The sequence below is a fragment of the Oreochromis aureus genome, linkage group 9 (genome assembly GCF_013358895.1).
Source record: "Oreochromis aureus strain Israel breed Guangdong linkage group 9, ZZ_aureus, whole genome shotgun sequence".
Taxonomy (NCBI): Eukaryota; Metazoa; Chordata; class Actinopteri; order Cichliformes; family Cichlidae; genus Oreochromis; species Oreochromis aureus.
In genome coordinates this window covers 14,524,902-14,798,836 of record NC_052950.1, presented here as the reverse complement: position 1 = coordinate 14,798,836, position 273,935 = coordinate 14,524,902, and the positions used below count along the sequence as shown (strand labels likewise).

The 273,935-nt window shown below is 39.3% G+C and overlaps 9 protein-coding genes across 20 annotated transcripts; 4 read left to right on the top strand and 5 right to left on the bottom strand.

Annotated features, from left to right (window-relative positions):
- The first annotated feature begins 42,575 nt into the window (after window positions 1–42,575).
- Window positions 42,576–117,542, top strand: tpk1 (thiamin pyrophosphokinase 1). 2 transcript variants are annotated; one of them, XM_031750036.2, is made up of 9 exons: window positions 42,576–42,664; window positions 44,028–44,188; window positions 50,298–50,372; window positions 61,309–61,378; window positions 72,666–72,738; window positions 75,909–76,004; window positions 83,130–83,276; window positions 88,521–88,629; window positions 116,934–117,542. In XM_031750036.2, exons 2-9 carry the CDS (start codon window positions 44,146–44,148, stop codon window positions 117,077–117,079), a joined length of 759 nt encoding a protein of 252 aa, XP_031605896.1. In that variant the 5' UTR covers window positions 42,576–42,664; window positions 44,028–44,145; the 3' UTR covers window positions 117,080–117,542. The 2 variants fall into 2 exon arrangements, with proteins under 2 accessions (XP_031605896.1, XP_039473365.1); XM_039617431.1 differs by lacking the exon at window positions 42,576–42,664 and adding an exon at window positions 43,077–43,249.
- A 151-nt stretch (window positions 117,543–117,693) lies between these two features.
- Window positions 117,694–119,512, bottom strand: sec61g (SEC61 translocon subunit gamma). Its single transcript, XM_031750038.2, has 4 exons — window positions 119,375–119,512; window positions 118,889–118,992; window positions 118,594–118,696; window positions 117,694–117,866 (listed from the first exon to the last, which is right to left on the bottom strand). The coding sequence occupies exons 2-4, from the start codon at window positions 118,980–118,982 to the stop codon at window positions 117,857–117,859; spliced, it is 207 nt and encodes a 68-aa protein (XP_031605898.1). The 5' UTR covers window positions 118,983–118,992; window positions 119,375–119,512; the 3' UTR covers window positions 117,694–117,856.
- A 964-nt stretch (window positions 119,513–120,476) lies between these two features.
- zgc:112332 (uncharacterized protein LOC553712 homolog) lies at window positions 120,477–126,407 on the bottom strand. Its single transcript, XM_031750031.2, has 7 exons — window positions 126,156–126,407; window positions 125,626–125,741; window positions 123,586–123,741; window positions 123,193–123,297; window positions 121,914–122,123; window positions 121,108–121,300; window positions 120,477–120,919 (listed from the first exon to the last, which is right to left on the bottom strand). Exons 1-7 carry the CDS (start codon window positions 126,164–126,166, stop codon window positions 120,817–120,819), a joined length of 894 nt encoding a protein of 297 aa, XP_031605891.1. The 5' UTR covers window positions 126,167–126,407; the 3' UTR covers window positions 120,477–120,816.
- Window positions 126,408–126,617: 210 nt separating this feature from the next.
- Window positions 126,618–132,090, bottom strand: si:dkey-73n8.3 (uncharacterized protein LOC100150965 homolog). The gene is made up of 8 exons (XM_031749998.2): window positions 132,054–132,090; window positions 129,506–129,605; window positions 129,286–129,401; window positions 128,756–128,911; window positions 128,549–128,653; window positions 128,171–128,380; window positions 127,599–127,791; window positions 126,618–126,790 (listed from the first exon to the last, which is right to left on the bottom strand). The coding sequence occupies exons 2-8, from the start codon at window positions 129,517–129,519 to the stop codon at window positions 126,688–126,690; spliced, it is 897 nt and encodes a 298-aa protein (XP_031605858.1). The 5' UTR covers window positions 129,520–129,605; window positions 132,054–132,090; the 3' UTR covers window positions 126,618–126,687.
- A 284-nt stretch (window positions 132,091–132,374) lies between these two features.
- Window positions 132,375–144,978, bottom strand: tnfrsf11a (tumor necrosis factor receptor superfamily, member 11a, NFKB activator). Of its 2 annotated transcripts, none has more exons than XM_039617631.1 (10): window positions 144,972–144,978; window positions 140,786–140,861; window positions 140,238–140,363; window positions 139,410–139,556; window positions 139,232–139,313; window positions 138,747–138,814; window positions 138,472–138,594; window positions 138,255–138,304; window positions 137,114–138,038; window positions 132,375–134,400 (listed from the first exon to the last, which is right to left on the bottom strand). In XM_039617631.1, exons 4-10 carry the CDS (start codon window positions 139,543–139,545, stop codon window positions 134,117–134,119), a joined length of 1,668 nt encoding a protein of 555 aa, XP_039473565.1. In that variant the 5' UTR covers window positions 139,546–139,556; window positions 140,238–140,363; window positions 140,786–140,861; window positions 144,972–144,978; the 3' UTR covers window positions 132,375–134,116. The 2 variants fall into 2 exon arrangements, with proteins under 2 accessions (XP_039473565.1, XP_031605892.2); XM_031750032.2 differs by lacking the exon at window positions 144,972–144,978 and adding an exon at window positions 144,615–144,925.
- A 5,337-nt stretch (window positions 144,979–150,315) lies between these two features.
- Window positions 150,316–188,646, bottom strand: relch (RAB11 binding and LisH domain, coiled-coil and HEAT repeat containing). Of its 7 annotated transcripts, none has more exons than XM_031749994.2 (31): window positions 188,162–188,646; window positions 183,543–183,632; window positions 180,811–180,882; window positions 180,618–180,673; window positions 180,380–180,493; window positions 179,959–180,153; window positions 179,645–179,739; window positions 179,008–179,137; window positions 178,664–178,833; window positions 176,838–176,913; window positions 176,642–176,737; window positions 175,824–175,847; window positions 168,588–168,700; window positions 168,408–168,498; window positions 167,602–167,673; window positions 166,597–166,737; window positions 166,275–166,439; window positions 166,038–166,185; window positions 165,665–165,821; window positions 165,163–165,286; window positions 164,765–164,813; window positions 164,177–164,256; window positions 163,550–163,656; window positions 163,271–163,370; window positions 161,757–161,839; window positions 159,102–159,165; window positions 158,859–158,997; window positions 158,180–158,296; window positions 156,485–156,573; window positions 152,774–152,844; window positions 150,316–151,669 (listed from the first exon to the last, which is right to left on the bottom strand). In XM_031749994.2, the coding sequence occupies exons 1-31, from the start codon at window positions 188,613–188,615 to the stop codon at window positions 151,549–151,551; spliced, it is 3,603 nt and encodes a 1,200-aa protein (XP_031605854.2). In that variant the 5' UTR covers window positions 188,616–188,646; the 3' UTR covers window positions 150,316–151,548. The 7 variants fall into 7 exon arrangements, 6 of the variants coding, with proteins under 6 accessions (XP_031605854.2, XP_039472970.1, XP_039472972.1 ...); XM_039617036.1 differs by lacking the exon at window positions 161,757–161,839 and adding an exon at window positions 161,006–161,088; XM_039617038.1 differs by having other exon boundaries at window positions 178,664–178,821.
- Window positions 188,647–188,667: 21 nt separating this feature from the next.
- pign (phosphatidylinositol glycan anchor biosynthesis, class N) lies at window positions 188,668–200,521 on the top strand. 3 transcript variants are annotated; one of them, XM_039617041.1, is made up of 29 exons: window positions 188,668–188,771; window positions 189,691–190,007; window positions 190,158–190,279; window positions 190,420–190,518; window positions 190,626–190,732; window positions 191,012–191,136; window positions 191,298–191,428; window positions 191,528–191,647; window positions 191,750–191,790; window positions 191,895–191,954; window positions 192,046–192,138; window positions 192,256–192,311; window positions 194,123–194,201; window positions 194,513–194,695; window positions 194,800–194,939; window positions 195,311–195,410; window positions 195,540–195,632; window positions 196,010–196,101; window positions 196,529–196,634; window positions 196,731–196,839; window positions 197,020–197,122; window positions 197,220–197,322; window positions 198,012–198,098; window positions 198,326–198,381; window positions 198,617–198,692; window positions 199,045–199,118; window positions 199,411–199,453; window positions 199,563–199,615; window positions 199,719–200,521. In XM_039617041.1, the coding sequence occupies exons 2-29, from the start codon at window positions 189,781–189,783 to the stop codon at window positions 199,840–199,842; spliced, it is 2,802 nt and encodes a 933-aa protein (XP_039472975.1). In that variant the 5' UTR covers window positions 188,668–188,771; window positions 189,691–189,780; the 3' UTR covers window positions 199,843–200,521. The 3 variants fall into 3 exon arrangements, 2 of the variants coding, with proteins under 2 accessions (XP_039472975.1, XP_031605920.1); XM_031750060.2 differs by lacking the exon at window positions 188,668–188,771 and adding an exon at window positions 188,798–189,383; XR_005614220.1 differs by lacking the exons at window positions 188,668–188,771; window positions 199,045–199,118; window positions 199,411–199,453; window positions 199,563–199,615; window positions 199,719–200,521 and adding an exon at window positions 188,797–189,383 and having other exon boundaries at window positions 197,220–197,315; window positions 198,617–198,691.
- Window positions 200,522–202,679: 2,158 nt separating this feature from the next.
- LOC116328312 (probable G-protein coupled receptor 141) lies at window positions 202,680–204,796 on the top strand. The gene is made up of 2 exons (XM_031750058.2): window positions 202,680–202,965; window positions 203,421–204,796. Exon 2 carries the CDS (start codon window positions 203,422–203,424, stop codon window positions 204,334–204,336), a length of 915 nt encoding a protein of 304 aa, XP_031605918.1. The 5' UTR covers window positions 202,680–202,965; window position 203,421; the 3' UTR covers window positions 204,337–204,796.
- Window positions 204,797–205,290: 494 nt separating this feature from the next.
- Window positions 205,291–220,408, top strand: hnf4g (hepatocyte nuclear factor 4, gamma). Of its 2 annotated transcripts, none has more exons than XM_031750057.2 (11): window positions 205,291–205,590; window positions 210,593–210,758; window positions 211,003–211,097; window positions 212,474–212,580; window positions 212,703–212,852; window positions 214,269–214,356; window positions 214,736–214,888; window positions 215,331–215,380; window positions 215,625–215,811; window positions 217,807–217,926; window positions 218,219–220,408. In XM_031750057.2, exons 1-11 carry the CDS (start codon window positions 205,560–205,562, stop codon window positions 218,338–218,340), a joined length of 1,269 nt encoding a protein of 422 aa, XP_031605917.1. In that variant the 5' UTR covers window positions 205,291–205,559; the 3' UTR covers window positions 218,341–220,408. The 2 variants fall into 2 exon arrangements, with proteins under 2 accessions (XP_031605917.1, XP_039473448.1); XM_039617514.1 differs by lacking the exon at window positions 205,291–205,590 and adding an exon at window positions 205,620–208,929.
- The last annotated feature ends 53,527 nt before the right edge of the window (window positions 220,409–273,935 follow it).

Genomic DNA, 273,935 nt, shown 5'->3' with positions numbered 1-273,935 from the left:
TGTATCATATCTCATTATTACACATGACTTGAAGGTGATAACAAATTTAGAAATATATTTACTTAGAAAGCATGGTGACATGGTCAATACTTATTTTACTATATACATGCACGTAAATCCATTTTTCCCTTCTCATCCTTTCTGATTGTTTCAGTAATTTTGCATTTTGCTGAAGTTAGTGTTACTGCTGGTAGCATGAGGCAATACCTGGATCCTACAAAAGTTCCACAGGTAGTCCAACCCTTCCATGATGGCACATCAATACATGACATTGTCAGAAAGTTTGTTGCTTTTGTAGCACAGTCTCAAGAGCATTGAGGAGATTCTAGGAGACGGGTTACTCAAGGAGAGCTGAACAGAGCTGTAGAAGGTCCTTAACCCATTAGCAGGACCGGTATCTTCTCCTTTGTGCCAAGAGGAACAGGATGAGCACTGCGAGAGCCCTACAAAATTCAGCAAGCCACTGGTGTGAATAAAACAGACTTCATGAGGGTGGCCTGAGGGCTCAACGTTCTCTAATGGGCCCCATGCTCACTGCCTGGAAATGTGGAGCCCGACTGGCATTTGCCATAGAATACCAGAATTGGCAGGTTCACTACTGGCAGCTTCTGCTTTTCACAGATGAGAGCAGGCTCAATCTGAACACATGTGACCAGAGAAGCCATGGATAATGTTATGCTGCCTGTAACACTGTTCAGCATGACCTGTTTGTTGGTGGGTCAGTGATGGTCTGGTAAGTAATACCCATGGCTGGGTGCACAGATCTCTAAAGGGTATAGGTTTCAGCCTGACCTGAATCCAGTAGCGCACATCTGGAAGATGTTTCAGGCCATTCGATGCTACCAAGTTGGACCTCAGACTGTCGGGGAGCTTAGTGATTCCAATCTGTCGTCTCATACAAACACATGGGGGCCATGCAAACTACTAAATACCATTTTGAGCTGCTGCAATGACATTTTGGCAAAATAGACTATGCTGCTGCATAATTTTTTTGACTTTGATTTTTTTGTCTTTGAATTCAGGCCTCTGCGAGCTGATAATCTTTATTTCTATCAAATGACATCCTTTCATTCCCATCACTCAGTCCATATCTTTATAGATATCCAGCAGATTTTTTTTCATTGAGATTTGATGTGTTTTCAAAGTGTCCCTGTGTACCCTTTTTTAATGTAGACTCATTTAATTTAACAGTGTTGTTTTGGTTTATTTGGTGGCTATTTTTGTTCACTTATTAGATGGCTAGATGTCATCATTTATTCAATTTTCAGTGAGCTATCACAAAGCCAGAAGAACATTACATTCATGGGCAGATGGAAGAAGGGAAATTTCATTAGCCTAAAAAAGTCACAAAGGAAAAGCATGAAAAAGAGGAACTGCCTTTTCTCCTTGGTTTGTTCTTGAAACTTCCTCCTCTACCAGCATCCTATCTCCAAATTAACTTTTCCTGAGGCATTGTACATATGGTGTAATGGAGTGCTTCTGGTGGATTTGTATAGCTTATCTGTGCAGGATATACTCTGTTACAAAATGATTTGAGTCACAATGTCCCCACAGTGATGAAACACAGAAAGTCAGTTCCTTTTCACTGTTGATTGTGTGCGTGCTTTCTTTGTTATTATTAATTGTGTTTGACAGCTTATATTTTACTAATTCACTCTCTAAGTGGAGACATCTGTTTTTCATTTAAACCTCACCGCCATAGGGAACCCCTCTCAAGATACATGCACATCTGCTTACATATACAAACACATACACTCATAAACTCACAAACATAAGCACATGAACAAGGAACCCATATGTTTTCTGACTTTCCATTCTGTGACGTTTTCTGTCCCAAGCATGAGCTTACCTGCTTATTTCAGATTTCAGAATAGTTTTTCTAGTGCAGAAAATGTATTGCTCAAAATAATTAACCCTTTGTACCCCACAAGGGTTGGCCCTAGCCCTTGTGGGGTAACTGTCAATATTGACAGTTATCAAGAAATCAGGAATTAAAAAAGGACGTGGGTGTGTAAGTGATTAGTCCTCTGTCAGAATATGTTAAAATCTTGACTCACAAAAAAAAAATATCGTTAAGCAAAAAGCACAATGCTTAAACTAATGAAAATGTACCTTTTTCAGCCATGATAGTATCTCACTCCAGCAGTACAACCTTGTTATTCATTTCATCAGAATCAGCTACTCAAAAAAAAAATGTTGCTTTATTTCTACGTTTGTTATGTAATTGCATTTTAATAGTGTCTGAGCAGTATAATGTCGTAGTCTGCAAAATGATCAGCTTTGTTGTTTAACATGTCAGTGATGCATTAGAGGGCTAGTTAGCTTGGCTTAAACCAGGTAGCATGAAACGATGCACAAAAAACATAAAGACAAACATAAAAAGCATTTTTGAAAAAACATGGTAACGCAAAATGATATTGGGGATTTGTATAGTTTTTATCAGTATACTCTTAAATTCCCTAATTCTGCAATGTACCTTTGCCACTAATAGTAGGATGGGGAGTTTTTCCAAATGTTGACGAGGTTGCATTACAATCCTATCATGAAGGCCAACAATAAAACAGTTTCTGCTCTAAGTTGCTGATGCTGGTGTTCTGGCCTGTTCCTAGATAATTAGGAGCTAATCATCAGCTCAACCGGGTCAGTACACGGGCAAATTAAAATTAGGAATACCTCCATGGCTACAGCATGTTATCTGCGATAATGGAGGTGTGAATGCTGAGAATACAAAAAGCCCCACCTAACTTAACCACTGAGGGACACACACGCACCTCCTCACCGGAATACAAAATATCCCATATTCTTTATATAAAGAAAGGAAGTTGGTTTTCTCTGCCCCCTGAGAGTAGCCAAGAAAATGGGAACAATGCCACCAGATACATCCAGGTAATATTTGTGTGTGCTGACAAGAAAGATATCAACTTTGACACCTGGATTTTGTTGGTATCTTCATTATGCTCTATATTATAAAAGACCCACTGTGTGGTACTTCTGGTGTCCTGGTATTTTGCATACTGGTCCATTTGTATGGTTTATTAACAAAGTGGAATGCAGTTTGTTTCATTGGTGCTTTTCCTGCTGTGACAAGGCAGAATATCTGAAAAGGATCTATTTCAGATGCATTTCAGAGAGTCACAGAATGAGTTTTGAAAACAGTCATTGTAAGGGCATAGCGTTTGCTTGCCAAAGTAAGTTTCAAGCATGTGGATGTCGCTGAATTCAGTTGAAGATTGCAGCTGCACAGATGGCCAGAGGTTTAACTAAAACACCTTTAGATGACCTGGATAAACAACTTCTCAGAAATGCATTCACTGTGTGGTTTCATCGGTAATTAACTAAACATTCACAAGTGTATTTTTAATTTCTTTTGTTGATAAGGCCAGTGTCACAGAGGTAGTATGTGTGCTTTTAAAATACAGCAACATCACAGTTAAATTACAGGCTTGGTGAATAGTTAACTTATCTCATGTAAGGAAAACAAAACCCCTTTTTTTTTCTTTGGAAGTTATGCTTTCAAAGCACATCTTACTTAAGGTTAAATAGCAAAGCAGAGTAAAACCCAAGGGCAAGTGAAAAGAACATGGATATTTGACGTATCTATCAGTTAATGGTACAGCAGGGGGAAGAAAAGTCCATTATTTGATCCAGACAAACACAAAATATTTTGTCTTCGTTATTTGATTTTTAATAACGTTCGATCAAACTGTTACTGAGTTCAGCATTTTTGTGTGGTTACAAATGTCCTGTGAGATACAATTTTCCATATATGAGTGTGCAAAAACAGGGACCATATTAGCTCAGTGTCAGAGTTTTGGGCTGAACACTTTTTGCTGTTAAATCAAGCAGCTGAGTAAGCAGTTCCAGTTTTCTCAAGCCTCGATTCAGGGTTTCCCTGTCTCTCTCTTTTCCCTCCACATAATCTCCATGCAGCATCTCTTTTATCATCCCCACACACCTCTGTTTCTTGTGCACCTCATCCTACACTCTGAACTCTTCTCTCTAATATTTAAATTCACTCTCTTGTTCCAGCTCTACAGCCCTCCTCGTTTTCTTTATTACTTCCTCTCTTCTGCTGGTACAGACAGCAAATGAATACCGTCTCACTGAATTTAAGTTTTCAGCACTCTCAGAGAAGAAGGGGAAACATTTTGATTTAATGATAACAGAAGCTTGCTGTACATGAGCCCGACCGAGCCTTCATTATTACAATTGATAAAAACACATGGGAAGTAGAGACAATACCATTGAGCTAAAGGTATACAAAATACAAATCTGATTATGAAGTTTTTACTTGTTACCCGAATATGATGGTTATGTAGGTAAAAAATCTGTGTTCTGCAAAATGGGATTAAAAGTAATACTAATATTAAATTTTCTTTGATGATCTGAAACATTTAAGTGTGACCAATGGGCACAAAATAAAAAATTAGGAAGGTGGCAAATATTTTTTCTAAACTTTTTTCATTTTGGTCAAAAATATTTCTAAATATAACTTTAAATATGCATAAACCCATTTAATAGATTGTAATGATATCTGATACGGCTCTTCAAGGTTTCTGCAAGTTTATTAATTGTCCAGCACCTCACCAGAACTACGAGTTTACAGATTTTGGTTAACAAAGTTTAACCGAAAGTTGCAACCATTTGTTAACGAATATGTGTTATAAGCTTTTAAACAAATAAAAACCGCCTGGAGGCTGAAGAATTATAAGAAAGGGAAAACAATGAAACAAAAATTACCCATAGTCACAGCTGCAGGATCTAACAACTTTTATGCTGAAATAAAGAGTAGAACAATAATCCTAATGATTTTGTTGTTATCGTACCTTTATCATCCTTTATGCATTTATGCATTATAGTGTTGAGGAGTTATATACTGAGAGAAAGTCTTACCTGTTTTGAATGATACTGAATGACCCTGGATGTCCCTTTGAACTTGTTCTGTTACATTATGTGTCTAATTATGCTTTGTATAATATTTTATGATTGTGTATTATCAAATGACTCCTATCACCCTCAATTGCATTTTTCTGGCAAATGCTGGCATGTCAACAAGCATATCACAAATATTATATCTGCCATAACATTAACATGTTATCATCAGTCTTGTGAGCATGTCGTTAGGAAGATTTTAGAACTGAGTCCACATCACTGCTATACCAAAGCACAGCCTTATAAACTGACTAGAATGGGTTGTTTTAGCTTGCATTGCAGTAGTGTATACCTTATGTTGTGTTTATTTTTGTAGGGAAAAGTGCTAAAAGTACCAGCTGTATGAAACAGTTGTGTTTTCAATAGATTTTTGGTTAAAATATGAAATATTTACAAACAACAATACCCACTGGCCTACAATTTTGTTGCATCTTTTATCCCTTAACTTGAAGGTCACATCGTCATTATCCACAAAGAAATAAAATTATGCAAACTGGAAAACTGACCCCGCGTGTTTATTAAAGGCATCTTTTTAAAAAAAAAATTAGATTAAACAGAATAATGGATGAAAGTGACTGTCTTCACTGTGTTAAACCTGTTTATGAAAAAAAACTAGTAGCAGATTTGACACTAACATGAATAGATAGTTACAAGGAGACATGCAAATACACAATCCCAACTACCCACATTTAACAGCTTAAAGCAATGTTAGATAAGACAGATCTTTAGTGGAACAAGCGCACACAGTCGCACTGCACACTCACACACACTTTAATGATTCTTGACTTCTGCAAAGGGTGGAAGTTGTGCATACAGAGAAATATTTTCTCCCATTATAGATCAACTAAAATTAGTTTAGAGGAAATTACTGTTGCTTATCAAAGGTACTCATATGCCTGCTGATTTGCAATAAAGCACAATAAGACCGAGAGTGAGGATTTGGGTGGGAAAATATGGTAATAATTAGATTTGTTTGCAATAACTTCAGAAATGCCAATACAAATGTGGTTTAAAAGTGAAAAGAATATTTCATTTCATGCCAAGTTAACTATCACAGGAAAAAATAAAACGAGGTTCTTTATGTTAATCAGAATCAGAATTGACTGACCATGTCAAGCTTTTGCAATAAAGTACTTTATAATAAGCGCTCCAAATTACATATGCTTTATTACTAACTATGTAGTTGACAGTCCCTCATAAACTGGGAAAACTTAAAGCATTTCGAAATTACATTATAAGAATAAAATAGGGTCTTATTTTGTTTGGGACTATCTTTGGTCTTTGAAGTTGGTTATCTTCTTAGCAGAGTTTGCAGCTGTCGCAGCTAGCTGCAAACTGTACTTAAAATTACTCCATATAGTAAAAATGTCAAAGTTCTGTCTCTGTGTCTGTTGCCTGGGATGTGATATCGGAAATATTAGAGGAGAGAAGTTTTAATCCATGCGCAAATGATTAGAGAGTTTTGTTACAGAAGGATTATAATGTCTGTTCCTTCTGCACAAGTACCTTTGATCCTGTCACACACACGCACACAGTCACAAATAACACACAAAGATTTTTGACCAGCAGTCTACTTGTGTTGACACCCAGACAGAATCCTGCAGCTCAGTGCACACCCAGAAAGGTGTCACATCCATGTATACACGTGCCTCTGTGCGATGGCATTATATGTGATACGATCAAAGATACTTGTGCAGGAGGAATAAAAATGATAATCCGTTTGTAACAAAACGCTGTAATCATTTATGCATGGATTGATACTTTGCCACAGCAGAAACAGAATACTCTAGGTACAGACCGAGAGGAAGGTAGCAGATGCAAAAGCAAGAGATAAAGGCTGGAAAATCTTGATGGTAAGAAAATATTCATGTTTGTAAATATACATAACTGTGCATAAATCTTGAACCACTCATCATTTCGAGGAAAATTAGAAATGAGTGCAGTAATTTACAGAAACATGCAAACATTCACAGAATTACAGCGTAGTGTTAATTATTTTTACATATGTAGGGCAAAAGTTGTGTTTGCACAACTATAATGAAGGTGAAAGTCAATATTTGGTATGACCAACTATATTCTTCAACAAGTCTGAACTCTGTTAGTCAAAATTTCTTTAAGCAGTGTTCAGGAATGATTATCCAGATTTCTTGAAGGGCGTTCAAAGCTTTTCTTTGGATGTTGGCCGCCTTTTTTTCATTCTCTGTCGACATAAAAGGCTTCAATAAAGTCAAGATCCGAGCTCTGGGGAAGCCAGTCCATGACTCATAGTGTTCCACTGTGTGTTTTTCTATCCAGGTGTACTTTTACTGAACGGTTAAAGTGTAAAGACACTATTTGCAATTTTTTTTTTACCAAGTTGTCTGTTAGGTATAGACACAAAACTGGTTCATCCTTTGAGTTAGGTGCTTTTACATGTTTGAATAATTTATAGGTCAATGTTAAGTGGTTTAATATGTAAAAAAGCCCTAAAACAGAACATCAGAGATGTTGAAAATGGTCAGGTACAAGGACTGGATTCAGAGTGAGTGAAAACGCAGCCCATGTACAAATACAAGCTTTGAAAGATCTTCCGAAATTCAGAAGAACTAGTGACTGTCATTGAAAAATGACGAGACATTTTGGCTGCTTTGCTATCAAAATATGAAAAATTGAGGAGTGAATCAATGCTATTGCACACTACTGTGTAAGATTTAAATATATGTGTGTGTACCTCCTACTTTGTGTGACTATATCTGAGCTGTGGAATTAAATAATTAAATAATTTTTGATTGCTTAGAATTTTAGCAGTATTATGTCTTATACTTTTATGCAAAATAGTAAGAAAAAAATACAGATATCCATAATGTAGTAAAGTTTTGTTATGTTATATTGGTTTTCACAACATTCTATTACTCATACAAGAATTTATAAATATTCTCCATTTAGAGTGAAACTAGTTGTTCCAAAGCTCAGCAACTTTTCATTGGTACAGTTGTTACCTGAAACTAACATACACAATGTGTCAGCCAAGCGATCACCAAAAATTTGACAAATGATCGAGTTCAGTTCAGAGGCAGCATTTGACCTGATAGGCCTTCAAATCATTTGTTAAAATAAATTCAAAGGGTTTTCCGTTTGGCTACGGTAGCTCCTTAAATCTCCTAGCAACTGGAGATTTTTTCCCCCTTTTTTTCCTTTTTTCTTTTCTTTTCTTGCTTGGCATCTTTTTGATAATTGCCTCCATGGTGAACGACTTCAGTTTGAAGACTGTCAAGTGATCAGCAAAGAGCAGGAAAGGATAATTATGGGTCAATTTATTCTCCAAATGAGCTCCACCATGGATTTCAGTTTTTATTGGCAACCTAATAAAAGATATTTTACTGTTTTTTTTCCCCCTACTGGAAGTCTGAATAGGCTCCATTGATGTCTTTGCTGAGGCAAGTGTTCCACTATTACGATGTGATTGTGTTCATCAGCAGCCTTTTCAATATTAATTGGCTGCTGGACAATGAAAAGCCCAGAAATATATGAATGACTACATGACTGACATTAAAAGAATGCTTTATTCCCTTAAGAACAGTTTTTACTATGATTTTAGATCAAATGTCATTATGGGACTAAACTATGTATTACACACTTAATTAAACCTATATTGATTGCAACAAAGAAAAAAAGCCACTATACCACAAGAAAAATAAACCAATAAAAGCTCTCTACCATCAAAAAGGGACTTTCATTTGTTATTGCAATAGTACAGGATACATGTAGCGTACATTTCAAATGTGCTAATTCAGACAAAACTTTCCAATTATCAGTATTAACATCTGTTTGTGTAATTACTCTAGTCAAAAGGCTAATTTCACTAACTTGTAACAGACTGGTTTGTGTATATTTGTGTGTGATCAGTAAATGTTTAAGGCAACAGCTTGTTCAGAGCTGGCATACCTCTGTTTTCGCTGAAATGGAAAAACATTATTCCGCAGTCAATATCTAATTTTCCTGTTTTGCCAGGTAGAACAAATAAGAGAAAATACTCTTTTAGGCTTCCTCACAATCTACCTCTTCCTTCCTCTGTTTTTTTCTGTCTCGCTCTTTTTCTCTTACTTTCTTGTCTTCCACTGTTTTCTCATGGCTAAAAACCAGCAGACAGTCCCCTCTTCCCGAGCATATTAAATGCAGCTTAGAGCTAGCAATAAATCCCTCTGGTTTCTAATTGATAAGTTGTCCTGCACTCACTAATCTTGTACTACACTTAGCAGACTCTGCTTAGGGCCACGATACGGTCGTACCAAACTTGCTCTTAAGCAGGTCACACTGGCCGGGGGTTTATATAAAAAAGACAGACAAGTCAGACATTTGTACACGCACATTCACGAAAAAAAGGAGAAAAAAAATCTAAAATCAATTTTAAACTGTGTTTACTCCTTAGGCTACTGGCATTAACTTTACTAAAACAAAACTGGAAAAATGGAAGAAAAAAAAAGGTATCGTAGCAACATTTTCCCAACCTGTCTCTTAAAGTGCATTTGATGCCATACTTGTGCCTGTGCACAGTGTTGCACACACGTATGTTCACACTGGTGTGCATGTATACGTGTGTGATGTGTCCAGACAGAGCATCCACTTATGAATTATAGAGAGCCAAAGAAAATGCGTATTGAGGTGGAATGGATCAGTGAGGCAAGACATTAGTATTTTTGCCCTACTTTCCCTCCAGCTTGTTAAAAGCAATTGTCTGAACAATCTGTCACCCTGCCTGTAACACCTCTCCGAGTGAAGCTCGGGATGCACACACACCGTGACACATTTTACTGAACAAATGATAAAGTGGAACTGATCCTTAAAGTTTTGCAAGGATAGGAGACGAACATCTTAAAGTGACGACCAAAGGAAGACGGAAAAACAACACCGTGCGTCTGCCTAAGTGTTGGTGAGAGTCTGTAAATTTGCGTGCATGTGTTTCAGCTGTTCACATTTTGCATTTGTGTGGTGTCTTTTGCTGCCATATTCCAAACACCGTAAAGGAAAAATCAAACAAGAACTGATATTCTTCTTTTTTTTCTGCCAGACAGAAAAGGAATTTCTATCAGACTGCAAGCTCCCACTTTCTCTGTCTTTCCTTTAGCTTTTAAAGAAAAATCCCACAGACAACATATCCACAGCAGAAATAAAGCCTCTTACAGAGTCCCCTTTAGCCGTCAACTGCACTGACAGGATCAGATTTAACACCCCACTTGATTTTCTCAGCCCTCCAAGAAAGGTACGAAATGACTGTCTAGCATTTCTCTGCCACCCCTTTGTCTTGCTTGAGATCAAAAGTGAACTAGACAGATACTGTGTAGTTAAAAGACACCTAAAGGGCTCAGTGCTGGTAGCTACTGCTGTTCTTGAGACCCGTGTGAAGAGAGAGCAGGGAGTCGGGCTTTATGTGGCTCAATGATATTTCTTAACTAGAGATGTGATAAGTAGAAGGCGGGTATCCTCAATGGAGCAGGTCATTCACGGTCAATAGAAGTCTGTTCCTTCACTCCCTTTTATCTGATTAATTTAATGTAACAAAATGTGAACTATTTACCGTACATGCTCCACAGGGGGACACTAAATGATTTTCCTGGTTCGACACAAACCACATTTAAATATTAGACAAGACTGATGTATCCGTGTCAGAATCAGAAGCCGTCACACCAAATGCTAGATTTCAAATTCTTTATTTTAACAAAGCAGCAAGAGTAAAGGTTAGGTAGCTCAGAAGGTAAGGCGTTTACCATATAGGAACCAAACAGCAGGACATTGGAGAGCTGTCAGGGAGGAGACAACAGGTTAGTGCAACACTGATGGAGTTTTTGCCCAGAATAGCTTGCATCCTTCCTCGTATTTCCTTTAAGGATGGGCGGTGGGGAAGGCAGGTTCCAGCAAACGGAAAGGTTGGCGAGTGGTCAGGTGAGGTTGAGGAGCAGCCAGCTTAGGGTCACAGATAAGCCCTTGCATTTATAGGTGAACAACTAAGAGTATTTCTTTGTACATAGGGGATTTTAAGCTTAGATTGTGATAGGACAGTAGAGAAAAGACATGAAAGATGGGAGTAAGACCAGGCAAAGACATGCAGCAAATGGCCTTGAGGCAGATTTGAACTCTTTGCATTAGCCTTACAGCATATGAGTCACCTCCTCTACTGAGTGAACTAGACTGGCACCCCAGTCAGAGTCTTTTTTAATTTGCAGGTTTGTTTGGGCTCCGGTCAGGGCACACACCTGAGAGAGCATGATGAGATAACAGAATGCACAAGAGTGACAACAACCTGGCAAGAGTGGAGGTCTCTCCCGGTCTTTTACTTTAGAGTTTGATGAGTTAATGGCAGCAGATGTGCAGGCTGGCTCCAGGTCAGGGGTGGCAAGGATGAAGGCACCGAGGCCTGCCCAGCTCCACCTGAGATGAGAGAACACATTCGAGAGAGAGAGAGAGATAAAAGGGGAGCAGAAAAGAGTTACTATTCCAGGACCATGACAAAATGATTAATCTGGAAACTTGGGTAATAATAAGAACAATAATAACAACAAGATGAAGTTCTTGCCAACAGCATCTATCAATTATTGATGAATTCATTTTAGCACTCTTCACACATTTTCTCAGCTTGTTTCTTTACCTTACACAAGATGAAAAGCGCAACATGTGGAATAATGTCGACAGCAGAGAAAATTATATTCTGGAATAGACGCAGTATCAGACACTGCTGCCATAACTTACACTAAAACTGAGAAAAAATGGCAGTTATGCTCTTTTCTACACAAGCTGTCTGTCATACCATGCCAGATTGCTCAGCTAAGTTTGAGATGCCAGAAATGGAGGACAACCCTTCACCCCCACACCCCAGCAGCAAGCAAGGTCAAGCTAATGAGTGCTCTTATATGCCTGAGGTGATTGGTGGAGGGGGGGTGAGGATGGCATTTGCTGATTATTGAGCTTCTCTGATGAAAACAGCCTCTGGAAAGAAGAGCTGAGTGAATCACGGAATGGTGTGATAAAAAATGAAGATGGAAAAAGCAGGGAAAGACTGTCAATGATATTAAAGGCCTCTTCTGGTCCACTGATGAAAGACTAATCATGATAAATGCTTCTTGAGTATCTTTCATTTTGTAACGGTTGGCACGGGTATACACACACACACACTCACACAAGCTCATATAGACATACAATTCGCAAACCAATCCTTCTACTTTTTTTTTTTTTTTTGAATAAAACCAAGTTAGGCCTATAGCATATGGGAAAAGTGTACATGAGAGAGATGGAAAGTGGAAACAAGTTTTGAAAGATGGCACCGCTGGGTGTTTTATTCTCCTATAAATCATTCATAATTCTACAAATCACTAATGGGACCATGTAATGAAATACATGCATCAAAACAGGGGTTACAGCAAACACAGTGACACAAATCTCATGTTATATTTTGCGAGATGTTGTTTACGCTGCTGTTTTTCTCCAATAATGCAATATCATCGGGGAGCAGATTTGAATATGAAAGTGAATGCAAATGTTTTTTTGGCAAGTGTTGACATTTGCAGATTTAACCACGGTTGAGTTTATTTTATTTATTTTAAGTGCAACGGGCAGACACGTGTCACGTAGATTGGGAGCCTGCGTGTCTTTATGCGCTTGCATCACGCAGTGCATCACAGTTCTGCGTCGTATCACAGCACGAAAAAAATACACTATGGCATTTAAGGTTTGAGTCATGGATTCGGTTTACCGATGCAAAAATAAAGTCATTGTCTGGTTCTCTTTAATGCACAAACACTCACATAGAGGCTTCTGCATATGCAGGCACTCAGGGACATTAACACACATACACACAGTGGCGTGCGTTAACGTCACACACATCCTCTCATGCACCAGCACCTTCTTATTTTGCACATTCAGCTCAGTGAGTGAGTTGAATTCTCTAACCATCTCTCCTTGTCTCTGCTGTAGTTAATGACTTCTACCTAATGTCTCCATAAGCTCTATTGAGAGGAATGAATGCCAGGTAAGACTGCAGGCCACATCACAATTTTGCCTCTCAGCTAAACCACAGGACCTGCCTCCAGTAATTATCCCAGCGCAGGGAAGAAATTCAGCATCAGTAAGTATGTGTTTGTGTGGGGGGCAATAGCTAGAAGGCTGATATGTATGAGATTGTTCAAATTCATCTTTCCACTGTGTGTGTGTGTGTGCACAGTATTTGTGTATGTGATTGAGCTATTCTGGATTCAGAGCCAATATGAAGGCAAGAACAACAATTGCCAGGAGGTAAGAATTAAAATCCGACACGTTGCTGAAAGGAGTGATTTTCCTCCCTTATTGGCTCTCAGGAGGTAGAATATGTTAATATCTGCTATCAAATGATTGATTTTAGTATCTGAACCTGCTTTTCAGCTATTTATTGATTTTTTTTTTCTTGTTTAACATTAAGTACATAAATATATAGGTTCAGTGGAAAGGCATAATTTATCGATTGGTTTGTGATGATTATGATAAACTATTCTAAACAATGAAAAACAAAGACATGAAAAACAAAGGAAAATATTTGGGCTCTGCCCTGTTGAAGCTCTCCAACTGATTGTTTGGTCAAGTAAATCACTGATTTCCCACATTTAGCTCAGATTCTCCTTGTTTACTCTTCAGTTTTACTTTTCTTCTTAAAGAAACAACACAACACCACCATTTGTTTAATTTGTTAAATTGGCTCTTTAAAGTGTCTTATAATGAATCACATTAAAGAGCCAATTTAACCACACCACCTACTGGTTCGTGCTTTATTGTCTTTTGCTTTGTTGTTGAATGTTGCATAAGATGACTGATATGACTCTGTTGTCTCTACGCTAAATATGGAGCTACAGGCAGCAAACTTTTTATGCAGAAGGTGCAATCTGAAAGAGATGCAAGGTGGTGTCAGGGGAAGAGTGTAGCTAGGCAGCATTGTATGGTAGTCTCTAGGCTGAAGTTGTTAATCAAGAATAAGAAGCGAATGAAGGCAGAGACAAGGATTAAATAGTGAAAGCTGAAGAAGGACCGGAGCTGAGACAGGCTCTGGGTGGAAAAGGAGAGTTACCAGATGACTGGGAAAGTGCAGCTGTAGTGCTGAACTTACTGAGAAGGTGTTTGGTGTGCCTTCTGGACAGAGGAAAGAGAACAAGGAGACATTGTGGTGGAATGAAGAAGGATAGAAAAGTACTTAAAGGAAGAGACTGGCAAAGAAAGTGTGAGATACTCAGGGAAATGAAGAAAGCAGACAGGAGTAATGGGAGGCTGGGTGCAAGGCAAAGGAAAAGGCTTTCGGTGGGTTGTATGTGAAGCTGGACAGGTTCGCATACAGCTTTAGTGACTTCAGAGGGATAAAGTTAATAAGCTGTACCATGAAGCTATAGGAAAGAGTTGTTGAAGCTAGATTAAGAAGAGACGTGACCATCACTGAGCAGCACTATGGCTTCATGCTGAGAAAGCGATCCTGTGTATGCTCAACGGAGAAGTCTAGAGAAGGTCAAAAAGAGTCACACTGTGTCTTTGTGGATCTACAGGAAGCATATGATAGGGTGCCAAGAGGGAAACTGTGGTACTGCATGAGGAAGTTAGGGGTGGCAGAGATGTATGTGAGGTTGGTGTAGGACATCTGGGAGTGACAGAGGGTTCAAGGTGGGGGTCGGGATTACAGCAATCTCCTCTCAGTCCCTTTTTCCCTGCATTGATATTGGATAGATTGACAGATGAGGTCAAACAGGAGTCTCCTTGGACTATGATGTATGCAAATGATACTGGGATCTGTAACAACAGTAGGGATTAGGTGGGGGTATGCTCTGGAGAGAGGAGGAACTAAAGTCACTAGAAGCAAGACAGAATACATGTGAATGAGAGGGAGACGGTTATAACACTGAAGCTGCAGGGAGTGGAGACAGTGAAGGCAAATGAGTTTAAATGCCTGGGGTCAAGCATCCAAGCAAAGGACAGTGCACAAGAGAGGTGAAGAAGTGAATGCAAGAAAGGTGGTGTGGTTGAAGATGAGTTTCAGGGGTGATTTGTGACAGAAGGATAGCAGCGAGAGTGAAAGAGAAGGTTTACAAGATGGCAACAAGACCTGCTATGATGTATGGTTTGGAGACAGTGGCACTGACAAAAAGGCAGGAAGTCAAGCTATAGGTGGCTGAGAGGCTGAGATGGTTTGGACAATTGATGTTGGATATGGAACTGTCATGCATGAGGAAAAGAGGAAAACCACACAGAAGACTCATCAGAGACGAAAGAAGAAGAAGAAAAAGCCAGCCAACTTAAGGTATTTCAAAGCTCAAAGACTACTGTGCAGCACCCCTGAGTTCACAATTAATCAACCATTGATTTGCATTAATATTTCACTGTATTTTTTTTAAATTAAATTAATTGCCCAGTATTCTCGCAGTAGTCTCATGTTTTTTTCCCTTTTCTGTCACAGACACAGAAGATTCAATCAAATAAAATACAAAAGGTTATATTTTAACATGCCAGAGCGAAATACCCTGTTTCACATAACATTACTGATTCAGATGTGCAACTTAAATTCAATATTTAAGATTAAATAAACTCCGAATGCAACAGCGCAGCTTGCTGTCAGCCTAGTAAATGAATAATTAAAGGACTATCTAGTACTTTAGTAAAGGGAATGTAAAGTTCAGTATCTGTTCAGTTTTACTGAAGTATAAATAGACAAAGAAAACAGCCTGCTTTGATGATGGACTTTTGCCCTTTTCTCCTGTTTTACAGCATTTTGGACCAAAAGTTCAAATTTTTGGACTGAATGACGGCCCGGTAAGGACTGAGGACTAAATATGCCTTTTAATGATCTAAAGTTGGGCATTTAAACATGTCTGTGGTTACTGGTTCGGTTTTTGAGCCAGCTTCCACACTTCCCCATTTGGCTTCATTATCACCAAACATGATAATGCCTTCATTCATGCATTCATGCCTTCACCATTGCCTTCATTTTTTTTATTTTATTTTACTATTTTTTTTGTGGAGGGGGTGGAGGGGTTGATGGCAGCATCTCCCTCACCATTTAACCAGCAGCAAGCTTATTAATTTCCCTCAGAATGACAGGTTTAGCAAAACTAAAAGCAAGCTGTTGCCATTTCCAAGCTGCAGCTATGGCTTCATTCCCTCTTAATGGGCCACCAGTATTGTAGAGCTGTGTTCACCTAACAGGTGCTTATTCAAATTCTGTTTGCTGGTGACAAACACTTATTATCACTCGGGAAAAATTTGCATTTCACTGCGATATTGTTCTTGTCCTTTTCACCTACAAATACAACATGAGCTACATCTATTCACTGATATTAGTAAGCGGCTACTTCTCAAGGACTGGAACAAAAACAAGGACCTTTACAGCCTTAGCAACTATTAACTGGTACACCATGTTTTAGTCACAACAGAAGCCTATAAGCAATATCAGTGTTTAAATGCATCGGTAAATCAGCTTTGCAGTGTGCTAAGGAACGACTCTCACTAGAATCATTTGCTTGTTTCTGTTTAAATGGATGGTTGCAGAGAAGCTGTACTGGAGGCAGTGGACAGCTTTTAAACAGAATCTGTTGTGTATTTCTCTGTGTACACATGTTTAACTGCGTGTGACAGAGAGAAAGCAAGATCTGTATCAAATCACATTTAACCTCTGCATTCATTCATCCATCTACCCACCCACTGATCCAGAGAAACGGTAAGAGAGACCACAAAACTGAGCCAGTGTGGGTTATTCGCGTATGATTTACCACTCATATTAAAACGGGAATATATTATATTTCAAATTCAATTTGGGAATACGGCAGTGTCAGCATTTTGCCTGTCATCTTCAGCAATGGGAAGAGACTGGGATGGATGTGAATGCCTTCTCTTATATAACTCTGTCTGAACCTCCAGTGGCATGAGCAACCACACAAAGCCACACATTCATAGAAGCAAATACATCCTTTTGACTTGACACTGACAGGAAGGTTCTTAACTTAATCCCGGTTAACATTTGGGAAATAAACTGCCCTCGAGCCTATAGTGTGGAGTGAAACGACTGGATGAAGTGCAGGAGACAAATGGTAACCAACTGGCAGCCCAACATGTTAAATTTTAATTTTTCAACACCTGTCATGACCCTTCATTTACTCTTTAGTCTTGGTTTCATATGCAGAAATTTGCCTGGCAATATCAAGAACAGACATAGAGGAAATACATACAGTATATACAACAGGTACTCTGGATGAAATAAAGGTCAAGATACTCTATATTCTGAATCATCTATAATGTAGATCACTAAGTATTTCTCAAATAAGAGAAGCTGATGCATCATGAGACTACCTTTTGTGCACATGAATAAACTTCATCAGTTTGAGTTCTGCTTAGAAAATCAAAAAAGTTAGAATTTGGCCACATGAGGTCATTCTGTGTTAACCATTCCATCTCAAGCTTATTGCTGCCCTGTTAACTGACAGCAACTCAGCAAAACAAATACATCAAGGTCAGTGCTGGTGCAGAGTTAAGAATAAGAATAGGTAAAAGTAGTCTAACAAAGTAAATACGTCAAAAGGGGTCAAAACTGCTCATGAGGTAAAATAATGTTTTTTTCTAGGTCAGATTTAGCTGTAAATTTAAAACGAAAAGTGAGGGTGGACATAGTCTGTTAGGGAGGAGCAGCCTGAAGTTTTCATTATACAATAAATGATAAGGAATGATTCTGCTGTGTCGTAGCTGACAGGTGGATCATTTCACCACTGAGGACCCAGGAGGGAGAATAGTCCAAACAGAGCTCAGTGATAGCCTGAACGCCACAGGGAAGCAAATACTGAACACCTATTAACTACAGAGTGCAAAGCTGGAATATAAGGTTGAACCATCGCTTGGAGGTATAGGATACAGTTCCTGTCGGATCCTTTATATTGTTGTCAACAGTAAAGGTGACTGGGAGGAAGGTGGGACTGTGAATTGCATGACACAGAAAAAAGGTGCAGAGAAAGCTGAACCAGCAGGGATTCTAGTCAGAAAATGACTGTGGCTTGGACAAGGATCGGAGCTGAATCCCTGGTGAGAAAAGGCTGGATTTGGCAGATGTTGTAAATCTTCTGAATTGTGTCGTAGCAATGTGAGGTTTAAAAGGTCGCTGGTGGTCAAACTGGAAACAGAAACAGACTGGAGTCAGCCTAGAGTTATTACTGAGGTTGCTGAAGTCCTGCAAAGGCCAGGGTTTGACGCAAAAATGTACAGTCAAAGCTTACATGAAGAAATGAAACATATTAGCTGTTTTATCAAATGTGGTGGTAAAAATGTGGTCCAGTATATAAATCAGCTCCTTATGCTGATTTGATAAATGGATTTTGGACCTCTGGGGATTTCAATTAGTTACTGGAACCAATCACCTGTCACCTTTCAGTTGTGTAACATTGTGTATGATCGACGTATACTGGATCGCTTCCCGTCGCCATATGTTACTGAAACCATGTTATCAAAACCTGCAGGCACCAATTTGACTTATGGAGAAATGCTCACTGAATAAATACATGAAGTAACCAATTAATTAACTTGTGGAGAAGAAGAAGAAAGTCATAGAGATAAAATAGAGAACAGAAGAGAAAGGCACACATACACACACACCACAATCCATATATTTTCTGAACTGCTTATCCAACTTTTCCCAGCTGTCATTAGACAAAATGCAAGGTACAGACTGGACAGGATGCCAGTCTATCAAAGGACTAACACAGAGAGGAAAACAGCCACACACCTTCACATCCACAACTACAGCCCATTTATAATCACCAGTTAACCTAACAATCACATTTATGGACTTTGGAAGAAAAACCCACACAGGCTATGGGAGAACATGCAAATTCCACAGTAAAAAGCTACAGACACCCTTTATCTTGTGAGGCAACACTCCGGTACCGTACAGTCCATGATGTCACCACATTGCAATGAATACTGCTTTTAGCTTTTAAAAGAATATTCTTTCGTTTTCAGATGCACAGATATCATCGTGTATATTATTGTCTTGCAATGTATCCATCATATCAGAATCGATGCATTATGCTGTCATTGTTGTCTGGGCAACATGCTGTACTGTGATAACATAGTTACTGTGTGATTCCCATCTGTATTGTACAGTGAAAATGAACCTGGGAGAGGGAGAGCCGAATCAAAAGGACAGCAGATAAACTGTCATACACAGAAACTCTAACCTTAAAGTGTGTTAACAGCTCAAAGAAAGGCATTTACAATATGTAGACTGGCTGACTGGCTTACAAAGTAATAAGCACTATTGCGATATCAAAGAATGTTAGCAGGCAGAGGGTGTAAAAAGCCTACCTTTTTATAGAGACCACTGAGAATTCACTAAATGAATTTCAACTAGTGCAGTAGCTTTGAAGGTGATTGAGTCCTTGTCCTAAAAATGTGTGATTCTAAGTATGGGTAAAGGGCTCAGCAGGATTTGTTTGTAACTCCTTTTCATAAGCATATGCTTACTGTACAAACTTGATGATTCATCATTCTCTACCAGATTTCTGTCTGAACAGAAAACTTTGAAGTGGCTGAACTTTGTCAAACTGAAGAATATGTTATATTGCCCTTGTACTTTGCAGGATCCAAACATTAGTAGGGTGAGTTGATTTCCAAAATAAACCAAAAGACACTGAATCTGAAGTCATGGATTGTAAAGGACAAACATTTATTCCAGTCCCTATTCATTTACTAAAATACCTGTGCATACAGGGCTTCATACATAAACACTACCTAAGAAATTAACCCACTGATTATTAAGGAAACCTTGTCACACATAATGGCTGCTCTAGCAGTCGTTAGGGTTAGTCACTTTTTAAATAGTATCACCTACTCCTGACAAAATTGCATGTTCCCTGTTTCTTTCAAATGTGCTCGCAGCAAAAATCACAGCAAAAATCACAGCAAAAATCACAAAAATGGCTTAGATCCATTGGTAATTAATAATTATCTATTTCAAATCTTCTGTTAGTCAGACAAACATTTAAAAAAAAAATTTCTAAACAGCTCAATGAATACCTAATAGCGCAGTATTTGTGATAATTACCAATCTGGTTTCAGAGCACATCATAGCACATCATAGCTCTTACTTAAGTCATCAATAACCTGAAGATGAACAGTTGAGTTGCAGAGAGTTTCAGTCTTGGTTTCTGCTTGATCTCACTGCTGAATTTGAGACAGTTGATCATGACATTTTAATTCAAAGGCCTCATGACTCAGTTGGTTTGACAGGTTGGAGTCTTGATTGATCTGCGTCAGAGCCAAAAGATTGAAGGTTTCAGTTAGTTGTTTTAGATCTGCACAAATAAAAATTAAATCGGGAGCTCCTCAAGGACCAGTTCTTGGGCCATTACTCTTTAACCTACTTCTTGGTACTACTGTAAAGAATCATAATATATCATATCACTCTTGTGAAAATGATACACACTTGTACTCTTTTTTTCCTCTGATCTAACCTCTGTTCAGAAATTTTGATGTCTCAAAATGTTTTAGAACACAGTAACCACAGTTTTTGGCCCCAAAACATCAAATTTGCTCATATTTATCATCCCTTTATCTGAAATACATTGAGCTAGTCAGAAACCTTGGCATTATTTTTGAATTTTTGGGGGGATATTTTAATAAAGTCAACAGAACTGTTTTCTATCACTTAAAAAAGATTTCAAAATTTTGAAAATTTGTATCTCTGAGAAATTTTTCCACACTTTCATCTCAAGCAGAGATGGGGTTAAACTACAACAATGCTCTATGCTCTTTAAACAAATTATCAGTAGGATGACTTCAGCTTGTACAGAGTCTAGCAGCCTTACATGCACAAAGAAACATGAACATATTGCCATACTCAAGCTACTTCACTGGCTCCCAATTCAATACAGAATTACCTTTAAAATCCTTCTGTTAGTTCATAAAACTCTCAATGGTTTGCCCCCCACCCTGTACATCTCAGATTTGCTCTGTGTCTATAACCCAATTACAGCTCTCAAGTCTTCAGGTGCAGATCTTTTAACTATTCTGAGAATTAGATCTGAGTGTGCTGAGGGTGCTTCACCTACTGTGGTCCTGTTCTTTGGAAAAAGCTACCTGCTGACCTGTAGTCAATTATAATTGTGCCTACATTCAGAAACAAAATCAAAGCCATTTTTATTCTTACAGGCTTACACTTTATAAACCTGTGTGTGTGTGTGTGTGTGTGTGTGTGTGTGTGTGTGTGTGTGTGTGTGTGTGTGTGTGTGTGTGTGTGTGTGTGTGTGTGTGTGAACTTGTATTTTAATTCTTTGTAAAAAGGGTGTTTTGTTGCTTTTATTGAGGCCTTATTAAGGCCTAGTAGACCTACAGAGATTTTTATATTTTTATGTGTTTGATTAAGCACATTGAGTTTATGTTCAATTTGCTATGGAAATGAAACTGCCTTCACCTTTGCTATTATGATGATGTCATAGACAACACCTAACCCTTTATCTGATCTTATCTCTATCATTCAGTAAAGAGGAATTCTGTCCTTGTTGGGTGTTGTCACTTAAGTTTATTTTTTGGCACTAGCCAACAGATGCTTGAAAACATAAGCACTTTTCCAGTAATTGCCTTGAGTCCTTCGTCTCTATTTCACAGATCAGGTGCTCTTGAGCTTCCACTTGTTTTTTTTTTGTTGGTTTTTTGTTTGCTTTTTTCTTATTTTCTGTTGGTTTTGTCTGTTCATGTCAAGATTTTCCCCTTTTCCCCCCCACATAGTTTCACGTAGTTTCCCTTGAGAGACTTACTCTCTCAAGGGAAACTATATTCAGTGCCTACATCATTCCCCCCAACGTTCTCTTTAAACCATTGTTACTGCTGTGGGAACACTTTGGAGAGGTGTATCTTTTCTGGATTTATCTTCAAATGTTATTATTATCATTTCAGTTTCTACGCTTGGACTTTCTCCTGCTTGTTTTTCTTTCTTTCCTGAAAGATTTAGAATTTTCTCTTACAACATAATCAATGTGAGGTGAACATGTTTGCGTATGAACAGAAACGCAGGCATGACAGTACACCAGTAGCGAGCACATACCATTGATATAGAATTAGTATCCAGTCTCTATTCTTCTGGTGGCTGGTGATCACTTTTCATGAATATGACAGTATTTTTCTTTTTTGATAAAGCTTATACATAGGGCTAAATTAGGTAACCACAAACTCTTCCTTTGTTGTGCCACTATAGGACTACTTTACATTTAATCATTAGTTATGATTAATCTCTTCCACACTGTGTCTTTGTCCTTCCTTCATTCACTCACTCCAAACCGTTCGCGGCAGATGGCCGCCCCTCCCTGAGTCTGGTTCTGCTGGTGGTTTCTTCCTCTTAAATGGGAGTTTTTCTTTCCCACTGTTGCCAAGTGCTTGCTCATAAGGAGCCGTCTAATTGTTGGGGTTTTCTCTGTATTATACTAGGCTCTTTACCTTACATATAAGGCATCTTGAGGCGCGGGTTGTGATTTACTGCTACATAAACTTTCTTTTTTCAGCATTATTTATTCAAATGGTTATGTTGCTCTAAAGTGCTATAAAAGCTTCCTAGTTTGTGTTAATCCACCAAAAGCTTTGTCAGTGATGTTAGTAATGGTAGTTTAGTTTGGTTCCGTTTTTCAAGGCACAGTGGATTTTGTATTTATTTATTTATTTTTTGATATATTACTTTCTGGATACGTTTTCTTTCCCCTGACCTGCAGGAACAGCATCCTCCCTGTGTTATCATCCATCCTAGTGCTTAATTAGCCAGCAAATTAAGCACTAGGTTTTCCTCTCCTGCCCAGTCAAACACAGTCTTTGGCAGCATGGACCAAAACTATTACTTCTCCATGGGGGAGGTGTGAGGCAGGGACCAATTTTCATATTCATAGATCCCTGCTTATACAAATGAGGCAGAAGTATGGGTTAGCATCTAAGACATTTTACAGCTCTGTCCATGACCTTTTTGTTCTGGCAACTAGGGATTAATTTTAAATATCTAATGAAATTAATTTTAAACCTTCTCTTTCAAAGGCTGCCTAACTTTGCCTGTTTAAAATGACATAAAATCCATCATTCTAAAACTTTTGTAAAGTGAAACACATTTTACAAGTTTTACTTGAATGACAAAAACTCTAAATTCGCTGACAACAAGAGTGATCACCCCTATCTGAAGTTTACTAGAAAACATCTTCAATGCTCCACTTGCAACACCTCAACTGCTGATTTTAGATTTGACGTGTCCCAATTGCCATTCACTGAGGCGAGTCATAACTCTGCCTAAGAGCACTCATTGAGGGCTGAGGGATGGAAATGGGCTCATATATATGCAAAAGTTAAAGGTGTGAATAGCATTTAAATTACCAAACACATCAGATTTTTGCCCTTGTAAACACAACAATCACGGGTGATTGCTAATAGAGTGAGTTTGTGGTCAGTGCTGGGAGGAGGAAGAGGCGATTTGTGGCTAAGCAGGTGTTAATCTCAGCTCTGCTCATGTTATCTGGCCCTGATTACTCAATTACTGCGGACACGGGTGCAGAAGTAACCTTTTGATGTATGTGAGGATAATCTGTTCCAAATGAGTTTGTGGGAGAGAGCACATAGCATGTAGCATCAAGATATGGCACATGCCACCTTGCTAAGTTTACAGGGCACCTCATTTCTGCTGCACTGCCTGTGTTTCCCATCGTTTGATGGCAGAAGACTGCATCCTTAACTAAAGTTCAACTTCAAGCTCTGCTGGAAATTCGATTTTAAGCCTCACACACTTCTATGAATTTATTTTTCGTGATTAAATGCAATATTCCTAATTTTTGGTAATCAAAACTCTGCATGCACTGTATTAGACTATTTTATCTTCATAACAATTTTGATACATGTCCACCTCCATCATGCCAGCCCCACTTTCACTAATCCCTTTCTCAGTGAAAAGCCTCAAAGATAGCTGTGCTGTATGTAAACCTTCATTTCTTATCGCCTACTATTCCCCCTCTCGCTTAATACTTTTTAATACGCTGCCATTTCCTCGTGGAGGGCTACATGCTGTCTCAGCAGCGGACAGACAAAAGCATCAAGAAACATGGAAAGACATTCAGGGGCTTAGTGTCTGTGGAAGGATGACCCTATATTGTTCCAAATGCATAAGGGACTAAAACGAAAACCCTTGGATGAGGAGCCTTGACTTAGTGCGTAATGCATAAAATGAATTTCTAACCCACCTCTATCAGTTTGCCATTCAGTTTAATTCCTCCCTTTTCATTGCCTCCCTCACTTCCATATGTTGTCCCTCTTCATTTTGATTGCGCCGCTCAAAAAAAGATGAATGTCATAGCAAGATCACATGCATATGATCAAAGTAGTGATAAATTAAAAAAGGAAAAAAAACTTGATTGTAAGAAAAGAGTCTAAGAGTAGAAAGAACAAATTTATAAGTGTGCATGATAGAGAGTAGGTAATTGTGTGTTTAAGGTCTTTGTGTGTGACAGAAAGAGATGGTGTCCCAGGTTTTAAAGGCAGGTATGGATGCAGAACGCTGAGCGCAGTTAGCTTTTCTCTCGGTAATTGCTCCTCGCTGTAAATGCTAATTTGGTGTCATGACTGCTTGACTGAGTCCCAGATGGGATTTTAAAAGTACCCAGCCTCTGTCTAATTTCATTCTGTTTAACCCGCCCATCCACAGGCTCTTTGTGCATGCAATTTAATGTGTGCATGAGCTTCAGCTTAAACCATCCTTTCTGTTTGTGATTTAACGGTTTGTAAAACGCCCGTGGTCCCCCTCACTTTTCTCTGTTTAAATGAATCTATTGTTGTTCTTTAAAGCCAAAACTCCCCAGCGTGTATAATCTGGAATTGAAAAATAAAATCAGTGCATCTGAAATATAAGCAATGCAGGACACCATATTTTTTCTGTGAAGCCTAAAGGCTTAAAAGAGTCTTTGCGTGAATGTTGGAACTATAGGGAATCTGTTGGATATCTATTTTCCCCCAGTTCTTACAGTAAAAAAGAATGTGAAGATGTGAAGCACTGTATGATTGATGCCATGTTGCTGTACTGCTACTGAGTGCCTCAAAGCCAAGCAATTTAAATGAGTTATAAGCTTGAGCTGAAAAGAGAAATAGTTTTTCTTTGCTAATACAAGAGATTGAAAGAGGTTAAAGTAGAAACTGTTATTACTGGTTTAACCTGCAAATCAGGAGTTATCATTTTTTAGATTTGTTTTGGGTGGATTGTGTGTGTGTTTGTGTGCGTGATCAGACAACTTTGGAACTTTGAGTGTGTCAGAGAGATGTTTTCTTAGTTTTTTCTTTCATAAAGTCAGCCTAACGGCTTTACTTTTTGCTCTTTTTTCTCTCTCTCTCTCTGTCTTTATTCATTTATTTGCATTAAATGTGTAGGCTTGAGCATGTTTGTGGAATTTCCTACATGTTCTCCTAGCTTGAACCTACTTTTACTGGCTGGGTTTCCACCCTCAGGGTCCATACTGAGCACAGCCATGTTGTTTTGCAAATACACACCTTTGTGGTAATAAAGAACTCCGTATGGATTAGGTTTTAACAAACTGACAAGTGACTGGTTTGTAAACAGCCTCTTCCCGTATCTGTTGACGTCATAAAGAGGTTATTAACACACTCTTCCAACGTTATAAAAAAGGCTACATGGTAGCTTGCTTCTGTCCATGTGCCACCTTTCACTGCAGGGTTTAAACACTCTCCCTGGATGTTGAAAGTTGTGGTGCGAAACATATTTAAGGATGTAAAATATGCCCCTCTTCTAAACTGTTGTTGAAAAATTTGACAAAGTTTGCCTAAAACTGAATAACTGGAAAGCTGTGTGTTTATTTTGCAAATTGTAACAAGCTCCCTCCCACCAGAATATAACTGACACATGAAAAGAAAATGGAAACATGTTTTTATGCAAAACCAAAATCATCTAAATTACTACTGAAATGTATATGAGCACAAATTCACAAAATGACTCTGTTTCAACAACTATTTACAGTGTACTAAAATCAATTCTCAACATTAGGTTTCTACTGTCACATGATAAATATTGTATGAATTTCCTCCTTTTTTGGATATAATAAAAGATCTACACAGTAAATCTACTTAAACAAGTCTCAATGCAGACAATCTAAATAATGATTTTAAACCCTTTAGACCTCCTTTGAACCTGATTGTCTAAAGAACTGCAACATGTTTCAGTTTGAGCGTCTTTCTGTATTCAACTATAACAAGCCTGTGGTTAAGGAAATGCTTGTTAACAAACAAGAGGTCAGCTAACCACCTGATCACCTGAAAAACAGTCAGTCAGCGGGTAGTTATTTAAAACATCAAGTGCAATCATGGCCTCTGAAAAACCTGAACATGAAGATGAAGTTGTTTCAGATCATGCTGAATGTCAGATGGCAAAAGAAAAGAGTCCTCTGACAAAAAAGGAATCAACTGTCCTGATTCTTTCTTTTTCCATTTTCCAGAAAAATGCAGGAGGCTGTAACGCGTCATTAGCTCAAGGATGTACATGGATGACCAATGTAAGCAAGTGGACTATAGAGAAGATGGAAGACTTCCCAGAGAGAGAGAGATGGTGGATTGAAAGATTAGGTTTCGGTGCATCAGTGCAGGGGGGGTTGTTGTTTTCATGTCATATACATGCTTTCTTCCTGAAACTATAGAAAACATAGTGCCATAGATCTGAACATGAAGGTCAATCAAGGACACATTTTTGGACTGAAATTCCACTTTTGGAAATTGTCTTCTGATACCTATCTATCTATCTATCTTTCACCACCTTGTGTGCCACATTGCAGGTAGACATTGTAGACTTTTCTGCAGGAAATAATACTACCTTTGTTGAGACAAAAAATCCTTCTGACTTCTGTCTTTGCAGTGAAGGGTATGGGTTCATATATATGTCATTCAGTAGGATGGGCTATCTTATTAAGATTGGCATTAGAGGTTTTCTATGACAAGATTTGTTTCCAGGGAGAAGGAACTGTGCACTCTGAGGGAGACTTCTCAGATCCGCTACTACTATTATCCCTGGGATCATATGCACATAGTCTGCTGAATATCACCATATCAAGTCTTGTCATTTCAGTTTTTTCTCCCTGCTTACTTACTTTCCATCTTCACTTTCTTCCACATCTCTTTTACATCTGATAAATGGAAATCTGGCAACTGTTATCTCGTGAGTGCTCTCAGTGTGCCACAAATGTTTTCTGGGGCCAATTTTTAAAGGGAAAAAAGTCATGAAATGGTTTTGAAAAGAGCTTAAATAACTGTTGTCAGTGTTAAACATTTATATTTATATTAGAATACATTAACTTGTAGCAAGATATAGGTTTAGCGTATCCTAAATGGGGCAATGCTTTGTATTTTAAACTCTCTAAATCATCCATGCATATTGTACATTTTGCTCTATAATTGCATATTGAATTCTCCATATGTGGAGTCAGAGGAGAGCAACCATCCTGTGCTTTTATCTTTCATCTTCCAAGTATTCTAATGATCTCCCACTACTTTCGCTACTGGGCAACGATGATGATGCATATCAAGTTTAGAGCTTTGCAGAAATGCAAAAACCCCAAGTAAATTATAAGGCGCTGCAGAAATGATCATTTTGTGTGTGGGGAGTCAATATCTCAGCAGTAGGCAATGAGAAACTATACAGTTGCTGAGAGACTAGAATGATGTAGCTTCTCATGCAGAGATATTGTTCTTTTGAATTGAACCCATGGAATCTCACTATCGCTTTTTTCTGCATAATTCCCATCCCATAGCAATGATTTGTGTGCACACTAAAACAAACAGATTAACATTCACTTGCTCTCACTTACTTGTATTACCCTGTGCTGCTGCTGCCTTGCTCCTTAGCTGGAAAGAATCAATAAATGTGTTGGCTGGCAGGCAGACTTTCAGGCAGACTAGCTGAGGAATTCAGCATGATAAGGCCAAGATGTTCCACCCCAAAGGTCTTCAATAATATTTATTGACCACATGAGAGCAAGGCAGCAGCGACTTTGCACGATCAACCTGAAAAACCTCCTACATTGTCCATTTCCCTTTTCAAAAATAGATAAATGCATTTTCTTGTGAACTTTTTACAACCTCCTGTGCAAAGTTTGTGGCTCTTGGCATCCGGGTCAGGAGAAGAACAGATTTTTTTGAGTTCTCACAGTTGATCATCAAATGACTTCTTCTTTCTGACATTTCAGATGCACTCCTTCTTTCTGCCAGCTAGCCAGCCTTCAAACTAAACAATGATTTAACCAGCACAGGTTGTCCAAACCTGTGTATCCCATTGGCATGTTCAGTTATTCTTTTTACACCTGCTTAATTAATGCTGGCACAGGCATCTCAGTCTCAGTACCATCTAATCCAAAGCACTGGCAAAATCTTTCATATTTGTGGGGGAAAAGGAGCTTTTCTCTAAGAATAATCAAATAAAACAAAAACAAAAAAGAGGTGATGTTTTTAAGCACATTACAGCCACATATCAAGTTGAATAGTAGTTCTAAATTATATTCTTTATCATTAAACTGAACAGAGCTGTATAGCTAACAGTGGAGGTGACTGACAGATCAAACCATATCAACCTGAAAGCCTGCACAGGGATGCTAGAAGGAAGATTTTAATATTTAACAAGATATCATCTGATATCTTCCCTTGCAATACAACATCAACTAATAAACTGGTTAAAGTGACATTTGTTCCTCCTCAAACAAACATGGATATGTGTCCATGTGATTAAAACTTGTTTATCAAATTGTTAATCAGATGTTACCTTTACACAAAGTGAACTAAAAATTGAAAAACAAGAAGTACTGCACTAATTCTAAAAGCAGTTACCCTCAAAATTACAGCAGGTCAGGTAATCTCACTAGTTTGAAACTGCTCGGAATTCTTTCTGAATGCATATAAATGACTCTATTTTTGTTATGTCTGATACAGACTGCTGATGCAGCCCTCGCAAACTGACTATTAGCCTCCGGGCTAAAGAGTACCTTAGATAGCTCATAGCTTTGAGTGCCCGAGCTCATAGTTTTGCGTCTGATCCCTGCCAAGTCCTTCTCTTTGACATTGCATAACTACTTTGTCATGGTGCCTCTTTTCAGGAAGAGCTTTTCATTATCGCTCTCATAGTTTTTATGTTTAATTATTCTTGTAACTGTAACATGACTCAAGAGAAGAAAGAAGAAAAAAAGTGATCCATACCTGTTAAAATACTTTAAAACCTACCTTTTATTTACACCTCTCCATAGCTATTGATTTTTCTCCCAGTAGAGGCCATTGTAATTCTTTTGCTGCTGGCACATCGCCTCAGCAGTCAGTCGGTCAGCAATGCAGGCAAGCCTGTCAATCAAGACGATCTGCCAGCCAACAAAGCTTCCCACCTGCAAATCAGTCAATCACCAGCTACGCCATGAGTCTGAAAACCAAGCAGCCATCCGCTCAAACGCTTTCTCGCATCATTGTTTTTCTAATTAATATCATATAGCAGACATTCGACGGCATCTGTTCCACCACAGGAAAGAAAACCCTGTGTGATCTGGTGTGTGTATGTGCGTGTGTGAGAGTGCATGATGTTCTAAACACCTTCAGAGTGAAGTCATGAAATACGTACTGAAAGGATGCTGAAACAAGTAACTGTAAAGCAGCATGGCATTACATTTTACTAAAAATGCCAGTTTTTCAATGTGTTTTCACAACCTGAGAGCAAATAGGAAGATGAAAAGAAAAACACTTTTGACATATACCAATAGTAAGTCCAGAAAAAATTAAAATTAAATGTTGTATAAATCCTGAGTGTCCTTAGAATTCCACGGTGGACAACAAAGCAGCTGTTCGTAGCAGCTATATATTTCTCTCTAAGGACTGCAACATTATACTAACAAGGGCAAAAAGCAAAATGCAGGTGAAAAATCAATAGCTGAATACGGGGTTCAGTAACATTAACAAAAAATCCATAGGTATTACATTTCCTTTATGTACAGTAGAAAAAAGATGTCAGATTCTATGGGCTGAAAAATAGGTAAGATTTACGTGTCTTATTTGACTTGGACCAAGCTTTAGTTGGAAGCCTCTTGGGAAAATGCTTACTGACAGGGGGAATCATGGTCCTAAAATGATAGTCTTATCATGTTTGGTGCTTCAGTTTCTATTGATTCTCACAGAAAGTGCCCAGATATCACCACTGTGTTACAGTGTCAGAATTCATCCCAGTATTACTATGTTTTCAGCTCCAACAAGACAGCAATAACCACATGTAATCATGCTGTAAACATCTGAACAGCCAAGAATGTGTTTTAACCCATAAAAACCATCAGTGAAACAACTGTCACCGCTCCTTTACACATGGAAAAAAGTTCCTGTTAAAGTTTTAAAACTGACTCTCCCATAGATTTCCAAATGCTATTCGACAATTTCAGGTGTAACAGCCAGCAAAATTATATAGTGCCAACATCTGCAAAGGCTGATTAGTCTAAATAAGGGTTTTTTGTATGTTTTTTTAACTGTTTTACAAAACATCTGTCCAGTGACGTCCTTTCTAATGCAGGAATTGAAAGAGGGTAGTTCATATTATAAGATCAGAAAATAATATATGAGCCCTAAGGTCTTATTCCACAAGATGTACTGTCTTAAAGAGAGAACGTGAGAATATGTGTAAGTGTAATATGAGAAGTTGGAAAGCAGCCGAGTGAATGAGTGTGTATGTGTGAGTTTTTGCATTTGTGAGATAGAAAGCATACAAGAGAGAAGCGAAAGACCGAGAGCAGAGACTGTGTGTGGTATGTTGTTCTGAGGGATGAAAGGCTTGCCCCGAGAGACTGCAGAGCAGCATACCACACACACACACACACAGAATGCAGACACTCTCCAGGAAGATTGCTTGTAGGTTAAATCTAGCCCCAACAGCAGCTCTTGAGGGATAATATATTCCACTCTGTATCTGACAAAAGAAATCTTTTTTCTTCTCTCCTTCCATTCCTTCCTCCCTTTCTTCCATCTTTTCTTAATCTCTATTTTTCCCCTCTTATCTCCTACAAAAACATGAATTAAACTAAAAGAAAATTCCAATTTTAGCTCTGAACTTCAGTGTAAAGTTCAGGACAATCAAAACAACATCACTTCAAGTATCTTGGTTATGTCCTGAATCAAGGCTCTTGCGTCTTTTCTGCATCTTTTCTACCATCTGTTCTATGCTTGACTCTTTAAACTGTCCCGATGCTTGTCTGAAGAAAGCTGATTAGTCTGAATATTGCTAGTTTTCAAATTGACTCCCCCGAGCTTTTCAAACCAGATCTTTTTTTTAAAAACCTTGGATATCAACAAATTCAATAAAATTCCTTGCATGTTATTTCCTTCGTGCTTTACCCTGTAAATACCTGTTATTACCAGGTTAAGCGTGGACCTCGAACCGGAACAGCCAACTAAAAAGCAAATCTGAATTGCCTCCCCTACCGATGGTGACAAAGCACTGCTGAGGTGAACACACTGAATAAACCCAAGTAATCCTTTGCTCTCTGTAATGATGTCATCAAGAGTCCCGATTTAAGCCAGAGGGTCTTATTGAGTAGAGGAAGAAATAACCTTTATATCCTTTTCAAACAACGGCAGATTAAAAATTTCAGTATGTGGCTCTGTGCATCTTCCAGCTTGCACAAATGCTTTCTCTAAAGTGTATGCGCATCAACAAAAAGAGACTTATTTAATGAGTGCATGACGGTGAAATGAATACTTTTTTTTTTTTTGCTTTATTATAAACACCATAGACATTGCAGACATACTTTTTTTTCTGAAAAGACAAATGTTCATTGCCTGCATCTTAAACTCTTTAAACTTAGGCTCAAAATACTTTTCCTTTTTTTCTCTCTCTGACAGTACATTTAGTTTGCAGCAAAAGCCACATCCAACATACCACTAGTATAATATTTTACCAGCAAGAGGTGGAGTGTAGGTAAATTCGAATGGGATGCTGATTTAAGGCTCCATAAAGCTGAGATTCAAACCAACGTAATCACAGGCACCTCCTACACTTAAACTAGAAAGTCTTCAAATTATACTTTGCTGAGTTTGGAGCTGAAGCTGTGTGACCACATACCAATTGAAGATTTAAGCCATAGCTGGAGGACATATTTTATGATGAGAAGTTATTCCATTGCTGTTCTGTCACAAGTCCTTCCTTGCTGGGATGGCAAGAGGATTTGTCAGGTCCCCGCTCTTTTACCCTGACACTTTCTCCACATAAATTCGGGCAGCACTAACCAGAAGATTAGAGACCCGAGCTCAGGACCACAAGATTACCCGTTCGAATCCCTGAACAAGCTGTGAAAATCTGGACAGGGAAGAGGAGAAGCATTTCTTTATTCTACCTTGAAAAAGGTGTCATTTAAAGAGTCTCCTTGGGCAAGGTACTTGATCCTCATCTGTTCCACTCAGGTTCAAATAGTGAAAGTCTGTTCTGTGTGTATACTTAACACCCTCTTATATGACTGGGTGGAATGAGTGTGAGTATGCAGCAGGGCGAAGTATCACACACTGTGAAAACCTTCTATCAGGTAATAAAGCCTTGAAAAAGTAGGATTTTCAGAGTTTCAGCTAACAGACTCAGAGATCTGTCGATCCCGTGTTCTGAAATGTAATCCAGACCTGGAACTGTTGGAAAATCTTTTAATTAACTTTTACTAAAGGTTTCCTGGAGTGCAACTGTGACTGAGGATTTGGTTTTAGGGGAATCAAAATGGTTTCATTATGCCACAGAAAATCATCTTGCTTTGGAAACCCAGCTAATAAGAACAGTGTAACCCAGATCCAACCCAGAATAGATACCAATATGAGAGTGAAGAACGCAACATCTCAGTAAACTGAGACAAAAAGTTGATGGGCCAAGTCAGCTTTTTATTTTATGTGTCTCGCTTTCACATGAGGTCTACATTTCTTTAGTCCTCTTTTTCTTTTGTCTTTTCAGTAATTTTATTGTATTGTAATTTTATAGCAACTATGTTAGAAAATCTGAAAGGGAAGCAACATGTAACTGCCTTTTTTCTCTCTCTCTCAAATACTTATAAATTTCCCACAGAGCATTAATACAAACACATACAAATAACAAAAAAGCACCCTCTCCTGAGATTATAGTGCTTCACTCAGTGTGACAGGAAAGAAATAATGATCTTTTATGCTCCCTTCACCCATGAAAGAGGGCAGAAAAGTTAAGAAAAATAAGGAACTCATCCTCCCTGGAGGACAGAGGCAAGGTGTCAGGAGGGTTGTTGTCACAGTTTTGTTTGATTATTTGAATAGTTGATAATGAAGATGCCAAAGCGATACACTCCACGGTAATTATCCATCACTCAAAGTTCGACTAAGATGACAAATTTAGTTCAATAATCATAAGCAGACAGGGAACAGTGAGTAATTTCATGGCTTTGAAAGTAAAAACTTTTTTTTCCCTTTCCAGGCCGCCGGGGAAATAGAGCTGTCAAAGATGGGCCAAACCATGTGTTGTTGATGAAGTCAGTTGTTGCTAATAACCAAATAATGTTGATGGCTAAATTTAACCAGACAGTCAGTGACAAGAAAACATCAGTCAATGTGTAAAAATAATGGTCCAGCAATGAACCGGGCTTTCATCGCTGCCACCTCCTCCTCCTCCTAGGTTGGACTCTGTGACTCAAACTGGAAGCCCTACAGTTCGTGTCCATGAACACAGCTAGATTTAACTTCATGAATATTTAATAAACTGGGGGGAGGTTGTATTGCAGATGCATTTTGTGACTGTGTAAATGAAAAAAGGAAAACTAGAGATCAATCAGTTGGTTAAATGTCCTTAGAATTTCACAAACTTTGTTGACTCTGTTGGCATTCACTTCAAATGTTGTCATCTAACCTCCAGCTGAGTTTGTGCTGTCAGCAACAATCTCTAATGTCAGGGTATACCCTTTATGTGTGTGTTCACCATCCCACAAATGCAGCCTCCTACGGGGACACAAACTGTATAGTTTCCCATAGTCTTCCTCGATACCTTGCTGTGGTACACTCAGTGCTTTCCAGTGAAATCACTGAGGATTTCTAAAATGGATCTTTCTTACACATTTAGACATGACCTCCATCTGAAGTCTGGGCTTATAGTTTGCATTTTGTATTTCTTATTTGTTTTACATGACCGTACTAGAGCTCCCAAATATAATGCAGTAAAGAACTGCTTAGCATCCTCAAATAACTAGTAGATCATCAGAATTCACACAAATCTTTAAATAATTTTATACATTTGATCCTGCTTAGATGGATGGAAGTGTTTGTACATGAAAAACAAACAATGTGGTCTTCTTCTTTTCTTCCTGCATGGCAGCTCCATCTTTAGCATCCTTTTTCTAGTATATCCGCTAACGCTTTTCTGCACATGTCCAACCTGTTTCATCCCTGCCTCTCTGACTTTGTCTCCAAACCGCTCAACCTGTCCGTCTAATATACACATTTCAAATCCTGTCCCTCCTGGCACTCCCAAAGAAAACCTTAGATTCTTCAACTCTGCCACCTCCAGCTCTGCCTCCTGTCTATTTGTCAGTGCCACTGTCTTCAAATTATAAATTATAGCAGGTCTTGCTACTGTGCTGTATACCTTCCCTTTTACTCTTGCTGCTTCTGTCACAAATCAACCAACACTTGTCTCCATCCACTCATTTGTGCACTGACCATTGCTTTGGATAGGCGACCCCAGGTTTTTGAACTCATCCACCTTCATTACCTCTGCTCCTCGCATCTTCTTCTTTCCACCTGCCCCCCTCTAATTCACCCACATGAAATCTTTCTTGCCTCTACTGACTTTCATTCTTCTTTCCTCCCTGTTACCTCCAACTCTCAATACAGATCACAGGTTTGCAAATATTGTTACCTTCTGCCTGACTTCATCCTGCCTCAAAAACATTTCCTATGATTGCTTTGGTCACTACAGATCACAGTGTCATCTGCAAAATGAAGAATTGTTCAAAGAAAAGATTGCCTGCCTGACTTTTCATCCATTTGCTAGCAGAGTAGCTGGCAAAAGTCTGCAAACAAGTCAGCATCTTTCATACAGACTACAAGTAGTTGTAGCAATCGGCTAGCAACCAAGGCAATCACGAGGAGGTTTTCAGTCCAGAAATGTATATCTTTTTGTGACCAGTTTCACTTATTCTCAAGCAACCACTTGGCAAACAGTCAGAAAATGCACTTTTTTTTTTTTCCCTAGAGACCGGTGGTTGCCGACTGCTCTTGATGGCCTAATTTTCTACCTTGCACTTACTAAACCCATAAGGTAAGTGGGCATTAGCAGAAAAAAAAAAATACTGTAGACGTCCTTCAGTATTTTCATACCATGGTTAGCTGTGGTGAGAAATGTGCTAAAGGACAGGTGGTCTTTTCTCCTTAAAAGTTGCATTTGTCTGAGGTATTTTTGGATCTGTTTGAAGAGAAGGTTGAAAATTAAGAAGGACAATGCCAGAGCAAGAAGGGTTGTGCAAATAGTCCTTCAGAAGAATGGCAACAGAGAGACGAGGACAGTTCATTCATTAAACTGATTGATTCATTGTCAGAGTTTCAGTTGGTCTGTGTGTTTAGACAACACAGAACCCAAGAGACTGGGCAGGCAAGGGAGAGAAAGATCAATTGTGCTTTAGAGAAAGAATGAAGTAGGAAGGGGAAAAGAGAAAGCACCACGGAAATAAGATAAATAGAGTGTGTGAGGGAAAGTGATATGGGGCGGAAGCATCTATAGAGAAATACTGATGAGTTTTGGTGAAATATACAGCAAGAAGACAACGAAAGGAGTACACTTTGCATCAACTCAAAAATGCCTGTACAAATGTGAATCACATAGAGGGGAAAAACAGTTTAACCAGATTAATCAAGAAAAATGCAAAACACACACACACCAAAAATGCCACATATCCACAATGTTAGAAGAAGCACAAAAGCTGCACTGGCAGTGAAATGTAGAAATGTTGGACCTTGTCTCGGTATATATTATACATGAATTCATTTCACAACCTGCAAAAGTATTCTCCCTGTGACAGTATAATTTTAAGTGTAAAAAATATATCTTCACCCTTAGGCATGCTGAGACCATCTCTTTGAGCACAGCCCCAGACCTAAACACTCATCCTTATCGTGTGCATCACCCAAGGGGGCAACTTGGCCTAGCAACAGAAAATTCAATAGAAGACTTTGGTCTTTTTACATGGAGAACACAGTACATGTGCCTGATGACGCCTACAAAGTTTACCTCCAGCCTATCACACTAAGCACTGAGCAAGTACAAATACATGTAGCCTGTAGGCAGTCAAGCTACACAGTTAAACTGTGCAACACTTTTCAGCTATTTTCTGAAATTACAGCTGTGTGCAGGTTTTCTGACCTCCGAAGGAGAGCTGGTGCCCTCCTGCCACTGGTGGTCCATGCAAAGTGTTTAACTTATAACATATTGACAACCATTAACTTTACTTTGAGTTAGGGAAAATAATAAAGAAATGTCAATATTAGATATTTTGTATGTGTAGCAATTTTGACAGAGTATTTAAAAGGTGTTTTTTGCAAATACAGGTTGTGCTATGAACTTTTAATCAAGACCAATGTGCCTTCATGACCCTAACACATGCTGTGGAGAAACCCTGTCCTCGGCATCTGTCTAAAATAACCCACACACTCAGATTTTGCCTCCATTACCCTGTGCCAAACCCCAGTTTCAACTGGTATTTGCACTACAGGGAGCTCAGAAATCTCCTCCCCCGTGGCATCGCCAGGCACCATCTGCATCATTTCTCACAGCACCTGGCAAAGCCCTCAGCAGCTCCCCTGTGAACGCCTCCAGAAGTTTCTGGGAGGTCAGTCCTAACGTGGCCATCTCTGTTTGTTTTTTTTTCTAACCCTTAGGCGACAGATGATGTGCTCGGACTGTGATACCCACCTTTGCAGAAGTCTGTCTCAGTCTGTATAAGTGAAAATATTAATTTTTCAGATGATAGACTCCTACTGCCCTTTTCATCCTCTTTAAACCTCACAGTACATATTACACCACGAGCTAATATATACCTCAGTGGGTACCAGCCCCTCGGGACTGATGTGTAGAATCAGAGGCATGAGTTAATAATAACTCATGGCGGTCATTTTTGGCTTCACATGTGGAAAAAAAAATGTACACACTCAGAGGCCAGTCCCAGTACTCACCAAGAGCACACATGTTGGCTTGCTCAAAACATATGAGTTTATAGCTGCTGGAATGATGCCACCTCATGCTTGGTCTTTATCCGTGCTGCTTCTGAACAGGCAGGTGAGAGACACCAGCCCTTAGGCAATGATATTGTGACAAAAAAGGGGGAAAAAAAGTCCTCTTCCCCTGGATATATGATAGGAAGCCTCTGTGGATTAAGTACAGCAAGGTGATGCCAGAGGGAAGAAGCTGCCAAGTAGTCGATAATACCCACCCTGCCCATGTAAGAGCAGCCAGTCACCTGTAATATGCCCTCCTTGTTCTCAGTGACCCATTCCTCAGAGCTCGGGTATACCTCAAGTAATTTAAACTCAGTCTTTTTCCACGAGGGGATATTTATTAGCTTTAGGAGAGTAATTCATCCAAGAGAGATGCATTGAACTGTGTTGTTTTTTCACCTTTGTTGACCATGGCATCAGATTCCACAATAGGCACAAGTGGAAAAAAAAGTCCTGCATCACTCTCATATCTTGTTCATTTCTAACAAAAAATGGGTCATCATAATTGGCAGATAAAGATGAAATATGGCCTACTTAGCCCTAATTCAGATGCACATATCTCCTGCAACTTCATCAACAGTAGCCAGTGTGTGAGGAGTTGACCCCAAACTGAGCAAAGCTGTAATATCCCTTGAGTAACCTGAACTTTCTTGTTTGAGTTGTTATCCACCATAAAAAAGAAATCATTATAGGTGAAGTAAAATGTTGCATGAGTACAAAACCCCAGAGCAAGACAGAAAAGGAGCAGATAGGCACAATGAAGTGAAGTAAAGCTGAAAGCAAAGGAAGAGACAAAAGAGAGCCGGCAGAGGAAAAAAGGCAGCTGGGATATGAGGTTAAGACAGATAAAAAGGAATAAAAGAGAGACAAAGAGAAAGCATATTACTGAAGAGAAAAGAACAAGCGAAAGAGAAATGACAGGAAGAAGTAAAGGTAATGATAGGGAATATTAAAGGAAGAGAGAGTGCCTGCGAGGGGGAGAGAGTCTGGATTTGCATGTCAGTTAGTGTCTCTCCTTTTCAGTTTCATTATCTGCCAGAATAACAGGTGTTTTCTGCCGAGGGGCAAAGGGGCATTATTATGACCCATGTATCCACTGATAAGAGATATTAAATTGAACTAAAGACACACACAGTCTCTTCAGCATGATGTGACCTTGAGGAGAAAATGAAATCAGAAAGTCCACAGCAGTTCCTCACCATAATATCTGAAAGCAGGTAATAATTTGAGAAAAGAATGACAGAGCATGCTCGTTTCTGCTTCGGCAGCCATCACGGGCGTTTTGCAACCAAACGTTGCCTCCCTCGGTTTTGCAGGTGAGAAACTGTCAACAGCCCTCTTTGCCGGATAGTTGGAAGAAAACCAAAATCTAAAAAAAAAAAAAAGAAAAACCTACAAATGGGCTCTGCAAAGTGATGATTAAAATGCATGTGACACAAGATTTTGATATTCGCCTGCCTTGCAAAGTAGCAGAAAGAAAATCAGAGGGATTCTTAGAAAGGGTGTTTTTTTTCTGGGGTTACATGATGTGCCAGCTGTGAGAAGCTTCATGCAGTAAATGAATCAGTTATATCTTCATCTTCAGCTAAAGGACTCTGTGATGTCACATGTCAACATATAGAAAACTACAGATTACTTAATCCGCATCCTTCTCCTGTTTCCTACCCCTCCCCTAGAAATGGTGTAACATTTTGCAAAATTCATTCAGAAATCAATCATATAATTTAATTAAATAACAAAGATACGTTACAATTACTCATCCAGTTAAATAATAGAAGAAAAAGATGTCCTCACATTTGATAATAATGATATTCAGAGGAGTTCATTGTTGACTCAATCACTATAAAGATCCCAAGTCCTGCGGCTACAAAACAAGTTCAGACAATCAGCCCTCCACCAGCCTGCTTGGCACTTGGCACATGGTGTTTATGCTGATATGCTTTGTTTGATCTCCAAATGTGGCACTGTGCATTATATCCAAACATCTCCACTATATGGTCTCATTTGTCCAAAAGACATTGCTACACAAGTCTTGTGGTTTGTTCAGATGCAAATTTGCCATGTTCTTTTAGAGAGAAGAGGCTTCTTGGCAACAATCCCAAAAACGCCATAGTTGTTCAGTCTTTTCCTAATTGTACTGTCATGAACTTTAACATTTAACACGCTAACTGAGGCCTTTAGAGACTGAAATGTAGCTCTCCGGTTTTTTGCTGTTTCTCTGAGCATTGCACAGTCTGACCTTGGTGTGAATGTGCTGGGGCATCCACTCCCGAGAAGATTAGCAACTGTCTTGAATGTTTTCCATTTGCGAATAATCTTTCCTACTGTAGAATAATGAACTTCAAATAGTGTGGAAATGGTCTTATAACCCTCCCCAGACTGATGGAGAGTAACAATCGCTTCTCTAAGATTTTCCTCCTAAACTCAAATTCAAAAAAGCAATATAGTTAATCTGTCATTGTATTTGCCTAATTTTAAGATTTAGGAAGGACTGGGTTATTATTATTTTTTGAATGATGTTTTGATGTGTAAAACCTCAGAATTAAAAGATGATGTACTTTCATTTGAACATAAGTATAGGTGTCAATAGCAGGGACATCAGTCGGGGGCTGCATGTGAAATCTATCTTACTTCAGTCATTCTCTTAAGTATTAAAAAATTGGTTGCCATCATGCCAAGAGCTAAATAACCCTCTGGGACAAGCAAGAGATTTAAAAGATATTTTTTTCTGCAATAAAAAAAGACCTACAAGAGGTCTCAATTTTAAGCAACTGCCAATTTGCCAAAGAATGGTTGTTCCAGCAAATTAACTCAAAGAGCTTCCTGTCAGATGCAACATAATTCTCCAAGAAACCCAAATTTTCATTACAGGATCTTTAGGTCGATTGTGTAGCTGTAGGCATTAAACTGCTGGTGAATGCAGTTAGTTTGCTAATGAACAAAAGCAGGCTCTTTGGAATAATGTGCTCTGAACAGTGTGTTTAGCCATACTAACAATAGAAAAGTGTGTTGCAAGCCAAATATAGCTTGCACCAACTGTTAAGCATGGTGGTGGAAATTTTATGTTTCAGGGTTGCATTGCTGCCTCAGGGACTGGGCAGCTTGCTGTCATTGGCTCAATAATGAATTTTTCATTGTATCAAAAAGTGTGTGAAGATAATGTGAGGCCATCTGTCCAAGAGCTGATGCTGAGCTGGAAGGAGACCTTTTCAGCAGAATAATGATCCTACAAACACTGGCACATTTACCAAGGAATGCTTCAAAAAGAAGAAATTGAGGGTTACAGAATGGCCTGGTCAAAGTCTAGATTAAAAATCTGATTAAATATTGTACATGAAACAAGACGTACAAGGAAACCAAGAGATAAAATGATGAGGGTACTCAGAAGAATACACGTGTTCATTTTTCTGTTGTATAAATTATGGATGGAGCTAATTTTCTTTGTGCTGTTTAAGTACATCATCTTAATCTGTAGTCACTGAATAGAGTGTTTGCTCATTTAAAAAATGTTTCATGAATTTTCTTACAATGCAAGTGGAGCTTCTCAATATTTACAACATGTACAATACAAAGGAGGCCATTGCATTAAATGTTTCTTCCAAATTCAGAAAAAAACTGATTTATTTGCCGTCACTGGAAATCCTGAGATTGGCAGTCAACTTAGAAATAAACGTTAAAGAATGCAATCCCTGCCTTAGAGAGAGCAAAGAGTGCAGGGTTGGTGGCATGCTGCACTGCATTCTTCACAACCTGAGTTTCTAATGACTGACAGAAAAGTTGTCAGTGTAGCTTCAGCTGTTAAATATTCAACGTCCATCAATCACCTGTTTCATTATAGCCGCGCACTTCAACTGCTCATGAGAAAGTGGCTACATTGTCATCTTTATCTAGTTCACCACTGACCCACTTTTTGTTACTACTCACAAAGAGTCAACCTTAAAAAATATATCAGGGAATTCTAAGCACTAAAAGTCTTTCAGAGGGGGAGTGTAGGGATTCAAAAAAAAAGTCTAAACAGGAAAAAAATGCTAAACGAGAAAGAAAGGGAAATAGTAGTAAATACTGGAAAGACTGATGTCCAAGAACGGGGAGGGCTGGTTGGATGGATGCACTGCAAGAGAAATCTGATCAAACATTCAGTGGGTGTAGGCTTGTAAAAGAAATCCCTTCCAATGAAGAATGCACTGAGCCAGGAATTTATTCATAGATGCATTTATAATGCATGCCCACAGAATGAATGACTTCCCGTAGCACATGTGTGCACGTGCATGTGGCTTACGCATACATGTCTGCGCAACACTGTGAGTGTGTACATTGCATGTGCGGCGTGTCAGGGAGACAGAACAACTGCTGATTGATGAGACAACGTTTGTTTTAACGAGCCTCTGGAGTGGCTTCACCTTGAGAAAGATTTGGTTGCTCACTTTACAGTGCTTCTACTGCTGTCTGGAGATATCTGAGGCATACACCATCAGTCTATTGCTCGCATTCGTGTGTGTATGTGTGTTTACCTTTCTGTGTTTTGCTTGTGCATTTTTTTTTTTTTTTTTTTTTTGTACAGCAAGTGTGAGATTTGGTGCCCCTGTCTACGAGAACAGCAGAGGGAAAGCTAAGTGATAGGGTGTGGGTGTAACTGCGTGCTATAAATTAATGTTGAAGCATTATTTCAATTACCCTGACCTACTTCACCACTAAACCAATAAATCTACATGTCTAAAAAACCTTAACAGCCAAAAAAACAACCGAAAAAACAGAAATGTTGTATCATATCTTGCTATACATCTCATAAAGACATGAGTTCTGATGTAAATGTTTCAAATTTTCAAAATCATTAATGTCCACTTTTGGATGGCAGCATGATAAAGAAACTGGGATACGGGTTCATCCACCACCTTGCTGTACTTTCTTAAAGCAGGACCACACCTGGTAAATCAATGAAGCATGTAAATGTCAGACTATTAATGCTTCATTAAACTAAAGCACGGGTCGTTGACATTAGTGCAGATTTGCTTCAGGGGTCCCCGACATTTTAACATTTTAAAATTTTACATATAACACCACATGTAAACACAATATGACAGCACAGCAAGCTTTTGAATGTGATTTGTTTTGCCATCTTTAATGAAAAACACAGCTGTTTTGTTGAGTAGTTATTAAATTTGACATCTTTTCGCAGTCCTTATAGCATGGATAGTGCAGGCAAACTTAAAGGAGAGAGAATAGCAGTTATTTCCTCTTATATAGTAAAAAAAAAAAAGAAAAGAAATAAATCAAACTGTCAGGTTGAATTATTTCTGATTTTTCAGGTTTCCTTAAGAGTGCCTGGGACTACCTTGGAGAATTCCCATTTGAGAGCACAAAGAAACGCCATTTCCACACTTGGCCTCCAGGGGTCACCATAACAAACTCGAGCCGCTGTTCATTCCCCTGTCTGCGCGCTTTCTCTCTCGTTGACTGTTTACTCCATCAATGGCGGAAGCGGCTTAAGTCTGTGAGTGTATAAAGGATTTCTTTCAAAGCAAAGCACTGACAGCTTCACATTGTGAAGTCGGAGTGTTTATGTGTAGCTTTTGTTGAAGTCGGACTGTTGTGTCTGTGACGGGAGGACTTCTCTTCGTCACGTGTTGCACGTGAAGTGGGAGAAATGCTTGTGAAAATGAATGAACGATATCTCGGTCCAGCACTTAAGAGAAGGGCTGTGTTAATATGTGACAAGAGCTAATTTTCTTTCTTTTTGTCGGTTACTATTAAAGAGCAAACGAGACGATGCAATGTACTTTCATTCAGTCCAGAGTGTCTGTGGAGTATTAAAGAGAGAGAGAAATGAGGGAGAAAGACAGGAAAACTGCCCATTTTTAGAGAAAAAATCCATTTTAACTCGTGAAAAAAAAAAAAAAACCTGCCTGCACTATATCCTTGAGAGTCCACCGTGAGGGGAGGGTGTGATCGTTATTGAGGGCTAGCTGTTAAACATTCAGCTGAGTTCAAAGTACTATAATTATCATTAAACTCTGCTGCACTTTTTTCGTAGTTTGCTCTGCTTTGGTTGCTAAAGCTGAAAGGTGAACAGTTTCAGGTGAAGTATATATTTGTTTTAGTGCTGTCATCAGCTGGTTCGTGAGGTTTTAGGAGTATTTAGCCTTTTTGGTCTTTTATATGCCCTGGTTATCTACAGGGTCGTTACGTTCCTTTTTTCATATAAAATACAGTTTAGAGTCACTGCTTTTAATTTTCTGTCAATCAATCTGTCATATATTATGACCTTTAAACATTCCAGCCTGCTCAAAAGATATTCAGTTTGCTGTCACATCAGATATGCAAGATCCACACATTTGAGAAAAAAGGTTGATTGTTAAGCTTTCTGTTAACAGATGAGTCAATCATTAACTGCCTGGGCTCCATTCTTAGTTCCTCTTTAGTACACAGATGGTGTTATATTTTTCACAGCTATTGTGTTTGATTAATTGATTAGTTTATCAGCAAATACATTTAAAAAATCATCACATCAGTTTTTCATTGTTGTTAAACCAGAAGATTATTGACATAAACGAGAAAACTGAGGCAAATTTGCTGAAAATTTTCACCATCTGTTTTCACATTTTTCACGAAGTCCACATGATCCATCAGTTAAAGAAGACAGATATATTAGTAAAGATAAATAATCATTACTTGCAGCCCTGTTGTGTCGGTATTGTGTCTTGAAACATGCGTGTATACCTTGGTCTTGTATAGCTTCCATGTGGATGTTTGTGTTTTTTAATCAGTTTGCTTGTTTTAGGGAGAATTAATAGTTCAGTACAAGCCTGGTCAGAGGTGGACATTTAAATGACTTTGTTTCTTTGTCGGCTTAAAAGCAAAGAATAAAAGTAGAAAACAGACGGACAAAAAGAAGAATAGCAACAACATCTGCCCTGTTCTCGTCAAGTCCAAGTGAGTCAACTGATTGAAGACGGGCTCCTGTGGATCCTAGCCATGGATGAAAAGATGACACCTTTGGACTGCCTGCTGCCCTCAGGTACTGCCTTTCAAACTCACATTCCCTCACCAGAAAAACACATGCACACAATCAATCAAATCTGAAGGTTCATGCACAGATGCATATGTCTTCTTTTTTTTTTTCTGTTGTTGTTGTTTTGTCATACACAAACTATACTCTTGTGTGGGGCACCCACCCAAACACAGACGATGTCAATGCGTCTGATCAAAATTCACGCTTACTCGCATCACTGTCACACTTGTCTTCCTCCCTCTGCTTCTCCCACTCAATCCGACACACGGTCTTTGGGGAATTCGAACTCAAAAACAAATCACTTGCACTTTCATGACAACAGTGTACATATGTATGAGACATGCCTTTTTTTCTCATTTGCTGAAAGGGGTGTTTGATGGTTTTGCTTTAAAGAGGTGGTTTAATTAATTTTCATCCTTTTTAAAATCTAATAATCTTTCTTGCTTCTGAATGAAATGCCTGACATCACATAAATTCTCCTTGTTCCAACAAAGCATTTTAGATCCATATTAAATGTCTCTAAGTTCAGTACATAGCACATTTATTATCTCATTTCCAAAGGCAAGCTGACACATTACAATAGAATTCATTACCCTAATGATAATCTGACATATTCTGTACCCAGTGATGCTCCTAAAAAAGAAACTCTCCAGATGGCTGGCTGCCCTACAGACCTGAGGAGGAAGCTGGTTATATCTGCCTTTAGCCACTGCTCTCAGGTCAAGGTTTATGTGAGCTCTCTGGTGGTATGAGCTTCGAGGAAGGAAAGCTGATGTGAGCCGAAGGGCAGGTTATTACCAGACCTGTAAAGGTCAACGGGATCGTACAACAGTTTGGCCTGTAGAACAGACAGCAGACACTTGTACTTTCCTCAGTCTCTTGTATTGCAGCTCGAGTTACATTTATTAGTTCCATGTAATTCCTGACAACTGTACTCATTTTATTAGCTAAAATCTAATGCAATCAGCTGCAACAGCTCTACTGTGAATTCCACTTTTAACACCATGCTTTGACCTAAGTAGGAACACAAACTGGAATAATCCACCTTACTGACCGCATGAAATGGAAAAGAAGCTTTGCAAAAGTTCAGTACTGTGCAAAAGTCTTGAGGCTACCCCTCATTTCTTCATGTTTTACATCAAAGGAGCCAGCCATTTTTTTGTTACCTACCTAAGGGATGAATCAGTGTTGTGTCTACACATAACACACAAATTTGTTTCCATTTGTTTAGTTCAGTCCATGAAAAATGCCAAAGATAACTCAGTTTGACAGACATAAAACAATATTTTTGCCTTAACAAGGTGAATTCCAAAAAGCTATTAAACATAAAATTGGCATATTACAGCATGGCGTGCAGTTTGCTCTCAAAAAGTTTGAGGAAACTAAACAACTGAAAGCCAAAAGTAAAAATTGTCATGGCTCTGTCATGGTTTGAGCTGCATTTCTATCAGTGGTGTTGAAGATCTTGTCAAAACTGATGGAAATATGAACGCAGAGAAGGACAGTCAGATAACATAACAGATTTTATGTAGAAGCTTAGCCAGAGCTGGGACCTCCAAACTATTGGAGCAGTGTGCGATCACCTTCACAGAGCAGAATAAAAGCCTTTTGAAACGTCCTTCAAGAAGCCTGGAGAAAGATTTCCGAAGACTACTTAAAGAAGAAAGCTTGCTTACTTACTTACTCACTTAAAGAAGAAAGAAAACTAGAGTTCAGGGTGTTTTGAATAATAAAAGTCATCATGCCAAATATCGACTTTCAAGTTTGTTTGAATTGTATTCGCCTTATATAGTGTGCTTCAATATGTGTTTGCTGCATTTGTTTCAGTGCACCACTGATTACTTTATATAGCAACATATAACGTAATGGAGTAGAAGAGTATATCTGGGGTCATTGGTGGTGAGTTAATACATTTTATGAAAATTTAAATTGTGGTGGAGTTTTGACCCAGGTTAGAAATATTATTCTTCCACAGAAAGATATGAAAGATATGATAAAATGTTATATCCACGGTATGCTGAGCACTGTCTGAGGTCTGGCTCTTCTCATCCTTTCTGGATTCCTTGGCATCTAACTATCACAGGTGCACACTGTGTGTAGTTTTACTGATAAGATATAGATGAATTTGAGGTCTGAGTCCTAGAAAAATCCTCCTTTTAATCAGTCTTAGTGCTCTGTGGCATTTGTTGCATTCTTGTAGTTATTTCTTGAAGTGTTGTCATTTTTTTAAAAACCACTCTGCTTCAACCTGCCACCGTTTGGATAGCTGTACTGCTGACCTCTTCTTGTGTATGCCTCACAGTTCATAGAGTGGAATGTGAAAAATGCACCACCAAACAAGAACGTGGGCTAAGAAAAACAAGCTGGGATGTCAAGAAGTGTTTTCAAAAAAACGCTACTGCATTTATTTTGTATAAGCGTGAAATTCTTAGCAATAAAGTAAGAAACAGAAGGCAATGAAGGTTTAACTGAAAATGGGAACTTAATTTAGAGTTTAACGAAGCTACAGTTTGTTATAAATAGGCCGATATTAATGAAATAAAGCAACAACAACAACAAAAAAAAAACTTGTTTGCTTGCCTCTGTTCATCAGTTACTGTGTTGGCTCTAGGCTGAGCATTTATTACTGCTAATGTTACAATTAAGCTGCATGCTTATAGTTTGTCTCTCTGTTGTATTGAGAGTGAGCTAAATATAGGGATTCAAATCAGATCATAAAATATAATCACAATGTCAAGCTTGTACTCAATTGAGCTAAAGTAATTAGTAAGTTAACTTTAATTGACTTGAGTGTGATTAAAAACAACAATTATGATATTTACAGAAGTTATTTTAAAAGTGCCTTATGATAAAGTGCTGTGCACTCACAAGCCAGTTCATTAGGTACACCTCACTAGTACCAGATTGGATTCAGAAATGCTTTAATATTTCAGATTTGTCATCCATGATGTCAGTCTCCCGTTCCACTACATCCCATAGGTGCTCAATTCGACTGAGATCTGATGATTGTGGAGGCCATTTGAGTAAAGTTGAGTTTTGTGACAGGATGTCTTATCCTGTTGGAAGCATCCATCAGAAGATCGGTATACTCTGGTTATTAAGGGATGGACATGGTCAGCAACAATACGAGTCTGTGGTGTTTAAACAATATTCGCTTGATACTAAGGAATGATCACGAGTCTCATCAGACAAGGCAGTGTTTTTCTGATCTTCTACTGTCCAAACTCCCTTCAGTCACCTTTCTTCTTCATTCTGATGTTCAGTTTGAACTTCAGGAGGTCATCTTGAATGACTGACTTGATTACCTGATTCGATATTCATGTTAAGAAGCTAATATAGTGGGCAATGAGTGCATATTCGCAGCTTTCTGCCTCTCAGCACGTACTTGCTGTTTGTCTCCATTAAACTGACCCAGTTTGTAGTTTTGCCATTGACATACAAAATGAATAATTTGAAGGCACTCTTTCAACTTGTGGTGGTCTCAAATGAATTATCTAGCATATTTTATCAAAATATTTATTACATTAAAGCACATTTGAGTCACATCTCATTTATTGTTGTCTAAAGCACTACAATCATCTTGTTCAACTGCAGAAGCATACTTTTGCTGCATGCTTGTGTGCACAGGGTATGTTTGTATATACTTGACATTCTCACACACGTGCATTATTTGTGCAACGCAGGAAGACAGAACTGCTGTTGATTTTCTATTTGTGTACAGCTTGAAAATCAGTAACGCACGGAGACCAACATCAGTCAAGAGACACTCACTCATGTCAGGAAGCTATCAGCAGTTTTGAAGCATTCATTGAAACAAATGTTTACTCAAGCATGTTAGATAAGCATTACAGGCTGCAATGTTGCATTTGCTCACTGTACAAATCCAAGATTTAGGCTAGAGATTTCTCTGGGTGTGCAAATAATCCGCAGAATGATGCAGAAGCAGCCAAATCACAAATACCCCCGGTGTTATAATTTTGTGGATAAATTTGTCACTTGCTATTAAAGGTGAAAGATGTGCCAGAGATTCCCAGCATCATACACTTTTTTTTTTTTTTTACCCATGTGCACAGTATAGCGATACACTTTTAGAATATATTTATATGGCTTCCTTAGTTTAATCTCTTGGAGGAAATGCTTATCTCGACTCTCTGAGGAGGATATAAGAACAGCCCCTGGATGTCTGCATTTTAAAATCCCCAGTGTGCACAGTTAGCCTTTTAAATTTCATCATTTTAATTATAAATACCTATTTCTGGAATATCTTTGTGCTAGCTTATGTGTTTTGGATACTCTGTACGTGTGTGCGCGCGTGCACGCGTGTTTGTAGTATTTATGCTGTCTGGCACTTTTAAGAGAATCCCAAGGTGACATTTCTTTGAAACAGAGTGCAAGAAAGGCCACGCGCCTCCTCTTGTGTGTGTCTGTTTGTGTGTGGGGGGCGGGGTGGGAAGGTGAGTGTTTGTGTGTCGAAGGGTTATCTGAAAAGTCACGGCTGGTTGAGTTTGCCTTTTGTTCTCTGTACACCTCCAGCCAATTAAGAGACAAGACTGACAAATCTTCTCCTCCTCTTTCTCCACCTCACCTACCCCCGCCCGTCCATCGTCCTCTCTTTTCCCCCTCCTTTGTGTCGCCTCTTTATCCTCTCTTCCTTTCCTCGACTTTTTACCATAGCCGGCTGGGGTTTGGCTTTTGGATTGGAAATGACCTTCTAGTGATGTGAACTTTTTAACAACATCAAGCCCACTGCTGCAGCAAAGTCACAAACCCAAAGGACATTTTATTTCTCCACACTTTCTCAGCCAAGCCTAAATGCACTTTTTACACCTGAGGGTACAAAATCCCCCCCAAAAAAGAGCTTTTTTTCCCAGGTGATGCACATTTTGCTGTGAGAAGTTGGTGATGAAACCTGAAGTATATTCTTTTCTTTCTTTCTATGCTGTTGCATTATTTCCTCCATACTGGGGAAACTGGGAGGGATACAGGCTTTACTGTATGTTTCTTGTTGCGCAGTTATGGAATTTACATAAATTTGCTTTAGGAGAGAGTTATCACAAGGTGGTGTTTCAAGTTGCAGATAGCATTTTGGCTTTGTTATAAAAGAAAGCTTTAAACATTGATGGGAAATCATTTATAAGAGCAGACATGAGAGCGAAAGATAAATGAGTATGAAAAGTGCGATGGTGAGGGGAAGAAAGGTTGTGCTTTAGTCTTTGGTCCATTAAAGCTTTTCTAGCAGCTCTGTTTTTACTTTGTCAATGAATGTTTCCCATTTCCTGCAGATAGATAAATGACAATTCTAAAGTATTAGTCAGGGGATCTGCATTAGCAGCAGAGCAAAGAAAAGCTAAAAGCAAGATTGATGGGAGCTTCAGGGAAGAAATGGGTTTATGAAATGCAGCACCATGAGAGAGACTTTGACAAAGAAACGTAGAGGTACACTGATAAGAAAGAGAGATGAGGATGACAGGATATGTTAGTTTTATGGAATGAAAAGGTTTAGCTTTGTTTTCATGTATGATATGTAACTAAGGTTAAAGATTTTAAATGGCAAAAAATGAAACGCGTGCAAGTGCGGGTACTGATTTTCTTTATTTTTCTTTAACAAACGGTAGGTATCCAGACACTGATTGTGACCCTGATCAAGGAGATTAAAGGCACTATAATCAAGGGAAATCACTGTCTGAGCTGGATGCACACTGTCCATAGTGGTGTTAGGTTTTGTTATCTTCTGCTGTTGCAAACAAACCCTTTGCAGCTTAATTGGATCGAGTGGGAACCAATTTTGATCTCTCAAGAAACCAAGACTTGCTTGAAATGAATTCATTTTTTAATCTTCTCTCTTATTTTCTTCTTTCCTTTGTGGAGCCTTATAATAACCTTGTTATTGCTGCTTTGTTTTTTATTCTTTTTTTAAAAAATATATTCCATGCCACAAACAGTAGTCTCCAGTCTGGATTTAAAAGGTATTATTTTGAACATGCAAGTAATGACATGTTCAAGCGTTGCCATTTTGCTATGTGTTACTGATTATGCTCCATCAGTCGCCTGTGTTTTCTATCTGATTGTTTATTATTTAGACATTTCCCCTTTTCCTTGTGTCTGTTCCTTTCAGGCAAACAGAGGATCTGTCTGATCATACTGAACCAGCCGCTGGATAAGGACCACCTACATATCCTCTGGAGTAAAGGTACATTTCTCACACATCACAAATATAGATCAGACAACAGACAAGCCCCTTTTACAGCACTTATATCACATTTGCATTGATTTGCACCGAACATGTATTCCCCAGTTGTTTTTTGTCATACTGTGCTCTCTAGTCTGTGTAGCCTTCACTCTGCCATGTCACTGAAAGTGCTCCGTCCCCACTCTCTGCCTACCTTTTCCTTTTCCTTTCTGCTTTCTGCATTGGTACCATTTTATTTATTTTTTGATTACTTCTTTAGCTGAATGAGTTGAACAGTTATTACAATCAAAACAAAATTTGTTTTTTAAAAAAGGGCATTTCCATTATGAATGAACTGGTGGACGGTAAATTATTCAAAAATAAATTAAACTATTGTTAATTCCAGTAATGGAATTTCTGGCAGTAATTATGTCTGATAGTAAGGAGCACGGATACAGGCAAGGGATATCACTTGTAACCCAGTTGTGAGTGTTGATTTGTGTCTGACTGCTTTCCTGCTGTTCTCTCCTCTCTTTGTCACTGTCTGTTTGCATGAGAGTGGGGCTGTGCTCTTCAGACACACAGAGGGTAACTTGAGAGCAGAAAAGCAATACAGACTTTAGCGTATAACTTACTTGAGCTGAAGACTATTATGCTCACTATCGCTAAGTACTACAATGGCTGTCATTTCTCAAATACCTGTGGTCAAACAAGAACCTGCCTAACCTTGTGAAGGTGTCTAACTTGGTCTGGTGGAGCCCTCAAATTTGGTGGCTGGCTTGATAATGCACCATCCCCAATTTTAACTGTATGCTTCAACCTTCTACGTAACCTGAAGCGCTCCTCCGATAAAATGTAACTACATATCAGGTCAATGGATACCTTGTCTCGAATGGGGTGGAAAATTGCAGTGTAGGGATGGCAGGAGTTTCTGGTTAATATTAGAGCTGGGCGATATAAGATTTTTTTCATATCACGATATGTTTTTTTCATCTCAGGCGATAACGACATATATATCACGATATAAGCCAAATAACTATATTTGTAAGATTTAAATGTGCCATTGCTCACAAGTAAAATGTGAAATAATCAGCAGCTTGTTTTGATTTAAATATTTATTTCCCATAATAAGTTCAACAGGGCAGATGTACTTAAGGAACATGAGACTTCAGTTTCAGATAAATAAAGGCAAATATTGCAAACTACACAAAAGGCAGCCGCTAAAGCGTTTAAGTTTCAAAACAGAACAAACAAAACAGACTACTAAATTGTCAATTTCACTTAGAAACAAAATTTTAATTCTAAAAATAAATCTTAGTTTGTTTTACAGAAGAACAGAGAAAATTGACTAACTTCTGTCAATATCAAATAAACTGAGAACTAAAAGGAAATTAACAATCTCTCCTTGTTGTATAGCTTAGCTTTTCAAACAGTTTTAACAGTTACTTTAGTCTGACAAAAGCCGAATGACGAATTAGCGCTTTCAGTCAGAGATTGAGCATGCACCGCTTTATTGTATTTCCAGACTTGCTTTCGGCACAATTTACAGTGCGCGCTACTCTGTTTTTTGTCAGACTTGAAATAGCTGAAATACCTTCACACTACGGGACTTCTGTGGCCCTTCCGTTCGACAATCTCTCCAGCATTGGAACCATCATCTGTTTTCTCTTCGGTAACCTTCGGTCACGCTTTCGGTTGATTTTTCTCTAGTCGGCAAACTCCTTTCCTCCATTACCTGGGCAGCCCAGCTGGCTGCTTCCCAAACAAATACACATGTGCGCCTTGGCACTTGTGCTGTACCTAACAAGTCACGTGACGTGACGCTGCGGCTGTGATTGGTTCGGCTCTGCGCTACTTAATTTTGAATGGCTGTTCTTTTTTTTCTTTTTTTTTTAAGAGGACAAGAGAGATGAGGCCTATTGCAATAGTTTAATTTTTCTATTGAGAAAAAGTTATTTCGCAAAACATATCGTTATCGTTCTATCGCCCAGCTCTAGTTAATATGCAAGTCAGGATGTAAATTTCCCTTACAAGTCTAAATCAAACTTTACAATGACCCAAAGCCACACAACAAAGGAGTGACAAAAGAAGTGCAATTAGATCATAGAGTGGCCTAGCCAGTCTCCAGACATCAGTCCTATAGAAAACCTGTGGAGATACCAAGAACTTCAAATTGCCAAGCAGCAGCCAAGAAACCTAAAAGATTTAGAGAAATTCTGCAAAGAGGAGTGGGCCTAAATCCATCCTGAGATTGAGACAGTGACCCACTGCAAGAAACATCTCATATCTGTTTGCCAACAAAGGTTTTTCCACCAAGTACTAAGTATTGTTTTTCTTGGGGATAAAATGCTTTTTTCAGTCACATGCAAATCAATTTATAACTTATATGTAATGTATTTTTTCCCCCTGGATTCTCAGTTGATATTCCATATGTCTCCATTAAAATTAAACTACAATAAAAATTAGAGATCGTGTCTTTGGAAGTGAGAAAACGTAGAAAGTCAGCAGAGGAATAAATAAGTATTTCTCAACTATATACTCATAACCACAGACCAGGATACCACTTGGAGACTCCAAGTAGGCTAGATACTCTGAAGTGTTGCTTGGTGCATATGTACACACACAGTCAGAACCTTACCCTGTAGGTTATACATGCTTATTAAAAGGCAAGTAAGCTCTGGTTATTTGTCTGTACAGTCCAGACTCCAAATGACAAAGAAATGGGTGAAAGGCAGGTACATCCTGGACTGGTCGCCAGTCTATCACTAGGCCTGCAATGTGAGTACATGAATCCTGTGGTGTTTTTCATCAATGACAAGATGTTAATATGAGTACAGAGCATTGTCAAATGTGAAATTCTAAAAAGCCATTCACTTAGGGAACTGCCATTGTATATCACCCTAAAGGTTTTCTCACTCCTGTGAAAATCTTGCTTACACATATAAAGTTTGCAAATAACTCAAACTTCTGTGAAAAGGGCAGAAAATTTAATGCAGAATGGGCTGTACAATCCTATTCAAACACAGAGTAGTTGCACAGTACAAGCTCACTGAATGGCTCCACTTTAGCACACTCAGAAAAGCAGTTATGGCCAAGGGCATTTTGATCGTTGTTGTTGAAGATGAGTAGAATTGTGCTCAGTCACTTTCACATCAACAACCTGCTGGTCACAAGTTTGCTGGCAGTTTATGGACCAAGGAAATCTCTTAGATTTCAGCCACTTTCTTGTGGTAACTAGGGGACATGCAAGGACTCCATGAATAGTCTGAGTCACTTTATCAGAGTATAAAACAAAAAGAAACTCAGAAAATATGTGTGAAAGACTAGTTGTTAAAAGATTAAAAATAGATTAAAAATAGATTTTTGAACAAACGTAGAGCTTCAGACTCCCTAAGGTGTTGCTTATTAGATGCATTGATGCATAGAGTTATGCTAGCTGACTGTGATGTATTAAATATATAAATCAGGCAGTGTCATGATAACCTACATCCTATAGCTTTGTTTATTTATTTTTCTTTTTAATCACTGATCAAAAACAGCATCGCTCTGAACTAGAATAACTTTAAAATCCTCATTTATTTGAGCTGGATCACTGGTTTTCCCTCAGTTTTGATGATCACCTGAAAAAAACAATAAAACCGTACGCTTGTTAATATATGAAATAATGTAATTAGCAAACTTACGCAGTCATGGAGGAAGGTTAGTAAACAAAATAACTTTGAAGGCAAACGTGTGATTAAAACCACTTCAGGTGGAATTTTAATGAACGCGGCTTTGATATTCTTATCAACTTAGCAAAAACCCAAGAGGCACCTTCGCTTTATCCATCGCACAGCAGCTGTATAGTAAGAAATATGTTGCTCGCTTGATTTTTGCCTTTGCATAAGAGAACCTGTGAAAAGTGTTTAATGACACAAGACAAACCAATCTTCCTGATGAGATTTCACACCAAAACCTGCCTGCTACCCAACATGATGAAGATTGCTTTTTCTTTTTTTTTTTTGGGGGGGGGGTCTTAAGGGAGAAGAAAACGTGATGAAGTAAATGCATAACAAAACAACATTAGAAACAATATTTGTATGTGTCTATAGTTATATATAATTATATAAAGAAAAAAAATATACAAATGAGTGTGTGTGTTAATATATATATCCCCCAAAATCTGTCTATCCCATTAAATTCTCATTAATCTGTTGAATGTCTTAAGTGAATTTTCTTCACACTTTTAAATCTGATTACATTTTGATGTCCAGAGTTTTTTAATTACTGGAAAATGTAACACAAATAGAGGGATTAAATAGTAAAGCAATGACCGCATCTTCACTGCACTCTGTTCTCCTGTAACCTAGGAGAACATGCTGACACTAATCTTTGGTGTCCATGTAATAGGTAGCTTCAGGGTCTTGACTATGTAAGTCATTAGACTGACTGACATGTGTTTAAACTGCAGCCTCACCTAGTGGGGCACACAGCTGCAAGGTGACAATTTTGTTAGTTATCACGTTCAATTCTCTGCAGTATGACGGGCGCAAGAATCATAAAAATCATCAAAGAGAGCAAGTGCACCATTTGGCAGCAGCTGAAAACATGATGCAGCTTGGTTGTGTCATGTGATGATTTGTGCATTTGGTTGTGCTAAGAAAGTGTTACTTAGAAAAAAACATTGATGAAAAAAGTGATTTCGGGTGCTTTCTGAAGTGCCACAACCAATGCTGTGGTTTTGATGTCAAATTGTGAGGCTCTCTTGAACACAAAAAGAGTCTTGATCAGTTTTGGTCTTGGCAGCAGTGCACACTGGGACTTCAAGAAGTTTTGACAAGATGATGATTGTGTCTGAGTGGCGCTTCTCAGATCTCTCATGGTTCGATGGTAAACACAGTTGTGGCAAGTTTATCATCCCATGCTTGATGTGCGATGCATTTTTAATTTTGTTTTTGGCTAAGCAGATGCCTGCATGTGCATGAGGGTGTCTGAGTGCGAGCCACTCTCCAAATGGCTGTTCACCTGGAGGCATCATAGCCAGGTCTCCACCCTTACATACACAAACATCCGGAGTCTCTCACAAACATGCACACACTTTCAGGTCCTCTGATCTGGTGCCCCTGGGCCCCCCCACCCCTCATTACCTGTGGGAGAGGTAGAGCAGCAGGGAGCACAGCAGCGATGGAGGCTACAAGAGCGCAAAGCTGATCAAAGGGGAAACTCATTTACTGGTGCCAAGTGTAATGTTGTGAAGTGAGATCAACCTGCTTATCTCACCAACCCAACCTTTCACTCATCATCAGTCACCCGCTCACTCATTCACTCAGTCACGCATTTACTTGCTTTGAGATCCCTCACTTGCTCATTGAACAGCAACACAAACAAGCAGTTTAGCAAATCAAGGTGATTCAGTGAAGGTGACCCTGTCTGCAAAACAAAACTGACCTGTGTTGGCTACAAGTGCATCAATCAATCATTTGATGACGTTGAGCAGCTTGCTAAAGTTGAAGGTTGCGAACATCACCCATCAGGAAGCTGAATATCAGCCTTGCCGGTGAGAAGCATTTATGAACACATCAGATGGAGCTAATAGGTATGTGGAGAATTCAAAGAGGGAAGCCATTAGCAAGGTTGGAGCTCCAAAAATTCCAACAAGACTTTCAAAGACGGATGGGCATAAAAAGATTTGAAAATTTACCACCTAGAGTAATAAAGGGAAGGCTAGAGTAGTGTAAGAAGTGTCAGAGTTGAGTTATAGAAAATGAGATGGTTGTGCAGGGAATCAATCATATTTGAGGAAAGGTGTGGGGTGCATAGTGGATCTGAGGACAGGGTGAAATATGGAGGGGGGAGGTGGTATGATAGATGAAGTGAGGGTGTCGAGGCATCATAATAAGGATAATAATCTTTTCACCACTCGTCGTGACCGTTTGCCCTCTCCTGTACAGAGCTAAAGCCCCAACCTGACAGGTATTAATCCTCCTAGCAAAAACCCATCAATACAGGCTTGCTGTATGTACAATATAAAATATATATATATGTATATATATATATGTGTGTATACACATTTATAGCACAGTCACACATGAGCATATGCGGGTGTTTCCACATCGTACCTAAAGCAGCATCACAGTTTGTCAAAAACCTGGTAAAATTACAGGTTTAGTAACGTGTGTGTGGAAGTGCAGAGTGAATGACAAGTCAGGATGGCTTGGAAGCCTGCAGGGAGGGATTAGAGTCAGTAGTTTATTTACAAGGTCATCTCCTCTTCATTTCTTCTGCTGTCCCCACTCAGCTCACATCATATTGCCATCAGCAATGATGAGAGATCTACAGTGGCACCCAGACGTTTGGGTCCCTAGCATTTTTCTTACTGAGAGTCTGAGCGAGTCAAAGGTGGCCTAATTTCCAAAAGGAATTCTTTAATATTTTAATTGTTTTTATTTTTTTTCTCCAGATTTATTTTATTTCTGTCTTTCACAGTTTGAAATAATGAAAAAAGCTAAGAACTCCCCCCCCAAACGTTTTTCCACAGCACATTGTGAGTATACAATAACTTACATTTGGTAAGCTTGTAAGCACTTTTTGTAGAGATAAGAGTCTTTCGATTCCTTTTTAAAGGATTTTCTATTATTATTCACTACAAAAGGCTTCTAGTTGTGTGCCATGCTTGGTCCCCGCATGCACTCCTTTTTGGATGTCTATCCACAGACTTTCAGTCATGTCTTACCTAAAGAGTCGCCCATCTTTAGATGGTCCATTGCAAGGGTTTAGAGGATGATTTTCCTGTTATAGAAGCCATCCCCTTCATTCTTTTTTCAGCACTTTTAGACAATATGAAGTTTGATAACAAAATTTGCTGATTTTGATTGAATCCATTCTTCACTCTGCCAATGAACTCTTTCCTGTCCCACTGACTGGACTAAACACAAGCTCAAAGAATGATTAATTTACCAATGTGCTTCCACCAAACTTCTTCAGCCTTTTCTTAAAATCCAAATGTGTTTTTGCTTCAAAAATACAGAAAAAACAAAACTGTTATAACTTTATCAGTCCACAGACCCTGTTTCCAAGATACATTAGGATTATTACACCACCACTACAGAGGCTTCAAAATCTTCTTCAAGGCCTCTTGTGGAGAAATAATCGATTTGCCATTCTGCTCATCCTGTGAGCAATTTTCTTGGAAAGTTCTCTAACAGATCTTAGCATGACCTCCATATATTTGTTAATTTCTAATTCTTAACTGGATTATTAAATGAGCAAGTGGCTACCCAAAAACCATTTTTCGTCTTTTCTCTATGGGCATCAATTATTTTCAGAATGCTAGGCAGCTGCTTAGAGGAACCCGTGACTGCTGATTGATAGGACAAGGTCTAAGCACTATGTATAACTTTGAAATTTGCATTCTGTGTCCTTTTAGCTTTTGAACAAGCCATAGCCTTAACAGAGTAATTAAGGTCTGAGACCTTGGTAAAAGTTATGAAAGCTTGAACTCTGTCCGAACTTTAGCATAGCGCTCTTTCGCTCTTTCCTTTGAAATTATACAAATTAAAAATAATAATGTAGAAAGTAATATTTAATATTTAACATTATGCCTTTTGGACATCAGTTTAACAGTGACATAAATTCTGGGTGCCCAAAACTTTCATGCCGCTGTGTTTGTATGTATGTGAATGAGCTTGTTAAGCTCAAATGCCCTGATGTGAAGGAGAAGATGAGTTAATTGTTGTATTTGTGGTCATCTTCAAACAACAGTTTATTATTTTCAGTGCAAGAATGACAGTAATTGGATTTTACTGCCTGTGGATAGAGTGCAGATGGAGAGATAATCTTTCTCAAGTTCGGTTTACCCACTTGAGCCATTTGCTGTGATGAAGACTAATGGGACATTGAGAAATCTGTTGTATGCACATTTCTGACTCTAAAGGATTTGTGTCAAGAATAGCAATGTTAAAACAGAAGAACTCACTTTCTAAGTGTTTGACATGCAGAAATGAAGCAAAGGCCTTCAGAGTGGCAGTTTAGGGGGGAAAAAAATACAGGTTACAATAGAAAATTAGCCGGTGAGTCACAGGCATTTGGTCCAAGCTAGTCCCAAGGGCTGAAGCTAATTCAGTTTACTTCAGCATGGCCACACCGTATCATGTATAAAAAATGGGGATAATCAGGGACGTGTCAGCTGACTGTCTGACCAAATAAATGCTCCTCAAGCAAGTTTCTGACCACTGGAAATGTTTTGGAGGAATATATTTCAGGCCTCTACATCAGTTGACATTTAACATGCAAACATTCTCACTATAATACACTATAATACACCTGTCTGTGTGTCTGCAAACACCTCTTGCAAGATGATCATTCACCAAGAAATCATTGTATTTGCAGCAAAATGTTATAGGACACTTTCTTAACCCATTTACTCAAAATAGACTGTAATTATAACAAATTAATTGGTCGCCTATTGAGCAGAATCAGAGTCATGCTAACACTTGTTAACAACAGGTAGCTTCTAGCTTGCTTAACAAATACAGCTTTTGGTTTTGTGCTGTAGCACCACTGCTCAATTATTGTTATTTTATGAGATTGCTTTTTTTAACTCATCTCTGTAAACTGTCCTTATTTTAAGTCAGGCAGGAGGTTGTACTGTAAAAACTATCTTTTATAAAATTTTCTATTTGCATTTGAAAGTCATGTAACATTAAAATGGACTTTTAGACAGTACTGAGAGTACTGCACATCTAAACCAGTATTGTCTAGGAGAAGTCTCCCGCTCTCAAGTGTTACTGAGTGACGGACTGGCAGCTCTTTTTCTTACTACTCAGAGAGAATGTGTCGAGATTACCGGATCACTACAAGTAAAATAAATATAGCCACGCTATTGCATGTAATAATCATTGCTACAAATGACAATACATCATTTTGAAACATTTTTCTGATGTTGGTAAGGCTTTTAGATTTACTGTAACCATATGTGTTTGTACGCTTAAACTGAATGCAATACAGACAGAGCTGCAAAAACAACAACTGACTGACAGACAGAAGTTTCTGTTCTCAAATTTGTGTGAAGTCTGAAAATTATTCAGTGTCTATGTGTGTGTGCAGATACTTATACACAGATAATGACTGATAGCTTTACAGTCTGTCACCGGTCTTAAAGGAAAGTTTCTGTTTTTCAAGAAGTTGTCATTTGAAAAGTTTCTCAGCCTTTGCTCTCTGTCAGAGATAATGAGTCATTTACATTCCAATCATTTCTTGACGCGAAACATCGGCAGCAGGTGGTGGAGGTTATGAATAAAAGCAGTACCTTCAGTATAAGTGTCTTATTTACATCAGTGCAAATGCATCTGCGTTGTCGCTTTTTAAGAGCTAAGGGTGAGGAGAGTTAGACTCAGAATGTGAGAATAATCATTCTTCTCCTTTTATCTCGCTAATTGCGTCCAATTTAGCGTACGCGCGAATGTGATTTACAGTATGTAGGTGTGATGTACATTGTTAAGTCCTTCACGTATTTTTAGGGGCCACGGTGCTGCTGATGTGTTAAAAGTTGTGCCGTATGTAAAAGTAATGGAAGTCGGTTTTAGCACCTATTTCAAGTTGACACTGTTGTATATCTGTTGTATTTCTTGTCACAGTTCACTCAGTATGTGCATGTATAATGTGTGAAAATCAGTGTGTCTTTCCCCAGGAGTGTGAGGTTTTTTCCTTTCTTTTTACACCACAGCCAAACATCTTTTCAGCACTATTTAGTTAATAATGAAACACCTAGGAATGCAAAGTAATATTCAAACGCTAAATACCACTTTATTTAGACTAATGTCTTCTTTTCTAAGTTCACATTAAATCTGAAGTAAACTTTTGGGGGTTTCGTGTTCCAAAGACAACACAGAGTTACATCAAGCATATGAAAAGTACGGGGTTGGGGGAATGGACACAGTTCTTGAAAAGAAAGCTTTGGAGACATAAAAATGCACGAGTGTTGCCCGTCTCTGTGGTGCAGGCTTTAGTTAGTTTTAAACAAGGTGAAAGTAAAACTTTGGCTGATCCTTTGAAGTTTTCCCTTGTGTGAACACAGCAGCCCTAAACAGAAAAGGGCTCTTAAAAAATAGGTTGCGTGTTAAATTTGAATAGAATAGAAGCAGAGAGAGAGAGAGAGCATACATTTGCAAATGGTTTGCATCTAATTTAGTGCAACTTGAATAATATTTTAAGAATGGCAAATAATCCCATCATTTGAGTGTTACTTAAAGCTAAAAAGATAAGTGCTCTTTCGCTGCCTTTCCCTTTTAAAGGGTCAAATAGCTTTAACCATAATGCTTTGCTGGCACTGTGAAACGCGCCGCTCGTAATGTTTTCATTGGGAGAAAGTGGTTTCTTTCTAAATAATTTGGACCTTATTCAAACTTTGTACGTTTCTGCAATGATTGAAGTAAATCCATTTATCAAAAAACCTTGGGAATGCTGATGTTGGCATTCAAAGTACTTTGTTAAAAATAACACATTGTTAATGTTATATAAGTCCCTTTTTGTATAAATTTGTTTTTTGGGAAAAAAAACACTTGACACATTTTGAAAGGAAACTTTTCGGTGATAAAAAGAGCGAGTGTGAATTAGATTTATTAGACCTGACAGTGGAAAGATGTCGCGTGTGAGCTGGTTCCTAATGATAGCATATCTAAATATACAAGCTCCTTAATTATTTTAATTTTCGCACTCATAATGGCATATTTCTTAATTATGGTAATGAGGTGTATGGAAAAAAAATAAAGTTATGCATATATATGGTAATATAAAAATTGACTCAAGAAATCCTGAAGTGACTGTATCCAGGTTACTGATCCATAAGAGACTTGATCGACACTACATGTGTGTTTGTAAAGGTTTGAAGAGAAACTTGTTGCACCTTTAGAGGAAATTATAGAAATATGCACCATTTATTTCAAACAAACTAGATAAATATGCATCTTTCTTTCTATAGCTCTCTTGAGGGCATGTGCTGATGGAGCTGCTAATCACCTTCATAACATCACAGCTGGGGATCGCGACAGGTGAGGCGACCTCGTGTCACATTTGCATTAGTTAATATGTGCTTTCTCTGAAGTGCCTTTGTTTTTGTGCTTGCTTGTATGATTTGGAGAATTTTAATTACACAAAGGAATTGCACGCTGTTTAGATGTTTTTTTCCAAGTGCTGTGTTTTGGGTTCAGCAGCTGTGTGTCTGGTTTCTGTGACTTCTGTGCATGACTCTATGCCTGTTCTCCAGCTCAGATGTATCCTGTATGTGTGCCACATGTGTGTTTCTGACAGAGTATTTTAGGAGTGCATTCTGCTGCGACATTTGTGTGCGCGTGTGCGTGTGAGGCTAATGGAGGACTGCTGTCAGGTCAGAGATGGATCTGGGGATCACTGGGTCCCTGAAGTGTTCAGGCTTTCACATTAACACCCAGCATGTGACCACGAGCCTGTGTTTTGTCAGGGTGTGAATGGGATGTTGTGTGTGTTTGTCTGTCGACGTGCATGTTCTTTCACTTCTTTCATGTAACAACCTTTCAAGTTGTAGACATCTCTTTAATGTCTTTTAGGCCCATTAACTTCCTCACACAAAAACTTATATTAGTCCTTGAAAAGAGAAAATACATTAATAATTTTTTTTAAATTTTCAAGCTAAAATATTATTGCCTGAAAGTATGTAGTTACGCCAGGCATATTATTTATTTATCTTTATTCACTTCTGTTCGGTCAAATATGTCAGTTTGGTAAAAGCAAGCTAGTTAGAGTTATAGCATGAGGTCATGGTCTTCTGCTGCTGTAGCCCATCTCCTTCATTGTTAGCTGTGTTGTGCATTCATAGATGCTCTTCTGCATATCTTGTGAGAAGTGGTCCCTACTTTAAGTTGATATCAAGGTAACATATTTATATTATATATTTTTAGCTGAACAGGTGTACCTAATAAAGTGGCTGTGTGTAGTGTTGTAAATTCTAGCAATTTATTCAAAAATAACAGCTTACCTGGATTATCTGTAACTCTGCAAAACAGACTAAGAACAAGAAAAATATGAGTGAAATAAAAAAGAGTAAAAGTATAATTGGATTGATTAAAAATGTTAATTTATGTCCAGTGCACTGCTGCATGATCAGGACAAATGTAAGCAGAAAACCAATAAAATGTTATTTTCCAGCCACAGTAATAGCTAAAAAATTATAGTTACAAATGACTGCTGCAAATATGAAACAACAAAACTGCCATTTCAGTTCAGTGTTATAACAAAGTGTTTTGAGCAAGACAATTTCATCTGATCAATACTATAAACATGGTGAGGTAAAAAACTGCATGCTGCAGGTTGACTGCAGTGCAATTTACCATATATTATGACAATGCTCAAACAGCAACTATCATTTCTAATAAGCTAGTAAGACAGTGTCTTTTGTGTGTGTTTTGCTCTGCTTTAGAAATAAAGCAAGCTATATATAGATATATAGATATAGATACATAGATCTGTGTTGTATGTCTGTCAAATACGCCATTTGAATCTTGATGGCAGAAGCATTGCACTTAGTTCTGTGTAGTTGTGTGACACAGCAGATTCATCATCTGACCCCTCAGCTCGAGCTCTGTCAGCAGCCTGTACAGTGGAGCTGTCAGCTATGCCCGCCTTTTAGCCTGAGTGCTCCCAACACTAACAGCATCTGTCCTCAAAAGTTATGCATTACACTGCTGGGAGAGTGCGGGAAAGGAGGGAAGACAGGGAGGGGATGCTTATGGGTGTGGAAGTGTTTATCAATCACCAGCAAGTTAAGATGTATTTAACCCAACATTACCATAACTAATGGACTACAGAGAGGGATAGAAAAGGAGGAAGGGCTAGAGAAATGCAGGTAATCAATCAAAGCCAAATTTTATGAGAGCATAACGGTGCTGGAACACAGACAAGAGCAGCAACTTTCCCATGTATCAAATATAATTCAGCAGTGTGAGGTATGAGGGAGATAAATAGGAAGAAAAAAGCAGAAGAAATGTATTGAAAACAGAGAGAAGTTGAAGATAAAGATGTAGTACATACAGTACGCATGCTGTTCTATAGTAATGTGGGAGTGCACGTTGGAGCTTTCAGTGTTTCCCTGAATTATGTGTAAACACATTATAGATTTTCTTTTCTTTTTTTAATAATCATTTACATACAGAGCAAATTGTACTCAAAAATAACAAAGCTGTTAGTTCAGTGTTATAAACTCTCACTTGGAGATCAGCAGACTCATAAAATGATTAATCCCTTCAAATTCCTGCAAGTAATCCTGAAAAATTGCACTGCTTCACTACGGGGGCACATTCATACTCGTGCCCCCATAGTGAAGAACGATAGGACTAGGACTGCACAGTCGAATTTGAATCTTGATCATAATTTTGTTTTCTTACAATTAAATGAACATTATTAAGTAATATTAAAAAATGCCTGCTGAGCCAATTAAAATGCAAAGCAAAAGCAACCCTAAAACTATGCCTGATGATGTGCCTGCATGTGCCAATCAAAACTGTGCCCTGTACCTATGCCGCTTGATGTCTCCTGGATGAGTAACACTACATTATAAGACAGAAATCCATCCATTCATCAATCCATCCTCTTCCACTTATCCATTTCACGGTCGGGCATACAACAATCATCGATTCAAATGTCTGTAACAGCAGAAGGTGAAGAGCTTTTTTCTCAAAGCGAATACTTCCGATTTAGTGATCAACCAAAGATATGTCATCCCCTCACACAATGATTTACTCTAACTGGCAATACCGCCACTGTACAGTATGCAAAACATCACATGGAAGGAAAAACGGATCTCACAGATGTTGAATACTTTTCTCTGGATTTTTTCTTCACATCCATTATGCAGGTACACTTTCTATTTTGCTTCTAAGAGCGGGACTTAATAAACGGGAATGTAGAACAAGGTTAATGAGAAAGCCGAGCGGTTTTTATTTTTCTTTATTTTTTAGAGATGCACTGAATTTAGGTGAATTTGGAGGACCAATTTTATTTTGCTGTAGTAAGAATGTAGAACAACATCAATGTGAAAGCAGCGTTTAAATGAGAGTCCATTAAGAACATTTTTGTCACTAAAATCAAGGTAAGATTGTGAGAAATAGTAGTGATCTCAATATTGATTAAAATAATTGTGAGCATCCTTTTGGCCATAATCAGTGTCTGGTGCTGGGATGTTGGGGTAAATCTTTGAGTTGCAGAATGGGGTTTATGGATTTTCTTGTCCTTCAGTTTGACCATATTTTCTGCTTTGTTTGCCAGTGAAGACGAAATTTGTGTCAGATTTATGGGAGAAAAGGGTCTTAAATTTGACTTCTGTGGAATTGCATTGTTTGTATGTTTTTTAAAAAGAAATTCAAAATTGAAAGTTTCCAGCAATGGGATTTTATTAATGCTTTCCTTGAAATGTGGACGATGTCAAACCATAAAAAGTGAAGTGAGACTTTGTGGGGTTTTTTGCACATATGTGGCTGTGACTATGATTTCCATCAAAAAATAATGAGAATAATGTTTCTGGTCAACCTTCACATTCTTCTGTACTGCCACAAGAGCAGAGTGGGTGGACGGCCTCCTACAGTTAAAAGAAAGGCGCCACGTAATCTTCTGTCAAAACAGGCTTAATGGTAGACATTAGGGATGTAGAGAGGAGGGGGTGCTTCAGGCAAAGGCTCTCTGCCTCTCATGATGAGTCAAACGACAATGATTCTACTCGGTGAGAGAAGGCAAATGGTGCATATTTTTGATTTCTCCATGAAGCATGCATCTATATATATATTTTTTCCATCTTATTTTAAAGTGTTCACTCTGAGCTTATGTAAGACATAGAAACATTCTGATATCATGCATTATTGATTTTCTATTAGCCGGTTTCCAGCTGAAGTTTATATATTCCTCTAACTCTGTTTTTAAACCTAAATACATTTCTTTCTGACGTGCATGCCCTGAATCATTCTATTTAACCAAGTGCTAATTTCTTAGAAATGTGGGTCAGCTGTTTGTTCTCTTCTGGTATTGCATCTCCAATTCCCCTTTTACATATTTAAGTGCAGCGTGCTTAGGTCCTCTAAATATTCCTGACGGTGTTGTTTATGCATACATGCTTTTTAGTCTGTCCATGTTACGTTTTTAGGTTGTCCTCTGTCTTGCTCCACCTTAGGTTGGGATTATACTCTCCAAGTCTCTTAGTCTGTTGGGGTGCACTCCTGAGAATGTAGTTTAAAAATAATCTTGTTTATTGTAACAACAAGTTGTGGATTACTGATATGCGCTCAGCCCAGCTCTGCTTAAATCAAAAGAACCTTTTGTATTAGTACCTAGTTGGATCAACTCGCCATGGATCACCACGACTTAACACGACTTACTATCTAATGTACATTGTTGTCGTCCCGTGACGTAATTAGTATGTAAAACAAACACTATAGCAAAGGTAGATGTCAAGGTAACACAATACCTGGTGCTAGGTCTCTGGTTGAAAAATGGCAATTCTGAATTTCATAAACGAGACGCTCTCATGACTCATCGAGTAACCCTACTGACCAGCCAATTGGTGGTGTGCAGTCTGACGTCACATTTTAGTACCTGCTTGGATCACTTGGAACACTGGGCAAGTAGGTACTGAAAAAGTACCTGGTACCAGGTTCTATTACCTAAGAGAAAACCCTGAAACTATGGCTAGTGATATATATACATACTATATATAAGGAATATATATTCATATATAAGGAAACACTGCACTTATTTATAAGGCAGTGCTGTGTAGACAGCTGTAATGAGTTACAATCCCAATTCCCAAAAAGCCAGGACAGTGTGTATAATGTGAATAAAAACAAAATGCAATGATTTGCGAACCTCATAAACCTGTATTTTAGTCACAGTACAGTGGAAAAAAAATCAATATTAAGCAAAGGCGGGAAAAACAGGAAAAAAGGTCATTTTCTACTATGAAGCCATGCAATTGTAATAGACGCAGGTGTCAGGCAAGAATTTGCCTCAAATAACATGTCATCTGTTATATGTTGCTATATGTATCTTTCAGCATTGATGGTGCCAATTCCATAGGCAGTAATGCACCCAGATACCATCAGAGATGCACGCTTTTTAAACTGAGGACTGATATTGTAAAAAACCTGATGGTCCCTCTCCTCTTTAATCTGGTGAACGCAGTTTTCCAAAAGAAAAATTCAAATTTTTATTAATCTGATCACAGAACAGTTTCTGCTTTGCCTCAGTCCATTTCTCCGAGAGAAGATAGAACTTTAGGCTACACTTGTAGATGTCATGGCAAACAGTGATTCACAGACAATGACTTCTGAGCCCATGCAGTTATTTCCAAGACCTAACTATGCCTGTTTTTTATATTATTATCCTATTGAATCTTGGCCTTGTCCACTGCACAGAGATTTCTCCAGATTCTTTTAATTCTGTACTGTAGATGAGATATTCACTTCACAATTTTACAGTGACCCGCAATTTGTATTTTTTCCTGCGATTTTTCTCTGCCTCTCTAAGATGCTCTTTTTATCCCCAGTAATGTTACTCACCTGTTGCCAATTAATCTAATTAGATGCTAAATGTGTCCCTCCAGCTGTTTCTTTTTAGTACCACTTACTTTTCCAGCCTTCCAGAGATGTGTTGCACCCATCAAATTCAAAATGAGATAATATTTTTCCCTCCAGTTCGGAATTGGGATTGTGCAATTAAAATATCGATCACAATAATTGCAATATTTGAGGCCTTAGTTGGTTCATCCTGCATTATGACATTGTACTATAATATTGTTAAGGATATTGTTAATTGTCTTTGGGCACTAACACTAACTATTAAACATCTGACTTCATATAAATAAACTTTTACAAGAAGAGCATTCATGGGTTTTTTGCCTTTCCATCAGCTCTGACACGTCTGGGTTTTCTTGCATAATAATAAATAATAAATAAATAAATTGCCTCTTTCAAATAAATTGATTTTGTTTATGTCTGCATCAAATCTAACACTGTGAGACAAGATGATGTCAAGAGCTGGATGAACAGCTTGAGGAGTATGGCTAAATGTGGATGGAGGTAATTGAACACAAGCAGTTTATAACATTTGCAGCTAGTGGTGTATGTGATGTTAATAAAATATGAGGACATATGCTTGTGTTATTGTGACTCTGTTTGACTAGTCTGTATGTAAAGGTGAATTTTATAGCGTAGTTATATCACCATATCAAGGTCTATTCATTTTGGTTTGTTGAAGATAATGCTGTCCGCCTCAGCAAATGAAGTTGTCAAAAGCAGAAGTACTTTTTTATAAGCCTGAGTGGTGGATAGATATCTTTGACAGCCTCTCTTTTTATTTCTCTCATTTTCATATATTCTACATTCCACTGATGCCTCGCGATTTTTATTCTTTATGTGTGCCTGACAGGAAAGCACCTGCATGTGTGATGTAGACAGGACCACATGTTGGTTGAATTCTAATACAGATGTGATCAGAAAGGATTTAAAAGACAAATATGTTGATATTATATAGTCCCTTTACTTTAATGTAGGTCATATTCACACATTTGGAAACTGTTTAATTGAGTTTCAGGTATTCTGTGACCAAATCAGGGTCAAATGCCAGCAATTTATTTAGCATGACTACGTATAACTCTTAATGCAAAACTGGCTCTGTCTTCACCTGCGATTCTCCTACACTCCTGATGAAGTTTGTCTATTACAGACTGATTGAAAATTCTCCCCAGTCTTTATTGCTCTGTGTTGGAAATTGACATGCTGAGTCGAGTTGATGAGCACAGGGAACTGGGCTTTGCCTTTTAATATGAGAGCTTTGCACTTCAGTTTCTACATAATGCGGTGTGCTACATTTTGTTAAGTTTATTGTATTAGAATTGTAGCAATTAAGGATAATTAAAATTACAACTGTCCTTTTTTTATAGTACAGCTAGTAGCCCTAAGAGTAATACAGAGAGTTAATAAACCTAGAAGATGTGGTTTGGGTGTGACAGGTATGTGGTTATTAGAAGCCTGCAGATATTTAACTCGTTAACTTTGGGATCAGACACAATTGAATCACATAAAGAAATCTAATTTTATAGATGTACACATGTATGCTTTCAGCATCATGCCACATCGAGACAGGAGGGTTTCCGGTGTTTCGATATAGACGTATGCGTAGATGTGTTAGACGCACATGTACACCAACATGCAAGTAAGATCACACTCATGTGCTTTGAGGTTTTGATAATTAGAATTTTTGCTGCAGTGGGATAATAAGAACTCTATTAACACTGATTGATTTTTTTAAGGCCTGTGCTTGCATAACTACCCATTATGAAACCAGGTAGTTATCGACCACATAAAGATGAATTATGCAACTGATCTTTACTAACTAATAATTTAAATCTTCACATTAACCCATCTTTGTTTATGCACTTAGGTATATACACAAGAAACTAGTTTATGATGATTTAAACTTTGTGACATGGTGCATTATCCTGCCGGAAGGAGCCATCAAAAGATGTGGTTATAAAGGGATGGACATAGTCAGCGACAGTACTATTGTAGGTAGTATAATGTATTTATAGGTAGGTTGTGGTATTTAAAAGATGCTCAGCTATGTTCAGTTGATACTAAGGGGCCCAAGTGTGCCAAGAAAATTTTCCACCACACCATTATACCACCACCAGCACCCTGAGCCTTTGGTACAAGGCAGGACGGATCCATGCTTTATGTTGTTCACATCAAATTCTGAAGCTGCATTCCAAATGTTGCAACAGAAACAGAGTCTCATCAGATCAGGCAACGTTTTTATGGTCTTCTATTTTCCAGTTTTGAGCTCATGCAAACTGTAAGGTGCCACTCCTGCTAGCTTTTAGCTGACAGGCGTGGCACCTGGTGTGGTCTTCTGCTGCTATTGCCCATCTGCTTCAAGGTTTAACTTGTGTTCAGAGATGCTCTTCTGTATACCTTGCCTTCCTAGGTTGTTGCTTTTCTATCGCCATGAAGCAGTGTATCTTAACAAATATTCCATCATATCATAGTAAAAATAGCCTTTCAGCAGTCCGGTTAAGGTAATTAAAACAATGCAAAAACACTTGTCATATTTAAAAGCAGCGAATAGCACCATGCCTATATTGTCCACTATCTATCCCTCCCATCTTCTAAGCAAAGAGTCATTTTTGAGGTTCCATTTTGACGCTTGACCAAAAAATGTCATGTGATTTGTTGTCAAATGTTTTTTTGTCATGTGTCCACATTGTGTGTGTGTGTGTGTGTGTGTGTGTGTGTGTGTGTGTGTGTGTGTGTGTGAGAGTAGTGTTCACATGAGCTCTTGTGAGTCAGAGTGCTATGCATGTCATACCGCTTTGGTTTTGGTTGTTTATGTATACGGCATGTAATGATGTCATCCAAAGCAATTCCTCCACCTCTTCATCATCTCTTCTACTCTGATTGGGAGATGCGATGGATGAGAGGAGTAATCAGAGCGACATCTCCTCAAGTGATGAAAAGGACCTGAAAAAGGGAGAAAAGTGTTTATCATGTTGTGATTCATGAGAGGGTGAAAGCTACAAGAAAATAAAAGAACATATACAACATTTGGTTGTAATTAAGTGGTCATATGGAAGCAGTGAGCCCCAGTTTAAAGAAAACAAAGACAGAAACAGAAAGGTGGAAAATATAAGACATCTATCCAAAAAGAAAGTGTTTCTTCAGTCCTTAGATGTTGATTCTAAGGACAGTGTTTAGATGGAAGAGAGTCGCTTTAATTATGTGGAAAAGTTAGAACTGCAGTGCCAAAGTGTGAGATGATTTGAAGAGAGCCTAAAAGAGAAGAGCATTATGTGAGAACTTGTTCATGATAAAAAAAACAGGCAGACAGGATGCAGAGAGAGAAGGACACACAAGCTGCCTGACAGACAAAGAGATACACACATACGTAGACACACACACACAAACACAGGCAAAGGTCACTCAGCCATTCCTGCCACTCGGTGCTCAGACAAACTGGTGGTAAAATGCTCTATTTCCCATCCAAATTAAAGTGTCAGTTAATATTAATGTGGAAGTGAAGACTGTCAGGCGCACAACATGCAGACACGCAAACACGCAAACAGCATTTACCCTCATGCGCACAGACACAAATACAGAATTTAGAATCTTGGCTGGTCAATTACTCTCCACCGATGGTGTCATGCACACAGGTCACAGAGGACTGTGCGTGTGGTTGTGTGTGCGTGTGTGTGTGCATGCGTTTGTGTAAAGCTCTGATCAGACCCAGTGTCACAGCTCATTCCATCTGTCACATGAAGGTTATTTCTGAATGAAGATGCAATTGTGGCGTTCTGTATAATAAGAAGGAGGCGAAATAGCCTTTGGTTGTGTGTACCTGCATATTTGCTGCTATTTATGCATATTTTGTGTGTTTATCTCAAGATGAAAAATTTGTTCCTTGATCATATTTTTTCGTCTTATTCAGTTGGAAATGTGCTTGTTTGTCTTTAAACCGGTGTGTGTGTGTGTGTGTGTGTGTGTGTGTGTGTGTGTGTGTGTGTGTGTGTGTGTGTGTGTGTGTGTGTGTGTGTGTGCACGCGTGCACGCGCACATGTATGTGGCAGCAGATTGCATACATTTCCTGTGTTTGTCTTCCTGTATCTTGTTGCTGTAAATGGGAATGCTGAGGAGGGAGGGAATAATCCTTATGTATCTCTTTCTTCAACCAACTGGAACATCGCTCTCGCCTCTTGCTAGAGGAGCACACACACACAAACAAACGCACAAACACGCTACCCAACCAACCATGAAATCGTAATGTCAGACCTGTTAATGCCTCTAGATAGCAGCCACTGCATCCCTGCGTGGTTTTGCCCGGTACACATAAACACACACATACACACAAATGAATAAACAGAGAGCTATCTGTTACTCTCCGGCAGGAATCTTCTGTTCAGTAGTGTCTGGTTGTTAATTCCTGCACTCTGGGGATTGCAGGTTGCCTCAGAAAACCGTTCGGATGAATGAAATACATATAAAAGTTTATTTTGAGCATGCTCGTATTTCCCCAAAACTCCTGACCAGTTTTATTAGCACTTGTAATCATTTTAATTGCATGCATCAACACGCTATTTCTGCATTCTGTAAGTTTACAGTTATTGTGCCTGTTTTCTGGGAGGCAGTTCTTGGTTATGTAAGTCTTGTAAAATAAAAAGTAAGTCTCATACCTTTGTGCATTTTTGACATTTATCCAAATGTATAAGCAGGTGTATATATATTCCAAATAGAAAGTGTTCTTTAACCAAACCATAAACTTTCAAGCCCCTAAATTGGCAAAAGTAGCTCAGGTTTATTTTCATTCATTTTACATTTATTTCATGCATAATAATGCAGAATAATAAGCTGTCAGCATTAATACAAGTTGGAAGTCGAGATGATTATTCTTCAAGCTTAATTGAAATAAGGATTTTTTTCTCTTTTAATCATTTAAATTGAAATGAATCAAATTTTAAAACAAAGCTTAACTTATGGTTCTAATTCTTCTCATTTCCAATTTAGTACTTTTTTTCGTTGATACTTTCCTTTAAAGATAGAAACTCAACTAGTCTTAAATTATTCCCAAGGGAAGTTTAGTTGAAAGCAACTGTGCTCTGTCAGATTCTTATCATTAGTCCACATACATTTCTAAAATATAACTGATGTCACTTCAGAGCAGCTTTTCCTCGTGCAACATAGTCTTTACTTGATCCTATGCATCAAAACATCCAATCACACTGTGACCTGTTGTTATTAAAACCGATGCACAGTTCTAGTGGAGAATCTTCTCATTCCGTGTGCTGGAATATTTCAAGATCTGAACACCATGTACACCATGCTCTGTTTGCTTGCGCGCGTGAGAAGGACACCAACTCAGTGATCTATTTATTAGATGTGACTAATGAGTGGTTTGCATCCAATCTGTTGTTGATATGTTTGCATTTATGCACCTAACTATCAGAGTATCAACATGAACTTTTGCTTCTGTATTCTGCCACGTTTGTTTGGGTGTACTTTCCCATCAATCTATGTATATCTTCTGTCAGCCGTGTGTGTGTGACAGGGCCAGGCTCAGTGCCACAGAGATTCACCCTGTCAGTTTCCATGTCTCTTCGTCTTTCCCGGCGGCGTCACTCTTCTCCCTCGCTGCACAGATCAAAGAGCTGACACATGCCCCAGTGTCCTTTCTCTTTTCCATCTCTAACTCTCACTTCTTGGCTCTGTCTTTCTTGCAATCTTAACCCGCTGTCGTTTTCACTCACCCCCATCTTTCTGTCCTTATATCCAGCTTTCTCCCCGACTATATCAGTGGGGATTTTGATTCCATTACAGCAGAGGTCAAAGCTTTCTATGCAGACAAGGTAAGTGGAACAAAACTTGCACACACTCTTATATCTACAGGTGTTCATACAGAAGCAGTATGATTGTAGGGAGAGTCCCTAACACATGCTGTAGCATCTGGAGATACAAACAAAAAACAGTAGTTAGTAGCTTAGAAATTATAGTGGATTAATCCAAGAAACAAAAGGTAGCATAGTTTAACATCTGGAGCAGCTGGTTTGTCTAAAAAGCCTAGAGTAAGGTAATCTGTATATGGTAAATGATAAATGGAGTCTTATTTATAAAGGCATTTTTCTTCTTACTGACCACTCAAATCAACACACCACATATTAATTGATTCAGAGAATCTTGAGATCACGCAGGAGACGAGGTCACTGAATGGCTGCGCTTTTGGGCCTGGCATTAGTCGTGACAGATATGATTCTGTAGTGAAAATATCCGATTGGGTTCAGGAACAGCTTCAAAGCCAATTTTCACTGAACACAGTTCGTGCCTGCATCAGATAAACTGAGGCAAAGTGGGAAACCATCCTGTCACCTGGCAAGTCAAAATTTAGAATTCTGCTTGTGCCCTCTGGGCTAAAGAGAGGATCAACCTCCTGGCTTGCTCAGTGCACAGCCAAAAGTCTGCCCTCTGTGATGATATAGGTGTGCACGACACAGGTGACCTATAATTGAAGGAAAATGTAATCATTCCTTCATTCCTATGAACACTTGCCTTTTAGCATTTATAAATGCAAATTTATCTTTGGGTTGATTCTCACACACTCCCATTTACTAAATGTTTTAGGAGTCATACATCACATCCCACACAAATGTTTTCAAAATTAAACAGTAGGTGTTCCCCACCTCTTGCCCAGTCTCAGTAGCGACAGTCTCCAGTCCCTTCACGACCCTGAATTTGATAACACTTGGGTCACACAAGCTTGGAGAATGTTCCCAGCAATGTCCTGTCTCATGGGAAAAATCTATAGTCCCTGACTGCTTGGTAAGTGACTCCTGGAGGTTGTCGGCTGTTGCTAGGTGAAATCAGTCACGAATAGGGTGCTTGTATTTGTTTGGGTCACTAGCACAATGCCACGGTCATGGTAGTCTGCATGGAAAATGCCAACTTGTCTGCAAATACTTGATTACTAACTATTGAGCAATAGTGAAACTCGAAAAAATGCAACACAAACTTGAAATGGAGCCCGTTTGCCTTCAGAGTAAATATTAGATCTTTTGGACATGTTTGTTTTTCTTACAGCTGAAACCATCTCCACTACCAGTTTGCAGTCTTCACAGTTTCACAGCCAGCGAATAGTTGCCAAATGTTTGCAGACACATCGGCATCTTTCCAACAGGCTACAACTGTGCAGCTGTGGCAATCTGCTACAGACCTAAACAATCACAAGGAGGTCTTTAGTGCAGCACCGTACACCTTTGTTATTAATTCCACTCACCATCCAGTCAGGGAATATACATTTTTCCCTAGCAACCGGTGGTTACCAGGGAATATACATTTTTCCCTAGCAACCGGTGGTTACCACAGGGTCACTGACCGGCCTTTAAGCTTGGATGTGTGGGGCTTATCAAGTGATTTCACTGCAACTACCAGCAACCACTCACAGCCATTCAGGGGAACACTCAAGTAACCGGTGATTGCAAGGCAGCCAATCAGTCCTAACTGAGGCCTTAATAGTTAAGAGGATGGATGCTTGGATGGAGAAGCATCTTTTTCACTTTTTCCAATTAATCATTGCTAAAAATCAACACTATATTTTGAAAAGTCTTCATTAATCAGTGATAATGAAAATAGCTATGTTATAATACTAATGATAAAAAAAATTCCATACAAAACTACTAGAAACTGGATAAATTCACAAAAATAAAATTTGAAAAGGGTTAGCTACACAAAAAGATTAAACTTTGGATGATGATATTGGAAATGGACAAAGCAATCTGCATTTTTTGTAGGTCTCTAAGTTTGCAGATTTAACATAACACGGCCCAGGTACAAGAAAATGCTTCTCCAGAATCCCCCTTTGACATTCTTCGTTGTAGCCTTTACTCCCTGTGTACCTCACTGTGCAAGAAATTTGTACATGTAGGCATATTTAGATTCAACTATTCAAGGTCATAAAAATAAAATGCAAATGATTTCATGAAGGGGACTTTCCATTGTTTATAGCAAGCAAAATGTCAACCCACAAGCGCTGTTCAATAAATAATTAATACAGGGCAAGTCAGACATGCATACACACACACCCACACCTTAGAGAAAACAAAATACAGTGCCTGTGCGATCTATGTGCTGTGTCACTTTGATCAGATGCTACTGATGCACACTGTTTACAGTTTGAAATGCAGATTCGGTATCATCACACGTGCACACAACACACACATGATTAGGCACCCATCACAGATTATTTGATGTCTTCAGCTGTGTCGCTCTCCTTTTTCCCTTCTCACGATTTCCCCGGCTCTCTCTGTAGCTATCTGTAATATTAGACCCTTTTCACAAAAATCACACAGGTTGTCTGAAAAAAAGAGAGAAATGCCTTTTTTTGGGGGGGGCTGAGAGAAAAACAGTCTGTTATGGTAATGCCTTTGAAGCAGAAATATGGGAAAATGCGAGCCGTTCCTTCAGAGATTTCTTGCAAACGGTGAATAATTCTGCATAAATGGAAGGGAGAAAACAGAAAAGCATCAGCAAGGGAGGGAGGGAGGGAGAGAAGTGGGGTGGAGGGTTGGTGGAAGAGGAGGGGAGGAGAGGGAGGATGGATGGGATCAAACAGAGCACAGCGAACAAGTTTGTGATATGACTGCGTGTGTGTGCGCGTGTGTGTGTGTGTGTGTGTGTCAGTGAAGTAGCAAAGTCGCTGTGTTTTGGAGGAAAGTGACACTGTGGAGAGAGAGAAAAAGACAGAAGGAAAGTAAGCCGGAGCATGGTTGTTGTAGTTTAGGGCCACTGACTGGAACCTCTACATTATTCAGCAACACAAGCCAAAGACAGCCAGACAACAGTAAAACACTGATTTATACCCCTCTCCATCTCCCTATCGCTTTCAGTTTTTCTCTTATCCCCCTATCCCTTATCTAAGGTATTTGTTACACTATCTATGTTTATGTACATCTGTTGGATTGTGTTTTGTTGCCTGCTTGTTTTTTTATGATTTTTTTTTTATATATTGATATTTGTGTGTGTGTAGGGGTGCAAGCTGATAGAAACAGCTGACCAGGATCTTACAGACTACACCAAATGTCTTGCAATCATGGTGGAGGAGATTCAGAGGCGACAGCTACAGGTAAATGCCACACAACTCATATATGGTTCTGAATTACTTCTCATATTTATGGTTTATATTTTAAAGGAATTCTTTGACATTTTGGGAAACACTTTCTTCTGAATTTATCTAAAATGACTGTTAAACTCTAGTCCTATAAGACAGCATAAAGTCCTGGATGCAGGTGGAAAAAGCTTATCCAAAATACCCCTAATGCCAAGGTCAAAGTCCGTATTAGACAGATGTATTAGGCAGTATTACTGACATAAAATCCTAATCTGTTGTTTGCAATGATCAGATTAACAAACTATAGTATTATTTTGTGATTATTTGGTGATAATTGGGCTTGATAGATACCCTGTGCTGAACAGATGTAACCAACACATATGCTTTAGTCCATATTGCTTTATTAAAGTCACATTTCATCTACATATCAGTTTCAGAAACAATGTTTTTTTTTTATTTCACTTTATCACAGTTTTTATGACAGTAACTGGCTGCAGATGTAGCACCGGGTAAAAGAAATAAGCAAAGCTCACGTCTCCCTCAGTTTTGTGCCCTTAAGTAAGGCATTCAGTCTTCAGGTACTTAAGATGAGGTGCTCAGAGGTCAGTAGTGTTTTACTGTCGGTTTTCTTGTGGCAAATCCCTGTAGTGAATGCGTGTGGGTGTATGGATATGAAACAATCTCTTTGCCTGAAAAGACCATCCATGCTCACTCAACGTCCCCTGAAGAAATAGCTGCTGAAAAATATCATTGGAATAGCATTACACCTACACAGAAAATGCAAAGTGAGATTTGGCTGTTTTAAAATATGAAATACTTCACTTTTGTTGTGATCTTTTTCAAAGTGTAAAAAGATTTCCCAACAAGCTGATATGCACTACTGTGAAATGAGCTAAACAGGCTGCTCAGCGCCTCATGCCCAGCCCGCTGCTGCAGAGCCAGACACGCAGACAATAACACGATCCAGAGATTCATTCAGTTTCCAGCCTGACTCCCAAAATGCCAACAGAATGTCCATAATGTTGGTAATTTAGTAAACAGTACAGTTTTTAATTTAAAAATGCTAATAGTGATGATTGTTAAGACGAGCACTGTCCTAGAACATTATCTTTTGACTCTGCCTTCCTCTCGCTCTTTCTCTGTTTCTTTTTGTCCTTTTACTAGAATTTATAACAGCATAATAAGTGTTGCTCCAATCACACACTAGCGTCCCAATCACTTCACATCACTAAGCTACAGAAACCCATTCATCTCATATGTATACATGTTGCCACATTTTTACTCTGTTGCTCACTGCCAGGCTTTAAGAGGAGCTATACTTTTGTCCTTCCTTTCCGTGGGCCCTTTTTTTTTCTCCCCCAGCTAATATGTAATCTGCCTTTGAACCGGCACACACTGTTTGTCCGTCTGTTTGCCTGCAAGAGATAGGAGCCTGGCAATCAGTTTTTGGCTCTCTGTAAGAGTTGCTGGTGATGACTTTTTCTGTTTGTTTCCCAAGGCTTTTCCATCTTTCTTTACCGACTATAACTCTTATTTGACCTTTTGTTCTTTTCAGCACTTAGAATAGGCATGGGTTATATAAAATAGTTTTTTATGATAGTTTTATACGTATTCTTTTGTTTTCAGATTCACTGATTTTCATTTAAATGAATTAGATATGTAGATGAAGTAATAACATATGCAGATTACTGGGCATTGTGATGTTTGGGCTTTGAAGAGTCGCCCTATCAGCCCCCGTATGTTTTTCCTCCATACAGCTTAGCACTCAATTGATCTCATATTGTGTTGGTTGAAATCCTCCCCAAAAAAATGTTACCATGGGATTATGCTGGGTAGATTAGTGTTTGTTTATTTACATACATATATATATATATATTTATATATGTGTAGTTATGTTTGTGTGTTAGTGCTTTGAAAAGTGTGTATCTCTGTAAATGTGTTTGTGGGCAGCTAGTTCTTCTGTGTGTGAATTCAATTGCTGTTTACATGTGTTTTCCTCTCTAAGAAGTGCACATGTGTATGTGTGTCCCAAAGTCTGATAGGTCTGCTGGTCTGTTTATCCTCTCACAGCTCTGTTTAGTTAGCTCATTTCTTCTCAATCGCCCATTTTTACTTTCTTTAGTCTTTCTTTGGTTGTTATCCTTAATAAATGGAAGTGGGGTTTTTTTTGTTTGTTTCTTTTTTTTTGCTTACTCCTCGTCTCCTAGCCAACCAGTAAAGAGAAGTGACCAAATGTATAAAATCAGCTTGTGAAGTTTTCTTCATTGAGCCATGAGAGTTTCCTTGCTCCGCTTACTGGTTTGTTTTTAGTAAACAAACATGAAATATGAACAAATAAAAATTCATACAGTTATGTAGTGTTTGAAATGCATAGCTGCCACAACAGAAGTGATGATGGAAAGCGAAGATCGAGCAAGTCGGTGTGTCACTGGACGTTGAAACACAATACAGTGTTTTGTTTTGTTTTTTTCATCCTCTTCTCATTGTTCTGGATTCTTTTTTCAGCATTTGTTACTTTTTTAAGATTTCGTGTCCTGTATTTTTGTCACTGTGTCAAGAATTTAGAAATAACCCTGATTCTGTCAGAGCACTCTTGTGCATAAAAATTATAAAGGCATGTGTTCTTACTAAGCTATAACACGGGTATGCAGGACATCACAGATGAATTTAGTTTATGTTTGAATGGATCGGTGAGAAGAAGGGTCTTCACTGTTGCGGGTAAGAGATCACACTTAAATAAGAAAATGCATCAGTGTTCTGTGGATTCATTATTGAATAATAATTTGCAGTAAAAGTGACAGATGGTAATGACAGATTGTCTCACATGAAGCAAATCTCCAAATCCCCTTACTTTGTCCTGCAGACTTCGACTGTTGTTCAAAAACACACGCGCTCTTTGGCCACCTTGTCAGATACACCTAATCACCTGCTTGTTAACACATATATCTAAGCACCTAGTCACATTGCAGAAACTCTATGTATTTAGGTAAAGACAGTCTGCTGAAGTTGAAACCGAGCATCAGAATGGGGAGGAAACAGGCTGGTCTGAGTATTTCATAGAAACTGCTGATCTACTGGGATTTTACAGAGAATAGTGTGAAAGAGAGAAAATATCCAGTGAGCAGCAGTTCTCTGAGTGAAAATGCCTTATTGATGCCAGAGGTCAGAGGAGAATATCCAGACTGCTAGAAGTTGATATTAAGGCAACAGTAACTCAAATAACCACTTTCTAAAAGATATGCAGAAGCACATCTATGAATGCAAAATACATCTAACTTTGAAGGAAATAAGCTACAACAGCAGGTACCATTCTAAAACTCAGAATTAAGGCAGTTCTACAGGCAAAAGGGGGTCTAACCCGGTACTAGCAAGGTATACCTTGGTCATTGAGTGTAGATGATCCACTCGGACACACAGGTTGACACGGGCGTAGTGCTATAAAACATTAAATGTGTAGGCTGTTGGTATGTAGATAAAAACAGCCCTGGAAGAAATTTAATTTTGACTCTGGTTTGAGTAACGGTTGCTAAAAGCTAACTTGCTCAGCAGTTTCATTCTTGCAATATGTTAACACAAAGCAAAATCACATAGAGTAACAATATCTGTATCATGTTAAGACCAGAGGTAATGCTTGAAAAGATGTCCCTGTGTTTTTCCATGCCCCCCTCTCGTCTCTGTCTCTCTCTCAGAGTGGAGTTTGTTCACCAAGTGTTGTTTACAGTTAGGTGATGTCTCTGCATGTGGGGGCGTCTGCCAGATGTTGAAATAACCTCAATCTCAGCACTTTGTTTTGTTTTAACTGCAACTCCTGAGAGAGAAAGTCAGTTATGACATATTTGGTTTGGCAATTTGTGCTCCTGTTATGAACTAAAGCGCAAGTTATGGCTTAGTTCCTTTAAGTGATGAAGAACATTGAATACACTGAAGTAATAGTGCACTGTTGTCAAGTAAACAAGGTAATAAAAAGGTCTTTTTGGCTGACAAAGGCACACTGCAGTCGTTTTCTGCAGTGTAATTACAAATGGGCAAAGCATGCACGCACATATAAAAAATAAGCCTATAATCGTATCTACAGTATTTACACAAATGCACATTTTTAGTAGCTGTGCTTCTGTATGCTACCACAGTAAATGTGACAAAAAAAAACAAAGATGTCATTGAAGTTCTGACTCTCTGCTTTAATTTTATACATACTACCCCAATTTTAAAGACTTACAAGTCAATGACAGCCTGAAGTCTAGAACCCATGGATATCAATAAATGCTGTGTTTCCTCTCTTGAATGTTCTGCTTGGCCTTTACTGCAGCTACACTCATTTGTTGCTTGTTTGTGGGCCTTTGTTGCATTCAGTTGTGTATTTTATAATTGAAAAGCATGCTGCATTGGGTGGAGCATTTGTCTGACTGACTTGGCCATTGAAGATATATCTAGTTTCTTTTCTTTGAGCAACTCTTGGGTTGCTTTTGCAGTATACTTTGGATCATTATCCATCTGATCAGAGATTTCTATCAAATGTCTGCTAGTTCTATCAATAGTTATACCATCAGTAAAAATAAGTCACCTGGTTTAATTGTTATCATTTGCTTTAGTTGTCTACCTTGGTTTTTCAAACCTCTTGGTGCTGCTGAGATGACCATTGCATTTCTTTTTCGTAAGGATGTAACAGATTGTTGATTTGGCCATTGTTGTGGCCAAATCATGTGTTTGCTATCTCTCTGATGGGTTTATTTTAGTTTTTCAAGCTAATGTTTGAAAAACTATGTTGCATGTTTAATTTAAAATCCATTTTGGTGGTGTGCAAAAATATATAAGAATATATACAAAATTGTTTCAAGTTGTTCTCAACTTAAGTAACCACTTCACTCTCTCAGCTCTCCTGCACTCCCTGCCCAGCTTTACTGCTTGACACAGATGCACACTCATACAAGGCCTTCAGAAAAAATGGTTATATATGTATGGACCCTGGGAAATTAAGCATTCCACTTTGAGGAATATCATCTAAAAGTAGCATAGATTTCAAATGTCCCAATTTGTGCAGCATTAGTCGCCTTAGCAACTTCAGCCCAGGAGCAAACTTTCTGATGCAAAAAGGAGTCTCCAAGAACATGAAAAATGTATCACAGGATCTGCAGGTACATTAATTCCTGCAAAGTTGGTCTCAAATGTGCGTGTTTCTGCAACTGGGAAGAGACTGTAAAAAAATTAACCTGCATGGGAGGTGTGCTGAGGAAAAAAAGCATTTATAAAAATAATATTAGAAAAAATAAAATAAGTAGGAAATTAAAACAAAGCCAAAGAGCAGGCCCTTTGAAATAATAACCTCTGGATAGATGAATCCAAGCTATAATGGCAGTTGATACATTGGGCACAAACCAAAGGCAGCCTTTTAGGATAATTTCATGGCAGTTGGGACACATGGTGGTGGAAATGTTGTAGTTTGGGCTTGTTTCAGCGCCTCAGGGACTGGTCTTTGATTCATCTATGAATTCTGCTTCATATCCAAAACTACTTGAAGATAATAGGCCATCTGTCTCCATGCTGAAGTTGAACAAGAAGTGGATAGGATAATGATTCTAAGCACACTTTCATATCCGCTAAGGAATAGTTTGAAAAGGAAAAAAAGAAAGAAAGGTTATGGAACAGCCTAGTTAAAGCCCGAATTTGAATTTAAAATAAATATTGCAGGGACTATAAGGGACAGGGCATTTAAGGCAACCATTAATCATCTTGAAGCTGAACATATTTTGTATGGAAAAGTGGCCAAATATTTCAACATGACTTTGTCTGACACTGGTGGACAGTTACACAACTGTATATATCTCATATATTATTTTTCTTTTTGTTAAATAAATGTGCTTAATGTACCTTGTTAAGGCTAGAGGTGCCAAATGTTTGCTTGTTCGAAGGTGTTAAAAAGTTTTCTTTTCACTTCACTGTAAATTCTAAAGTCAGAAATTGTTAAACAGAGAAATAACCTTTTTATTATAAGGTTATTGGATGTCACAAATGTTCTGCAGTCCAAGCTATCCGCTGGTTGGTGAAAAATGAAAATAGTAATACCTCGTATTACCTAGTATTTCTATGCTGTATGTGGTTGAAGTGCAAATATTGAAGAGTGTATGATTGATGGTTCATTGGAACATTTTTGATGTTGGTGTGACGGTCAGTCAGGATGTGACAGCACCTTTGCCCCTTAGACTCTGTCTGATGTTAAGCCTGGCAGCACTGGTGCTTGACTGCTTGGAGACTTTGTATGAGGATATAGCTGCTCAGAGCCGTATACATTGTTCTATAGCAAAGTCCTACCACAAAGTTAAGTTAAGAACCTTTTTTTTTAATTACTTTGACGTTCCAAGAAATAGTAATTTATTTGCTTTTAACAAGTTCCTGATAATAATTTTGTTTACCTTTGGTTTAATTCTTCACATTTATACACAGACAGTGCAGCTCAGTTGGTTTTTTTAATCTTTCTCCATCTTATTTCTTTTTCTGACTTCCTTGGTGTTTGTTTCTCTGCCAAGGTGAAAGCCTTGTTGTTCTCTGTATTGTTTGTGTGTCTGTCTATCAGTAGAATTACATAAAGCCAAGATAGGGCACTGGCCTTGTTAAAGTGTTTTGCTCTCCAAATGCCCTTCTTTTGTTTCTTTGACTTAACGTATACTGCTAGACAAATTTAATGGCATTTGTTGGGAAAGTAGAATATGTGTAGAACCAGAGGGAAGACGAGCCCTTCCAGTTTCCTTTCTTGTTCCCATAGTTCATTCTTGAAAATAGCTGGGTATTACTCATTTTACTGAGAAGTTCTTTAAAATTTGTTGGTTAGCAGACAAATTACAGTCATTCTAACTAACATGATAATTTGTACAAGTCATCCATTTACAAACCCCTACATTTCATAATATTTTCATAGATTCATATATTTTCCCCAAATCACATAGTATCAGTCAGGAAGTGTGATTTATTTGGATCAAAATGCATGCACTGTGGTTGGTTTTAATCATATTTTGCTTTCTACAGCTACATCTGTCGTTTTGCTGATGGCATGTTAATTGAAGCAAAGCAAACACTAACATCATGCCACAGCGTCAGACTGCTTTATCAAACACTAACATTTTTCTTAACCTCTTGTCGCTCTTCCAGGTGGATACGATAGTGACACTGGGTGGTCTGGCGGGCAGATTTGACCAGGCAATGGCATCTGTGGAAACCCTTTACCACGCTCTGTCAATGACACACCTCCCACTGTTGATCATACAGGGAACAAGCTTGGCATATCTACTCAGACCTGTGAGTATATTACAAACCCACAAAACCCCACAATTCATTTAGGTATTGTAGGTAAATAAAGTTAACTGTCTTGCTTGCTCGCCTTTAACATCCACATGCTAATGTCAAATGTAAAATTTTCCCTCCACTTTTTCTGTTTTTTTTCTTTTGTTTTTCTTTTTCTTGCATTTTTGAGCTACAAAGCACATTTTCCTTTCATTTTTCATAAAGCTGAAGGGTGGAGTCTATCTTTTCTTAAGCTGCATTATAAAAACTGCACACACATGGAGACCTCCAGTATTTTACCCACACTATGCTAGCAGGGGAGCACAATGTCTCCCAGTTCTTCTAATCACCCCTCGCCCAGCCCTTCATTTTCTGTTCTTTCTCAAAAATGTTCTTTTCCTTGGTCTGCTTCCACCTTGATTGGAGTGTTGAACACTTTGTTTCTTTGTTAAGTAATCACTTCAAGAGGACACACATACGTGCACGCACACACACACACACACTTCTGTGCTCTTATGGTGCCCCAATTTGCTGTTGTGAATGAGAGTGAGCGAATCTCTTTTGATGCTCCTAAATTGTTTTCCCTCAATGCTAACCACTTTCTCATGCTCTTCTCACTTGATTGAGTTTACAAGTAGGCTGAATGACCGCCATTTGGGACACGTGTAAAACCCCCCACTCTCTCCGTAGTCCCCAGTGTTGTTTATTTGAGAGGTCCTCGGGACAAACAACTAACAGTCGCACTTCCTGATGACACCTTGTAACACCTTAAGTAAACCTCTCTCTCATACACACTCTCCCTACTTCTTGTCATTATTCCAAAGGCGTGTTGTCATTTGCTGCTTCATACCTCGACACCTCCAATTAATCTTACTTCAGTGAAGGTAAATTAAGCTCGTTTGTCAACGCAGCTCCAATTCGCCAGCGACTGATGAACGCAGACGCCTGTACATGAAGGTGAACGCAACCTTCGAAAAGCCCAGTGCTATTTGTTCAAGTTACATCTGTAATTGAAGTGTTTACAACTTTTGCCAAATATCCTCACCACACATATTTCGTGCAATTGCAGGTTCGTTAAGTGCTTCGTTTCAGCGTTTGGCACAATCAGCACATACGGAGTTCACGTTTTGTATGCAAGCTGCACACCAAAAACAAATGATGACCAGAACTAAATTACAATTTTTTCTGTTTCACAAATTTGGGGATTATGTCACCAGAACATACCATTCAAGCTGCTCATAACTGCAGTATCCCATTAAACGTGCACACTGTATGAAATATATGAGGCATGCCTCTTCATCTTGATTAAATCAGTGTATATCTGTGACTCAGGGATGAACTGATTTAATCAGGGTTGTGTCTGTTTGTTTTACTTTTTGTCTCCCAAATGAAGTGTCAAAGTTTTATTATGCTGTCTTTGGGAAATGTGCACAAGTCATGTGGTTTCTATAGCAGGCTCAGGGTGTCGCATAATTATGGTGTCTTTTATTAAGTTATGGATAGGGACACTGTGAGGGCTGCTTACAAGCTTTTGATTCTGTGTCCCTAAACACTAAGAGGATGTTTTAATCAGTCTAGGTCCCAATGTAGAGCTAAATTTACTCAGTTTCGATCTTTAAAAAAAAAGAGGAAAGTTACATTGACTGCGTCTGCTTTATTGAATCTCAGTTGGAGGACCAACCAGAGCCACATTTACTCAAATTAGTATCCCAGCCTATGAAGATGCTTGAGAAATCTGGCTCTCTGTGTTGTGGGACACGTAATGCACAACACTGTGTCAGCCAAATTCATGCTATAAATCATTCTAGCACACACACTCGAGGTCAGAACTACAGGCCTGTTTACCTGATGCCCTTTCAAGGAGTGAAACTTGTCAGTGCAGTAGCTGATTTAAATGATAAAGTGTGATACCTGAGGTAACTTGTCTACCTTCTGTGCCAGAGCAAGTTCTGTGCTGATATTAATAATTTAGTTTAATAAATATGAGACAGAAAATGGCTTCAAATGTTCATTGAAGTAATGCAGGGAGGGAAAGAAAGGTCCTTAAATAAATCTAATAGTGTTCTTATTACTAATTTCCCCTCATGAGCATTTTCCTTCTGCTTCAACAGTTTTGTAATTTCCTGACCTTATACATCTGTAGAGTAGCTAACAAGTGGGAGGTGGGAGACTGCAAAGAAAACAGGCATCTAATATCTGTCAATCAGCTGTTAAATCTCAGAGCTAATGTGCAGACACAAGTGAGTAATACTTAAAATAGTAAATGATTTTAATTGATGACTTTACCCAGTCATTAGATGTACTCACCAGCCACTTTCTTAAGTCTACCTGCTCAACTCCTCGTTTAACGCATATATCTAATTAGCAAATGACATGGCAGAAACTCCATGCATATAAGGATGTAGACATGGTCATGACAACCTGCTGAAATTCAAGCCAAGCATTAGAATGGAAAAGAAAGGTGATTTAAGTGTTTCAGAGACTGTTGATCTACTGGGATTTTCCCACACAACCACTACAAAGAACGGTCCAAAAAAAGAGAAGAAAAAAATATCCACCGAGCGGCAGTTCTCTGGATGAATGTCTTGTTGATGCCAGAGGTCAGAGCAGAATAGCCACGCTGCTTTAAGCTGATAGGAAGGCAGCAGTATCTTAAATAACCACTTGTTTCAACCAAAGTACTGAATTACAGAAGAGGATTTCTGAACATACAGCATGTTGAACATTGAAGCAGATGGTCTACAGCAGCAGAAGAACATACCGGGTGCCACTGCTGTTAGGTAAGAATAGAAAACTGAGGCGTAGACTCACCGAATTTGAACAATAGATGATGTGAAACACATTGACTACAATGAAGATTTTTGGTTTCTTCTGTGATGTGGCATAAAGAACCATGGATCTACCCTACCTTCTATTGAAGGTTCGCACTGGTGACCACAAGATAGCCATGATCTGATGGCTGCTTCCAGCAGGATAACAGACCACATTGTCAAATCATCTCAAACTGGTTTCTTGAACATGACGATGACACTCAAATGGCTTCTTTTGGATGTGGCGGAATCAGAGATTCATATGGATGTGCAGCTCACAAATCTGCAGCTGCTGTGTGACGCTGTCATGTCAATATAGACCAAAATCTCTGACTAGTGTTTCCAGCATGTTGTTGAATATATATCCTTGAAGAATTAAGGCTGTTCTGAAGGTGAAAGGGGATCCAACCTGGTACCAGAAAGTAAAGTCTAAAATAAAGGCCATGTTGTTATACCAAACAATATTTTTTTTTTTTTATTTGAAGCAGAGATGTTGGTCAGAATTAGTAAAAACAAATTACTAAGTATTTTGGTCAAAAAATCTACCTTGTAGTTTGTACAGAATTTCACAGTTTCTCTATACTGTGTGGAAAGCTTCTCTTTCTTTTCATTAAATTCAAGCAGCATCAGAAAATATGCACCATCTGATTTTAAAAAGTGCCATGCAAAATTACAGTACCATTATACACGGCCGACCACTGTGTTTATCTTTATTGAATTATGTGAAAATTACACCGGGCTGCTAAAAAGTAAGCTCAATCAATACAATTCAGACTGAGTAAACAATACAAGCGTTATACTTACATGGTTTTTACATGCTTTTGTTGAGTGTTAATTATATATATTTAATACATTGGAATAAGACTGTGGTATTACCCAGGCAGGACATATAGAACAATATAAGAATGCCCTTGTATTTAATAGCATGTTTAGCCTATCCGTGAGGCGTAAATAGGCTAAACATGCCATTACAATAGTAGCTAAGTCACAAGTAACTGAACTTTAAAAATTAAGCTTGCCCCCCAACAGAGTTTGACTCCATGTTGTCTGTTTGTATCTTCACAAACAGAAAGGGCTACATTCTTATTCTACGTCAAGCCTCTCCTCCACGTGTGTGTGCGTGTTCATGTGCAAGTGCACATGCGTTTGCCTTGCTTTGATTTTCCTCTGTTCCTTATTTACTGTGTCACTTTGACACGTTTACACAAGGATACTGTGTTTAAGTATAGAAAACATCCTCGGGGTTGTTTCCTAAACACCAAAAGCTCCAAAGCTCAGAATTTCCCCATCATTCCTTCCCTCTGGCTCTGCAGCTCCAGGAAGCCAAGCAAAGAAAACTTTAAACACGTCAAAAGAAGGATTTCAAACTCTTAATTGAATATCGTGCTGTCTTTGCCTGCGTGATACTTCTGTCTTTTAGATGACTGGTGCAAGCTGTAGCTGTCAGCACTTTTTGTGTTGGCATTAAACATACCAACTCAAGTGTTACGAGTGGATGGTGAATTAAACGTACACGGCAACGGTAGCCCCAAAACGTATAGTGTTGATGGCACATAATTGCTCACTCTGAGGCTTGTTATACTTTCCTGCAGCCACAGAATTGTTTATCAAATATGTATCTGTGTGCTAGAATGAAACTAGGGTATTTCTTTTTATATTTGGTGTACACCGTGGATGTGAGAAACTTTGTCTTGACCTTTTGTGTCCCAGCACCAGGCTTTAATATAACCAGTGCACTGAGACCAAAGTCATTATTTAGCCTGAAAAGTTGGAAACTAGCTTGCACCTACACTGACTCCCTTGCTTTTTTTGTCTCCCAGCCCAAGTTTTTCAAAGGGATACTGTGACATTTCAGAATTTTGTTTATGTTCGTTGGCTTTGTAAAGCGCTGCATGAAATGTCACTGTAGCTCAGAAATATTTCTTTATCCATCTTTTAGACACAATTAGGAAATAGAACATTTACATTAGATTCTCTGCTTTCAAAGGCATTAAGACACATTACAGCAGAAAGAACCTTTTTTTTCTTGCTTCAAGTGAGGTATCTGTAACTCTGTAATTATTTTTGACTTTAAAGTTGCTTGTGAGTACAGTTATAGGTGTGATTAACAAAAATGTTGTGCCCCCATGCAATGCAAAGTAAAGAAGATTATAATTCAAAATGGCTAAGTCTCTTTTTTTTTACTCTAGAGTAAGAACCGACAATTGGTTACAGCTTTGACAAGAGCAATAATTTATTTTAATGAGCCTTGGTGAAGAAGTTTCTCTGTTGGGGCTCAAAAACTTTAAGAAGTCTTTCTCCAAATTTAATTTCCGCTTTCATGTTTGTTTGTCTCAGTGATTTTTCACACACACACACACACACACACACATGCACGCACACACACACACACACACACAGAGTCACATAGACGCTAATTCATGTTCACACTAATGCTGTGTGCCATCAGGGCAGCCACAGACTGGAGGTGAATACAGGTCTGGAGGGGGACTGGTGCAGCCTGATTCCAGTAGGTGGACCCTGCCAGACAATCACCACTGGGCTCAAATGGAACCTGAGTGAGTCCCTTGTTGTCTATTTTTTTTATTATTTTGATGATTATTATTATAATTGCTGGCATTTGAATAGCAATCAGTCTTCCACTTTCATTGCTGCCAAACTTTTAGGGCTCTCTACATCTACAGTATTTTTGTATAATGTGTTTTATTATGTCTGCAGTAAATGAGAATACAATCTTTATTCATTTATTGCTTGCATAGAATTTAAATTTAATTTGAAGTATGAAATGTTAAGTGCAGTTGTGTTTATGTAGAGCGAATTCACTACAAAACCATCCCCATGACTTCCATATAAGGCACTTTTCATCATACATAATAAGAAGTACAGATGCTTAATTTGCTTCAGTCAAATCAAGCTGCAGTTTTAACTGATTTAAGTGTTACACATATGTTCTAATATGTGACAAAGAGCCTTTTATATTCTTAAATATTTTGTTGAAATCCAATCAGACACTCATCTGAGGACCCATGTGGTCTTACCCCACTCCAACTCTTTTGGCCAGCTGTGTACTTAATGAGTTGGCACCGAACAAACAGCCACCCGTAGGAGGGAAACCTGAACCTTCTGTCAGCGGGGTTGCGTAATATGTCTGCAACTCGGTTGATGTCCACTCTCATTGTTTCCGTGTCCATGTGTATGTTTCTGCGAGTCTATACACTCGAGTGAGCAGGCGTATGTGTCTCCACTTGTTTTAATATGTCCCTGTGTTTGAATATGCGAGCGTGAATGCGGACCGTGTGTAAACTTGTTGTTTGTTTGCACGTGTGTGCGTGTGTGTGCGTGTGGTTTTTTTTAATCAGCTACTGTGTGTTGTATATTTACTCAGCACACCTGTGAGATGGCCTTCTGAATGGTAATGAGAGGGACTTTAAACATGAGAGTATGCAGATTAGCCAGTGATAACAAGATGCATAATTAACAACATGCATATTTAGAAGGATAGAAGTAATGATTTCCCTGTGGGGTCGGAAGGAAGGACCTGAATATGAAACAAAAAATTATGATTTTTTTTCCCCTTGCTCACATGTTTTCCTTTTGCATGTATGAGTTTTCATATAGCAACAGTCAGCGTTGGGGAAGCTACTTTGAAATCATAGCTTTGGAACCTTCCAATTACTTCACTCGAAGACGCTGAACTTCAGCAAAGCTACTCTAGGGAGATGTCTGCTTTGGTTATCTAAAGCTACATGGAAAAAGTAGTTCAAACTGTTTTGTAAAGAAATAAACACTCTTTGCAGTAGAGACTGTATTTACTCTTGGTTAGTAAAAATGTTGGTGCTAGTCAGTGGACGTGATTAAGTGTGCATATCTTTTTCAGGTTTAATCGGGGATCTCGATCCTTGATGACACTGGTGATGTATGCTTGTTCTTTTCTGGTTGGCTGTGGCTCAGAAGGTAGCAAGGGCTATCTACCGATTGGTAGTTTGGTAATTTGGTCCCTTGCAGTTCCAGTCTTCACACTCAAGTATCTTGGGGCAAGAAACTGAACCCCAAGTTGCTCCCGATGTGTGTGATCGTTAGATAGAAAGCACTTTGGCACAGAAAAAAGTGCTTGTATGAATATGTGTTAATGGGTGAATGAAGCTCGTAGTGTAGAGGACAATGAACTACTTGAATAACTGCTGTTTGCAAATGTGAATGCAGCTTAGCTATCACATGTGGTTAAATGCTGCTTCTTAACCCTGGCAACAGTGAGTCTTATATTACCCTTTTTCTTTTGGTTTGTATGTTTGTATTTTCTGTATGAATTTGTGCACAATTTTCATTGCAACTTGCTTGGGGAAGTCCAAGCCACCACAGTGCCAGTCTCTGGTGACACTATGACTCTTTAGAAGTCCATTGAAATGATACTCCACACTTTGGTTCAAAGCATTTCTATGATGAAAAATATATGATCATTCTATAAAGACAGAGTTTTAGGGTGTCAGCCACTGCAGCTTTGCTGGCCCAAAAGAGACTCTTTTTTTCTTGGATCCAGGGGTTATTTTTGCTGTTTCTTTAAAGAATAAAATTGTTATTAATGTTATGTTGTAGAGGGAAACATTTGAATAACCATCCAATTATTCGGCAAACATATTTCTGGTTATTGTACTCCATGGCAAGGATTGAGCCGAAATACCCTTGGCCCAAATTAATACGATCGCATGTTAGTTTATCAATAATTGGTATTGTTCTGATGCCAGATAAGACACAGTGCGTGTGTAACCTCATATAATTGGGGGGCAGATATCTTGAAACACCAAGAAAATACATGACTAGATACCAGACAGGGTTAGGAAAGAAGCTGTACTTCTGTTGTTTTCCTCAGCTGACCCTTTAAGATACAAAGGTCAGCTGACACCAGACTGTCAACACTGGAACTTAGGAGCACATGGGTCAGTGCCCCATGGTACAAGCAGGAGGGAGATACTGATGGCAGGACAGTCAGCTCCTGAAGGTCATGCAGAAGCATTTCTGCAGGCAGTTTGCAGATAATCAGTGATCAACTTATAGCTTATCAGCTCACCCACACTTATTCAGGCATTTAAAGGAAAGTAAAAAGTAGTGGTTAGTAAATGTTGATGAGGTGCTTGTCTGCAAACTCCAAACTATCATAGAAAGTAAGTACCATTGAGAAAACATACGCTATATGGACAAAAAGTCTCATTGCCGCAAGCATTTAAAATCTTGCACCTAGCCATGCAGTCTGCCTTTTACAAACATTTGTAAAAGAATCGGTCTTACTGTAATAGGATCCATGTTCCAGCAAGTCAGTTTGTGGATTTTTTTCCCTCCAGATATTCCACGATCATCTACTATTGCAAAGTGGAAACATTACATACCGATGTCACTGTTGAGACACACACTCCATAAAAACGTCCTTTGACATTAACATCAGCACAAAAGTGCACACAGGGAGCTTCGTGGCATGGGTAGTGTAGGTGGCCCATTTTCATTTTATGTAATTTGCTGTATTAATTCCACATTTGTGCAATGAGTTGATTTTCTGCATATTTAAAATAGAATATTTTTACGCTGATCATATAAGGCATAATTTTACTATAGCTGTTTGAGAACTTAAAACTAGTATTACCACTTTGCAGTTGTTGCCCCTATGACCAAATTCTCATTATTTCTTTCTTGGGTTTAAGAGGACTTTTTTGGGGGGGGAGAAATTTGATAAAATTCCCATTTTTCCAGCCGTTACTGAGATATCATGTTCACAAGATTGGAATGGAGGGAACCTGAAAATATAATAATTTCAGCCATGACTGTGGTCAGCACAGAAGAGTAAAAATGCTCAGTTTGAGCTTACTGTATAAATTTTATACATGTCCATTCATTCAGCTTTTCATAGTGTAGCTTTTGAAGTGTGGAATAGCAGAAGATTAACTGTGTCCTCTGAGGCAGTTAATGTCTTTTGCCACTGTTGTAATATAAACTTTTAGTCCCATCAACTAGAATTTCAATAGAAAGAGTCTGAATGCACAAGCTTTCCATAAAGTTTCTCTGAGCCTGTTGCACAAGGAGGGGAAAAAAGAGAAAGGTGGAACAACTATCTGCAATATCACTAAGACAGAGGAAAAAGCCTTCAGATTTCTGTGGCTCAAGAGAGTCTGTCTAATGAGAGGACTGCACTGCGATAATGATACTAAAGGAGGGTTTTGGCTACTAAATAATGAAGTGACTGCAGTGTACTAAATCTAACAATATAGGGCCAAGTGTACAATTTTATAATGAATTTAATTAATTTGTGTATGTTGTGTACTTTGGCATGAATATGTAAAATATGAAGAGAATGGAAACAAGAGAGATAGACTGGTATGTCTAACAATAGTCTACTTAACATTCTTAGCTGTTTTAATGCATATTGGCTCTCGTTTACCTATTCGCTACTTTCTTCCCCTTCACCTTCCAGCTTGCTCTCATTCTCCTCTTTTCAGCCCCTCTCACACTCCTACTATCTATTTCCCCTCATTACTAGATACTCTGACAGCTGAGCTCCTCATCACCTTCTGTATGTTACATTAATTTTCAATCATCAACTCTAAAATCCCCCCGGGGAAACTGTCAGTAAATACCATCAGTGTGTGTGCGCAAATATGCTGTCGTATTGCTGGCTGTGTCTGTGCATCACGACGTATGAGCTTGTATTCGTGCTTATGTGTATACATTAAGATGGGTTGTGGGATTTAGATGATGGCTAGAGGCAATATTCTGTAATGATATCGTTTCTCCTGAATGATTTTTAAAATTCATGTTCATATGTCACATGCACCGACACAGTTATACAACGCACCCGCAGAGTCTGATGTGATAGACAGGATTCCTGTTCGTGTTCATCTAGCCGGGCAAAAACGTGGAACGAAAACATCTTTGTATTATGACATGTATTTTTAGTTAAATGTGATTTTTATCACCTCATAAAGGGGAAGCTATTATTGATATACACATATACATAAATACTTCGGTCAACAAATTTTTGAAACACTATTGTCTCTGTACACTGTCGAGATATAATTGAAGTCCAGGGGTTTGGCCTGAATTTAAGGGGTTTGATAGAGGTATTGCATTGTAATTGTTTAGGAATTACAGCAATTTTATTAAAAGTCTCCCATTTGTATTGATTCAAAGGTTTTTAGACAAACTGACATATCAGGGGTTTTTTCATACTGTGATGAAAATCCAACATCTCAGGCCTTTACTGCAGCTGCCTTCACCTGCTGCTTGTTTGCTGGTCTCTGTGTCCACAGTTTTGACCTTTAGTAACCTAAAAGAAGCTTTGCCTGGGTTAAAATCAGATGATTGACCGGTCTTGACTTAATCTGTCCAGAGATTTTTTTTTTTTCCAGAACTGTACAGGATCTTTTACATAACTTCTAACAAAGTCTAAGCTGGCTTTCTTGTGATTATGGACAATGCTGACAATTATATGTCTGCCTGCTTAGGAATTTTCTGTAATTGGCTAGTTTTGAAAAGCGATTTTCTTAATCAAGGAAGGAATTCTGTACTTAACTGCTTTGATTGCGGTCTGTGGTCTTTCAGGCCTTTTGGTGTTGCTTGGGTGGTCAGTGCCTTTAACTATGTTTCAGATTGTTAATTTTCTCTCTGATAGGTTTATTTTGCTTTTTCAATCTAATGATGACCTCCTTCACTTGCATTAGAATCTCTTCAGACCTCATATAGAAAGTTTCAGTGAATAAATTCAAGTTCAACCATTTTTTGGACCTTTTTTTCCATAAAATGACTTCTTAGTAAATTGTAAAACTTTTTTGAATCACTGAAAATAGGGGATAATGCATAAAAGTGATTGCAACAGTTAATGTAATACTTTAACAAATTCACATTTTTAATGTTTGGTTTAAAATATGCTGCAGTGGTTTACAAGGCAAAATTATGAAAACTGTGTAATTGTCCAGATACCTATATATCCAACTTTATGGTGCTTAGTGAGTTTCTTTATGGAAGGTGTTTACAGTGCAGAGAAAAATTACATGGGTAAAGGTATTGCAGTAATAAAGGTTATGTATATTACACTGACTATTTCCACAGATCAAAAATAATTATTTTTTTTAGAAATATATATAAACATAAACATATTTGATCAGAAATAGCCCTGTTGTGGTTTGTGTCTTTCTTCCGCTCTTGCTTGTCTGCTCATCTTCTGTAGAAATGCCGTTCTCATCACTACATTTGTCCAACTCTGGCTGTTTGCTTTATTTGTTCAGTGTTTAGAAAAATACTCCTTGCATATGTTTTACATTACAAGCCTCTCAGGAGATGAAATTGTATTGTATATTTGAAGATGATAAGTAAATAAGGATTTACTGTAATTCTGTCTGGTGGGTTTGCATACAGCCAAGGGATGGGTGAAAAAAACAACAAAATTATACTGCAAAACTCTTAGTAAGGTGTTGTGCCACCATGTGCTGCTAAAACAGCTTACTGGCACTGGCACCAGCACCAACACTCATGGAGATCGAGCACAAAAAAAAAATCTTATAAATCTTCTGATGGTGTTGAAATGCATCCAACCTGAATCTAATGGCAGTAGTTGAGCATGCTCAAAACTCTCCTGCTGTTAAATTTATAGCTTTTAAAATCAGCCTGTACCTGTAAAAATGATTATGACACATTGTGTCTAATAATCAAGTTAAGGCTCCATTAACATAGATTATGCCTGTGCTTATTTTCATTCATAAAAGTGCAGCTATCAGAATGATCTGCTGAGGGGAAATGTGAAGAGGCTGTGGTAGGAAGAGAGACAAAGAGGGTTATGGTAGAGTAAGAGTGGCTGAGTCAGAAGAAATGCGAAGAGATGAAAGAGAAATTTTGGGAAAGAAGCAAAGGCAGGGTGGAAAAAAGGCGATGAGGAGATGACATATGAGAGGAAGAGAAGGAGACCTGTCATACATCTCATTCATTTGATGTTTTAGGACGCTGATGCAGCAGAAAATGTCAGATTATGGAAACTGTTGGGAAGCTTAACAGGAGCTTGGAACTGTGCAGCCACTCCTACGTACAGATGCACACACACACACACACACACACACACACACACAATTTCAACCCCACTTCCAAAACTGTTGGGACGGTGTGTGAAATGTAATTTAAAAACAGAATGCAATGATTTGCAAATCTCATAAACAGATTCTGGCACCACAATTGCACGGTGGTTAGCACGGTTGCTGCACAACAAGAAGGTCCTGAGTTCAATTCCACCATTAGGCCGGGGTCTTTCTGTGTGGAGTTTGCATGTTCTCCCCGTGTTTGTGTGGGTTCCCTCCAGGTACTCCGGCTTCCTCCCACAGTCCAAAGACATGTAGTTAGTGGGGATAGGTTAATTGATTAATCTAAATTGCCCATAGGTGTGAATCTGTGCGTGAATGTGAGTGCGAATGGTTGTCTGTGTCTCTATGTGTTAGCCCTGCGACAGACTGGTGACCTGTCCAGGGTGTACCCCACCTCTCGCCCTATGACAGCTGGGATAGGCTCCATTGCCCCCCGTGACCCTGGAAAGGATAAGCGGAAGCGAATGGATGGATGGATAAACATATATTTTATTCACAGTAGAACATCGAAAACATAGCAGATGTATGAACTGAGAAAATGCAGCATATTTAACAAAAATATTAGCTCATTTTGAATTTGATGGTAGCAGTGCATTATAGTGTTATGACAGCATCATGTTTGTCACCGTGTAGTAGCCCCTCTTCTTTTAATAGCAGTCCAAACTCATCTTCTCTTGTAACTGAGGAGATGAATTTTGGGAGAGGAATGTTGTGCCATGTTGTACAACTCTTTTCTAGGATTCTAGCTTCTCAACAGTCCCAGGTCTTCTTACAAGGTTTTTAGTCTCATGATGCATCGAGGTTTACAGTTGTGAATAGGTCTGAACTGCAGGCAGGCCACTTCAGCACCCGGGCTCTTCCACTGTAAAGCCACGTGTTTGTAATGCTGCAGTATGTGGTTGAACATTGTCCCGCTGAAATATGCAAGGACTTTCCTGAAAAGATGGATGAGAGCATGTGTTGCTCTAAAGCTTGTACATGTCTTTCAGCATTGATGGCGCCTTTTCAGCCACTTCTACAGGCACTAATGCAACCCCCATACCATCAGAGATGCAGGCTTTTGAACTGAGTGCTGATAACATGATGGATGTTCCCTCTCCTCTAAAGTTCAGACGATTCCACGCCTGCTTTTACCAAAAAGAATTTAAAACTTTGATTCATCTGACCACAGAACATTTTTCCGCTTTCCCTCAGTGCATTTGAAATGAGCTTTGGCCACGAGAAGACAGCTGTGTTTCTGCATCATGTTCACATATGGCTTCTTTTTTGCATAAAAGAGCTTCAACCTGCATTTATGAATGTTACAATGAACTGTGTTGAGAGACGTCCTGAAGATTATAGACATCCAACACTGATTTTCAGCCTTGTTCTTTGCGCACAGAGATTTCTCCAGAATCTCCTGAGTGTTGTGATGATATTATGTACTGCAGAGGATGTGATATTTAAAGTCCTTGCAATTCTGTATTGAGGAACGTTACTCTGGAATTGTCCCACAATTTGTAGATGCAGTTTTTTTGCAGATTGCTGAACCTGTGCCCATCTTTACTTCTGATAAGCTTTTTATATCCAGTGGTGTTACTGACCTGTTGCCAGCTAAGCTAACTAATTACAAAATATTCCTCCAGCTTTTTATTACCACTACCTTTTCCAGCCGTTTCTTCCCCCTGCCCCAATTTCGAGATGTGTTACTGCCAAAAAATTATGGAAAAGTAAAATGTCTCAGTTTTAACATTTGATACATTTTTGATGTTCTCCTGTGAATAAAATCTGGGTTTATGAGATTTGTATTTATTTACATTCCCCAGCGTCCCAATGTTTTAAAATTTGTGTTTGTTGTTAATTTGCAAAGTAAAAGTGCTCTTGCCCTTTTTTCTTATTTTTGGGTCCGATCCATTTTGTGCGTCTTCTTTTATTGTTTCAGTTATTTGATATCAGATTACAAAAGATATTGCAGATTTTGCATTAGAGTATGCTTGCACAGCAGAATTGTGTTCTTTTCTTCAGGACATTTCATCGTAGCAGATGCTTGGCAATATGGTGAATAACCAGCCTGTGTATTTATTCCTCCCAGTTATTTATTTTAAATCACCAACTGTTATTTACCAGTTTTCTTGTTGGACTTTTGACAAGCTTCTGAGTAAACTGTATCACCAAATTTGTACGTCTCTACACAGTCACAGCCCCTGCCTAACTTACCTTTGTACTTTTGTGTTGTCCTGGATGACATTTTTGTCATACACACGGCAACCTTTCCAAATTAAGCAACCCATTTGTCACATGAAGTGATTCCTTTTGTGCAGAATGTGCAGCAGCAGTCTTTATTGCAATCTGCCCCCGGGCTTACGATTCTTCAGGCAATCCAGACAATAAGACAAAGGATACATAGAGGATATAAAGATGCAAGGAAATAATCAAAGCAGATGCCTGATCATTTGAGAATATAATTAGAACTCTTCATCCAAGATAATTGTAATTGTTGGCATGTCCTAGTATTGACTTTTCCAGCTATGTTATGAACAGCATTAACAACAATATTAGCCCCGATGCCTCTTAGATTGTGTTCAGTAGTGCAGTCATAATTATCAAAAGAAAATCCTAAATCTCTTTCACAAACACATTTTATGAGATACAATAATTTCAGTTCATAATTTAAGTCTTTTTTTTCCACATAGTGCCGTGTGGGAATGTCCCAAGTGTCCACCTTCTTGGAAATAAGACATTTGAAACAACTGATACAAATGAAATGATTGCTTTCCTTTTCTGCCTACACTTACTATGGCAGCCATTTCCTCATCTGCCTGTACACGCTTAAGGGCTAAAGCTTTGCTGCTTTGTAGCCTTCTGCAGATAGAATGCAATAATTTTAACCTGGAGGTGGGAAGTGAGACATTCTCCTCTCTTCTACTGATGACTACTTTTCTGCTGAGAAAATATGCAAATCATAGTTCAGACAGGACAGCAGTTTGAATATGCTAATTCTACTTCTTCATCTACTTCACTGTAGTGTTTTTTCTATTATTGGACACCAATAGGAAGTTAAAGGTTTTCTTTGAATGTGCTCTACCCCCCTTGCTCATTTTAACTCTTCTGATCTGCTGCTGTTCTGCAAGCTTGTACGTCGTGTCTAATTTTGTTTGTCCAAATTGTCCTACTTCTAAATGTCAAGCAGTACATCTGTTCCTTCATGGACCAAATAATTTAGCAACCATCTGTGGAAGCTGTCCTGATGCTTGTTTTTAATGTCATATGTTTTTCCCACCTGCACAAAATGTAGTCTTAAGATTTATTACTGTAGATGAGGTGGATTGGGGCCCTTGACGTACACATTGCTCAGTTCCGTTGAGACTTAAAAATGAACCTCAGTATAAGTTATGCTTGTTTCAAAGACACAGTGCAGCATTTTGCTTGATCATATATGCATACAGAATCATTTAGCTCTAATGAGAGGTTGAAATGTGTGAAACCTGAAACATAAAGCTTTTTAAATATTTTGCTCCACTTTGTATAAAAATGTCTGAATTCAGTGTGATGTCAGCCACTGGTTTGCTTCTTGGGACTTGGGATTTTTATTTTAGCATTTTTGGCCCTCACCATCGTGATTTTTGGCACCAGCAGTCACTATATTTGAACGAGAGGGTTGACTGTCAAGATATCAGCTAAAACTAACATTCCTGGTGAACACAAACACACACATACACATGATTTTGCTGTGAACAGGCAACATGTGGTCAAATGAGCTCTCCATGCAGGTGAAACAAGCCATCCTTAAGGTGTGAAAACAGAAAAAAAACCTATGCGAGAAATTGCTGCGACATTAGGAGTGGCAAAGTCTACAGTTTGGTACATCCTGAGAAAGAAAGAAAGCACTGGTGAAGTCAGCAACACAAAAAGACCTGGACATCCACTGAAGACAACAGTGGTGGATGATTGCAGAATAATTTCCATGGTGAAGAGAAACCTCTTTACAGCAGCCAACCAAGTGAACAACACTCTCCAGGAGGTAGGCGTATCAAAGTCTACCATAAAGAGAAGACTGCATGAAAATAAATACAGAGGGTTCACTGCAAGGTGCAAGCCACTCATAGACCTCAAGAATAGAAAGGCTAGACTGGACTTTGCTAAAAAAGCCAGCAAGAAGGTATTGTGTTAAAAAATGCTTTCATTCCTCACATCTTAATGCAGTCTTTTTGTTCAACCCATTGACCTAAAGCTAAAACTTTGCACTTGTTTCATTTAAAATTGATTGTGGTAACGTACCGAACCAAAATTAGAAAAAAGTTGTCTCTGTCCAAATATTTATTGAGCTAAATGTATCTGTTCGACCAAAGATTTGGTACATGGTGACTGGACAGCACTTCACAGTACACATGATCCAAAGCACAGTATGAACACAACCCAGGAGTTTCCACTGGTCAAGCTGTGGAATATGGCCAAGTATCAATCTAATTAAGTAAGCATTTCACTTCCTGAACAGAAAACTGAAGGCAGACCTATGAGCATCCATCTACTGAAGACAGCAGCAGCAGCTGCAACTAAAAAATGTCAGAAGGGTGATACCCACGGGTCTCAGATTTTAGGCAGCTATTGCCTATATGACAAATGATTCTCAACAGTCTTAAAAATGAAATGATTATGATTTCTTAAATGGAACAAATGCCATGTGAGCCCCTGAAAATAAGTGACTATGAGTAATAGTTGCAGTTTTTAAAGTTTTCTTATGATGATTTGTTTTCAGTTAATAATGCATTACTAAGTCTTGCAATATGTTGCACTTTGTTACAAGCTTAAATATTTCTCACATAAGGAACAGCATACATAGAGTGGAGACCATTTTTTCTTATATCCTTTGCAAACCTCAAGCTGGGTTGCTGATACCAGCAATTATGCAAAATAAGGGTGAGTGCTTTGCACTCTTTATTGGTCATGCCCAGACACATAAATACAGACCAACTTCTTGCTGGCCAACCTCTGATTGTTGATGATGTTGCCTGCAGTAATACTTTAAGCTCCCACCAATTTATTTGCATTAAGTAGCCCCACACTCTACATTTCTTGCTTATTTTCTTTGCTGCAGTGCATTCCTTTGCCCTTGCTCTACCCTACTGAAAATGAGTGGCATTGGACCGCCCATAGCAAATAACCGCTGTAACATTAATTTGACATAGAGGGGTGTCATTGAGGCTCCACAGCTAAGAAAGCGGGATAGCAGTTACCAACTGGAAACCACCGCCATCCTCTGCTCAAGCACAGCAACCTGGAGATCACACTGTGCTTGTGTGTGTGTGTGTGTGTGTGTGTGTGTGTGTGTGTGCAAATGTTGAAACATATTAATTCCCACAGTTATTTGGTGTATGCTTTGCACTCTGTGGATTTATTTACACTGATTATAATCTTTAGCAGTGTTTGGCATTAAACCTTGCAGAGCTGGAAGCATATTCAGCTTGCCAAGCCTCGTACACATACTGATATTGCATACTGAAGTCATTGAGTACTATTGTTGGGATGTTAATAGCCTGCTTTGTTTTCTACATTTCTCAGCCCTGTTTAGTTACCATTGGAAACAAGTATGTCAAATACACAAAAATCAAGGTAGTACAAATACCTTTGTTGCTTCCTTTGTTCTCATTGCGGCCTGCGCATCATGTGGACACCTGGTCAACAGCCTGTGCAGGTGCTCTAAATATGCAGAAAATATCATTTGTTTTCAAATAATGACACATTATCCTCCTGTCAAAATATGCAAATATACACTGATGAGCCTCAACATTAATGCCACTGACAAGTATCACTGATTGATCGTTCCATTACAACAAAATGTTCTTCTGGGAAACTTTCGATCATGGCATGTCATGTGGCTGGTACTCTGACAAATAGCACTCACCTACGTCACCCCACTGTAAACACAACAGAGCACTGATGGTAGCTGCCTCCCTCAGCAGGACAGTTTGCTTTGGAATGGCTCAGTGACACAAAACCCAAGGCGTTGATCCAACATCCATTTTCCCCAGATCCCATATGATGTGAGCGTATGTGGGATGCACTATAGTGGCTCAAACACACAACCCACAAAACACAAAGCCAACCCCTCTGGTGCCAGACACCACTGTTGTTCCAGAAGTGTTCTACTGGCCTGACACTAAAGCTAAATCTTGCAAAACAAAATGTTTAAATGCAAACTGAACTTGTGTGTAATTAACCCACCAACACCTGGTGTGTGTTCATGCACAGTGTTAGCTTTTAAAACCGTCCTATGTGAAGATATAAATATATTTGTGTTTTTAAAGTTGCAAGTTGACATTACCCTGCTATATGAAGGAAACTGAGCTGGCATGCTGTGACTGCACTTTAGTGAAAAACCTTATGGAGAAATAATGGGTTTTATATAAGGGTTGTTTGCCTTAATAATGCAGTGACTGAAAAGCATGGATATAAGGACGCTATTTGCACAATAACTATTTATTGATGAGATGTACTAAAATTCTTAAATATTTTAAAACCCAGAAGATCTGAGAAGGTTACCTATTGGCTTAATTTTTCATTTTCTACTTTACCTTTGCTTCTCGGATATTGCTTTTGTTCAGTGCATTTACATTAATCATAAGATATGAAGGCTACTTTGACCTTTCCTTGGCAGCCATTAAAATGATTACATTTTCATGCATTCATTTACTAAAATACTCAAGCCGAAACAGACTTATGAACTGTGAACAAAATTTAGGATAAAAACTGCAGATGTGAGAAGACGACCAAATCTCTTTAAATAACACACACGGTTTTAATGTGTGACACATTAAATCTGTTGCCTTTAGCTTAAGATTGCGTCTTTGAGAAGAGCTGTCTTCCACAGCTTTTTGGGCCTGTGTATATTTAAAGTAAAAATGAGATTTTTGAAGTCACTACAGTCATATGATCTTTGACATATAAGTAAATAAAGCTCCTCTCGCCTGGGGATTGCCACCAGGGGACACAAGTTTGTATTTTTGTGACGTTAAGGTATGATGTTTTATATCAAAATAATACAGTCAGGCAACTATCTACTGATATGGCAATATCAAGCTTAATTCTGACTTTCATCTGCATCTCCATGTTACCCATGTTATCAGCTGGCAAACAGGGTGTACCCTGTCTTTTGCCCTAGCTCATCTGGAATAGTCTCCAGCGTCCCTGCGGCATTAACTTAAAAAGGTGGCTAAGGGGGAGATGGTTTGGTGTCAGGTGTTTTGCTACTCTTATATGTAGACAGTAATCAATATGAACCATAAATGATCTAATAGAACTAACAGATTTCTATCATTTAAGACTTTCTAATAGAAATGGCATATATATACAATTTTAAAGCAAAAGTTTAAGGTTTGGTTTGGAGCGGTGTAGTGTTTAGAACTGGAAATAAACAAGCACTTTGTCTAAATATGTGCACACAGTTTTTGAAATACAATGTAGAAGTTTGTCAGAAATGCTGCTGTGGTTTTGACAAAGTTCTACACAGTCATGCCTCTGGGTTTACGCTTTGTTTTGAAGCATTTCCCATTGTGCTTCTCACTGGTTGCCATCTATTATGCTTCTTTAGAGGCAAATAGAGAGGGCAAGGGTTACTGACCCTAGATGAAACTCCACCAAAGGTGCCTTTTTAACCTCCTTTAAATCACAAAAACTTCCTTCCAGCATTAGTAAATCCTCCATAGATGACTATAGTTACGAAGGTCAGTGAGACAATGGGTCTGAATCTATGACTGACTTACTGTTATACTGTATGTATGCGTGTGTCTGAATATGCATGTTATGTACTGGTGTGCAGAAAACCTCCTTAGTCATTTCTTTGTGACTCAGCCCTCTCCCATCTGACAGCTTAATATTAAAAAGCTTTCATGCCGCAGCAACACGGTCTGAGTTATGGCTTTTGGCACGGTGTGATTGTGTGTGTTAAAACCTGCTTGGTCATGATGTTTTTGGCTTAGCGTGGATCATAATGAACAGCAAATTTGAATAGCTGTCATCCACAAACCAACTCTTCCCTGCGTAGCGTGTGGGTGGGTGGGTGGATATGAATGTGTCTTTTCTATGCTTGTGTTTCGTATTAGCAGGCGTGCATGTGCTTGTGAGCACACCTTATTGTGCTACTGGTTGTGTTTCCCTGCACACTGGACTTCTTTTTATCTTTGGGTATGTAAATATATATATATGAGTGTGTGTGTGTCTGTGTTATGCATGCAAGCGAGAGCGAGAGAAACTTTCATGGACAATAAACAATAGCTGTCAGCCCAATGATGACAGAGTGGCTGAGGTGGCTTTTTACTGTAAGGTTTCCATTCAAGTTGATATGCAAATAAGCTCCTCGTACTCCACCATACTACTTCTTTAGAACTCCTCATCAGCTCATGCACGCACACACAGCATACCAGAGCTGGGTATTAAATCAATATAAAATCTCTATCGTGGCAGAAAATTTACTAGAATTGAATTTGATTCTTATAATATTGAGATGTATAATACTTCATAAGATTTATCTCATACATTATGCTGGTTCTTCAAGGTCTTTAAAGTTCTAAATGTCACATCTGTGGGCACACAAAACCACTATCACTGTAGTTATGTGTATTAAAGGGAAGAAGATACTGTATTCTTAAAATGGCATGGTGGGGCAGTAGTTAGTACTTTTGCATTTCTGTGCATAAGCAATTCTAAAACAACTTTACCTGTTTTGGTTTAAATGAAAGCACCAAAAGAGGTGAAATTTCACATATTTTAGACCAAAAAAAGAGGTACCCCTCTTGTTTTCCTTTTTTGTTAGTGTACCTGTCTCTACCAATATCATAGGATAGCACGTTCAGCCCATTCAGGTTCCACGGATAGAGTAGTTCAGCACCCACATGTTGGCACATCCATAAATATGAAGGTTCAATTGGTCCCTGCACAGACTCTTTTGGTCTTTTATCTTTACTAATGCAAAGATCATGAGATAAGGACCATTGATAATCTCATCTTCTGCACAGGTACTGGATTTTAAATGACAGTCATAGCTGAATAGTTTTATCTGTATTCATTTTATTTAAAGGAGCTTTTTGTCAAATTAGATTTGTGTTCGATGTCACAGTATTTATTCACAGTCATAGTAAAAACAAAATACACCTGCTATTAATTTAAAGGCTTCACCTATCGGGACATAAGATGTCTTTACATATATTTATATTTAGAAGATGTCTTTCTTTTTCTTCATGAGCTGACGTCTTTACTTCATGACTTTAGTGTTAACACACATGGATGTGAACTACCAAAATTTCTGCTTTTAGTCAAATGCATTTGATTAGCGGTTCCTGGCTGCTGCCTGTCCTCTTAATTCCAGTGAAAGGAGTGAGGATGTACTTTTTTTTCCACATCCTGGTTCTCCATTTTAGCCTAATTTGTAGTAAACAAATAATGAAACAGTGTAATATGTGTTGTTCATCTGAGGTTCTGTTTACCTTATTTTAATACCTGCTAAGCACCTGATATACCATGACTATGTGTATTGTATACCATAGTATTACACGCCGTATATACTGTAAATAGGACTTCGCGTGACGTATTTACAGAATATAGTTATCATTTGCTATGATTAAATGTACTGTGACTTGTTAGCTCAGCTGGCCAAAGGACTGATGAGTTTGTGCCATGGTGAGGGATGCATTGTCTATGCTTCCATCCACTGTTCACAGGAATAGCTGCTCCTCCTAGATTATCAGTCTGATTTTAGTGAAACTTGCACTCAGTGATCACCTAATGAGACCCAACTTGTGCTCAATGTCCAAGTCACACTTGTTGTGAATGTCACTGACAATATAGTTTATTTTTTAACCTCTTATGAATAGGGAAAAAAGTTTTATTGAGATTTAAAAGTGGATTCTGGTCAGCTGAATGTAGTGTTTTCAGTGGGAGAAATGTTTCGTTACTCATCCGAAGAAGTCACTTGGATGAGCGACAAAACGTTTCTCCCACTGAAAACGCTACATCCAGATGAACAGAATCCACTTTTGGGGATTTCCTTACCTGAATGATTGAGCAGGCATCAAGATGTTATTGAGATTTACATCCAATATACATGTCATTAAAAATCCATGAAGGACTTAAAATGTGTAAATATGTTGAGTTATTAAAATTGCTTTGAATTAAATAAATAAGATCAGGTCCTTAATAGTCAAGTAAATTTTCTTCCAGAAACAGGGAGCATCATATTAAACATTCTTTTCCCAGTTCAGTATGAGCTCTGGGAGTAGAAGTAAACCCTGGGAAGGAAAACAATAACTCCTCATACCTTTTTGAAGCACATTGATCTGTGGTTATGATGGAAGCAGACCAAACATGGTTGGATTAGAAATCTTAATCGCACATAGCAATGGTGCTATTTAAAATTTGCACTGATCAGTAATTTGTCTCCCATAAAATAGAAAAGTAAATTTGCCCCTCAACAAAATCTCCATGGATCTCTTTCTCTCTTCCTCCCACTAGTTTCTGAGCCCTTATTTGAAGGAAGTATTACACAGATAAAGCTTTACAATAACACATTTCATTTAAAAGGTCACCAGAATAGGTAAAAAACCTTCGAATGACTGGCCAGTTCATGTTTCTTAAATCACTGTTCCAGCGCTACACAGGGACAAAACCAACATTTCAAAGCACCGGCACCTGTATGCGCACACTTAAACTCATAACACGAGACACATGAACACACGTTCAAGACAGACAGATGGTGAGTTTGATAAAAAACAAACACATGAACACAGATGGATTTCAGTGGCAAAGTCTCTCGGAGAGCTCGAGCAATTGAGAAAACTTAATTAAAAGTAAACTTTGGGCAAGATTAGAAAGCTTGCCCTCACTGTTAATGAGAGCATGCTGTTTATGAAATGTAAGCCTTCAAAAACACATTGGAATGCAAATGAGACAGTTTTAATAAGGATTTCACTACATGCCCCATATTTTTTGTTGTTACACTGTGAACATGAAGAATCACTGCGAGAGCAGAGATGTGCAGTATTTTGACCATTTAGACATGCAGAATGAGTTGCATGTAGACTAATTAATATCTGCTGCCATGGATTTGGTTCCCTGTGAGTATAATTAATCATACCTTCAGCACTTTATGGGGACTTTTCAACGAATGACTTTTGATTTACATGAGACATTGGTGATGAGGACAGGCTTACACAGCCTTCCTGCTGCACGGTTTGCCTGAAGAGAGGAAAACAGACTTCACTAATACTCCATTGATAAAAGCAGCGGGGATTTTTGTTGTGTCGAGGTTTTAAGTGAGGATTTGAAATGTGGTGTCTGGCTCAGACTCGTCAAAAACATTCAGCAACGTTATTAAAAGAAAAAAGAGCAGGAAGACATTTGGTTCCCTGATAAAATGTGTGAAACAGCAGGAGGGGGATATTTTGATATGAATTCAGAAACAATAAATCTACGGATAGTATGTTGACAGGACTGTCTTTAAAGTTTTGCTTGACTGGCTAAGATGAAGTCATGCAGCTTAAGCCTTTGGCATTTTGTGCAGCCGGAGATATCAGTATTCAGGAAGCATTCTAAATACTGGGAAGGATTGTTTTCAAAGAAGGGCAAAGCAATGTACTTTATCTTGTAGCCGAACAGATAGATATGTCTGACAAACTTGGTTCAGCAAGGTCTAACCCAGTGTCCCTGCCAGAGGCAAACATCTTTACTGTAACATTGTTCCTTTTCCTTTTGTTTCTCAAGATGCAAACATGCACCCTGACCTTCTTCTATTCTTTTATCTTTTTTTTCCCCTCCCGTCGCTGTCTGTGTTTTTCTGCTTGTACTCGCCATGTGCTTTTGTCTCGCTCTTTCAGGGATTCAGTCTAAAGAAATTCATCTGGTCTCCCTTTATCTTTCCGTGTTTCTTTTTTATTCGTATGCATTTTCTACACATGTTCTCTTTCCTCTCTTACATTGCTACACCTTCCCGCATAATGGCGTCTCCTCTCTTTGCCCTTCCACTTCCCCATCCCACTTCTAACTTATTCCCTTCCCTCGCATTTCTTCCCCCTCTCATCCACTCCGGCTCACCCAGCACTAGACAGAGGAATTGAAAAGTGTATGTATTCTGTAGCAGCAGCACAGTGTGGCAGCAGGAGGGAAAACTGCTGTTTTATGGTTTTATTTATGGATCTGTAGATTTCTGACGCTCTGCACATCACACACGGGGGCAGAAATGAAGAGCAGCCCGATCTGAACTGCTGCTAGTACCCCCAGCGGAGCTGCAGACTAGCAAAGGAGGCAGGGGAGTAAAGAGGCTCACTTTTCACATATTTTAGACCAAATATCTATTAGCTACACCCCACTGTGTAGACAAACACACAGGTACGCTCATACGCAATATGGAAATGCTTATGCTCAACTATTCATGGCAGCATATTAATTTACACAAACGCATCGGCCCTATTAATTCATCTGCTCAACTTCTCCATCAGGCAAAACACATGACTTATCCCCCACAATCACATTCTAATAACAAAATATATAATTTGCTCTGCTTTCCGTGGGTTTTTTTCTGTCGACTGATTGCTTATACATTCCCAGCGGAGATGAGTTTTCTTATCTGAAGGTCAACTGAAGCCATAACAGTGTTTGTCACCTCACACTCTTAAAACCCAGCAGCATTTAATAGAAGCGGCTATCATTGCACAGCAGATGGTGCTAAGAGTGCTAGTGCACATATTTGCTCATGTCACGGCCAATAAATAACCTTAAATGTAAGGAGAATTTTCAGGTGGATAGAGCGAACGGCAGCGCTGCAGTGAAATCAAGGGTTGATGTAATGTGCGGTACCTAAACCCAATGCAGTCACGTTTTTCATGTCAGTGATTTTTGAAATCCTGTCTTATTGATGGCGTGAGCTTGTTACCACCGGCAAAACTGAGACGACTTGCACTTTTTTCGTTTTCTGATTATTTTTTTTTTCTGCTCTTTCATGCAGAGTGATCATTGCTCACACTCCAAAGGATTTGAATCAACTGTACAAACAAAACTCTGAGAAGCTCTTGTGTAGTTTTGCATCTGAATGGTTCTCTTCCAGTAAACCTGAAAAGTTGTTCCCTCCGAGAAAATAAAATAGAGAAAATACAAATCCGGATTTTCATGTATTCTGTTTGAGTAAGATACAGCTTTCTTCTTCTTTTTGCCTCAACCATCTCCAGACTTTAGTTACTGTGCAAAAATATTTAACTTTATTTAACTTTATATTTATTGCTTCCAAGGAGCCTCTTGGAATTTTTACCCCTCAGCCATAAAAGCCTGATGGGGTGTTGTCATCACCCTGCCGGACAGGCTGGCAGGATGGACACCCAAATTTGAACTTGATAACTCGAGGATGAGGCAATTTTGAAATTCATGCCATAGGTGTATCTACTGAAAATCTCAAACGAGTTTGAGTCTCAGTGACCTCGAAATCAAGGTCAAGGTCAGATGTCAAGTTTTCTGAAAATCTTGGTAATGTAATAACTGAAGAAGGAAGTCACCTAGGACTTTCAGTTTCTTACCATCTACTAAAAATCTCAGATGAGTTCAAATCCCAGAGACCTTGACCTCAAGACGCATCAATCCAAATGTAAATCCAATCCATCCGTCAATTGTGTACCTCCATTAGGAGGTCAGGAGAGGAGGTACAAGTTGATCTACAGCTATTTCTAAAACATGGTTGGGGCTCTGTCATGGTTTTTCAGCTCTATTTCATTCAGTGGTGGGGTCACGAACCCAAAAAAGTACACTCAGATTATTTTTTTTAATCAACCATGCAGGCCCATCTGAAGAGTGTCTGATTGGCAACAGCTTCATTTTTCAGCATGGCAATGATCCTCACACTAGCAATAAAATAAAAATATACCTGGATAGAAAAAAATTCAGGGGAACATTGTCAGTCATGGATTTGCCTCCATAGAGCCTGAACCTCAACATCTTGACAGAAATCAGAACAAAAGGCAGCTAACATCAAGAGAAGAGCTTTGAATGTCCTTTAAGAAGCCTGGAGAAATATTCTTGATGACTAATTGTGTTGAAGAATAAAGGTGGTCATAGCAGATATTTTCCAGAAAGCTTATATTTATGTATCTATCTCTTTGGTTTCACCTTAAACAAGTAAAGCATCTTCACAGTCAAATGCAATGACATATTGTATGATGCTGTTCTCAGTGTGGTGAGTGAGCTGCAGCATTGTGTGAAACGCGGTCATACATTGACCTCATTTTAGTAATTTGGACAGCTCAGTATCGGGTAAACATAATTTATACAGAATGACTTTCTCTCGCGCCGTGAAGCATGAGGAAATTTGATAGCACACTGTTCTGAGGGAGTGGAGGATCTACCCCCCCGAGAGAATGACTTTAATTTGCCTCTCGCTGACGTTTCATGTTAAAAAGGGGACACCCGTGCATCGCTAAACGCATTTATACGTAATGGGCGGGAAAAAACAACCCGTTTCTGTTTGTGTCTAGCTCAGCGTTACTCTGCACATGTGTGCTGCGTTCCATTTTTTCTGCCAGTGACAAATCCTGCTCTTTATCATGAGTGATTAACAAAATGATCATGAATAAACACAATCATTAATGATAAGACTCACCCTGACACTGATCAGCATCTCCGTTGTTCAAAATGATGATGAAGTGTTTTCTTTCCTGCTCACAATGACTGAAAATTAAAAATGATTTCTAGCAAGTGCTGCACCTGCAGTTAAAAGAGTCACATTTGAGTATAATCTTTTAGTTTTTACATAAATTGCAGCTTTAGATAGAGGACGGTAACCTTGACCACTACGCTGTCTGTGGTTAGTGTGCATCAAACGTAATTCGTTTCCATATTTTAGCGTTTATAAGCCTGTTCTATAGAAAAGACTACAGAGAAGCAAAAATACACCAGCAACGGTCTCTCCTCTCGCTCCCTCTATCGCTCTCAAAAATGGCCCCCAAACACAAAAATGGCCCCAGAAACGTCTGGGAGTCTCTCCTCTCCTCTCACCCAGCCTCTCTCTAAGGCAATTTGTTGTGTAAATACGGTCTACTTACAGCTGACGGGTCCTTTCAGCTGTGGCGCTGGAAATGCAATTACAGGCAGCAAACATCTCCATTGTTATCACTGGAGGATGCGACGCTCATTTCGGTCCCCTCTGCAAAGGGGGCCGTTATTGATCGGTATCAGCTTTGAGGAGGGGATTACTAATGAAGCCATCTGAAAGCCTTTTGTGCTCAGTAAAGTTTGCACGCGCATAAGAGTATCTGTAAGTGTGTGTGTGTGTGTGTGTGTGTGTAGGAGAGACAAACATAGATAATGTGTGTCAGTAGATGTAGGTGCCACTCTGACATCCTGTTGGTAATGACTCCTAATTCTGCCTCATGTGGTGCTCTGGTGCCTCTGGTGGTACTTTTCTTAATTACATCTTCCACCATTATTTACCCCAGAAAAACGCTTCACAGTGACTGTAGTCTAATGGCAGTGCGCTGAGGTAGAAATATTGTGATAATTGCATATTTGTAAAGCTTTGGAAGCCTGTTTTTGAGCAGTGCCTCATGCCATTTTTATTTATCAAAATGTTGGCATATTTCATAGATGTAGTGCACTTTTTTTTTTTTGAAGCCTTACTCCAAAATTTTAAAAGAAGAGCCCCTATAATCTTGCCTTTTTTTTACATTATGGAATAAACAGATTCAAATTTCAAATATTTTATAAAAAAAATCCCAAGAAAACTGTTCCCTCTTTGGGAGTAACCCCTGTATTCATTTACTGTCACATCGCTGTTAATGCCTTTGTGCTCAGTGAAGTTCACACGAGCATAAGTGTGTGTGGGTGTAGGTCTGTAAATGGATGTGTGTAGGAGAGACAAACACAGATAATGTGTGTCAGTAGATGCAGGTGCCACTCTGACATCCTGTTGGTAATGACTCCTAATTCTTCTGCTTGTGGTGCTCTGCTGCCTCTAGTGGTACTTTTAAGAACAGCTTCCACTTTTATTTACAACAGAAAAAGGCTTCACAGTGACTGTAGTTTAATGGCAGTGTGCAGAGGTAGATGTTTTATGATCACTGCATTTGAATGATGATTGATAATTATGGTAATTGGCCTTGGAACCCTGTTGGGTTCAGGCTATTTTTAGCAATGCCTCAAGCCATTACGATTTATCAAAGTTCAAATCAAATCACTTTAATTGTCACATCACATTACTGGTACACTGGCATGAATCTTGTTTCATTGATTTAGTGCACACTTTTTGTAACCCTGCTCCAAAATGTACTCAAAGGCCTTGAACATTTAGATGTAAACATTCCATATTCTTGTACATAATGTAATAAAACACATTCAAATTCATTTTGTTTATAAAAGCATGCACAGAATAATCATAGCTTTATTTAAATAGGAACTAGTTGTGCAGATAGTTAGAGAACTCTGAACTGTAAAGTTAGAGAACTGTTCCTCCTGTGGCAGTAACCCCCCTCGTGTGCATTTATGGTCGCACTGCTGTTAATAAGAATGTGAGAAAAGTATTTTTAAAGCCTTTTGATTTCACATTTTTAAGAGGGTCCAGAACTCATAATCCGACAGTATCTGCCTTGACTTCACCCTCTTTTCCCAGTGCGTCTCATGACTCTTCTGCTAAGAACATGGTGGAAACACATTATCCTACAGAGAGAAACCTTAAAGCCGGCACTTAAACGCAGTCAGACGTTGTTCTCGTACACCCAGGGCATAGCGAGCCTGACTCTGTGCTCTCTCAATTATTAAGTAACGCAACTTCACATACAACTCATTTCCCCACCACCCTTATTCTGAGTCAAGCTGCTCTAATACCATGCTTGTTTGGCAGTCTTTGAAGCAGAATAGGATTTTTCTTTGTCCCTGTTTGATGTGCGTGCAGGCGCCTGTGGACAAATGATTTGCTTCATTCTCTGCTGGCTTTGTTCTTTTGTGTTCATTTTTTTTTTTACCCTTGTGTGATGTGATTGCACCAAAACCATTTTTGCATATTTATAAAATTCTTAATATCTAATGCTATTCACATTTTGCATCTTCACGTGTGCCAAGGCAATGCAAGGTGGTGCTTTGAGGTTACTACTGTGCAATAGTAGTATGACTAATGTGTGTGTACATATGTGTGTGTATATATATATATATATATATATATATATATATATATATATATATATATATATATATATATATATATATATATATATATATATATATATATATATATATATATATATATAATATAAAAGCTACTTCACATTTAAAAGATTCCAAGTATGTGTGTCTAAGTGTAGACAATTAAAGATGTATCAAAATGCAAAAAGCCTCAAAAAAAGAAAAAGAAAAACCCAGATTATGTAAGATATTTTTGCACTAATGATGCATAGTAGTTGTCCTGGCACCCAATTTACCGAGGCTGGAGGAAAAGTGTCCCTTAAAATATTCAGAGACTTGCAGCCTAATGATTAATTTAGACTTTTGCTAAAGTTATGCTTTTGAAATATGATTCGGTTTATTAAAACTAACTATATTCTGTTTATGTAAGAAACACAACACGCACATATTTTTTTTAAAAGTTAATGGCGTACGATGTTTTTGTTCTTTGCTTTGCATGACTGCACACTTGATTTCATACATTATTAACTATATTCTGTTAAGATTTTACATATAAAGATGTAGTACTCGGCTCTACCCACCTGTGTACAAAACAGCTTTTTGCTGTTGCGAGCTCTGGGGGGAAGCATGTGTTCTTTGAACACTTTATTAGGAGCACCATGCTACATACTGAGCAGAACCTCCCTTTGCTGTGCAGCTTCTACAAAATGTTAACATGATTGCATCAGTTAATGTCTGCAGATTTATTTATTTTTATTTTTATTTTTTTTTTGTAGCTGCACTTTAATCGTGCAAATCATCCACTCTTCCGCGTTCCAGATGTTTGATGTTGGATCCAGATGTTAGTCTCTGTGGCCATTTGCTTTAGGATACGGAGCATTATCATCCTGAAAGTAGCCATTAGACAATAATTGTAAATTGTTGGTGTAAAGGGATAGACTGCACTTAGCCAGCTGCAGTGGTGTGGAATTTAATCCTTGATTGACTGGTGTTGCCATGAAAATATTCCCACACCATTACAGCTCCACTGCCAGCCTGGACTGTTGACACAGGGCACTTTGGTGCTGATGTGAATTTCTGACCCTACCATCTGCGTCGCTCTGCAGGCTGTGTTTTTCTGTTCTTCGGTTTCTTGTGAGCTTGTGCCAGCTGCTGCTCCATATTTCTATTTATGTGCGCTCCCGCTGTTGCAGCTCACCCGCTTCGAGGTTGGATGTTTGTGAACTCTGAGATCCTTTTTGTGCTCACAATAGTCATAAAGATTTGTTATCCGAGTTACCTCAGCCCTTCTGTCAGCTCCAACCAGTCTGACCATTCTCCTTTGACCTCTCATCAACAAGACATTTTCTTCAGCAAAACTATTGCTCACTGGATGTTACTTTTTTTGTCATGTTTTCATACTTTTCACACAATTCTGAGCAAAGTCTGACTGCTGTACTTGGAAATCCAAGGAGAGGAACAGTACTCCAGTACATCTGGCACCAACAATATCATTATCATTGAAGTCAGCGATGTTCAGTTTTTCCCTCTTTCTGATGTTTCATGTGAACATTAACTGAGATTCCCTATGCACATCACTGCTGCCACACGATTGGTTAACTGGATAATTGATAGATTGATGACTGATTGAATGCACAGGTGCCTGCAGCCCCCAGTAATTGTAATATTGGCCTCCTTTAAACACGAATGTGGTAGAAAATCTTAAATAACATATTTTGGCTACTTAAACTTATCGATGTGGTTTGCAAGGTTTTATTTACCCTTTTGATAGTGACAGTGCAGTTTAGCTCTTTCACTTAAGTAAATCATGTTTGCATGTTTTCTTGTCAGCGAGACTTTGGAGGTTGGCGCTTTTTTGAAGTCATCGGTTAAGGCAGTTTTGCTTCCACAAAATTCTAAAATTGATATTTTAATAGAGCAGAAATAATAAAAAGAAAGACCTCCTGCTTGAAGTGTGATTTATAGTACTAATGAGAACTCATCCTCCAACTTATTCTTAAACACTGATGATAGCACACTGACACCAAGCAGGCAAACCAGAGAATTAAACAAAGATGGATTTCAAAAAAACAAATGGAATTTTTTTTTTTAAATCTGAAAGTGTTCAGACATGAACACTTTCAGAGCTTTCCAAAAGAAAAAAAAAACCTTCCTTGATTCAGATCTGAAAACCACATTAACTGTTTTTCCTTCATTAACACAACTGAAGTAGATTTTTGCAAATTTACTAAACTAAAGGTTCAGACATTTCTTAAGTACTTAATTTGCTGCAGATGTTAAGGACACAGTACCAGATAAAAATGAGGAAATAGCAAAAAGCCCCAGGTGTAAATCTCCTACGGTGAGCGTAGCCTTTTCATATTAGACACGACTGAATAGCTCCATCCTCTCAGTGTTTGTCAGCTCAGCTTGTTCAGAGCTAATGCAGCGTAAATAAATGTAACGCTTAATGGGAAAAGTGACGTGCAAATTCACATTTTTTGTAATTTGGGGCTATTGAAGCATGATCAGTGATTTGTTATTTTGCCTAGATTAATATTCACAGTACTGTGCAAAAGTCTTGAGCCACCCCTCACATTTTGCTTCCAGTGAGACAGACTTAGTTGTTATTTATTCATTTATTTTAAAAGTGTTCTGGATGAGTAGTTATCCAGGCTTTCTCTGGGTATTTCAAATGTTTTTTTGTTCTTTTTTGACATGGGCTGCTTTTTCTCTCATTTTCAGTCCAGTCCTTTTACCTGACCATTTTCGAAGGAGTGCTTTTTTTCTGTTCTCATTCAAGCCTAAAAAAGCACCTAACTCTAGTTAATAACCAGTGTTATGTTTACATGTAACAGACAAGTGAGCAAAGAACCAATTTAAAAATTTATCTTTAGACATTTTATTACTAGCCTGCTTAAACACACAATTTGTTTGGATTTCTGTAGCTGAATCTGTGAAAAAAATACCAAAGCTGACCCAGTTTGATGGGCATAAAATAATATTTTTTGCACTAGCAAGGTGATTCACAAAGAGCCCTTAGCAGAAAACCTTGTATATATCTCAGCATGGTGTGCAGTACATTCTTTAAAAAAAGGTAAGAATCTAGACAAGTGGAGGACAAAAGAAGAATTGGCAAGACTAAAAAACTATCTACAGCAGATGAACAGTGTCTGACAGCCATGTCCTTAAGAGACAGGAAATTATCCATCAAAGATCTGACATAGGACCTGAAAGACCCATCAGGACCTTCTACTGTTTGTTGAAAACATGATCAGACATGGTCTCAGTGGAAGGGTGGAGAGAAGGCTGAAGTATGCCAAATTACACAAAAATTGGACTGAAAAACATGGCAATGGGTCCAAATTTGATGAGTTTTTGGTTCAAATGATTGTCAGCATGTGGAGGAGGTCACGAGAGAGGTGAACAGTGAGTGTCTATGGCCATCTGTAAAACACAGAGGCAGCTTTGTCATGGTTTGGTGCTGTATTTCATACAGTGGTGTTGGAGATCTTGTTAAAACTGATGGAGTTAACACACCATTCAGTACCATTTGAAAGTATCTGCTTCATTTTTCAGCATAATAATGTTGAGAAACTAACAATCCCAAACACACCTGGAGAGAAAAAACACAGTGGGCCACTATCAGTGGCTAAATGGCCTCCCCAGAGCCAGCACTGTGAAGCACTGTGTGATCAAATCAACATCCAAGGAAGAGCTTCCAGTGCCATTCAAGAAGCCTGGAGAACTATTCCTGAAGACTACTTAAAGAAAGCAAGAAAAAGGTGGTCCTAGCAGATGGTGACTTTCAAGCTTGTCATAATTAAACACTACTTTTCCCTTATGTATTGTATTTCCATCTATGTTTGTCATGTTTCAATAAATTACTGTATGTATTATTTTAAAGAAAAAATAAAGATATAAAAAAGCAGTATTAGGTTCTTAACAATGTGATTAGATTTAGATTTCAGTCTTCATACCCTGCTTCGTTCTCAAGATCAGGTCTAAAGCTTAGTGGGAGTCAGTGAAAGGAGGCTAAAATGAATTTAGTTCTCTACAGCAAAGGCTAAATAAGTTTCCAATAAAGGACCAGCAGATGGCAAAATTTGTCTTACAGTGGGTTGCATAGATACTACGGAGTTTCCTAGTTTGACCACTTGAGGTCACTGTTGGACAGCTGTCCAACAGATTTAGATGCTTTTGTCAAATCATTTGTAGTTGTTGGGAAAGTACTGAAGGCTTGTTGTGTATAAAATCACAAAACAAAAGATAATGTGGTATGTGACTTGTATACCCTAGTGGTTACCTTCCCTGCTACTGGCAATTAAAATGAGGACATGACTGTAATGACGGTGATTACTTCAGTAATCACAAAGTAGGAATATTCAAGAGCCTTTGTGAATCTTTGTGGATTTGGCTGTAAAACCACGTGTGGCCTCACACTGCTTTGCACAATCCAAAGTCATGTGGACCACCCTGCCTCACAATTGTTATCCAAGACCATGTTGATCCAGACCATTTCTCAAAGAAAGAAAAAAAAAGACTCTGGCATGCAGCAATATAATGAACAGCCAAAGAGCATTAAGTGTGGTGTCACTTTGTCTGCCATTAGTATTGTGTGTAATTGTTATATTTCTGTCTCCTCTGTCCAGATAATGAGGTCCTGCAGTTTGGCAAGCTGGTAAGCACCTCCAACACTTATGAGCCCACTGACCCCGGAAAGCCCAGGAAGGCCGTAACCGTGACCACAGACCAGCCTCTTCTTTGGAGCATGGGCATCCGTAAAAACGGGGAATGACAAAAAAAAGAGATTCTTCTTAATGGGAGTGAAAAGTTAGGAATTGTGACCTAGTTTCTCCAGATCAGCTACGGAAAAAAAAACAAAAAAAAAAACCTCAGGTTTTACACTTACATTTGAACAGGCTTTTTGATTTTTGCTCGCTCAGGTATAAATGAAAAATCTAATGCTGAAAAGCTCATTTCTCGGCTGTAACCATGGTGACCACTGTTTTTTGAATAACATAACATACTCAAACCACAATAGTCATGAATGCCAAATTATTACTACTCAAGTCTTTCATGATGGTAATGTGAAGTAGCACTATACAGTTAAACTCTATTCCTACGTTGAGCTTCTACACTGTAGTGTTAAATTCAAAATGAACAATTCTGTTTTAATATGTGCACATTATTGCCTACATGTATCCAGATATCCACTTTGCATAGCAGCATCCTGCGTGTGCCTTTGAGGTCAAGACGACAGGCCTGCCTTCTGTGGCTGTTAGCAATATCTATTGATTAAATCGAATTGGGAACGCATAATTAAAAAGTGCCTTTTGATGGCAAATTTACAGAAGGTAAAAACCAAGCTACTGTAAAAAGGTGCTGTGTTGATAGAGTGGACGGGACATATCAGATTTCCAATTATTTTTATTTACACAGTGACATATAAACGTTGAGCACAGAATGTAAAAATGCCATCCCGACAGTCCCCCCTCCCCCCCCAATCACATCAGCTGTTAACACTGCAGCGCCATCTCCTGTCCCCACGTGATGAAGTCTGATTGATCAGGACCTAACCACCACTAGAAGGAAAAACAGAGAAGGGGATGTTAAGTATGAGAACACAAATGTACCTTTTTTTCCACATATTCTGACTTTTTACAACAGAAGCCTAAGCAGTATTTTTATGCTGCTTCTACTGCGCACAAAGAATTGCCAACGGTACCGGTGTGACTTTTTAAATCCTGTGTTTTGTGTAATAAAAATGACTAATCACTAGAAGAGTTTGTGTCATTTTATCATCCATTTAATGAAATTTATATACAAGAGAAACTTGATCAGAGAGTTAAATGTGTCTGTGGAAATCTAGTATTAGTAGCAGCTATAACATGACTGTGACAAGTAATGGTAGAGCCATAGTGATTCACAAGATTCAAGGGTGATGGCAGAAATTCAGGATCAAAGTGCAGTATGTTTTCATTATAAAATTAAGACATTACAGGAGTTTTAAAATAAAAATATATACATATGTAACTGAGTGAAATTGAGGATGAACTTCGGTAACAACAAGTAAAGGCAGATGATAATGAGAAGTCGGTTTGGATCAGTAAGTAACCCTCTTTGTCTGAAGAGTCATCACTGAGTTCTATTTTAAATGACCGGCCCTACTCAGATTGAGAGGAATACAGAGCAAAACCCTAACCCTCACATTATCAGTGAGCCAGATTAGAGCACGGTTTAAACAAAGTTATCTAAAAATTGTTCAAAGACAGTCTGCGTGATGGTGTTTGTCATAAATTGTTTACTTACACGATGATGTTGTTGATGGGGATGTGAATGAGCTTGACAAAGAAACCAATGAATCCCATGATCGCAAACCCAATCGCTGTGGCCATTGCAATCTTCTGAAATTCTGGGTGAGGGCAAAAATAATAATTGTTAAAAATACAGGAAATAATACAATGCCACTATTAAAGAAAAAGATCATAATAATTGAGCTCTTTGGATTCGGAATTTGTTAGTCAGTTGGTTCAAATTTATATATTTGTTTTCGTTTCCAGCAAACAAAGGCTAGCCGATATAAATGAAAAGAAACAACACCCACCTTTCCTGTCGGGTTTTGTGCACCTCTTAACGAGCCTGATGGAGTCTTTCACGAACTGCCGGCCGGGCTCAACAAACTGCGTAACCTGATCCATGGTGCTTAGTCTGAAGATAGAAACAACACAAGTCAATATTAAAGCTGGGACTGGTCTCAGTGCTGACGTTGACTTAAGCTGACCGAGCTTTAACAACTTTGTCATTATAAGTATACTGTATATATTCTCATTTTCTAATAAATAAACAAAAATACGATTAAAAAAAAAGTATGCGAGGCTGATTTTAAATCAGTTATGTTACGTTAATTTAATTAAAACTCGACCTTAGCTAACGTTATGCTAAGACATGCTAACTATTATGGCGACGTAGCGTTATGTTGGCAATAAACCTCGACATGTAAAATAAAATCAAAAGGTCCCAACCCAACTAGCTGGCTACATTTATCTGATGAAAAAGACATATGTGTATTTAAAAGCGGCCGTTAGCTTACCTATTTCCTACGTGATGCTTAGTAAGAAAGTCAGAGAAGTGAAAGCCACGTAGCTACGACACAGATCACCCCCTTGTAGAGAAAGAGCTGACGTAGACTTTAGAAGCGCATGCGTATTGTATTCTATGCGCTGTTATCATTCTCTGCATCGCCCCCTGCAGGCGGGGAGGTGTTCTTAACGATTACACTTTCTGGAGTTGCCAGGCAGAAGGAAAAGAGGAAGACCTCAAAGAAGATTCATGGATATAATGGAGCTGGCTATAAAGAGGATTGGTGTGATACTGTAAGATCATGTATCCCATCGAAATTGTGCTTTATTGACATATTTGGGTAAGCAAACAGCCATCATCCCAGAAACGCATTAATAGCAGGCTAAAAAATGAAAAACAATCAAGAAAATAAAAAAGTCTTTAGTCGAGGACTAGAATTAGGTATAGGAAAAAGAGTTTACCCCCTTTCATAAAGATGAAACACTCTAGCAGACAGCAAACTGACAATGGTTTAGTCATTTTCACAATTAAAATATATAAGAAAACTAAATAGTTACATAGGAACGTAGGGCCCCTAAACTTATCACATATTTAAATCCATAAAATTACAATCAGGGGTTCTAGATCTTTTTTTTCAGAGACTGTATATCTAAATCAGAATGCACACATTGTTCAGACAGATTACTGGTCATGGGCTACTTATCTTATTCCACATTCCTTAGGCACTAAATCCTCCCTCATGTGATGTAGATTAAGATGGGGTTTCTAAACAGCATTCTGGCATTTGCTTTATAATGACTTTTCTTTCTTTTCTTCATTATATTTACTGTGCTCATCTCAGTGTCATAGTGTCATAAATAAGTCAACGTCAAAGCACGCATGTCACATCGTGTCTATAGGTTACAAACGAGCAAAATTTTGCAATGTATTTGTTACTCTTACATGCTGACACTTGAAACTATATGTGTCCATGCTGTAAATAGTGCCACATTCTTCTTTCTACTGTTAGGAGGAAAGGTAGAGCATTTATAATGATCTGAGTTTTACTGATCAGAACCAGATCCACAGCTTCTCGCTGTGCAAGACTGGAATGAACAAGGTATGCCCTCATCAGTTATGTAAGTAAGAGTAGAAAAAACATATTTTCTTTCTTCAAAACTGTTCAGTTCTACAAAAAAGTACTGAAAACACTTTGTCAGTAAATTTTAACAAACATTTTTACACAGAGATAAGCATCATGCAGTTTTTATTAACACTTTTTTCCACCAAAACATACAATGTACAGCTTTTTTTTTTTAGATCATTTACAAAATAAAATGGTCTTTGGAGCAATCCTGTTACTTCTTTTTGAAACAGTAACATTAATACATGTATAAAAGTGCTTAGCAGCGCTGTTTAAAGCATGATGTTTTCACACACAGTGTCTTCACTGCAGAGGTGTTTTAATCCTATTCACTGCCAGGTGATGCCGAGCATGTTACAGCTGACCTCCCACAGTTTCTGCGCCAAGTCATCATCAGAGGCGGTTCTTGAGCACCTTGCAGGGGCGCAGTCACTGCACACACAAAGGAACAGAAAATGAGAATTACACACTATGCACTGCATTCATGTAACTTATAAAAAATGGGGAAAAACATCACATCCAGTGTAACTTTTTCTTTATCACCAGGTAGAAACATTGGGCACGGTAACACCGGCACTCTAAATGCTCTTGCTGTTAACTGAAATACTGGGTCTGTGTACCTGAAGTACCCTCCACTCAGGCTCTCCAGACCTGGCTCTACAGCACAGTAAATGGTAGTCTGCGCTCCCTCCACTGTGGTCTTGGTGAAAATCTTGAAGATCTTCACCGCCACTTGGATACATTGGTGCTGGTGCCTCCACAGGTCAGACTGAACCACCCCTGGGTGCAGAGAGAACACACTCACCCCAGTACCTGCAACACAAACGCAAGCACATACAAATGCTGCACAATAACATGTGCTAACAATTGTCACCTGCTATTTATATGTGCATGTTGGGATTTTAAGTGAGGTTTGTAACATTTTTTTTTTTCAACCAGTCCCTACAGTGAATATAGTGTTTTTAATAAAAACATAACAGACATGTTAGCCTTTGATAAAACACCTTCAGTTTATTTCTGAGTTAATGGACTGAGCTCTACTCCTGGAGGATTAAAGAGAGCATTCAAGTGGAAGTGGGACTCATATGTAGCTGTTGGCAGATGGGTAGGTACGACAGGTACTGACGTAAGTATTTCTGCAAGTTATTCAGGGTGACGTTAATAGAAATTTTAAGCTTGTTGCTGCCCCACTGCTGTTATGTAAAAATTTAAAAAAAATTCTACTTCCTTGACTCAACAGCACAACTTCATCCCATTAGTCAGTTTCCATGACTCTGAGTCTCTCAGCAAAACCCACCTACACGATGTCTGCACATGCTCCACTGTTACACATTTCTGTGCCCATATCATGGCTGTAAGATACCCATGTGTTATAGCCTTCATTCCTCATGATGCACATTTGGATATTCATTTTCTAAAAGCTCACCTTGAAACCTTTTTGCGAGTGAGCGTGCAAAGAGGACGTTAGCCAGTTTGCTCTGTCCGTAGGCCTTCATGGCATCGTAACTCTTCTCACTGTTGATATCATCCAGTTGAAGCCCAGTCCAGGTATGGGCCACCGATGCCACCACGACAATACGGGCCGGAGCAGAACGCTTGATGAGGTCCAAGAGTAAGTAAGTCAGCAGGACGTGACCTGATGAAAACAATCAAAACACCTTTTCTGGTTAATTTATTAACAAAGCAAACCCAGCAGTTAATGTGTAGTGTACGTATAATAACCTTTTTAACAAATATAATTAATTTCACTATTTTGCAAAACAGACACATAAGGAAACTTTACCAATCATATCAGTGACTAGCTGTGCTTCTTGTATACCTGTTGCTGGAATTTGTGTGGTTGTTTCTCATATGCAACATAGAGTAGTTCTTCCTGTTGCGGTGTTTATAAAAAAGCCAGCCACCTGACTGAGAACAATCTAAAATCTGACTCCATTTAGACGACCAAACTTGGCCACCCTCATGTTTTCAGTTTACATGGCACTCTACAACCGCAGGAGTCGCAATCTCAAGCAAATCTCATGTTTTTTTCCTACTCCTTCTTCCTTGCTGTGAGCTTTCTGCTTTGTTAGAAGTCAGAAAGTTTACACTATCACAGGATATTATTCCTGCTGATGTGGTAAACAGTGTGTCACCCAATACAATGCATGCCAAGAAGTTTTTTTTTTTCTTTTTTTGTTTGAAAGACGTTGAGGGACTCTTCTTGATCTTAATAAGAACATTTTTCTTTACTATTTTTTCATTAATTCCCATTTTGCGTAACAATATCACTGTTTAAAAAAGAATGTGAACACATAAGGAATGTGTCAAAGTGCACACGTTTATTTCTGGCTATTTGTACATGTCTGTGTGTTTGCATATGTGTGTGGGAGACCATGCTGCAGCACAGAGTGTTCCCGCTCTGTCAGCCTGAGACAAAAATATCATGGAGGAAAACATCACCTAGAAAGAATCCATGGTCCAATAAAGGGGGAAAACACCGGCAGCAGCAACTCTAGTTCATTGTCCTAGCTTGGTAAGACAGTCACATTGGCACATGTGTTATTAATGCCAGATTTAAAATGACCTTTTTCACTATGAAAATACGCCTGTCACAAACTTAGCATAAATTCGGTAAAAAAAACATAAAACATGAGCCTTAATTTCAAAACAAAAAAGAGGCGTAAAAATGCAGACAGAAAAATACAAAACTGAGAGTAACTCACCCAAGTGATTGACACCTAGCTGCATTTCGAACCCATCAACTGTCTTGGAGTAGGGACACATCATAATGCCTGCGTTGTTTATCAGGATATTCACTTGTTTTTCCTCTGGAGAAAAAACAAAACAACCACACAAACTGATAAAGATTGGGTATAAAATTTCATATGTAGCAAACACACTTCATATCTGATAAAACCACTGCTTTTAAATTCAAATGCTTTTACAGTATGCCTCTAATTATCTGCAGCAGTGGCGGTGGAGGGGCTGAACAAACAGGGATTTATACATCAGCCCTGCAATTACTGAGCCCTGTTTGCTGGAGGAGTCCATTACTCCTTAAGAGGCATACAATTATGCCCTTGAAAGGAAAAGTGGATTTAAAAAAGAGCATATACCTTTGTTAACAACTTCAGCAAAGGCCCTGATAGACTTGGTGTCAGACAGATCAAGTTTCCTGATGACCACGTTCTCATTTCCTGTGTCTTCCAAAATGTCCGTCCGTGCCTCCTCCGCCCTCTCAAGGTCTCTGCATGCCATGATGATGCGTGCACCTAAAAAGTAAGATCCACAGAGCACGAGCTACTGACAAATAGTATAATATAATACACTCCCTCACTGCACATTGCTTTCCTCCCAGAGTTTCAGTTTAGGTGAGCACAGGAACCTTAAATCACCCCAAGTTTCATTAGGAAAGACTTGACCCCCATCATATTCTTGAAAGTGTGAAATTTCACTCTGAGCTCACATCCTGTTTTTGGCAGCAAATGATTTTTATACACCCCATGACAGCCATTTTCACAGCAGTTGTATTGTACTACCCTAATACTTGAACAGCAGAGTTCAAAAGAGGCAAAGTTCCCAAACTTAAAACTGCAAAATAAAAATTAAAAAAAAAAGCTTTGCTCATTTGGTGGGATACAAAAGCTCCCAGCATTAAATGAAGAACCTTAATCTTTCAGGGTTCTTCAGATTGTCCTCTAATGTTTTCTAAGCTCTCACTCAGCATCTCATTTAGCCAACTGCTCCACTCGAACAAACACAAGACCCTCTCAATTGTGTCGTTCTCATTCGCTTCTGACACAAATTACCATGCATTCTTCTTAATGAGCACAGAAGGGGGGGGGTTTGAGGACACATGCACCCACCCTCTCTTTCACCCATATGCAGGCACAAATATGCACACACACATACACACACTCTCTCCTGCAAACTCAGTCATTTTCACACACTCACACATATGCAAAATAGCTGCTGCACCCAGTAATTACAGAAGATGGGAGCCATTAACTAGTTGTAATATAGCGTCTCCATCCCATTGCTGGTGTCTTTGTTTCCATCCTGAGGACCAAATTATTCCCGCATCAACAGGGAAGCCGAGTTCACACAATTAAATAAAATAGTAAACAAACAGTGGGAGTCAAGACCAAGAGGCGTGTACTGAGTCACGTCCAAGATCTTTCAGCAGATGATTATTCGCACTCAGTATGATATGTAATTGTGACAGTCTTTCCTCATTTCACTTCATAAACATTCAATTTCACATGGACAGCTTCCTTTGACAACTCATTATGTGGACCAAAAGGTAAATAAATAAGTAAATGATAATAATAATAATAATAATAATAATAATAAAATAAACTTAGATCAAGATCATAACAAATGACTGACAATGTTGAGATGCAGTGCCTGAAGGAATCGCTTCTCGTTATCAATCTTTGCAAATCCAATCATGTTGTCACCACATTGTTGCATAATCCAATTTACTGAAAGATGATGCTGTGCCTCCTCCTACTTTGTTTTAAGGCAGGGAATCCAGTTTTATTATTATTACTATGGATTATTTTATGCTGGTGCCAGTGTACATTTTAAAAATAAATCTTACATGTTGGTTGCTCTTAAACTGAGGAAAGTGTATGTGGCATACTGTGTCTGTCATGATGCAGATGGCTGGACAAACTGAGTCTTGTATGCAGAACCAGCTTTCATATTACTCACTCTGTGTGCATATATGTGTGTGTGTGTGCATGTGTGTGCACGACTGCTAGATGCACTGCCTTTGTTTCATGTCTGGCCCTGCAGGGGACCCTCACAATGCTCCCTCTGTCCCTGCGACGCCTCATCTGTCTTCAATTTCTGTCAGTCGTCTGGAATCGTTGAAACATTAACCAAGATGCTCATTTCAGTAAATATATTTAAAAAACCCATAAATTCTTATCTATATTTTTATTCAGATTCACGACAGACTGAGGTATGCTAAGCAAGCTGAACCAAGCCCAATTACCCAAGTATTCTTAGTGCTTAAATCATGAGGACTGAGTGGGATATGTACTGTAAATCACAGCCTGCCAGTTAGTGTAAATTAAAGAGGCAGGCACACGTCTGAAAAGCTGATAGACTGAGGCAGATGGAGAAACACCCGCAGCTGGGCACAGTACCTCTTCTTGCCAGGTCCTTGGCAGTTTCTTTGCCTATACCAGTGTTGGCTCCAGTGATGACCACTGTTTTCCCATCTAACCTCTCCTCAGAAGACCAGTGGTTACAGCACACACCCCTGAACAACAGGCAAGTAAAAGCATGAATTATATATTTTTCCTCAAAGTTTTAAAGATCTGATCTCTATTTGGACACAAAAGAGTCTATAAATCAGCGCATGCTCTCAAACTAACTATCCAACATCAGAGTTACTTTACACACACTGCATCTGTAACAGAGTATATTACACCAGTTGGTTTCCAGAATAATTGCACAAGTCGTTTAAACAGATTCATACTCAAAGCTCTTTTTTCCGTTTTCAAAATTAGCATAAAAAAACTAATAAAACCACGGGATGCGACGCAAATCACTGTGCAAAATCTGGTGACACAGTGGATAATCTTCAAATATCTCACACTGCTGGTATTATTAGAGCCAGCTACCTAACCTTTAACGTTTTCTGCAGGCTCTATTTTATTTATTTTTCTCCTACCTGCAGTACATTCTTCCTCAAAGAGCAACAGATTTCCACCTTAGGACCTCTGCGACAATACAGCGCCTTTCTCCGCCACAACACTTTATCAGCGGGTTCCGTGCTTTTCATCTGTCAGCCACCTCTCCTCGTTTTCTTTTGCGTATCGCTGCCGGGGCCAACCAGGGGCGGGCTGACGCATAATTGATTCACAAGTTACAGGCTGGGGGAGCAGCCTGCTCTCCTGCTGCCTCCTGCTGTCGGAGAGACTCGAGTTATGGGGTTAGCTGAGGCGAGAGTGTGATAATTCACCACTGCGGTGTGTGATACCACCGAGAGCGTGGAAAACCCAAAGTTAAAAAAAAAACGCCTCGCTTCATTATGTAGCAGCATGCCAGTGCTAAAAATCCTAATGATGTAAGAGTCTAGTAAAAATGGGAAGTCTGTTTTTTCACCCACAAACTGACACACAAGGACACACAGTGCTATATCGGGGATGTTTCTTTATTGGAAGCGGTTACATTTGTCTTAGCCTTCAGATCAAAGGTGAAGTTTATCTCCAGCGGATGCCCAACAGGTGGCAGCTCACAGCCCACAGCTTCAGGGCTGTGCCGTCATCCTGGCCGGCATTGGAGCTCTCTGCTCTGGAGCAGTTACTGTAGAGAAAGGGGTGAATGGACAATACATAAGTACATTGTTTAAGTGAGCTATACATTTCCATCGCTGTAAGCAAAACATATGTTAATTAAAATGTAATCAGCTGATAGTTAGAAGATACTAGATAAAATAGAGACACGATGAGATAACTGTGATGTAATATTTGGTGCATTAATACGTGTAAATTAATCGAACTCCACACTTTCTTCATAGATCATTACATTTCATTACTCATTGCTTCGGGCTGCTTCACCATCAATAGACTCGGTTTTAAATGTATCAAATGTCAGTTATATGTGTGGAGATACAGTATGCAGGAGGCTCGTGCTGAGAGATTTGGAGACTGAAAACAAATAACGCTGTACTTTCTAAGAAAGGCGTCAGAAATGGAGAAATGTGTTCACTTTTCAATAAGAGCAGGCTGGCATCAGTAAGCTGTGATGTCAGAAGTTATTATGGTGTTTATGCATTTATAACATATTTATTATCTAATATATTAGTTATACAGAATGACTCATAGATCTTTAGTAATTACCCATATATGCCTGGATTAAGAGTTATTAGGATGATATCGATGAATGGCTCCTTTTGTCTTTCATGATTCTTTAATCACTCCTGTTTTATGGTGATTAAGAAAGTTTTTGTCCGTAACTGCAAATAGTTTCCTCAGTGGTCAAGTTTATGTCTTTGAAAGAAAATAATCCAGTTTATACTCCATCGTTTATAAATTATAGAGCTTAATAAAAGCTGAGACTGCTTAGTTGCGTCACAGTTGAATGAGTCCCTTCTTTTGTGTTTCACACTGACCTGTAGTATCCTCCAGTGACCAGCTGATTCTCAGGAGTGACGGTGCAGTAGATGGTGGTGTAGGCTCCCTCTGCTGGGGTCTTGATCAGAAACCCGAAGTTCTTGACTATATCCAGAAGAGGGCGCCTTATATACCTTAAAATGTCAGTGTTCACCAAGCCCGGGTCAACTGAGTAGGCCGTGACACCTAGAACTGGAGGGATTGGTGTAAAATATTATTTGTCCAACCTGAAATGAAGCAGATCTTTGATAACAGCTTGTAGTTATATATGAGTGGACACATCAGGGAAGTAAAACACCCAGAATATATAGTTTCATTTGATTTAGAAAAAAAAAGTTACAGAAAGACTTGACTCATATCTGGGAAGAAATGATTTGCTGGGCAACAATTAAGTCTTTAACACAACTTATTTCCCCGTGCTCTGATGTCGCCCAGAGCGGTTGTGGTTGAGGCATGGGACTCTCACACTGTTAAGATAAGATCCATTTTCTCCTTGCATAAGGAAGGCGAGGCAGACAGGCAAAGGACGACACATAATGACTGGATAATATTTCATTCTCTGCGCCCCTACCCTCTGTCCTTTTGGCCAGCTCTCTGGTGAACAGGACATTAGCCAGCTTGCTCTGTGCATAGGCCCTGAAGTGATGGTAATCCTTCTCCCCTTTCAGATCATCAAAATGGATCTTGCCAAAGAAGTGAGCTGCTGATGACAAGTTGATGACACGAGATGGGGCCGAGTGCTTCAGCAAGTCCAGCAGCAGAAAAGTCAAGAAGAAATGACCTAAATGGGCGGTAGGAGAGAAAACGGCGAGGAGTTTTAAGCCACCACTGATCACATATTTAGCAGTAACAACAGGGGCTGACTGACAACTCATCTGCTCTTTTGCTAAACTCTGTTTCAATCTAACATGTTTGTCATTAACTAAACCTTGTGTGTTTTTCCTCCTACCCAAGTGATTGACTCCAAACTGCATCTCATATCCATCCACTGTCCTGGCATAAGGACACACAGCCACGCCTGCATTGTTGATCAGATAGTGAAGAGCTTTCTCAGCTGTGAAAACAGGATAATTGTCACCACCATCACAGTATTTAGAAGGAAAAAAAATGCACGCACTACTCTGAAGTCCGTGTGTGTGTTGTGTGTGCCACCCACTGTTGTAGATATTCTCGGCAAACTGGCATATTGATTTGGTGTCAGCCAGATCCAGTTGCCTGGTGACTACCTTCGCTCCCTTCACCTCCCTCACGATGTCGCAAGCGGCTTGCTCTCCCTTCGCCATGTCTCTGCACGCCAAGATCACCCGGGCACCTAAGGGAGATTAGTTCCTCTTGTTTGCGTGTACATGCACGTTTGACATTTGAACAAGATAGCACGATTTCAACGCATATGTCTGGGCCAGTTTGGTAGTCTTTGAGTCGTGGCAGTATGCTCTGAACTTAATCCCTCTGCCTGCCTTTGATTAACCAGTACTGATACATGAGTTCATTAGAATTATGCATTTTCATCAAATTCAACAGTTTATGTTTGAGTCACCTGATTGTATTTGTTATATTTGCAGGAAGCTTCAAGTTCACAAGTACACTGAGTCACGCAGACGAGAAAGAATATGACAACAATTGTAAAGAAATTTGTTAGTCATCATTGCATTTGCTGTCTTTACGTGTGCAGCGCTGTTTGCTTGCCTCTGCTAGCCAGGTCTTTAACTGTCTCCTTTCCTATTCCATTGTTGCCCCCCGTCACTATAGCTGTCTTCCCATCTAGACGTGTATCTGAAGACCACGTGGGGATGAAGAGAGACCTGTGGAGTGAGGTACATAAAGCCTTTATCTCAAATGGATGGATGAAAAGCCACCTTAAGACTTTTTTCGCCCCCCTTTCTGGTGACGATGTACAAAAACTTACCTGATTGCTTGCATTTCCAAAGTAAAATAAAACTGCGATATCCCTCCCCCAAAATGTTTTCGCTGATGTTGAAAAGTCCCAGAGATGTGGAGGCACAGGACTGAGAGAGAAAGCAAACATGACCGCCTTTTAAATGGTAAGCTGTTGTCAGAAAGAAATACCCCTCTGTTGGAACTCATCACTGGTGCTAATCAATTAAGGTGGAATTTCAAAATGTATCCAAGAAAAGCATCATATGATTGGTGTATTCAGTATTTTAAAGAATCAAAGAAACAGAGAAGTATTTGTTTAAGAGGTTTTAGCTCAATAATGCGTATCAAACTAAGTATTTGAACTGACTCAGCAAACTAGATTTAAGACACTGAATCTTTATTTACTGTAAAAGGAAAGTAAACCCTTTTCAATTCTAAGGCTTTATAAATCAGGGATCAATAAAAATACCTGGTCCTTAGCATGTCTTAATATAAGGCTATTTAACAAGAACTAGCACTATCCCCTCACAGCAACAACATCCGGGGTTCGAATCCAGGCAGGACTCTGTGGAGTTTGCATTCACCGTCCAAAAACTTAAATGGGGTTAGTTTAATTGGTATTTCTAAACTGGCCGTAGGTGGGATTGTGAGTTTTCGCCTCTCTCTGTGTTATCCCTGTGACAGACACAGAAAACAGACTCATCATAAGCCCAGCAGGATGCCGAGGTCCTGTGGGTGCAAAACAAGCCCAAATAATCGCTCCTCCACCACCATGCTTAACACTTGGTATGAGGCATTTGTGCTGATATGCTGTGTTTGGTTTTCAAGAAATGTGGCATTGTGCATTAAGGCCAAACACTCCACTTTGGTTTCATCTGGCCAAAGGACATTGTTTCAGAAGTTTTGTGGTTTGTTCAGATGCAGCTGTGCCAACCTAAGCCGTTCTGCTATGTTCCTTTTAGAGAAAAGAGCGTTTGTCCTGCAACCCTTCCAAAAAAGCCATACTTTCCTTTTGAACAACAATGGCCTGATCTGAGTGCATTTGCCGGGATGGCCACTCTCAGCAAGACTGGCAAATGTCCAGAATGTTTTGCAGTTGTGAATAATCTAGCTCACTGTGCTCAGTGATGGACTTATAACCGTTTCCAGACTGATGGAGAGCTTCTTTAAGATCATTCCTAATATTAAACTATAAATTTCCTCCTTGGCATTGTGCTCACACCTGAAGGTTCCACACCAGCAAACAGCCAAAACCCCTGCTTTTAGAGTTGCTCGCACTTACTGTGTGATGCTGATGTATTCATTACAAGCACTTGATCAGCATCACCTGGCTGCTACTTACACTCTCAATTCCTAGGGAAGCATTAAAAGGATGTGTTTAGCGTTTCACACACTATTTCTGCATTTTGCCTTAGTTTGTGTTGACATAGCGTATGATCATATTTGTAGTTCTTTGAGGTTGTATTTATCTAATTTTAAGCTTTGCTAAGGATTGACACTTACTTCCTTTTTTCACATGACTGTATGTAGCTGTATTTAGCTTTTCTCTGAAAGATTTCTTCATTTTCTGCATTAGAATGGTTATTATTACGACTGTCTACTGTGTCGTAGATGTAACAAAATCACAAGAGCAATTTTTTCAATTAAATTTATAAGACACTCGTTAAAAAGATTCTTAGATGTATAAAAATGTAAAAGTCCCACACAGTTTTACATTCATTATGTATTTATCAACTACCATCTGCTGCTTCCATTCAAAGCAGTTCATCATATTTATATCCTCTCAAAGGCAAAATCATTATCTTTGAAGAAACTAGAAACTCCATCTGCTGTCAGTGCGGAGTAATGAATCTCAGCTGTAATGATCTTTTGCGAGTCTGCAGCTGGAATCCAAAACTTGCTTCCACAGGTGAGATGACTGTAATTTCAGCACATCAGCACTGTGGATTTTCTGGTGCTTTCCGCAGGTCTGCGCTGTCACCTGGTTACACCGACTGTCAGGTTATTAAACCAACAGCTGATTGGGCTTTTTCACAGGCCTCGAAAGTGCTGGAGTATAAAAGACAAACCATTTCTCAACAGCCCATTTCCTCTTTTCCAGTGATCTCTATTCCGCTTTTAAAATTGTAATCAAAAAAATAAGGTGGTACACAATAATATGTCTGTATGTCTGTTTAGAAATGCCTATATAAATGCGACAACAGACGCATCTCGTTTCATGTGTTGCTGAAACTGCAAACATGAACATTTATCCATGATTTGTTGTCTTGTTTATCATCTTAACCTGCACTTACCACTAGGAGGCACACTATAGCAACACAAGGTGGTTGCTACCCTACATATAAGTCAAATGAAAGGCTGTTCTCTCACACATGAAAAGAAAAGAAAAAGCTGAAATCATTTAAATGTGCAGTCGGGCTCTGTGTTGGCCAGCCAGCCAGTTCTCATGTAAACCATGTGAAAGCTAGTCATAACTTCCTGTTTTCACAAACAACCATAAAATAAGCTGAGACAAGACGCACTCTTACACACATGCACACACACATACACACATATATAAACATACTCCTGCTGACCCAAACCAGGCCCAAATGAGTGCTGCCAGTTCCTCTCATGTGGTCTCTCTGTGACGCTAGCTGGTCTGACTGCTAGATTAGTTTCTCCTCACAGCTGCTTGCCATCCCCGGGCCTGATGAAAGGCTGCCTGTCTGTCAACACAGGGACAAAGGCACAGAGGCCTTGCCACATGTGTAATTAGCATTGCTTCACAAAGATTATAGATCATCTCGTGGAGATAAATGAAGCCTTGGTTGTGTTTTGTCAATCCCCCCCCTAAAATAGGAAAGTTGACCAAGAGTAACCACAGAATGCAGGATGGCAGCCATCCGTGAAAAAAATTAGATGCAAAACATATTTAATTTCAATCAAAATAGTCTTTCAGTAATTCATTGCAATAGATTTGATTCATATGTACATAATTTTTCTGTTTTTTGCAAAGCTGCATACATATGGCGGGGCTATAAATTAACAGTTCATTAAAACTCCTGTGTGCGCTTCGCCCGCTGTTAATGGCACCACTCGACTTCACAAAATCCACACAATAAACCAATTGACAGCATATTCATTCGTCTTTGAGAAACAGATGAAATATATACAAGCACTGATCACATGTGAAACTTCTGAAATACACACAAACAATCTGCCTCGTAAAATCTTTTTTTTTTTTTTTTTTTTAAACAAAACCATTATTATTAACAAACATCTGACTTTTCTTCATTAAGGCCTGGGCATTAAAATCGAATAAAAGAAATCATTAATAGAATAGCTTATCAAATGCATAGCATTTTGTTTCAAAGACAAAAACTGCACTTGTGTTGCAGTAGGGAGAAAATAAAGTCTACAAACAAGCTAAACAAGCATCGTACCAAAACTGGACGTGTCTCTTAAAAAATAAACAGATCCTGCAGGCAAGAAAGAAGAATTCACTCATTGATATGTTTAAAATTCTGTCCAGCCAGATCTTATTGTGGCTTGTATATTCAAAGTTCTACGATACAATTAATAAAACGTATGTTCCACACGGTGGATATTCCGTTACGCAAGTATCAAAATCATCCAGACTTATAAAAGTTAAAAACTAAGAGTGTACAGATGTTACCTAAAGCAAGTAATCAACAGAAATGTGTGGGACATTAAATACTTTGTAACTTCTTTGTATCGAGACCAAGCTGTAAGTTCCATGCAACAATAAAAATATTATGCACCTGCAGTATGAACTTCCACATCCATTTCACAACAAAATTCCCCATCACTGTCTGGAATGGAGGGAGTTTCCATTTGAAAAGGCCTGCAGCTTTTCTTTTTTTTCCTGGGAATAGATTCCCGTGGCAAGATTCAGTGACTAATGTCTGAAATAGGCCAGGTTATAGATGGTTCATTAGTAAGACAACTGTGGAGACACAGAGTCAGATTCCCAAAAGACTGATCTCTCAGTTACCTGACGTATCACTTTAAAATGACTTTACACCATCCTTTCCTTGTTTTTACATGGAAAGCAGACATGACAGGACACATTTTGTTTTTAATTATTACTACAACTTATTTGATGTACACCTCTTAGCCATAACACTAAATCCACCATTCTGCCAAAAAAAAAACCCAACTCTGCTGTGCATGCACATGAGCCCACTGAGGGTGTCCTGTGGTGTCTGGCCAGTGGGTCCTTTGAGTCCTGTGGGTTGTGGAATGAAGCCTCTCCAGATCAGGCTTGTTCTTGCTAACTCAGCAGATGTTTGATTGGTCTGCCATTTGTTATGCCAAGTTGTCAAGCAGTTTTTCTGTTGTGACAGGACACTCTGTCCCGTTGGAGAGAATTCTGTCGTCAGGGGACACCGTTGCCATGGAGGGATGTGACTGATCTTTAACAATGTTTAGGTGGGTGGTATGAGTCAATGGAAGAGGACCCAAGATTTCCCAGCAGAACATTGCATTGTAACAAGATAATCAACATGATTCATTTCAGCTGACAGCAGTTTGATGTTGTGGCTGATTGGTGTAATCAAAAGATAACATAAGCGCCCGGACTATGGCGACGATCTCTGGAGTGACATAAAACATAAAGCAAAGCCACTGGCCGCTTTCACTTTCCCAGTGATTGCTCCTCCATCGCTTCCTGGACTGGCAGTGTCTCATCTTGCAAAGTGCAGTGGGAAATGTAGTCTCCTTGTGATCTCAAGCTGCTCTGAAAAAATGGAGCAGTCTCAGTGGCTTCTTCCTGGACAGGGTTGCCGAAGCCATCATCCCGCTCCACCTCGTCTCTGCCGTGAGACGTCTGGCTGACGCAGACAACAATGACGTCACCGCTAAAGTTCATCACTTGACCGCTGGAGATGAAGGTGGTGTTGTGGTTCCCAGACACCTGACCTAAATAGAAAAGTAACACAGAGGAGGCGTAAATGGTTAGGAGGCTATTTATAGATGATGTCTGAGAAAATCTTTAGTTTCACGTGAAATTCATAAACACTGGTATAGAAGATGCCGATGCAGTAACAGCCTATTGTGAAATTCAACGAGATGTATCGCTATAATTGTAGGGTTGTGTAGGACTTTCGTTTTTCCTGTACAAACAGGCTTCCAGAGCCCTATTTCATGACACAAGTGAAGAAGGGACCAACTGTTGGCTAACCTCATGTGACAAATGGACAGTGGGTGTAATGACTTTGCAGGATGACCACAAAAAGGCAACGGCTACAGAGACCGCCATATCATATCCTTCTCGACATAGCTCCGTCAGTCTCCAGCACTTCTAACTAAGTGAAACTCAAGACCACTAAGGAGAAGCAATTTGTCACACGTTTGGGGGTTTTAAGGATTCAACTGAACAATTTTTAAAAATGTGACACTCCATCCACGAACATCTCAGTGTCTAATCTCCATCCTACAGTTGCCTTCCTTCCAAACACAAACTTGCATCAATACCCTTTGTGCCAGTGCCTGTATATTGTTCACCTACAGAGTTAAACCAGCCAGGTGAATTAGGAAATAAACAGTTTTGTTTTGTAAATCGCATTACACCGCATCAAACCTCTGGTTCCTATTTTCTCCAGCCTCCTGTCTGACTTTCCAGGCCAAACCTCCATGACTCACAGCTTATGTTCCATCTGTTCACACATATGCGCACACACACACACACACACACACACACACACACAGACACACACTACAGTAAATGTAAGAAAATGCACTAACAGGCATTTTCACACCTACACATACACGTCTGCGCTCAAAAGCACATGCAGCCAAAGGCAAACGCTACCACAGACTCTCAAAACGTGTGTGTCTCTTTTTCCGTATCCAATCGCATTTCCCGGAATACCAGTCTGAGAGGGCAAGCTTGAAAATATGCCATTTCACCACAGCTCTGAAAACAATGCTCTGAGGAATCTGCTTGGGTCTTCTGTTTATCCTCTCTCAGTACCACGTTGATCTTTTTGGACACCCAAAAACTGCTCTGACAGGGGTAAAACTGAACACTAGTAAAACCCCTTACTTGTGCACATTTTCTATCAGAATCTGCCTATTTTTTCACGGATAGGTGCCAGCTTAAGTCTTTGATTGTCAGACTAAATGTGGGTCATTAGCCCTATTCAGTTGACGCTCAACAAAGGCAGGCCCAAAATTGCCCTGAGCCGGTCAGTAGCTAATAAATAAAACTAATGTGCACTGGGATGGCTACTGTGCGTGAGACAAGGGAAACCTCTGAACCTTGCCTAACCTTTAAATAGTATAGGCGGGAAGTCCTTGTAACAATTTTCATTACTGCATGATGGGAAACTGTGTTCACTTCAAGCCAGCAAATGTGTAATTAAAGTAACCAGTCATCAGTGAGAGTCCAAAAAAAAGGCTTCACAAGTTGGTGTGTGTGTGTTTTTGTTGGGTTTGAGAGGTTATAAAAGCATTACTCAAGCTGAGCACATCTTGGTTCAATTAAAGCTGCGGTCACTTTGCGCAACCCTATGGAACTCTGGGTAAACAGGAGTTTTGTACTGTAGATGGCATACTCGACACTGGTGCACACATACACAAAGAGCAGTGTTTGTTAAGAGTGCGGTTCTGGTGGTTCACTAGCACATCAAACACACACACACACACACATATCTTTTTCCTGCTCCCTGTGTGGCCCTGCCAAAATCCAGGGTCAGATTATCAATACTGGCTTTAATAAAAGCTATTTCTTGGAAACAATCACACAAATGGCATATTTTTACGCTGAGACCAATCCTCTGTCTATTCTGTGTTCGGCTAATAACGTTTGAGCTCGAGCTGACCACCGTCTCTATCAGACTGCTAAGATATTACTGCTTTTATAACTAACCATAACCGCTAGGAGCTCGAGGCACAGAGAATAAATGTTTCCCATAGATTTTTCTCTTTGGCAGGACCGTAAGGTCTGTGTGAGAACAATGCATGCTCAACCCCGTGACTGTAAAACTTTCCATTAAAACCAATCTAAATTTCATTCTGTTATTCTTGGTGGCTAGTCCCACCTATGCTGTGGAAAGAGAACACTGCTATGTGGTGTATCCAATCATGTACGGGTATGACCCTGTGGCAACACAATGGCGACTGCCTACACAAACAGCGAACACAGAAATCCACCTGGCAAACACAACTGTGGTCCTGCAACCTTTGTAATGAGCCATTATCCCCATAGCGCACAACCACTGTGCTTTTAGTTTTTAATGACGCTGCTGAGCGGTCACAGCAAAAAAATAGCCAGGAAATAGCCAGCTCCAAAGCAGCTTTTCATTACCCCAAGAGGAGTAAAAATAGACTTGTGACTGTGCGACTCAACTGAGTAATTTTTGCTTAGGAAAAAAAAAGTAATATAATATAATATAATATAATATAATATAATATAATATAAGCTTATAGACAAAAGTGTACATTAATTTTAAAAGCCATAATTCTGTCCTGTGAACACTTGATGATTACTATTAAGTTACTATTATTACTTAATATTTCACCTCCCCCGCTTCATAGTTTGGAGCTAGTACCTTATCAGTTCTTTTTTTTCCTTATCATTAACATTTTTTTTTTGGCTTCTTATATGATCAGTTCTTGAAATTTCATGTACCTGAGGTAAGATTTGGATCAGCCAGCTGACTCTGAAGGCTCTCCGGCGAGCACTCCAGTTCTGACTCCTGTGAAGAGAGCTTGTTGTCTCTGCTGTCCCCACAGGGAACTCCCTGGTCTTGCTCTGGGCCTGTGGCTTCAAGAGGCTTGTCCATGTAGAGCTCTCCAACAGACGAGGATGGCAACAAGGGGGTGACCGAGGTCATCGCAGAGGTCGTACTGTGTTCTGTTGATGTGGAGTCTGTGCTCATCAGTCTGTACAACCCCTCCCATTTAGTTGGCGATCTATCTTTCAGGTGGAATTTGAACTCCGGCGACATCTGGGACAATGGCAGGTAGAGTTCAGGAAGCGGACTGGTTGAATGGACGGCGGTGGAGGTGTGAAGGAGAGGAGGAGAAAGAGAAACAAGCGGTGCGACACCTGACTGACTTGGGGATATTTTCTTGAGATTTCCATCTTTAACCTCTTTCCCACTTCCACCTCCATCCCGCTCTCCATCTAGCCCTCCACATGAGCACGATCCCGGTGTTCCAGGGCTGACAGCCTGGCTACAGTCCTCATTCTCCCCTACTTCCAGGGGCTCGTGGACAGGAATGACACACATGCAAGAACCTGTCAAAAGCCGGGACACGCTCACGACCTCTTCTTCTTCCGACACCTCTTCTGGTTCTCCAGATCCTTTGCTCTGATCCTCCATTGGCGTTTTACTCTCAGTCCCTCCTTTCTCTGTCATCTCTTTTATGAAGGGCAGAGAGACCTTTACATCAGGAACAGAGATGGGCAAGGTGCACGAGGAGTGGTCAGCGGGGCTGGAGGGTGCTTGGTCGATAAGTTTGGTCACCTCACATGGCGTGCATTTTGGGACACCAGAACCTCCTCCTATTCCTCCTCCTGCTCCGCTGTGGTAAAGAGGAGCCAATGTCTCCTAGAGTGAAGAAAACGATGAAAGAAGAGTTGTAAATTATTGCAAGTATGCACGTAAGATGATGTTAGATATGTACAGGCTCTTTGGTTCAATGGAAAAAAAATTGTCACAAACAATAGAAAAAGTAGATGAAACAGCTCGCAATAAGTTTAGTTTCTATATGTATTCGGTTTTGTTTGGTTTTTTTTTTTTATTCTAACAGAAATTCCACCTTACCTGTTGTATCCGGGTCCTCTTCAGATTCTGGACACAGGATCGCAGATTTACTAGGAAATGAAACAACAAGATGTAAGTACTGAAAAAAAGCGCAGGAGAAAAAAAATGACACAGTATTTATAAAAGTAAAAGTTCACGTTTTTGTGCCAACGTCTACATCTATGTTAAAGCAGTCATACAGGCAGAAGAGAAAGGTTCATAGAGAATCTCGACCTACCGGAGAGCAATTTCATTTTGTCCTTGTAGCAGAAGAGAAGCAAAATGAGGAGACACAGAATGATAATGATTGACAGGACTGAAACTATCACCCAGGAGGACGTAGGAATGACCATTTCATCACCTGTAAGAAAGACAATTATTGATCTTGCTTTTAGTCTACAGTTTTTTCCCTCTCCACATTTAGTGTCACATTTAAGCCTCTAAGTAACAGAAACGATTTTGTCATATGGAAAAAATATGACATTGTATATGTCCGTGTCTTTCCAAACTCACGTGGTCCACACTCTGCATCGGCTTCAGCACTGCCTTGCTTGATCTCCTTGCTGCCCTCAGCCTTGCAACTGGGAAAGAGGAAGAAGAAGAAGAAGAAGAAGAATATTTATACAATGGGAATGTAGTTAGTTTTTTTGTTTTTTGTTTTTTTTTTAGTTTTCCCTTCTACTCCACATTTTCCTACCAACGTGCTCGACTCGCAGTTCTGCAAAGATAATATCAGAAAGGCAGATGGATAGAGAGGAAAACAAAATTCTTTCTCTCTCCACCGTCATCATCATCATCGCCGATGATCTGTCAGGTCTGGCTGGCAGTGGAAGCTGATGTCTGCTCCAGCCAGGGTTCCAGAGGAAGTGGTGAATATATTACTCATAACCACTGCTGGCTGCCGGTAGGGACGGCTGCCCAACTGCATTTTCCCTTCACAATATGTCAAAAGATTCCAGGCTAAAAACATGTGTGTGCACGTGCGTGTAAGCGCTTACTTTGTCCACGGTTTGCACGGTTCGTCATCGTCCTTATCAGAGAAGAATCCTTTTGGACACGGCTCACACACCTTCCTCTGATCTATAATTAACAACACAAATCGTAATCTCGGATTTACAAGTTGTTTGTAGGGACTTGTTATAAATGGGGGACGTTCTGTGTTGTGGACTTTCTCACCATGCTTTGTCTCAAGTCCAAGTCCCGGTCGGCAGGTGGGTATCTTCTCACAGAACTCACAGTTGATGGGGTAACACTGGAAGCCACTAACACAGCGACATGGCTCCTCTTCTATCAGGTTTCCATTATTTGTCATAAAACCCGACTCTGTAGATTTAAAAGAAAAAGACAAAGGTACAAATGAGGCCACATTAAAGTTGAATGATAAAAGTTTTAGCCCTTTTTGGAGGAAGGCCTTCATTATTTCAGCAGGACAATACCAAACGACATGGGGAAAAAAAAAATCTGACCTACTGAAAATATCTGACCCATTATTAAATGAGGCAAACAAAGACCTTAATTGTTGAACAGCTTAAAACTTTATTGAGAATGAATTTAGCAAAAACGTTCAGATTTTTTTTCGCCAATATGCTCCCCGAGTCCCCAAAGTCATATGGGGAGTTTTAAAAAGACGAGGCGATCCAACACAGCAGTAAATGGCAAATGGTCTGCACTCTGTTAACGTTTACACAGCTTCATGATTTTTTGGAAAAGGGGTTGCAAAAGAGAAACTAAAACATTAAAAACATCAGTATAATATTAAATACTGTTGACTGGAGAGTATTCTTTTATGGTGTAGCTGTGACTGTAGGGTATGTTTGGAAAAGTTGTTTGATCTTTGTTCTTCAAGTAACCACAGGTTGCCAAATTAATAAGCAAAACATTTTATAATTAATTAATTTTTTAGAATTGAAATTTTTAGAAATCAAATGAATGGTATTTGTTACAAGTAAGTAGTGAAAAATGTATTTAAATGTATGGAATTGATAAATAAATGAAGGTACTCACTCGGATCACAAAACTTCTGCTTAAGACAGCGATAGGCATTATTCAAGCTGGGTTGATATTCCCCGTGATTGCATCTAAGACATACAGTCTGATCGGTATCAGTGCAGTCTTTAAACACATATTGGCCTAGTGGCAAAAAGAAAAGACAATGGGTGTTAGGCAGAGGATTTAAGAACCCAGCATATATAATCACAATGACACAGAAAAGCCTAATTAAATAGAAGAAAACAAAAGAGAAACTGATAAAACTGGAGCTCCCTTCTTCTTTTTAAGCAGTTGATATATTTAGCAGTTTGTGTGCGTGCGTGTGCGTGTGTATCCACGCATTTGTGGAAACACATGGACATGTCTGTGCCCATTTAAGCCAAAAAGATCTGCTTTTAAACATCCTTCCTCTTTTACTTTAGAATATTTGTGAATGGAAAGCTATTTTTACTTTATGCTGACTCCACAGAGGAAACCAGATATGCATCCACTATCTGTGTGTGTGTGTGTGTGTGTGTGTGTGTGTGTGTGTGTGTGTGTGTGTGTGTGTGTGTGTGTGTTACCTGGTTGACACTTGTTGCAGCATTTGGAGTCTTTTAAGTATTGTGTTTCTTTACATTGAGGTTTGGAATCTGCGTTCTGTAATGAATGAAGACAAAAGATAAGTTTGTAACAGTTAGTAAGAGGTATAATGTTTGAGTCAGGACCAGGATGGTAAAAACATTTTCAAGACATGCCCAGAAATTCTTTCCATGCTCTCAGAACACCTGAGCGCAGCTCTGAAGCCTCCAGACCAGAAAAAACAAAGTCCACATACACAACAGGGAAGCAACAGGAATGATATAATATCCATTCTGGCTGACATTGAATAATTAATCACTTGCAAATATTCTCCTGGCCGTCAGTTCTGTGCTGTAAAATAAGAAAATAAAGATTATTTTATAAAGACTAGATTTCTAAAGGCCTTCTGTTCTAACAAACCACTATGCAAAGTTTCCTGCTGTCACGCAGCTAAACACAGCTCTCAATCCAGAAAGCATGGAAACAAACTATGAAACATCTTTGCATCTCTTTATAAACAATAAACGCTCTATTGAAAAGGTTACTTACTGTACTGACCTCCCAGCCACTCTAAATTAAGGGCTGGAGAAGTCCTGGCCACACTGCTGAATTAGACAATTTGGCTGTTATAACAGAAATGATGCCAAAACCACAGTGTCTATATATGAATGTAGAAAAATACAACCTATAGGCCTGCCTTGACTCTGACCTTGAATTGACCACCATCATTTTGTCATTCAGTCTAAGCTTCATCTTCCTTACTACTAAATACTGTAATTTGTACTGTAATTGAATTGCTGGTGTTGCAGAGGTTCAGAAAAGCTTCGCCAAAGTTTTCCTTTGGGAAGCATATTCACAATTTCTTTTTGTTCATTTGATTTTTAATGGAAAAATCCCTGAGCTTACCCCAGCAGTTCAAATATACAATACTGGACTCAACACTGTTTTCACACCCTTCTCATCCTCCCCTGTCTTCTTTCTCACACCTCTGTTTAGACTGTGTCAGTCTTTCCAACTTCAGACCACGACAGCGCAACATGAACACTCTCAAGCTTTTAATTACCTCCACTCAGACTCACACATCAGCCAATCTTTGTTTTATAATCTAACCAGAGGGATAATCATACACAGTGCTCATAGCTCAAACCGCAGCACTAATGGACACCATATGCTGCAGGAGACAGAAGTGACAGAAGTAGGAAAGATTCCCATGCTATTAAAAGGCTTGAGTCTTTGTATAGATAGATAGATAGATATGGCTTTTAATATGCACAGCTGGACCAGAGCGCACAGGAAACCAAAGGAATGCCGGGAATTGTGTTTTTGTTACCGCCACATCCAAACATTGGGTCTCAGTTATGCGAAACAATGTGTTTTGATTCACTAAATATATAATGGATGCAAAAGAAAAACAAGTGACCCACCCTATATGATTATAGGTTAACATAATGGTAAACATAGCACATCCGACCTCAGAGCTAACTTGATGCGCTGCACGTACTCAGATATGAAGTTATGGAATTGTTTGAAAAAGAAGATGAAGGGAAGTGGAAAGCATATGGATGGACAGAGTGGGCAGGACTTGGTGAAGCTTAAGAACAAAGAGGTATTAAGAGTTCCACCCCTTCAGCGACATGTCGCAACTGCCCCCTAGCTGGTTTCCGAGCTGTTTTGTTTATCTTTTACAAAAACATTCACCGCCGTGTGTGACCCTATCAAATGCAGAGCGCATTCCATAAGCTTTCAGCGGACTAGAGAATTTGCATAACGGCCACGGCAGCAACAGGCTCAAAGCCAAGAGAAGCACACTGCAGCTCATAGGCCTCTTGGGTTTTTACTGATTCACGATAAGATGCTGTAAAAGCATATTGCACAACAACTGGATCTTTGTATAATGTTTGCACCTGTGATTAGTTTTTTTCTTAACAGCCATAAAAGCAAATCCCCTAAATGCCACCTGCATAAATCAAGACCTGATATCTCATATCTTTGATTATAACTCTTAAAAACAGAAAAAAGAAGGGACTAAGTTGTCTTAAAAATGCATTTACAAGTAACAGAAGGAAAAAACACAAAGAACAGCTGTTAAATTGGTGGAAATTGGTGACAGCCAATGATGTATGAATAGAAAAAAATGCAAATAATAGAAACACAACCCAAAAATCAAGGACAAGCAGGTGCTGCAAAAAGTTAAAAGAATATGTGCTAATTGCTTTAATGAAACCTGATCCAGAGCTCATAGGCAGTGCACTGCTTTTGAAACCAGAGGTAGTCATAAATCTGATCTGGTACTTGATGGATGGATGGAACTTGAAGAGGTAAATAATTATTGGTCAAATAATAAATGAAAAAAGTCAGGGAAGAGGCAGCAAGATGTTGCTAATAGATAACTGGAGAACACGAGTGCATACAAGCACGGATGAATGCATGACTGGCTAGAAAATCTGGCAAATAAAAAGTTCAGGAGCCTTGTTTGTGGGCAGGCGAGCAATAAACCCAACAAAGCACAGTTCTTCATGATATATTGACTTTTAAGCTCTGAACATCTTGAAGCAATTGTGCATTGCTCAATGTCACAAAGACAGTTTGAAATGAACTCGGAATGTATTGGATGAAGTGGTTGCAAACCAAGAAAAAGAAGGGGAATTCTTTGGGAATAGTATGAGTCAGTAATGGCAAGACCATGGTGAGAACAAACCAAAGCCAAGGGTTTGCAATGTCACCTTAAAACGTAGTTGAAAAATATTCCATCCCTCCTATCCAGGCAACTGTCTGTATCATGTGTTTGCTTTCTATTGCCACTGCTGCTGATAAAACTTTGACTTATTTCATAGACTTTTTGGGGAAAAGAAAAAAACTATATATTTCTTTTGCGCAGTTGCCTCCCTGGATCACTGCATTGACAAGTAAAATGCCCCACAAGCATTTTCTCTTGCAACACACCTCAGAAAAGAAGAGCGTGCGTTCCAGTCAAAGTCATGCCGATGCTGGCTTACGGTAATGCAGGCACACAGGCAATGATAGATCATTGGTGCCCAACAGTCCCACCACTCCAACCACATCTCATAAACTTCTCCACCTGGACAGCGTTAGCTGGTTGTACTAAACAACGGCGTGGACAACAACATGCCATCGACTATATTCACTCTCCCCTTCAAATTACTGTGGCAGTGCATCAGCTGAGACATTAGGTCATTTTTAAACTCTGTACATCTAATTAATAGGGGATTTTTAGTGTGTGCTTCTGAGGTATGTTACGAATAAGGCTACGATAAAACTGAAACCAGGAAACTACAAAAAATGTATGTAAAAGTTGGTCGCGATATGCAAAATAGAGATCCTGCTGCACCACATTTTTAAACCTCGCCTCTGGCGGATCTAATGAGGTTCCTGATGAGCAACTTGGACGTGGAAAGAATACTTGGTGGAGGGAGAAGAACGTCCAGTTGCCAGCGGCTTTTCTGTGGTCAGAGCAGGGGAGAAGCTGTTTCTAGTCAGTGTCTGTGCGTAAAAAAGAAAAAAGAAAAAAAAACAATGTTCCCCACATTTCCTTCGTCCCTCATCTGACCAGTTCATGCAAATCCTGGTGTGTTGACACATACTCGGGTTTACTGTTACATATCTTTTGCCTAAGATAACTAAACCACTGTTAATCTCAGTAGGTACTTTAGTATGAACTTTCTCATTTAAAGGGACCCCGATAACCAGAGAGAAGCAGTAAACAAGAGACCTACAGGCTTCAAAGGTGACCGTCAACTCATTTGATATCAACTTCTTAGCTAATTAATGGGGTAAATTTTTATCATTAATAGTGGGTAAAACGCGTTTTACCTGTGCGTAAAAGGTGACAAGGACACACGTAATCCAGCCGCGGAAAATCCAGCTTGTAGAAAAATTTAATCTCATCTCTACTGATTTACAAAGACGACTTCTGAGGCAAACTTTTCTTTATTAGCCAATAAACAAAGATCCGATCCCCGGACTCTTTAAATGTCCTCACTGCAAATCAATTCTTCTTGAGTGCGTAAATGTGGTTGAACCTCCAAACATCTCACTGGACATCGCGACTTCATTCCCGGTTAGACAGCTGCAGTTCCCCTGCCCGCTCCTCTCATCTTGCTTCTGCTTTTCACCCACGCGTAGTGAAGAGAGTTGCATGCAACAACTTGTAAAAAACGAGTGACTTACCGAGAGTGGACTCCTCCCACGTTCGTACGCAAAGAACGGTTCCACCCCTCCATCTCAGCCCTCCCGATCAAGCCGGAGAAATTATGTGTTTGACATTTAGTGCGCCCGACTGTGAACCACCCCTTATTTCTCAGGTGGATGGATTTATTGAAACATGTGCAAACCTAAATCTACATTCAGTGCAGGCAAAAACAGAGTTTGTACAATTCTAACGAGCTCGAAAGTCATCATTTGGTATGATCAGCTCTTCAACACAGCCTGAACTCTCATAGGCAAGCTTTCTTCTGACGTCTTTAGGCAATCTTCAGGATTAGTTCTCCAGGCTTCGTGAAGGACATTCAGAGTGTGTCTGTGATCACTGTCATGCAGAAAAATCAAGCTATTGCCAATTGGATGTCTTCCACATGGTATAGCATAGTGGATAAAAATCTGACAGTACTTCTCTGTGCTCACAAGTCCATCAGTTTTGACAAGATCCCCAACAGGCTATTTAGGCCTCCCTCACTCCTCTCTTCACCGGTTGCAATTAGTACAGAACGCTGCTGCACGCCTTTTATCGGGTGCCAGAATGCATGATCATATGATCCAGTTTTAGCCAACTTACACTGGCTTCCTGTGAAATTTCGCATTGATTTTAAAATTCTTTTACTCACTTATAAAATCTGAAATAACACTGCCCCTAGCTACTTAACAGATCTTCTTCATTTGTATAATCCTATAAAAGCACTAAGATCTTCTAACCAGATGCTCTTAATGCAACCTAAGTCCAGGTTGAAAACCAGAGGCCTTTGCTATTGCAGCTCCTAGACTGTGGAACAACCTCCCTATTGCCATTCACTCTTCTGAGACTGTTCAGTCTTTTAAATCTCGTTTAAAGACCCATCTTTTTACTCTGGCTTTGATGTAAGATAGTTTGATTATCATTTGGTTGGTTTCTATGTTTGTCTCGTATTTGTCTTATTTTATTTCCTAATTTGTGAAGCACTTTGATCAAAACTGTTGTTTTTAAATGTGCTATATAAATACATTTTGATTGATTGAACAGCACCGAATGAAAAACAGCCACAAACCATAACAGAGCCTCCACCGTGCTTTACAGATGGCTGAAGACACTTCATTTCAACCAGATGTTTAAAGTTTGGGTTCATCACTCCATAAGATCTGCTTTTGCTTTCCAGTCCAGTTCTTTTATATTTTGTCATACTTCAGCCTTTTTTCCCCTTTTTTCTCTTCATTAAAAAAAATGCTTATTGTCATTTACCCTTTCACTAAGACCATGTCTGATAAGGTTTTGGGCCAGATGTATCTCTCAGGTCCTGTATTTGGTTTTCGCAGGATATTTTTCCTAATTCTTAATAAAATGATTTTCAGATACTGTTCATCTGCTGCCCTGCTACTTTTTCTTATGATCTCCACTTCTTCAGTTTCATCATTTTGGTGAATCATGTTTGGGGAAAACACCTTATTGGTGCAAAAATACTGTTTTGTGGTTGTCAAGCTGCATCTTTCTGTCCAAAGAACACAAATAGTGTGTTTTTGTGACAGACTGCTAGTAACAAAGTGCCTAAAGTTGCATTTTAAAATTGGATCTTTGCTAAGTTTTCTGTTATATCTAGACACACATAGCCCTTGAGTTAGGTGCCTTTTTTATGCTCGAATGATTCATAGGTCAGTCTCAAGTAGAGATGGCACGATACCACTTTTTTATGTCCGATACCGATACCGATATCATAAATTTGGATATCTGCCGATACCGATATGAATCCGATATAGTGTGTTTTTAATAAATAAAACTGTTTTTTTAATATCTTGCTGCATTTTGTACGTTCGTTCATACTCAAGTTTAAATAAACAACAACACTAAAGCTATTCTGCTATTACACTGCGCCCAGAATATTTCATAGTTCAGCAACACTGATCAATCTAATAAACTTAAACCTACTCCATCCTCCCTATTCTGGTATTTTAAAGAGTACTTAGCAGAAATATTAAGCAACCTAACTAATAGGGTTGCAAACTCCCAGCAAAAAAAATATGGAACCACCCCCCACCCTCCACCTCATGATGCTTAATCGACATAATGAACTTTAATTTGATGCAGGGTGAAAAAAATTCACAGAAATAAATTATTTTTCAAGAATAATTAAATAGATTCAACATCTTTCTTCAACAGAATTGCAGAATTCACAGATGGTACTTTCCCAAAGGAAAAAGTACTATAGCTTACTAGGGTATATTAGACTTAACAGTTACTATATACAGTAATGGACTTCTATACATTTTACATCAGATTAAAACTTTGGGTGTAATATTCAGATAATTATTTATTAAAAGCTAGGCATTTTAAATGAGAATAAGAAAGAAAAGTATGTCTTTGTGCCCCCTTTTCCCTGTTAATGCCCTATCGGCCCCCCTGGCTACACTTTGCTAGATCCGCCCCTGCACAGTTACCAGCCGTCAGCTACGTAGAAAAGGATCCTGGTGTAGAAAGTAATATTAAATAAATTCTAACGACAGCTTATCAAGCTTAAACGTGCTGCTGTTGTTCAGCCGCTGGTTTCCTCTTTCTGGTGCAAAGTGGGCCAAAAACAAAGAAGAGAGACGGACTCCCGACAGAGAAGCCGATCAGCTGATCATTAAGCAGTTTCACATTGAAGTAGCAGCAGGAAGGTGAGGGAGAAGAGACAGTCGCTCCATATATCGGTTGTTAAGCTTAACGTGGGAATGCTTTACTAATATTCAGAGATGAACTTACACACTTGCTTTACTTCTCTCTGGGATAACTTCCTTGGAGATGAAATGCGGGATTGCTAGCGAGGCTACAAATACACACAGCCCCTCTATCACGTGATGCATACTGCTCTGACGTGCTACGGTTATGAGCCGAGTTACGCGTGTAGCAAGTTTTGTGAGGTGCTTTTTTGATATTTAATGGATCGGATTACATTTTTTATTTCTCGCCGATATCCGATCCAGTAATTTACGTCAGTATCGGACCGATACCGATACGTAATATCGGATCGGTCCATCTCTAGTCTCAAGTAGCTTAACAAAGTTCAGAAAAGAAAAACATTCCTCTGAAATGGTCAGATACAAAGACTCGACTGAAAATGTGTAAAAAAAATAAATTAATAATTTAAAAAGCAGAGAATTCTAAAGCCAGGAGAACTATTGCTCAATACCACTTTAAACAAAAGTCTGTCTCCTTGGAAGTAAAATCTAGAGTTGTCAGATGACACTTCCCACATCATTCGTCAGACAGGATGAGCTATGACCTCATGACAGAGATGAATTCATATATCATACACTGGAGCAGGAGTCAAAGCATGTGGTCACTTCTGTACACTTTGCTTCCTGCAGGAGCCATTCATCACTACACATGAGTAGGCTGCGCTCAACATAGTTCCTGGAGCGTGGGTCCTGGAACAACCATGATGGTGTCTTCTCTACAAAAACAAAAGTGTAGCAGTTGCTTCCAGGAAATACTGCAGCAGTTGTCTTTGCCCAGGAAAGAATGAGAAAAAGCTGGAGTTGTTATTTTCCTGGGAATTTGCATGGCAGATCAGCTCAAGCCTACATTGGCAGCTCTAGCAAGGAAATGTTTTGGAGAGAAAAGAACATGTTCTCACAACGACAGTTATGCAAATATTAAATCGAATGTTTATGCCTTGGATGAATAGGGCAAAGGCTGGAGAGAAGAGAAGTAAACAGAAAAAGAGAGAATACCCAGAGAAAGAAAAATGACTGAGAAAATTAAAAAAGAAACATAAATTACTCGTTTATCTCTGTGAATGTGCAGCACATTTTGTCTACAAACAAACAAAAAAAAAATGGAGAAAGAAACATGCTGAGAGAAGCTGTTTTGTGGTGGGGCCTGCGCAGCTGTTACAGGAGCAATTAAGATTGGGCTCTTAGCAATCAAAGGCCTAAACTTGACTTTGAAAGCATCAAACATCCACATTAGGTTGACCCCGACAACAAAACTACATTATTATCACAGAAGTCCTTGTTAGTCCCCCCACTTCAAAAACACTTGCAATGTGGCTTGTTTTGATGTATAAAAATGGAGCTCTGCTTGCAGGCAAACACCACGCTGGTTTACAAGCATTATACTTCTAATGACCCGGGTCAGAGCACAGACTGTTCTGCAAGCATGTGGGCTTCGTTGCTTAGCATCACTTATAACAAGTCAAAGTTCACCGAGCTGGCCCTTTTTTAGACGGCACAAAAAACAAAAATGCATCCTTAAACTCACATAAGTCACTGAAAGGTTTTGATTAATGTAACACACACTCGTTCCACAGAACAAAACAGCCAGTCTTGTTTTGAAACCAGATTTTGGAGGAATCTTCATGGGTTAGGCATGGTCTCACTTGAAAACGGTGAAAAGTGCAACAGGCAAAATAGGAACTCGGTTTTAAAAACTAAAGCCATCGTGTTCCAGCGGTTTTAGGACTGGCTCTACATCACTTCATCTGCCTTTGGAAACAGATGTGATCCGTGAGTCACCACTAACGTGAGTAAGAGCTCCTCTCGGACACAATTTCTACAAATACCAGGAGATTTTTCATGAACAGAAAATACTCGGCTTTGTGTAAGACTACACCTATCTGGATACACGAGTTTTTTGGACAACACTATTCACTCTGAATGCAAATCATAAATACCACAGCACGCACTTACCCACACACGCAGAACAACAGGCACGCCCACAAAGCCACGATGCCATGCCTTAACAGTGTGTAACAATTATTTGTCCACCTGGCGAGTTATCAGTGATGGTAGTTGAATATTAGCTTGAATATGCAAATGCTCTTTATCAGAGTGTTGGCCAACTCGCTTTATGTTCAACCACTAAATAAGATCTTGCAATCACAAATCAATGTACTGGACTCCACTATAGGCCAGTCAGGGCTGTCAAAAACCCATTTGAAAGTTAGAGTCCACACTTCTTTGAGTTCGTGTTCTTTTATAGATTAAGGCCAAAGTTGACCGTATCATTACAAAGTCATTTTTCCAAAACATAGCAAGGACTGAGAGATAGTGTAATCTAGATGGCAGATCTGGGCTTTTATTACTGTTTTTTGGGGGGTGTTAAGTTGTTGGGAATGTCCCATAAGATGGACTTTGGTTTGTTGTACTAAGGAGACAATAGGAGACTTGAAACGTTTGAAGTTGAAGCGCACGCGCAGGAGCGGTGTGCGTTTTTCCTGTTAAATGACTATGTTTTACAGCCTTCTAACACCTGCCGACACTTTGAGCCACAGTGAGAGCTCCTTTATCACAGCGGCGGACAAAAAAAAAAGTCCCGACACATGCAGGCATTCAATGAACCTTCCAGAAGTAAATTTAAGTACACAACTGATCTCCATCTTTTATTACACCAAGACACGAATTTCAAATATACATAATGAGTACCGTGTTCTTCAGTTCAATGTATGGTACATTTATTTACGGTTTCTCTCAGAGCATATCCAAATTGAACAAACGACAAAGAAAAAAAAAAAAGAAAAGAACCAAATTCCCACGTTAGAAAAAAACAAAGTACAATTATCAGAGACACTGCAACACTGAGAGACACGATGCAACAGACAGAGAAGGAATAATTATGATCAGTGTTCTCTTCAACTTCACATTGCCATAATGGATAAAAAAAGATCATTAACAATAGTGATAATCTCCTTGTGTAGGACTGAATTAAACAAAAGAAATATAGATAATAAACATAATAGTAAAGTGAAGTGCAAATTTCTTTGGAAGTTGGAATAAAGTGTGTTTTTCTTCATTAAGACATAAATAAGTTATAAAATAGAAGCTATCAAAACAAAAACCAGAGACTGGAGAAATAAAGGCAAGACACTTTTCTTTTTAATAGTTTCAAGTAGGCGATACTTCAGAGCCGTACAGAGACACTGTACAAGGCATTCTAAATAATCCGCACAGCCTTTTGGTGGTTCAGACCTTCAGTATAATTAATGCGACTGCTTTTGAACCTTTTGATCCAAAATGGCGCCCATTAACATCGTAAATGAAACCCCCGCGGGCTGTGCTCAGGGTTCTGCTTCCCAAAGACGAGCGAGGCTCTTCTGAAACAAGAAGTACTGCACTAAAACTTAAAACAAACTCCGTGATACCTTTCAAGTCCAGAAATGTCCAGGTAACGAGTTCCTCGTTATCGCTGTGGGTTAGTCTCGATACTGTAGAGTTTCTTCTCATCTCTCCTCTCTTTCTGTTGTGACATGACAATTCTAACACTGACTAATGAAAGCAAATCCTAGTCCTTGATGATGCATCTGTCGTGATTAATAGTTGAGGAGAGGAAAATACGAGCAGAGGAAAACCTCAGAAGCTTTCACTGCGAAAACCATCCCTGTTTAACAAGTAGTCCCGCTGCACAGATTTTAAAATCAATACAACTTCAAGCAAAATTTCTCGAAATCAACTCAACTATACACTTGACTTCCGTCTGCTCGAAGCTGAACATATGCTTTTTTTTTACTCCCAGTAAAACGAAATGCTCCCAATGAGCGCAGCGTTTGGTCAGTTAATCGAGATGATGAATCGGTCAGTGTTGGGATTACTTCTTTCTCTGGAAGACGTTGGCCAGCATGGCGCCAGAGGTAGTCAGCTGACCCATCTTACTTAGAAACTTGGTCTTGGCATCCTCACCCACCAAACTGGATGCAATTGACATGGAGCTATGCAAAAAAAAAGACAAAGTTAGGACGTGGACATGAGGCATCAGTGAACTTTAGCCATTTTCGATATGAATGTGTTAAAATCAAAATCAAATCAAAACTATGCCAAAAATCCCTCTGCAATCTGTCTGAACTCACATCACCCTCTACTCCACTTCTTTAGAAAGGAAATACTGTTTGCCAATTCAGCCCCTCCTGATTTTTTACAGTCTAACGGCTCCTCAAGTTCCTCTTTTGAGTTTGTTCGGACTCAAAATGATACAGAGAAGAAGTTGGTGCCAAAGAGCTGCATTGCTCAATACCAGGACAAACATAACACCAACTCAAAGCACTTTATGACCTGCGAAGCATTTGAGTCCACGCTTTTGTGTACCACCTGTAGTTCATGAGCATTTAATATCACATCAAACTTTATAGACTTGAGTTAGAAACTCTAATATGTAATCTCAGTGGTATGGAATTAGATCCATGTTAGGCGATCCTACTTCAACAATTATTTTGGTAAAGAATTCACTGAGTGCAGAATCACATGGTTTTTATAGTAAAATTAAATTAAATGGGGCTTAAAAATGTACAAAACTTTCCAAACCTCTTTTCTCAGAGGTCAGATCTCCTTAAAAAGTAACAATCCGTGTTACCAGTTATGGGGAGAGAAGTTGAAGCCAGACTTGGCAGAACAAGGTAACAAAAAGGCACAAGGTAAGAAAAATCTCTCAGTGTGAGCGCAGAGACTTTAACGGTTGTAACCTCGGGGGAACACACTTTTACACAATCTGCTCGCAGAGACCTATACACACTTCCTGCATCTACATGCTCACAAACATACACTTTTTTTCGCCCCTCTTTTTAATGAGCTCCAAATATACATGATCAAAAACCTTTCTTTCGTGTGGCTTTGACACTTACAAATACTCCTAACGGGGGGTACAGAAAACCCCAAAACTCCCACTATATGGGCTCTGTCTTTCACGCTCGCCACGTGGTAAGGATCCTTCACTACTTCATTCTGTCTTCGTTTGTCGGAGTCTTATGCAATAAAAGCCCATATTTTGACATTCCTTCCCAAGAAAGTAATGGCGTGAATGAGGGTGCGTTGAGCCTTACCCTTGTGGATCTGACATCGCTCTGTTTTCCACCTTGATTTCACACTCTTTGATCATTGAGCTGAGAATCACCTGCGAATGAAAGAAACAGATTCAGCTAAAACGTTAAAAAAAAAAAGAACCCCAAACGTTTCTCCATGTTTCGGTTTTGTTCAGGTGATTTTTACCTTTACATTAATTCACATTACTGTGTTTTACCCAACCAGTTTATTTCAGCATGCTGGTTTTTATTGCGTCTTTGCCTCTACATTTCTCTATGTGTGTCTTGAGTGTTAACTTTCATGTCTTTAGCTTAATCAAAGCCAGGCTAACAACAGAAACGACTGCCTCCATTCAACAGATTGATAGAAAACAGAGGGACTTGCAAAATGGAAACATGATAATTATTTAATAGTGAAGTAAATTAAAACAGAAGCAAATAAAAAGAGAAATTATTTTGTCAATTTTTTAAAAATAGTTCCTGTTATTTTCATGTATTTATTTGGGCAGGGTTAGTCCCCTAAAGGCCTCTAGAGTTCATATGTTTCACAGCGTGAAACCTTTTTTATCTGTTAGAGTCTGGTATGCACAGCTTCCAGTCAAGAGTCGATGTCTTATGAATGAAAGAGTCAGCTGATCATTAGTCACCTTGGCTAAATGTTCACATGAAACGGATCGCGTGAGATTCCAAGACACAAATATATACGAGAGGTATGTGTATGAGTGTGTCTGAGAAAGACTGTCTTTTTTTTGTCTTATTTGCGTGAGATCGCAGATCAGTAACAAAAAAAAAATAAAAAAAAATAAAAAAATGGTAGACGATGTGGCTCATCAATAAAAAAAAAGCTTTCAGCTGCTCACTTATTCCCAAGCAGTGAGCACATCGGATAGGTCCACATGTTTGAATTAGGAACACCAAAGGAATATAAAAGCATGCAAACGCAATGCTCTACATGTGTATGCATGCATGAATATGATGTGTAGAGTTTAGAGCCCAACCAATATAGAATTTTAAAGACCGATACCCATATTTGTTTATGTAAATCTTTCACATGGGCCAATATGTTTTTCCTTTCAGGCTTCAGATCTCCTTAACATTTATTACATGTAGTTATTTACGAGTCCTAACTGAGACAGCATCACAATGCATCTTAAAAGTAATCTTGTTTGATCATCACAAAAAAGAAAGATTAATGGTTTACCAAGCTATGCCGAGCTTGAAGTCAGAGTTTCTGTATCACGAAAGCAGCTCTCCATTTAACTGGCTAAATCACCATGGTAACTATTGCTGAACACATAACCTGGTCAGGAGGAGTTGATGTTGACCATGTTTTCAATGATTCTTGTATTTACAGCATGGATGACAGACCATGGAGCGCAGGATAGAAAACATATACCCCAGCAGAGAATCTATGTGCAAGCTGTTAATCCCTACCAGCGTACAAATTATAGCAGCACAAACTGTGCATCACATTGTCGCTGGAATGTACATGTCTGATAATGAAGAAAACTTATACATGTTTTTATACTTTACTGGAACTGCAGCTACTAGAACACAGAACTAGAGTTAAACTGCAGTTAAATTGATTTCACATCTGCTTTATTTGGCTGCAGAACATTAACCTTTAATGTTTAAATGAATGAATTAAAAATTTCAGAGCTCTAACGTGCTGCCGTCTTATTTAAAATAAACAGCAGCACTGAGAGCGCACTCGGCATTAAAATAATTAACTCAAATTAAAATGTTTATTTTACCGTTCTCTTTGCCAGACCATTACTGGACTTTCTGAACCATTAATCTTATCAAAATGTAACAATGTTGAATTTTTTTTTTAATCCTCATCATCTGATGACTTGTCTGACTGGACTAGGCTGCACTTACAGGAGCACTCGATTTTATGTGATCACACACAGAGCCTGAAGTAGGGCTGCCACAAACGATTATTTTGATAGTTGACTAGTCACCGATTATTTTTGCGATTAGTCTACTAATCAGATCATGCATCCATTGGACGTAAAACGTACAGCTTATTGCACCAGCATGCATCTGCTCTTAAATAACTATCATTAGCTTACAGCTTTAAGTGTTTAAGGTTTGTGCTAACTAAAAATAAAGACAAGATGATAGTTTATTAAATTTTAATGAAATCTGCAGATTGTTTCGGTGGAGTTTAATAAACTCAGCCGTCTGCTCCTTGCTATCTAAAATATAACAGGACACCGAAGTGTGTTCTCAAGCATCTCACACTTCTGATAATCAGTTGTTTGCTTGACGTTTATTCAGCTGTGTAAAACTATAACTTTAATCTCAGCCAAACCGATTTACCCAGGAACAAATAAAATACTAAAAAAAGCCAAACAATAACATTTTTCAGTTATCTAAGTGACTTATACAGCATGTTTAACCTGAGTAGTGAAAGACGGCGGTGGGTTTGAAAACGATTTGCCCGGAGTCTGGTGTTCTCACCGGCTCTAGTGAGCCTAGAACCCTGGCTAGCTATCGAGCTGGTGGGTAACAGACATCTCCGAAAACGTCTGAACGCTTTTGAAAATATGTGGTGTCTTGATAAACTGAGCAGATATTTGAAGTTTACACAGCTACATTCTCGCCTGAAAAAATTGTTAGAAGTTTATTTTGTGACCCAGAAAGAATAATAAGAGTAATATTAAAACTAACTAGCTGCCGCCATTGCTGGAAACTGAGCAGGGCCGCGCTGGGTCGCGCTATGAATTCTGGGACACAGCTTCTTCTTCTTTTGCCTTTAACGGCAGCTGGCATCCTTGTACATGCAGTGCTGCCATCTTCTGTTTCAGTCCGTTATTACACTCTCAAATCCTACTACTTATTCCTGCGTCTTTTGTGATCTTACAAAGCTTCAAACGACGCGTCGACTATTAAATTAGTCGTCGACGATTTTGATAGTCGACGTAATCGTGACTAGTCGACTAATCGTGGCAGCCCTATTTAATAGTACAGTGGTCCCTTGTTTATCGCGATAGTTACGCTCTAAAAATAACCCGCGATAGGTGAAATCCGCAAAGTAGCTAACTTCATTTTTTTTTTTTACAATTGTTATAGATGTTTTATGGCTGTAAAACCCCTCACTACACACTTTATACACTTTTCTCCAACAGGCTCGAACATTTCCACGCTTTTCTCTCTTGTTTAAATACTCTCTTGTTTAAAGTTCAAACCTTCGTAGAAAAATAAGTCCAGCACTATAGGATGAAACCAAAGGCACCCGTGGTGCAAAACGTTCCATCGACATTCTTGTGTTTGTTGGACAAAACTTACAAACATACAGTACAGCACTTCAGAGTCACACTGCTAGCGGTCGAAGATTTATGTAAATTTGACAAGCTGAACGTATTCTGTACTGGACAGGAGACACGGCACAAGACTGATTGACAACGGTCTACAGCCAATCAGAATGCAGAACAATGTGCAATAAAAAATAAAAAAGCATGCAAAATTGCACAAAAGAAATCTGCGAAACAGCGACACCACGAAAGGTGAACCGCGTTATAGCGAGGGACCACTGTATACTCCTCTGATGGCTAAGCTATGCTACATCTACATTCATGGTTCAAGACTGTCTGCTTTACTTTTTTCATTTTAATTTATTGGTTGTTATGAATGCCAATATCTGTATATCACAAACAACTAATATTGCCCAATATATCGGTCAGGCTGATATGAATGTGCAGGCATGTCTTTGTGTTTTCTCCTGACCTCATGCTCTGGAGAGAGTTGCTCCATGTCAGCACGCAGACACCTGAGGCCAGGCAGGAAATGGTTGACCATCACCTCCTCGGAAATGACTGGATTGAAAGTTAAGGGCTTAACTGAAGTAATGCAGCTATCAGAAACTCAAATGCAAGTGTTCAGTTTAAAGTCCTTTAAAAACTACTTGGTTCTCCACAAATCACAACTACTAAATTAGATCAAACACAGTAAAACAGAAAAGAAAGAAAAAAAAAGACAATAAATGCAATCTATTTCTTAAGACAATACATGCAATTTGAACTTTTAAACTTATTACAGTAAACAAAGTTGAAAGGTTTCTGCTTTTTGTTTTATTTTGACAAAATTGCAAAATGCACTTAGAAATTGTTAAAATCCTCCCATGTTATTATATCCCAATATTCATCCTTCCAGACTATCTTGTTTTTGTTGCTACTTGTATAGACATGTAAACTAAAGAACTGGTGATTCCAAGGTCAGACAGTTAGTAATACTACTGAGCAATAACAGTGTTTCCAGGAATCACCAGATGGGAGGGGTTTACTTCAGGACAATTTAAAATATTTTGCTGCTGATGAAATAAATAGTAATTACAATTAAAAATTCATGAGAAAGTCACTTCATTACTTTATAGCTACAGGGCACACTCCACCCATCTGAGAATGAAAATAGGTTCACACAAACTTTACTCCACGTTCCTTCATCCTGGACTGCACGTGTTCTGCCACCCATCAAACCCAGTGGAACTATATGGGACCAGCGGTGAGCACGTCTTTATTTTTAGGGATGGAAATGTACACTTTCAGAGCTTGTCGCACTGATTACAGGAGAAAGAAGTGCAGTGGGAGGTAGAGGCTCTGAGGTCAGGGCTATACCTCCTGGACACTACTGCACTATAAAATCACAGCCTGACAAAAATCCACAGGAATGAACCTCAACAGCTGCCGTCTATCTGTGTGTGTGTGTGTGTGTGTGTGTGTGTGTGTGTGTGTGTGTGTGTGTGTTGGACCTGGGTGGGGTTGGGTTGTCAGTAAAGATGAAAAAGAGAAGGGGGAAAAAGAGTAAAAGAGAAATAGAGGAAAAAGAATCAGAGAAAAGAGGGATGACAGAAACGGCAGAGATGATATAAACGTGAGTTCTGTTCTGGGAACTGTTCCTAAGGATTGGAGCTGATGTTCAGTCCTTTCCCTCCTCTCACGCACTTTCTCCCTCTCTCATCCTTTCCTCTGCTTAACCAACCCTGTAATTACATCGGGCCCCAAAATGGAGGCAGCTTATTTTTCCTTTCTCCTTCTGCCAAATGATAGTTAAATCCTGCCAATACACACAGTGAACCATACACAGAGGCACCGAGACCACACTGATACATACCAGCACATCTCACAAGTATAGCTAGGAACTAACCGGTAACGCTTAGGGTCTTCTTACTAACTTACAGTTACAACATCTAACCCTGAACCCTAGCCAAACTTGACACAGACTTCTGGTAAATCATTTGGAAACACAGAACTACAGAAGTATTAAAAGGACGAGTGGACTCATATTTTCTCTTTGAGTAAGTTAGTTTTAAGCTATTAGGTCTTATCACGAAGAGTGACAGTTAAATTGCTTTTTCATTTAAGAATGGAAATCCATTTCTAACCAGCTTACATGGACTGTGAACCATGACCTTTAAAAGGATACAGCAGCAGGAGAGGGCGCTGTAGGCCTCAAACAGCTGAGTGGCAATGTCAATCCTCTTGTTTTCAACGCTCTGGCTGTTGTTAGCTAGAGCAAGCTTGTGAAGGTGTGGCAGCACAACTAGAAGAATAGCAAAGGTTATGGTTAGAGCACAGAAAAAGCAGGATTAAACAACACAATGAGGAGATTAAAAAGCATATTTAAAAAATGAAGTGTCCTTATTTTTTGGTCAGCATGCTCATATCAAACATGGCCAAGGTTTGGCATAGGTGAGACAGCAAAATGAACAAAATGGTCAGTTTCAGATGCTTTTTCCTACGCGTAGCTCTCAATAATGACAGTAGGAGCGGATACCCACTATATGGTAATCCCAGACAACAAAGTCCAATCCAGTTGTTCAAATATTTTGATTGTGAGGGGAAGCCAACCAGAAAAAAGTTGGCTTAAAGGAAGTGTGGCCTTTAAGGGAAAGAAACTTAAAACGCCTTGTTACAGAGCATGAGCTGAGAGTCTGCACTCAAGCCCAGTTTAAGGTAAACAGGAATTTTCTTAAGCTGTGAATCCTGCAAAGCTCCTCGATTCGAGTCCAAGAATAAACACATTGAGCTGGAAATTTGAGCATAAAGTCCCCTTTTAAACAGTTAGTATTGAGCTTTTTAATGCATTAGTGTCATTTTCATACACTCGTCTCTGAAGCGTGGTTCTGCGTTGGGCCCAACCCGTCCAAATGTCCTGATGATCTCCATGTGCAAAGAGTGCTGATCTTGGTACTGAGGGTCTTCCAGGAATGAAGCCAGCTGCATCTTTACACGCTCCAGCAGCTAAACACACGCAAGCAAAAGTATTTTTATACATTTTAGAATGATGATGATTTTAAAAATGCTTTCAATTAATTTCATCATTGTGTATTTTGACAGTTCCCCACCTCTTTTTGAGTGACAGTCTCCATTATGGTACCAAAGGCAGGAATAGTAGAGATCCTCACTGAGCTACAAACAGCAAGAATGCAAGAAAATGCTTTGACCACAGATAGCCAGTTAATCAGTATTTCAGGCATTCTAATTCTCTATTAGCGTGCCATTATAACAGAATAAGAATGAGTCAAACATTATCTGGAAAAAGGTTTTCGGATTCATTTCATAATGTGGGAAACACCAGATTATTGGGTTAACCACATTAAAAGAAGTGAGAAGTGTTCAGGGTATGTCATAAGATGAAAGGCACATAAGGGGTTTTCAAACAGTGCGACTAACAGATTCCAGAATTGAGTTAAAATTTTTCATTTGTGTACATTTTTTTTATTACAGTGCCACATCCAGTGTCAAGCAAGCATTTATACTAAAACCCACAACGAGTCAAAGAATTAGGACTACTGTGGCTAACACATGTTCTAGGTTTTGCATAAATATAGTGATTATAGTGTAATGACACACTAGTAAACCACAATGATGACTAAGATGGTTACTGTAGTGCCAGATCAGGCTCTACATTATGCTCAAGTTATTACATGTCCATAAACAGTGAAATTTACATGTGTCACGTAAAGTGTCAAGTGCATGACCCATCAGTGCTCTGAGTACTTGAGTGACAGAGCTGCTATATAGAGAGTTTGTTTTTGGACTGAGCATCTGAAATGGTGATCATCTGACCAGTAATGATCAATTTAGCCAAGATCTGGGTAATCATCTGACTTGACAGAGTACCAAAATGCTAATTTTTTGCGAATATTATTTGACACACATCTATATTTAAAAATCAGTGGACTATAATTAAAGATAAATACAGTACAGTCATATATAGTTATATCTTTCTCGAAGAAAAATCCAACTACAAATGAAAAGATCTAAAATTCTTAAATCTGCTGTAAAAATACAAAACAATAATAAGAATATCTGACATTAATCACTTGACTTAATGACTGTGATGAATGGAAGTAAGCAAGGTTAATGGGGAGGGGGGCGTTAGAGTGATGTTAAATAATCATTTCACAGTCAGTAGGACTAGAAAAGCCAGAGGTCATCTGAGAGATCATTGGAGGGAAAAAAAAGAACGTTTCTCATAATTTCTCTTAACATTAATTGTTAATTTATAAACTCCTAATTGTGTATACGGCAAAATATGCGAAGCCAATTTTTTAAGGCTACAAAGAAAAAAGATACATTAAGGGTTAAATAAATTTGTATTTACAGCACAATTTGGAGTCAAGCATGTGCACCCAAAAATGTATTTCATTACAGAGAACGATGAGATGAATGGGGCTGCATTCCAGCAGTGATGCCACAAATTTCATTAGTGTCGAGTTTGATAGATCCATGCCAAAAAACCCCTTTGAATTATTGTCACGACATGGCTCAGAAGACTGGCTGTTGTTTATAGCGTGCTATGTGTTTACCAGCTTATAGCGTGACACAGGGCTGAAGGCAAATTTGTTTGCTAATTAATCTAAAGATCACCAGAATGAATATGCATAAACATTTTCCTGTTGGACTGGGGAGTGGAGACTTAACTATTTATCCAACCACAAATGTTGTAAGTCAGTGTGAGTCACTGGGTTGAGATCAGTGGTTATTGAATACGGGGGGTAAGAAAAAGAGGCCAGTGAATTCAGGCTCTTACTTCCTCGTTCACTGAATTTTGTGGTGGTTAGAAAAACTGCTGTGTTAGCGAAATAAGACTTAGACTTCTGGCATCATATCGATGCCACCTCAGCAAGACAGATTCAAGACATTTCTTCTTCTTCTTTTTTTATATAAACACACACCACTGCAGGGATGCAGCCCACAAAAGGACAGTGTTTACAGAGAGATTTTTCTGTGTTGATTGACTCACAATTCAGGCCCACTGCACAGAGTTATAAGGGCTGGAGCCGCCCGGCGATCTACTAATGCTTCACTCATGCCTCGGAGAATCAACTGCAAACCCACCACACAGCAGGATGAGAGAGAGGGAGGGGTGCCATGGGAGGGGACAGAGACAGCAGGAAGGAGGGAAATGTATAAAGAAGAAAGCGAGGTGAAAGAAAGAGGTAAAGGTAGAATAGATAAAATGGAAGAGAAAGAAAGAAAAAAAGGATTGCCAACCACTATTTGGAGTCAATCAGAAGGGGCCCTGCTCTCACAGAGTGGGATAGAGAGGAAAAGGAGGAGGGGGGGCCGGTTACACGCAGGCATGCAGGGATTGTGCTGTTGACACATGGGAAATATGCAACCACATTTCTGGCAAAGGACTTATTAGTTGTAGACTGATGAGGCAATGAGAGCTGGCGTGAGTTAGTGATGCAGACTGATGACGTGTACATGCATAAAAGGGTTCACATTGGTTATGCTGAAGAATTACCCCATGGCACAGCCTAAACCTAAACAGGAGCTGCTCCAAACTAATGCACATCAGTGCATTGAAGAATGAAATGAAAATGTATTGGACAAATACTTTATTTCAGTGTTCATATTGTCTCATTTTCTGCTGAATTGGCTCCTGGCAGGTAAAGACTGGTCCAAATGTGATAGTTCTCAGGCAGCAAAGAGAAGGGGGAGAGAGACGCGGCGCAGTTTACTGTTGTTGTTGTTGTTGTTCCACTTACATTTCAGGGTCGGAGGACAGTGTGATGAGAGCCGGCACCACTCTCTGAGCTACCAGCGTCTCATTCACCCCCTTCACCAGCAGCTGATCGGATTGGACAGAGCCAGCCGTGATGTCACAGAGGTGGGCGGGGCATTTGGGACAAGAGCGAGCAACACCGGCAATAAATAGAGAAAAAAAAAAAAAAGGGAAAAAAGCAAAATAAAGAAGGAAAGGAAAGGAAAAGAAAACAAACACAAAAAGATAGGAAGAAAGTGATATACAATGACAAGAACAATAGCTGCGAGGCACGGAACGGCACTGTATGTTTCAAGCAAGTGTGTACACACACACTCGTTCACACACGCACGCACACACATGCAATCTCAGGTATGCACACATGGCAAAGCCAACATAGCTAAAATTGCACAAGTATTGTTACAATACAGTGAGCATAAAACAGTGGGCTCTTTCCACACACGCCAGATTATAAAATAGCTGAGAGTAATTTGATCTGGCATCTGTGGTAAAGGGCCACTTTTTGATCCACAGTTTTGGTAATGGTGGACAGCTACATACTATGAAATGGTGACAGTGAGGTGTTCTGGGAAAGAACGAGTACTTCACAAAACAGGGGGGTATGAATACGGCCTACCACTCCTCCTCCCCCAGTTCAGATCAAAAAAGGCCAGGTTCCAATGCTATGCCTAGATTCTCATCCCAGTATTTGACCTAAAGTGTGGACAAACGAGATCTCATGTCTCTTATGGCTTTGGCCAGGACTTTTGCCTTGGGAGGCTGGTTTAATATGGATCCAATCGGCTGAAGAAAACAGAGAAGGTATTGTCTCCCTTTACAAAATAATAGCAGTATTATGTTTCCACAAGATCTGAAATTCTGAAAACATTAAAAAAAAAAAAACATTCACAAAAAACCATTTCTGATTAAATTATATTTTCCAACAACACTGAAAGGAAACAGGCCTTCAGGTCCTTCAACTATGCCGTACTTTCAGGGTACTGACCTCAGGCTTTTTCTGACATGTAGCAGATATTTATGTTGTCACTACTGGGATGAGTGTGCAGTCAAAGGTCTGAGGGTCTAGTCATAAGGTTGGAACCAGAGCACTGATAAGCTAAATGCTACAGTCTTTACTCACATTTAAAGGGCAGAATAGCTTAATAACAAAGGCATGTTTAACAGCAGCAACAGCAAGCAAAGCTAGCACATGTATAGCAAATATGTAAACGTGAAAATCGAGTCTATATTGTTTATAACTGCACAACTGACCATTTTTAGCTCAGTGAAACTATACATGTATTGATAATCATTATCTACCAACTTAGATTCTTTAACACAATACAACAACAATAACTACATAATAAAAATGACTACAATGCATTACAAATTATTAGGATTTTATCCATAATTGTGCAGCTTCATTAGTCTATATTTTACTAAAATACGTTTTAGTGCAATGTTTCAACTGTGGTACAATTTTTTTTTTAAAAACCTTTTGTGCTTGTGTGTTTGTACCTCAAACATCCGTGCTGCCGTACACCGGACAAGAGCAGACGTGTGGACCACCCCATACCACAGAACAGTTAGCAGCAGTTCATGGTACACTGGGTTGGCACTGACAAAACACAAAACAAACCGATTAAGTAATCATTAACTTTCAAACTGTCAAGTTAAAACAACAAACAAGTAACTGTATAAAAGAACCTGCCATATTCTTATAAATTGGTGTGCATTCAAACACACACACACACACACAAAGATTAAATATTTATGTGCATGTGTGTTTCAGCTTACCCCAGCTCCACAAAGGAGGCCTTCAGGCTGTCGAGAGGTGCATGGGACAGAGACAGGGTTGTCATAACATCCTCTAGGAAACCCACCAACAGCTTGCGATCCTCCTCCTTTTGAGAGATGACAGCATATTTATGACAGTTTCATGTATTTCACTGTAACACTTTTCACTGTATATAATTTTAAGAGTGCGGTGAATTTTATTCTCTTTTTAGTCTGGCCGCTCTGAACATCGAGATTGTGTTAAAAGTTGATGCAAAACACTGCACTCTCACAGACAACTAACTTCATGCATTCGGAGTGGATTTTATACATGTATTTGAACTTGCAAATACATGTATTTGCAAATTGTGGCTGCCGGATCCAGTTCCAACTTGCAAATACATGTATATTTAGATTGCATAGACCAGATTTGTAAAATGCAGTGATTCTGTCACAAATTGTCTAATTAATCCAAAAATAGTCTCCCTAGAAAACTCAAACCAACCAAGATAAAGACTTAGCTATTTTTTAATAAAATGGTAGTATATCATTTATTCCATCATTTAGATTATAGATTTCTTCAAGATTTAGGTAAAGTATCAAAAAGTCTGATCACGATTGTTAGTTTCTGAGCAGCTGTTAATTTACCTGGTTATAACATGTCAGCACTCCGGTGGCATAAATAGGAACTGTGGCTTTGGTGAGAATACCATTCCCTGCTGAAGCATCTGACAGGAGAACAAAAGCCGATCATAACAATGAATGCAATAAATTCAGTTAATCAAGAAGATTAGAAATGAGCCGAGACACAAACAAATATGACATGACGAGGTTATTTTCAACCCAACTTACTGGCTTCGCATTTGTTAACATGAGTATATGTGTGACAGTGTGGCCTCACCATGCATGTTATACTGTTGTGGTTTTATAAAAATGTCAGAAAAGGTCCCGATGACCTCAACACAGCCTGGGTCTCAATACAAAACACATTTCATCAGCGGCCACAATACCAAAACTAAAACACTTGGCAGCCACATAAGACCAAGCACCTCTTTATAATTATATAAACATGTTTGGAATTTATAAAAAAGGAGACGGAAACACCCATAACAGACTCCAAATAGCTTGTTTACATCAACAGTGTCAGCGTCTGAACTCCACCTATCAACAGTTTCTTGAGAGAGCTGAGAAAACCTTACGCTTGCACATCTGTGTCTAGGCTAAAGCTGCCCTTACCAACGTTCTCTTCAGACAGTCGGAGAATCTCCTGGAACTGTGGTTTAACCTGCAAAAGTCAGAATGATAAAATGTCAGCATATTTATAAATATCCTTGGCATTTACTGTACACACACATTTTTAACATCCCATATGGACTTTAAAGATATCTTTAAATATCAAACTAAGAATGAACATATACACAGTAAACTGACACCTTTATCGTAGTTGCAGTGTATATATGGCATGACAGAATAGTTTTTTTAGTGGCCTCAGCTCTAAACACCATTCAGTATTCTAAAAACAAGTGTGCCTGTTCAGGTAAACAAAGTGGGATGAGATAAGCTAAACTGGAGGAAACTTTAAGACTGCCTATTAAGACTAAACTGTCATGGTTTACTTAGTTATCACAGGTTACCTTAGTGTTGGTGAAGATCTTGCCAAAGGTGCGGCAGAATCTCCAGAAAAAGCGAGAAAATTCATGAACACAAGTTGATGATGTCACATTTATGCGACCCACAATCTCTATGAGCTGCGGTAGGCTGTTTAAAAAAAAAGAAGAAAGAGAAGAAATAGAAATCAGTAGTCTGAGTCCATTTTGTTAATGATAATGGGCATTCCTTCATTCATCTTTTCTTTTTTTTAAGTATGTTAGTAGACACGTGCCAACTACACTTGTGTTACTTGTGCTGTGAGGAAATCTAGAATGTCTTTAATGTGTTTAACCTCACATTGTAAGGTCCCTCTTCCCTCTGAGGATAGCAACCACATCCTCATAACATTAGTCATTGCATTTTACTATGATAGCTTAAGGTTATAGTAAGCCTTGGTTTAGGTTACGATGAGTTATTTTAAGTCACTGAAGTGATCAAAACCAAGCTTCATGGGTTTGAGTGTGTGTGTGTGCGTGTGTTTCTTACAGCTGGTTGACCACCCATAGCAGGCTCTCCCATCCAGTGGTTCCTTCATGCTCCAGCTGGTGGTCATAGAGTTGCAGCAGGGCACTCAGCATCTCCCTGCTGCCGATGATGGTTGCCACATCTTGGAGGGGAGAAGCTGGCCGGGGAAATCGAGTCACTGCAAATCCAAAGATAGAGGACCAAGGCAGAAACTGAATAAATATCAAAGGCTTAAAGGCCACACTAGCACCAGTAGAATATATGTGAATGAGCAAAATGTTTGAAAGTTGCATTTTAGTCACACTTAAATACAAACCTGTACTTCTGCTTAGATTTCTGCATTTCTTTTACAACTGACCTGTGTGTGTTGTGTGTGTGTTTATAAACGTCCTACCTTCAATTGCAGGTATGTCGCCATGGAGTTTGACTCTGCTGGTGAAGGGTGCATTCTGCAGCACCACAGCGAACAGAGGAGGGATAAGAGACTGAAGGGCTGACAGGAAAACGTGTAGCTTGTGTTCATCTAGACCATGTTCTCCTTGCTAGAGAAAGAAGCAGCACATATTATGGAAAGTGAGACAGTGCAATTTTATATATGCACTGTGCCAAGACTGAAATGAAAGACACTTACTGTAAGTAGTTTCTCTATACGTGCCAGTAGTGAAGGAATGAGTGCAGTGTGCAGGGTGCCCAGCTCTGTGGTCCAGGCAGCAAAGGCAGGGATGAAGACCTGGTGGACCGCATTGACCACCCGCTCTGATGGGTCTCCAAGAGACAGCAGCATCAGCTCAAAACCCTGGAATGAAAACAGACAAACAATAGAGCAACACTCAGTCTCACCCACAAAAGCAGTTGTAAAATCCTGGTGTAATACATACAATACAGAACAGCAGTTGTGGACATCATTAAAACACAAATCACCCTCATACACGTTCATCTACAAAGATACACACCTGGGAATACTTATCTGGGTCATCTATGTAACCCATAATTATACCCAGACTCTTGACCACAGCCTCCCTGACCATGTCCGCCTTATCCTCAGCAAGCATCTGTTGCAACATGGACAGCACCAGGGAGCTGCGAATCTCCTTCTACAGAGACAAACAGTGACAGCAAAAAAAGAAAAAGACAGACTGAGAATTCATTCAGGTCATATTTTATAATTCTAAATTTAGTGCATGATGAGTATGGGCTAAAATGGATAATTTCGGAATTCATTCTTGTGGGTGAGCAAAGATATTTATTAACTCTCAAGAAATTCCACTCATTTTTTCTACAGTCTATATTTAGAAGAATCCTTTGCAGGCAACGACTGCCTGATGTCTGGAAGTGATGAACATCACTAAACAATGGGTTTCCTCTATTGTGATGCTTTGCCAGGTCTTTAAAACAGCTGTTTTCAGTTGTTCTTGTTTGGAAATTGGAAAAAGATTTATGATCGGGTTGACATTAGGTGACTGATTCGACATTTTTGCTTTCAAGAACTCCCACGTCGCTTTTAAAATTTGCTCTGGATCATTCTTCTTCTTAACTGTAAAGCACCATCCAATCAACGTTGCTGCACCTGGCTCAGTCTGAGCAGACCGTGAATCCCCGTGCTCTTCAGATTTAATTAGTAAAACCACTGCCATTGGAAGCAGGAAGCTATACCAGGGTGTGGGTTGCATTTGCATTATGAGCCCTTCTGATAGTTTATTTTCCTCGCAACCCCTTCCAAATGAAAATGCCACACCTGGAATTAACTCACAGCCCACTCAATTGATGAAGAAATAATAAGGAGTGTGCAATTACACTTAAGCCCTTGAAAATAGGGGATTGTCTATAAAGTATAAAAATTTCTCAACAGTTATTGCAACACATTAATGCTTCACAAATTAAAGCTTAGTCTGCACTTTAGGCCCATATTCATCATATAACTGTAACTTGAATATGTTGCATACATAATGTGTTCTTACAGGCAGGTAAGGTGCTAAGGCTCCACAGGACTCTGCCACAAGCAATCTCCGCTCTGGATATTTGTGGTTAATCTGGAGAAGACAAGTTTAGAGGAATTGAAGTGTTTAAAGAAAAAGAGCAACAGAAATTGAAAGAAAAGGAGAGGCAGACGGGAGTGCAGCCACCGTGGAATGGAAACAACTCGAGTATCAGCAACATCCTGACCCTGTGGAAACCACTATTTGTCTTTCTGCGCAGATTCTCAGACTCCAAACTGGTGGCAGCGGCCGTTGCCATGGGAGCAGATTTTGTTTATCACACATGTGTTGCATGTGGTGACACAGGTGGCAATGAAGACCAAACCGCTAACCCATTTAAGTCAAGGACGCCTATGGAGGTATTGCTAAAAGATTCCATAATCAGAAAGATCTGACATGTTTGCATTTCTAACTTTTTCTCTCATAAAAACACTCAAAAGTGGGAAAACAACAAAAAGCAAAACAAAAATACAGAGAACACGCAAATCATTAATACGTATACTTCCCATCTTTAAACTGAAATAAAAAAACAAAAAACAAAAACAGATGTGGCTTATAAATACAAACTAGTGCTACAAAAAGGGCCAAGTAAATCTCAGCAAACAGACTGTATGCTAATTCAATCTAAATATTTACACAACTTTAGCATTATTCATGAATTTCATATAAACTTCAGATGTTTAAAAAGACAACAGAATTAAAGACCATTTATAAATCAGTAATATGATCTCAAAGCTGTGAAATTCAGTAGGAGTATATTTAATAACCCCTCTAGGTATGTACTCTACCTGTTCCCAGCACTGAGGGAGTAGCTCAGCCTCGACACGTGTGGGCCCCACATGCCTCGCAAATGCAACGCAGCCCGTCAAAATCATTTGTCTTTGGAGACAAAAACACATATATGAGAAAATACTGGATGCAGGCAGAATTTTTTTTAACCACAGGCTGTTGAGACAAAGTGTTAGCACCTCTGCTCATCATCCGGTCGCTTGATTAGGTTAAAGAGGATGTGGAGAAGCTGGTCTCTCTCTTTAGGCTCTGGGTGAAGGCAGGCAGTACATAAGATGAGTGGAATCAACTCCTGAATTAAAGAAGACATAAAGACAGAAAAGGCTAGGATCAGTTTAGATTACTCTGCAAATAAATTTTTAAAAGTGTGTGGTTATTGTTACAACACACAAGGATTGGAAAGGATGGTTTGTAGCACTCAAGCAGGCCTGTAAATCTATGGAGTAGCAGGAACAGCAACCGGGAAGATGGGGCTTATTATGAAGACAGAAAATGGGAAAGTCACAAGGAGAAAAATACACAGGGGGTCACTCTTGAAAACCAACAGCAGTTTTTCAACACTCCTGCACACATGCTTACCGTAAATCCCTTGCTGGTTTCATACCTACACTTCTTTGGACTTTGAGTCACAGAAAATTATGGCCACATACTGTAGAAGCTTAATAGTGCATGCACACAGCGGCATATATACAGATATACACAAACCTAATGCACTAGTTCTCCTAGTATAAATGATTCCTACTTCAGAGTTCAGACAAAGTTCATGGGCCTTCCAGCCAGAGGGGAGAGCACTCAGCTGCCCTTGATACAGGGCCTCCATGGCCAAACTGTGGTCAGCCCTGCATTCCCGCCACACACACCGAAATTAGAGAGTGCACACAAAGTTAAAAATATATTTTTTTTCAAAGTCTGTTTTTTTTCCAGGAAGATATGATATTTTCCTGCCAAGTACTGGAAGAACAAGCTAAACCCCAACGCTGGATGGACAAAAGGACCTAACAGAGAAACTTGGGTAAAGATAGGCTGTGATGAGTCACTCGTTCAATGCTGGACCAACCCTCTGAAGTCACTGCCATGCTGGCTATATTTTAGAAAAGCAAAAATATAACATTTGAGTATCAAAAGGGTCATTTTAAGTGGTTACATGACTAGTCCAATATCGGTGAAGTCAGTTTCAGCATTAGAAAAAAAAAAAAAAAAAAAAAAACAGCTTAAAATGACAAATTAAGCAAATTCAGCCAACTTTAACAGTCACATTCAATAATCTTCTCCTGCAGTCTATTACAAGGCTACACATTTTCACAGGAGACATTTTGGAGAGTCAACAGCACTGGGCTGATAAAGCAAATAGAGGAATTCATAAACAGCACACATCTAAAAAGCCAGAAACCACGCTGACCCTGTTCTATTTCAGTGTGGACTCCTATGTTTCTGATGTGAAATCTCCTTCATAACTGACCAGTCCTGTGTAAACAGTGTGGGCAGGTAGAGTGGACAGAATGACGCCAGGGACCAGGGACCAGGGGCCAGATTCAGGGCAACTACTCCTTTTCATTTAAGGACCAATGTAGAAGAGCCTGCATTCAATAAAGGAAAGCAATGTCTCCCTTCCACGTGACCATTCCTTTCAGTCTTTTCGGTTATTTTAACTATGAGGCTATGGAAAGATGTCTGCTTTACCACTCACATGATGACTTAGACTTTCATCCAGGCTGGAACATCTCAGCAGCTCTTAACGACAGACTGCCTTTCATCATTTCGTGACCCTGACACGCATTATTTGGTATACCTGTACTGCATCTTATCTCCAACAAGACAAACAGTAATGAATATAACTCTCTCAACACTACACATCAACTCATCCATAGTTTCTAGAAGATGTACACTCATTTAAACCACTAACAGGTGACGTGAAAACGTGAACAACATTGCACTTCTTTTTCCAGACATTTCCTGATGGCAGCAGGATAAAGTTGTGTGCCAAACTGCATAAACTGCACAGGAATGCCTCCGGGACTACAAGGCCAAATCAAGGCATTGACCCAGCCTCTAAACCTCACAGAAGTTGTTTGAAGAACAGCGCGTTGAAATAATTCCAATCCAAGAAGGCCCCACCTAATTCACAGAAACCGAAGACCCAGTGCCAACGTGTTGGTGCCAGACACCACAGGTTACCCTTACTGCACAAACTACACATATTATGCAGGTGGTTTAAATGTTAAGGCTGTCTCAATACTTTAAGATGACTGGACTTTTTAGTTTAGTTTTTTCTCGCTTTGTGGTTACGTTTAGGCATCAGAACAATTTAAAGTATCTTAATACTCTTTCCACTATTTTTTAAAGTTGTCAGCATCTACAAGCTGGATTATCTGATCACTTGGTATAGATGGCTTTTAAAATGCCCTGACTTTTTCTTTGGCACCTTGAAGTGGTATACAGTTGTGGTCAGAAGTTTACATACACTTGTAAAGAATATAATATAATGGCTCTACTGAGTGTCCCGTTATTTCTAAAACTCTGATTTTTCTCTGATAGAGTGATTGGAACAGATACTTCTTTGTCACAAAAAACATTCATGAAGTTTGGTTCTTTTATGACTTTATTATGGGTTAACAGAAAAAAGTGATCACATCTGCTGGGTCAAAAATATACATACAGCAGTGCTAATATTTGGTTACATGTCGCTTAGCCATTTTCACTTCAATTAGGCGCTTTTGGTAGCCATCCACAAGCTTCTGGCAAGCTTCTGGTTGAATCTTTGACCACTCCTCTTGACAGAATTGGTGCAGTTCAGTTATATTTGATGGCTTTCTGACATGGACTTGTTTCTTCAGCATTGTCCACATGTTTTCAATGGGGTTTAAGTCAGGACTTTGGGAAGGCCATTCTAAAACCCTTATTCTAGCCTGATTTAGCCATTCCTTTACCACTTTTGATGTGTGTTTGGGGTCATTGTCCTGTTGGAACACCCAACTGCGCCCAAGACCAAGACTTCTTCATTATCCCATTTACTTTCTGTAAAGCACCAGTTCCATTGGCAGCAAAACAGCCCCACAGCATAATACTCCCACCACCATGCTTGATTGTAGGCATGGTGTTCTTGGGGTTAAAGGCCTCACCTTTTCTCCTCCAAACATATTGCTGGGCATTGTGGCCAAAAAGCTCGATTTTTGTTTCGTCTGACCTCAGAACTTTCCTCCAGAAGGTCTTATCTTTGTCCATGTGATCAGCAGCAAACTTCAGTAGAGCCTTAAGGTGCCGCTTTTGGAGCAAGGGCTTCCTTCTTGCACGGCAGCCTCTCAGTCCATGGAGATGCAAAACACGTTTGACTGTGGACAATGACACCTGTGTTCCAGCAGCTTGTAATTCTTGGCAGATCTGCTTTTTGGTGATTCTTGGTTCACGCTTTACCCTCCTGACCAATTTTCTCTCAGCAGCAGGTGATAGCTTGCGTTTTCTTCCTGATTTTGGCAGTGATGAAACAGTGCCATGCACTTTATACTTACAAACAATTGTTTGCATTGTTGCTCTTGGGACATGCAGCTGCTTTGAAATGGCCCCAAGTGACTTTCCTGACTTGTTCAAGTCAATAATTCGCTTTTTCAGATCCATGCTGAGCTCCTTTGACTTTCCCATTGTAGCGTTTGTGGGCGTTTGTATCCAGTGAGCCTTATTTAACTGGCCTAAGAGAAGTCACCAGCTGTAGTCACTCATAATCACTCACAAGAAGTTAAGAGGCCATGCTATGAAGCTCAGTTCACTGACAACTTTCTAAGTCACCAAAATTGCTAATTCATGTTGCTGTATGTATATTTTTGACCCAGCAGATGTGATCACTTTTTTCTGTTAACCCATAATAAAGTCATAAAAGAACCAAACTTCATGAATGTTTTTTGTGACAAAGAAGTATCTGTTCCAATCACTCTATCAGAGAAAAATCAGAGTTTTAGAAATAACGGGACACTCAGTAGAGCCATTATATTATATTCTTTACAAGTGTATGTAAACTTCTGACCACAACTGTACATGCACACCACAATATGAAGTCTAATAATTTTAGTAGCTCCCTGAGCAATCACCAAACACCAACATCAGGCCAAAATTAAACAGTTCCAGCACTTTGGTTGATACACAACTACTGAAAATTACATCAGCCAAAAGTGGACTTCATTACACGCCAAAGTTTAGGCATAATGTCTTAGGTATGAAATATTTCGACACAGAATTACTGACACAGGTCTGTTTTGAATTCAAACACCTGCATTTAATAATACATTACCAGAAATTGTCTGTCAAAGAAACAGTTCCAGTAAAACTATCAACCTTCTCTGTCATGTCTAGGTCCGTTAAAGATAACAGATAATCTACCCACTAAAAACAGGAAGTCTATAATTGCAGTTTTTAGTTACTGTCTTTGCCTTAATGATGCCTGGAAAGTCTATATAAAAATAGTACTGTAGCAAATTACTACAAAATAAGTTTTTTGACAAAAAAACCAAAAACAAAACAAAAAAAAAGTGTTGCAATGCAATCCTTTAAATTTAAGAAAAACATAGGGTTTAATGATTTACAGCATCTGATAATACAGCCAGGTGGCAGGCAGTGTTTCAGTGTATCATACTATCGTTTTAAGTCAAACACCTTTTGTTCTTAAGAGGGTTTCACATTCAAACAAGTAAAGGTGTGTCTCCAGGGTCGCGGTGGTTAGAAGGGTCAAGCCTGCAATACGGAAGCATGAGCAGCTTTATGTGTGAGTGTGAGTACGTGTGTACACACACACACACACACACACACACACACACACACACACACACACACATTGTCATGGTCTGTGAATCTAACGGATATAGTACAAAGTCCAACTATTCAAGAAGAATCTCAAAGTCTTAATGCGCTGCTGCACTTACATTTTTTTCCCTGCCAGCCTTTTCTCCCTTCAGTTTGTTTATCTTGATTTTTTAAAGAGATTAAGTTCTCCATAACTGCCTCGGGGTTGATTAAAACCTCATAACCATGGTGATATGCAAAGCAGCCCGACCAAAGACTACTCCAACTAGATTTACCTCTTTCAGTCAATCCATTTGGTTTCCGATAAAGTTTCAGTTCCTTGTATAAAATTTCATGCGCTGCACTTATGTACGCATGGACACACATGGACAAAAAGTGCACACAAGGAGATTCTATAGAACACCTGTGCAGGTGTCAGCTTTTAAAGAGTAATTTCTTGTTAATACAACGTTTTTTTGTTTTTTCAAATCTCCTTTCCTACTCTTCTCAGCAAAAAAACACTTAGTTCATGGAAACAAAAGCACTTGTAACCAAACAGTTGCAGGAAGAAGGCTGGCTGCATTTAGTTAGGTCACCTAATCATCAGGATCTGGGATTTTAAAACCTTTTTTCTCTGAGTTTTCAGATTTAAAAATAGAGCATAACCCCATTTATCAAACAGTTGCTAAACTGATATTTATCAAAACGGTTTCAAAATCTCTGGCATTTAGACACTTAAAGAGATTAGACTGATGGGGCCCATGCCTGATGGGCTCAATAAATCAAAGGTGAGTCAAGATACAGCGAATTGAAGAGACATATCGTACAGCACGACATATTAAGACTAAGGGCCTGATTTACTAAACGGAGCAAATCCGTGTGAGGTTGCGACTGCAAAAATGTGCTGTAAGGAGCTGAAACAGCAGCTGATCTACTAACAACACACTAATGTACAAACAGATGTAAGCAGCTCATTTCTATAAGAGACCAACCCAATCGAATTTAAAACAAACAAACAAACAAGAAAAAAAAAGCAGATCAGATAAGCGAGTGATCGTTCTGCTACTTTCTGCTAAATATAAAAATAAAGAAATTACAGTATAAACATGGGATTTAGGTACATCCTCTTCAGAAACAGTATGGTAATTCAGACTGAGGACAGTCAGCTGAAGGTGAATTCAACTCATACTGATTGAGACTTTGTGGGGTCTAAGAGGTTCAGGCAGCAATTCTCAGGATAAATAACACTATTATTCATCCCTATTTATCCAGAGAAGGGCTTCTTTAATCAAGCCTGCTATATAAACATAAAATTTATGCGTCCTGCAGGACCTATAGAACACTAAACGTTATATAAGATCAGACGTTGAGAGATTTGCATGTTACTGAAGTTACTCCAGCTGTGTGTAAATGAAGGCATTGTTCTTTTGCAAAAAGACAGACATTAATTTAGTACACTTCAGATGTGCCTTAGTCACATAAATTTAATTTTGACAGCGAGACATTTTAATATGATATGTAACAGACTCGGTACTTGACACGTTTAAAATCAAACAAAACCATAAAAGAAACCAAATTAAAGTGGAGTGAAAAAGTATTTGCCTCCTTATTAATTTCTTATACTTTTCCATATTTGTCGCACAAATGACAAAGCTGCATTTTGTATTTACTTGGGTTATCTTTGATTAATATTGAAATTTGTTTGATGATCTGTAACATGTAACTGATGCAAATATGCAAAGAAATGAGGAATCCGGTAGGGCGGCAAATGCTTTTTTACAGCAGTGTTTGTAATGTTGCATTGCTCTGTGTGATGTGCACACTGCTGAGAAAAAGCCAAGCAGGTTCTCTTAGATATATTTGGCAGTTTTTTCATGAACAAATCTCTGTTTAGAAACATGAATAAAAGTGAAACGGTGCAAATCAGTTAAGGTGTGCTCTATATAGGGCGAGGACACAGTGAATAGCTACAGCTCATACCTATGGCACTGTGCTCATCTCTAAACCGTTCACCTGTGTTAATTACACACTCATTCAGACAAAAACCTCCCCCTGGCATTTCAAATAAAGAACACTCCTAGTGAGAATGATCACAGCCACATTAGCTAAACAACGACCACACCTTACAGTTACAAAATTGCTGTTATACCTCTTAACGAATAGATAGCAACCCCCCAACCCCCAAGGAGTGCGTTTTGCTCTGGCATGTTCTGTTAATAAATTTGGCCCCAAAACTGAAATGCAACTTATTTTTTGGGTACACACTATTTTTCAGTGTCACCGTTACAGGATAGCAGACTATATTTGCAAAAAATAATAAATATGGAAAATCAGAGCTTATACTGTTTTCACACATGGATTTCACACATCTTCAAGAGCGTTATGCCAGGATATTTTCCCACTGTTGTCTGTTCTCACAGGAAATCATTCCACTTCAGCTGTGCTTAAGTGAAGCTATTGTCCGATCCAACTGAGTTCGACATTTGTTATCTCATGCATTTCTCTCAGGTAAGAAAAAGTTCAGGGCTGCAGCGCATGTGTGAAAATGTATTTAGTGACAGCGGTTTTGCAGCAGAAGGAATTGGCATTAGTTACACTTTTCTGATCTACATGTCAGAATCATGCAAATGAGTGCGTGAAAGACTCACCTGGCAAAGATGCGCAACCATTCTCTAGAAGAGAGGCATGCATGAGAGTGAGAGAATGAGTGAGACGAAAAGAGAAGAAAAAAACCGTGAAGGCAAAGGGACAGCAAATATGAGAGGAAAAAATGCAGAGGAAAAATGATGAGGACTTTTGAAAAACAAATGCCATGACAAAAGAAAGTGACCCTACAAATCAATAGATAAGACACAAGTCAGCAGGAGCTGGCAGGTAAAAATGTCTCCAACTCTATATTCGTATCTCTTGGGGAACGACAAAAAGGCAACACAAGGACAAAGGTACTTTGTGCAGCTTTTAGTACAAGTTTGAGACATTAATTTAATTATCTCAAAAACAGCAATCACACAAATCCCACTATTGCCAAGAAAACAGCCTTTGCACAATGTGTAACACTACAGTTCATATTCATATTGTGAGTACAGCTTAGGCACAAAAGAAAAAAAAATGGATGATGTTCCTTTAAAGCAGTAAATATTTCACATAACAGCAGATGGTGAAGTGGATGAATCACCAATGGAAAAATATGTTTGCAAAAGTGTGAAATTAGCACCATTAAAAATACTGACAATAACCACATTAGGCTGTTTAGAGTCGTTTCCCCTATAGATTAGAAATACACAGTTTAGAGGAAACTTTAGTAGTTGTGAATGACCAACTACTTTTTTTTTTTAAACCTATTCTCATCCTTGCTGCTCTGTGTGTATCTATTGGTTATTAAAAGAAGAAGCCTGTGATGGTGACAATGAATGGGGAAACAGGGAGGAGAAGAAGAGGGCAGGATGATCAGCACAAGCAGGTTTACCTCTCGTTTAGCAAGAAGGACATTAGGGACGATGTGAGGGAGACAGCGACCCAGCATTAGCATCACACTCTCCTCGCTGTCTGCTATACGAGACACCTGGGAACAAGAGGGACATTATATTCTGTTTTTGTTGTTCTACATTTACTTTTTTTTTTTCTTTTTTTTTTTATCTGTATATGAAATGTGTGCTCCTGACCTCTGCTCCTAGGCGGCTGTCGGAGCACATTCTGCAGAAGGACAACAAGGCTTGCTGGAAGGCCGGAGATAACTTCCTGAGACACCACAAACAACAAAAGACCAAAAACAGTCACTACAGTCTGCAACACTTAATCTGTACACCACAAGTACTCTGGAGAATGTCCTGACCGTTGAATGATTGAGGACTGGAGTAGGTTACCCTGCCACTGACGTTAGTGCTGCCACTCTCCCATGTAACGCGACATTACCACAGTACTAAGAATAGCAGGTGGCTGACTAACAGTAACGCAACACTCACTTTTTTCTTTTAACACCACATAAATCAGATTTTGTTTTTGTATTTTAAGGGAACACATATTTAAATGATAAAAATGATCAAAGATCAAACGATATCATTAAAAATAATACATCATAGGTGGGACACAAATAAGAAAAAAAATATTTAAATGAGTAAAAGCTCAGTTTCAGTGATGACTAGTTTAAAGCACAATACACTTTCTTACTCAAGAGGGCAGCCACACAACCCCAATACCTGGTTTTAGACAAAGACGAATAACTACCTCCATCTAGTGGCTATATTTAGTAACTACACCAAAATGGGCAACGTGGCTGTAGTAGACAGTTGGTTCGAATGATTTTTACAACTATAAATTTGTAATTTTTTTTTTCTTTTTGGCCTTCAAACCACCACAGAGAATTTTACATTTTAAATTAAATAAATAAACAAAGAAATCTAACCTTAAATGAAGTGCAGAATTTAAGCTTTTATTCAAAGGGTTTAACAGGTATTACATCAACTGCTTAGAATTTACAGCCACTTTTAAGTTTAGTGCCCCCATTTTCAAAAGCACCAGGTAATTGGACAATTGTCTGATGAGCAGTTTCGTGCCCAGTGAGGCCTCTTCATTTGTTATTCCACGAAAATTTAAGCAACTAAGATATCTGGAGTTGATTCCAACTATTGAGTGTCTAATTTGATAGCTGGAACGTCACTGGAACTTTCCAATGACGTCCAAAGAGATGTCAATGTAAATGAAGGAGGCCATCCTTAGGCTGAAAAACTCAAACATACCTCTCAGGCAAACGGCAAAACCTTTGGGAGTGGCCAAATTAACAATCTGAGTGAATAACACTGTCTTAAGTAGTTCTATCACTGTCAAAGTCTACAATCAAGACACACCTTTTATGAAGGCAAATGCAGGGCTTACAGGAAGGCACACTCCATTGGTTACACTGAAGAACAGATAGCTATATTGGACTTTGCCAGACTAAAAGAGCCTGCACATATCTGAACAAATGAAACCAAGTTTAACTTGTGTCAAAATAGTGAGAAATGTTTTGAGACCTCACAGTCTGAAGCATACCACATCATCTGTCTAACATGGAGGAGGCAGCATGGGCACATACGGCTGCCAGTTGAACCAGCTCACAAGTTTCTATTATTGATGTGACTGCTGATAAGAGTAACACGATGAAGTGAAGTGTACAGGGCTATACTCTAGCATTTGTCACATTCAGACAAATGCTGCAAAGCTGCTGTTACTGAAGATAAAAATGAAAGCACAAAGATACACAAACAATCAGCAACTGAATTCGGCTGCACTAAAGGCCTGACAGGACATCTCGAGGGATGGCTACAGGTTTTAGACTCAGGCAGTTAGTGGATTTGCATATGTCACACAGCTGTTAAAAACAATCCCTAAATTAAAAAAATGTTTCTTTGGTTATTTTTGAGTATCATATTTGCATACCCTGATGCAGGAAATGTTAGGAAAGTGGGGTCTTTGTTTTGCAGGGTTTTTTCATGCCTGAATTTCCACTCACCTGTTTGGCTGATCAAACTGGACAGGTGGCTTACTCTTCAGCTTGCTGTGAGTCTGTGGGTGGAATTGTGATGTGTTCTGAGTAGAGAGGTTGTCTGCGTTATTGTCAGGCTCTGAAACCCCTCGGATGTCCAGATACTTGCCATTATCCATGGGAGGCTGAGGATAAGACTACATGATGTTAGTATTATAGGGTCAAATATTTGGGCTTGTGACAAACTGTCACACAGACTGAACGTTTTTCTTCTTTTCTTTTGGCTTTTTTTCTTTTTTACTGTAGAAAACTGTGTGACTGGTATACATTTAAATAAGCCTGTGCTTTACATATTCAAAATAACCACATACCACAGAAAGAGGGTCAGCAGAGCAAGCAGTAGCAGCAGAAGAGGAAGAAGTGTTAGGTGTATTCTGAGAGCCTAGGTCCAAAGTGGTCGGAGGCGGGGAGGAAACGGTCCTCTTCAGTGTTTGAATCTCACTGTGGGGCAGAGGTAACATAACACAAGTCAAAAAATACTACATACTTAATCAAGCAGCAAGTGAACGAGACAATCCACTGTTTTACCCCTACCACCAAAGTCGTGCTTGACCTGTTCAGTAAAATTGGTCAAAATCCTGATGGTGTGAATTAAAGACTTCACATGACAAGAAAATTAAGTTCCACTTTTGCATCAGACCAAAGTTTCCTCTGTAATTTCATGCAGCTGTGGTGCTTGGGAGAAATTTCCAATCTGGTTTTACACCATGGCCAGTTTTGGTCACGGTTATGGAAATAATGTGGACTTGGTGCAGAAAACTTCTGAGAATTTTTTTTTAATGAATACTTCTGCTGACTCTTTGCTCAGCAGTAGAAGGGGTAAATGTTCTTGTTGAAATGACATGCAGTGAAAGAGCTATAAATGTTGGAAACCTTGTCAGGATCAAAGACTTTAGAGTTTTTCAAAAAGAATAGTATACGAGCACAGACATGCACTCAAGCACACACCATTGCAGTTTCTTTATCTGCTCTGCTAGGATCTGCTTCTCATTATTGAGGAGGCTTATCTGGTACTCCAACTCTTGCACGACTTCTGTCTGCTGCTAAAGAGAAGAAAAAAAACATAATGCAGACAAATTAAAAATTCAGCTCAAGAGCCGGAGCTCTGAAGTCACAACCTGACATGAGGTGGTAATTCTTCAAATTTAACTGAAAGAGAAAAATCACTTTGTGTTTAGTATCACAGCCTTTTTTCAGTGAATCTCTCTGGTACTAGAAGGAATACAAAGCAATAGAACAGGTTCAACTCAGCGTACACACACCTGTTGTGAAAGGTCAGGCTTCTTTAGTGGATCTTGGGCAATGCAGTTTCCAGGAAGATCGACAAAATCCACTCCAACTGACACATCAGCTGTGTCCCGAGGAGAAGGGAGGGGGGTGCCACAGCTTCTGTAGAGCTGTAACAGGTCGGGGGGTTTCGGGATGTTGAGGCCAACATCATCCCACAACTCAAAGTCCTGGGAAGAAACAAAAAAACAAAACAGTTTAGTCATTGTCATTTGTGTCAGGCATGGGCTCGTCCTTTGTATTACACATATATGTACAAGTACAAGTTTAAATTATTCATACTACCTTCAGCACTTTCTTATGAATTAGGATGTTTTGGTTTTTTTGTTGAAAAGGAGACAGATCTCATTTTAAAAATAAAAGACCAACTCCAGTTAGGCATTTGCCATCCTTTACCTGATCATCATTTTCATCAGAGAAGGTGATGGATGAGAGTTTGTATTCATTTTTCAATAAATACTCATTCACAAGGAAGTTTAAGGCTCTTTTCTCCAGTGGGCGGATAGGCTCCTGAGGCAGAGAAGAACAAGGTCGATCACGGCAATGTTCTCACAAGGGTTTAAAGGGACACATTCGTTCATTCTTCACTCATTTCACCAGAAAGGAAAAATTAGAAAGCTTATAAATCCCCCACCTGAATTTCAGGGCTTGACTTGAAGTTTTTTCTCTCCTGAGAGGGCACTTCGCTCTCTGAGAAATTGAGAATATATGAGATGAATTTGAAAGGATGCTGAGCATCACTCACCAAGAGGAATTCTCTGACAAAAAGAGGGAAAGCTGTAACAAAAAAGGGTTCAGGTGGAGAAGAAGTTAAAAGTGCGCCACACCTGCTGCCTGAGTCAAGTTGGCGCGCAGAGCCTGAATGGTCTCCTTTGCTTTCCGTAGCTCAAACTCCAGCACTGGACAGGAAGTGACAACACACACAGGAAGTGCATCCAACCAAAGACAGGGAACAAACAAATAAAACAGATGGGTATGAAAAACCAAACAACGACACAAAAAGATTAAAAAGTCATAAAAACAAAACAAAAAAGGATGCATGCAAATCATGGGTCTAAGGAACGCATGCAGCAGAGGACTATGGTAAAGCTGGCAAGATGTTTCTTGGACAGGTGTGTTTACTGCATTGAGACGCAGCTCGATGATAGAATTTCCTGCCCTTGTTTTCCTCTCATTAATACTTAACAAATGGAAGTCCAAATTTACCTGAATTGTAGCTGAGGCAAGCAAATCCATTCAGGCTACTAAAATGTATCCATGATAAACTAGGAGCTGTCTGACACAGGTTTTTATAAGTAATAAGTAATTTACACATTTGAATTCAAGCCACTCAAGGGACAGCCAATGCTCAAATGTTTTGTTCTTAAGAGATAAGACCATCACACTATGAACACCACAACATAAAGCTATTTCAGCTAAAAGACAAAAGGTGAGTTTGGCATTCCTTGCTAGGTTATGGATTTAGACTCGTCTTTCTTGACTTTGACTTTGCAAAACAAATCAAAAAACAAAAAACATAACACGATCAAGCCAATCATAGAAACACGAAGAAGCTGTTTCTGGCATCTTATATACTATCAGAAGGATCAGAAGGTATTATTTATAAAAATGTTTATTTTTAATCTATAAGTAAAAATGGTAAATGCTAGATTCATACTGATTTCTTCTTTAAAGAACACACAAGGTCTTAAGACATGTTAGATTAAAAACACACGCAAAAAGTAATAAGCAATGGAGCAGGAAAACTATGTTGCATAGCTGTGCACTGAAAAATCTGCAATTTGATCTGACTTTTGTTTCCCCAACATGTGCCACTTAAGGTTTATGGCTGCTGAAGGTTTCACACTTCTTTATAGCAACTGTGAACAGCTAGCTTAAAAAAGCCCCAACAAAAAGCAGAAAAACATTTTCAGGAAACGGTCTGTATTTCCATATAAGGTCAAAGCCAATTTCTGAGCATTAAAAAATAGTAAATTTCTGCCAGAGGAAATCGAGTTACCATTCAGACCTTCCTAGCAGATCAAGTGCACAGGATGCAAACGCAACAAAATGGAAAACCAAGAACTGAATAACGGGAAGAGAAGGAAAAATAAATAAATAAAAGCAAAAAGCTAGACTGGATGGAGTGACTTGTCCAGTATTTTACTGGGGTTTGATCAACGTCAACGGAGAAAGCCAGAAAACCCAGAGTCAGACAGCTGGGGGCAGGGCTCTTAGCAAGAAGAACAAGTTGAGCGGAATGAGAGTGGGGATGTTTCAAAAGTAAAGAGAGAGGAAGGGAAAGATGGCAATTTGGTAGAAAGGGCAGTGTGTGAATAGTCATTTTTAAAAATGATGCATAATTTGGAGGTGTGAGGTGCAACCAACATCTCTGCTGCATGGTTTAACTGGGCCCTTACTTTATGTCATCGTTTCTCTCAACTGATAAAAGCCCCAAACCAGAAGCAAGCGTTTCCTGAGTAGCGTTACCCAGGACTTTGACTTTACCATCAGAATGCAATATACACATTTAAATTAAATGACATTTATATTTATAGGACAATCTATATGCCATCCCCTATCCCATCATGCTCTACAATCTATTTCTCACCCTTAATATTCATGTACAGTGGAAGGGAAAACAAATTTAATGTAAAAGAAAATAAAAAACAAACAAACAAAAATACACAACATAATCCACCACTTTAACAGCATAGGCACAGTTTTGGGACACACACACACACTTACTTTTAAAATGTGTGGATGGCTGCAGAAAACTGTTACTAGCTTTAACCCTTATAATCTAGCAGACTTCTCGTGGCTAAAAATTAATGTCTTCATCTTGATGATTGTGAAACTACAAAATTAAAAACCAGAAGGGGATGGTTAATATGCATAGTCCCTGCCTGATCCCATTTTGTTTTCTGCGTTCTACATAAATATCAAAGGCTTACTCATTTATTTTTTTCCTTTAGTCCACAGCATAAAAGTACTCACCACACAACACCTGAAAAAAGGCAATATGCCAGTAAATGAACACCTGTTCTTAAACCCAGTGGTGTGATGACACATCATTGGCGTCAGGAGGAGCTGTTAATGTGTTTAGCTAAAACTATCAGACTGTGTCTCACGAAGGAGCAATGGAGGGGGGAGGGCGGGGGAGAGTACGCTTTTTAAATAATGCTGATACATGTTTGGTACCAAAAATACCACAGACTGGTTTTGCAGTGTGACGGTTCGTGAGAGGAGGCACAAAGACCTCAATGAACTTAAAAAAGAGAAACGCACATCATGTACAAAAAAAAAAAAAAAGAAGAAAAAAAAAAAAAGAAGTTTAAAAAAAAAAAAAGTGTGACTAATTTATCCCTCATAAAGCAGGACTGACAGAAACACATTTCAGTGTTATTAAGCAGAGTTTATTCATTACTATTGGTCATTGTTGTTATTAAAGCAGCTTTTAGATTTCATTTTGCCATATTCTACGGCGCTCCCATTCAGTCATTGTCTACTCTCCTGATCTTTTATCCCCAGTGTAAGCTGGGCCTCTTGTTTTGAGCCCTCACAGTATGGTTCATCTTACCTGCCACCCGTTCGTCTGTCTCTCGGTTACCGTCATCTGAGTAACGGGCAAAGTCCAGAGAGTCCAAGGTGCTGATGCTGCCTGCTCGATCTGAACAAAAACACAGACACAGAGACAGAAGTGAGACACCTGCATAACTGTACAGCTAAATGATTGCACTCTCCAAGAGCTCACAGTTCAAAAATTTGACTGTGCAGCCTACATGCTGCTCTATAGATTCTCCCCTCTGAAAGAATAGGGTCAGCTTCGGTGTGATAAAACCCATTTCCAAACTATTAATTCCACCAACTATACATAGGGGTAGGCAGGTGCTAAGAGAAGGAACATAAAGGTGATAAATAAGCACACTCTTTGCTCATATTTCACTGGGCTAGGCTGTTCTGATAACTAACTCAGTGGTGTTGGCTTTCTTTCCACTGCAATGCAAGCGTGAGATTGGCCTGTTTGTTCTCTGATATCAAGATACAGTACAATGTCAAGTCATATGTGACCTTGTTGGTCTGAAAAACATGTTTTTCAAAAAAAAAAAAAAAAAAAAAAAGCTGTGTGGGTAATTGAACTGAATTAGCAAATCATTTCCACTCATTAAGTTATAACTTGTATTATAAACTTTGATCATATTACTACTTTGGATTGTTAAAATCCTCTATAGTTTAAAAAAAAATACTGAGGATAACTTAGATATCAAAGGAAAAAAACAGCATGTATTTCCCTTTGTAGACAAGTAATGTGTTTCACTAATATTTCTTTTTCTGTTACATATAAGGTTTGTCTATATAAGTGTATACATTATTTTATGTCATGTTCAAATTCATGACCATGCAACTTTATGATATAGTGACAGTGTTTCTCCATTGTCTGTCTACACAAGTGTCATTGTTCTGCCAAGCTGATGTCAGGCAAACTAATTTTCCTGCATAGAAAGCTTCCAAATGTGTTTACTTCCTGATGATGTGTGAGGACATTTGCCTTTAGTAGCTGCAATCCATCTGGCAAAACAGTGAGTAATACAGTTTGCAGGTGTGCGTGCATGAACGGAGCAAAAGAAAAAACAAAAAAGTAATTTGATAATGTGAGGGGGCATTTGCAGATGTCCTTTGTGTACATGTCTGATGTGCAAAAAAACAAGCCTGGTTGACCTTTCATTTCCTTGACAGATGTGACACTTCAGTCTGTCACCTCCTTTTATTCCATCCCAGCTGCTTATACAACACATAAGCGCACACAGATGATTGTCTTTCTACTTGCCAAAACAGAAAAAGCTAAAAGATATAAACTGAAAGCTAAGGTACACGAGTTTACATCAGGGCCTAGGAGCTGATATTGATGAATGGTCAGGAGGAAGCCAACAGGCACTTTTAATTTAATGGGAAGGTTTTTGGCAAGACTGATTTAAACTGTGGTTATAAATACGGGATGAAAAAGAGGAGCACAAATTATAAGTGAATCACAGACAAGCACACAAACCTACGCAAGATCAAATATCTTAAGTCTTAAAGAAAATAAGCCTTTTTTGTGTGGCAATAGATGGTAGATCATTTTATTTGTCTCAAGCTGTTGCTTTCATCAAAAATGCCTTACTAGTAAGACTTCACTATGCACGGCAATGAAAATGTAGTTTAGAGATTGCAGACTAGGACAGCACATAAATTGTGGTAACAAATGATCTAGAACTGACAATGTGAAGCTTCTATTTAACCTATTTAAAGAATACAAAAGTTCCTGCAACGATTACAAATAAACAGTTGCCTCTCTAGCAAGAGGTGAAGAGAGAATCCTTCAAAATTCATTGCAGCAAATTAGCAAGGTGTTGGGAGATGGCATGCTGTGTCATGTGCCCTAGAGCAACAGCTGCAGATGCAGCTTGTAACACAGTCATTATCCACGCACATGCTCACTGCTGATTCACAGTCACAAGTTGTTTTTTTTATTTGCAATCACCACACCAATTACATTTCAGATTCATCAGAGGTTTGTTACTTCATCACAGAGATTTTTTTTTTTTTAAATTCTAGCCTGTATCACATATCTAAACAAAGTATTATTTACAGCACTATATGGGTGAAGCCTATCCAAGGAAACTATCACACTCTCTAGACTGCATGCTGCAGGTACAATATCCATCTTTTCATTAAATTTAGACTTGATAACAGGCATCAGAATCTATGGACCAAATTTATTTCAACGCAATAAGTCATCTTAAACTAGACATTATTTTATTTATAGTGTTTACAATCATAAGGATCACATAGTCAGAAAACACCGAAGGTGATTTGTTTAAAAACAAACAACAACAAAACAAACAAACAAAACACACACACGAGAAATTGGCTGTTGAAACAGCAAGCTGTTCTGTCAATGTAAAAAAAACGAAAGCAGACATCCAAACAGTATCCCTCCTTCTTTAGCAACAAGAGCAACTTAAGTAAATCCTAATGTTGCAATGTGACAGAGAAATTCTTCCCACATGAAAAGAAAGATAATTGCAGAGATCACATGAGGTCTGGACTATCAGCTATGCTAGGATGAAAAATGACATGGCCTTCAGCAAAGTCTGTCCCTCATATCAACTTATTGTTACAGGCTACAGGCTTGTAGATTACACCACTTCTCTATGATGTTCCTGTCACAAGCACAACAGGGGAGGTGTCAGGTCCTTTCAAACTCACGGTCTTACCATGTTCCAAACCTTTTGGGAAATAGGAGATACTACAAAGACACACATCCTATAGTGGTTTGTGTTTACTGCTGTAGCCTTAAGGCATAGATACAAGGGCAGAATTTAATTCTAAAGGTTGGGTTTAACAGATTAAAAAAAGACAAGGAATCTGATTAGCTGCCATTTGCAATCTGGAAAAGCCAGACTGAGGCCAGCTACCAAGACACACGCCTAAAACTATACTCCGGTTTTCTGAGATCTTAGGTAATGTTCATTGCCACTGCATACAAAATAGTTGTCTGGTTTTAACATTTATTTATATGAATCCCTCAGCTGGAAAACTGCCAAATGCTTTTACAGTAAAAATACATAATTTAGCCTTGTTCCATAATTTGAAAAAGTCAAAATTACATTTGCAGTGCAGCTTCAATGACATGCTGCAAAAAGCCATAGCCATTCACAGTCTGGCACACTCATAAAAATCCTTTCATTCGTGAGGGCAAGCGTCTCGAATGAATGACCAAACTCACCCTACAAAAACATCTTAAAACCGTGATGTAAAATCACTCTGCCTTGATTTTGAGTGCATGTTTCACTGCCAAATAGATATTGGAAGAAGATTTTTTTTTTCTCTCCCCCACTGCTAATTTCAAACAGTCTAGGAGACAAACACACCCACTGGTGTGACATGGCACTTTCTATTCAAGATACAATCTGTTTTCACCAAAACACATTAACAGAAAAAAACCCCACCTCATTTTCAGTGGAAGGGAGATTAGTGTGGTGAACAATGAATGTAGGTATAACATACTTCAATTTACTACCTATAAGCTTCCTAATCTATCACATCTAAAAGTATAGAATTATAAGATTATAATTTCTATTAATGAGGTCTACAGTGAATTCATGAAGTAAATACAATAATAAATGTTGAGTCAACACATTTCTAAATGTTAGATCAATATATTTTCATCTGATCATTTTTAATGCTATAGTCTATCATTGTAGCCAACTTGCTAATCTTTTAATGTCAAGATTTACATTATGCTGAGTGCAAATACATTCGCTTGACTCACTGGTATGAAGTGGGGCCACAACAAATGTTTTTGCTGCTATTTGACAAGATTTTAACTCTTTAGTTACTGCTTCTACTATAGCAGGTGTTGTTTATTTGTGGATGAGGCTGTGACCATGGGTACCATTTGCATAGCAGGTCTGCCTAAGGTCCTTGCTGCCAGACTCTTCAACTGCTGTGTTGGTGCATGGTAATTAATGAAAATGAGTCTTGTAAATGGATTAGGGTGCAACAGATGTACACATTTTACATAACAACATTTACAGCATTTTATCTCCCTAGCTGGGTAGACGCAACCTGTGTACAGCAAGACAACCATTTACAAGACACTTTGCTTCAAAGTGCCTTGCAGCTTCAAAACTAATTCAGGAAGCCTGAAGCCTGTTTTATCATTATCACAAGACTGTAGAATTCTCCTTCCGTTCAAATGTGCTATTTGAGCAATACTGTGGTTCAGGGAAAACCAAAAGCTGTTCGTACAAGAATCCGCTTCTTCTCCTTCCTCTCTTTTGTTTTCTATAGCCGATATTGACCTCTGACCTCTGACGGGTGTTTTCCTACAGGGCTAAATTACACTTGGGCGATCACTACAGGTCACCAGCATTATTACGCTACCAGTATTTACCTTTCAGTGAGTAGTTAATGTGTAATGCCTTGTCACAACTCTGTGTTAGTCTGTCATCTCACGATTGACCCACAAAACCCAATAGCTGGCTGCGGCCCTGGAGCTGAAGAGCAGGTGCAGCAAACACATCTCAAGCTATCATAGCCAATGATTAAAGCTAACGTTAGCCAGCTGATGGGCTAACTCTGTTTCACACAACATCAATACAGAGCTAGCGAACAGCTACATATGTAGCACTAAGAGCAGCTAACGACACTTACTCAGTGGTCCTCCAGGTCCGAGTACCTGGTCTTTGGCAGGTGGAGTACCGCTCTGTCGCTCGAAGTTGCCAGGGTTGGAGAAATAATCCCTCAGCCGGGGGAGCTCTCTGCCTGCTTCCAGCAGTTCGGTGTGAAACTCCAAGGCCGTGAGGATGTATTGGTCCCGCAATAACTGGGCAGCGATGACATCTACAGATACCCGCGTATCGGCGCTGCCTGCCATAGCGGAGGTGGCGGCGGCCGACGCCGAGATGCCCTCACCGCTGGGGCTCGTCCGGTTGCTAGACAGCAGGAGCGACGGAGGCTCTGCGTCTGCAGGCGGAGAGAAAGGATTGCCTGGCGGTGGTCCTGGCGCCCCGTCACTCGGACTCCGCTCTGTGTCAACTGTTTCGTTAGGGCGCCGTTCGGCCTCTTCTTCAGAATCACTGAGATTAAATGGGTTCACCGACGCCATTTTTGCCCTAAAGAGATTTTTTTTTTTTTTTTTTAGCAATCTAAGCTAGCTAAGCTAATCACACCCGCTGCTTCCTGAATGGATATTAGGTTAGCTAAGGTTTGGTAGGTGGAAGAGGAGGAAGAAGAAGAAATGCGAAGCTACGATTGGTCAAATGTAAGAGACGCTACTCCCAAAGCCCACCCCTTTTATGGAATATTGGAAAAGTATTGGGTAACTTTGATGTAGAGAGGAAAACTAGGCAGGGCACATTTGACAGCTGATAGCAAGTGCTAGCTACTATACTGTCAAAAAAAAGCTGCGCCCAAACCATTTTTATTAAAAATGCACTTCACTGCAAACAAAACAAATAAATAAGGGCTGTTTATTTTTTATTACATTTCGTAATAGGTATACTTGAAGTGAATCGTTTAAATTTAAACTACACTACCCACAATGCAGCTACAAATCACCACGTCAACACACAACGTCAAAAACGAGTCACAACAAGGAAGTGAATGCTCATGCTGCCTGAATTTCTTGTAGTAATCTTCTTAAACAGGGAGACATTTGGTTTTAGGTTGATCTTTTTTTAGGCTGATCTGTCTGGTTCTCTGAGCATGTTCTTGGCGATCTACGAAGTGACAATGGAAGCTAAAGCAGTGTTTAACAAGTGAATCTATGAACTAGTAGTAGTAGTAGTAGATAGGTTGGCTCTCTCACTCATTCATTCTTTAACGGAACATTATTCCCGTTTTTATGATCAAAATCCGCTGACGTTACATGCAGGTAAGACTTTTTTCATGGCCTGTTTTCCTAAGTTACTTTCTTGTTACCAGTGGTAAGTTGGCTGGACCATTAAAATCTACCGAAATAAACGTTAAAGTCATTATTTTTTTTAACGTTGCTTAATGGCATATGGTGAACGAAGGATTAAGCTGCCCTTAAGACCACATACTTTGGCTTAACAAGCCTATATTATTCTGAAACCTTCTAATGCCCCTTCTATTGGCTTTAACATCTTAATCCTGAACGCAAATGCAGGCTGTGAATTGTCTTCATTTTATTCCAAAGTTTTTCTTTTTCCTTCTTCCAGTCACCTCTTCACTTCCAAGCGCATTAAATCTACCCTCCTTGTCCTCAAGTAAACCCTCAGTTGTTCTTCTGCGTGGCTTTGGCACCCAAAATGAGGATGATCACCTTCTTTGTGATTGGGCTGACAGTCCACGTGGTCTTCTTCATCTCTATCTTTGATATCTACTTCACCTCTCCTCTGGTCCATGGCATGACACCCCACTCCACACCCCTGGAACCCCCTGCTTCCAGACTGGTGTTAGTGGTGGCTGATGGTCTCAGAGCAGACAGTCTCTTCACCCCGCTCCCTAATGGCTCATCCAGGACACCATACCTGAGGTCAGGAAACCAATATAAAGAAATAAACTTTGATGTGGAGTTTGGGTCTGTTTATATTAATCATTCTTGTAAGGTGATGTCATTTTTACAGCATGTCTTTTCTTTCCTCCTGTTTGCATAAGCATATGTGCTTCTGTTTCCACATTTCAGGGGTATAATAGAGGACAAGGGGACCTGGGGTGTGTCACACACACGTGTGCCTACCGAGTCTCGGCCCGGTCACGTTGCTCTCATCGCTGGCTTCTATGAGGATGTTAGTGCAGTTGCTAAAGGTGTGTGCATGATGTTTTGTTTTGTTTGTTTTTTTTACATGGTAGGAAGAGAAATGCTCAGCGACTTGGAGAGATTTGCTCTCTATTGTATGTGTTTCTCTGTGGCATTCTACTGTTACCATTTATGTGCTTGTTTTCAGGCTGGAAGGAAAATCCTGTAGAATTTGACTCTGTGTTTAATGAGAGCAGACACACCTGGTGCTGGGGCAGCCCTGATATCCTGCCTATGTTTGCCAAAGGTACACAAGCATCACAAACAGAACCATTAATCTACACAATAGAAAAGAAATAGAAAAAACCACTAAATCACTTATCTGAGCAAACATGTTTCCTTTGGTTATTTCAGGCGCTAGTGGGGACCATGTGTATACCCACACATACCCGGCAGTGGAGGAGGACTTTGCCTCCACAGATGCATCCAAGCTGGACAGCTGGGTGTTCACTCAAGTCAAAGTATGTAGTGGAAGTATTAGCATAAAAAATTATTTTACGATTGATCTATTGATATTAACTACAGGTCTACCCACAAAAACACATTTTATAAAGACTAGTCGCTTATACTATAACTCAGACAGTATTTGTTGGTTTTTGAACACATATTGTATTATGTGTATTGTGTGTGTCATGCAGTGAAATATAACCCAACTTGGACTCATTCCAGAATTTCATTTACAGAATTGATCCACATGGATTTCCTGAATAAGCCTAAAATTATTTAATATTTTTCAACAGTCCTTCTTTAAGTCTGCACAGTCTAACGCCACTCTGAAGGCCAGCCTATGGGAGGATAAAAATGTCTTCTTCCTGCATCTGCTTGGAATTGACACTAATGGACATGCTCACAGACCAATGTCGCAGTAAGTTGGTTACTTTGTATTAAGAACTGCTGATTTATTTATTTTTTTTTTTACCTTTGGGCAGTAGTGCAGTAGTTCTTAGTCATGTTAACAAATTCATCCAAATAAGCATTGTCTGATCCAGCTGCATCTTTGTCTTGTATTTTGTCTTTTTTTCCCAGAGAATACCTAGACAATATTGGTCTAGTAGATGCAGGTTTAGCTGAAGTGGTGTCTATAATAGAGGACTTCTTTGACAATGATGGCAAAACAGCCTATGTGTTTACCTCTGACCACGGCATGACAAACTGGGGTAAACCGCTTGTTTGTGTATCTAAATTTTTTGCTGCCTGCTAGCGATTTTTCTATTACAGTTTTCTATTTTGGCATGTTTGTGTGCGTGTGCCTCCAGGTTCCCACGGTGCGGGCCATCCTTCTGAAACGCTAACCCCTTTAGTGGCATGGGGAGCTGGGGTTCAGAAAGCCAAGGGAGTCACAGAACCCCAACCATACAATGATGGGTTCCTACAAGGTACGTTCAAACACTTTTGTTAAGATTTAAATTTACAACCGATACCCTCCAGTTTGTCTGTTTTACTTTGTCTAAATTATTGTCCTGGTTTGTTTCTTTTAGACTGGAAACTGGAGCATCTTCGTAGAGTCGACGTCAGTCAGGTAAAGCTCATGGAAATTTAAACTTTTTAACAATTTCCTGTCAACAGTTGTATTTAAGTGTAATATTTGTGTGTCTTCGTTGTTTGTTTGGTTTTTTTTGGCAGGCTGACATTGCTCCGCTCATGGCTTCCCTCATTGGTGTGCCTATTCCTGTTAACTCTGTTGTAAGTCAGAGACAAAATCAGCCATTTAATGGGAAATGTTCAATAATTTTTCAAGCCTTTGTTACATGTTTTGTGTGTATTTGTTTTTCAGGGCGTGCTACCTCTTCTCTACCTCAACAACAGTGAGCGGTTCAAGGCTGAAAGCATGTACACTAATGCTATTCAAGTACTGGAGCAGTTCAAGGTATAACAGCATCTGCTTTGGCTAACAAAATGCTTATCAGCTATCTGTCATGTCTTTTATTATTCTATCTGATGGTAAAGCTGTATTTTTACTATATGTGTGTGTGTTTATTTGTAGATGAAAATGATGCAGAAAAAGGAGACAACCTTATCTTTTCTCTTCACCCCATACCAGTACGTACAGTAACTAACTCATGTGTTTTTCTAACAAAAACCAAATCAGAAGAACATGAATTTGCTTTTCACCATGGCCTGTTGTGTTTACTGCGACCTCATAGAAAGTGTAAAGGGAATAGATTAAAAGATTCCCTTTTGCAAAGAATTAATTGACAGAAACAAAAGTATTTTTAACATAAATGCTGTGTTTTTATATCAATCCCATTTCCAGAAAAGTTGGGATATTTTCTAAAATATTTTAACCTCCAAACTCTTTCACGGCATGCATTTTTAATTTCTCTTTGCTATTTGGGCTGATTGGGACCTGATGAATGTAAAAACAAAGAATTACCAGGATGGGTTTTTTTTTTTTTACCTGATTATTGTTTCTGAGAAAAATGAGATCCACATATGAGGACATTCGTTTTAAATTTTGATAGAACAGTGGCAGTATAATGTCCTCGTAAGTGGATATCAGGCCCTTGTAGAGCAAAATTTAGTATTTTTGTCTGGACAGCCCAAAATGTGATGTCCACATATGTGGATGCCAGGTCCTAGAAGGTTAAAAAATACAAATCTGTGATATGTTCATTCATGTGAACATATATTTAAGTGACCAAAGTACAAAGATGTTGGAAGATTTTCCTGACGTACTTAATCGTTTTTTGTAAATGTACCAAAATTTGAATTTGACGGCTGCAACACACTCAACAAAAGTTGGGACTGAGACATATTTACTGTTGTTTCTTTTAATTGCAGTTTTTAAACATTTTTTAACTGAGTGTTGTAGTTTTCCAGTTAGAAATTTTGCTCATTTTTACTTGATTTAACCTGGGGTCGTTGTTGTCTGTAGGAAATAGATCGTAACAGGCAGCGCTCCGTGCCTCAGTCAGTGGTATCTACAGATGCAGCTCGACCTGCTGTGGCCACTGATGCTCCTCTGTATCATCACAGATTCTTTTGCATTTTTTGTTGATATCAATCTGGACGGTTGTTTTCATCTTTGGCAAAGAGAACTCAGCGCTGTTTTCCAAAAACACGGAAATGTGGATTTATCTGTGCATAGCACACAGTGACACAGTCTTTCTGTCCTTCTGAGGTGAACCCTGGCCTAGAGAGCTCTGTGGAGCTGACATATGATTTCCTCCTTCAATAATAAGACAGTTTCAAGTTGCATAAGTGGATGTGGGACTGTGTTAAGTGTCAGTGGTTTTCTGAAGTACTTCTGAGCCCAGGTGGCTATATTTATATTTGTATATTTATTTCACTGCAGCGTGACTGTTTCTAAGGCGGTGTAGCCTGAGGGCTCAAGCTGGTTTCAATCTTGACCATAGTGTGAGAAATGGTTTGAATTCTCTTAATCTTTTCATAGTAGTACATACTATAGGTGTCTGAAGAATTTTTTTTGCAATAGTGGACTGAGAAATCTTTTGAAATCTGGAGCAATTCTCTCATGAATTAAGGAAATAAGGGATGAACCTCAACCCACAAAGACCGAGTTTGTGATGATTTCTAATTTTACCTTTACCCAATCAGTTAGCCTGCTTAATCTGGTTCCTCTGAACATATATAAAGTTGTGGTTTTTTTTATTGCATTTTGGAAAAAATCCCAACTTTTCTGGAGACGGGGTTTGCACTTTCTCAGTAAATTCTTTTGCTGACCCATTAAAAATCAATCAATGTGACATTTAGATTAACTTCTGAAGTTATGCAGCATAACCAAGAGGCCAAGAATATGTCCACTAACCAAACCACATATTCATGGCCATATTTAAATTGCACACTTTCACACACTTCATCTTTTTTGCACCATCCCTCTTTCTTCCCAGACTCCTGACTGAGTCAAAACAAGCAGAATTCACCCAGAAGGCCCGAATACTCATTCAACTGGAGAAGTACGAGGATGCTGTGAGTATGGGGGGGGGTCTGTGGCTTTTAAATCTAATCATACTTTACAATACATGTAAAGCCAATTTCTAGATTTATTTTGATACGTTGATGAATTAAACCGGTATTTAAACACTTAATGAACCTGTGTTCATAAACTAATGTCTAACTTAAAAGCAGTTTAACTGAAATCACTATTTTATCTTACACACATTGGAGCCAGATGAACTACAGTAAATGCATTCTACATTATCTCTACTTTCTCCATCTTATGTTTTCTTCCGCTTAAGCAACAAGTGAGATTTTTGTCCCCCTGTTTTGTCTCTTGTCAGATCTCTTTGTGCCAGTCTCTGATTTCTCACTCTCTGGAAGGCTTGGTTTACTACCACACCTATGACAGATTCTTCCTCGGTTGCAGTGTGGTGCTGGGATTTGTAGGCTGGACCTCATATGTCGTCTTAGTCATACTGAAGACTCACGCGAGTCTCAACAGACATCCTAATCTCACTAAACAGGTTAGGATATACAGTAGATTGTAATCCCTCAAGATGCCTTCCACCCAAACAAGTCTGCCCAACCCGAATGTCTTGTTAAGTTGGTATTTTTCTCCTGTGTGCAGATTCCTGGCCGTAACTTGGCGAGGCTGTGCACGTGCGTGGCGGTGGTGATCACAGTCTTCCTGCTTATTCAAAGAAGCCCCATAACCTACTATATTTACTGCCTGCTGCCTGTCCCTGTGTGGTATTCTGTTCTGAAAGAGTAAGTAAAAGACACATTCAAAATAATGCAAACTGGATTTAAAAAATGTACAAAACATGTTTGTTCAGATGCATTCAGTTAATTTACAATAATTTGTATATTTACTATAGTCACAGAACCCTGATATTAAAACACACGCAAAAGGATCACATCAGTCAGTGAATACAGCGGCTTTTCACTGGATCTAATTAGCCTCACACAGGCTTGTATGCACATCTGGCTCAGGTGGAGTGAAGTGCTAATTAGATCCTTTGAACTGGCGTTGTATGCATTCATGGTTCTCCTATGTAAAAGGGATAAAGAGATGTTTTATTCTTCATCCCATCCTTTTATCACAGGAAAAAGTAATCCCATCAATGATCTATTTTTAGGTCTGGAACTCTGAGAGATTTGATTAAGACAGCCCCTTCTCTCCCACTGTGGAAATGTCTGGGCTATTTTGTGCTGGTGGCGTTTGGGATTGAGCTGCTGGTAGGTGTCTTTAAATCTGCTGCGTTAAAGGCATCCTTCTGCATAAGTGCACAAAATTTCACTTGTGTATCATTAACTGTAAGAAATAAACCTGGATCCTGCATGGCTGTTTATTTTTGCTGCCCCCAGGTGGTGAGCTTCTTCCATCGCGCCATGCTGACTGTAGGGCTGGCTGTTCTCTCTCTCTGGCCCTTCTTGTCGGGGCTTTTTGGCAAGGCTAAGGTAATTTACAGATTAGCCGGATAAAAGCAGGAAAATGTGTGTTATAGCTGTTTTTAATATTAATCCCTGTTTTGGTTATGGAAAGCACTGCTTCTAGGAAGTTCTCCAACAAGATGTAGATATATATAAATATATATATATATAAATATATTATGAGTAAACAGAGTTACAAAAATATGCCTAGTCATTAATAAGAAATGTTGTTAATAACATTCTAGCCATTCTAATTCTTCTTATGTGTCTATAACTAGAGTGTTATTGGTACTGCTTGCCTAAAGCAGTAGATAATTATAAAGGCAATTATTAAATATAGATACACAATGGTAAATGTGTCAAAGTGGTAGACAGCATTTCTTTTTGTCTCTGTTTCTGTGCAGTCACGCTCACTGAGCTGGCTTGTGGGCTGTCTGTGTCTAGCTGCTTTCCCCCTCATGCCTGTTGTGGGTAGAGAGCCTAACATACATCTGGTGTGAGTACTTCCTTTATTTGTATATATTTATCTGAATGTTTACCGCAATGTCCTATCACGGGAAAAACTGAGAGCCCAATACATGCCAGCTGCCAGATCAGGATGACAAAATGTGACCGGAATCGGCGTCATATTAATGATGCAAATATCTATCACAATATTCGAATATGAAAAAAAACCCAAAACCTGTGGAGCCATGAGCATCCACCCCCAGTTAAAGAAAACTGAATAGACTTACTGTTAAAAGTTAAAAAGCCCCACGATGGGTACTTTCTCTATATAAACAGACCGGAAATTTGAAAGTGGAACAAATGAAAATGAGGAATAATTAAACTGCTTCACAAATATTATCTTTCCACATCGTGCTGTGTGTACAAACTATCCATGTTTTTGAAAGTACAGTAAGACATCCTGTTTGTCAACTCAGTACCTGTGCAGGTCTGCTCGCTCTTTTCACCTCAGCTTGCTACCTCTGGTCATCTCGGCGGAGGACCCCGCTGCACCTCGGTGACAGACCGCAGTTTGTCGTACAGGTGACTACAGCACATGTCACTGTGGGAATATATATGTGTGTTTGTGTGTGTCACTGCATTTGCTAATACTGATTAATTACCTGTCAAACTCGGCAGATGCTCCTTGTTGCTGTGTGTGCATACGTGCCATCCCTCACACACTCCAGCCTGCAACAGAAACGGGGCCTACCCCTTCTTAATCAGATCATCAGTTGGAGCACATTAGGTGGGTTGGTTGCAAGTGGCCACAGTATATTTGGGATCTAGGGTGGGTTATAGCTGTTCTCATCTATCATTCATGTTTACTTTTTAAATATTGATCGCATACGTAAGCTATACCTCGAAAGACGTTAAAATATCATATCGCTGACACCCAAGTAACCTCTGCCAACTCTTCTCTCTTCAGCATCTTCTATATTTGTTCCTTTGCTGAGCTCAACGAGACTTTTTCATCGACTCCTCAGCATATTCCTGTCTCTCACCTCCACCTACCTGCTGCTTAGCACTGGGTAGGACAAACATTGATGCTTCAGTTGCGTCTTGAGCAGAGTTGCACCACCGCAGTAAAGCTGTAAAATGATATTTCTATTTTTGTCTCCCTCACAGGTCAGAGGCTTTGTTCCCCCCTGTGTTATCCTGGTTAATGTTTGTGTGGATTAACATCGAACAGGAAGCCTTGCTTGCTCAGGGCATGTCTAGTAGGCAAGAGGTAGAGCCATTGTTTTTCTCTTTGTAATAGAAAACCAAAAGCTTTGGGAAGCTATTATTTATGTATGTATTTAATTGTGAAGGTCATATTTTCCATTTTACTGATTTAACTCCAATTCACAACAACAGCCACTTCACAGAGCTTTATATTGTAAGGTAAAGACCATACAATCTTAGAAAGAAAACCTCAGCAGTCAATTGACATGAGGAAGCACTCGGTAATCGTGGAAAGGAAGAACCCCATGCAGGAAGAGATGTCCGGCAGAAGCAGGCTAAGGGAGAGGCTGTCTGCTATGAGCAGTTTGAGGATGAGGGGAAAGAGATGAGAATGAACAGAGCTTAGAGAGAACACAGAAAATTCAAATTGTGGGAAAGAAAAGACAAAGTTTAATAACACGTGGTAATGCCATATAAAATCACATGGAATTAAAAAGAAAGAGGTAATGCTCAGTGCATCATGGGAAATCCCTAGCAGCCTACACTTCAAAAAAGAATATAATATATCTGGAGTGTTCAAGTGTTTTTCCTGTCCACTTATTTAGATGTCAGTTTGTTCATATTAAATCACAGTAATTAACAGCTTTCTCACACAAAACCCCAGCTTACCCACACAGGTCTTAAAGTCCGTGTCTCATTGTGGCTGGGTTTACAGACATGCATGTTTTTTGTTTTTTTTTCTTTTTCCTCCAGTTGTCCACCATCGATTTCTCTGCAAACATCGACATCACCAAGATTCGACAGCTGAAGCTGGATGACATCCGAAGGTCATATTTTTTTGTATCCTTGTTAAGAGCACCTGCAACGATGTTGGTTCGCCGAAACACAGAAGTGCATTGGGCTCATTAGAGTCTGTGGGTGATGTTCAGGCTGGATTTGATCAAATAAGATGTAGTATTAAAAATGTGACATAAAGGTTTTTTATGTTTAAAGTGTACAATCGGACAAAAAAATCAACTTAGTTCATTCTCACGTTTGGCATTACCTTGACTTCACCTTTTCTTCAGGTATTTTTCATAATAACAGCATTCTTTGGCACAGGAAACATTGCATCCATAAACAGGTATATGCATCGTAGTATTTTTGTGTGAGTGTGAGAGTGTCATGCAGGAAGGAAATAAGAAAAAAACATCAGTTCTGACAAATTTCTTTTCTATGAATTATATGTTTTCCACCAAATATAGAGTATGTTAGTGTGTATATTCTACAACACGAGGTCCATTTTCTTCTCTGAAAAGTTAAAGATTCTAGTCTGGTGTCTGTAGTCACTTTCTGTACTTCTGTTTCCCTTTGCCTAGTTTTGACCCAGCATCTGTTTATTGTTTCCTCACTGTTTTCAACCCTTTCATAATGGGAGGGTTGATGATGTGGAAGGTACTGTACTCTTAAACATTTCCTTTTTATGATATGTACCGTGCTTCCCCAAAAGGGGAAGCAGCTTTGCACATTATGACTAGTCATGATCTATTCATATTCTGCTTGAGAAGTAAGCTTAAATACAGTTTACCTGCCTTTCCTTTTTGCTCATGTTCATTTGTTTTAACAGCCATGACCTAGCCCATTAATTTCTGTATCTTCTTTGACACTTATTGTACAGAGAATTTAGGCAGACAGATTTGTAATAGAAATTTTAGCATCATACTTCTTAATGAGTTTATATAATAATGTGTTTATTTCGAGTCATTTCATTGAATCCTGCATTTCCTTAAATTATCTGTTCTTCCAGGTTATCATTCCATTCATCATAGTCATGTGTACATTTGAGACCATCCAAGTTGCAACACAGCTATCATCAAGGAGGTAACTCCTCGCTTCCTCATCTAAAAGTATAAATTTAGTCTTTTAATTCTTAAATTAACTCTTTGAATTTGTTGGAAACGTTGAATCACGGCTCTGATTCTGTCTGTAGAGTTAGAGTACGTTCTGTTTGCTTTGTTAGACAGACCAGGCCAGACATGACTCTTAAACCTTGACCAGCTAAAATAACTATAGTATCTTATAGTTTCTCCTTCATTGTGCATGAAAAAGGCTTAAATGCACTGACCAATGTGTGCTCCTGAATGTTTAAATCTCTCTTATTTTTATTTTGCAGTTTGTTCCTCATCGTCCTGGTTATCTCTGACTTGATGGCTCTGGTAATGCAGGTTTAATGTTGATCTTTTATAAAAGACTTTCTCTCGTTCACTATTAAGCAAACTGCACATGAGACTCAAATAGATTTTAACCCACTCTTGCTCTCCTCAGCACTTTTTCTTCATGGTGCAGGACTATGGCAGCTGGTTGGACATTGGCACAAGGTAATGAAACTTGGACATGTATTTAAAACCATGTCTTCTCAATCTGTTGTTCTGGTGTCTGCAATGCATCGAAAATAAGCTAAGCTTCCTCTGTCTTTTGCAGTATTAGTCACTATGTGATAGTGATGTCAATGACGATCTTTCTCATGTTGCTGAGTGTGGTTACACATGTTCTCACTTCACAAAGACTCGTCCTGTGGAGGCAACGCAAGATGCACTTCCCCTAGTAAATGTTAGCATGTGTCTTAAACAAGATATTTATGAGTGTACCTATTTAACTGTCTTATTTCAGATATCTTTTATGTTTTGTCGTATTGTTTTAATTTTTTTTATAGACAACGTGGAAAATAATCTTAGGAACCTAAATAATACACAATACTTGTAATGATACATTTTTTGCAACGTGGCCTAAGACCTTTGCACAGTACTGTGTTGTTCTTTTGTACAAATGCACTCAGTCTTAGTTTCATTTGTGAATTTATAATAGGCTGCTGCAAACGTGACTGTGAATTGAGCTTTTGATGAAGGTGTTGATTTGCAACATAATACAATGGGACTGTACCTCAGTAAGAAAACACTCTGGCCACATGTTGCTTGTCACATTTACATATTTTACTCTTTACATGTGTTGCTGAAATGGTTAAATCGTGTGAACAAATGAGGAAAAGCATTAGTAATAATAATTGATTTATGAAACGCATGCAAAAAGCAAACTAATGCTTTTGTGGGTGTTATTCTTCTGCTCTTTCATGATTTCATGCTGCTACGATAAATGGTCTGGTGAAAGTATGTAACATGATACTTCATAACGCTGCCTAAAATGTGTGTTTCTTTATTGTGAAAAGGGATGTTTTAACTTATTTTGAGTACGTGTGTATCAATAAAACTGAAGGATTGGAGTGCAAACGTGTGTTTAAGAGAATTTAATTGCCGTGTGAAAACTTGAGTTGCAAATTGTTGACTTTTTCCATCATTTTAGACATTTGGTTGTCTTTGCAACAGTGCATAATAGTAAAGATGACCTATTTAATCAAAAATCAAACTGACAGGGAATCTCCTTAAGGAGTGACGAGAGGTTCTTTAACATCTAATGGGTTTCCTGTTGTGGTGTCAACATCTCTGGCAGAACCAGGGCCAGGAAGGTGCAGGAAATTGTGGGTAATTATGCAAAAAGCTTGGGCAACAGTTCTTAGGTCAAGAGTTCTTTTTGCAACAAAAACAAATGATTGAACACTTTCATATTTGGCCCCCTATGCACTAGTGGTGCAGTAGATCTTCATTTGTTCAAAAGTAGACATCGGTAGGACTTAAAGCTAACTAGAAAAGTAAAAGATGAAGTAAATGTTCTTAAAATAAGTGCAAACCTAAATCAGAATATACCAGTATTAATTTTGGCAAAAGTGTAACTGGACAAATTCTATGATAAGTGTTTGTGTGGTTACACGCAGGATCAAATAAACCAACCTATAAAAAACCATCAACGTTGGACAGCGTTGGTAGTTAAAGGTTTGCAGCATGCAAACTAAGCTTGTGGTCAGTGTGATGCGAAGGTGTTTTCCTGTTTAGGGAAGTGGACTGTGGTGTTCATTGGATCTTTTATGTTACCATCTTTGCGACTGTGGTGAAAACTCAAAAGCTTACAAAGTCCTATGATATTAGTTGGAATCACAATATACAATGTGCTGTACATGTATGACTTGTAGCTTGTCTTTGCACTTTGTTGTTACTAAACAAATCTGTCAACATCACAGCTATCATTACCACATCCTGACTAACTTCTCTTTTGAATAAGCAAGTAGATGACTTTGTCTAGCAAGTGCAAAAACAAATGTTTCAAAGTTTTAGCCAGGTTCAAAAGTATTTGGTGGTGTTAGGATGTGCATGCAGACTTTCAGCTTTAATTCAAGGGGAATTGTGGCTGTGTGTTTTAATAACTGGATTAAAAAAAATAATAATTCTTTGCAAACATTAACTCTTCTGAACTCTAGAACCCCCCCACCCATTCTTTGCCACATGCCATCGCCCCTCCCTTGAGATTTTGCAGTCACCTTCAGTTTCTGCTTGTTTTGTGTTTTCACCCTTGCGAAGTTTTTTCTTAACTTAGACAGCTTAGCCACTCCAACTGATGTCTGTGGTCTTATAGGCCTTTTTGGTATCTTAAGCTCACCAGAGAATTCCTTATTTTAAAGAACGTAGTGGACTGTTGATTTGTCCGCTCCCAAAGTTATTCTGCTTTCTCTCTGATCTTTTTATTTTGTTTCTTCATCCTAATGATGCGCCTTGTATAAAGAATTCTAGTGAATAGCTAGCAAATGAAAGTTCAGTGCTGGGTCATTTTTCTATTTAACATGTCATGGAATAAAGCAGACCTCACTTGACCAAAAATTACTTAACAGTCAAGTGTGCACGTACTTTTGAAGCCTCTGAAAATGGTTCACTGCGTATAAAAATGGCTGTAATTCCTAAAATGTTAATGTAATACTTTGGCTAAACTTTTTTGGAAAAAAGCTGAAAGTCTGCACTTCAATCACATCTTGATTGTTTAATATAAAATCCACTATGTTAGTGTACAGAAGCAGAATTTAGAAGAAAAACAAAAAAACCCACATACTGTGCCACTGTCCAAATACTAGTGGACTTAACTGTGTTCTTGCAATCGAATACAAGTTGTTATCTTCCTAAGGTGCAAGAGCTTAATAGATGCAAGAACATTGAAGTGAAAAAATATAAACTGGTTTGTTTGGCATGCATGCCTAATATGTTGCATTAATCTGTTGCACTTGCAAATACAGTGCTTTTATTTGTCTTTATCTACAATCATCTGGTAAACCACACACAATTTTTTATACAGGACCCAAGCACCACATTCCCCTAATTACTGAATTACTTAATTTATTTGAAGTGGCATCCTACTACACCAACTTCTTATCGTCTATATTTCACTTGAAATGTCAAAGTGAAGAGTGCATTTAGAGAAAAATGAGGAAGTAAGCAGCCCTGCGTTCCTATGTGCTGACATGTGTTTACAGCAACCTCCTGTTTCTGACACAGTATGCAAAGTAGATGGTGGTTTCTTACAACACTCATACACAGGCTCACAAAGGCTTCATTTTCAGAACCTTAACTTCCACCGAACGTTGGCACACTTCCACTCTTAATCTCTCTCTCACACACACGCGCGCATTCAAAGGCATATGCGCGAATGCACTCAACCAGAATCAGTTATTTCTGAGCTTTTCTCTTCCTCTGCGACACTGTGAACAGACCGCTGCTGGATATAATGTGATCTACTGCAGAGGACACACACAGAAGAGTACTCGGCATCCAATTCTTCACTGACCGAAGCGCAAGTAAGTTCACTGATAAACGATAGTATCTCTGGCTTGGACTTTGTGTTTTCTCATCATGTTCTTTCCAGGGTTGTGTTGTTCCTTTAATAGTTAATGTCCACATGGTATCCTTCAGTGGTTCCATTAATGGTTAAATGGTTGCGCAGTATTTATATTTCTTAATTCTTGAGATACCTTTTTTAGTTAGTCTTACTAACATGTTTGGTGTGTGACATAGCCACATGTTTTTAGACTTGTTTCATCACCCGAAGACAAACAAGCCCTTAAAATACATTAAATCAGTCATTCTTTTCTTCTTCTTTTTTTTATACAGCCTTGTGTTTGCTTTCTCTTTTTATAACACCTGTTTTTAATCATTTTTGGATACACTTCATTTCCACTAACTCTTCATGCCTGCCTGTCTTCCTGTTCTAATGTCTCTTACACTTTCTTACCCCATTTCCTCTTCTGTTTAGGATGAATTCCACATTAAACGGGACCACACCATCTCCAAACCAAAGTTCAACAACGATCAAAACCTCAGATTCAAAGAAATATGAAGAGTACCACACAGCCCTCTTGGTCATCTACACTGTGGTCCTGATCAGTGGTACAATTAGCCTTACCCTGATGATGCGCATCATGAAATCCACCACAACTTCCACCATGTCAATTGCCGTACTCAACCTGATCTTCACCCACTTCATCTTCCTGCTAACGGTTCCCTTCAGAATCTACTATTACGCAGTTCATACATGGAAGATGGGCAATGAATGGTGTAAAATAACCAGCAGCATGATCCACATCCACATGTACATGTCTTTTGCTCTGTATGTGATTATCCTCATCACCCGTCTGTTGACGTTCTACAAGAAAGCTTGCCAGGTGGCGTCCTTTCACAGGATGCATGCGATCCTTATCAGTTTTCTGGTGTGGATTATTGTGCTGATCACTGTCCCTTGCATCATCCATTTTAATTATGGCAAAGACAATAACGATAATGATAATGACACTCAGTGCTTCCAGTTTGGAAAATCTATAGAATCTGCTCTGCCTTTGAACTACACGATAAGCATATTGATTATAGTCATTGCCATTGCGTTGACAGCCTTCCAAGCCAATGTCCTCTGGGTTTTATACAAGAAGCATCGGGAGGGATGCACCTTTCAGCAGGAGTTCGGAGCTCAGCTGAAGAGCCTGTGCTTTGCGCTAATCATGGTCGTCTGCTTCATTCCCTACCACATTTTTCGACTGTCCTATTTAAACAATGTAGATAGATTAGAGGGTACAAATGAAATATTTTTGAGCATAACCACTTTTAACTGTTTGGACATGCTTACTTTCCTGGGGAGGAGGTCCTGTAACATATGCTTTGTAGGAAAAGCTGCTTAAAAGCTGCTGGTACTGTGTTTGCTTCACTTTTTTTTATGCCTGTCAGGGCTCTGGTACAGTTCCATAAATGTAAACAATTTAATCTTATTGCTTTTGAAGTGTTCGAAATAGAATAAAAAATTATTAAAAAACAAAATTTATCATAAAAATTGCACATGACTGTGCAGACAACTCCGAATGACGCATAAACAGTGGTTCTGATTATAAGCTTAGGTTCAACTTTCAGTTTCTAACCTTAGTCAGACAAAACATTCCCTTAGTGGCTTATTTGGCTTCGAGTATTTCAGATTACTTTACATTTGAACATATTTTAATATATACAGAGTTTCAAAAAATAAAACTGACAGACCCCTGACGATGTCCTTAGTTATGCTTTAGCAGTTTTACAATTTTAGAACCATTGACTGACACACACACACACACACACACACACACACACACACACACACACACACACACAATTTTCAAGCTGTGCTTTTTTTTAACTATTACTGTTGTTATTACAATATATATATATGTACTGTGTCACAGCAAGCCGTGTTTTTATTCATGAGAACATTTAAGGACTTTGACATGGTTTAAAATTGTCTTTTGATTTTATTTACTAATGCAGGCGCTCTTGCAATTTTCTGGTTTGTGCTTATAATAGAAAGGCTTCATACTTGGAATTTATAATGTTAGACTATGAAATTGAAGGTCCCAGGATATTGTTTCTGTAAGTCTGTGTACAAGGACTCTAAGTGGAAGTGAATACTTTTTAACTATATTTGCACTTAACAGTTAAATCCTGTGTACATGGCCGATGTGAAGAAGAGAAATAAATGCTGTAAATCGTTACGTCTCCCCCATTATTTTGTGAAACATTATCTCAAACCTTTTTTGGATCTCATACTTTCTGCCCTCAGAGGGCACACACACCTACACACACACAGAGAGACTCACACCTGGTGATCTTTTCCTTTTCAGTTTTATGGTCCCGGGTTACTGTTTAACATCCCCACCCTAGTTTGAGTTTGTTTAGTAAATCGATCTAATGACAGGGCTATGGTGGCGCCATCCAATGTGTCGCTTTCTGAATTATAGGCCGCTCAGCTCTCCAACCTTCCCTTTTAATGTGGTTGAACACCTTTACCATTTTCCCATGCTCAGTGTGACTTAGTCCAATGGCACACTGTGGGGCTCAGGGCTGCTAGCTGTCGGAGAACAACGGTACACCTGGATAAATGCACATCCCGGACAGAAACAGAAACACAGGTAAGCCAAACATTCCTTTTTAAGTACACTGTCGCTGAAATTCAAAAGGTTCACATCAGAATAAGAAGAGTATAAAAACGTGAAGAAGTGTTGTTTTTGCTGTAGTGGGAGTGAAGGTTACCTTTGGTAGTTTTTCAAGGAAGTTTGCGAATGCGTTCCCTTAAATCACGTGGTTTCTGTATTATGGCGGCAATGGTTGGACTCCTTGTTCGCACAAACTGCACCTGCTGCTATGTCCTGTAGTCAGTACTCTGTATCTTCAGGCATTTTGTAAAAAGCAGATAAGAAATAACTAACTTTGCCACATGGGCTTGCGCTGATCAAGCGATAACCCATTTCATCTGCAGAAAGATGGTAATCCGTTCATGTGGTGTTTTTCTTCTACTACCACTATCACTGCATTTAATGTCCAATAGGACGATTCCATTTCTATAATGCAGTTCTATAATGTATTGCTCTGAAGGAGGCGGAAATTTTGCTCTTTATCTTTTTTTTTACTATTTACAAGAACATGCAACGCTTGTGTGAACAAAACTACTTGGTTTTTGCCCAAACCTTGACAATACATGAAGTACGTGCAATACACATACTGAGAAAAAAGAATCAACCCTTAGTTAATTTTTTAGCCCAGATTGCAATGGGATTGTTTTGCTGAGGCATTCCCAGAGTTGTTGATTGACTTTTGAGGCTGTGCGTATCGGTCTGCCCTTTACTGTACATGTTGTTCTGTTAGACTTAAACTCTTAACTATATTGTCTAAACCCACAGGATGCACTTCAGCTGAATCATTGATTTGTCTTTTTTTAACATCACTTTTTTTTAGCTTGCATATACAGTAATGCTAACTTTTCACTGTGAAGAGTGAGAGTTGCAAAACCATAGTTAACTATTTATTTCATGCTTCTATTCTCTTGCATGTTCTCTTCCATTCTTTTGCAACACATAAAAAGCAAATACTGCGTTAAAGATGTCCAGTTTTAGGAGTGAATACTACTGAACTGCATACATAACTGTTTCCAGAGTATCAGGAAGTAAGGGTTTACTAGAGTCAGTAATCGAGGCTGATTGTCATCTGTGACTATTAAAGCCTAGTCTAAATAGAAGCGACAGTATTATGACCAGTTCACACAGATATAGCCTCTTAGCTATGGGTTTTATGGCCACAAAAGGCTTTCGGTTGCTAGGCAGATGCAAGCTTTCTCAGTCATGTCCTGCAACAAGCCACAATACCTTTTTAGCATTACAACTGTTTCTATGAATGTGATTCTCATAAATTAAAATCTTTTACATTTAAATTTATGCCTAGGCTGAATTGCTTCTATATTATGTTTGTTTCTTTTTTTGCCAGGTGGCAGAATAAGCTTTCAATGTATCAGAGAGATCAACAAAATTAACAACCTACTGTAAAACAACACGAGCAGCTGATCATCCTCGCTGTTCCAAATGTTGTAGCTTCCTTAGTGCAAATCAGAAAGTGCTTTCTTATATATTCAAAATGAAAAAGAGGGGAAAGATCAAAGGCACTCATCATTACAGAAATAAAGACCTCAATTGCTGTGCTTGCTGTCCTTGCTCTTAAGAGTGGAAGGTGAAGCTTAAAAAGAGCCTTTTAGAGCTTTTAGGCTGTTCTGGATTAAAGATTTTTTTACTTTTGAGTGAACATTGATTTTTCTTTCTATCTACAAGCCTAAAAGCACGATTCTTTGTTGTCTATTAAACTGTAATCACATAAGAACCTTTATTAGAAACTAACATGGAGCATCCGTATTTACCCTCATGCCTTTATACTTACAACCTCATATTACACTTTCTGATTCTACTGTAATGCTACTACAGACTAAATGTGATCGTAAGGATACAATTCTTCTTCTTCCCTCTCCACAAACGTGATGAGTCAGGTGTCCTAACGTTACTACCTGGTTAAAATGTAATCTCTCTATAACCTCTCTATCATGTCTCTCTCTCTCTATCGCCTCTGTCTCTTAGCCCCTACGCTTTCAATATTATCGAATTTATCTGTTATTAACATGTAGCCAAGTGCTAATAGTGTTTTCAGTAATGCGTGCAATGTTGTTGCCTAAAGTGATCACACCATTCCTGCACATGTATGGTGAACTCCTCTGACTGGCCCATTCATTGCTGATTTAGGGCATCAAATGTCTTATACACTGCCTCTTATCATTTACAGCCTTCACAGCACAATGCCTCAAGCTGATTACCTTTAACCCACACAATAAGAGTTAGTGTAATGAAACCCCTGATTTAAATGAGTGGGTTAGGCACATGTTGATGGATTCATGCAAAGGTGGTCTTTTGGAGTGCGTTTTTAACATCCCTGACCCAAAATAGGAGGGGGATCTTGGTGACACCTGTTCAACTTGTACTTTTGAAGACAAAAATCTGTAATGATTATTAATCTTTTTTTTTTAAACAAATAAATATGCTAACTGATATGAAGCCATAGACAATGACGACTGAACAGTAATATATAAAAATTATGAAAGAAGAAGAAATTAAAAGCAGGTTTGTTGGTGATGTTTAAAGTAGCAGTCAGATTATTTAGAAACTTGTAGTAGAAAAAGAGTAAAAAAAGAGTTAAAAACAGTGGGTTGGGTGAACCCATGGTGTGTATGTGGATGCCTTAATGGGAGTTATCAGTGTTTTCTACTTCACTGCGTGTCCTTATAGATTATATCTGCTGAGGTGGTGGTGCTATTACTTCACCAATGATTAGATTAGGAAACCTGGGAAGGACACCCACGCACGCACACACACACACACACACACACACACACACACACACACGTCAGATGCACATTCACACATGTTACTGTCTGTAAGAACAAACGCCCAAATTTGTGCAAGTGTTCTCCAAATAAATAAATAAAAGAGCAATGAAAGACAGAGGAGGGAAAGGAAATGTGTCTTTTCTCACTATCTATTCATCCCTGTGATAAGTGTATGAGAGAAGGTTAGATAAGTGAAGTGTAATAAGGTGAGAAGAACCCCAGCTCCTCCCCTCCTTATTGTTCAAGGCCCAATCAGATCAGATTATGGGTCTTTTATGTCAGGGATCTCCCTTGTTATTTCTGAAAGAAATAGATGAAACGGAGACAGGACTCTAGGAAAAAGAGAAGAGAAGAGAAGAGAAGAGAAGAGAAGAGAAGAGAAGAGAAGAGAAGAGAAGAGAAAACCAGGCTCAAACAGGAATGAAGTATCCTCCTACTCCTCAGAGTAAAACTCTGTTAGATATGGAAGTAGCCAACTACTGTGAAGGCCTGGATCCTTCGTACAACACGCTGGGCTTTGAGCATGCAGAGGTACTCTATGTAGGAAGAGGTAAGTGTGTGCAAATGCAGACAGATTCACACCAAAACGAGCACACAGAAAGAGATACATTAAAAGATAGGCCAGGCTCTCACATACTTATCAGGGCCTTTAAAATGATCTGATTGGGTCATCAGCCTCAGTACTGGATGAGGAGTTGTGGTTGTTTGTTAGATGAGACAGTTACTGATGAAGTTTAGTGACCGCAGCTGAACCCAAATGAGTTGCTATTTGCAGAAAGGGGGGAAATGTGTTTGACGTATTTGATATGCTCAAGTGCACTGCTTGGGAAACTTTGACTGATGTTTTAATACTGATTGTCAGTGTGTGTATGTGTGTCTTGCTTGACAACATTATGTATAGTAAATCCCACTTGCCTGTTGTTGCCTGCGTATGGTGGGTGTGTGTGTGTGTGTGTGTGTGTGTGTATGCATGAGAGGAAGTGTGTGTTGTGAGGGAATTAAAAGGGCCGTGTTAAAGGTTGAGGGGGACTAAATGAATGATAACCAAGCAGTTCAGGTAGGAACTGCAGGAATGTGTCATAAAGATATTTTACTGGACAGCAAGCACACATCTCTGCGATACACGGGCGTTACCTCAGCATGGAAGGAAAATTAGTCAAACATTTACTGTAGACACTCATTGACTCATTTCACATTGGCACTGGCCCGTGTGAGACCGAATGAGTTGTGCGCAGTAGAAATTTAAACATGTATGTGTTCGATGCATCTTGAGTTTTTACTCGATCGACAGCAGGTTCCATTTAGTAGACTTTAATAGAACAACTTAGATGGAGGCACTGATGATGGTTATGGTTTCTATTACAGTGACGATGCTGGTGCTGGTGATAATGGTAGAGATTATGTTGGTGATGACAATAAAGACATAAAAATAGAAATAAAGACAATGACAATCATGTTTTGTCATTAACAGCAATGCCTGGTAATACCAGACACCCTCCAAGACAATGCACAACACATTTACCAGAGAAGTATCAGCAGTGTTATGGGTTTCCTTCAGTGATAAATGGTTTGAGGACACAAGAATTCATTTTCTAGATTTTGCTGTGAGCATCTGTGACCAGCGTGCATCAGTGAAAAGCAGGTATTGGGGTTTTTGTTTTGTTTTGTTTTTTGGGGACATTTTGATATTTGGTATTTCTGGAGTAAGACTTTACGCAGTGACTAATTAACTAAACATTTTATAATTTAATTGCTCCCAAAGAGGCACTACACTGAGAAGTTAAAGGAAAAAATCTAACCCCCCAGAGGATGTAGCGCATCTAATGGTGAAGGGGCATTTTGCTGACCTAGTTTGAGTTCCTCTGGGGATAAAAGTCACTACAACATCACCTTTAATCCTATGATCATCTCCTGGTCAGAGTGGGCTCTATCATGATCCAAAAGCCCCCACCCACAGGGCTTTAGGGGTCACTGAATAGCTTGAAATGTGTGAAAATAATGTGAACTATATGCTACGGCCTTACATATCACCACATGGTTATCAGAGATTGGAGACCATCATCATCATAAAATGCACAAAGTGAATAACTTTTGGAAGAATGACGTGTACATGGTGCTCTGAAGCTATTCTGGTCTTACTGACCCAAAACCTTGTATGCATATGACCCAAAACACTGTGTGAGTGGGTTTTTTTTGTTTTTTTGGTGCTCCAGACAGCATGCCGACAGAGCCAAGCCTGCCTGGTCCAGATGGGATCATTAGTAACTGTGCGATCTGTGGAGATAAAGCCACAGGGAAACACTATGGAGCCTCCAGCTGTGATGGCTGCAAAGGCTTCTTCAGACGCTCAATACGCAAGAGCCACGTCTATACCTGCAGGTAGAGTTTGCAAAGATACACTGTGCAAGCATGAAATGCTTAATGTGTGTATGCATGTGGGAAATCTAAGAAATAGTTCATGCAATTTCATAAATATCATCACAAATGTGCTTTTATACGCATGCACCCTTAAAATAATTTGCCAAAAATAGTGATAATTTGCTTTTTGTTTCAGGGTTGCATACTTTAATGTCTTATGATATGTCACAATTTTCTTGCTCTGATAACTTTGCATGTTCTGAAGGTTCAGCAGACAGTGTGTTGTGGATAAAGATAAGAGGAACCAGTGTCGTTTCTGCAGACTCAACAAATGCTTCAGAGCTGGCATGAAAAAAGAAGGTAGTGAAACCTCTTTTGAATAAGACGTGAAGTGAAATTGTTACACCTACATGCAGAGAATAGAGATAGAGTCTTCCTGATCGTTCACATTTTTGCATATATGTCACACAAAATTGTCAAACAAATTTTAATATTAGACAAAGATAACTTGCGTAAATACAAAATGCATTTTTTAAACAATGATTTCATTCATCTGCCAGATCAGATAAATCAAGAAAGTGAGAAGTGCAGTAGGCTGAAAGGTCACTTGCCCCAGTTACGGTCAGAGTTCATGATTCAACAATAAGAAAGCTTGGCAATGATAATCTGGTTCTACTCTGCTACTTCAGGACTTGAATGACTTGCCATAACTGATGGAACCATGAATTCTGCTCTTTACATAAAGAAGACCATCCATCATCAGTCAAGCTTAAGTGTTCTCAAGTTATGCAGCAGAACAATGATCCAAAACACTCCGGAAGTGTTTGGAGTGGTCTAGTCGAAGTCTGGACTCAAATTCTACTGAGATGCTTCAGTGTGACCTTAAAGAGGCTGTTCATGCTCAAAAACCCTTTAATGAAACAGTATAAAAATAGTTCTGCAAAGAAGAGTAGGCCAAAGTTTTTCCACCTTGATGTGAATGACTCATTGCACAACTGGTTATTAGGTTTAGGGGTCATTAACTTTTCCACGTAGGGCAGGGTGGGTTTAGATAGCTGTCAACCAGTATTTACCCGAGTTATCTTTGTCTAATATTAAAATTGGTTCCATCATCTGAAACATGTAAATGTGGCAAATATGCAAAAAGAGAAGGCATCAGGAAGAAGGCCGATGCTTTTTCACAGCACTATATATACATTATATACACACTATGAAGGAGAAGTTCCTTTCTTAGTGAAGTTTATTGACAAAGTGGAAAATTAAAATGAGAGAAGGAATTACTTCTGTCAGAGAAACCGACAACTGCTTCAAGATGGATGAAATGGGCTCTGCCATAAAACAGGTGTTTACTTAGTGTGTGTTTGTATTTATGAGGGGTATAACCTTGGCTCAGAGTTTTATAACCCCTAATCATGTGTTATTTAAACATGTTGTTCTGGATTGTATCAGGTTAACATTTGACTCCTTTTGTTGATGAGAGTCTGTAGTGCTATTTTTCCTAATTATTAACTGTCGTAGTGTATGCAGGCATCTGTTAACACTCATAAATTACTTAAAGAAACCCTTAAAACTGGAAAACCAGGAATACAGCCTCATTATTGTTACTCCTTTTGAGGGGGGGGGGGGTTATTTGACTGGTAAAGTGTTGGAGATGTTGCCTCTTCCCTGTTCCCTTTTTTAGATTGCTTCCTCTTTCATGCATGCACACAAACATAATTCTGGCTGTGATATATTAGCTGTACAGAATGAGAGGGATCGGATCAGTTCCCGAAGAAGTATCTCCGACTCCCAAGACCTTCCAACCATTACTATTTTGGCCCAAGCAGAATCATTGTCCCACCAGGTGATAATCCCTTTATGAATTTCTTACTTAAAATCTCTTTTATGTTTGTATGTTAGTTGATGAACTTTATCAGCAACATGAGTGACTAACCTGCAAGCTGTTCAATTCCTCTTCTCCGGCAGAGCACTACTCCGGGTGGAATAGCAGACTTGTCAGAGCAGAAGTCAGCCACTGTAGGGGACATATGTGATTCTATGAAACAGCAGTTATTGGTGTTGGTGGAATGGGCCAAATATATTCCTACTTTTGGAGAACTTCCACTGGATGACCAGGTAACTGGCTGTTCTGCCCGATTTGCATATGACTGTGACATTTCTTCTTTGCATGCAATGAGTGTCATGCATACAGTACTGTGCAGACGTCTTGAGCTGCCCCTCACTTCTTAATATTATGATAGCAAATGGCTATAGCAATGTATTGCAACATCTAAAAACATACATGGAACAGACTTTGTACAGAGTTTGGACAATTCAAAATAATTTGAAGTTTGGTATGACTGACATTAATATCCAATTCAACCTAAAATTTCTTGCCATTTCTTGAGGTAGTCTTAAAGGCCATTCTAAAGCTATTCTTTGGATGTTGGCTGACTTTTGTTATGTTCTAGGTCCCAATAAAGTCACACTGCTTCAATAATGTTAAGGTCCAGGCTCTAGCGAGGCCAATCCATGTTTGACAAGATTCACAGCACCACTGGCTGAGAGCCTCCACCATAATTTACAGGTTTCTGTGGACACTCACTGCTGTGCCTCTCCTGATCTCCTCTGTATATATTGATGACACAGTCCAGTTCTTGCCCATGGCTTCTTGACAGCCACCTTTGCACTGAGGCTATTTCTGCTAAGGCTTTGGTGAACAGCTGAAGGGCCTTTTAGTTGCTGAGCCAGGTCCTTGCTCGATTTTTCCTATTTCTTAACGACGTGACTTTCAGTTACTGTTCATCTTCTGCACATACTGTTTAGGCTTGCCGCATCTTCTTCTGTCCTCCACTTGTACAGATTCTCCATTTTTTTAAAGACACATTGCTGAGATATGCCAAATTTTCAAGTAACAGCTGTTTGAGAATCACCTTGCAGGTGCAAAAACACTATTTTATGCTTGTGAAACTGTGTTATCTTTGGCATTTGTCATAAATTCAACTAAGGAAAGGGGAAGAAATTGTGTTTTTTTTTTAGGTTGCTAGCAACAAAGTGCCTAAAGATACAATTTAAAATGGTTTCTTTTCCAGAGTTGTTATGTGTAGACAGAACATTGGTTAATCCCTTGAGTTACACTCCTTTTTTATGCTTGAATGATTCATAGGTCAGTTTGAAATAGCTTAACAAAAAGCAGAGCGAAACCAAACAAATAAACATTCCTCTGAAAACAGTCAGGTACAAAGCCCTTCAGACATCCTGGAGAACTATTGATCAAGACCACTTTAAAAAATTAGAAGCAAGCACTTGGAACCAAAATATAGAGAAGTGAGGGCGGACTCAATACATTTGTACAATACTGTACTTATTATCTCATGTCTGGCTTTGGAAACCGATTTTCAACACTTGTTGGTGTGTGAGGTTTGAAAACAGAATATTTGAAGGTAATGATTAAATGCTATTTTAAATTAGCATACACAGACCACCAGGGCATTGTTGAGGCATTGTTACATTGTTTCTGTCCTTTGTTTACCCGTGTGTGTTTGTCCATAGGTGAGCTTGCTTCGGGCTCATGCTGGTGAACACCTCTTGCTTGGGGTTGCCAAAAGGTCAATGCCATTCAAGGACTTCCTGCTTTTAGGTAGAAACCAATGACTAGAAAGGCCTCTTCCTTGTGTGTGATGAAGTCATGTGGACTTAGAATGATTAACTAAAGCTTTCTGTTTCTCTGTGACTTCAAAAGTTTTTCTTGTAAATTACATTATTCATTATCGGTACATCATACTGTAAGCAACTACAAACACTCAGGCATTTTTATACTTCTTAAGATCTCCACACCTATTTTCCATAGCCCATTGCCCTGCCTAAAAGGACATAGAGAGTCTACAAGTTTCTCTGAAGGAAAGAAAAATCCACCTGGCTCCAAAAGCACATACCACAGCGCTCCACCTCATACACACCCATGTTCAGTACCTACTTCATCTCAACACTGCTGCTAACTTTACTCACTGTGCCTGCAGGTAATGGCTGTGTGATCCACAGAGACAGTCCTGAACCAGAGATCTGCAGGGTAGCCAACAGAGTCCTGGATGAACTGGTGCAGCCCTTCCAGGAAATACAAATAGATGACAACGAGTTTGCAGCACTCAAGGCTATTGTCTTTTTTGACCCAGGTAATGAATAAAAAGTGGCATTTAACTCCAGAGCCAGTAAAAATAGTAAACCACAGATGGTGACAGGCATCACAGTCAATCTTGTCTGCATTGCCTTTTCTGCCCATTTCCATCTTTCCCAACATGTCCCGGCTAGATTTCCCCTCAAAGTTAGGTCCCAATCCCTCTATTCCCTCTTTACGTTACCCTAGTGTGACCACAATCCCTGCCCCCGTGTTTTGTTACTCCCCCTCTTTTCTAGCCCCTTCACTAAATCCTTCATTTTGCACTTCATGCCAAAGTTTGACCATAATCGATTCCACTCATATCCGCAATTCCATCCTTGATCTTTCCATTTTTATTTATTTATTTATCCTGTGCTGCCCTGTCCTTCAATCCTGTCCTATATCCCTTCCCCACATTAACGCAACCCCCCTTCCTTGCTTTGCCTTCCATTCTGCAGATGCAAAGTCTTTGCGGGATCCTTCGAAGATTAAGACCATGCGACTGCAGGTAGGTCAAGCATTTGACCTTTCTAGATTGTTGTAGGACATCTGGTCTTTCTAGGATATTTTTAGCTTTTTTTTTTTTTTAATTTTCAGTCATGTAAATGATTTTGATTTCAAAAGCAACCACAATGTCATCATGTATTTTTATGTCTTTCAATATGTCAGCAAAATTAAACAAAAGTGTATTTTGCTTATAATGAGAGTGACATGTGACCACATAGGGACTCTGTGTTTGTGTGTGCGCGCAGGTTCAGATGAGTCTGGAAGACTACATTAATGATCGTCAGTATGACTCCAGGGGTCGTTTTGGAGAGCTGTTACTCCTGCTGCCCACCCTGCAGAGCATCACCTGGCAGATGATCGAACAGCTCCAGTTCATTAAGTTTTGCGGCCTGGCCAAGATAGACAACCTGTTGCATGAAATGCTTCTAGGAGGTGAGATTGGCTGATGTCTGTGCTTGTAAATCTGCAGAAAAAACTAATTTGACCTTGAGCACTACCACCAAATCCTCTGCTGAAATTCCTCAGTGCAGAATTATGAAGCACTGCGGAAAACGAAAAGTATACTTGCTCCAAAGTTTTCTAGTTTATATACAGGAGGCAAAAAGTTAAAGATTTTACACAATAACTTTGTACAATACGCATTTATATTTATATTACGTTAAGCTGAAATAGAATAAACCGGATACATAAGATGCTGCTAGGGACATCTGCAAACACATCTAAATGTATATAAATACGGGAAATCTGAAGTTAAAGCTACAGTGCATCAAATATATTCTCAGGAGGGCCATGACAGACAATTGAAGCTTGAGACATAAACTAAAAAGTCATCTCCAAAAATGTTTTCCAGTTTTCACCATATATGCTTAAAAAAAAACCCTCCACGATATGACAACCCGACTTAAAAGAAAGAGCACAGAAATAGCTGCATTTGTTGCTTTTGCCAGCATCTTGTCAGAACGTGGAACGAAACCACACACAAAACACAATAATAAAAACTCTCAGGCTATTCAAACTCTGTTAAGATGACATTATATTTAGCAATGAGTATGATCAAGCAAAACTCAAAGACAAAAGGAAATTGCACAAAGATCCTGAATGGCTTATAAACATCTATAAAAAACAATGTGTCTTCTCATATCATAAGTAATTTTTTTAGCTTTACTCACGAATGGCACAGACAGATATGTATATATAAACTTGTTTAAACAGAAAGAAAGACGGCTTACAGGTTATGTTAGTATTTCTGGTAATAATCACCAAAAACAGACAAAAATGTAACCTGTAATTAAAAAAAAGGCCTTTAGGAGATAGTAAATGTGTAAAATTTTTTGTTCAATAATTTAAGATCACCATTTTAGCCTCATGGTTTCAAATCCTGCCTTTGGTCTTTTAACCTCAAACTGCTGCCTTCATAGTAATTCATTTATAGTTTAAATAAATATTGTGTATATAATACAGGAATCATTAACAAAACCCACATAACCAAAATGAAAAATTAAGTTTTACACTTACATAACGTTCATGGAGTTTGAAATGGTGTTCGTCACAAACGTCTTTAGCTTTACTGGAATGAAATGTCACCTGTTAAGTTCTACGGCTGTGATATTTAAGGACTATATTTCTTATTCTTTAATCTGTATTCAGTGGTGACTCGAAAAGAACTCTCTCATTGATTCAAATTTTCGTGACCGTGAAATCACGTATGGATGACATACACATATCGGAGAACATAACATGGCATCCTCAGGGGAACGATGAAGTGAACATGATACACAAAAATAAAAAAAATGGGATTTATTATAAACATTTTTTAAACATATCGCTGGTCACAGTAACTGTATATGTGACAATGTGTGTGCAAAGTTTCATTCAGATTGGCCCATCTTTTTAAGAGGAAATAGGATATGTACACACATACAAACAAACTGGCTGAAAATTCAGTGAGTTAATATATTTTAATGTGAACAGACCTCTCACCTCTAGAAACACACAAAAACCTAACTTCTTTGCAATTGTAATAATATGGCAAAAGCTGAATAAAAGTTAGTCTGGTTACAACAGCATATATGTTTAATTTGACTGAGTGGTATACATAAATAACAAAGTCTCTACATTTACAGGGGATGGTAGGCAGTAGCCCAAACTACTGAGGTAGATGAGAGTTATTGTAATGTTATTACAATGTAATGTTATTTAGCACTACATAGTTATACATTTATATGACATGGCAACACAGTTTTAAGGGGGCAACAAGGAGTGGCAATCAAATTTCAGGGAGGTAGTGGCACCCCATGCCCCCTTTATCCACACCCCTGAACACAAAGTAGAGCATAATTCAAAGTGGGAAGAAATCTGCAAAATGACCCTAGTGACAACTTCATCACTGTGTGTTGAAGTTTATTTGCACCTGTGTTATATTTTAAGGGCTTACAACAGAACCCACACACCTGCACCATTCAGCACACACCCAGCTGGCCCAGGACCCTGTGACTGGACACACATTGGTCATCAGTACCATGCCTGTCAATCACACTCCACAAATAGGTAAGTTTCTGAGTGCTATCAGTTAACACACACACAAAAAAAATGCATGCAGTCATGTAAAGTGCATTCAGTAACACAGGCGCAAACGTGACACACACATACACACAAACACACACACACTTTATCTTATCTGAAGAGTGTGTGCAAAATGTGCCTCCAAAAACAAAATGTTTTTTTTAAATTATGCTTCAATATATATGTATATATATATATATATATATGAATAAACAAGAGCACTTACTTTTCACACAATCCTACAAATGTTGCTCTGTCCCTGTCTCTTTTCCTGCAGCCTCTCCAGACACTCCCATCCCATCGCCCCCGCAGGGTCCTGCACCGGAAATGTACAAACATTTTCCCCAGCCTGTTTGTCCTCCAGCGAGCCCTTCACCTTCTGCACAGACAGACCCCTGACTCTTTCCTGCATTATGTCAACGAATCTGACAGCAGATCAGTTTCCTTGCCCCCTGTTCATTATCCAGGCATGGTATGAAAATTATGACAGAAATCTCTGTTCAGTGTCAGCAGTTAGACTTCCCTACCCCATGACTCCTGGAGCTCCTGATACAATATCCTAACCAGTTATGTGCACCACGTTTCGGGCCTATTTTCTTACAGTGGCAAAACTCACAAAAGAAAAGTACAATTTTTATGCAGTCTTTTTCAGGTACTAGCCTGTCTGTGCGTGTCTGCGTGTGTGTCTGTGCTTATTTGCTTATTTCCTGGCACCAGAGTGTTTGGCAGCGCAGGCTCTGGGTATCCTGATCAGGCGGCGCAGTCAAATATTGGTGCTCATTTTAGCACAAAATTGTATTTGCCTTAAAACACGCTCAGACCATGTCTTACCCACAGTCATCACACCGCAGCAAGAATGATACGTGTGTTTCCACTGTAGTCACTGATATGAAAGAGGGATTGTATTTAAGTTGCGATGATGGCACAGCAGCAACTTTATTATTCATTTAAATCTCCAGACTTGGCAGCAGGATCCGTCAACTAAAGGCATGTTCTCTGTTTTTCTGAGCATCACACTAGAAAGCTATTTCTCAGAGATTTAACAGTGAAATCATCTGGAGTAATGCAGCTGTCCCCAGGACGAGTCCCGAGCTCCATCAAAATACGTGCGTATATGTATATATATATATATAATATGTGTAATACAAAGTCCACACTCTGTCTAAACTTATATATATTCACATTACATTTGTATAATATTTCATTTTGACCACTGGAATCATGTTCATAAATATCTGCTCACATGATGTTCATCCAACCTGAATGTTAAACAAGTTAGCATGTTGGTGAAAACATTTTAAAACAAGCTCAAATGCATGCGTTCCAATTTTGTTTTTAAATATCAGGGATAGACTCCCGGATGGGTCCAGTAACCTTTAATTTTGCAGTGCTGAGTAGTGAAGATAAAAGCTTGCAGCACACCGGAAGAAAAAAAAAAGTCCAGATGGTGGCAGCAGGAGCTCTCTTCATGGTTTCGCTGAATTTCAGTCTGACCGTTGGTTTAACAAAATTATCTCTAAGTGACCCGAAGACCGTTTATTTTGTTTGATGAGTATTTTAAACTGGTATTTTGCAGAAAGACTCATTTATATTTAGAATGCTGACTTTACTTTTAAGACATAAATGGGTCTGTTTAAATAAGCACAGCTGACAGCCTATTTAGGGTGTTGTATCTTAATTTTTATTTTGAAATTAGTGAGCTTTCTATTTCACCTGTTGCTTCTTTCGTGTCTGAGCCTCCATCTCTGTTCTGTCTCAAGAAAATAGAACCCTCAGAGTTTAATATTCTGCTGCAAAACTGGGATTAATGAAGCAAGCTGTGCATCTATGTGGTCACTTAAAACCATTAACTGACTGATGGTATTCAAGTCAGTAAGGCACCCTTCTTGCTTAGTGAAATGAAAATGCTTTTTTAACTTTCTTCCTGTCTTACATTTCTTACTTGATTGGTTATACATATATATAAAACATATATCTACTGTAGATCAATCCTAATGTACTAAACTGTCACAAACAAGTTTATAGGAAAAAAAGCTATTGCAAAAAAAAAAATATATAAAAAAAAAATAAAGATACTCAGGAAAAAAAGCTGGCTATCAAAAAAATAATACTGTTCTTTTGGATCTAATACATCAACTGTGCTCACCTCTAAACTACAGTATGTAAACAGGAAGTACATGACAGTTATGCAACAAAATTATATATATATTTAAATTTGTGGTTAATATTTGATACTGAGTTATAATACACATAACTTACACGATGAGACTTGACTGATATACCTACATATATTAATATAATAAAGATCAGCGTTGCAGTAATGAAATTCATGATAAATGCAGAAAGGACTGTGGATAATATTTAACTTGCTGTATATATTCAAAATTACATAAACTATTGGTTGGTTTGTACTGATGATGTGTACATTTCTGAATTTATATGTTGATTAAAAGACAATCTTTAAGAAGTGCTTGTGAATGACTTTGTCAATTTGGATTAACTGTAATGACGTTGCCATTCAGTACATTATGCTATAGCACAGTACTACCCTCTTGCTGTCAAGAGGTGAAATACAACAGCGTGCCAGGTGTACTACTTGTTGTATATGTAATATATGAAATATTATATGTCTATGCATTCATTCATTTTTGTGTTTTATAAAACAAATGATAGAAATGTCTGGAAAAAAGGTGATTCCTTTCCAATTTATCTGTTTCTACAACCATAAAAAGTAATTTCAGTATAGGGTTTTTTTGCTAAATGGAAAAAAGGTAAAATTGACTTTTTTCATATTTGGAAAGGAAGACAATATAGACACAGAGATAATGACAAATTGACAGAAATATATTTCAATATGGTTTACCCACATTCAGTAATAGTGAGTGTGGCTTGTCTATTACTTCCCTCATGGAAGTCATCACGCTCCCCCATAGTTCCACTGGTCAGGGGTATACAGTTTGTATCCAAAGCTTTATTGGCAAGCTATTGAGACCACAGCGCCGGACGACGCTGCTCATCTAAAATCAAACCAGCTTCCCCCCGTGGTCCATCTGAGGAAAACACATTTTTGAGACAAACATTGAAGCCAAACTCGAATGCAAAGCTGTAATTTACAATGAAACTAAGCTGAGCAGGGGCCAACTGTACTTTTAAATCTGTGATTCTGCTTACGTCCGTCCACACGCAATCATTTTATGGAGCTTTATGTGTATGTGCGATTGTTTGCGCGCAGTGGATGCAACCCAGGGATAAAGCTGAGAGCTCTTATTGTCTATATATTGTGGTGTGACTCAGAGAAAACATTCAGGTTATTTATGGCGGAGGAGATGATGTTGTCTAGAATCAACATGGCCAAATCCTCCTATCAACTCCATAATGGACAAGCTACCTGGCTTAGGTCAGAACAACACCACCTGCAATGGGAAGATGTGTGTATGTGCATATACAGTAGGTGTGTGTGTGTGTTCTCCCAGCTGCAATTTATTTAGAATCCGAGCGGGTGAGTGTGTGTACACTCCTGTGCGTGTTTTTGGAATTGTGAGTATGTGTGCGTACCTGGGGAGCTTTAATCAAAGGCCTATAGTGAGGAGATGTGGGGGCCCTGTCTCTCTCTCTTTTTCCTCAGATAAAACTGCGTGTTAGCATGCCAGTCACATATCTCATCTGAGACGCACTGCTCTCCTCCCCACACCTCACCTCACCGCGGCCCACACTGACAGCACGCTATTACACACCAGTATGATACTCACTCCACCTGAGGAAGGTGAAACAAAGGCATGAGGAGACAGATGGAAGGAGGAACAAAGAAAGGATGAAACTGCGAAATGTTTTGGTCTTCCTTAGCTGGATCTTAGGTTTGCATGTTTTAATTTAACACTTAAGATTAAGAAGTTCTAAAGTGGCCATTGCTTCTAGAGTGGCTAAGCTGATAGGGCATCGATTAACTTGCTTTGGAGAAAAATTTATTTCAAACTGCAATATTATTATTGGTTGTATAAGTACTGAGAGCTGGGCTGCAAAAAGTTAATCCCCCTTTTCTGATCTGTTCATCAAATAACAATCCACACTGCCTTTTTCTGTCATAACCACTAGATGGCAGTACAGTCCTGTTGTTTCCACAGGGACGTGTTGCTTTTTATTGGTTGCGTGTATATATATATTTCCTTCTTCTTCTGCCATCCTAAGCCAAATAAAAGATTAAAATAATAATAATAATAAAAGAATGAAAAAATCTGAACCAGATTAACAAACGCAACAAGCCATCTTCATTTAGCTGCAACATTTAAGATGTCACAGTGCCTATATCAGTCATTTTATTTAATGTTTTAAAGCGTGAAACACACTGACACGTTTCTTTTTACCATTTACTCGTCATCTGCGGTTTTCCCAAACTAATTAAAGATCAAAGCTTCAGGATTAGTTAAGCAATAAAGATTTTTAAAGAGTGGTTTTCAGCGTTTCTTTCTTTCTTTTTTTAAATGTAACTTTGCATTTGTGATTTAAAACTGTGATTTTTTTTTATGGAAAATGGCTAAAAAAAAATTGCAAAGTCACACACTTTGGCTCCAGACCACGCTGGAGAATATTGGTACAGTCTGAAATGAATGGCATGTGTCAGCGATCCGAGATTACAGCCGGAGATTGCAGACTATCATTCCTCACCAGTGCATTTACCCATAATTCCCCTCTGTCTCTAACATATCCGATGATTTCTCCTCTAGGAGACAAGGTGAGGCGGTATGAATCTCTGCCTCTAACTCTGGAATGAATTTAAAACCTCTCCTGAGTGATTTTCTGTGTCTCTGTCCTGCAACTGTGTATATGTGTGTGTATGTGTTGAATGCATGTGTGGTTTCTGATTATACCACAGGATGGGTGAAGGGAAGAAAAATACAGAGACAGCTTCATTTCCAAAGCTGAGTTCACATAAATGAGGGATTAAAGCAAGCATGAGGGTGAGGGTTCACCTCGGCCTTCGGTGACAGCTTTCCCTCCTTAAAATCACTCTTTTCCTCTTTGTCTGTCCCTCCCAGTCTCACCCTCCTTTCATCGCCTTCATATTTATTTTTGTCTCACAATTTTTTCAGCCCTTTACATCTTCTTCCTTCTTTAAGTTATCTGCTTTGTCTTGTTGCTGTTCATTTTGACCTGCAGAGATAATCCACACGCAGATTTAAAATAGTGCACTGCTGGCTACACACACACACACACACACACACACAGTCAATTACATAGTTGTAGGGAGTGGGGTCCACCACGTTGCAATGATGGGGAACAGGTTACAGTGATGAAATTAAGGGTTAGGACCACACAGTGTTGTGTGTATGTGCGTGCAAGTGTGGGGCTACATTAGGGAAATGAAAAGGGGTGGACTATTGATGGGTTCTGAGATGCAGACTTGTTAGAATAAAGGAATATAAAAAAGGACAGCAGACAGAGGAGGTGACAGGGTGGATGATAAGATGAGTAAAGCAGGAATGAAAATGGTCCTCTGTAGCCTGAGATTACATAGGAAATGAGATTGGAGAGAGAGAGAGAGAATGAGAGTGCAGGGGGTGTACTGTAGAGGGAGAAAAACGGTAGCAGGGATTATGAAGGGAATGAAAGAATGGAGAAATATGGAGACTTGTTTATGATGAACCATGGTAAATGTCAAATGGGACAGACATGGCTAAGAGAAGAGAAGAGAAGAGAAGAGAAGAGAAGAGAAGAGAAGAGAAGAGAAGAGAAGAGAAGAGGTATTACAACTCGGGACGAAGCAGCCCCACTCTGAATGATAAGTGTCTCACACACTGCGGGTTATGGGAAGTTCACACAAACAAATGACTCCCATTTGCCAGAGGCGAGGGACACAATTGAGAAAGAAGGGGCGAGAGAGAAAAAGGAGGAGAAAAGGGAGGAGGAGGGGAGAGGACTGAATACTAGAGCCATGATTTCAGATAACTCCATATGCATTTAGGAAATTCTTACCTTTTTACCCATCTAATGTTGTCCCGGGCTTGGAGCGGAAACTAAAGCGCCTTCAATCCAAAGGATATTAGGGACCCTGTAGTGAAGCGCAGCAGAAGTCTGCGCTTGGTATCTTAAATTATAGGGGCCTATGGACCTTGGTCAATAATACTAAATGTACTGCAAATTGTAGCATGTAGGTGGGCTATGTTTTGCACAATAAGAGGTAATATGAAACAGTAATAAAGGTGCAGGAATACTGCCCTTATTTATACACAATGTGGCATGGAATCAAAGCCAAGTATGGCTCTCTTTGATGTCATCACTGAAATATGTTTTAACCTTGCAGGCCAAAAAATCTGCACATTTTCATTCTGACCAAACAAGCAGATGATTTTGCTTTCCACTTACACTTTTTCATTAGGTGCTTTCAGTTAAATGAGATGATTTTGGGACCAATAGAAGCCCCTCTAAGAGCACTGCCTTGCAGAACCAATGGCTTTAATGTGGCAGGCCTGAATATTAAGAGGCCATGCTTCTCACATATTAGCTTAGAGAAATCATTCTCCTCACAGACAAGGTCTTGAATAATCAGGCCCCATCTTATCTAGTACCATATCACCCCAGTAGAGCACTTTGCTCTCAGACTGCTGGTTTACTTGTGGTTTGTAGGACATTTAAAAGTAGAATGTGAGGCAGAGCCTTCAGCTTTCCCTCTTCTATGGAATCAGTTCTTAGTTTGAATTCAGGAGACAGATACCATTTCCACTTTTAAGATTACGCTTAAAACTTTCCTTTTTGATAAAGCATATAGTTAGTGCTACATCAGACCCTGAACCCTCCCTTAGTTACTCTGCAACAGGCCTAGGCTGGTGGGTGTTTCTTCTTCAGTCACCTTTTTCACCCACTATGTGTTTGTACACCACTCTAAATTTAATTATTGTTTATTTTTAATCTCCCCCTCTCTTCCACAGGCTCTTTTGCCATGTCTTCCTCCCCTCACCCCAACCAGATGCAGCAGATGGCTGCCTGGTTTTCCCACAAGTTTCTTCCTCTTAAAAGGGAGTTTTTCCTTCCTATTGTCACCAAATGCTTGCTTATATGGAGTCTTATGATTTTTGGAGTTTTCCCCTCTATTATTATAGCATCTTTCCAATAAAAAGCTGAATTAAAACTGAATTGAACTGAATTTAATATAACACAGAGTGTTGACGTTAGCAATTGTAGTAATTAATAAGTTTTTACCATGTTTTTTTCTAATTATGTTAGAGCTTCAGCATAAAGTTTCCTCCCAGCAATCCAGTGTTAGGTACATGCTATAAATGCAAACCTTCTTTTGCATTTTTGTGGGACCTTGCATGGACCACAGTTTGGTTATTCAATGTTTAAAATAGATGAGTAAGTAAATAAGTGAGAAAGAAAGAAAAAAAAAGACATGTCAGGTAACTTCATCTATATTGCATCTATATCTAAAATATCTGCGGCTCTTAGGTGTTTGTTTCCGCCTCTGAGAACCACGCAGCATAGGATTTTATGTTCGGGAGTATGGGAAAATTCCATTCCAAGAGATGGCAATTTCTCCTGTGACACTTGCATCAATAGTCCATAATGTGATATTGCTGTCATAAGACAAGTTGTGTCTTGATTAATTGTGACCCTCGCTTTCTCTCTCCTGGGAAAGCTTACTCACTTGGTTGGCATTTTCACTGCTCCCTACTCCCAAAACAGCTGACAAGTTTAAGTACGTTCTCTGGATGTTTTCAAGAGGGATTCTGGGAAATGTGGTAGGTTTCCAACAGAATTAAACATAGATGAGCCAATTTTAACAGTACACAAACCAAAAAAGAAGAAGAAAAACAACTGTTTTTACAAATCAGTGTTTAAAATGTATGAATAGATTTTTTTTAAATGCACGAATGCTTCAGCAGAGGTAGCCTCTGGTCAACCCTTGCATACTGAGGGGATTTTGTGCAGCTGTCAGTGTAAATTACAGTATTTCTCAGTAAATGGAGTTTAATCAAAAGAGACAGAGAGAGAAAAAAATTAAACACACCTGAGAAAGATCAGTGGAATTAGACAATAGTCACTTTATCGGCAGTTCACAAGACTGTTGAGTCTTCATTTTGAATTTTTATCATCAGAAACAAACCAAGTGTAAATAATTTGTATTTCATAGAGGAGGCAAGGCGTCTCATTTCCCAAACAGCTCTGGATCTAATTATTTTACCTCGAAATTAGAACTGAGCTCGCTTTAAAAGGTACAAAGGAATCCACTGTAAGCGTGTAATTAATTTTATATTAGTATTTACTTTTACGTCAGTTAATTATGGCTTCTATAGATGTGCGCTCCACACGCGGACACACACAGCCTCGCATTACACGTTACATTCACCGTGTATAGAAAGATGGCGGTGGTAAAGAAGTGTAAATTTTACACACATGACTTCCTGTCCTAATCAAGAGCTTTCTCAGCTCCTATCTGAAAGACACACATGACTGACTCCTTCAGTGGGATACCCGCACGCCATGGAAGTGTGTGATGAGACAGCGAGTGTATGTGTGTATGCAGCCTTGCAGAAGCTCACCAACCCAGCAGTGGAGTGGTAAAGGATATTAGACCGCAATTGCAAAAAGATTGCAAAAAGTGACAGCCTTAATAGAGAAAGATTACTGTGCGCAACATCACTTTGATTTGAGCTGCATACATTTTCCTCACACAGACAGGCTTCTGGACACCTCTGAGCTCTGCAGAATGGATGCATTATGTGTACAAATGCAAGTATATGTTAGAATGAATGTATATATATGTGTGTGTGTGTGTGTTTTCTGACAGTCACATTTGACAGGTGTACTGTATGTGGTCAGATCAATTTTTTTTAGAAAGATGCAATTCTGTTTATCTATTTGGTCATAAAATTCTTTTGGAGAAATACACATTAATGCACAGAACTTGAAAAATAATTAATGTTCATTTGCTGGTCAAACTGCATGCACAATAGAGGAAACATTAATGAGGTTGTCTCTCCTGCTCAGCAGTGAATTACAGTATGTCAGCTTTAAGTTATTCACTTCAATCTGCACGTCATAACATGACCTTTTTAAAAGTTGAAAAGAGCTTTTCGGTGAAAATGTCAGTGTTTTTCATTATTTACAGTTAATTACTTCATAAATGTTTCTCTCTTACTCTTCATCAAATCAAGCCACAAAATTACATTATAGCAAGAATCAGTCAGAAGTTGTGGCACCGTTGCAAAAAGTACAGCACTTCTTGAATCTTTGGCTCTTTGAAGCCTTAAAATAAATCCTGTTATCAGCCTCGTGTGGTACACAATGTATGATTTGTCAGTAGCCAACCCCATAGGCCAAATCATTTGGTTAATTAGAAAACACTTCCTAGAAGGTTTACATCTCATTTCCACCTCATTAAAATAACAATCTCCATCACAACAGCCTTCAATACAGCTGGTGTCAAGTACAGTATCAAATCTGGGATGGTGCCAGGGGAAAAGATGTCAAAATAAAAGTCCCCCGCCTCAGGTCAAAATATTCTCAAATCCCTGCGGTGGACGATCAGTATCAATCAGAAATAAAGTTTGTTAGCGCAGTGCCTGGAATGTGAGCAGGACAAAAGCACCAGGGAGGTCCTTTATTTAGCTAATTCTCCTCTATTTGAGATGTACATATTTCTACAGTGCTTTGATAAGGCCTTGGGGACATGCATGTTTTAATTAGACCTGAGCAGCCTGGTTGAGCAGTTCATAGAGAACTTTGAACATTTTTCCTGAAAGCCTCTCTCTCTTTGTGACAGGCAATGTGTAATTAGTGGCATATGTGCATTTGCATATATGCACCCTGTGACATGTTGCATCTTATTTGAATAAGTAGACATGTCTCGATGTGATATCCCTGAAGTGAATACATGAATATGAGCTGCTAATTATACCAATCTTGCAAATGATCTATTTAAATATTAATATGCTTCCACTTTGCATTGTTTGCTAGTCACTTTTTTAGTCAGTGAGCTGTGTGCATTTGTTTGTGTCACTTCCACCTAGGCTGCAGTGGGTATTGTCCTCTTTGCCTAAAGAGCGTACGTGTATCTCAGCATGTTGTTTCATGTGTGGAAGCATGTGCTGTCTGGATGCGTATATATGGTCTCCAGTGGAGACAGACAATGTGCTATTCTCATTCAACAAAGACAATAAAAGCCAATCAGTGAGGCGACTGTGTATGACAAGCTGCGGAAAGGGAAAAGTCAGTCAGAGTGTGCAGCTTTCCATTTGTCAAAGAAACTGTATCTAGACCACTGTGACAGGCTGTTTTATTGTTATTTTTTATACATTATTCCATTTATAGTATGTATCTTATATACATATTTGCCAAACTTTGATAATAAGTTAACAACTTCTCTTAAAAATGTTGAAAACATCTAAAATGAACAGACATGACCTCTGTATCTGTCTGACAGTAAAAGTCTCACTTGGCTATATCAGTAAATGATATGCTCTCGGTTACATTGCATTATCACAAGGCTAAGAATGGTTATCACTCATTGCAATAAAGGTAAACAAAGAGTGACCCAGACTAGGGAAAACATGTGACGGACAGCATGTAAAATCTCCAGTGGGTAAATGTAAATTCATCATAGTTACATGCCACAAAGTGGGCTCAGAAAATGTGAAACAAGTGAAATTGGATGGTGTAACTGTATAACACCAAACCAAAAACTGAACAACTTCCCAAACAGACGACTGAATCACATTTACTGCAGATGAAGATGCAAAAAAGCTGTAACTTAAATGTTTTAAGCTCCTACATTTCTTCTGCTTATCCAATTCAGGGCCCATCCATGAAACCCATCGCAGCCAATTTAGAATTGCCAATTAACCTAACAAGCATCCCTTTGAACTGTGAGAATAAGCCGGAGTACCTGGAGAGAACCCACACAGGCAAAGAGAGAACATGCAAACCCCACACAGACAGGCTCCAGCCACACCCTGCACCTTCTTGCTGTTATGCAACAGTGCTAATCTCAGCACCACTGTGTTGCCGATGCATTTTTAAGCCTCATGACATGATCAGATGAAGAGCTTTTTGTCTGTTGCATTAATGGTCTGCTTCCCTACAACACACTGACATGTCTTTAGCGATTTTTAATCGATTTTTTAAACTTAAATGTCCGAAAAGATAATGTGTACTTTTATATCATTAAAATAGGTAGCACTGCAAGAGAAGGCATTATCAAAAATTCAGTGTCTAGGTAATCTATACCTTCTAGTAGTGGCGATACTTCAAAGATATACTTGATTATTGTATGTAATGGTTGCATTATAGGCATTTAATAAAAAGATACAAATATTTAACTTATTTAGTATGCTTACCTATATACCTATATCTTTGATCTTATCTTGTTAGGATGTTTCGCATCTGTGTACTGCAAATTTAAATTTTGTAAGCCTGCTAACGTGTCAAGAATGTACGCTGAAATCAAAAAATTCTTTTTATTCAGATGTTAAAGGTCAATATATTATTTTTTTTATACACACTGTAATATGTAATTGCACTCATCTTTTGATTCCCCACGCTGATGTTTGCTGCTGAGTGTGCTGGACAATGAAAAGCCTCTGGACAAAGCGAGGCCAGGCTGATGAACACTACTCAGCCTTAATTGCATGCAGTTTTGATGTAAGGCAATCGCGAGGTCATCTGTTTGAAGTGGGTAGGTTTGTTTGATCCATCTTTGTGTTGAGTCTGTGCATGTGGGTGTGTGAGTGTCTTATCACCAGCTACCTAGTGCAATTAAGAAACCAGGTAGAGCACAATATGTTTTTGTATGTGTGCTGTGCGAGCAGGCCCGAGCGTGCACATCTGCATAAACACGCTGAAGTTTAATGGAGGTCTGTCTGAGACTTCACTGTATGTCTGCAACAGTAAATTAATCAGCAGCACGAACTACAAGACACTCCTGCCTTCAAACTCATTAAAATGAGCAAGGCGTAACTGGGAAATATACTCTTTGCAAATTAAGTTGTGTGTCCTAATTGTTTTCGTGTTTGTGGGTCTTTCGACAACTTCAGAAGGCATTTGTTGTTGCTTGATGTATGCTTGCTGCGCCCGAGGCAGTGTTTTTTATGACCATTATTATTCAAATGAGCTAGAAATGTGTTTTGAAAGTCCTAAATCATTGAGCATGAATGGCTACCCTTGGCGTTTATAAATGACTTTCCACACAAGCAAACCTCCGCCTGCATGGCTTACTCCACTGCTCATTTGGGTATTTGAGGTCTGTCAACAGAATTTGTGTCAGTCGTCCACTGGCATGACAAGTTGCATTAAAAAGTTTGACAAGATTTTTCACTACTGTTTTTGACTTTTGAGTGATAAATAGCACTGCGTGGGTAAACAGAAACGTGCGTTTAAAAAAAAAGATCTCCAGTCGATGATCAGCAGGTGAGCAACTGAAAAGAGTCTTAGGTCTTACATAAAATGTTAATGGTTTTGTTGTTATGCACTATTTGGTAGATTATACAGAAATACACTAATGGATGTAGTATCACTGCATAGCCAACCAGAAAAATGAATATGATTATAAAAAAATCTAAAGTTTACCGTATTCTTTATAGATTCAGTGTCATAAATGTGATCATAGATGGTATAGGCCATCAAAGTTTACATGTTCAGACTGCTGGTTTAGTTTGGCAGTCAAAAACAATGACCATGGAAAACAGTCATTGGTCAAAAAAATCACAAAATAGTTAGTTGATTAAGTTTTCTATTGCTGAAGAATGAATAATAACAATAATAATAGTAAACATTCATATTTAACGAGCTAGCTTTGGATATTTTTGCTTAAAAAATTGTTTTTTAATGATAGATTTTCTGCTTATCAATTAAACTAAATTAAATAATTTGTAAGTAAAAATAATACTAAGTTAAATACCACAAAGAGTAAAAACTATATTTCAGTTTTTACTTTCACAGTAAAAAAGGGACTTGACAGGTAGGTTGTCCCGACTGTTAGAGATCTGGTACCATAATGGTTTATACCAGTGGTTCTGGTTCGCAAACTGTGGTACGCGTACCACTCGTGGTACTTGGGCTCCATCTAGTGGTATGCGGGAAGTCTCCAGATTAAATAATATACCATGTTCTGGCTGAGGGATAAAATGTACAGCTCTGCTATCACTTCCGACATAAATTAAGACAGGAAACTAAACAGCAGTCACGTTTGTAGGGTTAGTGAAGTTTGGCTAGGTGGTATATAATGATGTGCTGCGTTCATCCTCCAGCTTCACTGTGTTTATATTATGCTAACATAGCTGTGTAGCTAGCCACCATGCTAACCTTTTTCCACTCGATAAAAGTTACCGTGAGGGTTCCTGATGTTTTGGGACAAATGCAATCGCATGGCAGGATGTAAATGGACCAAACTTCAGTCAGGAGAACAACTGAGATAATCCATCCACATTACCAGGTTAGTCATTAATATACTGCTGCATAGGCTGGGCTGTAGTTACATTGTAAGGTCTGAAAAACTGAGCTTTAAAATGAACAGTGGTAATAAAAACTGAGAGAGGCCGACAGTGACAACTGCCTTTTTTAGGGGCTTGTTCAGATTAAATAGAACAAGATACAAAGCATTAAAACATGTTAAAAACACAACAGCCTTAATAAACACAGTATAGTTTGGACCCGGAAGTAGGGTTCATACATCATCACTTAAAGACCGGATATCCCCCCTGCTGTGAATGTTTTAATGCAGTACAGTTGCTACTGGGGGTGGCTGTAGCTCAGGTGGCAGAGCAGGTCAGCCACTAACCAGAAGGTTGGTGGTTCGATCCCAGGCTGCTCCAGTCTGCATGCCAAATATCCTTGGGCAAGATACTAACCCCATGTTGCTCTCCAATGCATCCATCGGAGTATGAATGTTAGATACTTAGCACTTACCCTTAGAAGTGCTTGTGTGAATGGGTGTGATTGGGTGAATGAATTAGCTGTATAAAGCGCTTTGAGTGCTCGGACAGAGTAGAAAAGCGCTATATAAGAACCAGTCCATTTTTTATTATTATTATTATTATCACTTGTCATATCCTGTTTATGACAGTTAAAATAATTAACATACATATAAGAAATAAAATCGTCTCGTGTAGACTGTATGTGGTGTTAAATAGGTCTATACTACTGTACTTTAATGTCGGTCATAAGGGTGGTACTTTAAGAGCCATATGTTTTTGAGGTGGTACTCGTTGTGAAAAGTTTGAGAACTACTGGTTAATAGTTTTTGTGTTATCGTAGACTGACTTGTTGGTGTTGAGATTGTGGCTATACAAGTTTGGGGCAGTTTATGACTCTTGCTGTATGTTTTAGGTTTTACTGCCAAAATGAATTTGGATGGATCAGTTTTCAAAAGTCTTTCATTAGTGTTGGTTTTCTTGTTAAAATAGCTGTGGAAATGCAATTTTTTCTCATTTGCAATTTAAAGAATGGCGATAAGCTGCCCCCATGTCATTCTGAATCTTCCTATAACTGTTTTGTCTTCCCTTTGCTAAAACACCACGGAACACCATTTAGCTCAGTTTTTTTTAATAATAGCTAAAGTTATGTTAGCATTTGCAAACACTTTAGCACATTTAAGAAACTGCTCAACTGTCTGCAATTTGAGCAATACTGTGGTTTTATATGTGTTTGTGATCAAAATAGATAGTCTCGTCTCACTTGAATAGTTTTAACCTCCAAAGTGTGTTAGAATCGTTTCATTGTGTAAGTCGCTGCATGAAAAATAGTCAATTTAAATGTCAAAATCTGCCAAGACCACCAGAGTTACAACAGTTTGGAAACACTGCAGGAGCCTGTTCAGAGCCAGAAGAGGAAGAAGACTACAGATATATCACTTTGTAGTCAAGAACAGACAAAAAGAATATATGAAGATGCTGAAAAGTTGAGAGGATGACTCGGGCAGTTTTCCCCCCATACATTGCAAGGGAGAGCATTAGGTGTCAGGCTGATGAGAATCTGTGGCCAAGGACTGGAGCAAAAGCATTCACAACATATTTTCTTGTCCTTTTCACTGTGGTATAATATTGCACATAGCAGACCTGCTTTATTTCTAAATGACATGTTCTTCTTTAAATTGATGGTCGACATGCTTTTGTTCTGTTTCGTTCTATTTACATTAATTTTTTGTCTCTGTTTATTGTACTTTGTACTTTAGATATATAGATAGGGGGAAAAAATCAGATTAAATGTAAATACAAGTGTGCTTTTGCTCCACAAAGTGGAATGGAAAAACCTTGCGTTCTTAAAATGTGAGGAGTTTTCACTTTTCATACATAATAGCTGTTACTTATCCTCAGAAAGATAATAGTCTGGTACAGCAGGCATTCACTGCTGCTGAAAAAAAAGTAGGGCAAGACTGGAAATTAGAAGATGAGGATCAAAAACTTTAAAGCCCCACGCACATCAACCATAGTGTTTTGCTGAATGTAGGAGCTGAAAACATATTGGAAAAATGAGCCAAAGCAATTGAGATAATCTGTAAAATAATAATAATAACACTAATGAAAGACTATACTCCACTTTTGATACAGTAGCTAAGACAGAACTTTTTCCTCTGTTGATAAGATTCGAGTTGTAGATGCTGCATTTCCCAGAATAAGGCTTTCTGCTTACACTCACATGTACACACATACAAACGCACGTGCAGTCTCGCGCCCCATGTCTCATATTGTGTCCAGACATGCTAATACGCACACAAGCACACATGCACACCCACACACACAGACCACATCTTGATTAGGTTTTCATAAAGTCTGGGACTATGCTGAGTCTGTAATTGACTTTGACAGCAGAAGCCTCCATGTCCTATGGCTATGTTAAACGAACAATTTACATCTTCATTTCAAATTCTACATGGATAAAAAGCTATTAATTACATTAGTCTGCAGAGAGTCATTCCAGCTGTGTAGAATGTGTGTGTGTGTGTGTGTGCATCTCTGTCTGTGTATATCTCTCATCCTTATACTGTATACACTTTTGCTCATTTGTATATTAATGCTGTCTTGCGGCCAAACAATACCCGGTAAGTGCTTCTCCAGAGATGAGTTTATGAGTGTGGAAAGGACTTTTACTCTTATCTATTGCTTTGCAAAGTAAACACACGGCCACTCCTATATGAGCATTTTATGGACAGGGGAACATTTATCACATCTATTGACTTGGCACAGCTTTACACGGTTTTCCGTTCATTGCTTGTAATGCAAACCCTGTTACAAGGAATGAAGAGTTTCAGAATTTGTAAAACAAAATCTTGCGTAAATAGGTCATCAGATAGATAGATAGATAGATAGATAGATAGATAGATAGATAGATAGATAGATAGATAGTTATGGAAAAACACAGGCAGACATGGAAAGATTAGCTCAATCAAAGGGGAAAAACATGCATAACAAAAAAAAGGGGGAGAGGAAAATGTTTTTGCATGACTATCAAGCAACTTTTCTCTCTTAGAGTGCTCCCTGTCAGCTTCAAAGAGTGCTTTAAGAGGCTGGGAAAGTGGCTCTCTGAACAGCAGCGAGAACAGAAGCATCTCAGCCATCATCTCTCAGCCATCTGCGTTATGGGGAGAACAACACAGACCCCTGTGTTTGCTTTGGAGATAGAACGATCAAAGAACAGCACTAACCATATAATGAAGGGACAGATGGACCTTATATGAAGTGGAGAGAGACAGAGAGAACTACAGCAAAATGGGAGGAGAGAGAGACAGAGAGAGGTGTAGACAAAATCAAACTGCAAATGCAACAATCTTTTTAGAAGAGAGAGGGAGAGAGAGAGAGAGAGGTGTGCAGGGGGGATATGATGTGGTGAAAAAGTGCGAGCCATCTCGTCGCATGCAGACTGCCTGCGCTGAATGAGAAAGCTAAAAGGTAATTTCACGGATAAAGAGGAGGCCTAATGCATAGAGGTAATGTAGCAGGGGATGGAACAAAGGCAAACTTTCATCTCTTTAAGCTTGGATGGAGAGAGAGTGAGAGAAAGCGAGAGAGAAAGCTTTGATGCTTTGAAAATGATAATAACAATCTCAAAGTCAGCCTCAGAAGAGAATGTGCCCCCCCACACACACACACCAAACCACCACCACCCCCCCTCACTGTGCCCCATCCCCTCCTCTTCTGCCCCCTACCACTTAATACAACTGCACAATGACTGTCTAGGACAAGGTGGGCTGTGTGTGTGTGTGTGTTAGTGTGAGGAGGGGAGGGGGGTGGTGGTGGTGGTGGGGGAGCAAATTGTGACACTTAGGGCCTCCAAAATTACTCCTGGAACAAACACAATGATGGCGAGTATAAAGAGACTCATTATATGTGAGATTAGACGACTTTAGTGGACACACAAAGGGGGTTGAATTTATGTAAAGATCACATTTCTCATAGGTGGGATTTAAAGCTACAATGAAATATGAATGTTGAGAAAAGATTCATGGACCGTGGTTCTCTTTCTCTCCATCTCAGCTCCATACAGAAGTGAAGAACTGCCGTCGTTCTTTCTTCAGCTCTGTTGTCTCTGCAGGAAAAAAGCCCACATTGTTTTCGGAGCTTGTATCTGCCTCTTTTCATTCTATAATTCACATCGCCTGTGGAAATGATGGGCATTACACCCCATCTGCCTTCAAAATGATGAGAGGTGCATGAGATGAAGAGGTGTCGCTGAAGTGGGAGCACCTATTGTCTTTCAGGTTAAAGAAAATCCAGTGTACGCTTGGTTCCTTGGACAACGGCTCAAGTGGAAAACATTTTCAGCACGAGGTTTATTAAGAAATAGGACGCCGCCTCAAAAAAATACGAATAAAAAAAACCCACTTCAAATATATGCTTTTTGCAGAATTAAACAAAGTGGTTGGTTGATGAATACATGAATACTAAGTGCATTTCTATTTGTCAAATGCAACATACAGGCTGCAGCTGTCAATCACACACCACTCTTTGCTAATCTATAATGAAATTGTAACTCGAGCTATATATGATTAAAAGCAATTACAGAGTTCAGAATTAGGCTTTGCCATAATTTTGGCACAATTTTCTCTATTAAAAGCAAAGTATGAAACAATTTGTATCCCTTTTATTGTCTTTACACTGAACAGGTGATGCATCTAACTGTGTCAAACCATCTGAGTGCTTTAGCTTGTGATCTTTGACCCTCCGGGGCTGCAGGGATAAACCATTAGATGAGAACGTCAAGCCACTTTGTGTGTGTATGTGCATGCATGGCTGTGTGTGTGTGTGTGTGTGTGTGTGTGTGCGCGTGTCTATCAAGTGGATCACCTCCCCCACTTTTCCTTCATAGAAAACACAATTTAACACCCAATCTTCAATTATTCAAACCATTTGCTTCGAATGCAATCTGACCCACAAATGTTATCGCACATCTCTAGACAGTCGATCTTGGATGGCTTTAACCCATCTAAATGTAATGTATAATATTAATACCTTTTACAAAATAAATGCATGTAAATGCATTGTTTAAATCAACAAATAGATATGCTAGTCTGCGATTCAAGCGCTGGCTCAGAATCTTAAGCGATCAAATCATTCATTTCTCAATCAGACTGAAATTATCCATATAATTTCTGCTTTGTTCCGAGGTATGGCTTTCTCCTGTTGATGGAGAGAATTTGAGTTCTGATCACAGATTAAATTCCAGCATGAAATGTCCTTGTGTCTTACCTCATTGGTTATTCTGTGCTGGTTAGCACCAATTGCGCACAGAGAAAAGACCTTTTTTATCCTTCCTCCCTCATTTCGTTTTTCTCTCCTGACCCCTCTGAGTATCACCAGACCTCAAAATTGCATTGAATATATAAATGCTAATGCTAATAACTGCTAGCAGGAGAAGATAATGTCCTTGACTGGTACAAGAAAAGATCCTTTTCTCTTACATGACTCACTGCCTCTGAATAACATTAGGAGAGTTCACATCCCAGGCTCTTATTTCTCTCTTACTCTGTCTCATCCTCTCTTTTTTTTCTTAATTTACTTGAACCCCCCCCCAAATCTAGCCCTCTTGTAACAGAAAAAAAAATTCAGCTGAAGTGTAAAATATTAATTCATTTATCTGAGTGATAAGATCTTGCTGCCTCGCTCGAAATTCCAATGACATCCATTTGCCATTAAGTCAATGCAACACACAAGCAACGAGGCCTCTGGAGCTTGTCTGCCTTTGCACCATCCTCCGCATCGCGGCTCCATTTTTATGCCTCTGGAAGCTTTTCATGGTAGGAATTAAACTATAATACTTGTTTCAGTGGCATGCATGTTAATGGCTGCAGCAAAGCTGTCATTTAAGAGACACGAGGAAACAGCTGCAGCGAACAAAATGGCCTCTCGTGGAAACACCCAGGATGTCTTTGGGACTTTTTATTGTCTCTCTAAAGATAGAGATCATCCTGATACTAAAATCCCTGCAGTTCTGGAATGAATGTTCAATTGTTATTGTGCATTCTGATTGGTCTCTGTTTAAGAGTGTCCAGTGGGGTCCAAAAAGCCTCTTAGGCCTTCCCAGTAGGGCCTGTCAGTAACAATAGAGGAATTAAAGGACCCTGCACTGGCAAAAAAAAAAAAAAGCCCCATGACATGAATAAGAAGCCAAATATTCTATTGTTTCATATAGGAACTTGGTTCTCTTTGAAGATGGATGTGAAGAGAGCTGCACGGCAGAATTTGCCCTTGCCTAAGTTTCTTAAAAATGAATTATTTCTCGTCTGGCAGGCAGCTCTCCGGAGGTGAGAGGCTGCCTCTTAACATGAGCAGGTATCAGTCTTAAAACCGCTCAAAGTAATTGTACCTTTGAAGTCACACACATCACAGATGGCACAGTCAATATTGCACCAACTTGTCTGAGTACTTTCCCCCCAGTCTGTGCTACAGTTCTGCTCTTTTCCTTGTGACGAAAAATACATTATTTGTCACAAACTTTTTTTTTTTCATTAAAAGGGGCCTGCCATCAATCAGTCCTGCAATCACTCATGCAATCACATTAATCATTCTTCTCTGCCTTATTTGCGTCATTTTGGATAAGAATGTTCAGACCCCAAGTGGAATATACTTCACAGTTACTTCTGCTTCTTTATATACCTTTGACAGCATACTCCTCAAACCACGTCAGCAATATTCGGTAAGAGCAATAGTCACTGACAACTGGCATTGGATTTCTCAGAATTTCAAACAAAACGCCTTTTCAAGGCGATTTTTCTCCTTTATTCTGTATATTTTCACTGGGTGAACAATGAGGTTTCTTTTTAAACAAAGTTGAGGAGTGGTTGAGAATCTAGTGTTAAGTAACAAGGCTGAAACTTAAATTTATCTTGAACATTAAAGTCACAACAAACTGATATTTTGATTTGAATTTTGAGGGTAAAACGTACACTGGCTACAGAATACATCGGGAGCTGTTCCCTATGAGCTTCGGTTAAATAGGGAACAAGGACATGCTTTTGTTTTACCTAACCATAGCTTTCACCCAGCAAATGGCGGAAAAGAAGCATCTGTGAATACTCTACCTGACGCTGTTGTCAGGTAGGAGGCAAAGACAAAGGGGGAGAGTAATAGAAATGAAAGTAACAAAAGATGGAGAAGGGTCTGGCACTCGAAAGTGTTTAAAATTTAGTTGGCATTACAAGGTGGAGTGAAAAAGTTCCTAAGACTTTGCCTGTTGTGCATGAACCAAGTGCTGGAGGGTGTGATGTGATGCAACCAGTATAGAGACCTGTGTTGTGTATTGCACGATCACTTCCAAGTCAGCACTTATGATTTGCACTATGAAGCAGAAGCCTGTCAACAGGCCGAGGATGACCTAACCTTAATTTTGACGATCATCACTGATGACGAGAGTTTGGTCTACGGCTACTGTACCATGAATCCTTCCACTCCGCTCCGACTCTTAACTCTAAGTTCTTTGGTTACATCCCGAGGCGTTTATATGAGAACATGAGAACGCTGCACTAAAAACAAGCAACTTATTTTGCCACACCAATAAAAGTGTTGCCTTATTCACTAGATTTGGTTCCCTGTTATTCCATTCTCTTATTTGTCTTCAGCCTCTTTCGTCTTCTTTCCAAAAAAATTGAAATTTAATTTGAAAGGTTTGACATTTTGACACAGCGGAGGAGATCCATCGCGTAAGCTTGACACATTGACAGAACAGGGAATGACAGTCACTGGTGGATTTTACCCTGAATATGTGTGTAACTAGAACTAGGTTTATGTTGAAAGTCTACCAGACGAGCCCTTTACACATATCAGTTTGCAAACCAGCATCTATACGCAAAAAATAGCCACAGGTAGCCAAAAAGAAAAAGAAAAAAAATTCAATCACATCCACAAAACAGTGGAAATGAGAAGAGCATTGCTCCAACACCACAAACAACAAAGTTTTAAGGGGAGAAATGGGGACGAGACATCAATCCATCCGCGGCTATGAAATGAGAAGATGAAACAGATGAATCACAGAGACACAGGAGTTCTTGAGTCTCTGCAGGTATAATGCTGTAAATCATTACCACCTTTCGGAGTCACTGCTTGAAGAGGTATTGTTTCAAAATCCCTTTGCTGCTATCTGATGCTCTAAGAGACAAAATCTTTCTGCAAAACATGCACAGGAGATAGAGAGACACACGCACACACAGATGGTAAAGAAGGCATTTCCAGTATGGAAAAAAAAGAGGAAGAGGGGGAAAAAAAGGCCAACAGCACAAACAGAAAAGAGCATTGAGATGGAGAAGCAGACAGCACAGGAAGACAGCGAGTAAAGTCAAGCTTGAGAGGTTGCACACGTTTCCTGCCTTGATTAATAAAGTCTGGCTGGGGCTCAGGTCAGCTCTCTGCTTATCCAGCACTGCTCCAGCCTTGCGCACTCTCGCACATTTGGTGCCGTCTCCCAGCTTTCCTGTGTTGACTGACATGCCCTAGCCTCTTTTAATTGTTTTTTCAGATGGAGCCATGCCAAAGGCTGAATCCGTTAAAAATGCAGAATTTGTGGCCATTTGCGTGTCTGGATACAGTGTGTGCGCTGTCAAATTTTGATATTTGATACGTCTGCATGCTCCATTTTTTTGTTATAAGACTTTACGTTAAAGTATGTATGTGACTGCAAAGGCCTACTGCACAACCAATGATAATACAATAATAAGGTCATATCAGTATTCATCTCACAGGCCGGAACAGGGTGAAGTGTTGATAGAAATTATATTAGACCATCCAAGATTAAGCACTTTTCCTCAAATACATACTCAGGTACTTTAAGCCTAACCCTTCGTAATGGGTCCATTCACCCACTGCATAATGGGGATCCTGTTACAAACTGCATTTAAAAGAATCAAATAAAACATGTAATTTTGATCAAAAAGTAAGAAACACTCACCAAAATGCATCATTAGGACAGCCCTTGCCCACAGTTTAAGACATTAAGGGCGTTTAGCCATAAGGAGTGGTGAACATAATGGGCTGGGTGTGGGTTCATCGGGTTGTCTGCTAACATTTTTATTGCCTTTTTGCTCCATACTTTACCCATTAAAGAGTTGGAAATGTACAAAAATTGTGTGCCAATTTGCCAGTTATTTGCCCGCTAAATGTTGAAGCACTTTGCTGTCATTTGGGGTGATCAATGCTTAATGAATTAGTCTGTTTTTCACCTCCGTTAAAGGCAGACATGCTTAGCACCTTCCCAATCCCTCTGAGACCCTGTCTGATGGAAGCCTTCCCCCCCTAATTTATGAAAAGTGAGGAGCTAAGCAGTTCATGCGTCTAGAAGTACCAGCTTTTTGGTAAATTGCTTTTTCTGAATTCACTTGAGTCCAAAACGGAACTCAACCTCAACTTTCATTAAACGGAGGATGAAAGAATGTCTTGAGAAGTGGTGGAAATAAAGAGGAAACAGAGACAGACAGACCATAAGATAAATGGCAGGAGCTCAAAGCAATGTTTACATGATGGGAATGAGTGTCCTAATGCAGTGATGATTGCAGAGTGTTTCCACTGATTCCATTTAGCCTATTGAATTAGCCAGAGCTGGAGTCAGCACACTGGCCGCAGCGCTCCAGAAACAGACACCCAGGCATCAAAATCCAATTAAATCCATTTGTTAAATAATGTAATGATTGCCTAAGCATACTTTTCACTTGGACTCCATTCATTTCAAGCCATAAAAATGCCATTGTTTTCTGAGCTTTGGGAAAGGTTATGCAGATTGATAGAATTAATTGTCTGGCAGGCAAAAAAATGTCATTACAACACTTAGATGGCCATGATGGCCCATTTATATCCCCAGTCTGTTAGCGGCCAGGCATTTTAATTTGTAACTTGACATGATAATGTGGCTGGTTCCCAGCTCGCAGACACAAATACTGCCTTGATTAAAAGCAACCATTTCTTTCTCCTTCCCAATAGCTGGACATTAAGAATCTATAAACTATATGTTGTAAACTTTATCTGGCAAACAATTAGCTTCCTATATGGTGCCATCAACATGTAACGTGCAGATTTAAAGTCACATAGTTATATGATAAACATGATAAAAACGTTTTACACGGGAATGTCTAAAACATAAGCAGCATTTTTGAATAATATGAATGCAAGGCTTCTTAGAAAAGAAATGCTTACTTTAAGAATCGCATAATATTCAAAGTCAGTGGATGTATTCAAAGAAAATTCCACTTTGATTCACAAGAAAGGTGGAAACAACCTTTTATGGAGTAATGAGAACTATTTATCTCGTGTATCTGAGTTATTTTAACAATGTAATTCAGATGTTTTCTGAAGGATTGTGCCGGATGGCATGAGATTATCTCTGCATAGGTCATTCCCGCCAATATTAACTGTAGTATTTAACCTGAAATCCTGACAGCAGCTTCTGGGACACAAGCAGCGCATCTGTGGATATACTGATCAGACTGCAAACATCTCTTCAGAGGTCACCGACTTGGCTTGAGACTGAATTAGACACGGATGGAGAACTCTCCTGCATTATGAGTGGGGGGAAAAGGCTATGTTTCCACGGTAACATATTCCTGGATGGGTGTGAGAGGACTGGATCATTAAACCAGACTGGAGATTTCAAGGTCAAGGGTCAGAGGTGCCGCAGCCCAGCGGGAGCAGCTTGTCAATCTATCATTACAGAGCGCTCATAAACATACAGCACGCAACACAGGTGTGAATGAATGAACATGCACGCACACACCGCTTGATTCCTGACAATTAAAGAAAAAAATAATTTATTTTCTCATTTTTTCTCTTCTTAACCATCTCAGCTCTCTCTGGACATACATTCCTCTCCTCACGTCCTCACTACTCAAAAATCAACGTCAATTTTAAACAGTTACATGCCATTCTTTATTAATACAGCTGAATACTATAAATTCTGCGAGTGCAAAACATACAGGAATGTGTGAATGAAAATGTCGTGTTCAAATGATTAATTTAGTCGTGTTGTTATGGACTTTTTAGGTATGGCGTGCTTAGCCTTTGATTGTTGTGAATGTGCGATGTGACTTCCAGTGTTTGTGTGGCTTGCAGTAGCAGTTTAGCCAACAAGGGCCACCATGTGCAAGACTCTTGTAGCTATTTATCTGGTTGGCTATCGTTTATCTTCAAGGTGATTGATAAAATGTTGAACACAGCAGCATTCCTCTAATTTTGTCCAAGAGTTCTTGTCTGCAATAACATTAAACAGAGCAATAAACACCAAAATTCCAACCAAACACCTGACAGTACGGCATAGTAATGCTTATATGCTGTAATTTTGTCTACACATTACACTGGCGTCGCTGTAAAATATCATGCTGGCAAATCTAGCTAGCAGCTGCTAGTACTTTAGCGGCTAATACTTTAGCGTAATTTAACTGGGAAATGTATTTAAGCTAAAGTGTACACTTTAATAATAATATTAGTGCTGTCAGCGTTAATCTCGTTAAAATGACGTTAACACCATAACCGCATTAACGCGGTTAAGGCAAATCTCCGTTAGCGAGTCAACGCCGATCGCCCCGTGCGTGGGGCTGCACGGCGCTAACGCATTAACGAGCTAACCACGCTAACGCTTTGAGAGATGACAGCACTAAATAATACACATTTCAACAACAACGATAATAACTGTATTTAAAATTAATTAATTTTGGGATTTGTTTTGAGTGAACTAGCATAGCTGCAACTCAAAGACAGTTCTTTCTTTTACTCCACGAGTGACAGAAACTTACCTGACAGAAGTCAACATTTACAAAACACATTCACCTGCTTAAAGCAGTGGATCAGCTGGAAGAAGCCAAAAGCAAAAGCAAAGCACAAAATAAGAACACAGGAGTGTTTGGTGCGTAACAACAATGAAAACCTTTATCGAAGCTCCATCTTTTCTCTCCCACGTGTCGTAGTTGTCTAGCTCTTGTGACATGTTTTTTTTCTTCCTTTTTTGCAATTTTTTCTTTGAAACTGATAAAGCAGAATGATCAAAAATAGTTGGAGACAAATGGAGAGCCTCTGGTTTGGAGTTTTGATTTGCGTGACTGGAAGATGCTATGCAAAGAACAAATGATGACAGTTTCTACTGTAGTTCTCTATATCATTATCAACCCTTATCAGCTTTTGTTTTCAAAGCAACCAGATGTGTTACATGTGCCCACTTTGTACTGGGTATCTTGCAAGTGAAGGAAAAAAAAAGCGAGCGTGCGTCTTCTAATATGATGTATGTGTGAAGACAGTTAAAATTAGGAACTCAGCTGTGCTAATAAACACGGAGTGTGCAAAATATTAGGAATGGCATTTTAATAATGAGCTCCATCCGATTGGTCACAATCAATGTGTCAATTTGTGAAGCCTTTTTTAACCTCTCATAATCTGAAACTCACCCTCGGGGGAGCTGAGGCTTAAAAAAAGGTGAAATCAATAAAGAATCAAGGCTTTCATGTGGACTCCCTTGATCAGGCTGTCTCTGGCAAAAAAAAGTACACATTCCCAATGTTTTTCACAGTTGAATTTGACGGGGCATGTTTTAAAGACCATCAACACTGATAACTATTAATGATACGCAGAAAAAAAATCCAGTACATCGAATACATTATTCAGTATGCTCAGACCTAGATAGGTACACTGTTGCTGATATTTATGTACCACAAACAACTACGCATGAGCTACTTTAATATTCTTTTTGACCAATAAACAAACTCAATATGTACAAAAAAGAAAGCTATTTGGAGGCGCAAAGCAGGATTTTCAGTGGTGGTGGGGCACAAAGTGATTTTTTTTCTTTCTGTACAGCCCGCACAGGAAGGGATGCTGTATTAACTGATATGTGTTGATGTTTATTAGCCTTGATACAAGTCTTGCACGTTGTTCCTAAAAGTTAAAAGCAAACTGAAGCGAGTCATATATCAAAGCGTATCAGGGCAGGGAACCGTGATTGATCGTGCACCTACTCCTGGTCAGATCAATTTGAATTTTTCAAAATAAACATTTCTATCATTGTCTAAAATCTGACAGGTTACTGTGAGAAAAGGGTTCACTTGACTGCGTTAATAGTGGAATAAAAGGCTGCCACGAACACTTTGGCTGTGTTGTGTCTAAACAGCGGAGACAACGACACTGCGGGAGGTTTGTGTTAAACATTCAAAAGTGTGAAAAAAATAAATAAATTTGCCACAAATAGTAATATTTTTAAAAAATCTATTCCAACTACATCATATTAATATAATCATATTAAAGTTAGCACCGAGCTGACAAGCAGTGCTTTGGAGGCATTTTCCAAATTCAGTGGAAATATATTGGCTTCCACAGCATGGGGGGAGATCTTAATGTCAGGCTACAGCAAATGCTTATAAATGAACAAGTGCTGAAGGTGAATTCCCACGGTCAGATTTGATTGCGTGATGTGCAAACATTCAAAGTTGCATCATCAGTGCAAATGTAGCTGAATTTTAACCCATGATTAAAATTTCCAAGAAGGAGCAGTGATCACTGATTCATGATAATGTGTATCTTTAGTAGTAGCAGCTGCAGGGTCTCAGAAAGCAGTAAGGAAGGTGTTGGGAGTTCAGTAGATATAGTTAAGACTCACTGAGGATAAGAGTGACCGTCAATATTATCCTCATGGATGATCATGAGCTGCATACAAGCTGTTTCGTCCAATATCTTAGACACGGATGGAGAACTCTCTGTGTTAGGAAGAAGTTGAGCAAAAAGTAATCTCAGCTCCTTGTTTGCTACTTACATTTCTGGAGGCACCTGCATATGGTGGCTGCGCTCAGCCATAGAAAGGGGTGTAGAATGACCCACCCCCCTCTTGCAGGGTGACTGGATAACAAGTGTGAGGTAGTGAGGGAGAGGTGGAGAAAATAACCTCAATTTACACTCATTTTCACATTTCTTTGGCAAATGTTGCAACATATTGGGTTTTGCTGCAGCAGAGCCTGCTTTCTGTCCGGTGTGTGTGCTTGTGTGTGGCATGTGTAGACAATGGGCAGACTCTCCTGGTCTCCTAGTTGTCCTAACCCCCTGCGGCGAGGCTGAATAACACACCTCATCCTGGGCTTCTTTTCTCTCGCGCGCTCATTTTCACACTCCCCTTTTCTCCACTTCCAAAAGGCTGAGACAAAAGCAGGCCTGTGTTATCGTCACTTTGTTTGCGAGTGTGTGCGTGAGCTTGTGTGTGTTTGTGTGTGTATGTAGAGGTCCTTTCTTGCTCCTTCAGGAAATGGTGCATCAAAGAGCATTATGTAGATGCTTGAATAGCTGCTGTTCAGGGTCTATCGGGGGTCGCCATAATTTTGTCTGCGCCTTTCTTTATTTTAAGAAAGAAAGTAGAAATGATCACGACAGAAAAAAATGTTCTTTTTGCAACACGGCTTTACAAAGCAGTATTTTATATTTTCTTAATGGTTTTTCCTTCTTTTCTCGAGACAAATATGACATCTTAGTCTTATGAGACTAATTACATAATTATTTCTGCTATTTTGCTTAAGTGCGTCTTAAGAGTGATTTTTCAGAACTTTAAAAGAAGTCAGGACAAAATGTTCAATTGACTTCTGCTTTGACTATTTTTCCACTTTTCTTTTTAGCTAATTGTTTTTTCCCGTTGTTACTATTAAAGCATGAAAGCCAATGATTAAACGCCATAGCCACTCGGTTCTGTACTGCAGTGATGCTTGCTGTACTAAATAGGCTCTTGTACAGTAAGAATCACTGTTAGCATCAGTAGACACAGCTTTTCTTCCTCTAGGTGTTCCAGAAAACATGGAGCCTTCAGCATGTGTTTAATAAAAAGAAAAAACAGCTTCTTTAACAAAGCCAAGATCTGTCATCTCACCTCACACAACTTACATCTATATGCAACCATTACGTATGGTTACCCTGCAATACAAGGCAAATCATCCTGATTTTTCTATCTAAATTTGCCCCCTTGCATTACACAGTTAATCATTTACTTCAGCCAATCTCTCCAATTTTAATGCCCGTCTCAGAGAACCATTTTATGTCCGTTTCCATTTTTCACAGGACTTGTGATGAACTACAATATTAAACCAGGTAGAATGCTCATTTTCTACCCATCAAAAGGCTCAGCATGCGAATGTGAGATTCCTGTGGTGTAGTAGAAGAGGAAACGGATCACTGAGTCTCCCTAAGGTCCTGCACAGTGATTAGGCTTTAGATAGGAGATCATCAATTCATACTGGGATCTATACCGGCTGTAATGATGGGGGAGTGTGTACAGTATGTGTGTGTGTGTGTGTGGGAAGGGGAGCAAGGGGAAAGATAGTCAATTAAAATGTGAGGCAGGCTAAAGAGAGTGATTATGTGCTGACCTTTCCAGCAGTTTTAGACACCCTGTCCGTGAAAGGGTTATAAGGGAGTCTAAATGGAAACAGACACACACAGATGCACATACACGCTCACACACATACGTAGAATTACAGACTTTCCATACACTGCGTGCCCTATGGATTGGAATTAATTAAACTTCTAGGTGATATAGTGGAGGCTGATTGGAAACTAATGTCCTTCTGACTGTTTACCTGCCCAGGGCTGGAACTACACACACCATATCTAATGAGCTGAGGAGTAGGATGAAGAAAGCGCAGCCACACACATTCTCTCCTACACACTGCTGGGCAATTAAAAACCTTCCTCAGCCGAGATTGTGAAAGTTGTAACGGCTTGCTAATTCTCTGTGACTGAGTGGTGGTGGAAAGGCCTGGAGTGTGTTTGTTTTTGCATGTGCACAGTTTGATGTAAGCTGCCTGAGAACTCCTCATTTGTGACTATGTACACTACAACAAAAAAAGTCCCGTTGAACATTCTTACAAACTCCTGACCTTCAGATCAGAAAAGCCACTGTAAATACTTTTGTTGCTAGAGGCGTTTCTTTAATTTTCAGGAACAGAATATGAACATTTACTTGTTTCTGATGGGGAGAATGTGAGATCAGATATAGAAATAAGGAAATAAGGACCTAGCTTTTCAACAGTTGTGAAGCGCTCACATCTAATTGTCATTCATCAGATGTCTAAAATTAGGATTTTCTTGTTTTCTACCCAGCCAGTATTTCTAATCAGTCAGTGTTTATGTAAATGTCGTCTCACAAATCTTACACTCTACTCTGAACTCACCTGCTCAGTTTCTGGAGATAAATGACTCCCTCTGGATTTGTGGTTTCTTTTGGACACCTGCTCCCTCTCCCTTACCCCCTCCTGCCACGATCTTGCAATATTTCTTAAAGATGTGTGATTATAAACATCTAAAATGTTATACTGAACTTTTTTAAATCACTGAAAATGGTTATAAAGTCTAGTGGAAGTGGATACAATGCATTTTAAACGTTCTGTTCGAAGAAAGTTTTGTGAAATTACTTTTACATTAGAGTATAACAACTGGAATCGCCATCGTAAAAGTGGGCTAGTATATAGCTGGTGTTGTACATATTGATAAAAGGCTTGTATACAATATTCAAGTACTGACCCAGGAATGGTCAGTACTGGCTAGGCTAGAAGTCAGATTATTTGCAGTTAAGTTGCCCTGTATTGATTGGGGATTTCAGATAATATCATGCCAAGGTGTGGCAAAAAATGGCAGTCCATCCAAACTGTCAAGGGCGTTTAGGGTTTTTTTTAGCTAGCACTAAGAATCAAACAGTAAGTCAATTGACAAAAAGTGTACTTAAAGAAATGTAGATTAAAACTACCAAAAATCTGCACATTTGAAATCCGACTTTGAGTTCAGAACAAACTGATCTTTCTGGTACGCCAAAAGAAGCAAAAAAATAATAATAATAAATAAATAATAATCTGGAATCTGGGAGTAAATGGTGCAAACTTTGAGTCAAAAACCATCCAGATTTTTCAGTGTATCATTAACATTGTTGGCTGCAGCCCAATAATACCAAAGCAAAAGGAAACAATACCAGTTAAAGATTTTTTGAAGAGAAATCTGCCATGATTGCAATGGCAAGTCAGCTCTTCTGATCTAAGGCACCATACCAATGTTCATTTCCACAAATGACATTATCACCATTCTTACAGCAGCCATCTTAAGTGTGCCATCCATTCATGGCTATTCAAGAAAGTTGATTTGAAAGCAATCTCCGGTGTCTGCAATTCTGCGAGGGAGACATTACACTGGGCACGGGCAATGTTAGAAAAGGCACAACATAGCAATAAATATAGAAACTGAAAGACAGGGGACAGTGATAAAGGGAAGAATAGCAGCAGAGAGTGAAGGTGGACATCCTGTACGGGAGGCAATCGGCGTGCAGGTTGGCTGTCCTTTATGACTCTCAGGGCTCATAATAACTGAGCTAAACGTTTATATTAACACAGCATATCAGCCTTGCCATCAGAGCAGTCAATGATAGAGAAAAAAAAGCACACATAATTATACCGGGGGCCTCGAAATGAACTGTCGTTAGTTTCATAAACATACAGAAGGAGGGAGGGATGGGAAACGTGAGAGAAAGGGAGAGAGAAGCAAAATCTAATTTACCCCTTCAAATCACATTCATAGGCTGGGACTGTCAGGGACCTCCTGAGAGTAAAAGATGAGAGAGAGAGAAAGAGAGAGAGAGAGACAGAGAGACTTAGGAGGTGGAAAAGGTCAGGGGACCTCAGCTTAGAGGAGATAGCCAAATATTATGTTAATATGGACTCCATTTTACATACAGAGCTAATCAGCGTGGCCCAGAATTAAAGGGGCAGATAATTAATTCTAGAGTAAGGGGTTATCCTCTTTGCCTATTGTCTTGGCAGGAAAGAGGAGGGCAAAGAGAGAGCAAGGACAGAGAAAGGGAGAGGAGTCCCTCAGCCTGTGTTGAACATGCAGTGATAAGGGACGAGCCGGGACATGGGAGGAAGCGAGAAGTGACAGAAAAGGAGAACAAGGGAGGGATTCAAAGGAGAAAGTGCAAAAGTATGTTGGATGGAAGTCACACAAAGGCAAATCTTATAAAAAGGTCTCGGCGTGGCAATGATGTCTGCCAGGGTGGTTTTTTTACACCTTCTTCACATCTATTCTCTCATTTCTATCAATGGAAAAAAACACACTGTGAGGGATGGACTGACTGGTTTGGGCACGTTCTGGATGACCATCAATGCATCGGAAGGTGTGATAATGGTGTTTGATAAGTGCACTTGATATATATCCTGTCAGCGGCATTGTGAACTACAGGGCAAAGGTGCTGGGCTTGGAGGTGATCTGTCCTAACAGATAATGTAAGTCAGTGAATCATATTGTGCCCTAAATCCAATTTTTCTCTTACAAAAAAGCGCAAATAAATATCAGAGGGATGAGATGTCTTGATTTGTTTCTAATCCAGCGTCACATGTTTATTATTTATATCTACCTATCTGATTTAAGTGACTTTGAACGTGCTGTGGTTGATGATGCTAGGCGGGCTGGTCTTTTAGAACCTGCTGATCTGCTGGGATTTTCCAACACAACCATCTAAAGAGTTACAGAGTGGTCCGAAAAATAGAAACTATCAGCATTAGAGCATTTCTGAAGGCACAACACATTAAACCTTGAAGCAAATGGGCTCCAGCAGCAGAAGATCACCATGAAGACTGCCTGGTCTGATGAATCCCGATTTCTACTGCGGCATTTGGACAGTAGGGTCAGAATGTAGTGTAAACAAGTCATCAGATCTCAATCCATTAGAGCACCTTTGGGATGTGGTTGAATGGGAGATTTGCATCATGGATGTACAGCTGAAAAATCTGCTGAATGATGCTACGATATCAATATGGACCAAAATCTCTGAGGAATGTTTCCAGCAGAGAAAAGTAAGGCTGCTCTGAAGGAAAATAGAGCTCACCTAGCAAAGTGTAACTAATAAAGAGTCCAGTGAATATGAGTATTTAGTGGTGATATATTTCATCCATCCATTCACTTCCGCTTATCCTTTCCAGGGTCGCTGGAGCCTATCCCAGTTGTCATAGGGCGAGAGGCGGGGTACACCCTGAACAGGACACAGACAACTACTCGCACTCACAGATTCACACCTATGGGCAATTTAGATTAATCGAGTAACCTATCCCCACTAACTGCATGTCTTTGGACTGTGGGAGGAAGCCGGAGTACCTGGGGAGAACCCACGCAAACACGGGGAGAACATGCAAACTCCACACAGAAAGACCCCGGCCTGATGGTGGAATTGAACTCAAGACCTTCTTGCTGTGAGGCAACAGTGGTAACCACCGCTGCCCGTATATATATTTCATGTAGTTTCATTTTTCCTCCCAGAAACAAAAGCATGGACAAAAATATATGCTTAAACTTTTGAAGCTTGGAAAAGACTGTGGTCATGGTGAAATACTAAAAAACCATCCTAATGAATGACACAATTTCCAGTGCTTTTAAACATTCCTCAAGTGTCTGTGTGGGCAACAATGGGACAGTTAAAGTTATTGAAAAGTTATCTGTTAATTAAGATCAAAGTGATAAATTTTCCACTATCCACATTGTAAATAGAAAGATTTTGGGTTTTCGTTACTCTCTATGCCCTGCTCATCTTATATCACAAAGCTAGTGTTGGCATACATGCATAAATATATGCATGTATGCATGGGGTTTTTTCATTGCAGTACAATGTGGTAAACTGTTACGCACCCGAAAGCTTGGTCCTTCTTTATTTCTCCGCTGCAAGAAGCTGAACCGATTCCCTCTCTCTGTCTCCAGTATTCCAGGCTACTGTTTATACCACACACACGCGTACATTCACTCTCACACACTCGCGTGTACATGCTGAATTGTCCAGCACGGCGTAACCTAACTTTACACACAGAGAAATAAAACCACGCCACGCAACAGCGTCTTATTGCATTAATGTGACACTGCACAAACAAGAAATATTTGTACATACACGCATGTTGTACTGCGCACCCAGCTTAGGTTGAGTATGCCCTGTTTACATGGACTAATGTCTGTTAGCAGGTACTTACTTTGAAGTATCATCCCACCATGCCTGTAGAGCAAGCTCAGATTATGTTGAGGCTGTCACTAAAGGGTATAAACATAGGCCTACACAGACGTGTACCCACACTCACTCATGCACAATCAAAACCACATACTCACACACACAAACACCGAGAGCTTACATTGTATCAGTCTCCCTAAGCAGACTAAATGCATCGTCTAGCTGGCCTCAGAAGGTGTGCATCACCGTTCTGATTTACATACGTGAAGTGCAGCAAATGCAGCCTGATGTTTTCACCTCTGCAAAAAAAAGATTACACCGGCTGGCGCTTTGCAACATGAAACGTTCCAGCTAAAATGTAATTTTCACCCCCATTGTTGGGGGATGAAACCAGGCAAACGACAAAAGATGGGATATGACAGAAGAGATACGGCGGAGGGAGAAAAGAATAAAAGACTGGGAGGAGAGAGGGAAGGAAGGATAAAAGAAGGGAGATCCAAGTGTTTGATATTCCAGGAATCACAGCTCAACGGGAAAGAAACCATATCAACTGGTAAAATAAGATCATGCATAAACTGACCTGTGAGGTAAAAACAACAAAAATAAAAAAAGCCTGCTTCCAAGTTTCCATGTGAACCTTCCTCTTTTTTCCCCTCTCTGTTCTCTTTATTCAAACTCCAACATTTAACACTGTATTTAACACTGTTAATCAATTGACCCCCATTGTGGGCTAATCCCTAACTGTGCCTAATTCACTGGGCTCAAAGCGTTATTCGACTTAGCTCTGTTCACTATCTTTTCAATGACATTTACCCAAATGGGACTAATATGGCCTCACCAGATTCACTTAATTTCCATCTGCTCAATTTGGTGCAGGATGAGTATTAATATGTGGCAAAAGAGGCTCGATTCATCCTTCCTTTCTCTTGTTTCTTCTGCAACCAAAGCGGGGATATTTCCACCTTCAAAAATATAAATTATAGTATTTACAGAGTGGAAGACACTTTAAGCTTATGTATTTTATCCAAACATGCCTTAAAATCTTAGGATCTTGTAGAGAAGGAAAAGTGAAGCCCAACAATCTCAAAGCAGTTGAAACAAAACATGGGCTTCCTTTGCCCTGGTAGAGAGTTTTAGTGTCTTTATAAATTTCAGCCAATGTATTTCATAGAAGCAGCGTTTTGCTGGTTAAATCTGAGCCGTGTTCAATAGTAATGCAATCATCTGAGTTTTTACTCCATTTTCTGTCTCTTCTAGCTGAAAGACCAGAGGACCAGAGTGTGCAGCTTAGACGTCATATGCATGAAAGAAAATACAGATTAAAAACACAGAAGGCTATATATGTGGTTTTTGAATAAGACACCAAATTACCGTCATTTATTTGCATGGTTTTAAACAAGTTTTTGACAGAAACTGTTTCTTATCAAAAAAACAAAAACGACCTGAGCAAATACAAACCAATTTTTGAAATAAAAAGTAACCGCTTCCTAAATCTAATATCTGGTTGTGCCAGTCTTGGCAGCAAGAACTACAATGAAGTGTTTGCAATAACTGGCAACGAGTCTTTCACATCACCGCGGAAGAATTTTGATCCCCTCTTATTTGCGGAATTGTTTTTTAATTCAGCTACACTGGTTTTCCAACATGAACAGCCTGTTTTGGTCATCTTAATAGGATCTCAGTAGGATTTGAGTCCAGACTTTGACTAGGCCACTCCGAAACCTTCATTTTGTTGTTTTGAGCCCTTCAGAGGTGGATTTGCTGGTGTGGTTAGATCATTGTCCTGCTGCATAATTCACTTGATCTTAAGCTTCAGAGCACAAACTGATGACCAGACGTTCTCCTTCAGCATTTTCTGTTAGAGAGCAGAATTTATGGTTCCATCAATCAGTCGTCGAGGTCCCGAAGCAGCAAAGCAGCCCCAGACCATCAGTCACCACCACCACGTTTGACTTATGGTATGATGTTCTTTTACGAAATACCGTCTTATGCCGGATGTCACAAGTTGGCTGCCATTTTTGGCCAGACTTTTTGTTAATGTTGAATCATGAACTTTGACCTTAACTGAGCAAGGTGAGGCCTGCGCTTCTTTAGATGTTGTTCCGTGACCTCCTGGATGAGCCGTTGATGTGCTCCTGGAGTAATTTTCAAAGGCCAGCCACATTTCTCCATTTGTAGATATCGGCTCTCACCATGTTTGCTGGAATACCAAAGATGTCAAAGAATTTATTTCTCAGCCGTTTCTTTGAATTGTGGCATGATGTCCTGCTTTTTGAGATCTTTTAGCCTACTTCACTTTGACAGACAGGTTTTGTTGAAGTGATTTCCTGATTCAAAAATTAGGCCTGGATCTAGCTGTGGAAATGAAATCAATAACTTGTTCCACATAAGATCAGTAAGGTTTGGATAGCTTTTTTTCCCTCCCTTAATAAATGAAATCATCATTTAGTAACTATATTTTACTCAGGTTATCATTGTCTAATTTTAGAAACTGATTGATGATCCGAAACATTTAAGTGTGACAAATATGCAAAAAACTATGACTTTTTTTTTAACAGCACAGGATGTTTGAGAAGGAGAAATAAAAAGAGGGAAGATTAAAAGAAGGAAAGCATAGAGAAGAAGTAGGTAGGGGAAGAGGGAAAAAGAAAAGAGATAAATGATAAGATGAGAGCCGAGAAAGAAGGAAACCTCAAGGCAGAGTGGAAGAAGGAAAAAAGGAGGACAGAAAATGGGAGATAAAAAAGAGGAAAGAAGGAAAGAAGAAAGGGTGATAGGCAGTCATGTAGGTCATATCCTGGTGTCATATCTTTAATGTGAATTCTGAAACCTCATCTTGTTTTCTGGAATCTAATGAACATAATACAGTTCTGCCATGGCACCACACATAACAATGTGCCATTACTTGATCTCACCCTTTCTGGAAGTCACACTGACATAGTTAAATCTCAATAAGTGCAAATAACGGACAGCAGTACATCATGCCCACTGAGCTAACCTCTGTGCTTTTGGATTTATCAGTAGTGCGTCAGCAGATGGCATTAGGATGGCATGTTAGTGGTGTAAACAATACACCATATACTATATTGTTGCTTGTCAGGGGAATATTATCTGCAATTTGCCTTCATATTGCATATCTCTTCATCTCAGTGAGGTACTGGAGGTTCATTGCTTCTGATGAATCAGGAATGAAGAAACATTTACTCCGAAACATTGCCTTGGTTGTTGGCAATAACAAAGTTCTGGCCCAAATGAACTCTAGCTATGTAATTGTAAGGGATTTTTTGTTGTTATTGAGAAGCGTTTTTGTACAATTACTCCCATTTCCACTGTCAGATATATAAGCCATTGGAAGAAGCAGACTGCACGATGGTTATCATAACTCAGAAATGCATTAAAAAATAACTACGCTGCGGCTGTCAAAGACAATTGCATTTACACACGCGCACGCATCCACACATGAGTGAGCACTTAGGCGCACATACGCACAGATGCAAGCCCACTGAGGCAAACATGCACACACATTTAAGTGCACACATACGGAGAGAGAAGGTGTTCCCACAGATAGTGGACTCGATGTTCTTAATCCGAAGCAGACCCCATCTGTCTCCCATTATAAAGACTCTGCTTTAGCCCCAAGAATGTCTACATTTCATAAATATTATCTGGGCCTGGCAAAGCTGGCCGGACAAAAGCCAGAACGCAGAGCATTTCTCAGGGCCGCATCAGAGCATAATTAGCAATCATAACATCATCCCTACATGCCATGCAGTCTTATTCTCAAGAAGCTTCTTAATTGCCTTGAGGTACAAACAAAAAAAAATAAAGAAATATCTATTTCCTTAACCTAGAAAACATAATTATATAGCAGGAATAACAGCTTAAAAGTGGGTCAAGTAATCCTGAATAAACAAAAAAGTTTAATGAAATTACTCCACTGGACATGAGGGCAAGCTATTTTCCTCTGCTTGAAATCCCCCCCCCACACACACTCACTATTGAAGGCAGCAACAGCGCTTTGGGCAAATGAGGTCTGGGGTCAAACATGTTCCACTGTACAAAATTGTTGTCCTTAAAAAAACAAAACAGAAACAACTGAAAGAAATATCTAAACTGTTCACCTTTCATTTTCTACAGCTTAAAACACTCCACGTGCAGGAGGGAGGAAACAGCAGATGATATACTGAGGAGCAGGGGGGAAAAAAAGATGTAAGCTCATTACTGAGACAAGTTTTAAAACCAGAGAGTGGAGAAAAAAAAGAAGAAAAGTAAAAGTTAAGCACTTCCTGAAACTTCGGCTTCCTTTCTATCTATCTTTCTTGAAGAGTTTACCCCCTCCCTGCCGTCACCACCACTACCACCTGTACCCCCCCTTCTCTCTCTTACTCATTCTCTCTCTTCACTCTCTTTGAGTTAAGGAGGGTAAAGTAATCGTAATGAAATGACCCCGCGAGGCACGATGGCAGCCCTCGCCTGATAAGTTATTCCTGACTGGCTTTTAAGCTGCTGTCAAGCAATTTCCCTTGAAACCTTGCTTTGTTTTTTAAGGATGGTGTGTGTAGTTGCGGTGGTGGCGGTGTTGGTGGTGTGTCTGCGTGTGTGGTGATGGCGGCGGCGGTGGTGGTGGTGGTGGTGGTGGCGGTGTTGGGGGAGGGAGGTGGGTGGCGGCAGAGTGGAGGGGGATGCTTTGACACCCCTGCTTCTCTCCCATGAGGGGTACACAGATGACAACCTCAAGGTATAGGTATGTGTGGTATGCCTGTGTGTGTGCATGTGAGCGCGCGTGGGTGTGTCTATGTATGGGTGCAGCGGGAGACATCTCATAGATGACAATCCCGCTAATTGAAATGACAGATTATTCTAATGTGGAGAAAGTCATTAAAAACCCTGCTGCCGTTTTTCTTCCTTTTTTTTTTTCTGTTTCCTTCGCAGAGAATATTTCTGACTCTAAGTCTGAGCTGGAAAATCTGCACTTAAAGGAGATGTTAGCTTTCCTTCCTTCAAGCTCATGATTATTATCAGGATCACCTGCCACATAGTTAACATCCAGGAGATACTTTTCTAACTTTCGCTCAAATGAATGCCACTGCTAAGTGATAAAGTTCGTGGGGTTGGACAGAGCATTTTTTAAAATTTCCACGTGAAGCCATCGAGGGTGCGTGCTCTGAGTGGATTGATAAGCCACAGTATTAGTGATTATTCAGGGCAACTACTGCATGTGCAGCAGGATTATTTCAGCTTACCACTGGCTTTGAAAGCTAGGACACATTCCCTGCACTTCTTGTGCTATCTTGCCGAATACAATGCACATGCTATATTGCATTATTTTTAGCTCTCCACATGTGACGACTTTGAAAGAAGCCAGAGTCGAGCTACGACAAGCCATAAACCAAGACATATCTGCGCTCTGTGACATCCAATATCCCTGCCATTACCTTGGAAATTAAGGTCAAATGTCACATGTCTGTTTTTGTTCTCCATCCCTTTCCCAGCTACCCCTCAGCAACTGAGTATGAGTGAGAAGTGAATATGTGGGGTGTAAAAATGAAGTTTGCCAGAAGACGCAGGGCTAGCAGCGAAATCGCGCAATGCACGGCTTGATCCGAAACCACAATAGGCTGTCTTAGTTAGCGTTGATAAGTGTTGCCTGGGCTCTCCGTAAGGGACCTACTGTTCTTTTTATAAGTCAAAGGCTTGTCAGCACATAGAGTTCTGGCACGTTGCGCGTGACTTTAAGATCGTGAATGCAAGGCAGATAGGCGCAGTAAATTTCTCTGCATCCAAATACTTCCTCTTTTCTGTCTGAATCACAAATATCCCACTATTTTTCAATTTCCAGTTCTCGCCTTTTTTTATTTTATTTTTTATTTTTTTATTCCGCCCCCTTCTCAAGCAAGCAGACTACACTGATATGGCGTCACAAGATCCTAAAACATTCTGCTGGCTGATATGGAATTTCTCCATGCAACAGATCCAGACAGCTAAAACACCAACCGGGGACACATTTTTCCATTTCTTTCCTCTGTCTCCTCTCCTCTCCAGCTAGTCCTCCTCCATTGACATTCAGCGGAGGTAAATATTTAACAGCATGCTATTGAGTGCCGTGTGCAGTGTGGCACAGGCCAGGCTGCGGTAGAGATATGTATATAGACAAGACTGTTTTATTAAGAGTCGCTGCAGACATATTAAGGTAAAGTATGCCTGACACCTAGGGAGGAAATTGCCAGTATATGACACTATTCCTCAATACTGTGGCAGCTCGCCTCGGTGCAATTTTGCACAAGGCGAGTGACAGAGAATGACACGCAGAGCGGGCGGGAGAAGGAATGAGAGAGGGATGAAATGCTGAGAAAGTGTGCAGGGTGGTTCGAAACAGGGGGGTGTGTCTTCAGGTGCGTGCACAAATGTGTGTGTGGAAGTGTGTGCAATGTAGGTGGCATGGTGTGGTGACATGCAGAGTTTGTAATTGCCTTACCCCATGTGAGGGATTGGCCTAGAGATAGTGCTGTTTACCTGCGGTCCACTATGTTTGTTGTTTGTGGGCGTGATGGAGGGCGAGGGACTGCGCTGAATGATTAAGCTGGAGGCGCTGGTGTATAAGCTGTAGGCGAATACACAGCGGTATATGTACAGATAGACAAAAGAGGAGAATAACATCCACACATGCGCAGACGCAACACTTTCGTGAGGCCCTTCAGTAGTTGCATTTATGGTGGCTTTCATATATTTAAATTCCAACCTTTTTTTCCCAAAGAAACGCGCCCAAATCGAGAGTTCTGGTGGCTCAGCTCAAAAGGTTCTTCTGCAACACATTCATGCTTCATGGAAAACTGATTGCCGGTCCAAAAGATCAGCTTTAGATGGAAAAAAAATCTGTTACCTAACATCATAAGTATGTCCGAGCATAAACGCCTGAAAATAGATATTCTTCCATGAGTGTTCAGTTTAATTTATGACTCAGCCGTGAATCATTATGAATCGGACCATTTTTCACCATTTTTTTTTTTCCATGTAGGCCTGTTACACAAACACATGTGCACCCTGACACACAAACATTCACACACAAACCAGCCTTCTAACACTGAGAAGGCCAGTCCCGGCACAATAATGTGGTTCCATTGTTGACACGTAGAGGGCACTGTTGCCTACAGTCTCAGACTTGGTGAAAGTCCGGCCTGCCTGTGCTGTCTGATGGCCTGTCTTTCCCCTTGAAAAGACACCAATTCACACAATTACATTCTAATTAAAAAGAACAACCTAATTAACCTAGGGAATGTATTCCATAATTCGGTAATTTTCACACGATCATCCTTGTGCTTGTAAATGATAGGTGATAAAAGCAAAAGCAGAAATTAATGCCACTTGCTAATTAAAATGGGGAGATAAACATGGGCTTATGAAAATGGGGGAATTGGGAGAGACTTTATAGTTTTAAGTAGTTTTATTATTACCGTGTCAAATATGAATTTGAGTCGTCATATTTTCTTTGAAGACTCAAAGCTGTGATTGGGATGAGCGGAGCATCACACAGCATGCTTTTCTCCTTGCCAACTCCCCAAAGAGACAGATATCCAAGCGCTGCACTATATCTTAAACATGCAGAACAAGAGCCTAGCTGAAAGTGATACCCCAGATCAAATTGCTATCATAAATTCTTCATAATTCAATAAAAACAGAGCGCAGACTTTGTGTTACTAATACATTTCCATTGTCTTTTCTATTGTCTTTTTTTTTTTCCAGAGTCCCGAGACACGCTGTTGTGCGCCGGAATGGCAGCACTTGACTGCTCCTGACTTGTGATTCGAAAATTGAGCTAAAGGACAAAGAGGTGAAGCGACAATGAAGTGGAGAGACGCAAGGAGCGAATGGAAGCACAGACTAGTGGCACACTTCTGTGGCTCATCATCACCACCTATTCCCGTTTAGCAATATATCTGTCAAAGCCCTCATCACCATCACACGGTAGAGTCTTCGACTGATAATGACCCATTTAAAGTAAATAGCTCTGATCATCAGCATAGCAACCATTATCATCGATATATAGCCAAGCATGTGACTACTGAGGTGTCACCAGCAAACTGAACATTTGTAACTTGTGCATGTGTGTGTCTGCGTGTGCAACTAAACATCCAGTTAAGCAGCATTAACCTACAGCTATAGCTTTTAGCTTAATACGATACTCCAACGTTCCTCTGGCAAATGGCTTAACTATTCAAAAATCAATTTCTGTTATATTACGAAACACATCTGATTCATCAGTTTAAATGACTAACTCCAATGTATAAAGCAAAATTTTAAATTACCATTAGGGTTCGTAGCATTAAAAGAAAATCACTCTAAAAGCGACTGAAATTATCAGCCTACGCTTGAAAATGGCATGTAATGATACTTATTTGATTCAAAATTCACAAAAGAATCACACGGAAATATTCAAAATCTTGGTGAAGTACAATTGGAAGTTTAAGGAGTCACAATATTGTGTTTCAGCATATATGGTATACATGGCTGCATTTACTTCCACCTTAAACCATTTAACTCATGTGGACATTTGCAGAAATTGAATTTGGAGCGCTCCCACGTATGTCTGGTACTTTTATACTATATATCACATATATACTTTATTATATTAAAAAGTGCAATAAGGAAAAGGCAGGTGCTCTGTATTTTATGTCTATTTTGAATCACTCGCTGTTTGTCTACACTTATTAGATTTAATGTAATCAGGTAAAAGATACTGTATATATCAATATGCAGATGCATATGAACGCTAGTGTTATGCATTAGCATAATTTCATGCATACTGCATGCCTAAGTATTGCATCTTTTAGTGCTGGTCACAATCAATTGGGGGACAGCATAAAATGTTTTGATAAATTATTCTGCTACAAAACTACCACAAGAGAGCTGTTTCAAAATGACCCAAATGTAATCTCCCAGAATTAGCTGGACCATGATGTGTGGCGAGCGCACACCCTCCTGTCCTTTACTGGAAATAATATATATTACACCAGTGCTTCAGTAATTATGTTTTAATAAAATCATTTATTTAAAATACAAACTTTAATGATGTTTTTTGATTGATAGTATGCTTTAATGGCTGTACAACAAAATCATGCATGCTCTCACACACACACACACACACATACACACAAGCATACATGCGCAGGCAGTTCAGGTGGTGTGTGCCACAGCCTGAAGCGATCTGTCTGCCGTGGTGACTCTTGACGCCCCTTCTATTTCTGTCAGACCATCAGCTGTAGTAAAAAAAAGAAAAATTTAAGAAAAAAAAAAGTCACTTGTTTGCTTCTGGTTCTGTAACGACCGAGAGTTTGCTTTAATGACCCAGGGTCCGAGGGCAGGAATAAATGTTTCTTCGCTTCACAGGCAAAAGCTGTGAAGAGAAGCCCTAAAAAAGGATTCAGTATCACCCATATGACAAGAGTGCTTTCAGATACATCCGCTGAATGCCAAAAGTGCCAAAGCCACAGTTTTGATACAGCAGTTTTGGTAATATATAGCAAATAACGAAAGAATGTTTATGTTTGATCATATCCGAGCCTCATGTACTACATGACCCTGCAGTGTTTTAAAATCAGATTACCCAATGTTCACCTGTTTTTAATTACACTTACTGTGTGTGGAATTTCAAGTACTGCACGGGGGGGGCTCCAGGCGTCTCGAAAAGGTTTTACTCTCTTGCACAAAATGTGCTGCACACCGGCATATACATATGTAAAGCTATATGAATCATACACCCGTTTTCCTGTCTTTGTACTTCTCATGCTTCCTTTGCCTCGATTATCTCCGCCAGGACCAAGTTTATTATAAAGTGCACATAATTCTTTTCTTTTTTTTTTTACCTTTAAGACACAAGTCCCAGGTAGCTTTATTATTAATTCACAAAATTACCAGACTATAACTTTGCATTGCTGTGCATATTCTCTTCATTACGCTTGTTCCTTCAACCATTCAGTCTGAGGTTTGTATAATGAAGATTTACTGTATATTATGCAGATAGAGACCCTTTTTTCCCTTCAAGGCAGCCAATAAAAACTTACTTCAAGTCATTCTGTGTCAGGGTATAGTCAGAAAATTAATGCAATAAAAACACACATATGTCCTTATAAAACTTAATGAATATAAGTATAAACAGTGGGACATCGGCATAATTTCGCGTATATTGTGAGCGGGGCTAAGGTAGTTTGTCTGGACTGCTCTGGCGGCAGCGAGCGCTACAGAGGAGGTAGTTAGGGCCTGGTTCTCTGCCAAGCTAAACTCCTGAAGCATGCAGAGGGCTAATGCTCTGCCTCTGATGTGTGGCACTGAAAAACCACAGGACCACTCTCAGGGTCCACTAAAACTCCATCACTCACTCACACCCTGGCGGAGACGGAGAGATGGAGCGAGAGCGAGACCCATCGAGGGAGAAGGCAGGGTAAGAGAGTGATAGAGGTGAAGAGAGAGGGGGAGAGGAGGAGGAAATAGAGAGAGTACAGTCACAGCGTTGCGACCGCGTGATTGAGGAATGGCTGCATATGAAGAGGGGGGGAAAAAAAAGAAAAGGGGAAAAGCGAGGCGGAAAAATAGAGCGGCTGTATAGTCGAGGTGTCTTAATGCATATTCCACTCATCTTTTCTCCTCTAAAATTTCTCATTCCTCAATGGCGGGGGGAAAATCAGATAGCCTATATCAGATGGAAACCAGTGGGAGATCCTGGAGTAGATCAAAAGGTGTGGCTGTGGCTTAGATAAGTCTACCCACCATCCAGACACAGTTCATCTGTCTTAAATGGCTGCTCATTTCTCTTGTCAGATAGGGGTAATGCTATATATAGCAGTGATTAAGATGTCTGGAGCAACTCTCGTAGTCTTTAGTCAACAGGAGACTTCCAAGGCCTCTGCTAGCACTGAAAGGGTATTTGTTTTAAATTAGCTGTTGTTTCAGGGTTCTATGCTTTCTGACACAGTGATATAGCCGTGGTATACGCTTTTATTATGGCACACATCTACTTAGCTGATCTTGTTAAAGTACAAATATTATGCTGGCTGAGGTGCGCATGGTGATTTCACTGTTTGCTTTTCAACCAAGATGAAGCCAAGAAAAGTAAAACTTCTGGCACCGAACTGCAAGATGTGTTTTTATGCATTTGCAAAGCTACGATGACCCTGACAACACGCTGATACCTTAAGATGAAGATATATGGTTTTTTTAAGTCACCATTAAGAGTAATTTGAAGCTTAAGTGGTTTATGTCTTATGTTATACTTCCCTTACTGTATACACCAATGTCCCATCCAACTAAGTCATTTTGTCAGATCTGACAGTAGCGTCTGTCATTTCCCGGAAAAACTGTTTTCTAAAAAGTTGATAACTCATCCTGCACTCGGGGGGATGTACTAATTTTGTGCCTAATGAAATGGCACAAACTGCCGTATCAGTCCTGGTATAGCGTGAAAGCTTCGTGCTTGAGAATGGTGTGAGTACCAAGTGTGAAAGAACGCTAAAAGCTTATTATGTGCGACAATGGTCAATGTGAATTTCTCTGTTCTTTCATTAAATTCCTACACTTTATTTATTTTGTCTTGGAGCAACAGAGTTCTCACAGAACTCACTCACATTACATTTTCTAAATGTTTCAACAATATGATAAGCAATGCATTTATATCATTTTATATTAGTACATGCCATTTAAATCTTTGTTTTGGAAATAAGGCAGAATGTTTTTTGGTAAACTGAGAAGGCAAAATAGCCTAATATGGGTAAAACCTCTGCAGAGGTAATTTTTCTATTCGTCAGCTCTTAGCCTCTTCATCTCTCTGTGAGCATATATTTAAAAGGTTAAATATTTTAATTCAAATGAAGTTACTTGGAAGATTCTTCACTTTGTCAAAAAACAGAAAAAAATTAAACAGCTCTTGCTGCGGGTCAGTTTTTGTAACTACTTGCAAACTTCAAATATTGCGATACTTCATCTCTTGAGTTTTAATATCATATGGAATGTCTGGCCAAGTGTTACAGTACGATTAGACGGGTTTCGACACGACCAGCAGATGCCTTTATTGCAGGAATTGGCCTTTTTAGTGGCCTTCAGTGAGGAAACTTTCACTTCAGTGTCAGTTTGTGAAACCCGTACAGCGCTTTTGCAATCTCCAAGGCCCCTTCACCGGTATAGCGGGCCAAAAAGGACCGAGACTCGCGCATACGTACTTTCAGCATGGAGTCTCTCGCTGCTGCTGCATGATGTCACTGGCAAACACTCGACGTGGGGAACACACGGCCAAACAGCGAAACAATTTGTTTAATCATAAAGTGCATTTACATAAGGCAATGGCTGCATAAATGAATGCATAATTGAACAGGTTAATGCATAATGTAGTGCTCCCCAGGGACAATAAATAAAGTGCCTTTTGAAAATGTGCGAGACAGAAAAAAGATAGAGTGAGAATGAGAGCGAGAGAGGGAGAGAGAGAGACGACACTACCCGCCAAGCGCCAACAAAACATGAAACACGTTCAGCGAGACAATGCCAAGGCCAGCGGAGTAGAGAGAGAAAGGGAGAAAGAAAGAAAGGAATATGGCAGGAAATAAATAAATAAAAAGGTGAAGCCTTGCTAAGAGGATTTCAGGACATGCTTCGTTTCTTTCCATAATCTGTCTATTAGCACCAAAGTATTTCCAGCTCTCATAACCATGGCAGGGACACTATTAGTGACAAGCTCACACACCAATACAACTTAACATACTCTCCTGGGAATTTATCCTTTACTTTCTGTCTCCTCTCTTTCTTTTGCCTCTTGTTTTGTCTTTCTCTTCCTTTCCTTAGCTACCACTCTGCGTAACTATCCTTTTTTTCACTCTCTTTCCTCTCTTCTATCTCATTATAACACTACCACTCTCTTTCTCCCTCTCAAAACCCTGCGTGATTTATTTTGTTGATACACACTTGGCTTGTCAAGCAACAGCAGATATTAATAAGTGTATAATCTCTAATCAAGATCAGAGCAGAAGGGGCATCTAGTGATCAACACAGACACATGATTACAGTTCTGCTATACTGTCATTAGTACACTGCAGCTTCTCCTTTGGTGAGAAAGAAAGGAGAAAAAAAACATGTGTAAATGAAAATCACGCTGTCTGTGAAGGTCAGATGGTGAATTTAGTTCTTTTTCTACTTACAGTAATTTTTTTTATGGCTTTAATCTATTCCAGGTAAAGTATGCGCAGACAGATCTGCACAATAAAACGGAGATATGTCAGTTCTGCATTATTCTGCTTACAACTCGAGCCTTGTTTAACAACAGCTGCGCTCCAGAAATGCTGACTACATATGCGACCAGTGCAAAACACCACATTTCACATAGTTTTCACACATTGTTGTAAAAGAATTATTTGTAAAGGTTGCAGCACTGCGTGACTAAAAGAAAACCCAAATAAAAACAACAAAGACCTCAAAAACAATACATAAAACCTTTTTTAACAGCTGATACTGAATGTGATGGAAACATGCTAAAAGCCTCAAAAACAGGCCCCAGATGATTACGTTAATTATATAAACTAGGATGTTATTGCTGAAAATGATTCAGTTTGACTTTTCATCAGCAGATGCAGACAGTAAATAAATAAATTCAATATGAAACGGCTGATGTTTCTTAAATGTCTGGAAGACTGCAGTTCATCGAATGACTCAGTGAGTCAGTCGCTATCAACTGAACCATGCTGACCTTAGCTTTTAACTTACCGTTCAACCCTCTTCATCCAAATATGATGAATCGTTTCTTGCTTCTAAATAGGTAAATAAATAGTGACAGCTATAATGTTTTACAGGGAGTACAAATGAGTGACATCCACAGACAGTATAAAACATGGACGTAGATTCCAGGTCAGAATAATGAAGCCAATGAGGAAGTGCTTTAAGCCTGCACTGTGTCCGAAGGCCACCAGATGGCGATAGCTGTGGTTGCAAAAATACTTCGAGTCTATGGGGAAACAACTTTCTGTCTTGACTCTGTAAACACTTTTCCTGCCGAGTTCATGGTCTCAGTCACTCATCTGGGTGCACGCTCATTGGTTGTTAGCCAATGAGCGTGCAGTTTCAAGGTCAGATCCACCCCTCCTCGTCACACCCAGTTACCAAAAAGTTCATCTTGGGGCTTCAAAATAGGACTTCAGAACCCAGTGGAAGATGTCAAGGGAGCTGTGTCTATTGTCTAATGATGGTGTCGCCCTACTTTGCTTTGGTATGAAACGTAGATTAGCTTATAGGAGTTATGGGCAAAGTTAACTGCATTTTACCAGTTGGTATCAGCCACTTGACGATGCAGGGGCTCCTTTAGTGATTCAGGCTTTATTAACTAAACATACTCAAGAATACAGTAAATACCTAATCTGTAATCTGTACTGTAACTCTAACATGATCTGTGAGGAAATAGCAAATATTTGTAGATATGTTAACTTGAAGGGACAGATAGACAGAGGGCTGTTGATTACAAAAGACGTCCCAGTGATACAAATCTCTCTTTGGATGATGTTACATTAAACTGATCAGAGGCAGATTTTGACTGTCAGTCCACTCAACTGATTAGCAATAACAGAACACACATACACACACAAAAAAAGCTCTTCCTGACAGTCTATCACAGTCCATCTCTGCACAGCACCTCCTTTAAAACCCCCGATACATCCAACAACTAGAAGAAACTGAAACAAAACAAACCGGCTGTGTTCATTAAAGCCGCTATTGTGTGAGTCTCCGAATACACTCAGATACCTGTCAATGCCTGTTTGCATCGGGGGGGGGGCACCGCGACACAAACGCCGCACGTGTGTACGTGGCTGTCAGGTGAGATTGTAGCATTTACACTGTGATGTGTCACACCTGATTACAGATACATGTTTCCTTCTCTCTGTGTCGCGCGCTGCAAATACGCGTGATGCCCGCGTGAGCGTGAGCGTGTGACAGGCAGGCATCAGCGGAGGTTTGGCGGCTGATGACAGCGCCGCGACCTCTGATGACGCCCTCCATTTTGTCACTGGTGACTCACGCAGATTACCCCCAGCGCCATCTTCTTACTCTGTATGCTAATGAAACAGAGAGCGGGAGTAATGAGAAAAGAGTGACAGATAAAAAAAAGAGGGGGGGGAATATAGAAAAAGGAATAGGAAACAGTGCGTAGAAGAATACATGAGAGAATTGAGAGAATTAGAAACATGACCCAAAGTGTTTGTAAAGAGGAGTCACCGAAAGGGAGGCCACATGTGTGAACGTACACAGCGAAAGACAGGGAGAGAGGAAAAATATAGAATGTGGGGGAGAGAGAAAGAGAGGGGAGGAAAAAAAGGAGACTAATGAAGGTCATCGGCTGCTGATTCTATATTGGGGGCTCCCTTGGATAGAATTTAGGGAGAGAGGTAGGGGAGGTGAGTGTGATGAATATGATTATAGTTGTGTGAGTGTGTGTGGCAGTAATGAATTCAGGGTGTGGGATAGAAAAGGGATATAGGTCTCCGGGAGTGTTGAATTTCAAACAGGGACGCTGACTGCTCGCCGCCTTGGCACTGATCATTCCGGTTGGCTTCCTTGTGTCCGGGCGTAGGTGCGTGTTTGTCTGTGAGCTTTGCGCCAAGGTAGCAGGTGTAAGACACGATCCGGCCTTCTGTAATTTATGTGAAAACAGAGCTGTCGTGAGATGTCATTAGCTAAAAGGCAAATTTCATTATTTCGCTAATGTGGAGCGTGATGACTCTTTTTGATGTCTCCTTCCAACCCCCCCCCCCCCCGCCCCCTTTTCTTTTTCCCCTTTCCTACCTGCTCCCTCTCTTTCCCCACCCCATCCACGCCTCCCGCTGCCTTTTTATCTATTTACCCCTCCTTTCTCTCATCCCCCATCCTCCCTCTCCTCCTCTTCTGTCCCCTCCTCATTCAGAGGATCTCCTTATTCAGAGCAGCGTTCCCTTTCAAGGTTGAAGAAAATGGCCATGTGTCTGCATGTGTGTGTGTGCGGAAAGTGGGAGTGATTTTCATTCATGGTCCTGCTGAAGGAGGTGATGGTGACTCACCTTCAGCCACAAACCACCACACACACTCATACACACCTTGCACTCCTTCCTCTCCTCCCAGCCTTTGATGTGTGTTTGAGCCCATAGCTAATCAGGTAGCATCAGGCCTAGTCCTCATTTCCCCTTCACACCAGCCCCATTAGGGAGAAGGCTTTCTGGAGCAGGCCGATAAGGACAATATGCTCTTCTTTGGCACTCTCTCTTCCATATATACCCCCAAATCTCACACTACTCACTTTCTTTCTTTTTCTCTCCCTCTGCTCCTTTCCCATCTTTCCCCTCGCTCAGTCTCCAGCGTCTCTTCATTCCTTCATCTCTCATACTTCCTGTCACAGGTTTCTCTCACTTTTCACTTTTCTTTCTAAATGTCCCATTACTCCTCCGTCCCATTACTCCTCCTCTGCCTCTTCTTTTCTCTCCTCTTTCCCCCATCTCAACCTCTCTGCTCTCTAAATCACACCCAGCACCTCCTTTCCTTGCCTCCTTTGTCAGTCTCCCTCTGCATCCATCGTTCACTCTGGTTTCCCCCAGCAGTCCCAAACTTACTCCCAAAATCCCCAGCTACATTCTTTCAGTCTCTTCCCTCATGCATCCCTCTTTCCCTACTTTTACACTTCCTTTTTCCTTTCCTTGTAGTCCTTAACGCTTCCTCGCCTTCATATTACCTTGTAATCTCTCCTTCCTGCTAGGGCTCCTACTGTCTTATACTGTACATTCCTCCATTTCCTCTTACCACTTCTTTCACTTCTGGGTAAAACTTTTTGAGACATTGCTCAAATAGTCAACTTGGCCATTTTTGGTCAAAATATTGGTTCTTTTCCTTAGTTACTTGTGCATTTGGTAAACAGGGCAGCTTTTCACTTTCATTGACTAATAGCATACACACAATAGTCATGATCCCCTTCATTTGTGAGCTTAATTAATAATTGTAAGATACATTTCTCCAGGCAACCAAATAGATAATGGAACATGCACCAATTTTCATTTCAGTTTCATTAATATATTTTGTAAGCTGTCTGCTATTTGCTACGCAATAATATTTGTACCTACATCACGGCCACTAAGCTGTACACCTCAAGGTTACACCCAAATTCAACATTCAGAGAAAGAGTCTGTGGTAGCTCAATAAATTTGTGTATCTTATTATTCCTCTAACAGCTGTGGCCAGAGGTATTACGTCTTCAAGCTGTCCATGCCATTCATGTAAACGTGATATTTCTTAAACTCCTCAAGGAAAATTTTTCAAACTCGACAAAACGGTTCACTTCGACTCAAGGATGAACTGATTGCATTTTGTAGGTCTTAGTTCAGGGTCACCTCACATCTGTCCCGCTCTCGTGAAGGTGATATATCAGACGCCTGCGGGGAATTTTATTATACAAACGTTCACTTGGACTCAAGGATGAACTGACGATGATGAAAACGAATTTTGTTCCCACACCTTGAGGGGCTTCCTTGAAATTTGACACAGTGATTCATTTGTACTCAAAAAGGAACCTTACAAAACAGATTTGTGGCTATGATTGAAGAAATTGTACGCTAATTGTACAATTTAACACAAATGTCTACTGGGACACTGTAAAGAAGAGACAAATGGTTACTGGACTCCAATATGTTGTAAACCCCATCCCCACTGACCCCGCCCATCCCAGATTAGCTCGACAATCTAGGAACACTCAGTATTGTCTAATTTAAAAAGTTATCTAGTCAGAAAACTGCTGTTTTATTTTTCCTGACAACAAGTAGCATTGGTTATGGCTGTTCAAAAATCCTCCACTGGGATACTTGAGTTAACAGCTGACTGTAAAATCTATGTTTGTGGTCTTCTGTTGTTTAACAGAAAACACAAAAGCATAATTTTGGCAATGCAAAAGCCTCAGTTCCCAATAGTGCCACACATGATGTGAATAAAATCCGAATCCAGCGCTGAAATAAGTCTGGTTTAATGTTTATTATCTTAGCTGTTGAGTAGAGAAATATCTTACACATGCAAGTTTTTATTGGACAGTTTTGCATCACAACTGCATCTTTGTGGAAGCTTTATTCTCTTTTCTGTTTTTCTTGCATCAGACAAAATAGATATTTTTTACATGACTGTAATTATTCCTTAGAAAAAGGGAACACAGGTTTTTCCCTTTTTCCAAGGAATAAGGAATACCAAGGAATGCTTTCATTTAGGCAAGAGTTACAGTTTGAATCTAGGCTTATTGCCATTTTATAGTCTACAAGTCATACATATTTAGTATGCAAAATAAGCGAGTGCATCGCTGTGTACTGTCACTTAAATGTTGACTCATTTAAAGCTGTATCACCTCTCAATAACTGGATTATTTCTAAGCTGACAAGTAGAATATTTTCATTTATGAATGACTAAAACAAGACTATATTTAGAATACTCAAACACCACAATTTATAAATTCAGTGAAACTAAAGCTAATACATTATGGTAACTTTGGCATGTTAGAAAGTATATTTCATATAAGCCTGATTGTTACAAACTGTCATGTAAACACCATAGTTGTATTAAATCTGTGCAACGCATCTACCTGAATTGAAAGAACTGCCAAAAATCTGCTCTTATTGGCTTTAAGTGTGAAGGTCATACAGAAAGACACACGATCAATTAACAATGAGTTAAAGCACACATCTACAGCAGTAATTAGGAGGTACAGAATGGGCCACAGTACCAACGATCACAGCCACAGTGGCTTCCTCCTAAAATAAACCTTTGGAGAATGTGCTGCGTGTACAAACTAGCAGTGAAAACCAGACAAGAGAAGAGCAAGGACTTCAGACTTAGTATAGGATCAATGGAAATCTGAGTTTCCGTGACAGCTTAGACAGTTCGAAGGACATTAAATAATAGACGACAAAGAAAAAACGCTTTTGTGCTCTTTGATTCAAACGATAATGTTAAACTTTGCAAAAGAACACGAGAAGAAGCCTGATGAATCCTGGGAGGTCATTCGGACTTTTGTTCAACTCCGATGCGGTGCAGTATGCCTGGCCTACACTACACTACCACAGCGAATCCACAGTCCTGACAGTGACTCACGGCGGGGCTTAATCACTTGATGAGATGATATTTAGACATGGAACAAATTTGGCCTGAATGACAATGAGTGATTGGCCAAATAGCCCATCAGCAGACAGTGGCTCAATTAACCGACTATGTACTTATCTTAGACATCAGAGAGGGTCGGACACAGATGCCACTACTGTTCAAGCCATTCCTCTTAAGGAGAGACACTTTTTTATCGAACGAATCAGGTGAAACGGAATAAAATTTATGCATTTTGTTGAAGTAAACAGTGAAATGAAAATCCCTCATTTAAAAATGTTACCATTTTCTCCAGGAATCTTAAAGATGGTAATAAGTTTAGCAAATTGTAGATGGAAGACATTACAAAGATCATCTTGGAAAGGTGATCTATTGTGATGCCAGTCAGCTCTACTGTCTTCACTACGCACTTACGTTTTAATTTTCCACATTATTTTTGCATGCACACTTACACGAGTCTCCACACCTCCAACCAGTCGCAGCAGATGGCCCCGCCCCTCCCTGAGCCTGGTTCTACTGGAGGTGTCCTTCTGTTAAAAGGGAGTTTTTCCTTCCCACTGTTGCAAAGTGCTTGCTCATATTGTACTATTATTGTAGTGTCATTACCTTACAATATAAAGCACGTTGAGGCAACTGTTGAGATGTAAAGCTATATAAATAATATTGAATTGAATATAGTTATTCAAGGGGAACACATCTGTAAATGTTATTGAGTGAATTTCGACAAAATGTCAGCTTACAAAGAAACACTCGCGGACATAGTTTGCACCATCTCTTTGGTGATTTCTGCTACAGCAGGTTTTTAGTGTAACACAAACTCACGAGGTGAAAAAAATACCAGACGAGTTGTTGTGGCAACTAATAACCTTTCCTGTTGAGTTTATTAGCAGAGCTAAGGCTCTATCTGAATTGCTCAGGTGTGGTCTATCTCCACCCATTTATTGCTCCAAGTTGGCTGAAATAAATTCTTAAAATCCTTTGCAAAAGCTTCTTGTACCACAAATGCTTACCAGACAAGCTTTGAACACAATATTTGCGTATGATTATTAGCACGGGCAACCATGCAGAGACCTACAGGGAAGCCCAGACTGGAGCTGATAGCACATACACACACAAACATGTCAGGGGCACTAGCATCCCAATCATTTGTATCTTGAAATGGGGATCAAATAATAAGTCGTAAACACTGTAATGAATGCTTTGATTATCTTCAACTTCTCTGTTTTTTGTTTTAAAATCTCTCTTGTGGTTGAGGGCCCATACTGTTCACTAACAGCCCAACGCTAATTTGGGATAAAAAAAAAATACTGACTTGCAATATTTTGCTGGTTTACCACAGATTTCCAAGGGACCACACATACAGCAGTGAAGTACCACACATGCTCATTTGATAAAATTAGGTTAGGAAGGAGACCGTAGTGTGCTTTTCTGTCTTTGTGAGAGAAGAGCTCATGGTGTGGAAATTAAGAGCCTGCATGTACTTGTGTGCGTAAATGTGTGCATTTGTGTTTGTGTGTGTGTGAGAGAGGCTGACTAATCCCTCCACAGAGCTGAAACGAGTTAAAAACACATCAAAGGGAAGCTTAACCTCTGTGAAACCTCACCGGGTTTTCAAGAACAACAAATGATCATTCTCCTCATTGTTTCCAGGGGGACTCTTTTCACCGCCGCGCTGCTGACTTTTCCCTCAGTCCTGGGAGTTTTCAAAAAGCCTGTGGTTTCATTTTTAATGACTGTGCCATTTGTGAAAGTGTGTGTGAGTGTGTGTTTGTGAAAAGAATATGCGTGTGTGGATGTGTGGGTAGGTGCACGCATGTGTGTTTGCACATTAAAAAAAAGGATATTTTTGAGTGTGACATGGCAAATGAGGAAAACAAAGCTAACAAGGACATGCAGCTCTGCTCGAAATCATTAAAATGTATGACATCCTGACCAGCTATACTGCTATATATATATAAATATAAAGAACCAATGAAGGATAAAAAAAGAAAAAGTGGGTTTGGAAGACAGGAAGGTGGACACGGTGACAGAGAAAGGCAAGATGAAGAAGCCAGTTGTGGCCTGAGACCTGCTTTTCCTGGAATTCTCATTATCACAGTGTAATAGTGTTCCCTCTTTATAACTTTGGATATGCACATGCTTCCTCTGCGAGTCTTTATTTGTGTGAATGAGAGCTGCTCTTATTCAAACACTTGAAACATGAATAGAGGAACGCGTGTATGGGCTCAAAATGTGGTCATAAATATTTTGTACTTGTAAATCAGTTTTGTATGTGTAAAAAGAATTTGTGCGTGCGTAAAAAAGATTTGTATGTGTAAAAAGATTTGTGTGTGTAAAAAGATTTGTATGTGTAAAAAGAATTTGTGTGTGTGTGTAAAAAGATTTGTATGTGTAAAAAGAATTTGTGTGTGCGTAAAAAGATTTGTATGTGTAAAAAAGATTTGTGTGTGGACTTAGCCAAAAACCCCCCTGCAAGTTACAAGTACGAATTTTGACCCTATTTTTCTTCCTGTCATCTGATTGGTCAATGTCATGTCAATCACAAATGTAACAATCCAATCAGAGAACAGATGGGTTTGGCTGTCGGAGGGGCACTTTTTTGAACTGCAGGTCCTTGAAGGGTAATACAGTTTGAAGCTGGAGGATCTCTATATAAATATCCGATAGCAGCTAGGTCCGCTAACTTTCAGCAGCTGTTGAAAGGATAAAGTTGTGGTATGTCAGTGGTTAGAAATACCATTATTACTTTAGGATTAGTTTAACACAAAGTCAGGGCTGACCCGGGACCATTGCTGTGAGTCACAGTGCGCAGCATAAAGGTCCTTTCACATCGGACGCAGGATGTGCTGCTAATGCTAACTGCTAACTAAAAGCAAAGGATCCAGAATTTGTTGCGCTGGCTGCTGAGCTCTGTGGGTTTTTGCAGCAGCTCTACCTGTACTAGATGCACCTGCTCCTTGTCGTTTCTATCTCTGACTTTATGTCCTCTACAACAGTTTCTGGTTTTTTTGCTAGTTCTTCAAATGTTCAATAAAAACATGTATGCTAATTCATAACGAAGAAAGCTTTGTAATGAAGACTGTCATTTCCAAAACACTGCCCCCCCCCCCCCCGCGGTCCGCAGCGCTGTTGAAAAGGCTGTGGAAGTCCCTGTATAAAGCACATAGACCTGTGACACAAAAATCACCAAACTCGGACGACCACAGACTGTTTTCCTTCGTGGTGATGAAGGAAAACGCTGGGTTGGCATGTAAAAGGGCATTTACTCCCTTCAAGGACCTGCAGTTCAAAAAAGTGCCCCTCCGACAGCCAAACCCATCTGTTCTCTGATTGGATTGTTACACTTGTGATTGACATGACATTGACCAATCAGATGACAGGAAGAAGAATAGGGTCAAAATTCGTACTTGTAACTTGGAGGGGGGTTTTTGGCTAAGTCCACACACAAATCTTTTTTACACATACAAATCTTTTTTACGCACGCACAAATT

What these genes read in the sequence shown, in the direction of transcription:
- pign (XM_039617041.1), top strand. Translation starts at nt 189,781, where the DNA reads ATGAGGATGATCACCTTCTTTGTGATTGGGCTGACAGTCCACGTGGTC. An exon ending in TACCTGCTGCTTAGCACTGG is followed by an intron (nt 197,123 to 197,219) that starts GTAGGACAAACA and finishes TCTCCCTCACAG; the next exon opens with GTCAGAGGCTTTGTTCCCCC. An exon ending in TGGTTGGACATTGGCACAAG is followed by an intron (nt 199,616 to 199,718) that starts GTAATGAAACTT and finishes TGTCTTTTGCAG; the next exon opens with TATTAGTCACTATGTGATAG.
- tnfrsf11a (XM_031750032.2), bottom strand. Translation starts at nt 144,689, where the DNA reads ATGAGATTAAATTTTTCTACAAGCTGGATTTTCCGCGGCTGGATTACG. An exon ending in TGGACTTGAGACAAAGCATG is followed by an intron (nt 139,314 to 139,409) that starts GTGAGAAAGTCC and finishes TGTTAATTATAG; the next exon opens with ATCAGAGGAAGGTGTGTGAG. An exon ending in CAAAATGAAATTGCTCTCCG is followed by an intron (nt 138,305 to 138,471) that starts GTAGGTCGAGAT and finishes TTCATTTCCTAG; the next exon opens with TAAATCTGCGATCCTGTGTC.
- relch (XM_031749994.2), bottom strand. Translation starts at nt 188,615, where the DNA reads ATGGCGTCGGTGAACCCATTTAATCTCAGTGATTCTGAAGAAGAGGCC. An exon ending in CTGATGAAAATGATGATCAG is followed by an intron (nt 180,154 to 180,379) that starts GTAAAGGATGGC and finishes GTTTCTTCCCAG; the next exon opens with GACTTTGAGTTGTGGGATGA. An exon ending in TCCTTCTTGCTAAACGAGAG is followed by an intron (nt 175,848 to 176,641) that starts GTAAACCTGCTT and finishes CCTCTCTTCTAG; the next exon opens with AGAATGGTTGCGCATCTTTG.
- LOC116328312 (XM_031750058.2), top strand. Translation starts at nt 203,422, where the DNA reads ATGAATTCCACATTAAACGGGACCACACCATCTCCAAACCAAAGTTCA.
- tpk1 (XM_031750036.2), top strand. Translation starts at nt 44,146, where the DNA reads ATGGATGAAAAGATGACACCTTTGGACTGCCTGCTGCCCTCAG. An exon ending in AAGCTTTCTATGCAGACAAG is followed by an intron (nt 72,739 to 75,908) that starts GTAAGTGGAACA and finishes GTGTGTGTGTAG; the next exon opens with GGGTGCAAGCTGATAGAAAC. An exon ending in TGGGCTCAAATGGAACCTGA is followed by an intron (nt 88,630 to 116,933) that starts GTGAGTCCCTTG and finishes TCCTCTGTCCAG; the next exon opens with ATAATGAGGTCCTGCAGTTT.
- zgc:112332 (XM_031750031.2), bottom strand. An exon ending in CAAGGACCTGGCAAGAAGAG is followed by an intron (nt 123,742 to 125,625) that starts GTACTGTGCCCA and finishes CTTACTTTTTAG; the next exon opens with GTGCACGCATCATCATGGCA. An exon ending in CTGAGTGGAGGGTACTTCAG is followed by an intron (nt 120,920 to 121,107) that starts GTACACAGACCC and finishes TTGTGTGTGCAG; the next exon opens with TGACTGCGCCCCTGCAAGGT.
- sec61g (XM_031750038.2), bottom strand. Translation starts at nt 118,982, where the DNA reads ATGGATCAGGTTACGCAGTTTGTTGAGCCCGGCCGGCAGTTCGTGAAA. An exon ending in CACAAAACCCGACAGGAAAG is followed by an intron (nt 118,697 to 118,888) that starts GTGGGTGTTGTT and finishes GCCCTCACCCAG; the next exon opens with AATTTCAGAAGATTGCAATG.
- hnf4g (XM_039617514.1), top strand. Translation starts at nt 208,800, where the DNA reads ATGAAGTATCCTCCTACTCCTCAGAGTAAAACTCTGTTAGATATGGAA. An exon ending in TATTGTCTTTTTTGACCCAG is followed by an intron (nt 214,889 to 215,330) that starts GTAATGAATAAA and finishes TCCATTCTGCAG; the next exon opens with ATGCAAAGTCTTTGCGGGAT. An exon ending in CAATCACACTCCACAAATAG is followed by an intron (nt 217,927 to 218,218) that starts GTAAGTTTCTGA and finishes CTTTTCCTGCAG; the next exon opens with CCTCTCCAGACACTCCCATC.
- si:dkey-73n8.3 (XM_031749998.2), bottom strand. An exon ending in TAAAGACCTGGCTAGCAGAG is followed by an intron (nt 128,912 to 129,285) that starts GCAAGCAAACAG and finishes AATCTCCCTTAG; the next exon opens with GTGCCCGGGTGATCTTGGCG. An exon ending in GTTTGGAGTCAATCACTTGG is followed by an intron (nt 128,381 to 128,548) that starts GTAGGAGGAAAA and finishes CCGCCCATTTAG; the next exon opens with GTCATTTCTTCTTGACTTTT.